The sequence below is a fragment of the Carya illinoinensis genome, chromosome 3 (assembly GCF_018687715.1).
Source record: "Carya illinoinensis cultivar Pawnee chromosome 3, C.illinoinensisPawnee_v1, whole genome shotgun sequence".
NCBI lineage: Eukaryota > Viridiplantae > Streptophyta > Magnoliopsida > Fagales > Juglandaceae > Carya > Carya illinoinensis.
This window is the reverse complement of record NC_056754.1, coordinates 5,664,522-5,888,354: the sequence shown is the minus strand read 5'-3', so window position 1 is coordinate 5,888,354 and position 223,833 is coordinate 5,664,522. Positions and strand designations below refer to the sequence as shown.

At 35.0% G+C, this 223,833-nt stretch overlaps 26 protein-coding genes and 2 long non-coding RNA genes across 45 annotated transcripts; 16 read left to right on the top strand and 12 right to left on the bottom strand.

Annotated features, from left to right (window-relative positions):
* The first annotated feature begins 9,401 nt into the window (after positions 1 to 9,401).
* On the top strand, positions 9,402 to 13,247 carry LOC122302829 (LEAF RUST 10 DISEASE-RESISTANCE LOCUS RECEPTOR-LIKE PROTEIN KINASE-like 2.5). Its single transcript, XM_043114265.1, has 3 exons — positions 9,402 to 10,295; positions 11,808 to 11,846; positions 11,997 to 13,247. Exons 1-3 carry the CDS (start codon positions 9,527 to 9,529, stop codon positions 13,130 to 13,132), a joined length of 1,944 nt encoding a protein of 647 aa, XP_042970199.1. The 5' UTR covers positions 9,402 to 9,526; the 3' UTR covers positions 13,133 to 13,247.
* Positions 13,248 to 13,562: 315 nt separating this feature from the next.
* On the bottom strand, positions 13,563 to 19,443 carry LOC122302832 (EVI5-like protein). Of its 4 annotated transcripts, none has more exons than XM_043114268.1 (9): positions 19,241 to 19,441; positions 18,350 to 18,722; positions 18,019 to 18,214; positions 16,922 to 17,092; positions 16,730 to 16,846; positions 15,364 to 15,561; positions 15,226 to 15,285; positions 15,041 to 15,139; positions 13,563 to 13,912 (listed from the first exon to the last, which is right to left on the bottom strand). In XM_043114268.1, exons 2-9 carry the CDS (start codon positions 18,490 to 18,492, stop codon positions 13,811 to 13,813), a joined length of 1,086 nt encoding a protein of 361 aa, XP_042970202.1. In that variant the 5' UTR covers positions 18,493 to 18,722; positions 19,241 to 19,441; the 3' UTR covers positions 13,563 to 13,810. The 4 variants fall into 4 exon arrangements, 3 of the variants coding, with proteins under 3 accessions (XP_042970202.1, XP_042970203.1, XP_042970204.1); XM_043114269.1 differs by having other exon boundaries at positions 18,350 to 18,651; XR_006240529.1 differs by having other exon boundaries at positions 13,897 to 13,912; positions 15,213 to 15,285; positions 19,241 to 19,443.
* Positions 19,444 to 25,164: 5,721 nt separating this feature from the next.
* LOC122302443 (LEAF RUST 10 DISEASE-RESISTANCE LOCUS RECEPTOR-LIKE PROTEIN KINASE-like 1.3) lies at positions 25,165 to 25,935 on the top strand. The gene has a single exon (XM_043113703.1). The coding sequence runs from the start codon at positions 25,165 to 25,167 to the stop codon at positions 25,933 to 25,935; it is 771 nt and encodes a 256-aa protein (XP_042969637.1).
* Positions 25,936 to 29,754: 3,819 nt separating this feature from the next.
* On the top strand, positions 29,755 to 37,862 carry LOC122302828 (LEAF RUST 10 DISEASE-RESISTANCE LOCUS RECEPTOR-LIKE PROTEIN KINASE-like 1.3). Of its 3 annotated transcripts, none has more exons than XR_006240528.1 (5): positions 29,755 to 31,811; positions 35,599 to 35,640; positions 35,737 to 36,057; positions 36,141 to 37,072; positions 37,532 to 37,862. XR_006240528.1 is itself a non-coding variant. In XM_043114264.1 (5 exons), the coding sequence occupies exons 1-4, from the start codon at positions 31,010 to 31,012 to the stop codon at positions 37,010 to 37,012; spliced, it is 2,037 nt and encodes a 678-aa protein (XP_042970198.1). In that variant the 5' UTR covers positions 29,756 to 31,009; the 3' UTR covers positions 37,013 to 37,045; positions 37,532 to 37,862. The 3 variants fall into 3 exon arrangements, 2 of the variants coding, with proteins under 2 accessions (XP_042970198.1, XP_042970197.1); XM_043114264.1 differs by having other exon boundaries at positions 29,756 to 31,811; positions 36,141 to 37,045; XM_043114263.1 differs by having other exon boundaries at positions 29,759 to 31,811; positions 36,141 to 37,037.
* A 590-nt stretch (positions 37,863 to 38,452) lies between these two features.
* Positions 38,453 to 40,904, top strand: LOC122302836. The gene is made up of 2 exons (XM_043114273.1): positions 38,453 to 39,826; positions 40,600 to 40,904. The coding sequence occupies exon 1, from the start codon at positions 38,866 to 38,868 to the stop codon at positions 39,436 to 39,438; it is 573 nt and encodes a 190-aa protein (XP_042970207.1). The 5' UTR covers positions 38,453 to 38,865; the 3' UTR covers positions 39,439 to 39,826; positions 40,600 to 40,904.
* A 717-nt stretch (positions 40,905 to 41,621) lies between these two features.
* LOC122302838 lies at positions 41,622 to 47,648 on the bottom strand. 2 transcript variants are annotated; one of them, XR_006240532.1, is made up of 3 exons: positions 42,896 to 47,648; positions 42,539 to 42,741; positions 41,622 to 42,433 (listed from the first exon to the last, which is right to left on the bottom strand). It is a non-coding gene; the product is annotated as an uncharacterized LOC122302838 (long non-coding RNA). The 2 variants fall into 2 exon arrangements; XR_006240531.1 differs by lacking the exon at positions 42,539 to 42,741.
* Positions 47,649 to 50,135: 2,487 nt separating this feature from the next.
* LOC122302835 (alpha/beta hydrolase domain-containing protein 17B-like) lies at positions 50,136 to 56,388 on the top strand. Its single transcript, XM_043114272.1, has 5 exons — positions 50,136 to 50,758; positions 51,784 to 51,820; positions 54,631 to 54,867; positions 54,953 to 55,000; positions 55,733 to 56,388. Exons 1-5 carry the CDS (start codon positions 50,448 to 50,450, stop codon positions 56,132 to 56,134), a joined length of 1,035 nt encoding a protein of 344 aa, XP_042970206.1. The 5' UTR covers positions 50,136 to 50,447; the 3' UTR covers positions 56,135 to 56,388.
* A 959-nt stretch (positions 56,389 to 57,347) lies between these two features.
* On the top strand, positions 57,348 to 67,232 carry LOC122302830 (PR5-like receptor kinase). Its single transcript, XM_043114266.1, has 3 exons — positions 57,348 to 57,740; positions 58,510 to 58,557; positions 65,892 to 67,232. Exons 1-3 carry the CDS (start codon positions 57,554 to 57,556, stop codon positions 66,983 to 66,985), a joined length of 1,329 nt encoding a protein of 442 aa, XP_042970200.1. The 5' UTR covers positions 57,348 to 57,553; the 3' UTR covers positions 66,986 to 67,232.
* A 927-nt stretch (positions 67,233 to 68,159) lies between these two features.
* LOC122302834 (delta(7)-sterol-C5(6)-desaturase-like) lies at positions 68,160 to 72,462 on the bottom strand. Its single transcript, XM_043114271.1, has 3 exons — positions 72,013 to 72,462; positions 70,201 to 70,506; positions 68,160 to 68,643 (listed from the first exon to the last, which is right to left on the bottom strand). Exons 1-3 carry the CDS (start codon positions 72,449 to 72,451, stop codon positions 68,351 to 68,353), a joined length of 1,038 nt encoding a protein of 345 aa, XP_042970205.1. The 5' UTR covers positions 72,452 to 72,462; the 3' UTR covers positions 68,160 to 68,350.
* A 759-nt stretch (positions 72,463 to 73,221) lies between these two features.
* Positions 73,222 to 76,563, top strand: LOC122302827. Its single transcript, XM_043114261.1, has 4 exons — positions 73,222 to 73,516; positions 75,697 to 75,757; positions 75,835 to 76,030; positions 76,194 to 76,563. The coding sequence occupies exons 1-4, from the start codon at positions 73,361 to 73,363 to the stop codon at positions 76,234 to 76,236; spliced, it is 456 nt and encodes a 151-aa protein (XP_042970195.1). The 5' UTR covers positions 73,222 to 73,360; the 3' UTR covers positions 76,237 to 76,563.
* A 447-nt stretch (positions 76,564 to 77,010) lies between these two features.
* LOC122302825 (plastidic glucose transporter 4-like) lies at positions 77,011 to 84,654 on the bottom strand. Of its 3 annotated transcripts, none has more exons than XM_043114259.1 (14): positions 84,508 to 84,654; positions 83,762 to 84,021; positions 82,714 to 82,825; positions 82,389 to 82,456; positions 82,087 to 82,219; positions 81,906 to 82,005; positions 81,697 to 81,809; positions 79,991 to 80,084; positions 79,504 to 79,657; positions 79,070 to 79,216; positions 78,898 to 78,971; positions 78,642 to 78,730; positions 78,021 to 78,135; positions 77,011 to 77,577 (listed from the first exon to the last, which is right to left on the bottom strand). In XM_043114259.1, exons 2-14 carry the CDS (start codon positions 84,009 to 84,011, stop codon positions 77,395 to 77,397), a joined length of 1,632 nt encoding a protein of 543 aa, XP_042970193.1. In that variant the 5' UTR covers positions 84,012 to 84,021; positions 84,508 to 84,654; the 3' UTR covers positions 77,011 to 77,394. The 3 variants fall into 3 exon arrangements, with proteins under 3 accessions (XP_042970193.1, XP_042970192.1, XP_042970194.1); XM_043114258.1 differs by having other exon boundaries at positions 84,361 to 84,639; XM_043114260.1 differs by having other exon boundaries at positions 83,762 to 84,005; positions 84,361 to 84,639.
* Positions 84,655 to 93,054: 8,400 nt separating this feature from the next.
* Positions 93,055 to 94,580, top strand: LOC122303230 (zinc finger protein 6-like). Of its 2 annotated transcripts, none has more exons than XM_043114896.1 (2): positions 93,055 to 93,359; positions 93,653 to 94,580. In XM_043114896.1, exon 2 carries the CDS (start codon positions 93,765 to 93,767, stop codon positions 94,428 to 94,430), a length of 666 nt encoding a protein of 221 aa, XP_042970830.1. In that variant the 5' UTR covers positions 93,055 to 93,359; positions 93,653 to 93,764; the 3' UTR covers positions 94,431 to 94,580. The 2 variants fall into 2 exon arrangements, with proteins under 2 accessions (XP_042970830.1, XP_042970829.1); XM_043114895.1 differs by having other exon boundaries at positions 93,602 to 94,580.
* A 2,601-nt stretch (positions 94,581 to 97,181) lies between these two features.
* LOC122302824 lies at positions 97,182 to 98,235 on the top strand. The gene has a single exon (XM_043114257.1). It carries the CDS (start codon positions 97,242 to 97,244, stop codon positions 97,947 to 97,949), a length of 708 nt encoding a protein of 235 aa, XP_042970191.1. The 5' UTR covers positions 97,182 to 97,241; the 3' UTR covers positions 97,950 to 98,235.
* A 100-nt stretch (positions 98,236 to 98,335) lies between these two features.
* On the bottom strand, positions 98,336 to 104,395 carry LOC122302823. Its single transcript, XM_043114256.1, has 6 exons — positions 104,003 to 104,395; positions 103,492 to 103,672; positions 103,276 to 103,343; positions 101,332 to 103,125; positions 99,653 to 99,764; positions 98,336 to 99,451 (listed from the first exon to the last, which is right to left on the bottom strand). The coding sequence occupies exons 2-6, from the start codon at positions 103,649 to 103,651 to the stop codon at positions 98,715 to 98,717; spliced, it is 2,871 nt and encodes a 956-aa protein (XP_042970190.1). The 5' UTR covers positions 103,652 to 103,672; positions 104,003 to 104,395; the 3' UTR covers positions 98,336 to 98,714.
* Positions 104,396 to 111,752: 7,357 nt separating this feature from the next.
* LOC122303390 lies at positions 111,753 to 113,556 on the bottom strand. The gene has a single exon (XM_043115161.1). It carries the CDS (start codon positions 113,033 to 113,035, stop codon positions 112,268 to 112,270), a length of 768 nt encoding a protein of 255 aa, XP_042971095.1. The 5' UTR covers positions 113,036 to 113,556; the 3' UTR covers positions 111,753 to 112,267.
* Positions 113,557 to 116,528: 2,972 nt separating this feature from the next.
* LOC122302822 (LEAF RUST 10 DISEASE-RESISTANCE LOCUS RECEPTOR-LIKE PROTEIN KINASE-like 2.1) lies at positions 116,529 to 129,565 on the bottom strand. Of its 4 annotated transcripts, XM_043114252.1 has the most exons (4): positions 127,273 to 127,406; positions 123,700 to 125,222; positions 117,866 to 117,907; positions 116,529 to 117,712 (listed from the first exon to the last, which is right to left on the bottom strand). In XM_043114252.1, the coding sequence occupies exons 2-4, from the start codon at positions 124,481 to 124,483 to the stop codon at positions 116,574 to 116,576; spliced, it is 1,965 nt and encodes a 654-aa protein (XP_042970186.1). In that variant the 5' UTR covers positions 124,484 to 125,222; positions 127,273 to 127,406; the 3' UTR covers positions 116,529 to 116,573. The 4 variants fall into 4 exon arrangements, with proteins under 4 accessions (XP_042970186.1, XP_042970188.1, XP_042970187.1 ...); XM_043114254.1 differs by lacking the exons at positions 123,700 to 125,222; positions 127,273 to 127,406 and adding an exon at positions 128,657 to 129,565; XM_043114253.1 differs by lacking the exon at positions 123,700 to 125,222 and having other exon boundaries at positions 127,273 to 128,350.
* Positions 129,566 to 131,484: 1,919 nt separating this feature from the next.
* LOC122305673 lies at positions 131,485 to 134,692 on the top strand. The gene is made up of 3 exons (XR_006241199.1): positions 131,485 to 132,022; positions 132,963 to 133,602; positions 133,686 to 134,692. It is a non-coding gene; the product is annotated as an uncharacterized LOC122305673 (long non-coding RNA).
* A 456-nt stretch (positions 134,693 to 135,148) lies between these two features.
* On the top strand, positions 135,149 to 140,618 carry LOC122302821. 2 transcript variants are annotated; one of them, XR_006240526.1, is made up of 10 exons: positions 135,149 to 135,544; positions 136,156 to 136,251; positions 137,585 to 137,669; positions 138,094 to 138,215; positions 138,373 to 138,397; positions 138,495 to 138,578; positions 138,703 to 138,732; positions 138,823 to 138,984; positions 139,085 to 139,149; positions 140,372 to 140,618. XR_006240526.1 is itself a non-coding variant. In XM_043114251.1 (10 exons), exons 1-9 carry the CDS (start codon positions 135,455 to 135,457, stop codon positions 139,146 to 139,148), a joined length of 702 nt encoding a protein of 233 aa, XP_042970185.1. In that variant the 5' UTR covers positions 135,150 to 135,454; the 3' UTR covers position 139,149; positions 140,372 to 140,618. The 2 variants fall into 2 exon arrangements, 1 of the variants encoding a protein (XP_042970185.1); XM_043114251.1 differs by having other exon boundaries at positions 135,150 to 135,544; positions 138,823 to 138,928.
* A 2,886-nt stretch (positions 140,619 to 143,504) lies between these two features.
* LOC122302426 (protein FAR1-RELATED SEQUENCE 5-like) lies at positions 143,505 to 144,263 on the top strand. The gene has a single exon (XM_043113678.1). It carries the CDS (start codon positions 143,505 to 143,507, stop codon positions 144,261 to 144,263), a length of 759 nt encoding a protein of 252 aa, XP_042969612.1.
* A 13,180-nt stretch (positions 144,264 to 157,443) lies between these two features.
* LOC122305591 (late embryogenesis abundant protein At1g64065-like) lies at positions 157,444 to 158,532 on the bottom strand. Its single transcript, XM_043118183.1, has one exon. It carries the CDS (start codon positions 158,232 to 158,234, stop codon positions 157,581 to 157,583), a length of 654 nt encoding a protein of 217 aa, XP_042974117.1. The 5' UTR covers positions 158,235 to 158,532; the 3' UTR covers positions 157,444 to 157,580.
* Positions 158,533 to 165,597: 7,065 nt separating this feature from the next.
* On the bottom strand, positions 165,598 to 166,529 carry LOC122302819 (late embryogenesis abundant protein At1g64065-like). The gene has a single exon (XM_043114250.1). The coding sequence runs from the start codon at positions 166,395 to 166,397 to the stop codon at positions 165,744 to 165,746; it is 654 nt and encodes a 217-aa protein (XP_042970184.1). The 5' UTR covers positions 166,398 to 166,529; the 3' UTR covers positions 165,598 to 165,743.
* Positions 166,530 to 167,835: 1,306 nt separating this feature from the next.
* Positions 167,836 to 174,076, bottom strand: LOC122302818 (elongator complex protein 5). 2 transcript variants are annotated; one of them, XM_043114248.1, is made up of 11 exons: positions 173,831 to 174,076; positions 173,612 to 173,704; positions 173,301 to 173,467; positions 172,711 to 172,757; positions 171,327 to 171,396; positions 170,743 to 170,969; positions 170,559 to 170,648; positions 169,744 to 169,815; positions 169,004 to 169,079; positions 168,592 to 168,837; positions 167,836 to 168,169 (listed from the first exon to the last, which is right to left on the bottom strand). In XM_043114248.1, the coding sequence occupies exons 1-10, from the start codon at positions 173,995 to 173,997 to the stop codon at positions 168,644 to 168,646; spliced, it is 1,203 nt and encodes a 400-aa protein (XP_042970182.1). In that variant the 5' UTR covers positions 173,998 to 174,076; the 3' UTR covers positions 167,836 to 168,169; positions 168,592 to 168,643. The 2 variants fall into 2 exon arrangements, with proteins under 2 accessions (XP_042970182.1, XP_042970183.1); XM_043114249.1 differs by lacking the exon at positions 169,744 to 169,815 and having other exon boundaries at positions 173,831 to 174,073.
* Positions 174,077 to 178,171: 4,095 nt separating this feature from the next.
* On the top strand, positions 178,172 to 183,084 carry LOC122302816 (mannose-6-phosphate isomerase 1-like). The gene is made up of 5 exons (XM_043114246.1): positions 178,172 to 178,724; positions 178,940 to 179,107; positions 180,545 to 180,757; positions 181,904 to 182,170; positions 182,566 to 183,084. The coding sequence occupies exons 1-5, from the start codon at positions 178,395 to 178,397 to the stop codon at positions 182,884 to 182,886; spliced, it is 1,299 nt and encodes a 432-aa protein (XP_042970180.1). The 5' UTR covers positions 178,172 to 178,394; the 3' UTR covers positions 182,887 to 183,084.
* A 629-nt stretch (positions 183,085 to 183,713) lies between these two features.
* On the bottom strand, positions 183,714 to 186,034 carry LOC122302817 (40S ribosomal protein S7-like). Its single transcript, XM_043114247.1, has 6 exons — positions 185,880 to 186,034; positions 185,024 to 185,108; positions 184,862 to 184,935; positions 184,657 to 184,780; positions 184,185 to 184,367; positions 183,714 to 184,072 (listed from the first exon to the last, which is right to left on the bottom strand). Exons 2-6 carry the CDS (start codon positions 185,096 to 185,098, stop codon positions 183,953 to 183,955), a joined length of 576 nt encoding a protein of 191 aa, XP_042970181.1. The 5' UTR covers positions 185,099 to 185,108; positions 185,880 to 186,034; the 3' UTR covers positions 183,714 to 183,952.
* A 1,756-nt stretch (positions 186,035 to 187,790) lies between these two features.
* LOC122303534 (transcription factor bHLH75-like) lies at positions 187,791 to 189,770 on the top strand. The gene is made up of 6 exons (XM_043115356.1): positions 187,791 to 188,230; positions 188,318 to 188,434; positions 188,570 to 188,635; positions 188,742 to 188,810; positions 188,925 to 188,999; positions 189,310 to 189,770. The coding sequence occupies exons 1-6, from the start codon at positions 187,850 to 187,852 to the stop codon at positions 189,400 to 189,402; spliced, it is 801 nt and encodes a 266-aa protein (XP_042971290.1). The 5' UTR covers positions 187,791 to 187,849; the 3' UTR covers positions 189,403 to 189,770.
* Positions 189,771 to 191,794: 2,024 nt separating this feature from the next.
* LOC122302814 lies at positions 191,795 to 197,726 on the top strand. Of its 3 annotated transcripts, none has more exons than XM_043114245.1 (11): positions 191,795 to 192,062; positions 193,187 to 193,379; positions 193,496 to 193,581; positions 194,574 to 194,658; positions 195,181 to 195,259; positions 195,438 to 195,568; positions 195,708 to 195,794; positions 195,922 to 196,034; positions 196,349 to 196,479; positions 196,842 to 196,955; positions 197,292 to 197,726. In XM_043114245.1, exons 1-10 carry the CDS (start codon positions 192,013 to 192,015, stop codon positions 196,952 to 196,954), a joined length of 1,068 nt encoding a protein of 355 aa, XP_042970179.1. In that variant the 5' UTR covers positions 191,795 to 192,012; the 3' UTR covers position 196,955; positions 197,292 to 197,726. The 3 variants fall into 3 exon arrangements, with proteins under 3 accessions (XP_042970179.1, XP_042970178.1, XP_042970177.1); XM_043114244.1 differs by having other exon boundaries at positions 197,276 to 197,726; XM_043114243.1 differs by having other exon boundaries at positions 197,245 to 197,726.
* Positions 197,727 to 200,442: 2,716 nt separating this feature from the next.
* LOC122303028 (caffeoylshikimate esterase) lies at positions 200,443 to 204,979 on the bottom strand. Its single transcript, XM_043114559.1, has 8 exons — positions 204,585 to 204,979; positions 204,067 to 204,096; positions 203,169 to 203,295; positions 202,774 to 202,920; positions 202,322 to 202,452; positions 202,110 to 202,247; positions 201,800 to 201,898; positions 200,443 to 200,871 (listed from the first exon to the last, which is right to left on the bottom strand). The coding sequence occupies exons 1-8, from the start codon at positions 204,729 to 204,731 to the stop codon at positions 200,644 to 200,646; spliced, it is 1,047 nt and encodes a 348-aa protein (XP_042970493.1). The 5' UTR covers positions 204,732 to 204,979; the 3' UTR covers positions 200,443 to 200,643.
* Positions 204,980 to 214,143: 9,164 nt separating this feature from the next.
* On the top strand, positions 214,144 to 216,411 carry LOC122302813. 2 transcript variants are annotated; one of them, XM_043114242.1, is made up of 4 exons: positions 214,144 to 214,298; positions 215,107 to 215,233; positions 215,337 to 215,400; positions 215,659 to 216,411. In XM_043114242.1, exons 2-4 carry the CDS (start codon positions 215,121 to 215,123, stop codon positions 215,962 to 215,964), a joined length of 483 nt encoding a protein of 160 aa, XP_042970176.1. In that variant the 5' UTR covers positions 214,144 to 214,298; positions 215,107 to 215,120; the 3' UTR covers positions 215,965 to 216,411. The 2 variants fall into 2 exon arrangements, with proteins under 2 accessions (XP_042970176.1, XP_042970175.1); XM_043114241.1 differs by having other exon boundaries at positions 214,145 to 214,298; positions 215,036 to 215,233.
* Positions 216,412 to 223,833: the final 7,422 nt, after the last annotated feature.

The window sequence follows — 223,833 nt, the reverse complement described above, 5'->3', positions numbered from 1 at the left end:
GATCAATAAACTTTTTTTACCTATAAAAAAAAAAAGAAAAATATTTTTGTCATGACTAGTATAGACATAAGCTTATTTGTAGCATACTGTTTCTGAACTCTGTAAAAATAGCGAATATGAGATCCATAAAGTTTTGCTACGATTAAATGAAGATATTTTGATTTTGTTTTGTTGAATATGTGAAATAATCTAAAACTACTCAATATTCTGTTTTGATATGATGTGTTCATTGAAAACATTGGCATAAATTTTTTATTTTGTATCTAAATATGATTTGGCTTCGATGATGTTCCTGTTTTGTTTCCGTTAAGGCCCTGCCACGAGTATAATAGTGGTATATGGCCCTGCCATGGGTATAATAGTGGCATATGGCCCCGCCACGGATATAATGATTGTTTATAACCCTGCAACGGGGGTTAAATATGGTATACGACCTAGCTACGGGTATAATGGTAATTTATAACCCTGTTGTGACGCCCCCAAATTCCGTTTGGGATTAGACGGACATTTGAAGCGTCGAGACATGTAACACAAGGTTACCTGCCCCCGTTCATGACATATAAGATGCAATGTTCCTAACATGCATCTAATATTATGCAATATTCACAGCGGATAAATTATTTCTTTAGCAATACTATGCACCAAATTGAAAATATCTCAAATGCTTAAAACATACTTGATATATAAAAACTCATTAAACAACTAAAATCATAACACTAGTCCAAAATGATTATGATCCAAAAAGTACTGGAGATGCAACTCCATCGTACAAGTAGTAATTTACATTAACTACTATATTAACATTGACGTCGCATCGTCGCTCAGTCAATTGTGTCTAGTTGGTCAGCTCCTGATTCTCCTTCAGGTCCTGTAACAAGATCTACCATTCGGGGGGAATGGTAGTTGGGACTACCACAGTGAGATTTGATTACAAATCTCAGCAAGTTAATAAAAAACTTCCACACAGGCTAATGATGCATGGATGACAGTAAAAGCATAAATGCATAATCAAATTCATAAGTAATTAAAACATAACTTGGCATACAACATACCATAATTGACATAACTTAAATTGAAACACGAACTGAACTTGACTTGACATGAACTTGATTTGAAACTTGACTTATCATGAACTTGTTCTGAAACTTGACTTAACATGAAAAATACATACTCCATAGTTGTTGTGGCCCCATGTATTCTACATGTAAATACATACTCCACAGTTGTTGTGGCCCCATGTATTTTACGTGTAAATACATACTCCACAGTTGTTGTGGCCCCATATATTTTACACAAACTTGACTTAACATGAAAAATACATACTCCACAGTTGTTGTGGCCCCATGTATTTTACGTGTAAATACATACTCCACAGTTGTTGTGGCCTCATGTATTCTACACATCACAATGCAGTTAAATACATACTCCACAGTTGTTGTGGCCCCATGTATTCTACATAAACTTGACTTAACATGAAAAATACATACTCCACAGTTGTTGTGGCCCCATGTATTCTATGTGTAAATACATACTCCACAGTTGTTGTGGCCCCATGTATTCTACACATCACAATGCAGTTAAATACATACTCCACAGTTGTTGTGGCCCCATGTATTCTACATAATCTTGACTTAACAAGAAAAATACATACTCCACAGTTGTTGTGGCCCCATGCATTCTACACATCACAATGCAGTTAAATACATACTCCACAGTTGTTGTGGCCCCATGTATTCTACATAAACTTGACTTAACATGAAAAATACATACTCCACAGTTGTTGTGGCCCCATCCATTCTACACATCACAATGCAGTTAAATACATACTCCACAGTTGTTGTGGCCCCATGTATTCTACATAAACTTGACTTAACATGAAAAATACATACTCCACAGTTGTTGTGGCCCCATGTATTCTACATGTAAATACATACTCCACAGTTGTTGTGGCCCCATGTATTCTACACAAACTTGACTTAACATAACTTGAAATACATGACCAACTTGAGATAAAAACATTTCGTAACATGGCATAACATATAATAGACCACATATTTAACATGACATACTTGTAATGTACAGTAATACATGACAGAATTTATTATGTAACAGATAAAAATTGATGACAGAATAAATTCTGTATAATAGACAATTACATGCTAACTTGGTATGGCATGACATATATGATAACACACATACATACACTGTAGTTCCTTTACTTAGCACACATACACAGTAGACTGCTAGTAAGTTAAAAGCTAACTTACCTCGATTTCCGCGTTTCTTATAAAACCTTAAGCGCGATCACGAGAAACTGTAATTAGTGATTCTAAAAGTTAGCATTAAATCACTAATAAATTAAAATATGAAAAGTACTAACTTAAAGAGTAAAATTTCTATTTTACTCTCTGCATGTAGATAAATGACCGTTTTACCCATAACTTAAGGATTTTGCATACTAACTCCAAATGTCACCAAAATTTACATACCTCATGTAAATTTTATCCTCAATTCAAATATCAATTTAGAAAAATTTAAAACTAATCACAACTATTAAAACTCCATAGGGTCGAAATTCTCATATGCTATTTCTATTGATTTTTGTTTCCAACTTGTTTTGATCAACCTTTTGATCTATGACTTATAAATATGTGATCTTCAAACCAAACCATCACATGGTTTAAAAAGATGTCCTAAAATATATATAAGCTTCTAATTCAAGATCACATGGTTAAAAATTAACCAAAATATAAATTTAGCCAAGAACATCCACACTTTGGCTTATCTGAATATCTCTTTACATAAAATTTTATATCTTTGAAACTAACATCAAATATCTTCAAAATAATAATATAACATGTATATAAGATGCTTAGGATCCTCCAATAAAATTATCAAAGTTATTAGAATAGGTTTAGACTACCAAAGAGTTAAACTTTCTCAGAACAGAAACTGTTTTTCCTCTTCCAGTTTCTAATTTTCTAAATCTAAGAAAATCTTTCATCAAAACCTTTAATCATGCAAAAATCCTCAACCAATAGTCATATATACATGTTAACAATACTCCATAAAAATTTCGGACCAATATCTATCCATTAACTTGGTCATAAACTCCAAACTATAACATATTCTCCAGTTTATCTCCCAGAATGACCTTTCTATAGTTTACACAATATTTGACTGACCAAATGATCTTCAAATGGGGCAAATAAGATATCCATATAAACTAGACTAAAAAAGGAACAACTTATATGAAGGAGACTTTATGATAAAACACTTACAACAGCTTCAAAATGGGCGTGCAAAAGAACTCATAAAAGCTGTCCGAGAGAGAGTGTTTGATAATCTTTTATTGGAAGGTGTAAATGAAGATAAGTTCGTGGGTGCTGGTTGGAGATCCTTATGGACGAGATAAGGGAGATGATAAGGCTAGAGTTGAGAGTTGAGTGTGGTTTTCTCCTACCCAAAATATCTATAAAAGATTATCTCAAAATATTCTATCCAATAATATCTATAAAAATCAGCTCAATATATTTTCCAAATGTGGAGTAGACTTAGAAGAGTAAGGTTGCTAAAATCTTTCCATGTGTCCAAATAAAATTTCGCTAACCTAATTTGGATATTACACACTGTGATTTTGAAAACACTGTGCTTAGTACGTTTACCGAATTACTATTCACTCCGAAAATAAACGTAATAAACTTAGTACTGAAAAATTCTAAATATTTAATTAAGCCTATTGGTGTAGACTATAATGTATTCTGACACTTCTAACTATCTCAAATAATTAAAATCGCACTTCGGATACCATAGTAAATAATAACACTAACTATGTAGTTAGACTAAAACCTATATAATTAATGGATTCTTGAAAACTTATGGGGTCTTCACGAGATTCCTAAAGTCAATAGAAATTTCACCGTTAAATTTCTAGCGGGCTGTTACACCTGTCACGGGGGTTAAACATGGTATAGGGCCCAGCTATGGGTATAATGTTGATGCCCTACCACGAGGGGTCAAATATGGTCTGTCTCGATATGATGCTTCAATGTAATATGATGATGATGTTTTAGTTTATGACATGCCAAACGATTTTCGGAAAAAGAATGTTTTCTAAAAGTTTCGATATGTTGTAACGTGTTTTTTATTCTGCATTCTGAAAGTAAATGTTCTGATTTTGCATTTTGAAAGTTAATATTTTGTTTTGCATTCTGAACTTTGTAAATGTTCATATTTACATATTAGTATATTTTTTTACGAATTGGATTGTTAATAACTCATCCATTATCTTTACAATATTTTCATATGACTTTGATGGTTCAGTAGAGGGTCACTCGGGGTACTAGTGCTGTTGGTGGACTTATTCATTTAGTAGTTTAATTTCAGTATGTTTGGATAATTATGAAGACTTATGAAAACTCTATTTCGTTTTATTATGTTAATTGAGACGTGGAGGAGTTGATCTAATTTATTTGGATACTGTATTGAGGATTTGATAGATTAATATGCGTAGTGAATAATACTAGAGGAACTTATGATTGATTTGGAGTCTCTGGAAATATACATGTATATATATATATATTTATTGAGTATGGGGAATATATTAGAATTGTTAAAAATGATTATCAGGTATAGGCCTGTTCATCCGGGTTCCGACCCGGAAATCCGGGTAGACCCAAACCGGAATCCGGATTTTAAATCCGGGCCGGAATCTGGACCGGATTAACCCGGTTCAGAAACGGGCCGGAACCCGGATGAATCCGGGTTTTTCAAAACCCGGATGAATCCGGGTTCCGGATTGAACCCGGGTCTTTCTTTTTCACCCCCGTTAGGAAGTTCAGTTCTCGTCTTCCTGAATCCTCACCATGATGATGTCTGCACACGGACCATCTACAACATCGATGATTCGATATTAACAAACTAACACAAACTAACACAAACCCATACAACCAAGACCATCAACAACAGCGATGATTCGATATTAACAAATCCCTCATCATCACCGTATAAAGAAAAATGTGCAGATTGCAATCGGAGAAAACAACCAAAAGATTAGAATCAATTTCAGAACAACTAAAAGGGCCTGTTTTTTCAGAACAGAGTCTAAAAATCACCAGTAAAACACCATTGGCTACCACTTAGTAGTTTTTTCTGATATTTTCTGGGAAAAGAGCGTGAAAGCAAAAAAGAAAGAGAGACAGAAAGAAATCTGAAACTAGGGTTTCCTAAGAAAAAAGAAAAAAAAAATCTGAAACTAGAAAGTAAGACATACCCGTGGATGAAAACGAAGGCACGATGATAAAAATGACTCTTTGATCGGCAGAGGGGCCTAGGGTTTCGGCGTGAGACAGAAAGAGAGAGAAGAGAGAGCAGGACGAGGAGGAAGACAGAGACAACTCGTATAAAACCTAATGAAAACTAGCGAGAGGGGGCGAGAGAGTGAGAGAGTGAGCTAGGTTTCGGCGAGAGCGTGAGAGAGATGAAGCGAAAGGGGGCGGAAGGCTGAAGACGATGAAAACCTAATGAAACGTTGAGCGAGTTTGGTTTTTACATAAACCGGGTACCGGATTTTAAAAGCGGTACCCGGGTTAGACGACCCGTATCCGGACCGGACAGATCCGGATTTTGCAATATGGATTTCGGACCGGATTGAATCTGGGCCGAAACCCGGAACCGGAATCCGGATAACCGGATTCCGGACCGGACCGGATTTAAATCCGGCCCGGTTGAACAGCCCTAATCAGGTAACAGGGTTTAACTCCCTGAACCTTAGGATCGGGACGTTACATTATCTCTATTCAAACGTGCTCTAATCTTTTATTAAAGTTTTGCTGGACTATTTTAATGATTTGAATATACCACGGAATATTTTTTGATCGGATTTTTATTTATTTCTTTATTTTTAGATGGGTTGGAAATAAGGGTGGTCTGGAATTTTTGAGAGCCCACTGTCTCGGTTTCTCTTTCTAAGGATCGATTGTCAATTTCATGGTAGCTTTCAACAGTACCCTACGTGATTTATTTTCCTTATCTTCTCCAGCCCACCAATTGATGGGCAATTTAATGCAATATTCTTCAAGATTTAGTTAGAGTTTGTAAATAAAAAAAGATAAAGATGATTTTAGATAAAAATTTAAAATTGTATAAAATATTATTTTTAAATATTTTTATTGTTTTGATATTTTAAAAATTAAATTATTTATTACATTTTATTTAAAAATTTATAAAAATTATAATGATAAGATGAGATGAAATGGATTGAAAATGTTTCTTAATTCATAACAAGTAATTTATGAGTTCTGTTCATTCTCCTATCATTACTGAACCGTAAGGGGAGTTAGGCAGTTGTTTAAAGCCCTACAGTGAAAAAAGCCCTAATAATACTAAAATGTTAATTATTAAAAAAATTCAAAAAAAAATTATCTAAACTAAACGAGGTTAATCTTAAAAATTGAAAAAAAAAAAAAAATCAATTCTCAACTCCAAGGTTTAAAAAAAAAAAAAAAAAAAGATGTTAACAACAAGTTTTAGATAAACTCTCCAACTTCACTTAATAAAGCCAAAAGTCACAATAAATTTTAAATAAAACGTTGCAATATATCTGTCAAAAAATTTTCAAAACAGCTAAGAATTCTTTTTTATACTTGAAATTTATAAATTTGATTTCATCCCTCTTTTATACTCTAGATTTCAATCTCTAATTTTGAATCATCTTACATCCATCTTGTTCGTATTTGGCATTGGCAGTCTCTCCCATCGCTGCATCGCACTTGCAGACGTTGAGCGACATCTCTGTTGTGTTATGGTCCACGAAGGTAAATTTAAGCTGAAATTTTTGTTTGATATATATGCTATACAGCAAAATTTTGTGGTAATAAAACATCCACGTTTGTCTTCTATTCTCTAGTCTAGAACATCCTTTGATTTTTTTTTTTTTTCTTTTGTCTGCTTCTTCAACACTCCAACCGAAAGTTTCACAATTGAATTCACGTGGCCATGGGCCAACTATTCCTTGACTTTTTTTTTCAATTTTTCTAATATTAATTTATTTCTTTGATTTTGAATATTAATATTAATATATTTTACTTTATTAAGTAAATTAACAGTTTTTTATAAAAGTGAAGGTCATTTGTTATATTAAAATGAAGTCTTATTTGTTAAAGCAGGTTCAATTGTTTTATGTTAATATTTATTTTATTTTTAAATATTCATAAGCATAATAGAATTTATATATAGTAGATATTATTCTTTTTTATTATAAAATATATCTAATAAACAATATGTATCTGGAAACAAAAAACTTGAAAAAAGAAGAAAGAGAAGAATAGAATAATTTTTAAATAACAATATAATTAAATATAACCTAATTTAATTTGATAGAAGAAAAAAAAATCAATTTTAACTTCTTCCCTTATACCTCAACATCTAATGAACCGTCCCTGCCTGTCGATCCCATTTCATAGACAATGATCTTTTTTGTTTTTTGTTTTAGAAATTAAAACACAGAGATTTTGTTATTGTAGCAGTAGAAGTAATGCTGTTGGGAAGTTAATTTACCTGCGTTTTTCTCTTAATTAGCAAAGTGACATATAAAGAAAGTACACGAAATTAGGACTTGAATTAATCAAGCAAATTTTTGTCCTAATTTTCTTTTTCAAACATACAAAACTTCTCACCTCAACACATTTTCATTTCTAATTTAAAATGTATTAAAAACAAAAATACATAAATTTAAAACATGAATAGTGGCCACCCCACCCTGGCCACCTAGATTGTTTTGTTTTGTTTTCATTTTTAATTTATATAATAATAAGTTTTAAAATTAATATTCACAAACTTATTACTCAAACGTGTTTTTAAAGCGCGAGGCTCCTATCTTTCACAAAAATTTATAAAACTCTTATCTCAATTCGATTCTTTACAAAAAAAAAAAATAAAAAATTGAACTTTTTATATTCAAACATGATTCCTAGGGTTGAGTGGAGGCATGGAATATAAAATGGGAGAATCATCTTATGCCTGATTTGGATAATGAGATAAGATATTTGTGAATGGTATTAAAATGATTTGAGTTAAAATATTTTATGAGATTTTAAAAAATTAGAGAAGAAAAGTTAAATAAATTATTATAAAGTTAAAATTTTGTTATAATATAATTTTTATTTTGAGATTTGAAAAAGTATAATTATTTTTTGGGCTTTATTTAAAAATTTAAAAAAGTTGTAATGATTAGATAAAAATTTTAAAAATTTGAAATTAAAAAATGTTTAGAGAATGAGGAATAAGGGTACATTTGGATAGTGGGGTAATTTTAGATGATATGTTAATAGTAGTGAAAAAGTATTGAAAAAGTAATGGTAAAATATTGAATAGTAGTTGATAGTAGTAAAAAATAGTAAAAAATCGTTGAAAAATATTGAATATGAGATTAGTCTACTTTTCAAATACAGTCTAAGGCCCCAATTTGGATGTTGAGATGAGTTGAGTTCTTTATGAATATAATAATTTTATTTATTATCTTCACACATTACACATCACACCTATTTTAATTTTTTTGTCATTTTTCCTATAACAAATATGTAGTGTATGGATAATAAATAGAACAATTCAATTAGTTTAATAAGAATAAAATAAAATAAAAAATACAAAAAATAAAAAAACAATATTAAAATATCTAAAGTGTGTGGTGTGGGATAATCAGTAACATCCCTCGAATGAATAGTAGTGAATTCAGATGGTGAAATGATTTTTATGGGGCCTACCTAAAATGAGTTTAGATGTATTGGATGTTAAGATAAGTTTAAGTGTATTATAGGAAATTGAAAAATATTATGGGTCTCACGTGTAAAGATGTATTGAGTTGAAAAAATTGTGAGTCCAATCCCATGTTTTAAAAGGTTTTAAGTTGAGATACGTTTGGTTGCTAGAGTCTATTGAAATCAATTCGGTTCAATCTAATTTTAAACTGAGTCTAACATTTAAATACACAACTCTCAAATCACTAAACTCATTTCAATTCAAAACCTTCTTATACGTGAGATCCACAACCTTTTTTTAAATTCTTATAAATAAATCTAAACTCATTTTAACATCCAAACATATCTAAACTTATCTTAAGTAGGTTCTACAAAAATCACTTCATTAGTTTAATTTATTATTATTTATAAAAAATTTAACTCATTTTAATTCAGTTCAATATTTAAATGTAATTTAATAATTTAAAAATTAAGTATTTAAATATTATATTCGGCCTATGATGAAATGACCAGGAATATGCAAACCACTGACCAGGACTTAAAAAATTGGGAACAAGCTTGCCATTAGTCAAGTTCGATACTAATCAATGCCGCGTGCATGAAACGCTTAGAAATGTCAAGAGTTCCCATTCTATACGGCACATGCCACTTTAATTATCAATTGACCAAGTCAAAGCCCACTACTTTTATTATCATGCTCCACAGGACTTGAGAACTCATACCATTTCCATCTTCTTTCTCTATGTTTACTTCCAAATCTGTCTCTCAAAATGGCAATGCATACCCATCTCGTCCAAATCATCACTTTGTTCGCCATGATAATATCCATAGGCTTAATCCACTTTCCATCATCTTCATACGCAAACAATGATGAAAAATACCGCATTTGCGGCACGCTATTTGTCTGTGCGGGCATTCCGAACCTCGGTTACCCTTTCTGGTGGGGATTAAATCGGTCGAGAGATTGCGGTCATCCGAGCTTTGAGTTGAACTGTAGCGGCGATGCCCCACAGCTCAAGATCGCGAACATGAGTTACAGAGTCCTTGGAGTCAACAACCCGTTGCGGACTCTGACGGTTGCCAGAACGGATTACTGGAAGACCATTTCTCCTCCTCAGATCGTTAACACCACGATAGATCACTCCCTCTTTTCTTATGGCCCGAATGCGACGACGAACCTGACGCTCTACTACGATTGCACCGTTCCCGATTCTTCGGCAAATCAGACTGATGTTCAGTTAGATTGCACAGCAAACAATACCGATGTTGCCAGGTACAACGTTAGTAGCCTGTTGGGCATGTGCAAAAACAACGTTAAAGTGCCAGTTGCGCAATCTGCAGCTCATGTTGGCTATTCAACTGAAGCTGCTCTGATTGAAGCTATTGATGGTGGATTCATGTTGAAGTGGGATGCAAAGAATAGCATGTGCGATGATTGTCGAAATTCCGGCGGGCAGTGTGGGACTTCTAACTCGAGGGGAAATGATTTTGCTTGCCATTGTGCAACTGGGACATTTACGCCGACGTGTACAGGAAAAGGTACGCATCCATTTTCTCTGGCTCTTCATATCTCATTATTTTCATGCCTATGTCGTATGGATTCCGGCCAGGTACTAGTATATAGATTTGTCTCTAGTACCTTTGGCTTCTTTCTTTTCCCTTTAGAGTCCTTTTCCTCGTTAAATCCCCGCTGAATAGGATCATCATTCCGATGCGGTTTTCGAGTTCAATATTATGTATATAGCATAGTAGTTGATTTGCACGGTGATCCAGATTAACACGGTGGGATGCTGCATAAGATGCAGTAGGGAATCCATCGAGAAACTCCATGTTCTTCATTGTTGAAAAAAGTTTGCAATTAGCTAAAGTTGAAATAGGAAATCCAAATCATCACCAGATATTACAAATGAATACAGCTACCTTGCCGGCCAATCTTACAGCTGCGTTTGACCGTTAATTAATTTAAAATTTCTTTTTAATTTTTTATAATAATTAAGAAAATTATTTTTAATATATTGACATATTTTTTTTATTTGTTTAAAAATTAAAACTATTTAAATATGTGAAAAAAAAAACGACACGCCCAGCGGTCTGGGTGGCAGCGTAGCACTACTCGTTACAAATAGCCTATCAAGTCATGATATAATATGAGAGGCCAACACGTCAAGAATAGTTACTTTGAACGATGAACCTAAGGTCTATTTTAATACTCTTTTTGGTCCCACCAACTCCTCTAGCTAATTGGTCTTGGATTATGTCCAAGTCCTATTCACCCACAACCACTTTCCAGCTAAAAATAATCCGACGTGATTTTGGCATTAAGCAAACATTATTTTCTTAATTATTAAGTAAAAATAAAAAAAATTGACCAATGAGACACTGTAGCGGTCAACTTGGGGCGGCAGACCAGCTCTACTATTTTTCTTCACCTTATATTTTGCCTCGTATGAAAAGTGGTTATTTTTCAACACGACTTTCGATCGCATCAATATATACAAGACTTTCTTTTCGTCAACTCTTAATTTAACAATGCATACTCCCATTTCTTTCTACCATTAAGACATTGTGTTTATTGTAAACCTTTTCAACGCATACTTATGAGAAGACAAGTGGCAGGGACATAAAAATAATATATATATAATTTGACGTAACTTCATTTTATCTGTTTAATTTATTTATATTAAAAGTAAATTTTTAATGTAATGTATCACATCAATCAATGTTAATTTATATGTTTATATTTATATAATCACTTTACAACTAAAGTAATTCTCTTATAAAAAATACTCTATTGTATAAAGTTTTATAAAAGTAAGTTTACGATATGTGATATTGTGATTATTTAAATTTTTTTTTTTTTAAATTTAAAAGTGTTAAAAAAAAAAAGATGAAAAAAAAAAAAAAAAACTTTACCTAGGCGGGATCCCAGTCGGGTCCCCCATATGTAAGTGTAGAAGCACTCTGTTGGGGCTTATGGATAATATATAATAATAATTATGACTGCTGCTGCTATAAACAAGTCTTTAACTTTCTGTGTTCTTGTTGTTGCAGATTGGTGGAAGCACAAATTGGTGCTTATAATTCCAATTGGTATGAAGATCATCTTCATAACCTAGAGTATTATTTATCTCTTTCTTTCTTGCTCCAACGTTGAATGAAAAGCCACATCTTTATATTTTTTTGGTGCCTTTATGAAATGTTTGACATGAACCCTTTTTTACTTGTTGGATTGACTTACAGGTGTGGTTGGGATTGCAGTAATCTCTTTGGGGGTTATGTTTAGCGTTAAGAGACGACGCTCGTCAAGTAATGCAACGGCCGGAGTGAACAGAGATGCAAAGAACGATCACATGGATGCTGAAGCAATGATAAAGAGCTATGGATCAGTTGCACCAAAGAGATACACTTATTCAGCTGTGAAGAAACTGACCAACTCATTCAAAGATAAAGTAGGACGAGGAGGATATGGTGTTGTATACAAAGGAAAGCTACCTGATGGGCGTGTCGTGGCGGTGAAAGTCCTAAGCGAGTCCAAAGGCAATGGAGAAGAGTTTATTAATGAAGTTGCTAGCATCAGTGGAACATCACATGTCAACATAGTCACACTTCTAGGTTTCTGCTATGAGAAGACTAAACGAGCTCTGATCTATGAATTTGTGCCTAATGGATCTCTTGATAAGTTCATATATGACGACGGATCTTCGATTACAAAGTGCCACTTAGACAAAATCATCATGTTTCAAATTGCAGTTGGCATTGCTCGAGGACTAGAGTACTTGCACCGTGGTTGTAGGACAAGAATTCTGCATCTCGACATAAAACCTCATAACATACTTTTGGGTGAAGATTTATGCCCAAAAATCTCAGATTTTGGCCTTGCTAAACTTTGCAAAACAAAAGAGAGTATTGTGTCGATGACGGGCATGAGAGGAACAGTAGGATATATAGCACCGGAGGTATTTAGTCGAAGCTTTGGTGGAGTCTCTCACAAGTCTGACGTCTACAGCTATGGCATGTTGGTTCTTGAAATGGTTGGTGGAAGAAAAAATTATGATGGTGGAGTGTCTCATACCAGCGAGATATACTTTCCACAATGGATATATAACAAACTCGAAAGGGATGAGATTTTTTATACTAGTGAGGATACGAGGGAGGACGAAGAAGACATTGTGAAAAGAGAGGTTGAAGAAGACATAGTAAAAAGGATGATAATGGTGAGTCTATGGTGCATTCAGACAAATCCTGTAGATCGGCCATCAATGGGTAAGGTGATTGAGATGTTAGAATGCAACTTTCAGTCCTTGGAAATTCCACCGAAGCCATTCCTGAATTCGCCAGCTGCAAGATCACCAGAAAATTCTTCCACCCCTTCGTAGTCTTGAAATCCAACTGGATATATACAATTGTATGATGGGATCCAGTTTTGTCTTTTTCTTTTCCAAAAATTAAACCGGTTGCGTTGATATCACATTAAGAAATCCACTTCTTCTTCGTCTTCTTCTTTTTTTTTTTCGGTGAATGGAACCAAATGGAGGTAATGTGTTAAAGAATATAACAAAAATAATTAAATCTAATTCTTCTTATCAATTTAACTGTTTAAAACAAATGATAAATTTGAAACCTGATTCTACATTCCACTTCCTTTAATTAAATCTTCCGTTGGGCCTACTCATTGAGTGAGGATGTTAAGACAAATAGAAATAATTAAATCTTTTATCTTTTTATATTTTAAATTTGACCGTTTAGATATTTAAGACAAGTAGTGATCTCGCGTAAGGTTTCAAGGGCATGGTGTACAACTCGGTATATGCCACCAAAAGGTAGATTTTTGGTGTCTTAATTAATTTATTACTCCAAAATATAAAATTTCCAGAATCAATTTCTGTTTAGGGAATGCATTTTAATAAATGACTGGAGCGAGCAACTATGAACAATTACATGATTAAAGAGTCGATACGGTTGACACGGGTTTCTGCTAACAACATACGATCAAGACAAAGAATCAAAGAATTTGGAATTTATGTAGAGGCTAATATCTCTTAGCTCCTCCGCATTCATTGAGACTGTTTCTGCTTTTCATTAGATTCTGCTGATTGAACTGTCTTTCCGTTCTTCTTCTCATACTCCTGCTTCAGTTCCTCCAAATGCTTGGACACCTAATCATTATATATTCAGACATACATGAATAACCAAAAATAAAGAAATGTGAAAGAAAATCCAGCAGACTACAACTAAAACCAAGCATTTCAAGCTCCTGATAAAAGCCTGCATGGCAATCTTATAGATTCTGTTTCAAATATTTTAAATATGTGGAGTCCCTACATAGCTTAAGGGGGTCAGATCACATGGCACTTCGGTCCTCACTAATCCCACTAGAAACATAGTGCAAGAGCAAGTTAGATAAGCAACCTACGTTTTTGTTCTTTGCAGCGCCGGGGGGAGGGCAGGGGGCCAATTGAATAATTGAATAGACATTTAACTAGACATATAACATATATAACAGAAATTTCCATATACTCAACTTCAGCTTCGCCCCACATGATGTCATGAACATCCCAACCCCAACATGAGAAAACTAAAAGGAACCGTTCTGTTCTACAAAAAATCACTGTATATAAATTCAAGAAATATGGATCGACTTCTTTTTTATTTTCTCAGCTCACTGAAGGCACTTAAATTCCTTGTAATAAAAACCATCGCCAATGCATCTCCACGGAAATTGCTAACATAGACAGACACTTAAAAACCCATATTATAAATCTCAAGTAGGATGCCAAAGTGCCATTTACATGTAAGCCAACTTAGTAGTTCAGAGTATGTCTACACAATGAAATAATTAATTGAATAATGCTAGCGTGCCTCCTCATTTCGACCGCTTATACATTTAGTTTTTTTTTAAAAAAATTTTACTTACTGATTAAGAGAGTGACTATTAGTGTATTTGTATTTTTTTTTTTACTTTTTAAAAATGTTCAAAAATGTTCAAAAATATGAAAAAAAAAAAAAAAAAGGATTTTACTTAGGGGGCATGCCCAACGGTCACTGCTGGGCAGCACCCTAGCAGTACTCTAATTAATTATATATGCATTGAATCATCCTGGAGTGGTATTTAAATACCCTTAGTATAAAACGCTGAACCTTATGTGAGATGTTGAAGATTTATTTTGGCGTTAATGTCATGGTGCATATGAGAAGAAAATATAAAATGGCTTGAATAAACTAAAAATATCAGATCCAAACATAAACCCGCATCATTTAAAGGTGAAAGGGACAAAAGAGGGAACCTTGATTGAGTAGGCCAAAGGTAATAACGTGTCTGGATCCATTGCATCCTCAGGGAAGTTACGCAAAGCATGTATGAGTTTCTCAAAAGGTAATTTAGTCTAATAAACAGAAACAAAAAACCATTAAAAGCAGGAATTAAAGTTATTAATTCAAATCTAGAGCAGAAATTACCTCTGATACTCACCAAATCATCAGCACAATACTTTAGTAGGGCCAAACCAACCTTAAAAACTATCCTAACACCCTGGCAAATAAAAATGCCAGATAAATAGCAAGTTCCTAAAGCTTGTAAGGAAAAAATATGGTATTACCAATCACTAACCTCATACAAAAAGACATCCCAAATTCGAAGAGCCAAATGGAATGGAAAAGAGTATGAGAAGACTGTTATGAACCACTGACTTGCATACATGCTGGGATTTATCATCTCTTGGACAAAATGCTCCCCCAGCTTCGGCAAATGCTCTTTCACCAAGTGATCAAACTGAAAAAGATACTGTTGTACCAGAGGAAGCCCCACCTATAACAAGCATATCATAAGAGATTCAGAAATCAAATATATATTACTCACTGCAGTAAAATTAGTAGGAGGCGTGACCTTTCTCCCCGTCACATTTTACCTTTTTTGTCTCTACCAACTTCTAAAATATGCACCTAAAGTCGGCATTTATTACATCTCAGACAACTGGGGTAGAAGAAACAAATTAAAAATGCTTATAAAGAGGAAATTACATTTTGCAACCACCCCTAAAGTACCACTTCTTTTGTTCTGTGCGCCCTAACCTACTGACAGGTCTCAATCTAGACCCTCAGTTAAATCTCATGATTTAGATGGACAAAAATGAGCCATGTGTCACAATCTTAATGGCAAGATTTTAGCAGAGGGTGTGCATCAAAACCCATTAGTCGTTTAGGGCAAACATCACAACTTTCCATACTTTATCGTGAAAATTACAAATAGAGTGGTGGTTTGAGAGTGCAAAATATAACTATTCCTGCTTAAAACAATAATAATTTACTACTGGACAAAAAGAATCTAACCTCTCATATTTATACCGTAGAATATCCTTTCCGGCACCGAGCATATGGTAATATATAAGATACCATATATAGACATATAATCTGGCATAGTTTGAAAATTATTTTGAAGCAGCTCCAAATTGATTCGTACTAAGCCACTTTAGCACACTATTTATCATAGTAAAATGTGAAGCCCCGTTTCCTTAGCCAGGACATGAACATTAAGTAAAACAAACTTTAAAGCTCCACACTAATGCAGTGAAGTGGGTGTAATGATGCGGACCAATATTAAGCAAAAAAGTCAACACACAACCCAGCACGCCTATTGTTCATGATTTATTAAAGGAACATGATGGCTGGCAATCCTTCATTTTGATATTATTTGATAAACAACTAACTCACATGATAAAGTTGCTTAACCGTATTATTTTATTGATCTACCCATATCCAATTCATCATATTTTTTTTTCTAAACTAAAGCCCCCTCTTTTTGAACTATCAAAGGAAAGAAAAACAACTTCACCTCTTATATTGATTGAAATCCCCTCAGACTGACCTAGCAATTGACCGAAAGTCATTGTTATAACCTAGCCTTTTTCAGGTGCCAAGCAAAGCTTAGCACTCCCCTAAGAGTGAGAATAAGATGTTCTTGGTAGAGAAGAGTTTACCTGATATAAGCCTTCCATTGGGGCATGGACAGCTCCTTTCAATAATGCGACCAATAACCAGAAAGCGTCCTCTTCACTCATATAAAGAAGTAACAGACCAGCTAAAAAACCCATTCCCTGCATTTCACTCCATGCCATTCAGTATCATAGACACAGTAAATAGTACAGTAATCAAACATTTAACAATCAAACCTGAACATATCCAACATCTCTGTCAAAGACAGAGTATGCCTTCAAAACATTGTAAAGGGACCTTTGACCAGGTCCATGTCTCCGCTGGAAGAAAACATGTGACGGAAACGTACGAGAAATGTCTCGTATTATGTCTAGTTCTGAAGCTGATGTTTCATATATCACCAGTTGCTGCATGAACATAAAGTCTCATCAGCATAGCATTAATATATGTGTATGTGCTGTGCAAGGAAGAAGAGCATTAAATGAAAATAAATCAGAGTGTTTAAAGAATCACCCAAAGCCAAGAACATTGATTCCAGTTGGGAAGGAAAAAAGCAGATTTTGTTAGGATGCTGAACAGCAAATGAGCAGTGCTGCTGGTCCTCTTTCTTAAGAAGTCATCGAAAGACTTATTGAACTTCACATTATCTAGGTGTATAGCACTATCTAGATGTCAAGTTGACATCTCAAATCTATATAAAGTCTATCCAGGTTCTACGAAAAGTGTTTGCACTCTTATTATGTTAAGTTTCCTCGTGCTTGAGCATGCATTGAAACGTGTCTGGAACTATAAAATAAACTAATTTTAATATTTCCTTCTGATAACATTAACAATAGCTATTTGCTTTGCTACTAAAATTCTGTATGCTCATTATATGTATATGGGAGTTACCACAAAAGAAACATGCTTGGAAATTTTTCCATTTGTAATTTTTTTAAAGATTTTTCCATTTTCCTCGCAATATATATTTATCCCAAACTATATCATGGCATACATTTTCATTTTAGTGCTCAGTTATTCATATTCAATGAAATTTACCTCAATTATCTTTACCCAATAAAATTTGATAATTAACCCAGGCAGGCCAACATTAGGTCAGTCAAGCAAAGACTACTGGACTTTGAGTCAAAATCTTTTGGTGCATGAAGTTATCAAAACCAGGTCAAACTGCCATATTAAAAACCAACTCATGCAGTTCATGGAGATATATGAGGAAATGGTCATTGTAAAAATGCTATATCTTCCACTTATCATGTACAATAATTGTCAAGGCTATTACTTATCAAAAAAAAAATTGTAAAGGCTATTTATCAGGGCAGGGAAAGAGGCATACCTCATAAACCCCTGGGTTCATCAGCAAAAGGTCCCGACTTCCAGAGATCAGCTGCCAGACAAGACCTCTTAAACAATCAGGGATTCCTTTCCTTATACGCCTTTTAACAACATGAGGTTTTCTCCTAACGTAATGCTTCCAATCACTCCCTCCAACCCCAATCATTTTCCTCCATTTTCTAACCCTTCTTTCCTCCCTTAAGAGAATCAATACCCGTGTTAATGAACAAGATGGATGAGTAGTAGAATTGGGACAAAATGAAGTGGTTGATCCATCACACATAATCCTTCACCATAAAAGTTTATGTGATTTTAGGAAAAGAAAAGCATACCTCTCATATTCATGAGCCGACCTGCCTCTTGTTAAACCATCAGGAGATGTATTAAGTTCCTGCTTTACAAATCCAAATCTGTCCAATGCTTTTGGTGAAGGAACTGGACCTGGTTCATAGTCATCTATTCTTTTCTTTTCCATTCCACTATCTCAGACAAGCTCTCACACAGCTAGAGGATAAAGTTAATAACTTTGTTTTCCTTAACATGACAACATATTGACCAATTTCAGATCACATCCTCTAGTAAAATGTATACGAGCGCGTGTCCATGAATATGACAGCAAGCTATAAGCTTTTAACTGTTAAAAATGATAACAAGCCGGTAAATTACAAAATTTATGACAGAGAAATCCCTATGTAGAACAGCTACCTGCGAGAATACAATCATATCCAACTATCAATGAATCGCCATGGTCAACAAGGGAAGTAATTTCCAAGAAACAGATTATACAAGAATTAAATACCAATGCCCATAATGAAAGATGTTCGGGTCATGCCACTAGAAGACAACATGACGCGTATTTGACATTAAAGAATCGGTATAGAACATTGTTCTCGGCTTATTCCTAATATGCAAACTAACCAATTAGTTCAATAATATGCAAGTTAGCTATAATAACTCATCCAAAACCGCAACAAAAGAAACGAAATGGAAACTTGAAATAATCCAAATTTACATGACTAAACTATGTAAATCTCAACTTAAATTAAGTGCAGGGGAGACAGAATGAAACGGTAAGGATATGTGATATGTGAAAATACTAACGGTAAAATGGAAAAACACAAGTCTTTTGCATTATTATAAATTGGGTCTCGCTAAATTACCAATATCTCAACAGATTGAGAGAAAAAAGATCAAAGCCTAACGCAGAAGATGAGAACACCAACCTGGGTTATTGAGAATTGTAAGAGTGGGAGCGAAGATGGGCTTCTCCTTCTTCTTCTAGTGTATATTGTTGATTGTTTTATACCTGTGCATAAATAACTATTCAGGGAAGAAAATATCTGAGAAACCCAATGTAATTGAAGGAATGGTGGGTTTATTCCTTTGTGTCCCTCTCAAGAGTCGAAATCCAATGGACCTATAACTCTAGAGCATTCACATTGGTCTATGTATATGCATATGTAAAGTCATATTTGCATAATATGAGCCTAAATTTATCTACATTAGATTATGCATCTTCAAATATTTGCATAGCTATGAACAGTACCTTTACATGTTTAAAGATCTACTATTCACTCTCCAAAACATATTCTATTCATTCTTTTTCTCTCCTCCCACTCTCTTTCTACATATTTTACCTTTAAATATTTTACTACATATTTTACTCATTCACTTTCCAAAAAATATTTTACTTAAATATTTTACATATTTGAATATCAAACCCTATTAAAAAAAAAAGTAAAAAAATAAAATAAAATGATAATATTTTATTATTATTTTGTCTCAAATTTGCATAAGCCAATGTAGAAATTTTGCTTGTATGGCAAATTGAATCTCTAAAAAATGTGATTTTGCATATGCATATGCCTAAACCAATGTGAATGCTCTAAGCATTTCTCGGCGTAACAATTGCGCCTGATTGTTTAACAGCAGTGACGCCAATGATTTGGTTTTTTTTTTTTTTTTTTTTTTTTGGGCCGGAGGAACCGTTGAAAAATGGTATCGTAAGAGGTATTTGCCGAGGCAGTGCGGGTCTAAACGAAACTGTATCAACAATGTCGATTGAGTCGCTTGTCGAGGCAACCACCCTGGATCGAATGCAGGACCCGAATTGAAGGTCCGGTTATACCCGATCCTATCACCTTCGATAATTTCTCCTTAATTTTCTTCTTTTAGTTAAGTTGTCCAACATCTTTACATAAGAATTGTAGAAAAATGCTTTTACGTTTGGGCCTTCTGTTTAAATCATTGTCAATGTAAGGTTTAATATGTTTGTATATTTTTTTGAAGAAACTTAATTGTAATATGTTGGGCAAGGGCAGAGTCTAAAAAGTCAGTTTGGATACAAAAGTCCATCAAATCATCTTAAGTTATCTATTTAATCATTATAATTTTTTTAAATTTTCATATAAAATTTAATAAAAAATACAACTTTTTCAAATCTCAAAACAATAATAATATTAAAAAATAATATTCTAACAATATTTTATTTAATTTTAAACTTTAATTTCAACTTATTTCATTTCATCTCACTATCCAAACGTCCTCTAATTAAAACTAGAGAAACAAAATTTATAAATAGCAAGTTTGTTAGCTAGGTGAGATAGAACTAATCCAAATAAAATAGTCATAACTTTCAACTCTAAGATCATCAAATTAAGTATTGATACGTAATATTCAAACAACTTAATTTTTTTATTAAAGAGTTTTTAAATTTATTTAAATACTTTTTAAAACTTCTACTGTAATTCCAAATAGATGGATAATAATTCTAGAAAAATGCTTCTTCGTTTGGTCCATCCATTTGAATCATTGATACACCTAATAATTTAAAATATATAATATTAAGTGAAATTAAAAATAATAAAATTTAAGATAAGAAGAATCAAACAAACTTATTTAGTCATGACTGTAAAATGGCTGCTAATGTCCATATTTTGATATTTCGTACGGATCAATAGCTGGAATAATAAATACAATGGGGCACATTTTTAAAGATCGTAAAGCAATCCTCTATGCCTTAAATATATATTTTATATATATATATATATATATAATATCTATTCTATTATAATAATTGATTATTTAACTTTGAATGGTAATTTTTATTATTTTTTTATTAACTTTTCTTTCTTTTTTTTCGTTAAATTTGTTAAATCCTGTTTTACTAAAAAACCTTTAAGATCCTTGACCATTTGACATCTAATAGTCCCGTGGTGTACATAAATTGACATCTATTTTTTATGTCTTTTTTAGTCTAACAGTGTATTCATTTTTCTTTCAATTTTTTAAAATAAAAGAATTAAAATGATTTTACTCTTTAGAACAAAAACATTTTAAAATATTCTCATTGTAAAATTCAGTTTTAAGTAAATTTAACTAATAAAATACTTAAAACACTTAATATATAATATTAATTATTAATTTAATTAGAATATAAATATTATTAATATTTTAATTAGTAGAACTATAAAATGTGATAAAAATAAAAATTAAAAAATTATTAATATTTTATTATTATATAGAGAGTAAATAGATAATCCAATATGGATACAAACCAATACTCATACTTTGCTGAAGTTTAGATTTTTTTATTTATTTATATTTTTTACCTTTCTTTAATCTTATATTTTATTTTTCCAGATAAATAAGCTACTGACTTTTTCATTTTTTTAATTTAAATCATTATGTTAGGTGTATCCCAGAACTAACGCACTCGGGGCTGTTCCCTAATATATATATATATACATATTAGGTCAGGAGTACATGCAAAACACGTTTGCTAAGTTAGGTTAAATAGATTTTTTATAAAAAATAATATGGGAACTTGATTAATGAATAATTTAATGTATAGAGACAAAAAAGTAAATTTTAGAAAATATTTTTAGATAATGATAAGTCGATAAGTATAGTAATTACATATTTAAATACATTATAAAACAAAAATATTAGTTCAAAATTAAAGTCAATATACATTAGAATAATATAGACAAATAAAAATAACATCATTGTTATCATAATAAATACTACTACTACACTTAAAGAATACATAAGATTTGAGATTTTTTTGAGAGGTTGGATGATAAATCCAAATCATGTATTTTGATATATATATATTTTTTTATCTCTACATATCTAAACAGATCTTATTCAAATTTAAGTGTTTTTTTTTTTTGTGGCGGGTTTTTTTTTTTCGTTTTGTACTTTTTGTTATTTATTGTTCTTTTTTCCTACAGATCTAAACATTTATAGTCAGATTAAGATCTAAGTGTTTTAGGAAAATGTGTGAGAGGGTTTAAGGGAGGTAGGTAGAGAGGCAGATATCGGAGAGTGGAAGAGAGGTTCAAGATAAGAGGAGATAGGGAATCGAGAATGAGAGAGAGAAAGAGAGAGAAAAAAATAATTGTATTCCTAAAATAAGAAAATAACAGACTTAACAGAAAAAGAAAAGAAAAATTACTATAGCAGTTAAATAGCCATTTATTATAATAGAATAGATATAGTTTTATTACATAAAGTCACTTTTACGTATTTTTGTGCATTTTATTAATGTGATTGACCAAAACAGTTATTTTATATTAAAAAAAGTGATGCAGCTAATCATATCATTAGAATACGTAAAAAACATATGAAAATGACTATACATACAATTTTTAATATATATAATGTCTCCTCATGTGACTCATATTTGATATCAAACTTTTGGGTAAGTTTTGGCAAGTGTAGGAGTGTAAAGAAAAATTGATAAACCGGTAAACTGGACTGGTGGCATCAGTCCGGTCCCGAGGTTGGTTCAGTCCGGTACTGATTTATATATATTTTAATTTTTTATACTTTATATAATATTTATATATAATATATAACTATCTATAAAATAGTTTTGAATTATATGATAAATTACTAATTAATATAATTTTAAAATTTAAAATTTTATATCATTTTGCTTATTGTATTAATAGTTATACTAATATTATATAGTGCATATTAATAGTTATGCTAATACTATATCACTATATATTATAATATATTATAATATATCATTAAAATATATCATTATAGTATATAATATAATTATAATATATTATAATATATTATCACTATAGTATTATATACTATATTATATATATTATATAATATATAATATAGTACATTAAAACCGGTAAAACTGGATCGAACCGAACTGGAAATCGGTAAAACTGGAGTACCGGTTTAGGAGGATAACCAATGCGTAATCGGTTTTGAAAAATGCAAAATCGGTACATACCAGTTCGGTCCTAAATTTTGTTCAAAATCAAACCGAACTGGACCAATTACATCCCTAGGCAAGTGGAAAAATGTCCAATAAAAAAACAGTAGTCTGGAAAATCAGTACTTCACCCCGCTTCTTACGTTAACGAAACCTACGCGTTCACATTAAGGTCTTTAGTCTTGATGAGAAGGTTCAACACCTAATTTGGGCCGTATTTAAGTAGTGAACACGACATGATCTATCAGTGCCAAACTTTTTCTTTTCAAAAGCAAATTACTTTATTTGATAGTTATCTTTATAAAAATAGGGGTGGTAGATGGACATAGGGGTGTCAAATCGTGTTAACAGGTTGTGTTCGTGTCGTGTCAAATCGTGTTAACGGGTCATATAGGTCAACCCTAACCCGACCCGTTAAGCTTATCGTGTCAAAATCTCAAACCCTAACACGACCCATTAACATAACGGGTCGTGTCGTGTCAACCCGTTTTGATCCATTAATAAATATTACGAAATATTTTTTTTTTATAAGTAAACAAATAAATTAAGAAAATATTACGAAATAGGTTAATACGACACAATACAACTCATTTTAAACTATTTATATAAATAGGTTGAATAGGCCTGAAATTAACCTTTTTAACCTGATTAAATTTAACATAATTTTATATAAATGTTAAAATTACAATATCTATAAAAATTATAAAACTAATTATAAGTCCAAAACTATAATCCAAATAATAAAAATATCGAAATTGAAATTCTAACAATTTTATTTTTAGATATAAGGGTATAATTGTAATTTTAACTTTCTTAACGTGTCATAACGGGTCAAAACGGATTAACCCGTTATCAACCCGTTAAGCAATCGTGTCTTAACGGGTCAACCCGTTTTGACCCGAACCCATTAAGGCTAAACCCAAACCCGCTATTATCGTGTCGTGTTCGTGTTGGGTTAACGGGTCGTTTGACATATTGCCACCCCTAGATGGACAAACTCTTTATTAAAAATAAAAACAATTAAGATATAAGGGAAGGATGGTGCTCGCCAGGTTGCTCTATAAAGGTGCCATTTTTATTTATTTTTTAAAGAGTGAATTATTCACCGCACATGTGAGGAGGGAAAACTCCGGACATATTTGAGGGGCAGCCAAGCATTTTCCATAAGAAAATTATTAAGAGGAGAAAATGAGAACCAACAAGATGGTTTCTTAGTCATGAGTAGAATATCATTCTGGGGTAATAAATGGACATACTGAAGAGATGATTTGTTTGGTAATCTGTAAAGAGGATTGTCTGAGTGATATTCATTGCAGTCGCAAGGACTAGTCCCTCTTCTGTCCTAGGCAACTAACCAATGTAAGTTGGCTGCGATCTCTATTAGTATTGCCTCATCCTTGAATGAATGAATGCTCGTTAAAAATTACTACATAAATTGACAGATCAGAAGCCAAAACTTTGATTAGAAGAGAGCAACACCCATGCATGATAGCAGCAACAACAAGTATGTATAGATCGCTAAACATCGGGAGATCAATGTTAGTGGGGGCAACTGGATATAGGATAGTGTTTCTCCTTCATCTACATAAATATAGCTAGAAAATTAAATTTTTAAAAAAAATACTAGCACACACAATCGATCGATAAGAGCTAGCTATTCCAATGGAAGTAGTCTTTTTGTTATGTCCCTATCCCATACTAATCACTCGTACCACAAAAAATTGGTTTGGCGCTGAGTATATCTAATCAAGTCAACTAAACGTCTCAAGTCTTCCAATCACTTTCCCAAAGTTATCTTCCCCACTTGTTATCGATCGTGTACACTCATTTCTGCTAATTCCTGTATTTTCCTTTGCACACAAGATTAACCATCAATCCTCCCAAGCATTTTCTCTTAGAAAAATGGATTCCTGGCTTCTCTCATCGTCATCTTTCCATAGAATTTCTTTATCTTTGATCTTACTCGTCATGATTTTCGTTGAGATTCCTCTATCTCTATGCCATGACGACTTCTACTCCACCTGTAGAAATATGTTCAGCTGTGGAAACATCAAGAATATTGATTTTCCTTTCTGGGGAGATATCCGACCTAGTGATTGTGGCTATCCTGGATTGAAGCTCAACTGCGAGAGAAGCGGCGTTGCTACCATAGAGATTATGAAGGTGAATTACAGCGTGCTATATGTCGATCTCAATTCCCAAATCCTCAAAATTTCGAGAGAAGACTACAGGGATGGAATATGTTCTCCAGTTTATGTGAATTCCACCCTCGATCCTACACTTTTCGATTTCGGCCCTGGTTACCAGAATCTCACACTACACTATGGCTGTGCTCCTTATCCTATTCATATCCCCAGCGAATTCACTTGCGACTTCGTGAATGGGGACGTTGTGCACTTGGAGTTGGGAGATACTGGGCCTCTTGAGGATTGTAATGCAAGTGTGTTTGTCCCCATACCTAGCTTAGTGGCGCCGGAGATATGGATGAGACTGATCAGTTTGTCGAAATTGGAGGAAACCATTAGAGACGGATTTGAAGTGAGATGGAAGGGGGATACTGCTGGGTACTGTAATCACTGCAAGGAATCCATGGGAGTTTGTGGCTATGACCTGAACTCCAATACACCAACGTGCTATCATGATAATGATCACTATACAGGTACGCACACCTAAGTTTTCTTTGCGAATTCATGACCTGAACATACATTGGATATAGCTAGCTTCTTAGGGAATTAGAATAATCAGCATGCCTTGCCATTAATGCTAATTAGTATAAGTTTTGGACGTACAAATCTAAAATAATTGGATTATGCTATTTGAAAAAATATGAACCATTAAAAAAAAGCAATGACTATAGTTAAAAAAAGATTACACAAAAAATAAATCTATAAATTGATGATGTGGCTTGATATTGTTTGTTAGATAATAAAGTTACTTTTATTATAAAATAGATCTAACAAATCTCATAAAACTATTTCAATTTGTTAATGTATTTTCGTGTAACAATTCTCTTAAAAAAATGTTGGGCTCACTTACAAGATATCACAGTACACGCCATATGATTAGTCTCGTGAGATTGATACAAATCATTATCTGTATTATGTTTGATAAGTGGGAGTACAGTGTGTTTGGAATTCTTTTCCATGGACAGGTAGTGACATATAAATGTGGCAATTTTACAAGATATCCCTCAATACACGCCACATCCTTCCACATGCTACTCGAAATTGCGTAGATTATATATACCTCGACATGATTGCCTTCATATCCACGCAATTTTTTTTAATCCTACACTATTTTATTTTATGTACTCTGTATTCTGAGTCCACAATTATTGCTCGTATCATTTCGCATATATAGCTCTTACAAAATCTCAATTGTTTACATATATATAATGTTTTTAAATTTTCGAATTAAATTTTCACTAGACGACGAGGAGACACAATTTTCTTAAGAATGAAAATGCTTTGGATCTAAAACTTTATAAAAGTAATATATATATATATATATAATTTTTTATTTTTTTTCCTCTTTCCAAACCTATAAAATGTGACTTCCTCAACCCTTCTTCAGTCCCTTCAATCTTTTAGCTACTTATACTAATTTATTTTCCTTATTTATCATAATCAAAACCTCCTATTAAACCTAGAACATATATACTGATTTAATTTATGATTGACAGGAAAAAACACTTTGTTCAATAAATATTTTTATTATGAAAAATAATATTTTTAATTTTAGAATGTGCAAGTCTTACCCACTTCTTTTAAAAAAATAAGTAAATTTAAAGCTCACATGACAAAATTATTTTTTAATGATAGATTTCACTTTTTTTTTTTAAATACATGGAACTTGCATGTTCTAATACTGTATCTAGAATTACTATTTTATTATTATAATCAAGTATTATATATATTTAAGTTGAAGAACAAGGTGATAAAATTTGTGCACATTGAATTTTGAATAATAATAAAATATATCATTATTATAATATCAACTGGCCCCTCAAAATAACGTTTTGGCTCCATTGATGGTTATAAATGTACAATGAGATGTTTGTATATTGAGTTGAGATAATATGGGTTAAACTTAAAGTTAAATAAAATATTATTATAATATTATTTTTTTAATATTATTATTATTTTAAAAAAATTGAAAAAATTGAATTATTTATTATATTTTGTGTGAGAATTTAAAAAAATTATAATAATTAGATAAGATGAGTTAAAATTGATTTTGTATTCAAACCGAGCCAAAGCTTTATAATCATTTTAAACACAATTTTCGTCTCTATAAACCAATAACTAACAAAATAAATCTATTTGTTATCTATTATTAATTATTAATTATTAATTTGTCTTGATAGGTCATATTATTAATTATATTATCTGCTGAATTTGCCGCATGATTTTAGACTTTTTTATCTTTTTAAGAGGGCGAGGAGTTTGGAATTCAAATTCGCACACGATTTTAGACTTTAGAGTTTGAACTTTGGAGTTTATAGAGTTTTGGAGCCTTCCAAAGTGCGGAGTAGATGATGGAATATTTTGAATAACTAGAAGCGGAATATAATAATAAATCTCTTTTATAATTAGGATAATATTATCTGAGACTGCCAATTTTTTCTCGGAATCTGTCGAAATCCTTTGCTGCCCCTTCCAGACATATGACCATTTCATTGATCAAGATATTCATTGTTTTAGCCTTTAGGCCGAGTCGCACGTCCTATCGAATACGACGAATAGGTTTAAAAGCTTTCACTTTTCAGAAAGAAAAAAATCAACAACCTGACAAGGGATCGAGAAACTTCACCCAGAGACCGAAAGGCCTCGCACCGTAATAGGACTTTCACCACAGGCTTCCATGTATGTGGTCACATGTATTTCCACTTTTTCTACGTCACTCGAGAATTTTTCCAGTGGAGAGGCCGTGATTGGTTAGTCATGGAATTGGATTAATGGAGACGACCGAGTTGATGAAAATCAAAATGCTTCTGTCCTTATGACTAGCTAGGTGGAATTTTGGTTCATGGACTCTGATAGATCAGATGGAAAACATATTCTGCAGCGAGTGGATGTCAATCTATATATAGGGGGGTTTATCATATTTTTACCGACATACATTTCTAGTCTTACATTATTTTCTCGTCAACTACCGATGTCACTCATCTCTATTTTCTAAGTTTTCCTTCAAACAATCAATCTGAATAGCTAGCTCACCTATATTTCCTTTCTTCCCATTCCTTCTCTTAGCCAGAAATGGAGTCCTGGCTTTCCAAACAGTCTGCTTCCCTTCTTCTTTTCTTCATTAAATTCTTGGTTTTCGTCGAGCTTCCTGTGTCTTTATGCGCCTACGATTGGTATTCGAGGTGTAGTAATGATCGTTTCAACTGTGGGAAGATCACGAACGTGGGCTATCCATTCTGGGGAGATGCCAGACCGGATGCGTGTGGCCATCCAGATCTAAAGCTCAACTGTGCAAAAGATATCACCACCATAGAAATTAAGCGCCTGACATACCGGGTTTTGGCTGTCAATGAAAGTACCAAAATCCTCAAAATTGTGAGGGACGACTACTGGGGTGGAATTTGTTCGCCACGCCTCGAGAATACTTCCCTTGATCACGACCTTTTTGATTATGGCCCTGGCTACCTTAATATTACCTTGGAATATGGCTGTCTCATCCCAGGACTGTCCACTTGCACCATTAATGGGTTTACGAATACGGGTGTAATCGTACAAATTGGAGCTCAAGGCCCTGGGTTATGTACTGCAAGCGTGGTTTTTCCTGTTGCTATTCTAAATCTAGATAATGGTGCTCGTGAGAATCTGGAACTAATTGAAGCAGCCATCAAAGGAGGCTTTGATGTGAAATGGAAGGAAGAAACTGCAGCTTGTAGTGCCTGCACTGAGTCTAAGGGAGTTTGTGGTTATGACGTGATCAGTAAAAATAGAACTATTTGCTATTGCCCAGATCAACGTTATGGCTCAACATGTCCTTCCTCGCCTGCCGGATCTCCCCAGGTACCTCCAACTGAAACAGGTATGCACTAATTTCTTGGCCAGCAGGCTGAGGTTTTAATTATATCAAGTTTTTACAGGCCGATCATGTTGCCAGTATCACAATTATACATGCAGTGGCAGTATTAAAGTAGATGGAAACAATCTAGGAGATAGCATGAAGTGTATCTCTTTCTTAGTCAATCGGGTTTAGTTGAATCGTTGACCATACTAATTACTAGGAGAACCACCACTAGCATTTTAATTAGTCCATGACATGCTTTATGATTAGGATTGTTGGAGCAAAACTTTGCTGAAAATACATAAATTAACTCTACACTATGTTATTTTATTTTTGTCCATTGCTAGCACTTCTACAGTTCTACTAGGTTAGATCACGTGTCCTTTTCAAAATTGAATACAAACAACCCTCTCGGGTCCAAGAGATACAACAATTTGTTGCTTAGAAAAAAAAAAAAAAAAAAAAAAAGGTACCAAACGGTACTCTCTCTCTCTCTCTCTCTCTCCAGATTAACTTTAATTTTTCTTTTGCATGCTTCCACAGTATATATATCATGTTTAGATCTGACTTTACAGATTAGGGGTGATTCAAACTCTGTTTCTGGTCGTGGATATCGTATATTCGGTCTCTGATTGTCTTGTTTGGATTTCAAAGGTTTTTTGTTTGCCTAGTTGTATTGTTGTTGACACCTTAAGTACTTGTGTGAGCTTTTCTTCCAATGTGAAACTTTATTTCCATATATATGTATATATATAGAACAAAAAAAAAAATAGACTCTATGTTAAACTACATCAGTAACACTGTTACTTTAAGGTCGTTTCACCTTACTAAGTTGAGTGCCACAATATATTCTTCTATGGCAAAATGCAAAAAGAAGTGATATTGGACTTCATAGGTATAGAAAATGCTGGTATTAAAAAAATCTCCCACGAGTTTCAGTTGCTATAGGCTTGAGTAGAAAATCAACAGGGCCATTGAGCAGGAAGTCGAGAGAAGCTTCCTTCCACCTCATAGCAGTCGATAGATTCTTATCCTAGTTGATTCATCCCTCTAGCTTTCATATCTTGGTGATTTGCAGCCATTCCTAGTTCCTCGAATGATTTCCCTATGCTCAATAGTACTCTTTATCATTTAATTTTTTCTCCTATCCCTTCAGGGTTCCTTGGAATTAACTCTTGCCATTTCTTTCCCTCCCAGAACTAGCTAGAAACAAAACTCATTGCAGTTCTCCACTTGAATTTAACTCATTGTTCAATTTGTATTTTTCTAAATGCAAGATGCCGTGGTTGTTTTATGTTAAAAAAAAAAAAAAGATTTTAGGTGAGTTATTTTGTTTATAGGGTACTAGCTGCTATGTTTGACTCGGTAATGGGTTTAAGCTTTAACTGGTTACAGACCTTCCTCGTTTTTGAGCTAAAAAACGGAGCTAGAAAATTAAGATTTCGTGAAGGGAACGCTTTAGAAATATTAAGAGCTTTCACTATATATTAGAATAGAAGCATGGCTTTAGATAGATCACCTAATTCTGAATTGACAGGAAGTGTATGTTAACGTCCCAATAGAAGCATCTCCTTGAAAAATGTATGCTCTCAATTTCGTCAACGCCCGCTAGTTTTATTATTATGCTTCATCAGAATTGAGCCCATATCATCTCCATCTTCTCCTTTTTCTACTTCTGATTACTTCCAATCTCTCTCTCTCTCTCTCTCTCACACACACGCACAAAATGCTGCCATACTTCTTTCCAACCATCACCTTGACCTTCATGATTATAGCCATACCCTTAATCCACTTCCCATCATGTTTGCACGCAAATGATGATGAGCAGTACCTCAATTGCAACGAACGATTTGACTGTGCGAGTGCTAAGGACATCGGCTATCCTTTCTGGGGATCAAATCGGCCGGACTATTGTGGTTACCCAGGTTTTGAGTTGGACTGCAGCGGTGATGCTCCGCATATCAACATAACGTTCATCAAATACCGAGTCCTTCAAATTGATAAGGAGTCGATGACTCTCAAGGTTGCTAGAGCGGATTACTGGAACACGACTTGTCCTCCTACGATTGTTAACACCACCATAAATTTCTCCATCTTTTCTTATCCTTCAAGTCTTGGGACTCTTGTGAACTTGACGCTCTACTATGAGTGTTCGTCATCTTCTTCCTTTACTCTTCCCCCTCAGCTTGATCAGATGGCTATACGGCTTAACTGCCCCATAAACGGTAGTACAGGGGCTATCAACTACTATTCGAGCATGATTCCTGACTTAGCGGGGGCATGCAAGTACAACGTTGAAGTTCCAGTTGTGGTATCAGCAGCAGCAGCTATAAATTTAACTGAAGAGGCACTGATTGAAGCTATTGATGGGGGATTCATGTTGGAGTGGAATGCAAGTAATAGCAACTGCGATGTATGCCAAAAGTCCGGTGGGCTGTGTGGATTCAACACAAGCACCAACGTTTTTGCTTGCCACTGTGCAAATGGGACTTTTCCGTTCGCGTGCGGATTAACAGCAACTGCACCAGGTAAGTTACCACTATTCATTTCTTGGTTGTTACCTTCTTGAATGAAGGAAAAGCACCTCAGCAGCCGAAGTGCATAAAACATAGTTTTCTCAAGATCTGAGGGTTAAAATCAAGCATTTAGGAAAAACTCCGAACTATTTATTTTCTGGCACATATAGCATCCATCCCATACTCGATCACGACCTATACGAAACATACAAATGTCTGGTGGTTCTTCTTCGACTAGTTACTGCTTTGAGAGTGTCCGCGAGGGAGGCAATAATTTTCATGTGGCTTTAGTATGATTCTTTTTTTTTTCCCAAGTAAATAACAGTTTTGTTTACAATAATACAAATACCTAACGTAAATAATCACAAAGGATCCCAAGAAAATACAATCACTACTAACACGAGTTAATTCACTGGCATGGACAGAGCCGGCTGGGCCTTTCTACATAACAACTACTGAATAGTTAAGGCATGCTCTAGGAAAAGTTTGGGAGAAGATTTCAGAAAGACAGCAGAGATTAAAGATGTTCCACAATAGACTCCCTTTCATGACAGAAAAATCTCAAATCCCTCTTGATTACTATGACTTTCGGTGCTCTGTTTTACCCCAAAACAGAGAAACTGCTTCCTTAAATTATAGGATAAACATTTGTTCTGGTCAACGATGGATTAGGTCAAGCTAGGATTTTGATCTAACAATTAGGTAAGGCCAAGCATCTTCTTGAGAAAAAAATTATTGGGGGTAAGTAACCTTAGTTTTTCACCTTAGGGATAGCTGCAATTTAAGTCTATGGCACTGTAGCCCATTTTTTGTTCTGTTCAAACTGGGATTAATGGAAAACTGACTTCATCTGGTCCAGTTTTTTATCGGCTTTTGAAAATGAACTCAGCTCTCCTTGACCACAAACCAATTCTGTCCATTTGGATTAGGATGCTCTTGTTAAGTTTTCAACTCAAGGTGCTAAAACTTCTCCTTTTCCCATTGAAAATCTTAATCATGATTTTTTCTAACTCCTAATATCGGTCTTCGATCCCATCCAAGTCCTTCTCTTTCTGCCACGACAAGTACTGGGTTCCAACCAAATCTTCATTTTCAACTTGATTTGTGCAAGCTTTTCCACGTCTGTTTTCTTAATGGCAGGCTCCTTTGGGATGACTTTTTGACATTTTTAGTTGCTAGTATTTTTTTTCTCTTCTCCAGCATTGTTAATTGGTAATAGTTAGAAGAAAGCACACACAGTGGCAACGAATTAGGACTGTAGAGGTGGTTGCCAGAATGGAACGTAACCAGCCAAATGGTTTATTTAACATGGTTATCCTACTAACTAATGCAAGTTTTTATGTTTTTAGTATGCAAAAAAATATATTATTAAAGATTTTTTTTTTTCAACAAATACTAATTTTCTTATAAAAGTATTTAATGCAAGACACATTTGATCAACATAGAATAATCTATTTCGAAACAAACGGGTATGAAATTGAGAGCAACGCAGCCAAAAAAGAAAAAATTGCCAACCAAATATCAAGTGGAAAAAGGAAAATGTAGCACAAACTTTGAAGGAAGGGAAATAGAGGCGAAGGGAATTTCTAAACAGCAAAAAATATGACCAAACTTAGGAACCGACTGTTGATCGTGGAATTGAAGCGGTTCTAGAAAGACGTCGTTTTAGCGTTTTCAAATCTCCAACGACAAACGAATAAACGACAAAAAAGTGCTGGTCAACAAGAACTTATGGCATTGGTGGATGTGCTTGGAAATCTTGCCTCTAATACCTCACTAATTGATGTTTTTATTATTATTATTTTTAGGCTGACTTGTCCAATTGCTATTTCTCAACTACTTTATATTTTTGGTCACCAAGCTGGGCTTGGACCGATTTAGCTACAAAGTAGCGACCTTTTCAATCTCTCTCTCTCTCTCTCAATCTCACTCTCTCTCTCTCCAATAATAGCGACCATTTTTATTAAATTTAATACACCTCTCTCTCTCTCTCTCTCTCTCTCTCTACTCAAACGGTCGATAACTCTCCGGGCAGGTGCGGTCCGTTACCTCCATTTTTCATTTAAATACTCAATTCTCCGAGAGTTCAAGTCAACTACTGCAGCATTCACGGCAGTCAAATTCTTCCCGCCCACTCCAGCGACTATTTCCCCTATTACGTACCTTCATCATGCTCTCTCCCTTCTCCACTCTCCTCCGCCATGCACCCTTTCTCCTTCCCTCCGCTTATCCTCTTCTCCCTCCTCCTCTTCTCTCTCTTCGCCCTCGTTGCTTCCTTTCCCTCCGATGTCTCTGCCGCCCCCTTCTCCTCCGACTGCCTCCAGACCTTTGACTGCGGGCCCCTCAAGAACCTCGCCTACCCCTTCACCCTCCGGGACGACTGTGGCCTTCCCGAGTTCCGTCTCACTTGCGAGAACGACTCGCCCGAGTTGGCTGTCGGGTCGATTAGTTACCTCATCCTCCGACTCAATCAGACCGAGAAAACTATGACCCTCGCCCGCTCTGACCTCTGGAACAACACGTGCCCTCACGAATTCTTTAATTCCACTCTGAATCGCGATGTATTTGACTACGGTAAGGTCAATGAGGACCTCACCATCTACTATGGTTGCTCCTCCAATCTGACACAGAGGCCTTCTAATCTATTCAATTGCAGCATCGATGGGAATCCGAGCAGCAACGCTTATTTTCTCGTCGGTCCAATTCCGACCGACCCGATCCTGAGCGTTATTAGTTGCACCGTTGGTGTTAGAGTGAAAATCCTCAAAACGGCGGCGGCGGAGCTCACAAACAATCGGTCCATGCTTAGGGAGGTTTTGATGGAGGGTTTCAATGTGAACTATAGTACGTGTGCCAATTGTCTGGTTTCCGGTGGGCGATGTGGGTTTGATTCGGATTTGGCCCAACCCATTTGCCTTTGTGACAATCAGCCGTGTCCCGCGCAAGGTATTCGAGCTTTTTTCTTGACAAAATTGAGGTTTTGCTTCGAAATAATCATTGACATAGACATGAATTTCCAAAATCACTAATTTAAATAGGCTAGTACGACATTGTTTTTACCTTGGAAATAGAATCCGTTTAATAGCCCATAGGAATATAATTATGGCGTTTTTGTTCGGAAATGATTGTTTAGACTTGCAGCCTCACCTAAAAACCTACCATTTGGTGCCCCTCTTGTCCATGATTGCTGCTTACAACAGCGTTGGATCACTTGAAGTGCCCAGTCCCTCGTGAATTTAGTGGTCCTAGTCATTGATGCGTTCCATGTAGCCTGTGCTTTAAAATGGATGCTGTCTTGGTGGTTTTTCTTTGCTTTGAAACACAGTGCCTTTGATACTTGTAATGATACGAGCTCCATTAGAACAGACCAATACTGGAGGAAACTTTGGTTAAAGGATTTTGCCACATCCAGATGTAGTTCTGCCGAAAGTGTTCATACAAATTAAGGTTTTGGAGGCCACTTTGCTCCCTCTTCTAGAGAGAGAGAGAGACCACTTTGCTCTAGTGATGAAATAAAACGGTTTCTCTTTCCTTGTTTGGGATATTGCTCTTATATCGGTCTGAATTCCTGTTCATCTTTCTTGATTTGTCGCCAACTTGTTTTCTCCCCCGTGACAGATTAGATTGGTTTACAATCTGAGCAAAATCAGTTTCAACGAACAGTAGCTGGATTAACTAACTTTAGATCCAATCTTGCATGTTCATGTTTGTGCGCGATCACATTGGTTAATGATGTTCCTCTAAAATACGCGGTTGTGCCCATTTTGACTAATATCTTGGCACTTTTTGACTATTTCAGACGACAAAGGCAAAAGTAGAACTGGCTCATCACTGGTAGTAGGTAATATTTTATGGTTCTAGAAATATACCACGTTTCCATTGAGGTCAGTCTTATAAAGCAGACAATTTAATTCATGAACCCTTGTTTCATCCATAGGCCTTGGCGTAGGAGGTGCTGGGATTGTTGGCCTTTTACTATGTTTCTGGATCTTTTTCATCATGAAACGGAGGAAGAGACTTGCCAATGAATCTAAAAGCAAAGACCTGTCTACACCTCCTTCAACCATAGGCGTTCCTGCTGCTTCAATTAATTTTTCTCAAAGCACCCCATCTTATCCCTTCTTAAAATCGGATCTTGAAAAGGGAAGCACGTACTTTGGAGCTCATATCTTCAGCTATGAGGAACTGGAAGAAGCCACTGACAATTTTGATTCTTCTAGAGAACTTGGAGATGGAGGCTTTGGCAAAGTTTACTATGGTAGGATTATAACGTGTTCTATATCATTGGTATTTTTTAATGGTTGTCAATTTTTCCTGAAGTGTTCTTTTAATCATTTCCAGGCAAGCTCCGTGATGGGCGTGTAGTTGCAGTGAAGCGCCTATATGAAAACAATTTCAAACGTGTTGAGCAGTTCAAGACTGAAGTTGCAATCCTAACTCGTTTACGGCACCAAAACCTTGTCACCCTGTACGGGTGCACCTCAAAGCGTAGCCAAGAACTTCTCCTTGTTTATGAATACATTCCTAATGGAACTGTCGCCGATCACCTCCATGGAAACAGGTCAAACTCTAGTTTGCTGACTTGGCCCATTCGGTTGAGCATAGCCATAGAGTCAGCTGGTGCACTGGCCTACCTTCATGCTTCAGATGTTATACACCGTGATGTCAAAACCAACAACATTCTCCTAGATGAGAATTTCCGTGTGAAAGTGGCTGATTTTGGTTTGTCGCGGCTATTCCCAACAGATGTCACCCACATCTCGACGGCTCCACAAGGGACGCCTGGCTATGTTGATCCCGAGTATTACCAGTGCTACCAACTCACTGACAAAAGTGATGTTTTTAGCTTTGGAGTGGTCTTGATTGAGCTTATATCATCATTACCAGCTGTGGACACCAATAGACAACGACACAACATAAACTTGGCTAACATGGCTATCAGCAAGATTCAGGATCATGCATTAGATGAGTTGGTCGATCCATTTCTTGGGTTTGAAAAGGATTACACCGTAAGGAGGATGACAACCTCAGTTGCAGGACTGGCTTTTCGGTGCTTGCAGCAGGATAGGGATATGAGGCCCAGCATGGATGAAGTACTGGAGGATTTGAGGAGGATCCAGAATGAAGAGATAGGAGTCCAAAAAGCAGAAGTGGTGGATATTAGTGCGGATGATGTTGGACTTTTGAAGAATTTTCCTCCCCCGCTCACCTGATTTGGTGGTCGTGACTGATAAATTGGTTAGCAGGTCTACTACACCAAACTCATTCTAGCAGTTGAGATTTCGTAATCTTTATTTGCTTAAACTCTAAAAGTTGACGGTAAAAGTAATTGTATATCCGTAGTAGGGTGTCAATGAGTGGGTCAGTGTTTCGTTATCTGCACTATTGGTTGGTTTTGTTTTGTCTTAATATGAGATAGGTGAAGAAATTGCAGATGCTTGTTGGGCAATGTACATGGTAAATGGAGCTGTGAACAATGAACTTTTTAACTCATTTTGGTGTGTATTAATTTAATGACATGCTTTGATAATATGCTTCAATACGAGACTCGGGAAGTTTACATAGTTTGTCTTTATGGCTAGGAAAGAGATTAAAACTTGTTTTCGTGAATCTTTCAACCCCATTTAAAATTTCTCTTTAGTCCTTTTGTGTCTGCTTAGCAGTCAAATGATCAATTGGAAAGATTTGGATTATTCTCTTAATCTTTCTTTCCATTTTGTTTTTGGTAACAGACACAGGTGTTAAGGAAGACAACATGATCCAAGTCGTGCAGGCAAGGAAGGACATATATACTCAGTACTCTGGGAAGTGGTTCAGGTTTAGGTTGTCTCGTGTGCATTTGCTGGAATAATGTGGTTGAACTTTGGGCCATTTGAATAAAGTCCACTCATTGCTTCCAAAAATGGGGATTGACTACAAAGTTGCAAGGCACTTAGAATTCAGATGTTGTGCTGTTATGCCATGCCTTGGGAATATAGGAGCAGCCAGCCATAAAGAGTACTTCCAATTAATTATGTACATTTCTATCTAAATATAATTAACAATATCTACTTTATCTATTCAGCTAATAGCTTTTCAAATGTATATGTATATATATCGCTTAAATATTCTTTTTCTTTTTTCTTTTTTTGATAAAGTACATTTATTTTCCAGTGTTTCGATAAGTTTAAAGAGTAAATACAATACAAGCATTGTTTTTGTCACGCTAAAAGTTAGATGAGATCGGAGGTTGGGCTTGCAATTCCTGACACTTTTGTTTTTAATTTTAATAATGGTAGGGTGATAGAAATCTTTTGGACCCCTGCACTTTTAATTGAACACATTCTTTTTTAATTGTTTCATCAAATTCGTATCATAAAATACTACAAAATATGGCCTCTTTTAAAGAAAAATAAAAAATGATTTCATTCAATTCATGTAACTGTGATTGTCATTAATTATGTGTAGAATATTAGGGTATATAAACTCGTTTGGGACAGTGCAATTGATAGTTCTGACTTTACAAATTCTTCCATTAATGGACTTTATTTTATTTTTTGCTTGGTCTCATAAAAACTATGTGCTCCCCCACAAGAAAAGAAAAAAAAAAAAGAAATTAATAATCTTATTCGGTGATTTTCATTTTAGAAAGAAAACAAAAGACAAATAACCTCAAAAGGAACTAATAAACGGGTCGAGCGGACGCAAGCATCCGCCACGTGGAAGCATTTGGCTTTGAGTGAATGGAACGGTAGCGTAATTGACCCGAAGAGGAAGAGACGCATCAGCGTTCCATATTCCCCCAAAGAAAAAACACAACTCAAAACAAAAATACACCTCCGTCTTCTTGCTTTTTTTTTTCGGCCCCTTTAAACCCCAAGCTATTTCCACTCTTCTCTCTCTCTGTGGAAAATGCAATTCACAGCTCAATTCCCTCAGTCCAAAGAGTAAAAGCACAAAGAACCCGAATCCAAATCAAAAATCCAATCATATGCCCTCAGATCTCGCTTTCTCTCCTTAACAACCAACACCCAATCCACACACACTACCAAACTTAGATATTCACTGAGAGAGGGAGAGTGTGTGTATGTGTGTTTTCTTGTACATGATAGAAATGGCTACCTTGCAGAAATTCAAGCTCCTAGCCACTCAGTGCGCCGTAGTGGCTGGAAGCCCAACTCAGAGCCCATCGGCGAGCCCTGTAATCCACCTCCGCCGCCGAAAGACCCTCCGAATGCTCCTCAATCGCACCGATCGACGTGGACGTTTCTCTCGTCAAGAAGACTCGCCGGAGCTCCGCAACAGGGGTTCGGATCCCAATCGCGCTCCGGATAATAAGAAGAAGCAGAAGAAGGAGAAGAACGAGGAGGTTAGGATCAGGCACAAGCTGAAGGACCTGTTTGTTTCCTCGCCTCCGCTTGAAGATAGAGTTTCGGACAAGAGATTCCAAAACGAAGAAGAAGAAGAAGAAGAAGAGCAGCAACAGCATCAACAATTGGTCGGGTCTCTACCGGAAAACGGGAGTGTCGGTGGTGGCAGCCTTGCTCATCGGCGTGTCAGAAGCGGAGGAGCCGGTTCTTTCAGGCCAATAACGGCGACGTTTCGGTATAGATTGCTGAGAAGAGCATGGCGACCCGTACTCGTTACCATCCCAGAGTAGCAGAAAAAAACGTAATGTACGGATACTATTTAATTTTTTAATTTTATTAATACAATCGATTTTTGTTGTATTTAAAAAAAAAAAAAATAGATGAAAAAGTGATGAATATTGTGGGTTGCTAACGTGCACGGGGTCTTTGCTATTCCGAGCGACTGATGGAAGACGTAAAGGCAGCTGCGAGAAACTTTACCAGAGAAAGTGGGGGAAGGGCGCAGATTAGCACGGGCGCATCTTAGCAGTGGAATTTTAGAGAGTTAAAAAAAGAAAAAGAAAAAAAGAAAGGGTGATGAGAAATTGGAGAACAAGTTGGGGAATAAAAAAGCAGTTTTGTTTCGATGGTGGTGGTGGGGTTGGGGTGTATGAGGGTGCCATGGATCATAAAGACAAGGTCAGGACTAAGACACCAACAAGTTATTAGTTTTTAATAAAAGCTCTGTACTGTCTTCCATTGCAGCTTCCATGTGTTGTTGTTCCGAGATTTTTCCATAACATATATTAGATTCTTCTTTCTTTCTTTTTTTTCCACTGTTGTTTCTTTTTTGGCCATTATTGAACCTTTGGATCATCATTACCATAAGGACATGAATACAAATGGCTCTAAATAAATACCTTAGGATCCGAGTGTATTATTTGGAAAAATATAGTTACAAGGATAATTATGCATTAATCTGTGTATCAATGTAATGTGATTAGTCAAAAAGTAAATTTTATTAAAAAAAGTGTTAATTTAAATTTTAAATATGAATAAATCAATATTAATATACAGATTAATACGCGATTATATTTACATATAGTGTATGTAGAGATTGCTTTTGGGGTCAGATGGTCCAGAAGATGTACAGCAAAAGTAAATGATGGCTAAATAAGTAAGGGTAGTGGATGGACCAAGTAGATTTCTGATATCCCAATGGCCTCTTTAATGCTTTTCTCTTTGGGTAGCTAGAAGCCCTCAATCTTTTATGAAGTCACATGGTGGGTAAATGTTGAATTAAAATCTTCTCTAATTTCAATATTTAATTTAATTCTTTTTTATGATTCAAACATAAAGACAGTTTATGGACTTAAATGTTGTCTGTGAAAGAGTATTCTAGAATCTCCAATTCCTGTTTCTTTCGTGACTTGGAGAGGTCAATGGAACTTGAACATGCACTTTCCTAGCAGGGCACCACCAATTTTCTTGTATACACGCAATGGGCCGAACAACTAGAAAGCAGGAAGTGAGATGGAACGTTTGTATCTTTGTTTGGATTGGAGCATAGGGATGAAGCTGGCGACAAATTCTCTCCAACAAGGAAAGGAGGAATCTATTTTGCCTTCTCCTTCAATGAACTGTAAAAGCAAAAGGATATATATTGAATGCTTTTGAGCTGTAATGCACAACATATTTGATTTTGACCGGACCAACGAGTTCCAATATTTATGATTGTCGTTGTTATGATATATGAAGATTCTTTTGAGTGCTTGTATCCTGCTGATCATGCAATTGATCAAGCTTAGGTTTCATGGGTTTGGCTTGCCATTGAACATGTTCTCTAGCTTTTTGGGCTTCATCACAACAGGCAAAACATGTTTTGGAAGTCTGAGGCCGAGAGAACAACAGGAATTTTATTTTTGGGGAAAAATATAAATAAATAAAAGACAATGATCACGAAATTAAAGTGATGCAAACCGAATGTTTCCTATAATACTGTGTAATTTGTATTCTTGCTGGAGCTAATCTGATCACTCCAGTTGTAACAAAATATATTAAAGTGAAAAATCAAATAAAAACTAATACATTTGGAATTGAGTCTTGATTGACCAACTGCTAAAAGTATTATATACAATGCAGTGTTTTATTATTATTATTATTATTATTATTATTATTATTATTGAGAACTGCTATATATATAAGAAAATTACATTAAAAAAAAAATACACAAACTGATATCGCTTCACCTGATGTATTAAATTTACTTTACATTAAAAGTAATTTTATAATCTGATGTATTGTATCAAATCAAGTTAATTTATAAATTTATTTTTAAATAATTTATTTATAAGTAAAGTATTTCTCTTACTGTTATTATAAATTTAGCAGACATCAGCAGGCGGCAATGATCTTTCCCTTTAAAGGGACGTCAAGGCTGATATGGTTAAATATGGATTTTAAAAAGGCCCAAAAACAACTAAAGTAAGAATAATAGACTAATAATGGTTCAATTTCTTATTGGGTTTTCTTATGGCAAAAGCAACATGGACCCTAATTGACTGGCCTGGTAGCTGATCAGTATACTTATCAGACTGTTGTAATAGGGAACTACTTAAATGAAAAAACAATTAAAAACAAATCGTCTGGTACAAAACCCAATCTTTAATTTTGGATCATGTGGTCCAAATGCTTCTTGGTAACAAAAGCTAGCATTATGCTTTGCAATGAACATGCTCCATGTTCTCTGGTGCATGTCGTGGTGCCGCACGCGGAAGTTCTTTTTACCACTGGAATTAATAAAAATCTACGAGTCCAACCAAATCTGTGAGTTTTGTCTTTGGAAATTGGAACCCAAAAATATGCTTTCCAATACATGATGGCTTTCAGAGATTTTGAGCATCTCCTAAATTTTCCAATACATGATGATCCATCTTCCAACTACTTTGTCCACTGACAACAATACTCGTGGCAGCAAATTCATTAATACAAAAAGTTCTTACCCATTGAGTTTGCCGGCAATGTTTGACTCCACAAATTGGACTGTGCTTCGCAGACCCAAACTTTCTTTCACACAGCCTGTACGTACAACTTTTGATCTGCTGGTAATACTTCTGATGTTGGTTTTCTGCCATGAAGAAAACCTGTATCAGCCGAGGATATTATACTTTTGGTGGCAATCCTGATCTTGTTTAGATTCATCTGCTTCCTGATCTTTGACTCCTCGACTATGCTTTCTTTCTCTCAGCTTCCAGCTCGTTGTTGTAAACAGATTGCAGATCTTTGGTGCGTACTTAGTCCAAAGTTCTGCCACATTATCCTCTCAGATTAGAGCAACTTATGAGATACATGATACCGTACAATAATATAAATGGCAATAACAATGAATTCTAAGGAAAACGTATTCCTTACTAAGTAGTCTTTATCGGTAGGAGCATGGCTTTCCCAGAAAATGTCACATGCACAGAAATTTGAAGGAGATTTTCCTTTTCCTTTTATCATATATGTGACTTAATTTCATAGTTTCATAGTTTCATAATACTTCAAGTACGATCCTTTTATAAGCCCAAACGCAGCTTCAAGATTCCAGATCGAAGCTACTTCGTCGTACCTAGCTACAATGCATATATGCATGCCTAATGTATCATTAATTAATCGTTATACGTACAACAAGAAACTCACGCATCATTACATGAGAGAGAGAGAGAGAGAGAGAGAGAGAGAGAGAGAGAGAGAGAGAGAGAGAGAGAGAGAGAGAGAGATCAGTACCTCCCGCAAACACTGCGTCATTGAGAAACTCTTAACGGAATAGTTGCTTTTGATGTGTTATCGAGTCTGAGAAAATCAGATGTTTCACTGCTAATTTGAGGAAGAAAATTGTACACGTTTTTGAAACTCAAAATTAAGTCACAACTTATGAATGTTGATGGGAAAAATGAAGAGTTGAGGTGTTTGACCTTTAATAACACCAGACAAAGAAAGGCTTGAAGAATTCTATTCATTTCACAATATGCTTTACAGTGTAATAGGTCTACGTATTTATAGACTTGAGTACAGAGGAATAGAAGGGAATATTAGAGAATCAATGCAGTTACACTAGCTGCCAAAGAAAATAACAAAATGTAAATCACGGTGATATTCCTGAAGCTTCTGCTGAGGTGTGATCTTCAAAGTCAGTGTCCAGCACATTTGCTGAGTCATATTGCTTAAGTGATTTTCTTGGGTTGACATGCCCCCTCGAGTCCACTGGGGGTTCACGCACAGAGAGACTCGCTATTAGTGTTGCAAATCTATCTGTCACTAGTAGTTTTGTAAAGATATCAACCAGTTGATCCTTGCTACTGCAGAAGGAGACCTGAAGTGTTTTTGCGGCAACTCTATCCCTTACAAAGTAGAAGTCTATGTCCATGTGTTTAGTACGGGAATGATATATGGGGTTGGCAGTGAGATACATCGTCCTTAAGTTGTCACACCATAACACTGGAGCTTTAGATAATGGGAGACCAAGTTTCTTGATTAGAGTTTGTAACGAAATTATCTCAACAATAGTGTTTGCTAGGGACTTATATTCGGCCTTAGTATTGGATCTAGCCACTGTATGTTGTTTGCGAGAGCTCCATGAAATGAGGTGATGTCCTAAATAGATGCAAAAACCCCCTATTGAACGTCGATAGTCTGGGCAACCAGACCAGTCGGCATCTGAGTAGGCATGAAGGGACAGATTGGAGCAATATGAGAAGAAGAAACAGTGGTTGATGGTGTGTTTGAGGTATCTCAAGATACGCTTGACTGCTGTCCAATGACTGAGTTTGGGATCATGCATAAATTGGCAGACTTTATTTACTGAAAAAGAGATGCCTGGTCTGGTCAGGGAGAGGTACTGCAAACTTCCAACCACACTCCAAAACAAGGTGACATTGTCAAAGGTCGGGGAATCGAACTTGGACAGTTTGGTGGAGACAGACATTGGAGAGGAGATCGGATTAGCAGCTAACATGTTGGCTCGAGCTAAAATGTCTGTGATGTATTTTTTTTTGTGACATTAAAATTCCATCGGGCATGTATGTCAATTCTAACCCCAAAAAGTATGAAATTTTGCCGAGATCAGTGACAAGGAAAGCGTGACTGAGTGCAGAAATTAGAGTATCAACCGCAACAGGTGATGAGGACGTAATAACCATATCGTCAACGTAGACTAAAACGAAAATGCAGAGGCTATTCTTATGAAGAAAAAAGAGGGATGGGTCACCTTGAGATGCTGAAAAGCCATAGCTGAGAAGCCAGGAACGTAATTTCTCAAACCATGCACGAGGGGACTGCTTGAGTCCGTAAAGGGTTTTGTTGAGCTTACAGACGAAGTCAGGTTTGTTGGAGTCGATGAATCCAGGTGGTTGTTGCATAAAGACTGCTTCCGAGAGTTCGCCGTGTAGAAAAAAGTTCTGAATGTCGATCTACCGCAGTGGCCAACGGTGAGAGATAGCGACGGAAAGAACAAGTCTGATGGTGGATGGCTTGACCATAGGACTGAACGTTTCCGTGTAGTCAATTCCGGGTTGTTGGTGGAACCCCTTTGCAACGAGTTTAACTTTTCGCCTTTCGATGAAGCCGTCTGCCCGTAGCTTGGTCTTGAAGACCCATCTGCATCCCACTACATTAGAAGCACAAGAATGTGGAACTAGAGTCCACGTGTTAGTGTGAACCAATGCATCAAACTCATGGGACATGGCTTGACGCCATTCAAGAAATTTTGAAGCTGTGGTGAAAGAGGAGGGTTCATCCGGAATTGTTGCAGTGGAGAGAAGACAGCGACGAGGGGGGAAAGGTACTGTGCCATCAGTAAATTGCCGAGGTCTAGAAGAATTGGTTTGGGAACGTGTGATGATCTGAGACCGAGGAGGAAGTAACGGAGATTGAGTTTGTTCTGGTGGAATGGAGGTCTGGTCGTGAGGTAAGGATGAGGAAGATGAAGTTTCTGGATTAGTGACATCAGATGGAAGGATGATGGGCTGAGATGAAGAAGGGTCACGTGGAGTAGATTGTGAGGTAGGAAGATTAGTTGGGCTAGGTGAGGGACGTGGGCCGAGTATGGAATTTGGCTGAGTGGGTGTATCGGGTGGCTGAGTAGGGTTTGATACTGGACGAGGGCCGAGTATGGATGGGAAAAGTATGTAAGGGTATGGTAGGTGAGCTGGGTTGAGGGGCCGGGTTTGTTTGTTTGGAGTAAGGAAAAATATCTTCAGCAAAGGTTACATCTCAAGAAATATATAATCTGTGATTCTTTGAATCAAGGCATTTGTATCCTTTATGTGAAGGGCTGTAACCAAGGAAGGTACAAGGAGTGGATCGATAGTTTAGTTTGTGACGATTGTAGGGCCTGAGATTGGGCCAGCAGAGGCAACCAAAAATTTTTAAAAATGAGTAATCGGGAGATGTGTGATGAATAATGTAATGTGGAGATTTATTATTATGGACTGGTGTGGGAAGTAGATTTATTAAGTATGTGGCAGTTTGAAAAGCGTCATCCCAAAAAGAAAGGGGGAGTGATGCTTGGGAGAGAAGAGTGAGTCCAGTTTCTACTATGTGGCGGTGTTTACGTTCAACAAGTTTGTTCTATTGGTGAGTATGGGGACAAGAAAAACGGTGAGAAATTCCAAGTGTTTTGCACAAGGAAGTTAAGGGACGAAATTTCCCACCAGCATCTGTTTGAATGGTTATCATTTTAGTATTAAAAAACCTTTTGGCAAAGTTGATGAATGATTCAAATTGTTGTAATACATCTGATTTGAGCTGAATGGGAAATAACCAAGTGTAGCGTGAAAGTGGTCCACAATTGACAAATAATACTGAAACCCATTTCTTGATAATAAAGGGGTTGGACCCCATACACTAGCCCAAATAAGTTGCAATGGTTTAGTGGTCCGAGTGGTACTAGGATAAAATGGTAACTGATGTGATTTTGCTAATGGGCAATCAAAACAATGAAAAGCAGAGTCATTCGGGAAATAAGGTAAATGGTTGGCGTGAACAATGCAAGAGACCAGATCAATGGAAGGATGGCCCAATCACCTATGCCAGTGGCTGAGAGAGACGCGTTCGCCGATGTAAGTGGAGGGACTGGAGGAGGGTAGTGGTGATGGGAACTGGTAGAGTCCATCACGAAGAGGGCCGCTGATGAGGAGCGTTCCTGTCGCTTTGTCCTTAACCAGAAAATAGGTGGAATGAAATTCAAAAAAACATGAGTTGTTATTGCAAAACTGAGAAACAGAGACAAGATTCTTTGTTATTGATGGTACATGAAGTAGTTTAGAAAGAGTGAAAGAGGACGAATGAGTTTTGAAAGAGGGTTCACCAATGTTACTAATAGGCAAACCAGTACCGTTCCCGACGCGAATCTGTTCTGCTCCTCCATATGGTTCCAATGATATGTTAAGGTGTGAAAGATCATTTGTAATGTGATGCTTGGCTCCGGAATCTGGGTACCAGGAAGAATCTGTCATGAGAGAAGGTGAGGTGTAGTTTGCTGAGAAGGAACGAGGTGGTTCATACTGGTAAGCATGATCAAAACAGAAGTAGCACTGAAGAGCAACGTGGCCTGGTTTGCTACAGACTTGGCAGGTGGGTCTGTTTGACTAGTAAGGCTGTGGGTTGAATTGATTTGAAGGTGACGAACGCCCTCGGGTTTGAGAGAATCTATTTCGTCCTCTATGAAAACGTTGGCCACGGTTGGGTGGTCTGCCTCTATTATCACGAGAAATTCCAGAGGTGAAGTTGACGGAAGGTTCAGTGAGATGATTACGGGAAGTATAGGACAGACGATTTTCATGGATGAGGAGGAGATGATAGAATTCAATTACGGTGATTGGGTCAATACGGGTGGTGATGGATGTGATGAAGCCTTCATAGGTGGGTCCAAGACCATTCAACAGGTAAGTCACAAGTTCTTTTTCTGAGAGGGGAGTACCAGTGGTAGAAATGGTGTCGAAAAGCATTCGAACTTTATTGAAATACTCTGATATTGGTTGGTCACCACGAGAAAGGTTGGTAAGTTAAAATCTAATCTGAAATTCCTTGGCTTGAGAGTAGGAACTGAACATGGATTCAAGAGTTTTCCAGAGATCTCTGGAGGTGGTTGATTTGATAACATGACCAATGATAGGCTCCGAAAGAGAAGAAAAGAGTATACTAAGGATGAGTTGGTCGGTTTTCCGCCAAGATTGATAGGTTGGATTTGGATTAGTAGAGGAGGAAACAAGGGCAGGAGGTATAGGTTGAGTACCATCGATGTATGAATAGAGACCTCTGAGGTAAGTTGAAATCTGGACACGCCATAGGAGATGGTTATTTGAGTTAAGTTTGATGGTCACTATGTGCAAAAAGGAAGGGAAAATAAAGGCTGAGGAACTAAGGAAAGAGTGGAGGGGAGGTGAGGTTTCTCTAGTCATGGTGAAGGTGGCGGATCAAGAGACTGCTAGTTAGCAGTTCTGATATCATAATAACACCAAACAAAGAAAGGTTTGAAGAATTCTATTCATTTCACAATATGCTTTACAGTGTAATAGGTCCACGTATTTATAGACTTGAGTACAGAGGAATAGAAGGAAATATTAGAGAATCAATGCAGTTACACTAGCTGCCAAAGAAAATAATAGAATGTAAATCACGGTAGTATTCCTGAAGCTTCTGCTGAGGTGTGATCTTTCAAGTCAGTGTCTAGCACATTTGCTGAGTCATATTGCTTGAATGATTTGCTTGGGTTGACAACCTTGGCCTCTCTTCTGGTATAAAGCTAGTGGTTTTACAAAATAACCTGAAACCGAATATGATGCCTAAGTGAAGGCACTTTTAATATTTTCTTTCTATTCGTATCCTTTGGGAATAAGTCAAAGAAAGGGCGGCACGAGGCTCGAGCTGAGTGCCTCTATTTTCATAGCAGTGTGAAATAGACAGAAGCGGAGCTTCAGGGTGCAATGTACGTATAATAGCAGTACTGCTACCCCAGATGAGCACTTTTTAACATCTTTTTAAGTTGTCTCGATCTTCTTTGTTTACCAATAATTACTAGCATCCTGATCTCCTTATAACTTCCACTTTATATATACTAATTATGAGATATATATATATATATATATGTCATTATTAAGTTGATATAATAAGAATAATATATATTTTATTCTTTTAATTTCTTTCTTCATATTATTAATAAAAATGTTTGCTACATCAACTTACATAAAAAAAATATTTTTCTTTTCTAAGTTTTTTAATTAATATCTAAAATTTCACAATAAATAATATATGTTTACACTAAATAGCATAATTTATTTTATAAACAATATCTAGATCAGTCTATGTAAGTACGTACTGATTCATAGGCAACAGTCCCAATGGGACCGCGAGGGAGCTTTAAGATATATAAAAAGATTTCGCCATTAATGCTTTTTATCCACTTGATTCTCGTAGTCTCTCCATTATCTTCTCTCTCGGATTCTCTACCTCAACATTCACTCCTCCACTTGTACCACCTATTTTATTTTTGTCCCCACTTTTATATATAAATAATAATAATAAATTATTAGTGCATCAACTTCAAAGGTCGTTAAAGGAGAATAACTTGTCGTGTTGGACTTGTTTGGTCGAAACCGATCGAGAAGTTGATTCTGGAAGTGAAAAAGTCCAAAAGTGGAAACTTTTTTATTTTTTCTCTCTTTCTTTCTGGTGGTACCAAAAGGCGAGAAAACAGAAAAGCTTCTTTACTGAAGAACATGAATGAATTGTTAAGAGTTTTATATATATTTAAAAAAATAGCAATAAATGGGCAAAATAGAAGCCTGAATTTAAGCAAAAGAGCTTTTGGCAATGGTCCTGGACATGACGTTTAGCTTTGAGACGAGCAACATTTTTCTCTCTTTCTTCGGTGGTAGGGCCATTGGGTCACAGTTTGAACTGATAATTGAAGGGAACTTAAAGATAGATTTATTGGGCCAAATCATAGAGTAATTCTTTAACACATGTTAAAATCTCATTTGATGGGCGCTAGCACTATGGCTCACAGGCCTCCTGTCCTGTCCTGTCCTTGTTCTTTTTTACCTCCTCCATTTCATGGCCCAACAACAACAACAAAGTAGTAATGGATAGGATATCCGCAAAATTGAAAAAAATCTGAAACCCACGTTTAAACGTCTATCATTGATTGAAAAGTTAAAACGGATTCAGCATTTAAAATAAAATTCCTTTTAATTTAAAGAGATAAATATTGTTATTTTAAAATAACAATAAAATGTGATAATGTCACTTCCCAATGAAATAAAATAAGTAGGTAGTACCACTATAATCACCCACGAATGAATAACATGCATTTGCACCCCCACCCCCGACGTAAGCATTGTGTACCACATATAAGACGACACCTGTTTCCACAATCCCCAAAAGTAGATCCCACCCACGACTTAAATTAATATATTAAGTCAAGTCATTTTTATTTTAAAATTTAATATATTTTATAAAATTACATTAATTTATAAATTAATTTTTATAAAATTAATAAAACTTCTGAAAAGAAATCAAATCCGAAATCGCCAAGGTTACGTACGCAGTTATAAAGTTTTGTACAGATCTGTATATTCTTAAATATTCTTTAGCTTTTAAGATGGATAGCATGATCCATCCAACGATCTATATTCTCTACTTGTCTATTGTCTGTTCGAATTACAGGAAAATTCGAATATCGTCTGAGAAACCTATGAATCTCAGTTGGCTTGTTTGGATTTTTTCTGTAATCGAAACCCATTTTGCCAGCCGTACTGCATATTCGCATAAATAACAAAAAATAAATAGTAAAAAGTCACATAAATATATAACTTTTTTTTTTTTTTATAATAAATACAGTTAACATTTTTCGTTTACTAGAGTGGTAGAAGTGTATTCTATATTTTATAATATTAAAAATTAGTTTTCGTAATTTACAACGTATTTTCGACGCTTTTCCTAGAAAAAGAAAAAAAGACGCCCTTTAGGCGACAATATCCACTGAACAGTCCCTCTCTTTCTCTCTCCCTCTCTCGTCCATTTAAGACTTCAACGTTTAAAAATCAAAATATATGAGATTCCTCCGCCAAGTTTGACACTCTCCTTTCTATTAAAGCACACGCGCCACCAGGATCCACACGCGCCACCGTTTGCATTGGCCACAACCTTTTGCCAGCTTTCTCCTTTCCTTTCCTATTTCTATCTTTCTCTCCGTGTCTCTCTGTCTACTTCTGGTGCCTGATCTGACGGGGTTTGGCCGTTGGGTCTTTATGAGTCTTTCGCCGTCGATGATAATAGAATGGGCGGAGTCACGTCGTCAATCGCCGCGAAGTTCGCCTTCTTCCCGCCAACCCCGCCGTCATACACCCTGATAGCGGACGACACGCGCGGCGGCCAATTGTATATTCCGGAGGTCCCGAGGAGGGACAACGTTAACGTCGACGTCCTCAAGCTCCGGAACCGTAAAGGCAACGATATCGTGGCCATCCACGTGAAGAACCACAAGGCATCGGCGACTCTGCTCTACTCCCACGGGAATGCCGCCGATTTGGGACAGATGTTCGAGCTCTTTGTCGAACTCAGCATTCGGCTCCGCGTCAATCTAATGGGGTAATTTATGTCTTTGCTTTTCCCTCTTTTGATAACTATTTTTATTTAGTTTTGACGGGGTAAATTCTATGTGCTTTTTCTTTCTGACCTCAAATTTGGGTTTTAAGCTATGGGTTTTTGGGTTTCAGAGGTATGTGTTTGCCTTTATTTTCCAGTTTAAAATTTCAGGGGTGTTGGTTGGTAATTCTTCATAAAAGTACTCATGGGCTTTGTCTTCTGTGTTAAATAGTTGGAGCGGTGGTGCTTGTGGTCCTGTGGATATGATTAGTGAGGATGTTGAAGAGATTGCTCGTGCATATGCCGTAAATGATTAATATTTGCTTCTATTTATTTTAAAACACCGTAATATGATCTTTGATGCGTGACCTTAACGCTGATTGTTCTGGTTTATAGCGCACTGACTTAGAAGAGAAGTTGTTTAATTTTGTTGTTGACAACTATACTCATAGCTCATTTGAAGGAGAAAGTTTATTAGCTTTAATTTGAGGACAGCCACAGGGTATGATGCAATCTAGCTTGGCAGGTAGGAATTATAGTCGTGGTTGTCTAGGCATTTTGTTTGTTAGTTTTGTCGTTGACAAACAGCTATACTCGTTAGCGTTTGAAGAAACAAGTTGATAAGCTTTAGTTCGAGGAGAGGGTGAGAATGGGGTTTTATAGTAGCTAATTTATCATAGAACGGGTGCTGTTTGGCACCACAACTGGTTAAACCATAGTTTTGGAGAATTTTTACGTTTAATTTTTCCTTTTCTTGAGCTTGCTGCCTGCGTTGCTTCAACCATTGATGTTACATTTGCAATGGGTGTATCTTGAATTTCTTCAAATGATATAGAGAAAAAAACTTCTGTTCGAATTATTAGAGCTACAATAGGTTGATACATACTAGATATCTCTTTTATCAGTCAAAATTTGCTGAAAGTGAAACAGAGGTGCACTACTTTTTATAGTACTGTTTATTTCTCAAGTTCTGATAATCTAATCATCATCGGACTAATTAATGACTATTGCTTCTACGACTTCTGCAGGTATGATTATTCTGGCTATGGACAATCAACTGGAAAGGTTGGATGCCTAGCTCTATTCCTAGTTTTTAGAAATGGGGAAAACGTCTTTTTTTTTGGTGGATCAGTAAACAAGATTTTATTGATCAAAATAATAGGCAAAAGCCCAAGTATACGGGACATATACAAGAGCAACGCCTATGCGTGCTTAGTTTTGGGAAAAAAGTTAGTTGGTTGTTTATATCTATTCCGGCATTTCTATATATATCTAGTATTTATATATCCTGATATTTGTTTAAAATAAAAGTCATAGAAGCAAGTGTTTTTTTTTTTAAAGATTGCTGGACCTTATTTATCATATGCCATTCTTGTTAATTAGCTGAGATGGTAAGTCAGCTTTTGGGGAGGCAGAACTTTTTACAAGTGTTGCTAATGATCTAGAAAAGGTGACAAAAGGCATTATTGAAATACACTGGGGTACACAACAAATATGTATTTACGTAGAGGAAGAGGTAGAATGTCAATGAGTCATGTGACAAGCATCTCTAGCCTAATGTGTCCAACCAATTAGATCCCTAGGCATACAGCAATATGTCATATTTTTGCTAAAAAATATTTGTACCGGTTTCACATGACATTTTTTTTTTTTTTTTGTACTTATAAAAAAATATGTTATGTCAAACCAGTACATGTAATGTGTGTGTAACAGGTATGCATAATGACAGTTCAAGTGAATGTAAGACCTACTCAGCCCCACTCCACTCGTATGCCTCTTCAACCAAGCCCCAGATGTGGCTTGGGCCTTACCTGGATTGTTACTCTCTTCCTTTTTTTTTTTTTTTTGATAAGTGATTGTTACTCTCTTCCTTGCTTGGATTCTTTTAATATTTTCTCCCAAAATCCATGGGTTGAACTGAATATCATCCCTTATTACTCAAGGGGAGGGTACAAATGCATTATGGGACTTCATACAGAACTCTAGAATTTTGTCATGTACATATCAGGTTGCTCAATTTTCTTTTGTTTCTAGGATTCTTTTGTACATATGACTTGTTAAAAAAAAATAAACATTTATATATATGAAGGCTTTAAGTTTTATTGCATGTATGATAAAAGGAATTTTCACAGTTCCTTGAGGATGAATTTAGCTTGTCATCATGGTGCATTGCATTTTTTTTTATGAAAAACTCTATATGCAGTCGATTGGAGGAGTCAGCACGCAATCATCTGACAAAACTGGTCCCACCTTTTACTTTAGTTCAACTTTCTTTCCCTCTCTCTTTCTCTCTCCTTGCTATTTCTCTGGCTTTTTTTCTCTCACCCATAACAACATCTATTACCTTCTCCGAATAGTTGCTTTTCCTCTCTTTTTCAGGTTTTTGATGTAATTTTCTTCGATCTTTCTTTTTCCGTTCAAGAATTTATCTTCTTTTCTGTTCAAGAATCTATTTTTCTTAATTACACATGCTGTGTTTTTTCTCTCATCTATAGTGCCGCCTTACTCCATTGCCGATGGATGAAAAACTTGCATGCTTTTCATTTCAGACAACCCTTGTCCATATTAATCTGGATGATGGGAGGGCTATGATTACTAATTTAAGGGCTGCAGCAAGGCTTTTGTGTCGTGTCCAGTGCCAAGAGATTTTCTCTTGTATTCATGTTTAAAGAGGAATTTGTCAAAAAAAAAAAAAAGCATACACTTTCGTTTTTTCTCTTTGTACACTTTCATTTTCTCTTTTGCCTGTAACTGCATTTCGATGGTGCTCGAGATTTTTTGAATGTTGGAACTTTGATTGGCTGGAAAGTAAAAATGGCTCCTGTTAAAGCCGTTGTCATTAAACTAAAAACCTTTTGAGATTTCTAGGGAGGTCCATGGTTGGTCCTCACAGAAAGTTTCATGGAGTTAGCCACTGCACGGTGGTTCTGCAGAGTTATGGAGGATGGTGTGAATGCAAGGAGAAAGGGGTCTTATGCTAGCCCTGACAGCTGTAGGTCCAGAGCACCCCGAAGCCATGAACCTTCTGTGAGCACGAAGACAAGGTTGTCAGAACAGAGGAGCAAGAAGTGGGAATCGGTTCTAAAGTTTTTGGCTCTGTTTCTTTAAAAAAAAAAAAAAATCAAATGATGACGTGGTGACTCCGTAGCGACTATATGTTGCGACTGTACATAGCAGTTTTGGTTTTTTATTGATATGTTCCATTTCACAGAAGTTTGGGGAATTATGTTTCTCTGTATAATGGTTGCTTTATTATTGTTGGGGGTTGATTATTAAAGAATCAGACTCACTGAGTGTTCATATAAATGCCAAATCAAGTTGGTGGCCAGTCGCTAGGCTATGTAGAAAGCACTTCAACATGTGAAAGATTGTGGTTTTACGCACTTCATTGGTTGTATGTAGAATTACTCTTCAGGATTAATGGCAAAAGACGCATGCCACTACCAGCCAAGAGTCTTATAACCTTATAACTTGAAATCTATTGTAGCTTATTGAATCATATGATACTGAATATCAGATTTTCTGTGCCTTTTGTGATTGGTACTTTGATTTTCGATATCTGATAGGTGGAGTAAGATTCTCTGGTTAGCACTAACCTGCCCAGCACTTAAGCAACACATAAAACTTTTTGTTGCTGAAGTGAAAGGTAGGATGTAGTTTGATGCATCGGATTATTCTGACCATGTTTATTATTCCATGGGGTCTCAAGTTGGGAACCCGAAACTGAATTATCTTTGCACATATGATTCGTAACATCTATCGCATGGTAGAATACTATCAAGTGCTCTGGCTTATTTTCCAGAATGTTTGATAAATGTTGTTGTTTCTGTACCAAATAATCCTCCTAATATAACAGTCTTTTTGTTTTGAAACAGCCATCTGAATGCAATACATATGCTGACATTGCTGCAGCATATACATGCCTCAAAGAGCAGTATGGTGTTAAAGATGAGCAATTAATTTTATATGGTCAGTCTGTAGGTAGTGGCCCCACTGTTGATCTTGCTTCAAGAATATCAAACTTGAGGGGAGTGGTTTTACATAGCCCGATATTGTCGGGGCTCAGAGTATTGTACCCTGTCAAACGAACATACTGGTTCGATATCTTTAAGGTAGTTTCACAACAATGATTCTAATGAACACACCTGTTTTATTTGGTAGATGGTCACCAGTATAATCTCTTATTTTTCCTTGCAGAATATTGACAAAATTGGTATGGTGAACTGTCCTGTTCTTGTCATACATGTAAGTAATATTTACTCCCTCCTCATCCTGCTCTCATCATGACTACCAGCATCTTCTCTCTCTCTCTCTCTCTCTCTCTCTCTCTCTCTCTCTCTCTCTCTCTCTCTCTCTCTCTCTCTCTCTCCATGTTGTGGTGTGTGGGTGGGATTAAATTTATTGACTATGTGCATGCATGCTGGTAATTTTACTGCAATTAATTATTTTTCTTTGGCATTAGAATACTTTCTTTTTCAGATAAGAAATTTGGAGATAGCATGGCAAAACTTGCCTAGTCCTCATGAATTAAATCTTTATTTACTGATTAAAAAAAAAAATGCATGGCAGAACTTCCTTCCTGCAAGACTATTTTAAGATCTTCCTCCCGAGTCATGAAAGAAAAGATATATTTTGATGAGTAATATATTTTTACGAGTAATCACGAACCAAATATATAAGACTAAAAATTGAATCATTTTTTTAAAGCTATTCCAGACCCACGAGCATGGCAATTTGAATCCCCCTGCATCTGCCAGGCTTTTTGCATACGTCTGGAGCTAATAAGTTGATTGTTCATGATACTTTTTTTTAATGACCGTCATTCTTTAATAAATCAAGCATGACGTGGTTCGGTTTCAATATATGCTTCATTCTATTCGTCATGTTCTTGCATTGCAGTTCTTGTGCTTTGCAAAAGAAACAAAATATTCTTATACTTAGATATTAATGAAAAACGCATAAATGTTCCATGTTCAGGGGACTGCGGATGAAGTTGTGGATTGCTCCCACGGGAAGCAGCTTTGGGAGCTTTCCAAGGAGAAGTACGAACCATTGTGGTTAAGTGGAGGTGGACACTCCAACCTAGAGCTTTACCCAGAATTCATTAGACATCTGAAGAAATTTGTACAGGCAATTGGCAAATCGAAATCAACCACAAACAGTTCTAAAAAAACTGCAGCAGAATCTGATACTCAGAGCAAACCATCTGAAACTGGAACTTCAGATAAATTTGAGTTGGGTTCGGATGTCCCGGAAGTTTCAAGGAACAGTTTAGATAGCCGACTCGAGAAGTCTAGGAAGTCGACCAAGCCTGAAAAGTCGCGCATGAGCACTGACCGTGTAGACAGGTTTAGGAGAAGAAAGGGCTTAGTCTGGTGATTAATTTACACTCACAGAAATTGAATAAGTGATGCTCTAGTATTAATTATACTTGAGATGGTAATCTATTTTCACTCATTGTGTGATGTGTAAACTCTAATATGGAATATACCACCTAGGTGAGTATATTAACGTGTAATATGGAATGTACTGAGGTGAGTTTGTTCCTCCACGTAATTTGTTTTTTTTTTTTTGTCTTAAATTTGTATGTATGCTCCGAGATCAAAAGGAATTGTGCATTTTTATTTCTTTTCCATGTTTTAGCAAAATCAACATCCTTGTTTGAACACAACCATCATGCAGTCTTGTTTCTTGGGTCTGTCTCTTTAAGTTGAAAAAGTTTCGTGCACTGTTCTCGGATGTAGACATCTCTATTGTTGTAAAACACTCCGAAAGCGTGCATTTTTTTTTTTATTCTCTCTCTCTCTCAAAACAAGTTGTATTTATTATTTGAATTATTGATTGCCATTTGCCAATCATGGAACTTTATAATAAGTTGAAAACTCATTTCAAAATCTCCCAATATACACGCCTATGACGGACCGAAACGTATGAAAGACTTGGCAAAGTCTTGGTCATCCGTTCGGAAAAGTAAATAATTATGGACGGTGCTACTCTGCCGCCCAGAGTGCACCGCTCCATTTGACCGCACGGTCAAATTTTTTTTTTTTTTTTTTTTCTTTTCAGATTTTTTTAATATATTTAAACATTTTTAAAAAATATAAAAAAAAATACCAATACACTTAAAATCACTTCCTTAATCACTAAGTAAAAAAAAAAATTATAAAAAAAAAATTTTGGTGACCAGCGGTCACTTTGAGGGGGCACGAGGAAGGGGCATCCTAGCATTTTCCAATAATTATATAACTGAATGTTGGAGACTTTATTAAATATTTGTGTCTACAATCTAAGATTCTTAATTAATATATTACATTTTAAAAAATTTTATGTATAGTCACTTCTATGTATTTTTTGTCTACTCTACTGATATAATTGGTTGTATTATTTTTTTAAAATATAGAAAAACTGATTTGGCTAATCACATCAATAGAATGCATAATAAGTATGGAAAAGTAACTATATATAGTAATATTCATTCTATCCTCTATGTCTTAAGGGACATCTTTCTCCTTAAGATTGGCAATTACTGTTCTACCACTCCACACTCCTCTTCCCCTATCACTACTCTTACCAATATCCATCACTTGATCACCATCAGACTTAATTGTGAAAACTTTCTTCATGGCCAACGCGTTTTTGCCCAGTCAATGGTACCACCGTCTCTCCTTATAATGATGGGCAATGACTGATCTCAAAATGAATACTTTCTCAATTTTGAAGTTGAATTAATTCCTAGCTAGCTGCTAGTCCTCTTTAATTTACTCTCCATCCCCCATCTTGATAAAGCTACAATTAATAATGCGCTCAAGCAGACCATCATCATCTGCTTATTTCTTCATGTTAGCATCGTTCATCTTGATTTCCATACCCACTTCTTTCTGTTCTGAAAACCAGAAATATGCAGCAAACTGCAACAAGCCCTTTCACTTCCATTGCGTCGGTACCCGTACCCTTTATCCACGAAAGTTGTTATCAATAGCTCCAGGTGATCTATATTTTCTCCTCTCATATATATATATATATATATATATATTTCTTTTCTTATTTATTTATTATGGTTGCTGATATAACGAAGAAGAAGTTGGGATTTGCAGTTTTGTGAGAATGCATGCTCTTTTGGCCATGATCTTATGAATTGTAGCCTAAGGTGTATTAATTTTCTTATTAATTTGCTGTTTAATTTCTACTAATCATTTAGCTTTTGTTTTATGATTAGCGTGATATGAGAGTCCCACGTAATGTACAAGTTCAACCCATACCTAATTTATAACCAGCAAATCAGGCATCACAAATCACTAAAAGGAATATATGTATATATATATATATATATCTATTCCCACTTCTTTTTCAAGTTTTTTTTTTTTTTTTTTTTTTTCCCACAAATTTCTTTTTCTAATTCCTCGTTCTCAGTCCCAAACATCTACTTCCAAGCACCGCGACCCGCCGTCTCGGTCTCATCCATCAGCCCCGGTCGAGCGCCACCCCCCAAGACAAACAATTAAAGGACCCACTGCGCCATCATCAACGAACAGTCCGCCTATTAAAATCCCACCTTATAAGAGGCCCCTTAACCCCCTTTTCGATTTTATGGTTACTGTTTACAATCAGAATTGAAGGGCTATATATTATGTGGACGAAAATCACAGATGATCAAAAGAATTGAATCATTAAAAATTATCTTTTCCAAGTATTAGAAAAGCTTTTCTAATAAAATTTACTTCCGTAATTTCCTTCTTTTCCTCTCCTTGTTGCAGGGGTTTCCCTTTCCGATTGGGCCAAGCGGGGGATTATACTTGGCATTGGTACGTATGGCAATCGATACACATACATACATATAGGAAGGATGCAATCATGCACATTTATTTAGTTGAGTGAAATGATTATTTTTAAGAAAATAATATATATTTTATAAAAAATATTAATTTTAATTAATAATTTAAGACATAAGAAAAAAAATGTAAATTTTAATAAATATTTGAGCGTAATATAAATTTTATTTTTTTGATATTTTAAATTCTTAATACAATTTTATGTACAATTCATATACTAAGTGAAAAAAATTTAAATTAACCATGTGCTAGTAGCTAGGTCTACAAACACATAACAATGTGTTTTTTTCTCATTTGAAACCTTCCCAAGAATTAAAAAAAAAAAAAACACATTCCAAAGCCTTCTTCTCTTCTCTTTCTCGATTTCTCCATTATTTTTTTATATTAACTATTGTTTATTATTTAAACTACTCTCTAAATTAAATTATTTTATTGTTGGGTTTTATTATTCTATTTTATTAATATTTATTTATTGTGTTTTTATTTATTTTTTATCTATTTTATTAGACGTTTCTTTTTTAGATTGGGTTTATTGAGTGTGCTTTATTTTCTGTTTTGGGCCCAGCCCGTCTGTGTGTGAAGCCCAGCCCACTTGTTCATTTCAGCCCTCCATTTCTCTTCTAAACAGCATCGCTTGGCTGCATAGCCCTTAGGGCTTTGCTCCTTTTTCTTCCTTCTTCTACCCTATGCCGAACAGCTTCTCTTCCTTCTCCATTTCAGTTCTTATCGGTTTCTTCTTAAATCAGTGTGTCGCTGCTTATCATCTTCTTCTTTTTGTTTTCTTCTTCTCCTACCTTTTGGTAAAACAACAAATTGTGAGAGATTTGTTACTAATAATAGAGAGAGAGAGTTTAGAGACAGAGAGAGCATTAGAGACAGAGAGATAGATAGAGAGAGTCTGGGAGTTCAAACTCAATCATACGCCTACACACACACATACTGCATTTCTAGTCGATCTCGAGCAGATCAAGAATGAGACCATCAATCTGGTATTTTTCTTCATGATCTTCTTTTTTTAAAAAAAATAAATTTTCATTCCTACTTGTTCTGAAATGTGTGTTTTTTTTTTTCATCTTAGAAATAAGATCCATGGGTCCTAAGTGGTGTTTAGCCTAAGTTCTTTCACTGGACTCCACTTGCGAAGTTTCTCACCATCTTTTTTCTTTTCCCAGTTGATATTTCTCTTTCTTCTAACTTTGGCTAATGCCCAAATCAGAACAGAAAGGGTTTCTTTCGTGTCATTTTCATTAAATTCCATTTCTTTCTTATTTGCTTTAAAATGCAGTTCTTCTCTTGACCTCTGTTTGACTTTCGATAAAACTGAATCGTCAGAGAGAGAGTTTAGAGAGAGAGAGAGAGAGCGTTAGAGATAGAAAGAGCGGCCTGAGGGAGAAAAAGAGAAAAAACGGTGTCGAAGAGAACTCACTGCTTGCGACGGTTGCTGGGAGTGGCGGCAAGGTACTTCAAACAGAGCTGGTTTTATCCTGCGGAAAGCGGACTATAATAGAATACAAACGGAGACTTAACGGGTACTTAACGGGAAACAAACAAATTAACAGGAAAAAAAAATACTGTTTTAGATAAACACTAATATAATAGAACTGTTATAAAACTATCGAAAAGGAAAGAAAGAGATAGATTTATTATAAAACTTTCTAAAAGGAGAGAGAGAGAGAGAGAGAGAGAGAGATAGAGTTCAAAAAAGTTATGAAACTTATGAATTTCTTAAAGAATTCAACAATATATATAGGCGTACAAAGGGAACTATGCTAGCTTACTATGCAGTACTATGCTGGCACTGTGCATATGTCGGCCATTCACTATGCTAGTTACTATGCAGTACTATGCACTGTGCTATGTTGGCCATTCACTATGCCAGTTACTATGTAGTACTATGCTGGCACTATGCTAGCACTATGCACTTGACGACTAGATAAATGTGGTCATACAATTCAAGATAGTTTATAACACTTCCCCTTTGGATGACCATATTTAAAGAATATGCCTCGTTAAAATCTTGCCAAGGAAAAACCCTGTGGGAAAAAACCAATGGCGAAAGAAAAAGAGTACAGTATTCATGTGTATTGTCAAGTGCTTTAGGATTGCCTCATTAAAACCTTGCAAAGGAAAACCCAGTGGGATAAAACCTTAGCGAAGGAAAAAGAGTACAATCAGCACAAGTCTTCAAGACATTACTTCCCCTGAAAAGTGCATGATAACAGGTCTTCAAACCTCCGCATTCCAATGTTCTGCATAATCTTCTTAAATGTTGAGTTGGTAGTGCATGATAATAGGTCTTCAAACCTCCGCATTCCAATATTCTGCATAATCTTCTTAAATGTTGAAGTTGGTAATGCTTTAGTGAATAAATCTGCCAGATTTTTACTTGACCGTACCTTCTTGATATCAATTTCAACTTTCTTCTCATGAATTGCAATGATCTTCTTGTGTGTATCTGAAAAACAACTCGCATCTGTACATCCAACTAACTGTGGAATCCATGTTGATAAAATAATCTCAACTGGATCTTTCTGCTCATCACTACTCTTCTGGAGTTGTACTCTTCTGGAGTTCTTGTAAATAACACAGTTAGTGGAGAATTCATCAACATTAAATCGCTAACCTCATTTTTTAATAAAAACGGTGGCCAGCCTTTTAAGATCAGACAAGCACCGCGGATTTTCAACTCCTCTGTAGGTGTCAGGCGTGCTGTCAGGTACCGCAGCTGTCAGGCGTGCTGTCAGGCGCCGCAGAGCTATGAAGCTATATTCCATCTCTTTTCTCTTGCTTCACGAGAGATGCTGTATCATAATTTTCTCTATAAAAGAGATATTCAGCTCATCTTCATTCGCATCTCATCTTCTTCACTTTTCTGTAATCATACTGCATTTTTACTCTGCAATTTCTTTCTGCATTGTTATCCTGCAATCTCTCTCTGCAATGGCTCAGCAATCTTCTCAGAGTCAATATATGAGGTATTCGGCACCTCGTTCATTAGCTGTTCCTGCTTCTACCACATGTGCTATCATGCAATATAATGATCTGACTCGTAGGGCAGATAATGAAGCTATCTATGAGCTTGTGAGTCTCGGTACCCGATACTCATCATCCATTGTCGCATTTTCTCAGCGACTGCAATCCAGAACTTGTGGAGTTGACGATCTCCACGAGAATATTGCTATACTTCAGCGACTTCTTCTGGAGTCCAACATGAAGATAGAATCAATAAAGAAAGAGAATAGGAATTTAAAATCCTTGCTTAAATCTTCTTTTCGATTGCCCACCCCTTTAGATAGGGATGCTATGCAGATTCTTGAAGAACAATAGCGTTTGAAGAATGAGGCAAAGTGTCTCAAATTTTTGTAATTCTTGCTTCAAGATAATAAAATAATATTTCACAAATATTCATATTTGTGTTTCTATCTTTTGGTAGATGTTCTGTGTGCTCCCTTTTATTTCTTCTTTAATAATGCACACTTCATATCAAACCCATAATATGAATCTGAAATACTAATTGTATTAAAAGATGGTATTTCATGACTAATAACATCATCCATCTTCCCCTTGAAGCCGCAAGGGTTTCAGATTTATATTTCAAATATGTGCATTTTTTATGAGCTCTTCTGGAGCCTCAATGACATTTAAATCATATATATAAACTGCAATAATAGCTTGTTTTCATTTGCGTTTGGATTGCTTTAGATTATATAAGGATCTTTGAAACTTGATAGAATACATATTTCCAGATGTATTCATATTAGAAGCTTCAGACATTTTCTATCCTTCAGGGATTTTCATATATATATATCATGATCCAATGATCCATATAAATATACAGTTAATCATGTATATCCAAACTCTCGATAACTTTCAAGCTAATAAAAATCTTAATATGATTTCAACCACTTTAAAATCATATCAATATTGTTTCTTTGAGAAACTAACTTGTGATTTCTATATCACATTTTCATATTAAAAGTTTCAGGCTTTTTATATCATGTATATAAATATTTACTGATATTTAACAAAAATCACATCTTTAGGTGTTTGGACTTCAAGTCCATATTTATCACATTTTACTTAGTGATATCAATTCTGCAGGAATTGAGAAACTGACTCATGATTTATATATCACATTTTTATTTCCTTTCCATAAATACCCACTGACATTTAACAAGTATCACCTCTTTAGGTGTTTGGACTATAAGTCTCGATGCATCATATTTTACTAGTGAATCAATTCTGCAGGAATTGTTTCTTTCAAATATTGGCCAATATTTTACGTCGGTATTCTTCGACGGTTCTTGATTCACTTTCTCCATTACTTCTGGTAATGTCAATTGCCATCTCATATGGAAATACGTTGTCGACAACGATTTTATTTCTATCCATAATTTCTTCATTATTCATGAAATGTAATGAGATCTCGTTATTTTCAAGTACCTGTCCCTCTTCAAGGGAAGACATTTTCATGAAAAATCTCTTCAGGAGGCACTCTTCAAGAGTTTATATAGGAGAATTTTATACAAAGAATTTGGATGGACTTTATTGCTTGTTTTGTGGGTATGGCCTCTTCAGGAGCACCAAATTATTTGTGCCTTTCTCTTTTGAGATACTCTATCTTTTGTATCGATAAGTCTCACATGCCTTTATACATGTTTTTAGACTGCTGAATTTCTTAATTGTCCTACAGGAACTTCAATCCTCGCTGGGATTTTAGCAGCTAGAATATGAGACATTTTTATCTTATTGCATCCAAAATTTAATTATCATCTGAACTTCTGGTTCACATATGATAATCAAGATAACGTTGAATAATTTCATCTTATTTGCTTCAAGCAAATTTTTCTTTCCACTTCTGGTGGTAAGACTTTATAATAAAAGAATCTTCTGGTTCTTTTATGGACGTCCATATGAAAATCATTCGACTTATCGTAATTGATTTTGGATGATCAAGATAACCATGAAAAGATATAAATATTTTGAATCATATCACCTTTTGATGCATCATAATATTTGATTCAATAATTTGTATAATATCATCTCAAAGAGAAAGCTTACAGCTTTTCCAATACGAGCTTCTGGCCGAAAAAATATTCATTATCACGTCCAATCTCTTAGTTTCTTTGAATGAAACGTATTATTCTTTTCACTTCAGGGAATAGAATGATATAAATTCATTATTATTCACTTCAGGGAATGATGTAGATCTAGTAAGACGTGAATAATGATTCTTATTAAAAGCTCATTATTTTGTTCAGTCACTGAAAGACCTGATACAAATTTATAATATATTGTGAACGTTTACATTTTATATTGTTACTTCAGGAGCATACTCGATATTGCTACTTCAGGAGCACATTCGAGACGTTCATTCAAATATATATTCTTTTCACAATTTCAATTATGCAACTTCAGGATCATAAATCATAATGAGCTTTTGCTACAAGTATCACTCATATGAGATACTCAATAAAATTATTGATTTAGGGCGATCCTTTAGTGATGCTCCATTTCCATTCTCAGATAAATCATATCATCAATAATTTATAACAAGTATAAATAAATAAAACTTTCATTACTACAAAATATTGTAGAATATAAAAATATTTTATAATAAGATAAAGGAAATACATTAATTAAAAAGGAACACTTTCATGATCAACTCTACCACTAGAATCCTCAAAGAAATCAGAAACATCAAGACTTGTAATATCTTCTCCATTTATAGAATCTAAAGCATATGATGGTTCAGTAAAATTTGTTTCAAATTTCTTTGTTTTTTCTTTTATAGAAGATTGATATAAGTCAACCAAGTGCTTATCTGTACGACAGATACGAGCCCAATGTCCAGTCATACCACATCTATGGCATCCATCTTCATCTTTCTTTAAAAATTTGTTTTGGGGACCTTTGCCCTTCTCTGAGTTGAACCACTTTTGGTGGTACAGTGTATATCTATTATTGTCCCTTTTAGTGTGGTCACTTCTAGGACCTCCACTTCCATAGTTTTTCCTACCACGTCCACGCCCTCGTTTTTTTTGAAAAGATGCACCATTCGCTTCTGGGAATGATGTAAATCTAGTACCATTCACTTCAGGAAATGATATAGAACCAGTAGGACGTGACTGGTGATTTCTTAACAAAAACTCATTATTTTGCTCAGCTAATAGAAGACAAGATATAAGTTCAGAATATTTTTTGAACTTTCGCTCTCGATACTGCTGCTGCAGGAGCACATTCGAGGCATGAAAAGTAGTATATGTCTTCTCTAACAAGTCATCATCAGTGACTTTTTCACCACATAATTTCAATAGCGAGCTAATTTTAAAGAGTGCAGAGTTATACTCACTAACACTCTTGAAGTCTTGCAACCTCAGGTGCATCTAATCATGACGAGCTTTTGGGAGGATTACAGTTTTCTGGTGTTCATATCTCTCCCTTAAATCATTCCACAAAATAAGTGGATCTTTCACCGTTAGATACTCAGTTTTTAATTCTTCATGAAGATGGTGCCGAAGGAAAATCATTGCCTTAGCACGGTCCTGCAAGGACCCTTGATTTCCTTCTTTAATTGTATCTCCCAGGTTCATCGCATCCAGATGGATCTCAGCATCAAGAATCCAAGATAAATAATTTTTTCCAGAAATGTCAAGAGCAACGAATTTCAATTTTGTAAGATTTGACATTTTTTACATATATAAATCAAGAATATAAAAATATATTGAAAAACTTACTTGAAGTAGAGGACTATTAGCTTCAAGATCGTCAGAACTTTCGTGCTGATAACGTGTTATAAAACTATCGAAAAGGAAAGAGAGAGATAGATTTATTATAAAACTTTCTAAAAGGAGAGAGAGAGAGAGATAGAGTTCAGAGAAGTTATGAAACTTATGAATTTCTTAAAGAATTCAACGATATATATAGGCGTACAAAGGGAACTATGCTAGCTTACTATGCAGTACTATGCTAGCACTGTGCATATGTCGGCCATTCACTATGCTAGTTACTATGCAGTACTATGCTGATACTATGCACTGTGCTATGTCGGTTATTCATTATGCTAGTTACTATGCAGTACTATGCTGGCACTATGCACTGTGCTATGTCGACCATTTACTATGCCGGTTACTATGTAGTACTATGCTGGTACTATGCTAGCACTATGCACTTGACGACTAGATAAATGTGGTCATACAATTCAAGATAGTTTATAACAAGAACAGATATATTCTAATTTTGTCCCTTTATTTCTTTAGAGCCATATGAAAAGCCATTATAATACACTATTATTTCTTTGTGTGCAGGCATGGCTGCGATTTTGATTCTCTCTTTGGTAATAATCTGCAGTGTTAAAAGAGGATACTTGTCATGTCATAAAATTCTCTGGTGGAAAAAAGATGCAATGAATGATCCGATTAGTGCCAAGGAATTGATACAGGATTATGAACCAATGGCCCCAAAGCGTTACACCTATTCAGATGTGAAGAAATTGACCAATTCCTTCAAATATAAAGTAGGACAAGGTGGATTTGGAGTTGTATACAAAGGGAAGCTCCCTGATAGTGATGGACGTATCGTTGCGGTGAAGCTCCTTAGCGAGGCCAAAGGTAATGGAGAGGAATTTATTAACGAAGTGGCCAGCATTAGTAGAACTTCGCATGTTAACATAGTCAATCTTTTGGGGTTCTGCTATGAAAGGAATAAAAGAGCTCTAATATATGAATTTGTTTCTAATGGATCTCTTGATAAGTTCATATATGACGAAGGAAATTCAGTCACAAATTGTCATTTGGACTGCCAAACGATGTTCCAAATTGCAATTGGTGTTGCACGAGGACTAGAGTACTTGCATCGAGGTTGCCGGACAAGGATTCTACATTTTGACATAAAACCTCATAATATACTTTTGGATGAAGATTTGTGTCCGAAAATCTCTGATTTTGGCCTTGCTAAACTATGCAAAACAAAAGAGAGTGTTGTGTCCATAACAGGCATGAGAGGAACTGCAGGATTTATTGCACCGGAAGTTTTCAGTCGGAACTTTGGTGGAGTCTCTCACAAATCAGACGTTTATAGCTATGGAATGTTGGTTCTCGAGATGGTTGGGGGAAGAAAAAATTTTCAATCTGGAGTATCTCATACCAGCCAAATATACTTTCCTCACTGGATATATAACAAACTGCAACAAGAAGAAAGTTTTGATGATACTTTTGGGGATATAACAGAAGTGGGAGAAGACGCAATAAAAAAGTTGATAATAGTAAGTTTATGGTGCATCCAAACTAATCCTTCAGATCGACCATCGATGGCTAAGGTGATAGAGATGTTAGAAGGTACCCTTTTATCTCTACAATTTCCACCAAAACCTTTCCTGGATTCCCCTACAAGGTCACCTTAAAATGCTTCCATAAATTCACTCATAAAAAGCCAATCACTTGAAATGGTTGTGACGTTAGAATTTTGTTGGTAGGGGGCTAGCTTATTTGAAGAGATATGATCTCTTTATGTATGTGATGTGTGTGTTTATGTAGAATATTAATTGTAAGATGGAGGGGCTCACACATGAGTAAACCTCTCATATGCCGTTACTGCCTTACTAAAGAATTATAAAAGTGGCAAACGACCACTTTATTGCATGGCTTAAAGACTGGCCTAAGGCTGGCCGTATATGCTGCACAAGAAGGGCTATGCAACCCTCCACAGATGGTTCTCAACTAATCCCAATAAGTAGATAATTTCTTTTTTCTGGTTCTCTCTTGAGAAAATATCTAAATTGTAGATGTGTTGAGTATTACTCTAATTTATACTACGTAGTATACTCCACTATCAAGAAAAGACGCTTGAGACCTGTTAAATTATTGGGTAATGATACACCACCAACCCATTTACAACTTATAAACAATTTTAAATATAATAATATTTTTATATTATATTTAAACACATCAAATCATCAATAAAGTCAAAATAATATTTAAAATAATATTATTTTTCTACATAGTTTATACCAATTGTAAATAAAAAGTAAGTTTATCATTTTCCTAAATTATTTGTTCAAATTGGATAGACTTATGAAGCAACTCAATAAGTTGAGCTTGAGTTATTCCAATGTGCACTCTTACATTAACAAACAAGTTGTAAATTTAATTTCACAAGTTGTAACGTAGCCATCGACAAAAATTATGTCTATAATGTTAAAAAATGATGCTTGTCGAGCAATTCAGTGGTTAGATGCAAAGAATGATAATTTTAATGTCTTAGAAATCGTATAGGATTATGCATCTATAACCCCAAAGCAATGTACTTACCTAAATTCATTCAAAGATCTATTAAGACGTTGGCTCACCGAGGGCATTGGCAAGAGGTCTTTCATTGCATTAACTAGAACAATTGAGACAGCCGGACCATTCTTTAGCAAAGGGATAAAATCTATCAAAGCAATCAAGTAAGAGAGCCCAATACCAAAATGATTCTAGAGACTTGATTTTTGAAATTTTGCAACGCCTAGACTGCACACTTTTTCACTCACCGGTGGGAGCAAAATTGAGTACATGGGTCTGTACGACAGGACTAACTGATGGGGTGAAAAAACTTCAATTGATAACCAAAAATCTCCCTTATATCTAACTTTTGACATTCTGAAGTCATGGACAACAAAGAAAGTGATAGCAAACATGATTTACATGCAAAGACGGCATAGAAGAAAACAATCCAACTAACATCTTAGATTTTCAAAAACTGAAGGACAGGTGGGAAGGCAAGAGCATCATATATCCTTCGATTCTTCGTCCAGGGGGTTACGAAGAGTGCCAAAGATCCAATCCATCCATATGGTATAATGGCCATAGTTATGACGGTATGTCGTATGATGAATGGTGTGGTAGCCAGCACCCATAACAGGCCATAAGTTGCCATGTATGCAATCATGAATGTTTGCCGTCCATATACCCTCGATGAAGAGGAGCAATATGTGTGTCATAAAATGAGTTGGCACAAGAAATAGTGCTGTGACATGTGGTACCGCCTGCAATATCCCATCGAGCGGGTGAAAAGCCAAACCTGACATAGCAGATATATCATAGTTTTAATTAGGTCATTTGACCATAATAAGACTTCCAAGCTGTGAAATCCTGATAATAAGGTAGATATCTAGTAGACATGAAAATTTATATATTCTCCAGGAAATTTATGTGAGGCTATTTATTTAAGGAGTGAACCAATAAACAGTTTTTCCAAATTAGAAATACAGCCACGCTCAAAATGCAAACACCACCGCAGTTGCTTTAAACCCCCCTAATAAGACGATCCAGTTTGCATCTCTAAATGACGATGTGGTTGGTGTAAAAAAGTAAAGTTTCACAAACCACTGAGAGAAAACTAGCGAGGAATTGGTTCTTAAACAAAATGATCTTATAACAGAATTTACAGTAGCCTAAAAGAAAATGAATTCCCATCGTAGCCAGAATACAATTTAAATTAAAAATTACTACGCTATTAAATTCTACCTCACTAATTTAATGTTTCACGCAGGGTTTTACCAAATTGGTTTTAATTTTGGAGTATCTGTTTCTTCTATGACTAAAATCAAAGATGGAAAACCAGCCCGACAAGGGGTTCCATGGAAAAGACAAATGAAACTTCGATAGCCAAGCTCAACTCAAGCTTTCAGTTGAGCGTGAAACAGAAAGCGGCTTGTGACTGTCTACATGACACAGCTTTATTCTCAGCTTGACTCAAGTTAGCTTGTTTAGAGCCACTGACACACTGGAACTCTGCCACTCATTGTACTCAGCATCAAAGTAAATGCTGCTCTTGTCTCGAGTAAAATAATTTTTTTTTTTTTTTGTTGGCACCAAGTGTCGGGGAATAGCAACCAGACTAATTCCAAGGGTGCACAGGCTCTAGGCAATGAGTTTTCCGCAAGTGCACATTGAGTAATTCTAAGGGAAAATCACCCAGTCCGATGGCACCTAGGTATTGTTTGCACCCAAGAGGATTCAAAACTTGGACCTAGAAGGAGCATACCACCAAGACCAAGGTCACTGCCACTTGAGCCAACACCTCGGAGTTCAAATAATCAATTTGGTCTACCCAAGATGACATGGAACATAAAAGAAGAGCACAGATAATTACATTAGCACCAACAAGATTTTGGGATTTGGGAGGAAGCTGTTTATTCTGCTTGATCCCATTTAGGTAACACCACGCCCCTTCTAATTTTTCCAAAGTTAACATAACAGGATATCAAGAAAGTCAAAGTCCAGGAGATATGGCCATGGGAAACTCATGGTGTGGTATCAAAACATAGAAGTAAGTAAATCCATTGCTTCCAAACACGTTGGTTGAAGGAATCACATGCCATCACTTTATGGAAAGGAGTAATTACAGCTAAGTTATACCCCCAGTGATTGTTCTATTCAGTCAACAGAATCGGGTGGCACCCCGTTCCGATCTTTTATATCATTCCTAGTGCTGGACGTTTCATAGATAATACTCCTTCAACATCTAACTATAACATCTAAGTCAACTTATATAAAACCAAAAATCCAAAAGATGACATATGCAAGCATTTGAGATAAAAACGAGGAAACTAAATTCAGTAGATTGAGAACTTACCAGCAAATGGCGAAAGCGTATTTTGTTTGTTGTAGATGTGATGGGTAGCATGAAGATGCTTATAAAGAGGTTTTATGTCATGCAGCTCTCTATGCATCCAATAAATGCCAAATTCCACAATTATAACATAAATCACTAAATACAAAATGTAGGGAAGCCAACCTACATCGCTTATTCTTGGAAAGCACTTTGTCCAGCCATTTTCAACCATGTACTCAGAAATAGTTGGAAGAGCAGTGTACCATGGCATAGCCTTCATAGAAACATATATTTGCAAGAGCATGGCTTTGTTGGATGGAATGGCATCTATTCAACATATCCAACAAAGATGTTAACATGAGCCCAGATTGAATCCATTTTCTTATTCGTAGATCAAAATAAAATATAGGACAATGGCAAGCTGAAGTTTCACAAATTAACCCGCCAATCAGCTGGGTTATATTACAAACTCATATTTACAGATTCAAGTCTTGAATTTTTCACTAATTATAAGTCAATGTACAAAAAACTATCTAGCATTCCTCAAATTTGGAAGAGAGATCCTGGAGTTATACCTTGCGCTTACAATTGTTCTATTCATTCTTGAGCCTTCTAACTTGAAAGCGGAATTAGTGACATCGAAAATCTTGTGGACAAGAAAGATGAAAATCTGAAAGAGCTAAAATAATCATTGCATATTCTACCCTTGGAAACGTACTGGTATAATTGCTCCCTGATAAAGGTCCCATGAAAAAGCAAGCAAAATGGTATTCGATACATAATATACCCATTACCAAGAGCTCAAATATCAGAGAATAAGTAGCCCAGCAATGTTCTCAAAGGTAAGTAACAATATAAGTAACACGATGCATCTAGAATGAAGTTTTGCCTTAACATTGACTCTCTCCTGGCTTGTTACCTACCGGTGGTTATGAAAACTGTCACAAGATCCTAAGAATAATTGAAACTTAAAATATCTACGTGCTTCGATAAATCAAGGGGGTCACAAGGGAGACATACATCATCGTCCAAGCAGATCAGTATATACTATATAATCAATCAAGATTCAACTACAAGTTTCAACTGTTGAAGCTATACATTTTGATCAATGTCCTAATAAATTAAGAAAACATATTGCCCTGTTACCATCATTTTTCAGGTAAGTAGTCCCCTTTTCCTTCCCCATAAAAATCAGATGAAGGAGACAGGGATTATGAGCTCAATTAAAGTCACGCGATTAGAAAGTATCAATACCGAAAGAGGGAGCAGTAATCTTGGAATAGACATCCAGCATTCACTAGCATGTGATTTAATAACTTGAAAAAAAAAAAAAAAAAAAACTCATATTTTTAATTTGCTTGCTTTCTAGGTAACGAGAATCTCGCCCTATTTAAGCCAAGTAGACATATTAATCTTGACTTAGTGAAGATATCGCCAGAGAAACTTTTCACTAACATATCCAGATTTGACAAGAAAGTCAAACGGAAAGTAAAAACATCTATTTCTTTCCATTTTGGTTTTACTACAATTAGCAAGAAAACGGAATTCATTTCAAGTGAAGGAATCAAATAAGAGAATTGAAAAGATGAGGAATTACAGCCGAACAAGACCTACTTGATACCAAGAAAAATATATCTATGGACTCATAGAGGCAATCAATTTTGATTCTACTCATCAATTATCTGAAAAATGGATGCCACGACTGATTGGATAAATAAGATAAAATCGAATAAATAATTAACAACCAGGCATAACCCCTCTCAGTTCAAACCAAACAACCAAAACTCAAAAGCTACACAAAGTAAAAAATAAGACGAGCAAAAAAGTATATACCTTTAGGAACATATACGTTGCGCTTCCAGTAATATATGTAGAAGCACCAGAGAAAGCCAGAGATGAAGTAGACTAGGACACCACCAATGTAGTTGCGAAGCCATGTCTGGAAGAAGTGGGGAAGTGGGTCCCAAATCTTGGTCGGCAAGAGACTCCCCAGCACAATGCGGTTGAACAAGCAGGTCTCGTCCACGAACAGTTGGAGATATGTACTACCATGGTCTTCCATGGCAACGGCTCCCAAGAGAACGTGGCCGGCGATTAGAAAAGAGAGAGAGAGAGAAGAGAAGAGACAGTCAAAGCTGACCAAAGTAAAGATTCCTATCAGAATTATATGACACCTCAAGGAGGTCAGAAAAGAAAGGATATTTTGCATGTGCGACACAAACAAGAAGAGCCCACAGACTCTCCCTGACGAGAAATGATATTGCCTTCCCATACCAGACTGGCGAGCTTCGCCTAATTTTAAAGTAATATTTATATATTTCGTGACAATTGTTTTATGTTTTGAACTCAATATTCAGTAAAATAAATGACGCAGACTTCTCTGGGTTAAAGCTATTGTATTAAATAGAGATAATATTCTGTCATTTGAGCTGTGTTTTGAAGATAAAAGAACATTCTATTGTAGCACTTACGAAGTTTTTTCTTTAGTATTCTGTGCAGTTGGTATTAGAGCGGAGTGATTTTTTATGATGTGTTTGGGATTCAAGTAAATTAAGATAGAAAAACTCACTTTCAAAAAATTTAAAAAAATGGCCATCAAAGTGTGGAAGATAGGCATAAAAACAAAAGAAAATAATTAAAACTATTTATATAAATGACATGCCATCTTATTTTAAGATAAGAGTAACAAGAATTCGTATTTTATAATTATTTAATAATTATTCATACAAAACATATTTTTATATGTAACAATGGTGAAGAATTTGGGATAATTTTAGTGTAATGGCGCTGCGTTCCAGGTGAGTTGCTCGTTGGCTTCTTACGTGGACGTGCTTTGCTGGCGGTTACACTTTCTAATCTACTTCAAGAGTAATACAGTCACAATCGTAAAGTGTAAGTGTTGAATAGTCAATTTTTTCAGAATTTGTTATTAAAAATTTAATTTTTTTTATATAAATTTTTTATTTATTTAATTTTTTAAAAATAATTATATATAATATTTACATTTACGATTGCAATTATTAAAAATAATAATGTACGTGATAATCTAAAGCGCACGCTCAAAGAACAAGTCGTGTAAAAAGCGCACAAATGATAAATCGCACCGCGGGTCAACTATTTGAACTAGAATTCGCTCCGATTCCTCGTTAATGGAAAAAGGACCAATTTGTGTACAGAAAGAATGAAAAATTCAAGACGCGCGGCCATGGTGATGGAGAAGAAAGAAGAGCAGGAAGAGGACCATAGAAGGGAAGCAGTCATAGCATCGGCTCCGTCATTGCAACCCAATTTCGAGCCGAAAGGAGGCATCACCCAAGCTCAGCTTTCCAAGTTTCAAGTATCTTTCCGCGACCTCTCCTCCCTTTCTATTATTTCTTTTTTCTGATAAATTTGTATCAAATTTGGAATGCCAAAATTTAATGTTCATGGTGGAGAATATAGGAACCCATTCTTGTGATCTTCCGCGTAGTTTGTCGTTTGGGTGAGTTTTTGTGATCAGAGAACTTTCAGTATTTTTAAAGCGTCATTGTGTGAACGAGCTTTGGAATTATCATTATGTAATTGCTTCCGTAAATTTATACGAGAGATATTCTAACGGTATTGCTTGGGTCCTCGACGTCGACGAATTCGATGGTTAGTGGTAATGGGAGGGTGAAATATAATACGGTATAAATGTCTTATACCTGTGTATATCTAAGTAGTTGCTTGGATATTTGTTGAAATTCTACTCTACGCTCATTTATAATTATGGGTCACTTAGATTTTAGTGTTTTTGCTACACAATATTGCAACAGAAATTTGTCTCTTACTTCATATATTGAGGTAAGTAGATTTTTATATTCTAAGCTTGTTTGTCACTAACTACTGGATTATTTGACATAATGGATATGATTTTCGGTATTTCCAATGAGTATCATCAACCAATAGTTAATAGAAACTGGATATCTTAGTTTTTTATTGGTGGGATTATTGTTCTACAGTATCTTCAAGGTGACCGCTAAAACCTTATTATATGCCAATACGGTTCTTGAGAGCATCATGTAATAAAAATTGATAGGCTTTTTTGGTTGAGTGATGAGTTGCCAGAAGTAAATTCAAATGAGATTGTGAAATTAGTGATCAGTGACAAAAAGAAAGTAAATAGCCATATAGATTGGAAAAGGAAATTCTCTTAACACGTTTTTAGCAACAGAAGTTCTGTTGACTAACAATATATATATATATGCATCATCTCCAGCTGTGGAATTCTAACCATTTAATTGATCACTCTGACATGCCTTATCAAATTTCATGTCATTCAGCCAATTACCAATAAGGAGGAATTACTATTTTTTTTTATAGAGTAACTAGATAAAAAAAATGATAGCACCTTGAAATGGTATTCTTCTTGCTGAGTGTTTCTTGATTTGTGGTTTTATCTGCAGAAACAATCATCACGGGAAAGTGTATATTGCATTAAAGCTTAAATTAGAGAAAATGCCAATAGTTACCTGGAAACATGTATTATCCACTGAGATAGAAAGGTCTCTATATCTCTTTATAAGTAGTCCTAGTTGGTAACTTACTCGGTCAGTTCTTTCTTTTTGATAAAGACAATCCTTGGTTTGATGCTTTGTGTCCAAATTCCTACAAAATCTGAGTTTGGGATCAAGTGGAGGATTCTATGGATTGGTGTCTTACAATAGTGCGAAGTTTGATGTAAATCTTGTTACACGGGTCTTAGTGGGGGGAGGACAGGTACCATAGAGAGAGATGTCACAAAAGGCCGTCTTTTGGGTTGACTATTCTTTTGTCAAATTTCGTGGCAGCTTTGGGTCTTCTTTTTACTTTGTTTTTAATCAAATTCACCATATTTGGAAAACCATACCACCTGTGCCTAAGGTATGGACTATTATAACAACTCAAGGAAAGACCAAGTAACATTTGGGCTTATACACCAAAAGAACCAGTCAAAATTACAGTTGAAAGTTTCTGGGTTCATTATAAAGGCCAAAAATATCTCCCTGTGAAAGCAATGTGGGATCTCCCATTCACTAAACTCTCATGCACCACCCTCCCATTATGTATGGTGTTGCAAGTATTGCACGACTCGAGCCAACATTCTCACTTGTGCTTCATCTATCACTGCCTGCATAGGGGCTATTCCCTAAGGTGCCTCCCAATGTGGTTGGAAAGGGACAATTACACATTTGATTGATTGGAGTGGCTATGCGCAGGGCTTTATACCTCTTGTATAAATGTATTCGCTACTAAAGTTAGTTCTTATAGAAAAGAGAACCATTTATTCTTTTTAAATTTTGTTTCTTATAGAAAAAGAAGAAAAGGTCCAGCAAATAGAAGGTTAGAGTGAGAACAACCTTTGTAGGAATGTGGAAATGAATACTGCAGGACAACCTGTCTGCAGGGTTTTTTTTTTTTCTTATGAGTTGTATGGTTTTGTTTGTCAAGTACATAATATTCTCTTATATCCTATTGTTTTTACTTACCAACTGAACCTTGTATTCTTGTAAACGACAGGAATTGCACAGGAGGCGTTTACAGATAAAATCAAAAACAAAGACTAAGAAGACATCAAGAGGTTACTTTTCTGTTTAATTTTTTATTGTCATATTACTCGATTGTGAGATCTCTGTAAATTGTTCAAAATCTTTGTAGGAAGTGGTGGCTGGAATGGAAAATCTCACAGCAAAGACAATGTCCAAGATTGTGCTGATGAAGATTCAACTATAGCAATTGAAGAGTCCAGTGTTTCCGACTCTGAAAGACACAATGACAAAAACAGTTCCTCCTTGAAGCAGAACAATTTAGCAACTCCTATTGGATCAAAGCAGCGCCAAAAGTTACACTGGGGGTATGATGCACCCTGATTGCATTTTCTTTCTTTGGTACAGATAACAATCTCTGGAACGGGAAAGATTCATAATAATGGTTTCCTGTGTGATACTTGATGTTGCATTATAGGTTATTGTGGGCTTCTTTTTTCTCTCAAGTCTTCTGAATTATTTTATTGGCAGGCTTGACACAAAGGAGAGGTGGGAAAGGAAAGCGAACATGTAAACATTGCCATGGAAGTGAATTGCAGGCAGTTGTTGCAAAAGTGCTCTGATATTGGTTATGTTGCAGATGTTTTTGCGTTTTTCTTTTTTCTTTTCCCTTTTGTAGCGCATGTGCTTGTTGAGAGACCATCAATCTAGCTCATACCATGTATATTATTGAGAGTGTCACCTTCCCCACTGACTGCCGTATCTCGGTGTGTTGCACATGTAGTGGTGGAATATTTTCTGAGCAATATGTGGTGGTGGAATATGAAATGATTAATTGTGGAAGAGAGTAGGTTGATAGATATTAAAAACAAAAAAGAATGATAGTGATGGCACTTTCCAACTCAAGTTGTCTCATGATCATATGGGGTACGTCTGAGTACGAGCCAGTAACTTCTGGTCTCTAGTGTCATTTGAGCATTGCTTCGAGACGACATTCATCATGTAGCTCTCATTCTTTGAGTGAGGAACTCATGGCATTGCCATAGATTAGTATGTAAGGATAACATTTTTTTTGCAGTGAAAATTTGAAGAGAAGCTTAAAAGCCTCGATACACAGTAAACACGTTTCCGGGGCATCATGTCAAATTAAAATTTGTTAATTGTTGCCATATTTATTCTGATGGAAATCGTAGGTGAAAAAGTGCCAGTGTGCCAGTGCCGTTTTTTAGGACCGTACATGTTTGGGAACATTAGACTTCTGAGTCCTAATGTTGAAAACTTGCTTGCATGAGACAAATGCAGTAAAAAATAACAAGGGCAGGGAGTGCTCCTGCATGCAAGAATCCAGTGACAACTTTCTCCTTAATTATATCAGCTCAGTGACCTGAATCAATATATTGCCATGACTAAGGAACTCAATATAGACACCACAATATGACTTCTCTCAAATCACAATCCAGCTTCAACATTTGAACATAAGATAACAAAATTTGGGGCAGTATATAAAACTAATTGAGTTCCAGCAGACAGTCCACAAAACGGAGGGCGGAGCACCAGTCCTAACATAAAAACTCAATGAGCTGCAGTGAGATTGTGAATGACATGGACTTTTTAGAAAAACTATTCTCATCAAATTGCAGGGTTAAGAGCATGATTTCTTTCTGTCCCATGATCAAAAACCAATAAGCTGCACCGAGATTGTGACCGCATGCACTTTCCAAAGATATTCTCATCAAATTGCAGGGTTAAGGGCACGCTCTATTTCCTCCAATGATCGACCCTTTGTTTCCACGACATTACCAGCTATGTAAAGGACACCAAGAAGACAGACTGTTGCGAATCCCAAATACACCGAGCTGATTCCAAACTTGTTAACAAAGCTCAAGAAATAAAGGCCAATGACGAAGTTGGAGATCTGATAGGATAGAAAAACCACAAAATTCATAATTAAAAAAGAGAAAAGGAGTTGCTTAAGAACAAAATCAAAAAAGTAAAAAATAAAAAATTAATAATAAAAAAAAGTAAAAAATTATTATTAAAAAAAAGAAAAAGAAAGGAAAAAAAAAAAAAAGGAAAAAGAAAAAAAAGGAAAACTATAATATAGAAACATATCTAGTTTGATTTCTACCATTTTCATCCTCTTTTGATATACACACATAGAAGGCCATCTAATGGAAAACGCAACTTAGCTCTAGCACACTCATATCATATGTATTTGTCCATATTGTTTCTAACAGATTGGTCATGTAACAAACTACTGCTGTTCTTTCTCCAGATTAGAAATCGAAACATGCTACAGCCTAGCCTATAGGCAGCAATCACATGCAAGATTGAACGTGTTAGCATGCTTTGTCTTACCCAATGCATGCCTAGCGACAAAGCAACTGCTTTTGCTCTGATTCTGGAAGCAAATATCTCCGGTAGAAGAAGAGCAGGCACGGGACCAGCACCAAGTGAAAAGGACAGTACATAGCTGTATAGGTATAATGGAAACCAAGTTTAGATTTCATTGATCATATTGTTAAACTGAAATGGAAATGCAGATCATGATGCTGTTAGTGCCTGTTTGGTTTCGAGTTAGCTTTAAAAAAACTTTTGACAGTTTAAAGGCTCTTTTTAAGAAAAATGGCGTGTTTGGTAAATTTACAAAAAGTGCTTTAAACACCTAATTGAAGCTTTTGTTGAAAAGCTCCTGCAAATAATGCTGAAAACCACCATAACAACTTTAAAAGCACTTTAAGCATATGTTTACCACAGTAAAAAGATTTTCAATAATAGTACTTTTCAACAAAGTTCTAAAATTAAAAGTTCTGTCATCTACAGAAATCCCAAACAGACACTTACCAAGGAAAATAGCTTTTTCAACCTCACTTAACCCCCCATCCAAGTGGGGAAAGGATGGAAATAAAAAAGGTGGGCTGAGGGGTGAGTGAGGGAGGTGACAGAGAGCTTCACAACTAATAAAGAGCTCTGACTTACAGAACAGTTCCAAGAACAGCAAGGATGCCGGAGTATGGTGCCAGGACCTTCCAAGTAAAGGACAGAGAAAGCAGCAACATTGAAGTGGCCTTGACAAGCAAACAAAGAGAGAGACATCAGTTATTGATATTCTGTAATTTGGATGAATCTATTTGCATGTAGATAATATAATATAATGGGTGGGGCCCAGAGTGCTGGAATTGCTTCTGATGTCATTTAATAATCTGTTTGCATGTAAAAAAAAAAATAACAATACCATTCCACTAAAGCTTGTGATTAGAAGACTTTTCCTTCCTTGCCTGTCCATCAAGGATGATGCAACAGCTGTGCCTGCAAGAAGATCAAACATCAGTCATATAAAACATAATAGGAATGATACAACATCAAAATTTTCTCATTGCCAGAAAGGGAGTTAGCAGAAAACTAACCAAAGACATTAGCTGCCCCAACAAGAGCACTTGCTGCAACATCAGAGGCAATTCCAGCACTCCGAAACACAGAAGTCGAATAATAGACCACGGCATTTATTCCAGCCAACTGCTGGAACAAGAAAAGTGCTGCACCAACACTAACAACTGCAGCAAGACAATCATGCCATGAATACAAGTGCTTTAACAATTTGCATTATAGAGCTTAATTAATCAACTACAAATTATAGGAACAAGTGAACAGTAGTATTAAGGCATAGACTTTTATAATAACAGCATTGTTTTAATATCTCCTAGAAAACTTGCGTATCAACAAAACCACTGGCCACAAATCAAACAGAATTAATAGTATCATTTCAACATGCCCAAGCATGAATTATCAAAAAAGAAGTTAACTGCAAAGGAACCAAGGCAACAAAGCTCCTTGAGCATACCTTTCCAATAGCGGCTACTAAACAGATCAAACCACCCTGCCTCAGGTTCCACAGAACCTTGACCTGCTGCTCTTAAATCCTGCATAACCTCAGCAACTCTTTCTTTCCCAAATAGAGTTTTGATAGTCTTTTCAGCCTCAGGAATTTTTCCTTGCTGCAAGACAATAGCTAAGCATCTTTATTAATAAACCAGAAATCTAATAATACATATGCCATCTACACCTAGAAAACTCATCGAAGGCATGTATAAAAGTCTAGGAAACTATATCATACACTCTCAAAACTAATAATGTTGTAAAATTTGCATAATAAACTGCCAAAATTGTCAACCGAGGGTGCAACTGACCAAAATTTGGTAGTTTAGGGTGTAGATTGACAGTTTTGGTAGTTTATGGTGCAAATTGAACAAACAGTGGTAGTTTGTGAATGCAAACAGCAAGTGCCGCTATAAGTTTCAACCAATGACTCCATAGTCCTGTAAGAAAACCTGAAAAAGCCACCGAGGACTTTCTGGAGAAAATGCCATTCCTAATGCCAACAGAATAGAGGGTACAATTGCAATACCAAACATCGTCCTCCACCTAAAAAAAAACATTTAAAAGAATAAATAAGAGAGACGGAATGAAGTCATTCGAACAGAAACATTCATATGTAAAAGATAAAATCTAGGAAAGAACCATAATATTTATATTCCAATATAGGCATACAACAGGAATATATTTGTTAGCCATTGTTTGCACACTCATTTGTTGCCGATGGTGAAAATAACAAAGGGAATTATTTTGACAACTGAACCCATTTATCACTAAAAAGTACCCTTCCAAGCAGAAGACCAACATGAAAATTGTCAAAACAGTATTTTAAATGCTAAGGTTCAGTGTCTATTCCAATAAGTTGGGATTAAGCCTTGGCTAGTGTTAGCAGAACATTCAGGCTAATGCCAGTTTATGGAGAACGTGCTTCACTAGAACATAATAGAGAGCAAACTCAATAAGAGCTCAATCAGATGTAGTACTCAATGAGACCATTCTTACATAGGAATGCTGAAGGGGAAAATTCTAATCAGATGTGTCTGCACCTGTGTCCGTGAATCTTGGGCCTAGGAATTATAAAGTTTGGTGAGATGAACTGAATTTAGCTCAGTTCAAGCGTGGAATGTTATATGCCAGAAGCTAAATAAGGACTTCTAATTAGTTATTTATCATTTTATCAGTAAATTGCTTCTTAAAAATATAATGTTAACTTGAGACCTTAAAAGTAGATTGTTGGGCTAGGATACTTTCAAAATGCTTTTAGTTTTGATGGATATCAAGCATGGTATGAAAATCCACGATCTTTCAATCGAGTCTTAGGGACCCCCTTTCTAATTTTATTATTTTTTGAGTGTCGATTATGAATATCTTTTCCTTCTACAGATCATAAAACTTACGTCCTGATGAATATATATATTGCACAAGATTTTATTTTTAACTTTCCTTCTCACCATTTTTTTAACAATAGATGACTAATACGAATTCATTTTAACCCCTTCTAAAAATGATGAACACAAAAAAGATCCACTTGATCAATAACAAGAAAGATATTTCTTACCAAACTTAACCATTGTTACAAACAGCCTTGTTGAGTCTTTGGTTACCATACCTTTCTTTCGCAAAGTAATTAGGAGGAGAGGAGTCAATCAACCTTATTATGCGTAAGCCCAACCACAGCCCCAAAAGAGTACTCCCAAAGTGACTTACCAAAACATAATTATCACATCAGGTTGAAGTTTGATTTGAAACACAAATAAAATCTGTTATGCAGAAATTGTATGATTCAAGACACTAATCAACATTTGGTTGATGTTTTTTTTTCACAGAATTCAACAATTAGCTGATGTTTTTTTTTCACAGAATTCAACAATTAGGTTTTCCATCTCTCTCTCTCTCTCTCTCTCTCTCTCTCTCTCTCTCTCTCTCTCTCTCTCTCTCTCTCTCTCTCTCTCTCTCTCTCTCTCTCTCTCTCTCTCTCTCTCTCTCTCTCTCACAATGGGTACCATAATGGGCGACATCATTTTACAGATGTTTACTAATAATATATAGAGTAGTATTTAGCAATATTAGACAACTTTTCATATCCTTTCTTTTGGTTATTTATATATAGCAGGAAGTAAACTTGCAAACTAAATGAAGGAAATAACCGATAAAAACATACCATAAAGGGTTTCCAGCTAAAGGTAATCCAGCCACCAATGCTGCAAGAATCCCAATACATATAAATAGCTGGTTCACAGATCCAAGTGCACCACGAATTTCAGTTGGTGAGATCTGCAATTTAAAAGTGTTGGAAGAAATCACATACATAATATGTATAAAATATGGTTACAAAGATATCTATGCCTGTGATAAATAAAAACATAATACCTCAGATATGTACAGAGGCACAATAGCGGATGTAACACCAATTCCAATGCCAGCAAGTAAGCGACCAATTATCATGGTTTGCACACTCTGGGCTGTAGCACTGCAAATATTTAAGCAAAGCTTTAGTGCTCAGTAGACATATCAAATATAACAACCCTGTCTTCAATGACAGATGACAGACCAAAGAAATGCTCCAATTGCCAGCGGTATGGCATCTAATTGAAACGTTCTTGTTCTACCAAACTTGTCAGCCAATGCTCCCCCAGTAAATGAGCCAACGGTAGCTCCAGCAAGAAGCGTGCTTACAACCCATCCTACTCAAGATGTTGCATTGGGGAGAAGTATCAGCAGGAATAACATGAGAAGATAAAAGTACAGTTCAAAAATTGAAACCTTTAGATAGGGGAGAGAGAGAGAGAGAGAGAGCAAATAACAAAGAAGATCTCATTATTTGAATAATTTTCGGCAAGCTACTGCACTTGCCTTGTAACACAGTGTTTTCAACAATCCCAAGATCCTTGGAGAGGTACTCAAGAGCACCATTTACAACCCTGCACAACATAAGCAGAGAGAGAAACCATTATAACCTCACAACACGAATATCTCAAATAACAAGACATTTCAGCAGAGAAAGAGGAGCTGAAATCAACTTGGGATTTAGATATATATTTTGCAATCAATTGCTTAGAACAAAATAGCAACTTATTCACATATCCACGAACTCAGATGAGGAAATTGACATGGACTTGTTGCAAATCCAAACAAAATCCAATACGGAATGCAGTTTGCAATATAAACTTGGCCATACCCAAGATGGTAACCAAACAAAATAGCTCCCAAACAAGCAACACCAACATATGGCAAAACTGTTCCAGAAGATTTGCTCTGAGGCACCAAGGAATCAACATTCTCAAGATCATCTGAAACTCAATTTCATATAGTGCTGGTAAGAACATAGAAGTTAATCGAAGTCATAGAGAATCAAAGTCAATGGTTACATGTTTAAACTTCTAGATATGTCGGATAGAATTTCATATAAAAGAAATATATAGACAGTTTTCAAAGAACCAAGACCCATAAATGCAACTAACACCAAAATGAAAGGAAATGGTCACAACTGATCAGAAAACTACAGGCCAGCATATTATGCTTTCAGAGTATATATCATCAGTATAGCATCAGGACGGGATATCCAAATTTATAAAGCACAAACAGGATGATAGATCCACGGAGGATAAGAATGCCATAGAGATAGCAAGCCTCAAGGGAGAAGGGCATTTGTCCTTTGATATTGCAAAATCAAAAGATGAATTATAAGTTCATCACAGCCTTGGTAAAGTAGGACTCTGGAGCATTATCTGCATTTCAACAATATTTACTTGGTAATGTAAATGACATGCTGTCAGGTCAAAATAGTTCAATGAGCAAGGAGACGTACTTAATAACGAGAGTATTATTAAGTTGGACTTAGCAGTAAGATCTTCAATTCCCAGAAGAAAAAAAATGGATCAGATCCATTGGTAATGCAGGAATGGACTCAGAAGTGGGCTCTAACATGCCATTTTAAAGCCTCCAATTTCATGTAAATAAATTCACAGTATCCCCGCTGCCATCATGCAGCCCCGAGAGAGGTAACTTTTGTATGAGGTTTTAAACACGCGCGCACAAACGGCTGGAAAATGTGATAACAAGATAACGGAAGCAAGCAACAGCAACAGAAAACCAAAGAACGCAACGGTGCAAACATGAAATTGTACCCATTTGCTAAATTTCAAAGAAGAAATCTTTGACCTAACAAAACTATACTATTCTTGAATTGAAAAGAAAGCTAAACAGTCAGAGAGTGAAGAACAAACCAGAAGCCTGAGCCTTGATTGATCTGGGCTTGACCGAGGACCTGAAAACGCCATTAACACCCAGTCTTGCACTAGTGAGTGTGTCCCTCATAGGGATCGAACTGAGGCGAAGAACACTGCAGGCAGTCTTCTCTGTCATTCCGAATCCTAGACTTGGTTTCCCAAATTCACCAAAACCCTTTAAAACCTTTGTGCGGTTTTGGACCCCACAGCCGATGCCTCCTTTAGCTGCACACGTTGACGCCTGCATTTTTCTTTACCTGAGTGAAAACCCCATTAGCCATAAAAGTCGAACAGAATAAATACCCATCAAAAGTCGAGTGTACCAAGCAAAAGAATGCACTAATTGATAAACAAATTTATTTCAGAAGAAGATATTAACAAGCATTGAAGGGTATGCAAAACAAAGCACAAGAATCGAAATTAAGATCACATTTACAATCAGAACGAATCATCTTACTGTTTACTCCGAAAAAAACTTGTGAACAATGCTCTTATTTGAACGATTTAATTCGTTGTTCTAACTTAAAAAAGAAATATTTTTTTGGAACCAAAACAAATTGAAAGATTTCAGTGATACATATAGGCGTAGAACCAACCAAAAAGCGATCGGCCACTCTCTTTCTCTATTGCTTGGCTTTCCAACTTTCTGAGTTGCTCTCTCTGTTTTCTGCTGGTATGGATTGTTTTATGGGCTTCTCAGTGAGGGAGTGAAAGAGAGAGAATTGGAAAAGCGTGAGACTTACAACGAATAAGATGAAGGATTCAATTCCTTCTTTCTACCCTTTCGGTTTTCCTCTTAACTTTCTTTTCCTGTCGACAACAAGAACCAGAACTAGTGAAGATGATTGATAAAGAATTGAAATTTTCTAATAATCATTTCTGCAAATTTTTGCTTTTATTTTTTATCTTTTTATTTCTTATTTTTTACAAACGTAAAATTACTGCAGGCTGTTACTTTGGATGAGGGAGAAGTTGGATTGGGATTAGATTTGGATTGCGTTTTCCTATGCTGTGAGTGTACGTGGGAGTTATCCCACGTAGGCTTTTGCAAGTGTACGGCTACACTTTTTTTTTTTGTTTTTTATTTCCGTTGATGATTTGCAAATAATACTTTTCTTTATCTTAATTTTTATTATTTTATAATGTGATAATAGGTAATTAGGGATTATTTTTTTATTTTTATTTATAAATTTATTATTCAATATCATATTATAAAATAAAAAATTCTATGTGCAATCATTTTTACGGACTCCTTTGTACACTCTAGTGATATGATTAGTTGTGTATTAAAAAAAATTAATCCAGCCAATCATATCAGTGGAGTGCGCAGGGAGTACGTAAAAATGACTGTATGTAGCATTACTCTTATAAAATAATAAAAAATTAGATAATAAATTGATTTTTTCTTTAAAAAACTAAACTATTGTGTTATTTAGTCTATTGTTAGCTACTTATAAAGTAAAATTAGATTTCCTAAAAGTATGATTACATGAAAGTTTCAAATTCACTAGTTTCTATGGGATTATAATGCACATTGATGAATACTTTATATGTATATATATATTATTAGAATATATGTCTGATCTAATATTCAATTATGAGATAATTCCAATAAGACTTGGACTCAAAGTTTAACTTCGGTAAATTGTATATCTAAGGATCCACACTTCTGTGCTGTATAATGTGTATATGATGATTTTATAATATGGGGTGGTGCATGCTAGAGCCACTGATAGTCCGTACCGACAGTGTAATTTTTTTCTTTTTTATTTTTTAAAGTATTTTTATGTATCTTTTTAATATTCTTTTTTGAAAAAATTTAAAATTACAGTAATATTATTTCTAAAATGATATTTTTTTTCCTCTTTTACTCTCATTTATCAATAAAACTACACACGTAATTTCTTACTTAGAATTGCAAATAAAATTTTTCAAAATAAAAAATGAGTACATTTTATTGATAGAACTTATCGAATATCATTTCTCTTATAATATATATCTTAAATTATCAACGACAATATCTAAATGTATAAACTCCCAGTATTTGATAATGTGTAATGCCATTTATCTTCTATATTGATAATTTAGACCATTATCACACAAGTGTTTTCTTCTATCTTTCCGTATTTTCTTAATTTCTTATTAGATTACTTCTTTACAAATAGAATTATGATTAATAAAATAATATAAAAATTATATTTGTAGTCGTGAAATATATTGTGTAGTTTTGCATACTCTTTTTAGATAAAAATGAGGACTACTATTAAAAAATATAAAGTTTATATCATATTTTTGGATTATTCTATGATCATGATTTGAAGATGAGAAATTCATATCCTAAAGGATAATATCAAAATGACTATACCTGAAAAGCCCTCTCTCTCTCTCTCTCTGTCTGTCTGCCTAATGAATGAGAATGAGAAGTTAGTAAGTAAATCTTATCCAGATTCATGAAAGACACATCAAATCTTAGGTGTCACGTATGCATTATTATGACTGAAATTGGGCACGCCAATAAAAGAAAGACAAAACTTATAAAAACCTTTACTTATATTCACATTTTAAATTTTTATCATTTCCCATTACCACTTGCATTTAATTAGTCCTAAAATCTTTCTTTTACCCAAAATCATGTGAATATTGACGAATTGCTACGAGGTTTTGTGAGTCGTGACTTTGGGAGCCAGTTCTTTTCTCCCTTTCTTGTTTATAAGGGTATTTAAAAAATAAAAAATAAAAATTCAGTTGAACTAGGCTGAACTGATGATTTCAATCTGATTTTTAAGTGATATAATACGGTACCCGTTCTTACAAATGAAAACCGATCATAAACTGATACAATATCGATTAAAATCAGTTCAAACCAAATCAGATTGGTATATATATTTAAAAATTTTTATATTATATAATGTATATTCAATGCTAAATTACTAATTAAAATAATTGAAATTTTATTCTTATTATTCAATTTTATTAATCATATAATATAAAATTAATATAATATAACATAAAAATAATCTTATAGCTTTTAATATAACATTTGATTTAACATATAAATTTTAATCTTATAATACAAAATTTTAATATTAATCATAAATATTAATATTAAGTTATATATATATATCAAGGATACATTTTTGACATAATAAATTACAATATATATTCTTTTTATAAATACATTTTTATACATTTGTTCATATATACTTGTATAAAAAGTCTAAAACTTATATAGATTATAGTTAAATTTAATATTATACTAGTATGTTAATTATTAGAAAATAATATATTTATACTATAATATAAATAGACTAATAATTTAGTATATGTAAGTATCATGCATATTATTACTAATATAGATAATTTGTAAAACCGAAAAAATAGAATCAAACCAAATCAAAACTGAAAAATTAAAAGTTTTGATTTTAACAATAAATCAGTTCAATATCAATTTGTAAAATTTCAAAATTGATATATATATATATATATATATATATATACCGATTTAATTCTAAAAAATATATATAAAACTAAACCCGTTACACTTGTAATGTTTCGGTGGTCTAAGGGTCCACAAAAAACATTAAAGGGAAGGGAACTGGCCGGCTCCAGTCCATAATGACCACATGGTTTTGATCGAACAAGGTATAATATTGGACCCTCGTCTTTGTCATCTTGTCATCACACACACACGAGGATCAAGGTCAACACAACCACATCAAACGGTTTCCCTCGATAATCCTCATTACTACCTCCCTCTGGATATATTTGAACTGAATTGTAAATAGTGGTATTTTATATATATCATTAATATGTATTTAATTTTTTTAGATTGATGTCTTTAAAATTTAAGTTTAAAAATATAAGTTTTATCACGTATAAATAAAGTCGTGTACTAATTTACGTACCAATATTGATTCTTTCATATTCAAAATTTAAATTAGTATTACTTTTTGACTAATTACATTAGATTAATATACATATTAATGCGTAATTATACTTGTAACTAAATTTTTTCTTAAAATATATAAAATAAGTTGAGACAGATTTTATTTTTTATTAAAAATTAAAAAAATAATAAATTATATCAATAATTAATTTAAAATAATTTAAATCTAATTCAACAATCAAACACAGCCTCATTGAATCAATGATGAAGTCCACGGCCTACCATTAATGTTTTTTCATTGTTTAATATCAGACCGAGACCGTAGAGAAGGGTCCATCCAGCCGAACATTTTGGGCCAGCTCTGCACGGCCTCAATGAATAAGAGAATCATTTAAGAGAATCGTTTGAAACAGTATCAATATATATGGTATTGTACTTCAAAAGGTCCAAATTTAAAGGGTATTCTTGATGTAAATATTGGAGAAATCAATGAGACTGATTCCACGATCTCCTCCATTGATTTATAAAGTGCCTGCTTTCATATATTAGATTGTCTCGATCTTATGCTATACTTGGCACTTGGTAAATATGAAGGTCTCATGTCTTAAAACCCAAATCAAATGAGAAAATGTTTGAATAAATATAGAGAAGATCACGTAGCCCTTAGAGCATAATCTGTTCCCCAAATTTGTGTACATGTTTCTCTCCAATTTGTCTATCTTATTATTATTATTATTATTTTTTCTTTGATTTATGATCTACTTCTTAATTCGTCGTGTTATATATTTTGGAAGCATGCAGTACTTGGTGATATTCCACTTGTTGTTGACCTATATATATATATATATATATATCTCCTGTTTTAGTTAAGTTTCACCATCGACACACGACCAAATCCTTGCTAGAAACTACTTCATATTGATCTGGGTACATATATAAAAGACTAAAAAGAAAAGAAAACCCCAGTCCTTTTGTACAAACAGCTCGTTAATTTAATCATTTCATGCATGTCAAGACGAATGCATCTACTCATGAATTCTTCAAAGACAAGTACGTACGTAACCTTCAAATTTCCAAGACAGTTCATCTAAGATTGGAGTACGTGCGGGACAAACGGCATGCTGAAAGATCAGCAACATGTGCATTGATTGCAAATGATCCGACTTCGCATTACTCGTCTTATTGAATATTCGAAGCCGCCCCGAGTCATGTCCCACTTTATATATATATATATATATATATTAGCAATTAATTACCTATTAATTAAATTTGTTGTTCCGTCATTTGTTCGCTGACTGTTTGATCTAATGATCTAGACCTAGCTAGCTAGCTGCTTCAAGGGCATTTTTATAAATCTATATATGCTTGATCTAAAGCGATTACCAATGACGCATGCATGCATATTAATATTCTAGAATGTAATCCAGGCTAGGGCTGTTTTGTGCCATTGTATAATATAATAGATCATCGATCATGCAAATTTTCTTGTATCAAGAGTTTTTATCATGTTTAGGTAGCCCATTAATTGACTCTTTTAGTAGTTTTCTCGTGATATTATATTGCTGGCCTAGTTTCTGTATTATAACTAGCTGTTGACCAATCATTAGGTCATATATTCTCAGGACAAAAGTGGTTATGAGAACATTACATTGCATGAGTATATATGAGCTGCAAGATATATAAAACCTAGACTATAATAACCATTTTGAAGGAGAATTGGTCATTTCTTATTAATTCCTATGAAAAAGTTATGAATACAGATCGATATTCATGCATGGGGTAGCTATATATTATTCGTGTGAATTAGGAAGAAGCTTTTGATCTTTCTAATTATGCAAGATATATTGCCAAATTAACCAATGCAAATTTTTCTTGATTAAAGTTCATATACCAGCAGGTATATATATGTGTGTGTATATATATATATATATATATAAGGGTGACTGCTGGTTGGAAAAAGAAAAATATGAGATCAATGGCGTTCCAAGGTTATGTTCCGACCAAATTAATTTTGTGGGTCGGGAACAATAATATCAAGGCCGAGTTGCCGGCCACGGACTTGGCACTTAAAAAAAAAACAACTTGACTATAATATTAATATGCATGCCTAAATATTAGGTGAACTAGAGAGAGTATACTGAGAGTGTGAGAGATTGAGGGTTTCAATTATCTAGAAGTCCGGCCAACCTCAACTATTAATTGAAGTAGGTTAAAACCATTTGGACTACTAGCTATGAGTTTTCGATCTTCTCTGTCGATCCTAATATTATTACACCCAGATAGCTCGTATTTTTTATAGAATATATAATACAATAAGAGCCGATCATCCGTTTAAGTGCCATGCATATTATATATATATATATCGACTCTAAACCTTCGTAGAGTTTCGTTTTCTTTTATCACTATAAGAAAAAAAAATATTTATGACGAATTATTTACGACGAGAATAATTATTTACAATGAAAATAGATTTATTTTAATAAAAAATAATTATTTTCACAAAAAATAATTGATCACAAATAAATAATTTTTTTTGTAGTGTATTTAAAATCATTGTGAAAACAATTAATTAGAGAAAAAAATTAGTCGTATCATGTGTTAAAGCTGTATTATAGTAGTCGCAGTTGGATCATCATGTGTACGTTCATGAAAGCAATGCTGCCTTAATATATATATATATATATATTTATTTATATCATGCGCAAAAATTATAATAACTGTGTACATGCATGCATGTATATATATATGTTCATTTTATTCAAATGTTCCTTTATATATATATATATATATATATCTCTTCGTAATAATAAAGCACAACCAAGTGGGCCATGTTCGGAGATTCTGGAAATCTTTTAACCATTATTAACAGCTGCGTTACCTCAATCATCTGCTTGCTTGAGAAAGCATGAAGAATGGCTGTTAGGGGATTTATTATTATTATTATTATTAGGTGGGAAACACACATGAAATGACAAAAGGAGCTCACTTCATTGTTGTCAAGAAACAGTTTCTGATTAACTTATACCGGCCAGGCCGGAAGAGATAGAGAAAGATATATAGATTGTGCTTCATAGCATGCAATAGATGGTGGGGCTCACTCCACTGATCACATGTGTTTTCATGCATGGAGGGATACCCTCCATGTGCCTCATTTTCTTTGTAGAATTGTATTGCCCTCCACCTAATGTTCGACTTGCAGTCGTCCTTGACTATATATATGGGGCCAAGATCAACTGATCGGGACCGGGTCCTACAGCCCTGTTAGCATAATAGTTTGATCAATTAGAGCATCTTCATCCAGTTCTTCAAAACACTGTATTCCCCATAATTTAGAGTTTATTATGGGATTTTGATCAAAATACCCCCTACATCCGGATCCCCATTTTAGAGAAAATGTTTAGGGAATAAACAGTAAGTCTCTATATTTGAGGACTCACTATTCATTCCCTAAATCATTTTTATCAATATTTTATTCTAATATATAAAATAAATAATTTTCTAATCATCTACACTTTCTCTCATACTCATATTTATTATAGTTTTAAATAATAATTTTAAAAATAATTTAATTAATTAAGAAAATATATAAAAATTAATTTTAAAAATATTATCATATTCACAAAAAAATAATTTAAATTTTTGTTTAAAATATTCACTAGAGTAATAGTTCAAAAAATAAGAAAAAATATTAAGTAGTTAAATTTGTAAATAGAAGTGAAAGAAAAAAATAATAAAAAAAGAATAGAAAAATATTATTTAATAGAATAGAGATAGGGATGGGGAATGAGATGTAGGAGGTTTTTGAAAGATGAATTAAATTTAGGAAAAAATTTAAGAAAATGTGATTTTGAGTTAAATTATAGAGATGAAAATGAGGAATGGGATGAAGATGCTCTTAGTTCTTAATTTGAAGATAAGACAAGTACTTAGACACGGGGGCCTAAAACTTCGAGGCATGTTTTACCTCATGTTCATCGGTCACTACTTAATTACGAATAATATTAGAGACAATCTTAAAACGCATATGCAGGTTTTTTTGTGAAAAAGTAGATCTAAAAATAAGTCTTTCAAACTTTTATATAGTGAACACATTTTTTATAAAAAGATTAGACGAGATTTGTGCATTTAGAACTTATATATATAATTATTCATTAATTAAACTCTCGATCCTTGCCTGTTTACTCAAAGTTGCATATATGCTCTATTAGAGTATCTATATTGGTCTATGCATATGCAAAGTTATATTTGTATAATATGAGCCTAAATCTATCTACACTAGATTATGCATCTTCAAATATTTGTATAATTATAAACAGTATATTTACATGTTTGAATATCTACTATTCACTCTCTAAAACATATTTTACTCATTCTTTCTCTCTCCTCCCACTCTCTTTTTACATATTTTACCTTTACATATTTTACTTATTCACTCTCAAAAAATATTTTACTCAAATATTTTATATATTTGAATATCAAACCCGTGCACCTCTCTCTCACAGGTTTTGAGTACATGTATTGGGTGCTAATAGAATTTCTTTAGGTGCTAATTACATGTATTAATCCAATACATGGAAATTGCAAACTCTTAAAAAAAGTAAAATAAATAATAAAATGATAATATTTTATTATTATTTTGTCTCAAATTTGGATAAGTCAATGTGAAAGTTTTACTTGTATAGCAAATTGGATTTTTAAAATATGTGATTTTACATATGCATAAATCAATATGAATGCTTTAAGAGTGAGAGCTGTTCAAATCAAGTGCTTGTCGGGTAAGGTTGGAGTAGGATTCACAATATCGGACCTGGCCAGAGTTCCCGCTTGAGCATCAGCATCAATCGCTTTAACTATGCCTATATGTATCAGCTTGGTGATCTAGGTCGGACTAGTTGTTTGGTTAGCAAGAAGTAGGAGAAATGTATACCAAATATCTATAATAAAAGGTAGGCGGAAAATTAGAAACCATATATGAATCGTCAATGTTTGAATCAAGGCTTAGACAAGATTCGACAAGTTTAGAAGTATGGTGATGACCTTAAGTTCAGATCATGAAATGAAAATGACCATACATGTTTCGTGTCTGTTTCCATATTGTGAATTGCTGAATCTTCCACGCGCACGAGGAAGAAATATACATGCATATAAAGCGTGTGAATAAGCATGTGAAGCTTTGTTATAAAAGTAAAGACTTTTGAACCCAAATCATGGTAGTCAGTAAGATTCGAAGAGATTTTCCTCTAATAAACAAAGAGGAACTCAACGTCAATCACGCAAACATGCTTAAGATAATCAAGGTAGCATGATACGTCATGGTGGACCCACGTACCACCTGATCACTTCAAAGCCATCGCACCTTCTTCCTCTGACGCAGTTTGACGTGCAGCAACCTCTTATAAAACAAGTTTTCCACGAAATTAATAATGTTAGGGTTCAGTTTTTTTCTGAACCACCACTTGGAGGTGATGCGATCTAATGTTGGATAGGCAACACACATGTTGGTTATGACATGTGGGTCATGCAAAAAAACTTTGTGGGAGACAGATGTTGTTGGATTTGAAACAAACTTACTATGTAAATCATACGTACGTACGTGCCAAATCATTTTGAGGTATAGCATGCTAGTACAACCTTAGCTTTGGAAAATGATATACTGTCAACAGTTTGAGTTGGAGAAAGACCCCTAGGCGTTCTATAAAGTAAATAGAGGTATGTTTCTGAAACTTATACCAACACTCATGCATTTTAATCATGTACTTCAGAGTTCAGAGCATCACTCATAATTATTTAAAGGGTGCTACTATAAGTATAATCCATGATCCATCCTAGTTTTCTTGTTCTGGGTAGTTCCTGATGTTAGGTGCTAATTTCTTTTCCTCGGGTTTTTCGCAACTAATTAACACTTTCTCTTTTCTTGTTCCTCTTCTTCTGTCCATCCCTCTAATGATTAGACTCTCTAATTAATACAGCATCCAAACTTTTTTTTTATCCTATATATCTAGCTAGATCCCACATGCAGGCTGTACCAAGACCACCAATTTTCAGCCCACTGATCTGATCGTCTGATCTCTGGGAGTTGCAGTGATCTCTCTGATCTGTCTCTCTTTCATTCTCATGGCTGAGATTGATTATCTTACAAAACCAAATACCACCACGACCACCACACCTCTGAAGCTCTTTGGCTTCAACATTCAGAACGTTTCTGAAGAAAACGACTCGGATTCTAGCAAATCCCCATCTGGGTCACACGAATCTGAAATTTTCCAATCCACCGAAGGCAGAAAATACGAGTGTCAATACTGTTGCCGCGAGTTCGCCAATTCACAGGCATTGGGGGGCCATCAAAACGCCCACAAGAAAGAAAGACAGCTACTAAAGCGGGCACAAATGCAAGCAAGTCGAAACCAGATGGCCGCCGCCTCACACCTTCGGAAAAACCCAATGATATCAGCGTTCACGCCACCAGCACACCTCCTTGGTCCAGCGGCGGGGACGCCGCCACAGGCCCCTTCGTGGTTTCTCATGTCTCATGCAGGTACAGCAACTCCTTATGCCCTGCCAAGCGGTGGCGTGTATCATTCTGGGGCGACCTCGATGCCTGGAAGGCGTTTCTATGCCGGGGAAGTTGAGGAGTCCATGATGGCAGTTTTCTCTCATGGCGTCGGCAACCATGCCGGACTTGTCCCTGGGAGTGGGTTCGCCAGAGACGGTGGAGGTTCTCACTTTGATAAGAGTTTGGGCCTGAATTTGCAACTCGGTCTTGGGCCTACTGGACCATGATTTGGGTTTGAGCCAAGCCCACCTTAGAGGTTAGGAGACCTGGGCATGTGAATTTTCAATTTTCCAACTTACAAGAGTGAAGCAATTTCATGTACATCCTACGCAGAAAAGAACAAAAAAAGAAAATTTATTTACCACTTTCTTTTGTTTACCTCCCCCCGACTTTTTTTTTTTTTTTTTTTTTGGGGCCATAAGAGAGGATTTCATTTTGTTCTCTGAAATCGATGCTTGTCTATTTTTCTTAGAAACTACGTACACACGATACATGCTAATTTATGTTGTCACAAAATTCACGAGTTTGGGCAGAAATTACCATCTGCATTGTCGTCTGGATTTCAAGTGTGACTTTAACTCCTTTTCCTTCTACTTTTTCCAATTTTGTAGTGGTCTGTCTCGTCTTCATCAGAAGTAGAAGACATATACATATGACCTATTTGTTTAATGAAGATGGTACAGAATAGTATCCTTACTTGGGTGTTGGTTGGATCATTTCGAAGAAATTTTAATGTTTTTCTTGTTTCTCGTCTTTTTCTACTCGACGTTGCTTCGAAAGTTGATCGGACCTAACTTCCAAGATAAGTTAGTATCTCCCAATTAATTCGTACATACAAGGTGGTTCAATTTTGGGTTGGATGTGATGGGTAAATGACACTTCCTTTTGTGCAAAGCAATTGCAAATACATATCATGATTTGGGCATTCCGGCCAACGATTGTGGTTAATAATCACCAAGAAAAATGAGAGGATGCTTAATTTCCTCTAATGCTATCTCAATTTAACAAACAGAAACAAAGGCTTGGCCCATTCATTCTAGTGGTTCGGCATGGAAGAAATGAAAGCATAAAGGAGTTATTTATTTATTTTTATTTATTTTTGTATCTTTAATTATAAAACATTGACCTAAATTTAGTGATAGGGTAATTGCTATCCCGCAATAACTTGAAACAAGCATACACCAAGCATGAGAACAGTGAAAATATCATATTGACTTGGAAATAATTTGGGAACAACATATCTTTAAGAAAGCGCGTGCACGCACGCACATATATAGGTTGGTCCCTTATGTACAATCACTTGCAAATCTAAAAAATATTTTCTTAATTCGAAGAGATTTATATATCTTGATTCAAAATTCAAGATTTTTCAAGTTTACGGGTATTAAAAATTAGAGATAACAAATCGTGTTTTCAAGTCATGTTCGTGTAGTATTAAGTCATGAATATTCAACTAAATAAGTCAACTTAAATCCAATCCGTTAAGCTTAACGTATCAAACTTTCAAATCGTAACTCAACCCATTTAGATAACTGGTCATGTCGTGACATCCATTTTGATTCATTTAATAATTAATTAGAAATATGTAAACAAAATATGACTCATTTAAACCCGTTTTAGTTGAACTACCACACCTAATCCATTTGACATTATTAACATAATTTTATATTAAAATTAAAATTTATATTTATTAGTAGACACAATATCTTAAAAAAATAAGACTACTTACTAACGAAAAATATCAATATTTTTCAAATTCTAACATATAATAAAATCAGTATTACAAAACCTATAATAACAAATATGAGTATGAGCCTAAAATTATAATCTCAATAATAAAAACATAAGCTTAATGAGAAATACCAATGCTATAACTCAACAATAATAAAATTCTAAGTTTGAAATAAAATCCAAACAAGTTGATTTAGGGTTAAGTAGGTTGACTAATTATTGATCTATTTATAAATCGTGTCTTAACGGGTCAACCTGTTTTGATCCAAACACGTTAGCATCAAATCTAAATCTGATAATTTAATATTATGTTCGTGTTGGGTTTACGAATCGTATCACATATTATCATTCTGGTTGAAAATCCCCCGAGAACCATGAACTTGTAAAGATTGTATTGGTACAGAGCTGGCACATGCAGACTACGGTCGTGTCATGGCGTATATGCCTGTGAATTTTTTCTTGAGTTAGCATTAGCAAATAAATTTAATTGGTGGTAGCTGTTTGTGGACAGATTGATGCAGTACCGGAATGAGGAGTCGAGGCTGTCAAGACCGAGTACTCAGTACTTTATGGATTTAGCCCAAGCATCAATAGGTTTAATTTGGAGATAGAAATATAAGTATTACAAAGTATGATCTGACAGGTGAAGGTGATTGAAGAGAGGTATCTACCCGTCCATACCATCACATGCTTGTTCAGTTGGGTGCTTCTCTTGTTTGAGCCAATAGATGAAGCTTCTTGTTATCTTCCTCACACTACGAACCATAGAGATCTGTAACAATTTTGTTGCAACATTTCACATTTAATTCAACTCCCCTTTTCCACCTAACCTACATTGTTTGTTGCAGTCCATTGTGCGCACGTCGGTTTTGCTCGCCGACTTTGTTTAGCAACAAAAATGTCCTTAAGACGAGACCTCAATGTTTTCCGGGTGGGAGGCAATGCACTACGCAACATATGCCCCCTCCCATGGAGGTTCTGTAGATATTTCCTCCCTTGCAAATGCCCAAACTGGAAGAATTCTATTCCTAGTGGATCCTATAAAGTTGGATGGATCTTAGACATCCATCATGAATATCCGATATATCAGACGGTTGCCATGGAATCCAATGTGATTCGGACCTTTTTTATTTCGAAAATAGCCTCAATTATAACGTTGTGGTCAGCTTGAAGACCCACTGACCCACTGACTTCTCTCTCTCTCTCTCCTTACTATTTACTGGGTCTATTAGACCGTTGCAAAATCAAATTTTTAATTGGAAAAAGTACCGAAGCTCGAAGAAACTACAAAAGCTATTAATCAGTCGATGCTCCGCCCCAAACAGAGCCAAACCTCAAATTCATCAACAATGGCAGAGACCAACGGCTCCCTGCCTCAAACCTATCAAGAAAATCCAATGCTCCAATCTCTCTTCCACGCCCTCGACCCCATATCACTTATCCGCTCTCAGAATTCAATCTCCAATCAACCCGTCCCTCTTAGGCTCATTACGGAGGGCTTTATCATGGAGAGAGGCCCAAGATATCGAGCATACGCTGAGCTGCGAGAGGCAAAGCTAAGAATGAATCAAAGAAAGCAACAAGAACCGGAACAGTATGAGCCAAAGCTAACCCCTCCGAAGAAACAGGTCAAATTTCAAGCGAATTTGGTCTCTAGGCCTAAAGGGTCCTCCTCCATTCTTGCGCAGTCGGTACCGGATTTCTCAGCGGCATTACGGAAAGAGAACCGGAAGCCAGTGACGACACTTCCGTCAGTGCTCGAGATGACGCCACCATCAAAGAACTGGTCCAAAGTAAACGGCGTTTTGTCGAACTCGAGAGGGAGTAAGTCGGCAAGTGCAGGGGAAAAGAGGGGTGGTGGTGCTGGTGGATTAATGGCAAGGAAGAGCTATGCTAGTGTTGAGGAATTCAAGGGGCTGTCCTCGACCGCCGCGAATGCCATTAATGGAGAAAACAGGAGAGGGAGGAGCAGTAGAGGGGTGGCTAAGACCGTTTTGGGGTACAGACAGTTTTGAATCTGGTGCAGTTGGAGGTTTTAATTTTTATATAGGATACGTCATTCATTCTTTCCTTCCTTATTTTGTTAAATTGGGTTTGTTTCGCCGGGAGTTTTTTAGAGTAATCTTCCACTACTTTCTCGACAGGCTGAAGATGAATTTATTTCTATTTTTTCGCTCTATTGCTTCATAAGAGTGCAAAGCTCCAGACGTGACTGAGATCATGATTGTAATATACTAAAAGGAGGTCCCACGGACTTCTGTTCTTACGTAATGGGATTTATCGCCTGTGTTTTCTTTCTCAGTACCTAGTCAGGAAGAAGATCCTAAACCTTGTGAATTTTTTAATATACGCAAAACAAACAGAACCAGCGAAACCTGGTTAATCATTGCAAAAGGAACCATAACTGAACAACAAAGGAGATCCTTTTGACTGAACAACGAACAATGGTCAGACAAACAATAAGTACAAACAGCCAACAATCCAGACAAGCATGCTTCTTGACAGAGGGGATTTTCACCTCATAATAAATACTTGATTACCACAGACCAAAAAAAAAAAAAGAAACATTACAGACTGACTATTTCGAGACAAGTTAGATTCAAGAAGGCAGGTATAGGTACAGTGCTAATCTTCAATCCAGTAGGCAGCTTCAATAAATGTCATTGATTAATTTGTACAACAATTAACAAGCTCTTGCTTCACTTAACATATAGAGAAGTTTTGGTGAGTCACATTACCCAATGGAAAGAACTCAAAAAATTGTAGGGCCTATATGAAATTCAGAAGGGACCTGACCTGCCATCCAACAGGTCCATCACAATTTCCTCAACCAAAAACTGAAGTATGTCCCCATCGATTTGGGCACCAGTCTCAAATACTTCGATATGAAAATCCGTCCATTTCCCCAAGGAATGACCCATCTCCCATTCTATTATCTCGTCTGGGATCATCCCAACCAAATCAGTCCACCTCCTAACCTCCTCTGCAACATCTAAAATCAACTTATCCCTACTCATGCATAATGGCAATCTAGACCATGTCTTGAATCCAGAATTGCAGTATCGACCATATTTTGAGTCTAAACATTCTATGACCATGTCAAAAAGAAGTCTCCGAAGGTAATTTCCCTCTTTGGTGTCCTCCAAACCAATAAAGCCAATGTAATTTGTCCACGCAGCACGAGCAAAAGATTCCAGTTCATCAAGGAGACAGGGACTAACAAGAAAGCCTTTCATTCCATCTAAGGTATGTGGGCTTGCACCTCCAAATAAGAGTTCAGAATTTAAGATTACCTCCTTCGCTTGAGAGACCGTAATTCCCATCAGCCCGTCCCCAGTAAGATTCATGGTATCTAATATTTTGGTGACATTTCTGACAAAATCAGCGACCATCCCACAATCTGTCCTCTCTTTATCAGATGAGGTTGCCGAATCCAAAAGATCAGTGTCGAATTCCCGTGGTTGTAACTGATTATAGGAATAATCCATGGAGTTGGGGCACAACCTATGCCCTGGAACTGCAACGATTGGAGACAGAAAATAAGAACACTGAAACAGGAAGAAATTGAAACCATATTTATAGGAAAGAAAAGGATGCATTTTAACTATTTATTCCAGAAATCAGTCAACCTGAAGCAGATTTAAAAAGACATTTGTTCAACATTCTCTAGAATGTAATTTGACTTTCTTTTGTCTTCTCTCTCTCTCTTTTTTTTTACCTGGGCTTTCATCCAAACTACTAGAAGAGAATGAAGCTTCAAGAACAGATCCAGGGCTAAGATGATGAATCTGACATGAACTTCCAACTAATCCTTCCATCTCTGCTTTAGTCTGAAGAAAGTAACAAGAGAACTGCACTTGTTAGGAATAAATGATTGCTAAAACACTATTCGCTCAACAATAGCAGAAGATCCAAGAGCATAAATAAAACAATCAATAATAGTTGGACTTGAAAGCAAGCTGTTAAACAATCATACAAACATATCAAAATCTTCCTAATCAGCAAGGAAAACCTAGCTGAAGAAAGGAACAAATAAAAACTAATTGTTAGCATTTTCCAGTCTGGTCCAAATTCGATATTTAATTTCAGATATGTCCCTGACACTTGTGCTATGCTTCTTTCATGCTCCATGCTAACCTATTTTTGACATGTGACTCCTTTCATCTTACTGTAAAAGATATATTGCTCAGAGAAAATTATCATAATGATGATCTTTGTTAAAATCATAAATTAGGCTATGGGATGTTAAGGAAAACGTGTGATCTTCCTTTTTGGAATTTTGTAGGGAATCAACATGGGAATCGTATCCACATACATGTTCCCAAATGATTGAGGAAGCACTGGCATCCAGCTACACATACTAATAGGTGTCCAGTTTTAACGTTGCATCCTGGTGGAATCAGTTAATAGTTCTCACAAACCTCCCAAAAGTTCTAACAATCCAAGAATTTTATTTACTCAAACCATTGTAATCAATATTACTTACCGATTTTATTTTCAGATGTCCCCACCTGCAAATCCTTTTTATAGATTAAAAGGTTTTCAATTTAAAACCCATTCAATTGCATAAAAATGCAACCACCAGGAATTTGAAATACTGGATAACGCACACTAATCTTTGCCCATGATTTTAATGAAATTGGCATGATGTAAAGAATTCAATGCAATACAAACAAATACGACTAATCTTTATCCTCAATTCTAATAAGAAAGTCGGAGCACCAACTAATGCCGTCTCCTACTGCAAATAACAACCTTTCATACAGAGTATGATTAGGTACAGTCACAGATACATGACAATTAGAATAAATATTACATATAAATAAAGATTTAATAGACAAGTTGAAAGTGAACTCTGCTACTATAATTACAAAATACTCGCATTTTTTGCCATAATAATAAATACACTGTTTTTAGTAAAAAATAATTTTACCGCTGATACATTATTACTGTAATGATTCAAACAGAAGAGTTTCAAACAAAGGAGATTTTTTTAGGCATTCAGGTTGAAACAAGTGTTCTAATGGTATCTCTTCATGCATACATTAACATAAAAGCCAAATATGGTAGTAACAATTCCAGCTAAAATAATAATGCATTTTTTCATTATGGGTGTGTGGGTAGAATAGCTATAGAGCTTTGTTACTCATCATCCCACACACGACACTTAATTTTATTTATTTTTTAATATTTTTTTGTTTTATTCCTCCTAAACCAATTGAGTTCTTCTACTCATCAATACACCACACATTTGGTAAGGGGAAAAAAAAATTAAAAAATCACGTGGCGTGTAGTGTGGGGATGATGAGTAGAATTTTTCATAGCTATAACAGTTAAGAGTGTCTGTGGTATAAGTGCAGAAACCAAAGTTGGAAAAGATGGTAGCAATGCAAGTACCTCGAAAGCTATATCATTATTGAAAATATGACCATCTTGAAAGCAAGGCTGCCCTGCTGTCATGGCAGATATTAACTCCTGGAGAATCATAGCAGAAGATGTCTTCGCTGGAGCACCCTTTGTCAATTCATTATCTTCTTGACAAGTTAATTCCTTCAATTTTTGTTCTAGAAGGATCCCTAAAGCATCTCTTCTCAATGGCAATGCCTTTTGAAAAGATAGACTTTCATCTTCATGTCTTATTCTTATTCTCTCTTCCATTTTGGTTGGAACTACAGTCTTGTGCCTTACAGGGGAATTGAAAGTAAAAGAAATAATATCAGTTTCCTTGTTTCCATTGGTTCTCTCTTCATCTCCCTGACCTGTTAATCTACTACTGACACCGTTTTGGTTCATGGAGTGAGCATTAAGCCTCATGCTTTTTCCAGTCGAAGCATCAGTGCAAATATTTCTCCCTTTCGCAATCGTCGAACTGACAAAACCTGGGCTTTCAGTTTGCCCACTGAAATTTATAGTTCTCCTTTTCCGCACTGGAGTTCTTAATTGTGGCAAGGAACCATCCCTTCCATTACAAGCCTTCTTTCCTGCGTCAAGCCTGGAATTGTCTACCTTGGTAGGCAGCTTCAGCCTAGTTCGACCAGTTAGACTTCGGTTCAAAGCAACAAAATCTTTGGTCGCAGCAACAGTATTTCCAGCTGATGAGACTCTTTGGCCCTGTAGATTACTTACTTTAGCCCTAGGCGGAATCCTGTCCCTCCCTAGCAACATACGATCCTCTGTTTGCATCATGTGCTTGAAAACTACAGAAGATGATTCATCTTTTTTAGGCTTGCATGTTTGGCTCGATAAATGCAATTGTCGTTGACCCTCTTGAGATAGAGGCAGTCTTTCTGCAATTGGTTCATAATGGATTCGTAAACTTTCCTTTGATTTAGCAGCAAGAGGAACATCCTGGTCCTTGCTTCTATGAAAAGCCACCTCTCTTTCTTGCTCATGGGAGGATTCTGGTGCCCTTGGTTTACTCCATCCTGAGTCCCGAGTAGAGGCATTGACAAAATTTGAAGCAAAAAAAGCAGATGGATTTTCCCCAACGTTTGGTTCATAGGCCACCAAATTACCACAATTTTTACAAGATGCCTGCCCCATCAAATGCTGGGCTGAGCCCGCATTATAATTAGATTGCTTCGATGAATCCAGTGACATAAAGCTCATTCTCTCTGTCTCAATCTCATCTGTGGGAGAATGATGCACAGAACTTGAATAAGAAAGAGTGCATTTCGCTCTGCTGGTAGCTTGCAGGCCTGGTTCCAAAATCCTAGTAGCAGCTCCAATTAACCTAGAGCTTCGAGACACATTCCTCCCAGAGGAAATCCTAGGACCCTTCAACGGAGAAGCAAGCTTTGGGTGATGATTATGGTGCTTTCTTGACCTTGACAAAACACTCTTAATTTGTAATGCCTCAGCTCCAAACCTAGTCACTGCCCGTCCCTCAAACGGCCCAGTCTTTTGAAGCTTCTGAGGTCTTGATTCCTGCTTGGTACCTCCCTTCCCCAAATTCAACTCCCCCTTATCAAACCTACTGGGACTAGCCATAACTTTCTCCTCTCCATTAACATAACTATCGGTGAATGAGGGTTTCTTAGGCCTATCTCGATGCACAGCTGGCATGGATTCAAGACCCATTAGCCTAGCAACCAAACCCGGAGCCCGCATTTCATGCTTTTTATCGAAATCTACCCTACGATTCCCATTTTTCTTCACATTTGGGAAACCCCCACTGTTTTCATCAGCAATCTAGCATTCAAACATAACCAGAATACCCAATTACAAAAGAAAAAGTAAAGCTTTACTTTACAAGTAGAAACGAGGCAGAACAAAAATAAAATACGCAAAAGACGACAACACGAATAGCTACAACACATTTCTACAAAGAAAAATGCATACCAAATGGAGCTTGGAAATGGGCATCTTCTCATCCCCTTTAAACTTCTTAGAAGCTTGTTTTGCACGAACTAATGCATCCAAAAAAAAAAAAAAAGCTTTCTTTTTATAATCAAATGGAAAATTTGTATGAATGTTTGCTAGCAGAGAGTGAAGGAGAAGGATGAAGCGAGAAATAATGAAGCAATATGAGGTTTGTTCGGTGGATAAAAGAGTGACCTGGTGGAAGCAGCTTCCTGGAGAAGAGCTTTTTCTTGGCGAACCTCCGGTTCCAATCAAAAAGCTGAAAGAAAATCCCAACACAACCACCAGGCCTATGCGTCCGCTTCTCTGTAGTAATGGCCAAACACGACGACGCTTTCCCCGGATTCTCATTCATTTCTTCGACAATTAATAAACCCTGATGGACAAGACACAAACCCTCCTCAAACACTCATAAACACCCAAAAAACCCACAAACGCCCCCAAATTTCTCAAGCTGGATCCTGCATTGTCGTAAAAAAAGAAAATCACTGAAACCCAACAACGTTTCTCACTGTCTCTGAAGAAACAGCATTAAAGTTCCAAATGAGTCTAGGAATCCAGAGCTGAGGCAGCGAGAGCAGAAATCCTAAAACAGGAATCAGCCGTACAGAAATAATGAAAATAACGATGCTAAACGCAAGCAACAAAGCAAATAAAGCTGAATCAGGAAAGCAACGCTTAAGGAGCCAGCAAAGAGACGACGCACTCTCCCCGAAGCAGAGACGCGCGCGCAGAGAACGGTAGAGAGAGCGAGAGAGGCAGAGAGAGCGGTCACTGGTAGTAGCTCTGTCTACATCGCTGCACGCAACAACGACCAGAGTCGAAAAAGCTATCCGCAGAACAAAACTCAGAGGGAGAGAGAAACAAAGATTGTCGACGATCTAGAAAGTGAAAGGATGACGAATTACAGAAGAATGGAATCCGATACATGATTTAGACGTATCTTCGCAAAGCCCTGTAGATTGAAGAAGCTCGAGGCTTTGAGCCAAAGAGCCAAGAGTCTAGTAGTCCGAAGTCAGTGTGTGAGAGAGAGAGAGAGAGGTGTGCGTAGGATAAGGAGAGCCTAGCAACGACAGAGAGGGCACCGCACGCGCACCGGAGGATTGGTCAACACCCACGGTGAAGTAAATAAATAAGAAAAAATATAATTGTAAATATAATTATGTATTAATATGATGTGATAGGTCAAAAAAATAAATTTTATTAAAAATAATGTTAATTTAAATTTTAAGTAGGAATAAATCAGTATTAATATACAGATTAGTATATGACTGTGTTTGTATTTAACAAAACTCAACAAAACTCAATAAATAATTTGATGCTATTATTTTATATGTATTTAAATCTTAATTAGGGACAAAATCCGAGTTTGGTGTCTAAACTGAAGAGAAATGCCGTTGTGTCTACGTCTGTCTGCTATATTTTTCTCGCGCTTTAGGGAGCGTCTACTTTCAAAAAGTAAAATCCTTTTAGGCTTACGAGGTCACGTACATGTATTCATGCAATCGCACTCATAATAATCGATACATGTCTTTATCTATTAATCTTAGATTCATTATTTTAATAAAACTAAAGATAATGGTGTGATTGATATGTATTAGATTACACAAAACGATTCACAAATTTCAAGAAGTTGTTGAAATGCATCTGTTTTGGACAGTAGAGGTTGCAATGTCAGCTGTTCCAAGCAGATGTCCCCCATAAGCTCACTTCGAATCTTCTTCTAAGATGGCTTTATCTGTACAGATGCTGTGCTCCATAGCACATTGTTTTGACTCAAAACTGTTACTCTGAAGACAATTTTGGTTCAAGAATCAGACCCCTTTCCTTTAATCAGTCTCATTGAAAAGTACAAAAAACTTGTGTTGCAGTGTTTTTCTCTCTGTGGAAACCTGGGTTTTGTACTATTAACTAAGGTGGAATTCAGATCACGGGAATGGCGTTTCGAACTCCTCTCTCCCTCAAAATAATTGACTATACATCCTACTCCTCCTTTCCTGTCTTTCTTCCTGTAAAGCTTCTAGTTGTAGCAGCGGTATTAAAAAATGGAGGAAAGTAAGAGGTTAACTAACCAAAGGTAGTGTTATGCTTAAAAGTCACACGTGATAATGTATAAGCCAGCAAGGCAAGGCGCTGACAAGTGACAAATCGAGGTAAATGTTGTCCTTATTAAGGTTAAAGGAGGACCTTTCTTTTCTACATTGACAGCAGGGAGAGTTGGACCAAGCAGTGCCTTTAAAGGACGGTGAAGACCAAACAATTTTGACCCAACTATACCCTTTTTGTCTTTGTATAAAATAAAATACAATAAACCACAAACTAAAGAAAAAGATCGATGTTTTAGAAACTATACTTATTACACATCCAGATTGGTTGTTTTTTTCGCACATGGGGTATGCTTAGGAGGACAAGATTCACTATAAACAAGAAATAAAATATGAAAACCTAAAGGAATTAAAATAATATAAAATTAATAAAAGATTATTTTTTTCATCAAGTTTAATATATCAAGAAAACAAGCCAACCTAAAACCTAATTATTAAGCCCATTTAATTATACAGATAAGATAAGATAAGATAAGTTGAGATATTTTAAATAGTAATAAATAAAATATTATTATAATCTAATTTTTTAATATTAATTTTATATTGAAATTTGAAAAATTTAAATTATTTATTATATTTTGTATGGAAATTTAAAAAAAATATTTTATATGAAAATTTTTAAAAAATATAATAATGAATTGAGATGAGATTTTTAGTTTTGTGTAACCAATCTGAGCCTCAAACTCAGTTGCATTTTTCGGAATAATTCCAAAAACAAATGCTACAATAATAAATAAATTTACTTTACAATCTAATTTATTATATTAAACAAGTAATTTATAAATTTTATTTTATATAATATCTTTACTAATAAAGCATTTTGTTTCTAAAATAGTAATGATAATAAGAGTGGTTGGTTGTGTGGAGTAAAAATAAAGAAATAATGAATAAAATAATTAAATTAATTTTAAAAAAATAAATTCAAAAAAATATTAAAAAATTGAAAAAAATTGGGATGTTGGAGTGTTGGGAGGTTGTGTAGATTTTTTCTAAAAATAAAAAGTACCAAGAAAAACAAACCCGAAAAAACATGTTCCCTATCAAATTTAGGACGGGTTACTGAAAGTCAAATTGACAGCAGAAACCGATGTATATCTTTGTCAAATCTACTTGCCAATTACCAAATGCACGATGCCTGATATGTTTGCTTTGCACATGACTTGTTGTTTTCATGATGGTATTAGGCAAGTGATCGTAACTCTAGATATATATATATAGTTTCCAAGATTTATTCAATAAAACTGCATGTCGCGTCCTTAGCATTTGGGATAAGGTATATATGTGGATAAATTAATCTGCAAATTTTACCATTTTCTGGGCTTGCAAGAGATCAAAACACAAGTTATTGCATTTTTCCTCTGAACAAAATGAACGCTTCCAAAATACCCGAGTGTATGCACACAAATAGTATGAAATGAAGGGTACGATAACAACTAATGCACGGTTTGGATACTGAGTGTACCTTACTATACTTTTTCCTATCTAAATATATTATATTTTATTATTAAATTTTAAAAATACCAACTTAAATAAATAACAAATAAACAGTAAAATATGACAATAAATAACGTGTAAACAGTAATAAATACTAAAATCTGATAATGAACAATGTGTAAAAAAAATGTATGAATAGTATTGAAGAGTGCACAATTTAGCTAAAAATTAAAATATTAGGATCCACATTTTTCAAATCTTAAAAATTAAAAACTATCTGATCATCTTATTTTACTATTCAAACACGTATACATTTTTTTATAAACTATTTCATTTTATTTTAACTCAAAAATTTTATTATTATTTAAATTTTTTATAAAATTACATTAATAAATGGTCTTAATTTAGAATTTTCAAATTTCAAATATGAGTGTGCCGAAATTAGTAGAGAATTCCCAAGAAAACGAGAATGGAACAGACGTCGACGTATATGAACAGGGTATTCATTAATAACCTTTCCATAAAAAAAGGAGTAAAGAAATCCGATCATCATGCGGATTTTATATATGTAAACATGCAAGAGCATCTCTCTGATCGACCCTGCAGTACTCAAAGCCCTCAGGAGCCTCTTATTGGGCATGCATGGATCGATATTAATTTCGAGGTATTAAATGGAGGTGTAGCAGAACCAACAACTCACTACAAGAAAAACAGATAATTATAACTAATTTATAGCAACGAAAAGAATACTCTTTTCGTTGTTAATATTCTTTTCGTTACTATAAATTGGTCGTAATTGTCTGTTTTTCTTTTAGTGACTATAGGGTAATTAAGATGGGAAACATCATGTGTGGATGCCATTTCGACAAATAAAAGAAGAAACAGTTTGTAAGAATGTGACAAAACAAATTGAAGTAGTAGTTGATGAGTACGTAGGACAGTCGGTGAATCGTACCAGACGAGTATTAATTTTGTGTGAGCGAGCGAGGGCCCATGTAAATAACTTCCCTGGCTAGCAGACTAGAATTTTCGACAGACTGGCTATGGAAATTAGAATGGCCTCTACTCTTAACTTGTTTACATAAGTGATCACTCGGACGTATATATGAGTCATCATGTACGTATGTGGTGCATGTCCAAAAGCGAAGGCCGGCCTTTTTATCTTCTTGTCTGTGTCTTTCAGCTCAGAAAAAGATGATGTGAGTTCTCCACCGGCAAAAGTAGCTTTTGAAGTTTCTCCATATATAACATCGATCGATCTTTTCTGATATCCTTTTTCACTGTTTAATTTTTAGAAGGGAATTAAAGATACCCGAAATAATGCCGATAAAATAAAATGGTAGGAGTCCTACTTATAGTACTTAGTATTATTAATATAGTTACAAGAATTTCATTCGCCTGAAGGTAAATAAATTCTTGGATTTGCCAGTACTGCAAAATTTCGAAGTGGATATATAGGAAGAGGATGAAAAAGAGAGAGAATAACAGTGGGTGGGGGAGATCAGTCGAGACTCATGACCAACAACATTGCTTAGCTAAACTGGTATAATGATTGGCGATGGGCATGTCCTCCCTTCAACCGAAAGAGCAAGCATATCGTAATTATATGTCCTACTTTATGTTATATCCCCACATAAAAGCTGATGATCTATAAAGTCTTCAAAAAGTGTCGATTCCATTATCTTTAATTGATCTAGACGCCTTTCATGAAAACGCATCATCCTTTAGGCCGTTGATACGATCGATCGGGAAGTCTTCCAAAGCCCTACCCCTCCCAATTAACTCCCAATTAAATATGTAATTCTCACCATAGAAACAAGCCAATTAACATTAATTTACGATTGCTCTATCAAACATTAATCAAAAGTACTTAATGGGTAAATTTCTCCTTCTTCATCTTCTTCTTCTCTCTCTCTCTCTCCAGGAAATTAGCACACCAATAAAAATTGCTTAATTGAAATTTAAAATAATGGATTAGAAAAAGATATTAATGTATGCATCCTCTTTCATTTAGTTATGCAGTTCAGATGAGATGAGATGAGATGTTTTGTTAAAAGTTGAATAAAATATTGTTATAATATAATTTTTTAATATTAGTTTTGGTTTAGAATTCGAAAAAGTTGAATTGTTTATTATATTTTACGTAAGACTTTAAGAAATTTGTAATAATTATATAAGATGAGATGAGATAAGATAGTTTGATTTTGTGTAACCAAATAACCCGACTTAGCTTCCTTACAATCCATGATTTTCAGATCAATTAAGTAGTAAGTAGTATGCAAAATTGTAGCAACATTTCAGATCATCACATGCATACAGAAAAGGGAACCAAAATGATCAAGGTCTGTGTGTGTGTGTGTACTCGCGATCGCCATGTGCAAACAAACACCACAAAGGAGACAACCATGGCGGCATGAAAGCAATGGTTGCCTGTCATGTACGTTAATGTGATCCAGGTCATGTGACTTGTAATATTAATATATCTGCTTCCTTTTAAATATTTCAGAATGCAATCTCGATACCGGGCCAATTATTTCCTCGCCCTTGATTTTGTATGTATATATATATATATACTTACTGTAATTATATATATATTTGGCGTAATTGAGTGCTTCCAATTTTAGAAACCAATTACAGCATAAAACAGAAAACACGAGTACTACTACTACTCTTCTCAGCTACCCAATACCCATGAGGGAGGCCGGCTTGTAAAAGTACATGAAGTAGCACCGCCAACTCGATCGCTGAATGGTCCCTTTCACTGTTTCCAAATACTCGATGGGAGCTAGAGCTGGTTGCATAAATGACAAATCAATCCATGATATTGATTGTAATAATATCCTTCGAATCATAGTTGGAGTAGTACGTAACACGGTCCATCTCTTGAACAATGCCCGCACATACAAAAAAAGAAGCTCATGATGGTCCCTAGCTAAAAGATGTTCGATCTTTTTCAATATAATACACGTGCGTACGTATGAATATTGGTTCAAATACTAACTTTTCTTTGTATTGTTCAGAGCATTTCCGAAACTATATGATGAAAGATCATTATATTATATGCCAATTATACTAATATATTCCTCTTGCATATAATAACTTTAATTCGCTTCTGCATGCTAATGTTTTCATTTGAATAAGGATTATACTGAGAATTTCGTTGTTTTCGATCCCATTTTTCATCATGAGTACTTTTCCCATAGATCAGCGGCTCTTTATTAAGATGTTCTTCAACGGTTTATCCTTTCCGGATTGTGGGTCGTTCTAATTATATATACTGAGGGTGTCATTGATATACATGCAGCATGACGTCCTTAATTGCACCATCCGTTTCCAGCATTAACCCTGAGAGTTCCCGAGCCATGCCAGAACCATCCTTCTAATTCGAAGGTGCCAACTTTGGTTCATTCATGATCTGGAAATTAGTATTTGATCTTGGCAATATTGCATGACACACGTGATATGAAAAGTTTAATTTGAAAGTAAATATATGGATTTTATTATAATTATAATTTTTTTCGTTTTTTTTTTCCCTGAAAGCAATAATATTTTTCTTCAATATTATTGGATCCAAGAAATTGTGCCTTTTATTATAAGTACACATGATATTAGTTACATTCAGCTAACCTACCCTGAGTAATTAGGAGCTGGATGCAAAACTTTTAATGCCTGCTTGACTGGAAGATAGTCCTATATATATATATATATATATATATATATATATATATTATATTCCAGCGAAGTAGTCACCATTTATGTTCCCTGATTTTCCAATTGATTTGAAGCGTAGGACCATGTACTGTGTAGGGGACCAGTACAACTAACATGTCTTATATTCTCCCAACACCACTACGTGGTATATATACTAGCTAGAACAATGACTACTTTTTCCTCAATAACGAAGGTAAAAAATAATAATAATAATAATAATAATTTTAAAACAAAATGTGCCCTATTCGTCGTATGTATGTGTAGTCGAAATAACTAAATACCTTGACTTGATTTTGCAGAAATAGAAAAGCCTAAAAAAAGCATGAAAAAATGAGTATATAGGAAGGGAACTGGAATCGGGTATGCAGAGCAAGTGGGAGTTTTAAAGAATAAACAGGAGAATATAAACCAAGAAAAAAAAAGAATTTTACTACATACAAATAAAATTTCTTATTAATCTGCATATCAATATTAATTCATTCGTACATATTTAAAATTTAAATTAATACTATTTTTAATAAAATTTACTTTTTGACTAATCACATTAAATTAGTGTATAAATTATTACATAATTATACTTGCAAGTATATTTAAAAAAAAAAAAAAAGGAGAACATTATATATAGGATAGAACGACCATGATGATGCAAGGGACCCTGTTGTCCTAAAGCAGGTCACATGATCAAGTCTTTCCCAACCACCCATCCTTCCATGTGGTCTCTTTATATATATATATATATATATATAGTACGTACTCTCTGCAAACTTCCTCCTCTCATGAATTAATCTAGGACTAATACCAAGGTACAGAAAAATTACAGAAGATACCAAAGAGACTCGGTGAAATTAAGAACATTCGGTGACTTGGAGAAATCAAAACTACTATTTAGTTTCTGTCCTTCCCTTTCATCAAACGGGTACCTTCTGTTTTCACAAATGATGTTAATTTCTTTCAGACAGGTTCTAGGCCGTTTCATATAAAAGTATGAATTAATTTGGGGGAATTCACTTTATAATATTTGTGGGTCTCAAATGATCCAAAGACAAACATATAGGAGTTGTTTATGAGCTACATAATTAATTTGGATAACATAAAAGAGACAGAGGTTCGCATCATTTGATCAGAGAGGCCATGCCGCCATTGTAGAAATGGCAGATTATCTGGTGCATGGAGAAATAGTAATCACGTACTTAAACAGAAAATCAGTTAAGAGGAAAGAAGTCATTATTATTAGAAAACCAATCAAAACAAGAACAAAAGAAAACAAATATATGCATCATCTGTCATGCATCAAACACTCCTGATCGCTTACAACCGACTACGTACGTACCTAATCCTACTCTTCACTCTTCAAGTAAAGAGCAAGAGATAAGGGAGCCAAATCAAAGCTTGTACACCATGTGTGAGCAAATACCAAAAGCATATAAAGAAGAACAGCATGGGACAGCCATGAAAGCAACCGTTACCTGTCATCTAGTGTTCAAAAGCATGTGCGCTTGAATTATGCCGTTCCTTGTCTCTTCCATCACAGACCTCTTTCTCTATTTGTTTTCTCGATAAACTGATTACTCTTTCACATTCTAGATGTATTTTTAATTTCCTAATCACATGGACTATCAAGAAACATATAGGAAATTAAAGATCATGACTCAATCCACACTATCTGCCAAAGTTATGGAAGCAGGAATTATCATATCATTAGAGCAAATTAAGGTGATCAATCACTTCTTGTTCTTGTCTTTGCCATTGGAGAAGATTGAACCTAAGCCGAATAAATTAGTCGAAGGAACATTTAAAATGGGATTAATCCCAACACCATTACCATATGCTCCATGACCCTTCTTCAATGGAGGCTTTGGATAACTCGTTGAAACAGAAGATCTTGACGCTTTTGTTGATAAATGTTTCTGAGAACTCTGCTTAGAATTTTGACCATCATTCGAAAATGGAGCTCGCTTAAGATTTGCTGCAGATCCTGTTGAGTTGCTCCGCGAGAGAAGTGCCGGTAATGGGCACAAGCTCCTACCATATCCACTGCCACAGCTACTACTACGCTTAAACCGCCAAAATGACTTGGAATTTTGCTTCTCATCCGCTTCATTAATCGTAGTCTTGCTTTCCTTGGTGCTTTCTTGCTTTGAACTTTCACCACTAACAGCACTACTTCCACGCATAGCACGTGGTGGGAGCATTGGAGGATGAGAACCGCAGTACTGATCCATTTGCTTTGAGGGAGCGTTCCCCTTTTTCTTGATTTCAGTAGGAATCATTTTCCCATCAGAAAAAAGCTCGTCTGCAGAAGAAGACTCTTGATCGAAACTCTCGTGGACACAGAAGTCGAAATCGATGCTCGAGCCCAAACCCGAGGAGTTTGATCGAAGAGGGCGGCGTTCAACGGGTACAACATCGAGTTGGCAAAAATCATGAGAAAATGAAATCCTAGGACTCGTAGCCGTATTAGAGCTTTCGGAGTATAGGTTAATTGCCATTTCTTGAACCTTGCGAGAAAGCCAAAAATGACAAACTCAACAATAGCCTGAACGGAAGAATACCAAACTACACTAGTTTGGAGGAAAAAAGTTCTGACAAGGTTGACGTTTTCTCTGCAACGTAAAAATTAAAAAGCAATAAAGGAGTGAAACCTATCAAAGTCTACAATTTCAAAGTCTCAGCAGCCATAAAAGAATACCATAAAAGGAACTTTGAATTCTAGGGAAATGACCGATATCTCGGGAATTCAAATCCATGCCAAGGCCTGAAAAACATGTAAACCTGACATGAGAAATATATGGTCCTACGATGGAAAACAAAACGGGATAGAAATAAGCTCCGAAAGGTGGGAGAGAAAAAACTACATATTGGGTAATTCTTGGGAGTTGGAGATTGAAACTGAGAAACAGATAGAGGGTAACTGAACTGGCGGAGGAGATCGATTCAAATATATAGGGAGTCCCGTATGTTAAGAGACGTGCAAGCGAGTTTTAAGCACCAAAAACAGGCCTCAGGTAAGGTATGTATGTGGTCTAGGAAACTTTTAATTATTCGATCGATGGTTGCTGCCGTGAAAGGGCAGGGCCAAAGGGGTGGGGCCTGCGTTGTTTCCAGTGACGTGGAAGGAGAACATTGACAATGACAAATAATATGGGATGATAATGAATTTCTTGTTTATTATTCAGGATAATGGTTGAAAAAATTAAAAGCTGAGAAGGTAGCAAGATTTGCAAGAGGCTAGCTAGCGCTGTTTTGGATCGATACTGCCTGATCTAATGGTACTGTATGTGTCCCACGTACGTACGTACCCGGTCTTGATAGCCACTCCTTGCAAACGTTTTTTTATTTATTTGCGAGACCCGTGGCTAAATGATTGCCGTTCTCCCACTCTTTGCATCCTGACGATGAGATGTTTAGTAAGTCAACTTATATAAAATATGGTTGGCATCAATGCATGTCGATTAAGATAAAAATAAATATAAGTGTTTTTTTTAATAATTATTCTCAATCTCAGTAAGCGGAGTATTTACACTCTCGATTTATATATAAATAGTAGATTTATTAAAAATTTTAATTAAATTTTATTATTTTAGTGATCGTGTGGATGATGTACGTATTCTACTGACCCACTTAATGATACAATTATTATAAAGTTTAAGAGGGTTTTATGATCTTCAGTTGGGAATTCGTGTTATAGAGGAGATAATTTGTATTGAAAAATGATAAATATATTTCAAAAAAATTACTTTTTTACGTGACAGTTATTGATATATTAAAAATTATAAAATTTAAAATTAATAATAAATTAATAAAATAAATCTTATAAATAAAAGTGTAAATAAAATTATAAATAGATGTTGTAATACTCATTTGTATTTCTCCATGGATACCGTTGCAAAAGTGGCATACGTAACTCGGCAGATTTTCACCGAATATTTGGTAGAAAAAATTTAGTTATAAGTGATTTTACGTATCAATATGTATACTTATTTAATATGATTAATAAAAAAGAAAATTTTATTAAAAATAATATTAATTTAAATTTTAAATATAAATAGATAAATATTAACACATAAATTAATATGTAAATTTGTTTGTAAGTAATAAAATTAAGTGACATTGAAAATTGAGGTAACATTAATTACCGGTTGGAATAAGAGCGAGTGGTAACTTTGGTGAATCATTAATGCTGAGGCTTGATAGTACCTTTGGATAGGGCCTAATAAAAACGCATAAATTATAGCGACCTAGCTAGCTAGCTAGCGCCATTATATATATTAATGCTTCGCCTTCCCTCTAATAATAATGGCCTCATAACAACTCTCGTTAGTACTACTCAAATTATCAAGTGCCGAATGCTGGTTGCTAGTCGATCGGGTAGGTGAAAGCGCTGGCATTTCCAATCCCCAGCCCCCAATTTTATTAATACTACTCTTTTATGATAGAGGAATATCATTTACAATCGGTCTAAAAACTTTAAGAATTACATAAATTTTAAAACCAAAACTTTTGTAAAAAAATTTTTATTCTAAAAAAAAAAAAATACTACTATTTACATTATAAATTGTTCCAAAGTATCTATAACAAAAATAAAGCAAAATTCCAAATGAACTATATCCTCTATAACAAAAATTTCATACAAATTTCTAAATAATTGTAAAATAAAAGAAAAAGATAAAGTAATACTTTAGCTCCAAGATCAACTAATTTCGTCTGTCACACCATTACCTCCTCTTTATATATATTGCACATCAAAATTTATAAACTTGTTAAGTCAAATGTATCCTCCCAAATATCGAATGTGCAAGTATGTTAGAACGCTGAGAAAATATAAGAGGAGGTTGTAACTTTCTAACGTTGTGGACTTTAGATTCAATACCGTAAATAATAATAAGACTTTTAAGCTGCATGTTTGACGTGTATGATGGATCACTCCACGTCAAATACTCCAACCTCCTTGGGCGTACCTCCAGTTAGACGGTTTAATGAATGGGCCAGGGAGAGAGGTTCGTATACCTTCCTTTCATGGGCTTTTAACCCAAATAGACTCTACTGGTAGCCACGATTCGATAATTACCTATTTAGTCTATTTTTATATGAAAAAAAATTATTTATAGTTCATTTGCTCAACGTCATTTTATTATCTCATTAATATTAGATGATAGTTTTAAAGTAAAATAAAATAAATAATTTCTATTCATTATTAGAATGATAAGAGCATAATAAAAATTAATATGATGAATAATATTACTCTTTTAACATTCTTGTAAAATATTTTTTTATTAAAAAAAGAGAGAATTTTTTTCTATTTTATTTTTAGCCACTAAATTGATTGAAAACCAAAAATATTCCTCCCACGGCCCTTTTCCTCTTTCCACTGAAATGAAAAATGATCGCCCAGGCACACAAAAATAGGTTGGGAGTTTTCTTGCCAGTGGAGGCTGTGAAACATGAAACTGTGGGAATTTTGAATTAGAAAAAATCTATTTATCATTCTATTTCTTATCATTCTCTCATCATCTTATGATGTGGCATTAGATGATACGTTCATAAGTAAAATATTATAATTAATCTTCAATTATCTAAGTTTACATTATGGGATAATGAGAGAATGATGAAAATTAAAGAATGATAAGTAGCATTACTCGTCTTTCTAAAACCACTACCTTTGTATGGGAGGTTTGGATCGTGAGTTAGATTGAGATGAGAGTTGAAAGTTAAATAAAATATTGCTATAATATAATTTTTATTTTAGAATTTGAAATAATTTAGTTAATGTTTATTTTATTTTGTTTGAAAGTTTAGAAAAACTATAATGATTATATGAGTTAAGATCAACTGATCATTATCCAAACAATGCCTAATTTGATGAACTTGGAGTCTAAAGTTATGACTATTTTACATGGATTAGGTCTATCTCACCTAGCTAACAAACTTGCTATTTTTATAAATTTTATTCTCTAGTTTCAATTTATTAGACTCTGCCCAACATATTACAATTAAGTTTTTCCATAAAAATATACCAACATATTATCCTTACATTGACAATGAAGTTGTTGAAGAATCTATAGGTGGCCTTGGAGGCGAATTCAGGAAGGGCTTTGGAGGAAATTGCAAGGACTGAGGGGTGGAACCTTCCAACATCTCTATAACTTTTCCAATAGATGGTCGATCTAAAGGATTGGTCTGAATGCACCATAAACTTACTATTATCATCTTTTTTACTATGTCTTCTTCATCCCTTGTAACTTCAGAATTGCCAAGAATCTCATCCTGTTCAAGTTTTTTATAAATCCCATGCGGAAAATATTTTTCGCTGGTACCAGAGATTCCACCTTCAATATCTTTTCTTCCTCCAACCATTTCAAGAACTAACATTCCATAGCTGTAGACATCAGACTTATGGGAGACTCCACCAAAGGTCCGACTAAATACTTCTGGTGCAATATATCCTATGGTTCCTCTGGTGCCCATCATTGACACAACACTCTGATCTCTTGTTTTGCACATTTTTGCAAGGCCAAAATCAGAGATTTTCGGGCAAAAATTCTTGTCCAAAAGTATATTATGAGGTTTGATGTCAAGATGTAGAATCCTGGTCCTGCAACCACTGTGCAAGTACTCTAGTCCTCGAGCAATGCCAATTGCAATTTGGAACATGGTCTTATTTTCCAAATGGCAATTTGCAATGTCTAAAGTTCCTTTATCGTATATGAACCCGTCAAGAGATCCATTAGTCACAAATTCATATATTAGAGCTCTTCTACTCCTTTCGCAGCAAAATCCCAAAAGAGAGACTATATTAACATGTGATGTTCTGCTAATGCTTGCCACCTCGTTAATAAATTCTTCTCCATTATCTTTGGATTTGCTCAAAACTTTCACCGCCACGATACGCCCATCAGGTAACTTCCCTTTGTATACAACACCAAATCCTCCTTCTCCTACTTTATCTTTGAATGACTTGGTTAGTTTCTTCAGATCTGAATAAGTATATCGCTTTGGGGCCATTGATCCAAAATTTGCTATGATTTTCTCATGAGCATTGAAATGATAATTATTTGCATATCTTTTCCACCAGGCCGTTGACTTACTTGACAAGTGTCCTCTCTTAACGTTACAGATAATCACAAGAGAGAGAACTACAATCCCAACAACAGTACCTGTCGGAATACCTGAACGCAAGGAATGGTTTTTTCATCGAAGTATTTCAGTTGAGAATAAAAAATGAATGATGATGGCTTCTCGCTAAACGTTGGAGCAAGAAAGAAAGAAATTAATATAACTTTATATATATATATATATATATATGATGGTGATCCTCATACCAATAACAACAACGAGCCGCCGATTGAGCTTCCTAGATGGTTCTGCAACAAGAGCATCATGTATAAAATAAGAAAGTTAAACTAATTTATATGAGACAATAAACGTCGTTACGACTCAAAATAATTAACAATAACTACTTCATGATGGCATTCTTATAGACTATCATGTACAGTTCGATAGACTGTTTGGTATTAAATAGTGGAGAAGGGATAGCTGAGCTAGGGAACTCAATGCCATAACTCGTTGAATGAGATTTCTAAGCACATCCACCAATGCCACGTGTTGACCACGTGTTGACGTCTTTCTAGAAGAGCTTGAATTCTACGATGAGTTATTGCATAATTATCTTCATGCATGACATGTAATCTTCGATCAACAGTCGGTTCCTTTAAGTTTGGTCATATAATTTTTTGCTGAATTCATTCTCCTCAGAAACTCCCTTCGCCTTTATTTCCCTTCCTTTAGTTTGCGCTAAATTTTTCTTTCTTTGTTAAAAGTAAATTAATATTTGTTAAAAGGAGAGAAAAAAAAAAACTATCATCTGCACACACCATATATATAAATATAATGTATGTTTTGTGTGCATGCTAAAAACCTAAAAATTTTCATTAGTTGGTAGGATAACCATGTTAAATAAACCATTTAGCTGGTTAGGGTCCATTCTGGCAACTACCTCTATAGTCCTCATTCGTTGCCAGTGTGAGTGCTTTCTAACTATCACTAATTAACAATGCTGGAGAAAAGAAAACACCAGCAACTAAAAATGTCAAAAGTCATCTCAAACTCAAACTCAAAGGAGCCCTGCTATGTCGGAAGCATTATTCTTATCATATACTTATACGAGGCATTAAGAAAACAGACATGGAAAAGCCTGCACAAATCAAGTTGAAAATGAAGATTTAGATGGAACCCAGTGCTGCTTGTGGCAGAAAGAGAAGGACTTGGATGGGATCGAAGACCAAGGAGTTCGAAAAAATCATGATGAGGATTTTCAATGGTTAAAGGAGAAGTTTTAGCACCTTGAGTTGAAAACTTAGCAAGAGCATCCTAATCCAAATGGACGGAATTGATTTGTGGTCAAGGAGGGCTGAGTTCGTTTCCAAAAGCCGTTCGAAAACTGAACCAGATGAACTCAGTTTTCCATTAATCCCAGTTTGAGCAGAACATAAAATGGGCTACAGTGCCATACACTTAAATTGCTGCTATCCCTAAGGTGAAAAACTAAAGGTTACTTACCCCCAATAAATTTTTTCTCAAGAAGATGCTTGGCCTTAACTATTGTTAGATCAAAATCCTAGCTTGACTTAATCCATCGTTGACCAGAACAAATATTTATCCTATAGTTTAAGAAAGCAGTTTCTCTGTCTTGTGGTAAAACAGAGCACCGAAAGTCATAGTAATCACGAGGGATTTGAGGTTTTTCTGTCATGAAAGATAGTCTATTGTGGAACATCTCTAATCTCTGTTGTCTTTCTGAAATCTTCTTCAAAACTTTTGCTAGAGCATGCCATAACTAATCCGTAGCTGTTATGTAGAAAGGCCCAGCCGGCTCTGTACATGTTAGTGAATTGACTCTGTGTTAGTAGTGATTGTATTTTCTTGGAATCCTTTGTAATTATTTACGTTGGGTATTCGTATTATTGTAAACAGAACTGTTATTTACTTGGGAAAAAAAAAGAGAATCATACTAAGCCACATGAAAATTAATGCCTCCCTCGCGGACCCTCTCAAAGCAGTAACTAGTCGACGAAGTACCACCAGACATCTGGATGTTCCGTATGGGTCGTGATCGAATATGGGATGGATGCTATATATGCCAGAAAACAAATAGTTCGGAGTTTTTCCTGAATGCTTGATTTTAACCCTCTGATCTTGAGAAAACTATGTTTTATGCACTTTGGCTGCTGAGGTGCTTTTCCTTCATTCAACAAATTTGAAGAAGGTAACAACCAAGAAATGAATAATGGAAACTTACCTGGTGCAGTTGATGTTGATCCGCACGTGAACGGAAGAGTCCCACTTGCACAGTGGCAAGCAAAAGCATTAGTGCTTGTGTTGAATCCACACAGCCCACCGGACCTTTGGCATCCATCGCAGATGCCATTACTTGCATTCCACTCCAACATAAATCCCCCGTCAATAGCTTCAATCAGTGCCTCTTCAGTTAAATTTATAGCTGCTGCTGCTGCTGATGCCACAACTGGAACTTTAACGTTGTACTTGCACGCCCCCACTAAATCAGGAATCGAGCTCAAATAGTAGATGATAGCCCCTGTACTACCATTTATGGGGCAGCTAAACCGTATAGCCATCTGATCAAACTGAAGTAATAGAGTGTACGAAGAAGATGACGAACACCCGTAGTAGAGCGTCAAGTCCACAAGATTCAGAGGATAAGAAAAGATGGAGAAATTTATGGTGGTATTAACAATCGTAGGAGGACAAATCCTGTTCCGGTAATCCGCTCTAGCAACCTTGAGAGTCTATCATCGACTCCTTATCGATTTGAAGGACTCGGTACTTGATGAACGTTCTGTTGATATGCGGATCGTCACCGCTGCAGTCCAACTCAAAACCTGGGTAACCACAATAGTCCGGCCGATTTGATCCCCAGAAAGGATAGCCGATGCCCTTAGCACATGCACAGTCAAATCGTTCGGTGCATTTGCGTACTGCTCATTATCATTTGCGTGCAAACATGATGGGAAGTGGATTACGGGTATGGCTATAATCATGAAGGTCAAGGTGATGGTTGGAAAGAAGTATGCATTTTGTGTGTTGAGAGAGAGAGAGAGATCAAAAGTAATCAGAAGTAGAAAATGGAAAAGATGGAGATGATATGGGTTTCAATTCTGCTGAAGCCTAATAATAAAACTAGTTGGCGTAGACGAAGTTGAGAGCATACATTTTTCAAAGAGATGCTTCTATTGGGACGTTAACATACACTTCCTGTCAATTCAGAATTGGGTGATCTGCACTTAATATATCTAGAGCAACGCTTCTATTCTAATATATAGTGAAAGCTCTTTATATTTCTAAAGCGTTCCCTGCACGAACTCTTGATTTGCTAGCTCTGTTTTTTAGCTCAAAGACGAGGAAGGACTGTAACCAGTTAAAGCTTAAACCCATTATCGAGTCAAACATAGCAGCCAGTACCCCTATAAACAAAATAACTCACCTAAAATCCTTTTTTTTTTTTTTGTTTTAACATAATACAACCACGGCATCTTGCCTTTAGAAAAATACAACTTCAACAATGTTGGACACTTTTGACTCCCATTTTCCTATTATTCCTTACTTATCCCCTTAATTATGAGTTAAATTCAAGTGCAGAAGTAAAACTGCAATGAGTTTTGTTTCTAGCTAGTTCTGGGAGGGAAAAAAAATTAAAAAATGGCAAGAGTTGATTCCAAGGAACTTTGAGGGGATAGGAGAAAAAAAAAATGATAAGAGTACTATTGAGAATAGGGAAATCATTCGAGGAACTAGGAATGGCTTCAAATCACCAAGATATGAAAGCTAGAGGGATGAATGGAACAACTAGGAAAAGAATCTATCGACTGCTATGAGGTGGAAGGAAGCTTCTCTCGACTGCCAGCACAATAGCCCTGTTGATTTTCTACCTAAGTTTTGAATATCGTACCGGAGACTATACCGGTCAAGGTACTGAAACGAAATATTTCGGTACCAGTATCGTTTCGTATACCATTTCGGAATAGTCTATATATATATAAATTATATATATATGCACATAAACTATATTCTAAAATAATAATAAAATAAATCATAAACTCAATAATACTACTTCTCAATACAAGTGTTAAGTTTTAACATAAGTCTTAATCTAATTAATAAAATAAAAGCACTCATCTTGATATCACATAAAAAATAAAAAATAATAATACCAACTAAAATAAATAATAATAAAATTGATTAAAAATACATAAAATAATAATACAATTCTGAACTTTCCAGTAAGAAGAAATTATTAAAAGACATAATATATTTTTTATTATTTTATTTAAATTATAAAATATTCATATCTATTTTAAATTAATTAAAAAAATTAAAATGCTATTTTCGAGGTCAGACATGCAGCAGTAACGTTAGGGGTATACAAGAAACCATGGAACTGGCCATGACCAACTCAGACCGGTCGCTGGAGGTCGGAACCGCCAAGGAACCGGTTGGTGAGTGGCAATGTTTAAGCAAAACCGACTATCATCGGTTCGGTCGCGGTTTGAGGCTGGCTCAAACCGCTGAACCGGCCGATATAATAATACTTTTTTTTTTAATTTTATCAATATTAAACGACGTCGTTCCACTTAAGTTTAAGTGGAACGGCGTCGTTTCACTCCCACATTTGTATTTTACACACAAATAAAACGACGTCCTTTGTTATTAAACCAAACGGCGTCGTTTTGTCTATAAGGTGAAAAAAAAAATAGAACGGTGTCGTCTGGTATTAAACCAAACGGCGCCATTTAGATATTATACAGTCGTCGTCTTCGTTCTTCTTCCCCGTTCTGCGTTTCTAACCCTCTCTCTCTTTCCTCTACAACTCTTTCTCTCTCTACTCTCTCAGACAAACGACACCATAGGGGGGGAACCGAGAACCAACCGTGAACCGCCGGAATTGATACGGCCAGTTGTTCTCCTCCCCGTCGACCGGTTACGGTCGGTTATTCCACCGTTCATACTCTCATTGGTCAGCGGCGATTTTGCCCAAAAACCGCGCCGAAGGGGTTGGTTTTCACCCATAAGTAACGTCTTGTCCTTTTTACATTTCTTCTCCTAAAATGAGGTCTTGTCCTTTTTACTTTCTTTTCTTGAAATGAGGTGCAGTCCAATAAGGTATTAGTTCGAAAATGCCCCTGTCATTTTAACAAAATTGCAAAAATGTCTAGTTGACTCAATCCACTTTCAATTATATGTACCGGCCGAAACACACCGGTACGGCTGGTATTTTAACCGATACGAAATAGATCTATTTTTCATACCGGTTAGGATTCCGGTACGAAATATTTCAGTCGTACCGATCGATACGGTATGAAATTTAAAACACTGTAATTTCTACTCAAGCCTATAGCAACTGAAAATCGTGGGAGATTTTTTTAATACCAGCATGTTCTATACCTATGAAGTCCAATATCAATTCTTTTTTGCATTTTGCCATAGAAGACTATATTGTGGCACTCAACTCAGGAAGGTGAAAACGACCTTAAAGTAACAGTGTTACTGATGTAGTTTAACATAGAGTCTAATTTTTTTTTTTGTTCTATACACACACACATATATGTATATATATATATATACATATGGAAATAAAGTTTCACATTGGAAGAAAAGCTCACACAAGTACTTAATGTGTCAACAACAATACAACTAGGCAAACAAAACACCTTTGAAATCCAAGCAAGAGAGGGTTGTTTGTATTCAATTTTGAAAAGGACACGTGATCTAACCTAGTAGAACTGTAGAAGTGCTAGCAATAAGTGCTAGCAATGGTTCGGGTCATGACAAAAATAAAATAACATAGTGTAGAGTAAATTTATGTATTTTCAGCGAAGTTTTGCTCCAACAATCCTAATCAAAAAGCATGTCATGGACTAATTAAAATGCTAGTGGTGGTTCTCCTAGTTAATTAGTATGGTCAACGATTCAACTAAACCCGATTGACTAAGAAAGAGATACATTTCATGATATCTCCTAGATTGTTTCCATCTACTTTAATACTGCCACTGCATGTATAATTGTGATACTGGCAACATCGGCCTGTAAAAACTTGATATAATTAAAACCTCAGCCTGCTGGCCAAGAAATTAGTGCATACCTGTTTCAGTTGGAGGTACCTGGGCAGATCCGGCAGGCGAGGAAGGACATGTTGAGCCATAACGTTGATCTGGGCAATAGCAAATAGTTCTATTTTTACTGATCACGTCATAACCACAAACTCCCTTAGACTCAGTGCAGGCGCTACAAGCTGCAGTTTCTTCCTTCCATTTCACATCAAAGCCTCCTTTGATGGCTGCTTCAATTAGTTCCAGATTCTCACGAGCACCATTATCTAGATTTAGAATAGCAACAGGAAAAACCACGCTTGCAGTACATAACCCAGGGCCTTGAGCTCCAATTTGTACGATTACACCCGTATTCGTAAACCCATTAATGGCGCAAGTGGACAGTCCTGGGATGAGACAGCCATATTCCAAGGTAATATTAAGGTAGCCAGGGCCATAATCAAAAAGGTCGTGATCAAGGGAAGTATTCTCGAGGCGTGGCGAACAAATTCCACCCCAGTAGTCGTCCCTCACAATTTTGAGGATTTTGGTACTTTCATTGACAGCCAAAACCCGGTATGTCAGGCGCTTAATTTCTATGGTGGTGATATCTTTTGCACAGTTGAGCTTTAGATCTGGATGGCCACACGCATCCGGTCTGGCATCTCCCCAGAATGGATAGCCCACGTTAGTGATCTTCCCACAGTTGAACCGATTATTACTACAACTCGAATACCAATCATAGGCGCATAAAGACACAGGAAGGTCGACGAAAACCAAGAATTTAATTAAGAAAAGAAGAAGAAAAGCAGACTGTTTCGAAAGCCAGGACTCCATTTCTGGCTAAGAGAAGGAATGGGAAGAAAGGAAATATAGGTGAGCTAGCTATTCAGATTGATTGTTTGAAGGAAAACTTATTAGAAAATAGAGATGAGTGACATCAGTAGTTGACGAGAAAATAATGTTGGACTAGAAATGTATGTCTCGAAAGTTAAACAGAAGATCGCGATCGTAGACACGGCATACATATATATGATTTCAATGTGATAAGTTAGCTGTACTTGTGTGAGTCTTGTTACTAAACAAAGGAATCCTTCCTTTCACCTCAAGCATACACGGATTGTATATTTTTATTCTGCAAATTGTAGCATAGATCGGTAAAAATATGTTATATAATTCAAAAAAACCCCCGTATATATAGATTGACATGCAATCGCTGCAGAATATGCTGTTTTCCATATGATCTATCAGAGTCCATGAACCCAAATTCCACCTAGCTACTCATAAGGACAGAAGCATTTTGATTTTCATCAACTCGGTCGTCTCCATTAATCCAATTCCATGGCTACCCAATCACAGCCTCTCCACTAGAAAAATTCTCGAGTGACGTAGAAGAAGTGTAAATACATATGACCACATACATGGAAGCCTGTGGTGAAAGTCCTATTCCGGTGTGAGGCCTTTCGGTCTCTGGGTGAAGTTTCTCGATCCCTTGTCAGGTTGTTGATTTTTTTCTCTCTGAAAAGTGAGAGCTTTTAAACCTCTTCGTCGTATTCGATCGGACGTGCGACTCGGCCTAAAGGTTAAAACAATGAATATCTTGATCAATGAAATGGTCATATGTCTGGAAGGGGCAGCGAAGGATTTCGACAGATTCCGAGAAAAAAATGGCAGTCTCAAATAATATTATCCTAATTATAAAAGAGATTTATTATTATATTCCGCTTCTAGTTATTCAAAATATTCCAACATCTACTCCGCACTTTGGAAGGCTCCAAAACTCTAAACTCCAAAGTTTAAACTCTAAAGTCTAAAATCGTGTGCGAATTTGAATTCGAAACTCCTCGACCTCTTATAAAAAAGATAAAAAAGTCTACAATCATGCTGCAAATTCAGCAGATAATATAATTAATAATATGACCCATCAAGACAAACCTAAAGTTGGACCATGAGACCACAAATATCATTTGTTAATAGATAACAAATAGATTTATTTTGTTAGTTATTGGTTTATAGAGACGAAAATTGTGTTTAAAATGATTATAAAGCTTAGGCTCGATTTGGATACAAAATCAATTTTAACTCATCTTATCTAATTATTACAATTTTTTTAAATTCTTACACAAAATATAATAAATAATTCAATTTTTTCAATTTTTTAAAATAATAATAATATTAAAAAATAATATTCTAATAATATTTTATTTAACTTTTAATTTAAGCCGTCTTATCTCAATTCACTATACAAACATCTCACTGTACATTTATAACCATCAATGGAGCCAAGACGTTATTTTGGGGGGCCAGTTGATATTATAATAATGATATATTTTATTATTATTCAAAATTCATTGTGCACAAATTTTATCACCTTGTTCTTCAACTTAAAGATAGATATATAATACTTGTTTATAACAATAAAATAGTAATTCTAGATACTGTATTAGAACATGCAAGTTCTGTGTATTTTTTAAAAAAAAAAAAGTGAAATCTACTATTTAAAAATAATTTTTTCATGTGAGTCTCAAATTTACTTAATTTTTTTAAAAGAAATGTGTAAGACTTACACATTCTAAAATTATAAATATTATTTTTCATAATAAAATATTTATTGAATAAAGTGTTTTTTTTCTGTCAATCAGAAATTAAATCAGTATGTTCTAGGTTCTCTAGGAAGTTTTGATTATGATAAATAAGGAAAACAAATTAGTATAAGTAGCTAAAAGGTTGAAGGGACTGAAGAAGGGTTGAGGAAGTCACATTTTATAAATTTGGATAGAGAAAAAAATTAAAATAATTTTACTTTTAAAAAGTTTTAGATCCAAAGCTTTTTCATTCTTAAGAAAATTTTGTCTCCTCGTCGTCTAGTGAAAATTTCATTCGAAAATTTAAAAACATGATACTTATACATATGTAAACAATTGAGATTTACATATGCGAAATGGGGTCAAATACGAGCAATAATTGTGGACTCAGAATACAGACATAAAATAAAATAGTGTAGGATTAAAAAAATTGCGTGGATATGATCGAAGGCAATGTCGAGTTATATAAAATATCTACGCAATTTCGAGTAGCATGTGGAAGGGTGTGGCGTGTATTGGGATATCTTGTAAAATTGCCTCATTTATATGTCACTACCTGTCCATGGAAAAGAATTCCAAACACACTGTACTCCCACTTACCAAACATAATACAGATCATGATTTGTATCAATCTCACGAGACTAATCGTGTGGCGTGTACTCTGATATCTTGTAAGTGAGCCCAACATTTTTTCAAGAGAATTGTTACATGAAAATAAATTAAAAAATTGAAATATTTTGATGAGATTTATTAGATTTATTTTACAATAAAAGTAATTTCATTATCTAATAAATAATATCAAGTCACGTCAATTTATAAATTTACTTTTTGTATAATCTCTTTGTAGAATCTTTTATTTTTTTGAATGGTTCATATTTTTTCAAATAGCATAGTCCAATTATTTTAGATTTGTACGTCCAAAACTTATACTAATTAGCATTAATGGCAAGGCATGCTGATTATTCTAATTCCCCAAGAAGCTAGCTATATCCTATGTATGTTCAAGTCATGAATTCGCAAAGAAAACTTAGGTGTGCGTACCTGTATAGTGATCATTATCATGATAGCACGTTGGTGTATTGGAGTTCAGGTCATAGCCACAAACTCCCATGGATTCCTTGCAGTGATTACAGTACCCAGCAGTATCCCCCTTCCATCTCACTTCAAATCCGTCTCTAATGGTTTCCTCCAATTTCGACAAACTGATCCATATCTCCGGCTGCACTAAGCTAGCTTTAGGCATGGGGACAAACACACTTGCGTTACAATCCTTAGGAGGCCCATGAGCTCCCAACTCCAAGTGCACAACGTCCCCATTCACCAAGTCGCAAGTGAATTCTTCGGGGATATGAGGATTAGGATAAGGAGCACAGCCATAGAATAGTGTGAGATTCTGGTAACCAGGGCCGAAATCGAAAAGTGTAGGATCAAGCGTGGAACTCACATAATTAACTGGAGAACATATTCCATCCCTGTAGTCTTCTCTCGAAATTTTGAGGATTTGGGAATTGGGATCGACATATAGCACGCTGTAATTCACCTTCATAATCTCTATGGTAGCAACGCTTCTCTCGCAGTTGAGCTTCAATCCAGGATAGCCACAACCACTGGGTCGGATATCTCCCCAGAAAGGAAAATCAATATTCGTGACGTTTCCGCAGCTGAACATTTTTCTACAGGTGGAGTAGAAATCGTCATGGCATTGAGATAGAGGAATCTCAACGAAAACCATGACGAGTAAGATCAAAGATAAAGAAATTCTATGGAAAAATGACGATGAGAGAAGCCAGGAATCCATTTTTCTAAAAGAAAATACTTGGGAGGATAAATGGTTAATCTTGTGTGCAAAGGAAAATACAGGAATTAGCAGAAATGAGTGTACACGATCGATAACAAGTGGGGAAGATAACTTTGGGAAAGTGAGTGGAAGACTTGAGACGTTTAGTTGACTTGATTAGATATACTCAGCGCCAAACCAATTTTTTGTGGTACGAGTGATTAGTATGGGATAGGGACATAACAAAAAGACTACTTCCATTGTAATAGCTAGCTCTTATCGGTGGTGTGTGCATGTATTTTTTTTTTTACATGAAAATAAATTAAAAAATTGAAATATTTTGATGAGATTTATTAGATTTATTTTACAATAAAAATAATTTCATTATCTAACAAATAATATCAAGTCACGTCAATTTATAAATTTACTTTTTGTATAATCTCTTTATGAGTAGAATCTTTTATTTTTTTGAATGGTTCATATTTTTTCAAATAGCATAATCCAATTATTTTAGATTTGTATGTCCAAAACTTATACTAATTAGCATTAATGGCAAGGCATGCTGATTATTCTAATTCCCTAAGAAGCTAGCTATATCCTATGTATGTTCAAGTCATGAATTCGCAAAGAAAACTTAGGTGTGCGTACCTGTATAGTGATCATTATCATGATAGCACGTTGGTGTATTGGAGTTCAGGTCATAGCCACAAACTCCCATGGATTCCTTGCAGTGATTACAGTACCCAGCAGTATCCCCCTTCCATCTCACTTCAAATCCGTCTCTAATGGTTTCCTCCAATTTCGACAAACTGATCCATATCTCCGGCTGCACTAAGCTAGCTTTAGGCATGGGGACAAACACACTTGCGTTACAATCCTTAGGAGGCCCATGAGCTCCCAACTCCAAGTGCACAACGTCCCCATTCACCAAGTCGCAAGTGAATTCGCCGGGGATATGAGGAATAGGATAAGGAGCACAGCCATAGAATAGTGTGAGATTCTGGTAACCAGGGCCGAAATCGAAAAGTGTAGGATCAAGCGTGGAACTCACATAATTAACTGGAGAACATATTCCATCCCTGTAGTCTTCTCTCGAAATTTTGAGGATTTGGGAATTGGAATCGACATATAGCACGCTGTAATTCACCTTCATAATCTCTATGGTAGTAACGCTTCTCTCGCAGTGGAGCTTCAATCTAGGATAGCCACAACCACTGGGTCGGATATCTCCCCAGAAAGGAAAATCAATATTCGTGAAATTTCCGCAGCTGAACATTTTTCTGCAGGTGGAGTAGAAATCGTCATGGCATTGAGATAGAGGAATCTCAACGAAAACCATGACGAGTAAGATCAAAGATAAAGAAATTCTATGGAAAGATGACGATGAGAGAAGCCAGGAATCCATTTTTCTAAGAGAAAATGCTTGGGAGGATAAATGGTTAATCTTTGTGTGCAAAGGAAAATACAGGAATTAGCAGAAATCATGAGTGTACATGATCGATAACAAGTTGGGAAGATGACTTTGGAAAAGTGATTGGAAGACTCGAGACGTTTAGTTGACTTGATTAGATACTGCGCGCCCAATCAATTTTTTGAGGTACTAGTGATTCCCCTATCTCTAGAAAGAGTCTCTCTAAAAGCAAACACCATCTGCTAAAAAAGCAAAAAGACTAGCTACTCCCATTGGAATAGCTAGCTCTAATCGATCGTACGTGTGTGCATGTATTTTTTTAAAATTTAATTTTCTAGCTATATTTACGTAGACAAAGTAGAAACGCTATCATATTTCCAGTTGCCCCCACTAACAATGATCTCCCGATCGATGTTTAGCTCTATACATACTTCTTCTTGCTGCTATCATGGGTGTGCGTGCGGCTTACACGTTGCTCTCTTCTAATCGAAGTTTTGGCTTCTGATCTGTCAATGTATGTAGTAATTTTTAACGAGCATTCATTCATTCATTCAAGGATGAGGCAATAGAGATGTCAGCCAACTCAGATTGGTTAGTTTCCTAGGAAAGAAGAGGACTGACGAGTCCTTGCGACTATCCTAGCAATGAATATCACTTAGGCATTCCTCTTTTCAGATTACCAAACAAATCACCTTCAACATGACCATTTCGATCTTAGCCCAAAATGATATTCTACTCATGACTAAGGAACCATCTTGTTGGTTCTCATTTTTCCTCTTAATAATTTTCTTATGGAAAATGCTTGGTTGCCCTTCAATTATGTCCCCTGAGTTTTGCCCTCCTCACATGTGCCTCTTTTCTTCTTCTTCTTCCATTTTTTTTTAAATAATAAAAAAAAAAAGAAGTTGATGTGGCAAGGCCATATGAGGGGGGAACTTGGGATCAGACACCTTTAGAGAGCAATCTAACACTATCGTTCCCTTATATCTTAATTTTTTTTTATTTTTAATAAAGAGTTTGTCCATCTACCACCCCTATTTTTATAAAGATAACCATCAAATAAAGTTATTTGCTTTTGAAAAGAAAAAGTTTTGGCACTGATAGATCATGTCTGTTGTGAAGTACTAATTTTCCAGACTACTGTGTTTCTTTTCTTGGACATTTTCCCATTTGCCAAAACTAACCCAAAAGTTTGATATCATGTATATATGTGTTAAAAAGAACAAAATATTTATGTATAATCATGCTCCTTATATATATATATATATATATATATATATATATTATACAGCAGATGTATTTTTAAGGCGTAGAGGATGGTTTTACGATGTGTAAAAATGTGCCCCATTATATTTATTATTCCAGCTATTGATCCGTACGAAATATCAAAATATGGATATTAGCAGCCATTTTACAGTCATGACTAAATAATTTTGTTTCATTCTTTTTATCTTATATTTTATTATTTTTAATTTCACTTAATATTATATATTTTAAATTATTACGTGTATCAATGATTTAAATAGATGGACCAAACGAAAAAGTATTTTTCTATAATTCTTATAGGCTTGTTTGAGATTCCAGTCTTAAAAAGTGTTTAAAAAAGATTAAAAGCTTTTGAATAAAAAAAATTAAATTATTTAAATGTTACGTATCAATGCCTGATTTGATGATCTTAGAGTCGAAAGTTATAACTATTTTACTTGGATTATGTCTATCTCATAGACTATACTTAATATTTTATTTACATAACAATATGTAGTAAAAATTTTAAAATTTGAAATTTAAATTTTAAAAAAATATTGATAAAAGGAAACGGTAAAATTATTAACACTACTCTATAATCTATTTAATTACTTCTACGTGATTAGGTCCGAGAGGGAGTCCAAAGCCGGCCTAAAGTTTTATTTAAAGCTTCTACCACTTGACTCGGTCTAAAATTAAATAATAAAAAATTAGTTGTAAATAGAAGACTTGAAGCATCTCGGAAAGGCTTTCATTATTTCAGTTTCATATCTTGCAATAGATTCCATGGTATTGGGATGCAACATTGGGTGCAGTGTATGGAAGTTGGACCCCACACTAGCAACTCCAGAACCGAATAGACAGGTCTTCCAGAGCCAATTTACCCTTATCATGAACGAGTCTCAGTTCTATCACCCTTAAGAGCATTGGCATCAGTTTATTCAAATTACTTTTTATCTTTATATTTGATCAACTTCTTCAATAAAAGCCCTACGTCGGATTGGTTAAAGCCTTTTCATATCAATTTTAAGCTACAATATTTTCATCTATTTTTTCATCTTTGAAAAGTCCTGTAGCACGTTCAAAGACATTGTTTATTATTTCGGCTTCTCTCTCCCGCGGTTCTCTTCCTTCCTCTTTCCTCCCGCGTATCATATCTCTTCTTCTTCCATTGTCTTTTTTCTTCTCTCTTTTCTTCTTCCCTCTCCCGTGTCTCTCCCTTCTTTCTCCCTTCTATTTTTTTTTTCCTGTTCTTCTTCCCTCTTTCTCTCACGCAGCTCCTCTTTCATTTTTCACTTCCTTCTCTCAAGCACGGCACCGCCACGGCTTCACTCCAACGCCGATCGCCCAACAACACGGTAAAATCGGAAACCCTAACCTTGATTCTTTCATCTTGATTTTGTTGTTTGTGTTTGATTTTCAAGATGTTGTTGGGATTTCTTTGGTGGCATTTTACTCTGGTTTTATCAGTTAAGGCATACCCATTCCGTATACCCATCTTTTGGATTTGTTTGGTCTCGCTCAGTCTTCATTTGTTTGGTGATATTTTGCATATTGTCATCTGCGATCCTGTGTATTGGAGGTTCAAATGATGTTCCTTTTTCTGATGTGAATATATATATTTTCTGAATATGCTAAGAGAGCACCGGATTACAATGGGTACTCTATTTTTGAGTTTTTTACAGTGGGTACTCTGAATTTGTTGGTTTAACGTGGTCTAGCCGTGCGTGGTTTTGATCAATTTTGGTTTGATGGTAGTACCAATTTGCAAGTGAACTACTTACCCGAAGCTGGATGGTAATCTAGACTATAATTAAAGGTTCTCGCATTTCCTAAACGGTAGGATCTGCCGGCTTCTGTGATATGTCATAATTGCTGACACATAAGACGCTATCATAGATTGAACTTCCAAGCAATGTTGCCATGCTGGTGATGATTTATTTCTTATACTATCATAGAGTGAACTGGCTCTTGGGTGAATTTGTCAGTGTATCAAATAGATATATATCTGAAACTTTAAATATTCTTGTGTAGCGCATTTCAAACTGTGTTGCCTCTTGCAAATAAAAATGCCAAAGGAAAAATAAATATTTTAAAACTTGTACAGGAACTTATTATTAAAGCTGCTTGGCTCATGGCTTTGGCTTGGATATATTATTTGCATGGAAGACTTAATTCCAACATTTTACAAAGCTTGATCTATGAAGTCATTTTTCGTAGTATTGTTTTTAGAATTTCAGAAGGTTATGTGTTCAACATTTATTTGGACTTCTCAATAAGTGCACTCTCTTTTGATAGGTAATCACCATAGACGTATTGGGACCATCTTTCATATTGTTCCAATCTAAGAGTTGTCCTGAAGGCCTCTTTCTCCAAGAAGCTAGGCCTCTTTGATAGGTATGTTATTTTGTATTAAACTTTGGACAACACTTTATGTACTGAGCTGTTATTGGAGTTATGAGTCTAGTCCTGATTTTGTACATGAATATTTGAATCAAGGATGGACACCACATTTGATGAAGATCCCTTTTTTACCACTCTGTTGCAAAGTGGTGAACAAGGAATCTCTAGTACCCTGATGACTAGCAGCCATGATAATGTTGGACTCCAAGCAACACAATTGGCAGGTGAAAAAAGGCCACCTAGTAAGAAAACACAACGAGGTGTGTCTTTCACCGTAGAGGAGGACAATCTCCTCGTGTCAGCTTGGCTCAATATTAGTGTGGATGCTATCCGGGGGACAGATCAAAAATATTCACAAATGTGGGAGAGAATTAGTAATTATTACAATGAGTATAAAAAGCCTAGCATGGCAAATCGTTCTGGAGGGTCATTGACCAATCGATGGTCGGTGATCCAAAAATGCACAAATAAGTTTTGTGCTGCTGTGGCCCAAGTAGAATCATTGCATCCAAGTGGTGCAACAGAGTAGGACAAGGTATGAGTTTCTAACTAAATTTGATTCAATAATTTTTTTACTGAAGTTTTATTATCACATTCTCACTACATTCGCATATTTAGATTGAAAGAGCTAAAATCTTGTATAGAGAGACTGAGAAGGCCACATACAACATGGAACATTGTTGGTGTCTATTAAGACACCAACCAAAATGGCATCAACATGTTTCCATATTGTCAATGAGGAGGAAACCACATGGGAAACGTGCTGCCATTGCGGACTCGACTCCACTAGGAGACGACACTTTAGATGACAACATAGAGGTCATTTCTGAGAGACCTCCAAGCAAGAAGGTTGCGAAAGAAAGTGAGAGAAAGAGGAAGGCTGGAGAAGCTTGTGATGCTGAATTTGCTGAGGCCTTAAATGGCATGAGAAATGACAGAGCCATATACATTTCTGAGAGAAGACAAGAGATTAGCAAGAGTAATTCTGTGGCAATGGCTTTACTAGTGGAGAAAAATAGGAAGAATGATATGTTAAAAAGGAAGATCGATATGAAGTTAATGAAATTAGATCTTGCTGGGATGAATAGAATGTAGCAAGAGTACTTCTTGAATATTCAAAAAGAGATCTTCGAGGAATCACAGAAGCGATTTTCATCTACATCTCCACCTCCATCTCCATCTTTTGATTTTGAAGATGTGTAGCCATCTTTGTTTCAACATGTTATTATCTACTTAATATTATTTTGTTAATATAAACACAATTGGTTTTAGTAGCTGGGCAGCCACATGTAACACCACATGTGGCTGGGCAGCAACTATTGCTAACTATTTTGTGGCTTTTTGTTGGACTGTTATGTAGGGCTGTTGGACAGACTTTATGTTAGAGATACTTGTATTTTGTAGGGCTGTTGAGCTGTAATTATGCATGTAGATGCACACAAGTGTTGTTGGAGTTAGAATATTGTCAAAAATCTGATGTTGCCGATGCACACAAGTTGGGTTGTTATTTTGGACAGTATTAAGTTGTCACATATAAATGTTGGGTTGTTATTTTATTATATGCTGGTGGGGGGTTATTTTCTCATTTTATTTTATTATATTTTGAGTTTATTATATTATAGAAATGGAATTATTATGGATTGTGTACATATGGAATTTTTTTTTACATATGAGATTTTGTCATCTATATACATATAAGATTATTATATTATAGATTGTTTGATTATGAATATGAAAAGGAATATGATTATTGGAGGTTATATCACATTAGAAAAATAAAATAAAAAAGTAATAAAATAATAAAAATTTTAAAATAATAATATTTTATTATTATAGAGAATGTGATAACTAATTCAATGTAAGTTTTAAAAGTTAAGTGATTAACTAAAAAATAAAAAGTGTCATATTCTTCAAATTTTGAAGATTAAGATAGTCAATCCAATGCCAATGCTCTAACAACCCTAAAGCAAACCTTTTCTATAAGAAGTCAAAATACTGTGTTCCCCTCTCAGTTCAAAATTATCGGTATTTTTGTGTTTTTTTTAATCTTTAAAAAATATATAAATACACAAGAAAGAGAGAAGGAGAGAACACTTCAAAAGTTCAAAACTTTACTTATCGAACAAAAAACAAGAAGGAAAAGTTCAAAATTTTTCTCCGACACCCAATCGGACTTTTCACATTTTCTAACGCTCTCCCCGTGCAGCGAAGACCAATTAGAAAAGAACCACTTTCTCCGCACACGTCTTTGGCCTCTGGATTCTCTCACTTTCTTGCCGCCCAAACACCCTCGGTCCCAAACCAAAGTTTTCTGTGAAGCGTCTTTTGGGTGAATTAGGACGGAGACCCTTCGTTAGCTTAGTTGAAGCAGACAAGAGGGATAAATAATGCCGAACTGGGAGCTCAAGAATTGTTGCAAGCATGATCAGGTCGTTTTCTTGGCCTGCAGCGGTGTGTTTACCCTTGTAATCCTCGCGGTACGTTCGTTTCATTCCTGAGTTTTCACTTTGTTCATGCTTTGTTAGGTTCCTGACAAAGGAAAACGAAAGGTGAAATTTGGTTGTGGTTTTCATTTTTTTAATGAATAAAAATCTCTTGTCGACTGAACCAAATGGTCTTGATTTAAGGGGATTTTTAGCCTCGAGATATCGGTTTTCCTATTTATTTTCTAGTAACCAAATTGAACATGTGGGTAAAGTATTTGCTCCGTGGATCTGAAAACAGAATTCCCATTGGTGCGAATGGTTTTGCCTGATATCAAAGTGCAAGACTTTCTTTTTTTGGGGGGGCCGGGGGGAGGGGGGGGATTGTTTTTCTTGTTTGTTGGGGGAACTTTGCTATTAGTTTAGTAACTTATCAAAAAACTTTGCGATCAGTTGGGTAATATTGAGACAATGTTTAGACAGTTCGAAGTTTTTTTTTGTAAATAATGTAAACACGTTCAAACGGAATAGGTATTTTTCGCGAGCAATTTTATCCCGCAGGAGAAAATGTACATATTCTTACCATTTTCGTTAATTTTGAATGAGCCGACCTTTATTTGTTCAACTAGTCTTTTGATGTGGAAATTTGGTTTCTATTCTTATAGCTTTGGAGGACAGTACTATTGACACCTTTTAAGCTCATCACCGTGTTCCTGCATGAAGCAAGTCATGCAATTGTTTGCATACTAACGTGTGGCAAGGTAAAAACAACTATGAGACCTTTTGTGCTTTAATGCTATGTTGAGAGTCTTCAGATTGCTTGAATGAAACCCGAAACCTTGTCTATTTAAATAAAAAATTGTCTATTCTCTCAAATTTTAATTAAGATTCTGGAATAATTAAAAGGATTGTATCTCAGATCTTATCTAACGTGATACTTTTGAGCTTAAATTTTTTTTATCAGTAAATAAGAATTTTATTAAAATAGGCGAAGTCAAGTACACAGGACATATAGAAGAGCAACACCTATGCATGAGTGTCTAAAGATACAAGGAGATCATGTACATACATGCCATTAAAATCTATTACAATCGACCAATGGCATAGAGTATGAAAAAATAAAGTTATAATTTCGTCCATTGTCTGTTCACGATTCTCAAAACTTCGACTGTTCCTCTCCATCTATATGCACCACCATAGACAGATTGGTATCATCTTCCACATTGCTGCAATTTGAGTGGTACCTCAGATGCTTTGCCAGTTGGCCAAAAAATCCACAACCCTTCGTGGCATCACCCAATGGAGCCCCGCTCTAGCAAATATATAATTCCACAAATTCATGGCTACGTTACAATGCAGTAATAAATGATCCACAGAATCCCCACTGTTCTTGCACATATAACACCAATCCAACACAATGAGTCTGTGTTTCCATAGGTTATCTAAGGTAAGAATCTTCCCTAATGGAGCTGTCCATACAAAAAAATAAGCTTTTGGGGCCTTAGTCCTCCATAAGAATCTTCCCTACCGGAGTTCCCACCATCCCATATGGCATCATGATGCCACATGTTATGTGTTACCTTGTATTCTGTCAGTTCTCTAATAATCATTGTAGATGGCTGGCCTATAATAAAGTAATTAGCTGGTATAAATTATAGATAATGAAAATACTTTTTGTCCCAAGTAATTTATTGTTATTGTTATTGTTATTCTCACACACCTTGTCTCTTCACAACTTCCAAGTTTTCTGACACCTGATTTCACCATTTGGGCGGCTTATCTTCAATTGGATCCAAGAAGGGACATACGTATATTTTTTTTTGGAAAAAGAAAAATTGGATCCTGAATGACTATCTATTTGTTCAAATTTTAGAATTATTTGTAGCTTGTCTTGATGCGTGCGTGTTCAGGGTGACATTTAAATTATTCCAATTTTAAAGCCAAGATTTGTAGAAAGTATTGATTCTATTGCATGGGAATGGTGTATTTGCTTGTTTTCTGCACTTTTTTTTCTGCTTAATTAATTACAGTGTGATCTGCCACTGCCAATTAAAAAATATATATATTTACGGTATGATCTAATTTTATATGCAGGTAGAGGGAATGGAGGTTCATGCAAATGAGGGTGGGGTAACACAAACTCGTGGTGGGATTTACTGGCTGATCTTGCCTGCTGGATGTAATTTGCTGTCCTTGAAAACTTCATTTTTAATTGCAATCATCGTTAGGTTGATCTTGTTCCACGTCATTTAGCAAGAAGAGTTGCAGGGTGTAACAGTAAAGTACCATAGCAGAAACTTCAAACTTAACAGCCCTCCTCTGACGTAAACATCTAAAATGGAAGATGGCCAATTTGCATCAAGCCTTTATGGAAATGCTTTTATTGTTGAGTTTTCATGCATTCGAAGTTGTTAAAGAAACACCACAAAGACTTGTCATCCAGTGGATATCAACTGCAGCAGCCCTGCCTGCAAAATTTGCCCCTTCTTATTCCTTCTCTGAATTGATGTTATTTCTCTTGTCAACGGTGATCTGCAATCTGGTACGGGGTTCTTCGTAGCGACAGCTGTTATTTAAATAAATTTCACTTTCTTGTCTTCCAGATCTTGGTTCGTCATTTTGGGGATTGGTCTTGATACTTGCATCTACACATATCATGACCGCAAGAATTGCTGCTGGTTGTCTTGCGCTTGCTCTGTTGGTTGTGCTCTTTGTTGCTAAAAATGTAAGATGGTTATAGATGCAGACAGTCCCTAGTTGCATTCGCCATGCCGTACACAAAATTTACTGTTGTTTCATTCTTTTCCTGTTCTTTTATTTAAGTTGACCACTAAAGATTTTAATTTCTGTCCTCTGACTTGTGATTGCCATGGCTCAACCAGTGGACACTTCGAGGACTTTGTATTGGTGAGTACTTTGGCGATCTTGTATATAATTTTTAATTTAATGATATTTGCAGGCTACAATACTCACATTGTCAATGTTTATCGCCTCTATTTCTCAGGATTCATTATTTTCCTTGCTGTAATATGGATTCTGCAAGAAAAAACAACTGTCCGTATTCTTCGCTACGTCATTCTCTTCATTGGTATGCTCTTATCCACTCATATCTTTCTGTTCTAAGGGATGAATTTGCTTCTAGATACCGCACTGATATGCAATCTGTTGATTGAAGGAGAAGAGTGACTTGCGCTTATTTTGGCATACTGCAGGAGTGATGAACAGTTTGTTTTCAGTTTACGGTATATTCATTGTCTCTTCTTTAGAGAATTAAATACTGTTATTTGAATTGAAACTTCAAATGTAATCTGAGATAAATCTTGTTGGCCCAGATATTTATGATGATCTAATATCTCGAAGAGTTCACTCCAGCGATGCTGAGAAGTTTGCAGAAGTTTGCCCCTGCCCTTGTAATGGGTTTGGATGGGGAGTAATTTGGTGAGCTTCATAGCATGCCAAGAGCATGAATATCCTAGCATAAACAGGAAAAAAAGGCATGAATTGTAATATTTTAGGGATAATTGTCTAGGATCTAAAACTACTAACTATTGTTAATTTTTTTCTCACTTATCTTACTTTTATGAGTTCTTGCAGGGGAATGATATCATTTATATTTCTTTGTGGATCCATGTATCTTGGACTCGTAATCTTGTCTTGAGGTACAACCTGCTTTCTGTGCAATTTGATTTCTGAATATTTATATGTACTGAGTGTCACGTGTGCAAACAAATTACATGTACTTACATAGTTCACAGTTGGAGGCACAAATCCACCAGCTGGATTGTAATCAATAGAAACAAAATAAGATGGCATAACCTCTTACAGCCGTGACCTGCATTAAAAAGACAAATGATTTCCTTCTGCTGAAATGGAGAGTAATAGATAGATAATTAAAAATGTTCTTAAATTTTAAAAAAAATGAATGTATTTATTAGTTCTCAAGTACTACCAGAAAGCTACTCATTATGCCTCTTCTTTGTCGAATAAATTTGCTTTGACTAATTAGAATCGTGATTTATTCATGAACTATCACATTTTATGCAAGTGTGCAAATGCTTTTGAAGCATGATTGTTTCATTTCTAGAAACAATCAATTCTCAAAATAAAGCATCTTGGAATTTCAGGGGGGCAATGAGCAAATTATTAGTATTGGTGAGCCAATGAGCTCTAGCTCAAGTGGCTCTAACTTTTCCGATTAAAGTAAGATGGAGGATGATATCATGGGTTCAAGACCCACTTGAGAGTGTAAATTAACAATGAAAAAAGCTGGTTCTGTCTAATGTTGAGCTGCATAAAGCATATCAGTAGAATTGGAAAGTTACGGTTTTTCCCGATGTGGATATATCTATAGCAATAATCTAAGCAGGCAATTATTTTTATGGGTAAGGGGTGACGTCATGTATTTAAGATCATCCAGGTACTTGCTTACAAATAAAGAAGAAAATATAGGGTAAGATACAAGGTATTGAAAATATCATACTGCACATTCAATAGTTGGATGTTCAGCTTGCTTAGAAATTTGCTTTATTAGATGATGTGTGGCTTATTGGCTGATACTGAGAGCCCATAGCTCCTGATATGGCTACAGTAATCTTTTCTTTCCCCCTTAAGAATGTGTGTTTTCAAAATTAGTGTATGTCCTCAAATCATGGGAAAAGTGTAGAGCCACTTCACCTGGCAATGGCTTTTAGCAAGAATTTCAGATATGAAGTGAAGCAAACCTTAAAACTTATCTTTGTGCAGCGAATGGAATGTGTTTAAGTGAAATATTAATTAATTTTATGGTTATTCCTCGTCAAATTTTTGATAGTGTGGTTATTCCTAAGGGAAAGTTGCTTGAATATTGCCATGTTTATTTGCTCACTCTACATTTTTCTCCAGGTTCAGAGACGACGGTTCAAACTATGCTTGATGTAGAGAACGCAGTGCTCACCTATTCTTTGTAATTCTTCAATGATTATGTATACTCAATACTGTTCATGGACTGCTTCTCTATTCATCTGATAGCAAGAGCGTGGCCTTGCTAATCCTTATTCCATGGCTTTATTCTTTTAGCCCTTTCTTCTTGAGGGTTGTAAACTTGTATACATACATGAAAGTTCTATGTAGGATAATTTCTTTTGATGCATTGTGCACACAATGGAGGTTGAAACGTGATGGGACAATTTGACTGTCATTCAGCTGATCTAAAATTCAAACTGCCAGCATCCAGTACTACTGTGCTAGAGTGGCCAGAGTGCTCCATAATATCCAGAGCCTTGGGCACTTTTTTTTTTTTTTAATTTTGAAATGCATTATTAAATTATTGTGAATGCCCAGCATGGTTTTGAACAACTACAAACCTGCAAAGCTCTAATGTGGCCTATATTATTATCTCACGACCCAGGTGTAGACGCGCGCGCGCGCCTTTCAAGCGAGCTGCCTGGAGTTACGTTTACATTAATCCAATACGCTTTTAAACATCAACTATAATGTGACCAATTTATCGTACTTAACAAGTTTCCCGCTTTTGTTAAAATATATTGCTTAACTTAGCATTATCTCCTCCGATTAGATCGTGCAAACCCTAGCTTCAATGGATGATGTATTTCAGCATTGGCTTCCAAAATTTAACAATCGGATGCTCTGGCCTTGTAACAGAGGTCCAAGTATTCTCCAAGAACAGAACCGCAACAGGTACCCACCCACCGCTGGGTACCTGTTGCGGAATTGCTGACGTCAGCCGATATATTATTAAAAAGAAAAAAGAAAAAAGAAAAAAGAAATCGATTACGCCGTGGGAAACCCATTTCAAACCCAGAATCGGTAGAAACCCATTTCAGTTCCCAGAATCGGTAGAAAACGAAGGCGACCGCACAAACCAGTTCTCCTGCCCAGCAACCACACTCCTGTCGTCGTCAAATCCGAAGCCACTACATTGTGCAGGTAGTGTTTATTTTTCCTCTTCTTTTGAATTTCTTCAAATCCCAGTAGATTTTCGTATAAACGCTTTTGAATGTTGGGTCTTCTATCAGATTTGTTCCTCCTCCCCTCAAGATCGGCATTTCCTTTCCCCATCCACCTCTACCACATGCTTCTCTAACCCAACATTCCAAATATTTAACTTTTAATTTTTTTTTATAATGTTGAAAAGAATTCATCTGCTGCGTGAAAACATTTGGTCTATTATCTTCTTATTTTAGATTTCCTTTTTTTTTCCTGTTGGTCTCTCGGTTTATTGATGATAGTTTTCATACCAATGTATATCTTACATCGAAATGCATCTCACTTTCTTGTGAGTTTCTTGACATTGGAAATCTATTCCGTGTATTTGTTAAAACTGACGAATAATGGATGTTTTAATTTTTTTTTGACAGCCAAACATAGTATAAAGTTGAAATTTCTATTGTGAACAATTCGCTACTTAGGATGTAATTTATTTGAAAAAAGGGGTTGTTCAGTGTGTGGGATTAGACAAATGTAGTTAACCTCTTAGAGGTGCTTTCTTGTTATTTTTTCTGGTGTATGTTTTGGCTAATCTTGGTATTGTTGGGTTGCCCTGTTTTCCTCCATTTATCCTTCTTTGTTTGTGCTTTCCCAAATCAATGATTGGCTTTTGGTTCCTTTTAGGTTGATTGCTCTTATTTTTATGCTCTTCATCTATGATATTCTACTCTTTGCCTTCTTATGGAGACTTTAGCCTTAAATCTTCTCCATTATTGCTACTCTGTGTGTTGCCCTTCAGCATGCCCTTATTCTTCTTTCTTTGTCTCCACCGAGCCTGTCGACCAGCTTTATCTTTTTTGGAGTTCAAGAAGTTTTGCTTCAAGAGACTCCTTTGTAATTTTAGATTTGGCCTTTAATGATGTTGGGGTTTTCTTTCTTGATGAGTCCGGTCCAGTATATGCAAAATTGTTATACCAGAGTGAACTTTTTTGTTTTGTTTTTAGTTTTTCTCTATACAAATTCTAGTAGTTTTTTTTTTTCTTCGCATACAAATTCTAGTAGTTACTTTTATACTACAAATTATACATATTTTTTTTATTTTTTAAAAATGAATATAGTATATAAATGATGAATAAAAAAATTTTTGATGGTTTTAAAAATAATGAAATAAGAACAAGTATAATGTATAAAAATAATAAGTAATAAAATTATTTCTCTATTTCTTTCCAAGATTTACGTGGCCAACGTGACACCATTTATTTGCAAAATTTAATTATTTTTGTGGGAGTAGATCAATTAATTGGTATTATTTGTGTGCTTTTGAGTATGACTAATTTGCCCTTCTATAGTTCAGTTGTGTTTATTTTAGAGTTTTCCTTCAAGATGTAGTACTTGTAAGGCAAGTTTTATATACTTTTGTTGAATTATACAGTTCATATCTTCTCATCATGGAAAAATGAGAAGAACACTCATCTTAGCTAATACCATCTAGCCCAAATCGCCCAACCACGGTGTGTTTTATTTTATAAAAGTTTGTTGGACTATGTTGGCTTGATATCCATGGATTCCACATGAATAACGCATTGTAATAACATGTGCAGGGCATACCATCAACTTCTCTAAGCTTCAGAAATTAGATGCACATGCACGGTTTCTATGGAGAATTTCCTACGTGGTCACCAGCTCTAATGCAACAGCCAGATGGCTACCAATATCCATGCAATATTCAAGAGGTGATACAATTGTATTCTTGAATTTTTGTAAATTTTTGTTTATCCTTTTAAGATTAATGTCATATGTGTTTTAAATATTTTTCTTCTTCTTCTAGCACAATGATGGTTACCCAACTCCTGTTATGACTACTAAATCTGCCGCAAGAGAAAAAGGTGATGTAGCATAAACACCCAATTGTAGGGAAACTGAGTTCCCATCTACCTCCGCTAGAGTTGAAGAATGCAACAAAGATAGACCAGATTCTATGGAAACTGAGGATGGAATTGGCGAGACATCTCAGTTAGATGATGAAATTGGTGGTGACACGATTTTAGAGCCCAAGTCGAAGATGGAGTTTAATTCATTTGAATAAGTAATGACTTATTATAAGCAGTATGCTAAGAGTATTGAATTTGAGGTGATGACAAGAAGGACTGAGAAGGGAGATGATGGGACTGTCAGATATGCCACCCTCGGTTGTGCCCAAGGTGGGAAGGCCCGTAATAGGACGTTGAATGTCGCCAGGCCATGTCCAACAGGAAAGACGGAGTGTAAGGCAAAGATTAATATCTTAAAAGTTGACGGAAAGTTTCAGTTGACAACGGTTAATAACATTCATAACTACGGCCTTAGTCCAAAAAAATTCCGCTTCTTTCGATGTAGTCGAGAAGTTAGTGATTCCGTAAAAAGAGTCTTAGATACAAATGATCTGATTGGTATCCGAATGAATAAGAGTTTTGGATCTCTTGTCGTTGGCGCGGGAAGTTTTGAAAACCTCCCGTTTTTTGAAAAAGATTGTCGGAATTACATCGATAAGGCAAGATATTTAAGGCTTGGCGCTGGTGGTGCTGGAGCACTTCAGGAATATTTTTTACGGATGCAATACAAGAATCATGGGTTCTTTGCGTCGATGGATCTAGATGATAACGGGAGGTTGAAGAATGTCTTCTGGGCAGACCCTCGTAGTAGGGCAGCCTATGAAGATTTTGGTGACATGGTTACATTCGACACCACATATTTGATGAACAGATATGGGATGCCATTTGCACCATTTGTTGGTATAAACCACCATGGCCAGTCAATTCTTGTGGGAGCAGGATTGATATCCAGTGAGGATACGGCAACGTTTGTGTGATTATTCAAGACTTGGTTACAGTGTATGGATGGTATAGCTTCTAGAGCTATTATCACAGATCAGGACAGAGCAATGAAAAATGCTATTGCTATTGTCTTCCCAAAAAGTCGACATCGATTTTGTTTGTGGTATATACTAAAAAAAGTCCCTGAGAAGCTTTCCTCCTATTCTGCCTATAAAAGTGAGATGAAGAGTGCCTTGATGAAATGTGTGTATGATTCCCAAAATATTGAAGAATTTGAAAGCTCTTGGGAGCAGTTAATCACCACTTAAAACTTGGAGGAGAATGCTTGGCTGCAAACTTTATATACTGAGCGTGAGTATTGGATACCCGCATTCTTGAAAGATTCATTTTGGGCGGGGATGAGTACAACGCAGCGGAGCAAGAGCGTGAATGCTTTTTTTTATGGTTATGTTCACACTAAGACAAACTTGAAAGAGTTTATCAATCAGTTTGACAACGCATTGAAGAAAAAGATTGAGAATGAAAATAGCTCTGACTTTCACTCCTTCAGTGTCACTATTCCCTGCATATCTAGATCTCCGATTGAAAAGAAGTTTCAAGAATATTACACGAATGCAAAATTCAGGGAAGTTCAGCGAGAACTACAATGTCTTATAGATTTGGCTCCAGAGTTATTTAAAAGAGATGGTGGTGTAAAGACGTACCTTGTAGAGGATGAAGTTCATGTGGAAGAATTCACTAAGCTAGTTACATATTCAGTAGACTTTAGTGATGTGGATACAGCTGCAAAGTGTTCGTGTGGGTTATTTCAGATGAGAGGTATATTGTGCAGGCATATATTGGCTGTATTTAAATGTAATGGTATAAAAATTTTGCCAAATCAATATATTTTGGATAGATGGAGGAAGGACATTAAGAGGAGGTACACGTTAATCGACAGCAGCTATGACGTAGGGGGTCAGCGCGCAAGCAGATGCTAACAGATATTCTACTCTATTGAATATCTGTTATAAGATGATTACTCACGCAGCTGGTTCAAAAAAACATACTGAGGATGCATTACAGAAGTTGCATGCAATGATTGAGTTATATAGTGAGAACCAAGAACCTCCATCTAGAACATGCACGGGTTCCAATGTTATTCCTTCGATACCAAAGACAACTACATGTGCGGGTTCACAGAAAGTACTCAGTTCGCTAGTAGTAAGAGGGAAATGCAGACCACCATCTCTGAGGAGAGCATCGAGAATGGAAAAAGAGATACGGAAAGTTAAAACGAAGGCGAAGAATGCAATAGTCAAGAAAAAACGTAAACAGGTAATTCTATAAGCTAGTTAACAAAAAAGGCCTGTATATTATGCGGTTTTATATGTTATTAATGCATACTTGATTCAATGTGTTATGTTACATTTGTATGTTAGAGAGATGGAGGAGATACACCTATGCCGAACACGTGTAAGAATTTATTTGGCCCGTCAGAGGAAGATATATCCAATGTTGGATTGATGTAGGTAACAAAATTTCGTAAGCCTCACTATTGTTATGTGTGGTTATTGTTGGATTGTATGTAATCGAGAAGAATTATTATGTTTGTGATGTTATCACCAGCCTATTGAAGACAGTCCAGTTGTTGACATTAGTGGAACCCAACGCCAAGAATCATTGAGCGGGAGTCAAGAAAGCGTACTATTTTAGAATTTTATTCTTAGTCTAATATTGACATTACAATAAGATTTTCATACTACTCCTTGTAGATGCACTTTGGGTTGGATGGATCACAACCGGTTGCGGTAGATGAATCACAACCGGTGCAACCTCAGTGACATGTTGGATTGGGGTGAGAAAGTAATTAAATAATACTTTATTTCTCTTAAGAATAATTACCAAAACCATGGATTTTTTTTTATAGGTACGGTTCCAATGTTCTATTTCATCTATTGACGTTGGTCAGCTTGCCCATGTAGGGCCGAAGCAATGATTTAGTTTGTGGCATGAGGTGTATGTAATGACATTAAAAATGGCCGAAGAATGAAGAATAATTTGTATGTGAAACATTTCTCCAGAAGTAGTGATGGAAATGCAATTTGTTTAATGTTATTTGATACTAAGTAAATGATGTTGAATATATGGTGCAGCCATATATTTGTATGTTTTGTTAGGGATAAAATTATATTGATCGAACAAATTAGTCTTATACTAAGTAACTGATGGAGTTATATAGTGATGACTGTATTTTTGTATGTTTTTGATATTATGTAAATGATGAAAATTTACACATAGTGATTATAAGCAGGATCGGGTTCACAAAATGGACCTTGGTGGAAATTATTCCCAAATTGAGAAATACAGTCACGTTCCAAGAAATCAGGAAAAATGCCTATGTATATTGATGTTTTCGCTGGTCTTAGAAGGTCAAGTCAAAATAGTAGGAATTTATTGGTGTATATTGATTGACAGAGTGTATTTCTAGACATTTGTCTTGTAGCGCTTGCTATTTTTTTTTTCTTTTTGTGTCTTTATGCAGGCATGTGCACACTGCAATTTCTTGAGTTTGTGAAGTTTTTTTTACCTCTAGGCTATCAGCTGCATGTCCATAATTTTGCCAAGCTGTCCTAAACACAAAATTTTAAATCAAACCAAAATTTTGTGAGGTGAAAATAAAGGTTCTATCTTCTTCTTTTCTAGGTTTTGTATCCCTGCATGATGCAAAAATCTCTTTGTTCAATTCACAATTATATTGTTGCTCCCAAGTATTTTTATTACTTAATGAAAGAAGTGAAGAAATCCTATAATTTTGATGATGACGTAAAATGAGGTGCATGATGAGTTGCACATTAGTGAGTAAGCTCCATTGAGCCATGTAAGGAAATTTTTAGAAAGAGGAAGTACATGAAAAGATCGATAAATCCAAAACGTCATTACTAGTTTCTCTTTTATTGAATAATCTATCCTCTGTATCTTGTATTCTATTCATCCACAAAATAAGCTCATTGCTATATACTACTCTTTGTGTGAGTTTTTCTTCCCCTGATTTAAGCGCCTGGAACATGACTAAATTTATTAGAAGAGAAAAGATGCATGACCATAATTCAATAAACATTATTTAGTAGTCATTGGCTACCAGGATATACTTTTTTTTTTTTAGAAGTGGCTGCCAGGATATGCATCTGCTATGTAAATAAATTCCATGGGACCAAACCATGGATGTTTTATTAAAAACTTTTTCACCTACTCATCAAGGAAAAAAGGAAGGCAATGATAGAGAAAACCTTTGCTTAAACAAGAAATGACCGGAATGAGGCACCTAAAAGCAAGATGAAACGGAAAATACAATACAAAATTAGGATGGTTCCAGTCCTATTAGGTAGCTGCAATCTACATGGTTGACAATTAAAACTAACTAGTAAATGACATTACATAACCACAGCAGCCACGGGTCTCTAACACTAATATGAAATTACCTATGTACTATCAAGTAATATGCTACAACAAAAGCAAAAGTCCAAAACACACGGAGTAATGTGCGTGAATGTCTTATTTCAGCTTCACGTACAACAGCCACCAACTCCTTCAGTAACTCCTCATTTCTATTGGACATTACTAAATTTATCTCATTTGCTCTTCTACGCAACTCAATAATGATGTTTTCAAAGTCGTTGATTAGTTTCTTCAGCTCTTTCTCCTTTCTTAATACTTCATTGTGAGTTTCTGAACGATCCAATGCCACGTATTCATCACCCTCTACTCACTTGAAATACTTACAATATGGAATTCCCTGTGAATGAATACAGATTTTTTGCAAAAAAGTTAGATGCATGTAATATTAATAATTTAACTAAAAATGAATATAGTTACCTCTTTGTTGTACTTTGGACAACTTAAGAAGGCTCGGCCTGGATTTTTTTTTGTATTTGAGTATCTCATTTGGGCTTCAATCTTACAAAAGCATAATGGATGGCCAGAGTTCGTTTGGAAAAAGAGGTAGAGGACGTCGTTATAGATGATGACATATTCTTATATTAATCCAATGCCACGAAAAATTTGGGCAGAAAAATAGAACACTGATTAATTGAGAAAGTAATGAAATTCTGAAGATATTTCTAAGTAATTGTTTAACTTTCGAAAAGGAAGGAAAGAAGAAGTTAGATGATCAAGCAATAACTTGTATTATAGTACTCATACATCCAAAAATAAAAAGAGTCTTCAAAGCATGACAAAATACAGTGCATGAGGTGTGACGCCCCCAAATTTCGTTTGGGATCGGACGGACATTTGAAGCGTCGAGACATGCAACACAAGGTTACCTGCCCCCGTTCATGACATATAAGATGCAATAATGCTAACATGCATCTAACATTATGCAATATTCGCAGCGGATAATTTTTTTTTTCTCTTTAGCAATACTATGCACCAAACTGAAAATATCTCAATACTTAAAACATACTTCATACATAAAGATCCATTGAATAACTAAGATCACAGCACTATTCCAAAATAGTTATGATCCAAAAGTACTGGAGATGCAACTCCATCGTACAAGTAGTAATTTAACTACTATATTAACATTAACGACGCACCGTCGTTCAGTCAACTGTGTCTAGTTGGTCAGCTCCTGATCCTCCTTCAGGTCCTGTAACAAGATCTACCATTCGGGGGGAATGGTAGTTGGGACTACCACAGTGAGATTTGATTACAAATCTCAGCAAGTTAACAAAAAACTTCCATACAGACTAATGATGCATGTATGACAGTAAAAGCATAAATGCATAATCAAATTTATAAGTAATTAAAGCATAACTTAGCGTACAACATAGCATAATTGACATAGCTTAAATTGAATCATGAACTGAACTTGACTTGACATGAACTTGATCTGAAACTTGACTTAGCATGAACTTGCTCTGAAACTTGAATTAACATGAAAAATACATACTCCACAGTTGTTGTGGCCCTATGTATTCTACGTGTAAATACATACTCCACAGTTGTTGTGGCCCCATGTATTCTACACAAACTTGACTTAACATTAAAAATACATACTCCACAGTTGTTGTGGCCCCATGTATTCTATGTGTAAATACATACTCCACAGTTGTTGTGGCCCCATGTATTCTATACATCACTATGCAGTTAAATACATACTCCACAGTTGTTGTGGCCCCATGTATTCTACATAAACTGAATATACTCAAGATGAAACGTGACTGGAATATGAAAGGACTGAAACCCTGACGTAACATAACGTGACTTGAACATAATTTGAAATACATAACCAACTTGAGATAGTAACATTTCGTAACATGGCATAACATATAACAAACAACATATTTAGCATGACATATTTGTAATGTATAGTAATACATGACAGAATATATTGTGTAACAGATAAAAATTGATGACAGAATAAATTCTGTATAATAGACAATTACATGATAACTTGGCATGGCATGACATATATGATAACATACATACATACACTGTAATTCTTTTACTTAGCACACATACACAGTAGACTGCTAGTAAGTTAAAAGCTAACTTACCTCGATCTCCGCGTTTCTTATAAAACTTCAAGTGCGATCACGAGGAACTGTAATTAGTGATTCTAAAAGTTAGAACTAAATCACTAATAATTTGAAATATGGAAAATACTAACTTAAAGAGTAAAATTTTTATTTTACTCTCTACATGTGGGAAAATGACCGTTTTACCCATAACTTAAGGATTTTGCATACTAACTCCAAAAGTTTTCAAAATTTACATTCCTCATGTAAATCTTGTCCTAAACTTAAATATCAACTCAGAAAAATTTAAAACAAAACACAACTATGAAGAACACACTATGGTCGAAACATTCATAGGTCATTTCCCTTTATTTTTGTTGCAATTCCTTCCAACTTCAAAACTCATGCTTAAACCGGAATTTTGCAACAAACATCTTCCAATCCTAAGTTCAAAACCATACTTAAAACATCCATTTAGAAAAAGCTAATAATCAACACCAAACTCTTTTGTAAAAAGATCCAAGCACTTGAATCACAAGTTTTGACCTTAAATCAAAACATCTTCAAGAATTTCAAAAAATCAAATCTTACTTCTAACATATTCATAATATCATCCTAACATCAACCATGCTTTAAATCATCAAACTAAAGTCACCAAAATCACAAAATAACATTTGGAGTTTTTGGTTTTACACTTAGTCCAAAAACATAAACTTTTCCCTCAACTAGTTTTGATAAATCTCTTGATCTATGACTTATAAATATATATCTTCAAACCAAACCATCACATGGTTTAAAAAGATGTCCTAAAACATATATAAGCTTCTAATTCAAGATCATATGGTTAGAAATTAACCAAAACATAAATTTAGCCAAGAATATCCACACTTTGACTTATTTGAATATCTCTTTGCATAAAATTTCATATCTTTGAAACTAATATCAAATATCTTCAAAATAATAATATAACATGTATATAAGATGTTTAGGATCCTCCAATAAAATTATCAAAGTCATTAGAATAGGTTTAGACCACCAAAGAGTTAAACTTTCTCAAAACAGAAACTGTTTTTCCTCTTCCAGTTTCTAAGTTTCTAAATCTAAGAACATCTTTCATCAAAACCTTTAATCATGCAAAAATCCTCAACCAATAGTCACATATACATGTTAACAATACTCCATAAAAATTTCGGACCAATATCTATCCATTAGCTTGGTCAAAAACTCCAAACTATAACATATTCTCCAGTTTATCGCCCAGAATGACCTTTCTATAGTTTACACAATATTTGACTGACCAAATGATTTTCAAATGGGGCAAATAAGATATCCATGTAAACTAGACTCAAAAAGGAACAACTTATATGAAGGAGACTTTATGATAAAACACTTACAACAGCTTCGAAATGGGCATGCAAAAGAACTCTTAAAAGCTGTCCGAGAGAGAATGTTTGATATTCTTTTAAAGAAACGTGTAAATGAAGATAAGTTCGTGGGTGATGGCTGGAGATGCTTATGGAAGAGATAAGGGAGATGATAAGGCTGGAGTTGAGAGTTGAGTGTGGTTTTCTCCTACCCAAAATATCTATAAAATATTATTTCAAAATATTCTATCCAATAATATCTATAAAAATCAGTTCAATATATTTTCCAAATGTGGAGTAGACTTGGAAGAGTAAGGTGGCTAAAATCTTTCTATGTGTATTTTAAATCTCTATTCTTAAGATATTTTCCAAATGTGTATTTTGCTTAGGTGTCATGATCTCACACCTCGATTTCCTTCACAATTCCATCTAATGGTTTCTCTTTGTGCCAAGTATCTAATACTATTCATTATGTGTGGTTAAGATCTTGCCAAGTGTCCAAATAAAATATCGCTATCCTAATTTGGACATTTCACACTATGATTTTGAAAACACTGCGCTCAGTACATTTACTGAGGTTACTATTCACTCCAAAAATAAACGTAATAAACTTAGTACTGAAAAATTCTAAATATTTAATTAAGCCTAGTGGTGTAGACTATAATGTATTCTGACACTTTTAACTATCTCAAATAATTAAAATCGCATTTCTAGCACCATAGTGAGTGATAACACTAACTATGTTGACAGGCTAAAATTTATGCGATTAGTCGATTCGTGTAAACTTACAGAGTTTTCACGAGGTTCCTAAAGTCAATAGAAATTCCTTAATTGAATTTCTAGCGGGCTGTTACATGAGGTCAGGGATTTTAAACTGTACAAGCAAGGCCTATAAACTTTTTGTTAAGGTGACAAAGCAAGGAGTTCTGATTAGAAAAGGCTCTTGCTTTAAACTACTCAGTAACCTTTGTTTCGAAGGTGATAATGATGAAGCTATTGCATTGCTTGAGACAATGTTGTCGTTGAATGTAGAACCTAGCAAAATAATGTACAATAAAGTCATAGCTGCACTTTGTGGGGCTGGAGATATGTAAAGGGCCCGGTGGTTTTTCAATATTCTTGTCGAAAGGGGGTTAACTCCTGATGTCATTTCCTACACAAGGGAATACTGCCTGATACCCAACCCAAACCATCTCGAAAAAGCACTCTGGTATTGTAAAAGCCAAGCAAATCCAATTTTGCAAATAAGCATTCTGTTGGCAATAAGTGCTTGGATGAACCCAAAATCAATGAGGTAGTTCAGTCAACCATTTAAAATAATGTATATAAAGTAAATGATGTCATATGTTTATTGATTTTCAATTATTTACACAGTGAACACATTTTGTTCTATTGAAGGTGGCTCTTGATTTTTCAGGTAGAGAAGAAAGGAAGCTGTTTAGTTGATGACTCAGAAGTCAAGTCATTGCAGGTATCAAACAGATGTGTACACGAGCATAAATGGAATTGCCAGAATGGTGATTTACTTGGGAGATAAATTATTGGTAAATGCACATCTCGGTTTTGAAACTTCATGTAGTCTATAAAATCTAAATTAAAACTTCATGTGTGGTCTATAAAATCTAAATTAAAACTTACTTAATTGCAGAATTCAAATAGATATGGGGGATGAAGATTGAGATCATAAAATGGATGATGGGGTTAAAAATAGACAGTGAAAGCTGAGAAAGGGTTCTACGGCATAAGTGCTGCCTGTGTCCCCTTTTGTTCTACAAACACTACAAATATAAGACATTTGGTTAGGGTTTCCAATTTCCAAATCGCTTCCAATTTGTATGCTTGTATATTATCAACAATTTGGGCATTTCCAAATCTATTGTTTAAGAAACATCTCTATTATAAGAGATTTCGGGTTAGGGTTTCCAATTTCCAAAATTGGTTACAATTTTTATGCATGTATATTTTGGGCATTCGGCATTTCCAAATCTATTGTAACTGATTCACTACAAAAATAAGAGAACTATTTTCCGAGAGTTCAAATATGAGAAAAACTCAAGGGAAGAGTAACTTGTCTTCATGGTCGTCTGTGGGGAAGCTTGATGCCAAACCCTAAACTGTTCCGTGGCTGCCGAAAGTGAGTGCTTTTAGGTTTGACCCAGAAATATTAGAAGAACATGAAGCTGGTTTTAGAAGAGAGAATAAGGAGATGAAATGGATTACCTGTTGTGTTCAATCCGCAACTGTGCCCTAATCTCATCTAAAGGGGGAAAGAATGAAGAACCAATTCTGAAGGGGGGAAAGGCAACGAAGGTCTATTGATCAATTTCAGAGAACTGGTGCTGCGCACCGTTTCGAAGAACTGGTGTTGCGCACTATTTCATTAATGCCACCTGGACCCGTGTACGCGGCGTGTCCCCTTCGGGGTGTGCAAATAGCATTTTTCTTTAACATAATACTCAAATGGAATCTCCCACCTCGAGTAGAATAAGGATTCCCGTTGTCTGATTGCAAACAAAAGCCCATTGGAAATGAATGTATTTTCAAGAGAGTCAGTGAAAGCGGTATATATATTAATTGGAGCCGCATTGGTTGGGCTTTGGTAGCTTCTCATCTGTGAAGTTACGAAAAGAAGAAATTTGCCAATCATTTCTGATATATATATATATATATATATTTGTTCATAAACTATTTATTTTTAATTACACTTTTAACAAACCCTAATTTAGTTTGGAGTTATTCATTCCTAGATCAGTCAATCAACACTCGTGTGCATGCTGCTTAATTATCAACCGGTTATACGAATAAATGAAGATTCTTGAATCTTCATAAAGATCAATGAATTAAAAAGTAGTTGGTCGAACTTTTGGAGTGAATACTTCTAGATATTATTTATCTATAAATAATCATAAAATGTTCATTGTTGTGTAAATGATTAAAGAGAAATGATATTTGTAATCATACAGTACGTAAACGTTAAACTATCATATTAAAGAAAATGAGTAAAAATGAGATCTACGTACATGAAAAAATTAATTTAATTTTTAATAGTAAACTCAATTCTTTTTTAAAAGGAATATGTGACCTTTGAACAACCAATGACTGTATTTGGCACTACTTTTGGACAAAACTCTTTTTCTTGTTCCTACCAAAAAACAATTTGTTATATGATTTGATGCCAAATGTCCACAGATAAAAATTATTATCTGGAATCAAGGGGGAAAGGGTTGTGCCTATATTATGATATCTATACCCGACATTGTGCGGAGAATAAATATTTGAATGGCAACCTTTGATGGATTAGAAGGTCTCACGAATATGCTGAATGCACGTTTATATATAATTTCATAGAAAGTCCAGGATTTTGTTTTGTGAGACTTCTATGCATTTCAAAGAATTATGTAATTATGTAAGTAAGTTTCTAGTTTTCTAAATAAAGGTACGGAAAACTTATTTTAGCTCGGCACTAATTTCAGAAGCTAGAAGTTCATGTCTGTAAACAAACGAAACTTAAGATACGTACAATGTTCCAAAGTTAACAAATACAACTCTTTTCTGAAAATTTGGCATATTAATTACCACAACCTTAATACTACAAATAATAACCTATATATTCTTTTTCTTTTTTTTCCGAAGATGATAAAAACTCCTAGCTCAGCTATCTTAAAATTAACAATTGATCACTAATATAAATTAAATTTGTGTCACTAAGTTCAACCTTTGGACCTTAATTAAGGGACGTGTTTTTTTTTTTTTTTTTTTTAGTGAGTAAACAATTTAGGGGGCGGATCATGGGGGGTCAAAAACCCCCACACATGTTCTCATGAATTGCCAAACCCCGAACAAATATAAGGGTTGTTTGTCGGGTCGTTCCGGACTTATCACTGTATTTTGACTGGTTTCTTGTGATCTCCCTTGTTCAGAGGCGCTATGGGTGAAGCCGGAGTTTCCAATATCGTCGGGTCGACCGGTGTTAGCTGTAAGGGAATAATGATACATCAGTACCTAATATATACATGATTACATGACGTAGTTTCATAAATGTATACATATATAATTAAGTTCTATATATGTATATTGTATGATCAGATCGATCCAGAGCAGTACTTTTGGTTTGTCTGAGTTTTCACTCGTGCCTGAATCAATATATAAGATTTTGAGTACTCTGTTTACATAAAACAGTACATGCAATTTATCACAGCCTAATATTATTTCTTCCCACCTGCGAAATCCTATGACTCATCGGTACCCATGCATGCCTGAGGCCTCTAGTTATGGCAAATAAAGCAAGCAATGTCAACTCTTGTTAGTATGTTACGTACAAGAGAATCGGATCAGATTTAAGAACCTTCTCAAAGATCACATGTTCATCTTTACACTTCCACTTTAAATGTTAGTGATCAGGAAGGAATTTGTTGGCCATGGTATATGCTTCTCTTGCCCTAAGTCAAACAGCAACGTACGAAAAAGGGACATGCTAATTAATTTCCAACATGGACAATTCTGGTCATGTGTGCAAGGTGAGATCGGTGCCTCTAGAACAAAATGCTTGTTTTGTGGCTGATCTCCATGTAGCATTGTTCTTTCCTGGATTCATTAATATCTCGATCTTTCACTAAGGAATATTTTTTTGTAAAGGCTACAAAGATACAGACAGATCATGAGAAGATGGTAGGCTAGTAGCCTTTTTTTCCTCCTTAATATATCTTTACAAAACTCATGAGAAGGAGAGTTTTAGAAACAAATAAAGATTGTTTTCACATGGAAAATTAAACCATTAGACATTTCCTCTAACCCTAAAAGCGAATTGTAGCAGATTCCATTAATACTTGACCCTTGGAATGGAGAATGAGTCCACCAAGATAACCCACTCTTTAAATATTATATTCCCCCTAAAAAGTTTCCCTAAACCATAGATATGCGGATAAAAGAAAACAGCTAGGCTTCGATTATTCGTGATTGAGACATACATAATCTATAAAACTGTATTATTGTATGCCAAAACATGAATATTCGATAGGTGGTGATATTGATTGTGGTATTCGATTTAATTCGCAGCTGGTGGCCTGCCTAAGTAAATCGAGGGGGTACCCAATTAGCAGCTAGCCGTCCCTATATAAACCCATTGAACCAAGCTAGCTTTGCATGGCGCCAGAGTATGGCAATGAGATGAAATCGGTGAAGTTTTGGAAGACTAAAATGGATAAGTTTTCAACATCCCTCAAAGGCTTCCAGCATTCAACATGCCATGATCAACTTCAAGCACGAGAGAGTGCTGGAACGCCTTAAGGGAACTTGAAGAGTTACTCCATGCATGCAACCTAGCTAGAATTACGACTTTCTCCTATATATGGCACCCTGAAAGAATCATTTTCATAGCTTCCAATAGCTAGCATTTGATAATACCATTAACCCGAGAAGCATTCCATTTTATAGATAGATATCTAGGGTTGTTCTTCCAAAGGATTGCATTGTTTCTGTTGCGTGGCTGTCTGTTCCTTTCTTTAATGTTCAATTATCCTTTTAAAGTCACTAACTTTTGATCAAGATCAGATATTAATTTGCGTAGCTATGTATCTCATATATGAACTAATTATATATATATAACAATCTTTTAATCTATTTCTTTCTTTATATATATATAAATATATCCTTTCATATTGGACTAATTCCAAACAACGCTGCTGTAATTAGTGTTTTCGCCATGATGATTTCAGAGTTCCTTCTTAAATCTTACGTATCTATCATCTTGATAAGTGGGGATCCACGGCAGTAGTACTGGGGGATCGGGGAGCTGGCCCTCCCAAATACAAGTTTTTATAAATACAAGTTCTTCTATACTTTTAATATGTATTACCAATGGCCCCAAATAAATTCTTAATGTAGTTCCCCATAAATCTTAATTTTAATGTACAGCTTATAGCTTCCTTTCTGACCTTGAGCATTAATTTGCTATATCGTCCATGGTTAACAAAATTAAGTTTGCCTTAAGTTTGAATACGTTTGTTAAAAGGGGTTTGATTAATTGTTTGAGATCAGAAATGTGACAACCAGCTCCAAATTAATCCTACCCACTATCTAAACCCACATCTTCAAATTACTCATACAAGTAATGATATTCTTACAACTCTTTTTATAATTTTTATCCAATCATGGGTTAAATTGAGCGTATTTATGTAAAGTGATGTTAATTTTATAAGTTGTTTTATAAAAATATTCCTCATTTAATACATGGTTGTCTAAAAGTTGTAAAAAAGAGTTGTAATGGCATCATTTTCCTTACCATATATGTATATAGTAAGAGACCAAGAGCATGTGCTGATCAAGGAATTAAGTAGTGACAAACACGTACGAGACCTAATAAATTTAAAATATATATATATATTCTATTCTGACCCCCGCAGGGGGGTGAGAACCTCAAACTACAAATCCAACAAAAACTAGAAATAAAAAAATAAAACGAAGAAAACTGCTAAACAGCTATATATGTTCAGTCGCAATTCAATTGGACAGTCTTTGTTGACAAATCGATAGGCATGGTGCAGTTCATTTCGGTGGCCTTCTTCTTCTTCATCACAAACATCAATTCCACTTTCCCACTGAGTTTTGCATGGCTGTTCAGAGTCAACACCTCCGCACCCAATTCACTTCCAAGAGTAGTCGAAGTGGTGCTAATTGGCAGGGCATTTGAATTCACACTCACAGCAACATTAACTTTTTTAGTCGAACAGAGCCCAGCTTTACCTTTGGGAATACTGACTTGCCCTACCGTCACGCCCTGGTAAGTGAACGTGACATTGGTGCTCTCGTATTTGTAGGGGCCAAAGTTCGTGTTCTTGATCCTTACTTGGGTCGTGAAACTTATGTCAAAAGAAGGGGATGTTTGGTTTCCAGTCTTCACGTCTTGCAGCATGACCGTGCCCAACCTGACCTTGGGGGTCTTCACACGCATCACAGTAAGTGAAAACGCCACAATAACTATGACCTGAAACACAACAAACACAGCAATATATATGCCCAACTTGATCCTTTTCTTCTGTCGGAGCTCCTGATCGAATAGTGAATTGGCTGATTCTTCGTCTTTGCTTGGCTGCTTATTTGTTGGTGCCGAGGGGTACACCTGCTGGTTCACTTTCTCTGCCATTTTCTTTCTCTTGGAAAATGAAATAGAAACTTGCTACCGTGTTTCTATATCTTGTAGTTGCTTTTTTTGCTGTGAGGAGTCGAGATTGCTTTTGTAAATTAAGGAGCTGTTTGTGAGGAGAAATGGTGGGAGAGTGTTTTGATATTTATAGCCTCTGGACAATTTGGCTGTGATGATCAAGAGGAGGTGAAGGGATATCATCAGCAACAAGCTTCTTGGAAATGGTGATTGCAGTTGGGGACGGTGACTTCTATCCGGCCAACGCGGCTCTGGTACTCCATTTTCTTGACTTCTAGATGGTGTCTCGCTCAGATAATAATGCTAAATGCTACTACTCGTTTTGCTAAATGACGCGTTGTGAAGGTTCTTAGTCGTCAGTTTATCCCACATTTTTTTTTAAGCAAGTCAGTTTATTCCACATTAAATATTATAAAATTAATGATAATAATAATTTATCTCTATCTCTCGGGTTTTGCTGTTTACAAGTAATATTGTCAATTTGTACAAGAATATTTATACCACTTAGAAAAAAGATAATTTATATACCTATAACATTAAAATTAAAATATTAATATTCTTTCATTCTAATTAACGCGAAAGGGTTTGGATCAATGTCCAAATATCTAACATTGAATGATATCTTAAAAAATTATTTATCTCTTGAATTTTGCTGATTATAACCAATTAAGCATGTAAAACTTGTTGTAATATTCCTCATAGTTATAAAAATAACGAAAAATTAATATTTTTTTTTTTGTTTTAATTAATGTGAAAAGTTATTTAAGTGTGTGAATAGTAAATAAACGGACATTCAAACAATTTTCTTTTTTATCTTTAATTTCAAAGATATACTTAATTACTTCATATATCTATTTTCACTTAAGTTCCTGATCGGATTCACTTAATAATTCAAAATAAAATCTTTCAATGATTTTTTATAGAGTAAAATGATCATGAGGCATGTTTTGCTTAGATTAAAAAAAAAAAAAATTAATGATTTTTATTTTTATGAATTGAAGGTCCAATGGCGCCCCATGAATCATATAATGAGAATAGTCTTCTCATTTCTTCAAACCCTCTCTTTTTCCATCTCCTCGCCTCTTCTTGCCTTTAATTATATATATATATATATATATATATATATATATATATATATATATATTTATCAGCTCCTTTATAGGATCAGGATCATACGAGATTTCATTTTTTTTATAAGGATCATATGAGATTTCATTAATCGAGCAAAAGAGTCTCAAGAAATTTAAAATATAATAAGAAAACAAAGTGGGAAAAAGAAGAATATCATAAAACTTGATCTACAGATTAAACTACTATATCCGAATATGATATATTTCCAGAAAGAGTTTCAATACAAACATATGTAATCCCTTAATGACGGTTTCAATCCATGATCAGGAATAGTAGAAGAACAAGCCGAAGAATATCAAACCGAAGCCCGGCCTCCACCAAATCATGGGCTCTCTTCTATACATATGCTAGAGAAACATCATTACCATGCACAGCCCCTCCGGTCAAGGTGAACGAGGACATTCTCCACTGTGCGTATCAGGGCTTGACTCAGCACAATACAGGACATAAACTTTGACTTGTCCAACCAATCCGGTATCCAGCCACAAGCATCAACTGACAAAATAAAACAGCAATTCAAACGATTAGAGAGGAAAAAAGGGGAAGAGTGTTGAGAATATATATATATATATATATATACAACATGAAACAAGCGGAAAGATGGAATATATGTTAGCAACAACTTATTTCATAATCACTATTATTTAGTAAGCTAGGAAGCTAAGCTTCACATTCATATAAAACTATTGGTTAACTCATGTACTGAGTGTCACATGCAAACAAATTACATGTACATACATAGTTACATGCAAAAAGGGTGGGCAATGGGGCACCGTACCTTGTATGCTAGCTCTCCACCACTCCACCCCACCTAGGCCTCGCCCTCATCCCACACAAGCTGAGGGGTAGGGGCGGGTTGGCTATTTCCCCATCTACAGTCTGTGATACTCCATATGATAAGGATAAGGATAGATGATAAATGAGATCTTACATTGTTTGAGAATAAGAAGTTCTTACACTTTATAAGGTTCTAATGCCAATTGTATCATTGACTAGTCATTCTGGAATATAGGCTATGTAGTTTGGGCCTTCTATTAAAGCGTTACAAATGGTATCATAACCTATCCCAACTAGAAATGTGGGACTAGAGCCATGCACCTACGATGGAATGACGAGAACATCGGGAATTTAAGGGTGGTAGATTGTGATACCGCATATGATAAACATAAGAATAGGTGGTGTATGGGATCCCATATTGTTTAGAAAATAGAAATTCTTGTTTTTTAGGCTCCAATGGGTTCCAATTGTATCATTGACTGGTATTTTTGGAATATAGGTCATGTGGTTTGGATCTTCTATTGGAGCGTTGTATAGTCTCTTTTTCCCCTCTTTCTCTTTCCTCTCTGATTCTTGTCTCAGACTCTCTCTCCCTCGATCTCATCATGTCCTCTTCTCATCCTTCTCCTCAACTCCTCCTCCACATTTTCTTCTCCTCCTTCTTGAAGCACTCATGGTCATGCGACTCATACCGTCATGGAAACCCACGGCCATTCGTAGCCATGGGTTGCAAAGTGGACCACGGCCATGAGTGACTGCCGCCATAATTCTTTGTAGACTCGTATCTGTTTTACTAGTGTAGGATTTTGTTTGTTGTTTTCTGATTTGTTTTGTATTTTGATTTGGATTTGTATTTTGTTGTAGATTTTTTGTTTTATTTATTTATTTATTTATTTATTTATTTTTTCCGGTTGTCTACGCCGCCATGAGTGGGCGTGTAGGGGAGGAGGGGTCTAATCCACCCCTTGACATCTAGACGAGGGGCCCTACCCATCATGTACAAGACTGGACTCCAAGGGACGGTGTGCTGGAAGGATTATAGATGGATTAAAAAGACGCAAATTATTTATTAGCAATCAATTTGATGGTTATTCCTAGGCAAATTTATGTCCACCTTTAGAGACTACCGGCCATTCAAACTATGCTTGATATCACAAAGAACGCAATTCTCACCTATTCTTTGTAATTCTTCAATGATTGTGTATATTGTTCATAGACTACTTTTCTATTCATCTAATAGCAAGACCTTAGCCTTGCCAATCCTTATTCCATGAATTTATTCTTTAGCCTTTCTCTTGAGGGTTGTATACAAACATGAAATTTCTATGTAGGATAATTTTTTATTGAAGCATTGTGCACACAATGGAGGTCGAAAGGTGAAGGGACAATTTGACAATTATTCAACTGATCTAAAATTGAAACTATTAGCTTCTAGTACTACAATGCTAGAGTGGTAAGAGTTCTCCATAATATCCAGAGCTGTGAAAAACATCATACCCACAAACAACGATGACAAGACAAAAAGTGAAATAACTACGAAAACACAGGAATCAAGTGTGCACACATGACACCAAATTTAACGTGGTTTAACGTGCCTACGTCCCAAAGTTTGGGATGATTTTATTCAGAAGAGATAACAAATGAACAGTGAGTTACAAGAGCTTCTCTCTACTCACAAAATCTCAACTTTCTCTCCAATCTCTAGGGCATTTTTTCTCTCTCTGATCTCTAGGCAGCTGGCCTTCTTCTCTCTCACACACAATAATGCTTTATAGCCTCTTGTCTCTCTCTGTTCAATCTCATAACTATTGAACATAAATATTGCTCATTTATAGGAAACATCGGCAAAAACCCTAAGTGGCAACTTTTTGGGTTATTTGTTCAAGTAGAGTTGGGCACATCTTGAGCAAACAACTTGTTCAACATTCACTCGAGCCAACCATCGAACGCACATTGAGCAAACACTAGAATTGTGCTTCACTCAAGCCCACTATAGCCCGCCTTAAATGAACAGTCTGCTTGAACTTGGCTCAAGTGTCGAGATGAGTGACAGTCGAGCGAACAATCTACTAGGAGCTTCTCAACTCACAAAACTAGCTAGTTCTTATATATATATATATATATATTGGTATTTGGATAACCATGGCATGAAGAGCGAAGAGCAGCACTCGATCTAACTTGTCTGAAAATGGAAATATTCGTGGAGTGTGGAACCTCTACTATCTATATGCAAGGTGACCGCTATATATCAACATGGCATCCCAACTTTCTTCACCAAATTCCTCTTGCGTACATGCAAATATAATATATGACTGATATTTAGAACTCATGTGTGTGTGTATATATATGTGTAGGATTTATTTATGTTCATAAACTATTTCTTTTTAATTACACTTTTAACAAAACCCTAATTTAGTTTGGAGTTATTCATTCCTAGATCAGTCAATGAACGCTCATGTGAATGCTGCTTAATTATCAACCGGCTGTACGAACAAATGAAGATTCTTAATGAAGATGAATTAAAATAGTTATAAGTGGAACTTTTGGATTGAATTGATCTTCTAGATAACTCTCTTTCTGTTCCTAGCTAGCTACCAAAAAATAAAATTGTTCTATAATGGATTTGATGCCAAATGTCCACAGATAAAAACTATTATCTGGAATCAAGGGGGAAAGCGTTCATGTGCCTATATGCTGCCATGGAGTACTTCTGATATCTATACCCGACATCGTGCGAAGAATAAATATTTGATCGGCAACCTTTAATGGATTAGAATGTTTCCCGAATATGCTGAATGCACGTTTATAATTTCAATATAGAAAATCTAGGATTTTGTTTTGTGAAACGTTGATGCATTTTAAAGACTCATGTAATTATGTACCGCGTAAGTCTCTAATTTTTTAAATGAAGGTAGGCCAGGAAAACTTATTTGAGCTCGGCATTGATTTCAGAAGCAGTTCTATATATATATAATGTAGCAGATCGATTGATCGATCCTCATGGGCAGTACTTTTTGTTTGTCTGAGTTATCATTATGCATTCCACTATTCATGACGAGTGTGCTTGAATCAATATATAAGATCACATGCATTGAGTGTGTTTACATAAAACAGTACAATTTTATCACAGCCTATATATCATTTCTTCCCACCTGTGAAATCCCATGACTCCACTCATGCATGCCTATAGGCCTCTCATTATTGCAAATAAAGCAAGCAATGTCAACTCTTGTTACTTAGTATGTTGCGTACAAGGGAATCGGATCAGATTTAAGAACCTTCTCAAAGATTACATGTTGTTCATCGATCTAGACACTTCCGCCTTAAAAGTTAGTGATCAGGAAGGAATTATTTGTTGGCCATGGTATATGCGCTTCACTTGCTCTAAGTCAAACAGCAACGTCCGAAAAAGGGACATGCTAATTAATTAGCTTAGCCTCCTAATAGTTAGATTGCAGGCAACTGGACAGTGTGATCTCTTTTTCTGTTTTCACGTTCTTTGTCGATTTCCAACATGGACAATTCTGGTGTGTGCAAGGGTGAGATCGGGTGCCGCCTCTAGAACAAAATGCGCGCTTGTTTTGTGGCGGCTGATCTCCATGTGGCATTGTTCTTAATTCCCGGATTCATTATCTCGATCTTTCACTACTACGGAATAAAGTTTTGTAAAGGCTGCAAAGATACAGATAGATCATGAGAAGATGGTAGGCTAGTGGCCTTTTTTCTAGTTAATTATTTCTTTACAAAACTCATGAGAACGAGAGTTTTAGAAACAAATAAAATTGACTTCAAGCGAAAAAACTAATTAGACATTCCCTCTTAACCCTAAAAAAGAGAAGTGTACCAGATTCCATTAATATTTCATGACCCTTGGGATGGAGAATGAGTCTACCAAGATAACCCACTCTTTAATTAATCGAAGATAATATTATTCCCTCTAAAAAGTTGCCCTTAAACCATAGATATGCGGATAAAAGAAAACAGCTAGCTAGGCTTCGATTATTCGTGATCGAGACATACATAATCTATAAAACTGTAATATTGTATCCCAAAACCATGAATATTCGATTGATGGTGATATTGATTGTGGTATTCGATTTAGTTCGTAGTTGGCCGCCTGCCTAAGCAAATCGTGGGGGTACCTAATTAGCAGCTAGCCGTCCCTATATAAACCCATTGAACCAAGCTAGCTTTGTATGGAGCCAGATCTAGTATGGAAATGAGATGATCGAAATCGGTCAAATTTTGGAAGACCATGGAGAAGTTTTCAACATCCCTCAAAGGCTTCCAGCATTCAGCATGCTAAGATCAACTTCAAGCACGAGAGAGTGCTGGAAGGCCTTGAGGGAACTTGAAGACTTACTCCATGCGCGCATGCGACCTAGAATTACGACTTTCTTCTATATATGCATGGCACCATATTGAAAGAATCATTTAAATTTATAGCGTTCAAACTTCAATACATAGCTAGCTAGCATTTGATGATACCCTTACCTCGAGAAGCATTCCATAAATATATTTTTTGTTAAATTCTCTAGCTAGCCATCTAGGGTTGTTCAAAAAAATCGATATTGGATCAAATAAGCTGCGCGCTAGCCCTTGTTCGATCCTCAGTTCTTTTTAAATAAGTGGTTTTGTACATAGGGGCCGTCTTGTTTTCCCCTTTTAACGTCGAACCTAGACGTTAATTGTGATCATATTTAAAGTTTAATTATCTTTTATCTTTTATGTTTTCAGAATTTCTAACTTTGAGCAAAAGATATTAATATATGTAGCTATAACTATATATATATCATTATGAACTTCTATATATAACAATCTTTTATATCCCTTGCTATATTTCTCTTCATTTTAATCTATTTCTTTTTATTTTTCCTTTATATTGGACAAACTCCAAATAATGCTGCAATTAGTGTTGTCGCCGTACGTGATATTGACTTCAGAGTTCCTTAATTCTTAAATATTATGTATCTTATATCATCTTGAGTACGTGACGGCAGTACATGAGGCCGTCCCAAAATATTTTGGGAAAAAATTATTTGGAGGGTAATATTTTGTCACAAATATTTTTGAAAATATATAGAAATTCTTCTATTCTTTTAATATTTAAATATTAATCATCACCAACGGTTCCTTAAAAAAATTCTTAATGTGATTGGATCTCCTTAAATCTTAATTTTAACTTCTTTTCTGATCTTTAGCATTATTATATATATCGTCCATGGTTTACAAAATTATGGTTCTCTTAATTTTGAATAATTTTAACTTCTTTTCTGATCTTTAGCAGGCTTACTTTTACTTCTTTAATTTTGAATAAGTTTATTAAAGGGGTTTGATTAATTGTTTCATGAGATCAGATCTGAGATAACCAGCTCGATCCAAATCTTACCCACATGAGGACGTTCATGCTCAAGGAATTAGTAGTAGTGACAAATAAATATGTACGAGACCTAATAAATTTAATTTAAAATATATATATTCTATTCTCACATAAGATCAGGGGAAAAATCAAACTACAAATCCTGCAAAAGCTAAAAAAATTAAAAAAAACAAAGATAAAAACTACTAGATAGCTATATATGTTCAGTCGCAATTCAATTGGACAGCCTTTGTTAACAAAGCGATAGGCATGGTGCAGTTCATTTCGGCGGCCTTCTTCTTCTTCATCACAAACATCAATTCCACTTTCCCACTGAGTTTTGCATGGCTTTTCAGAGTCAACACCTCCACACCCAATTCACTTTTAAGAGAAGTCGAAGTGGTGCTAATTGGCAAGGCATTTGAATTCACACTCACAGTAACAGTAACTTTTTTAGTGGAACGGAACCCAGCTTTACCTTTGGGAATACTGACTTGCCCTACTGTCACGCCCTGGTAAGTGAACGTGACATTGGTGCTCTCATATTTGTAGGGGCCAAAGTTCGTGTTCTTGATCCTTACTTGGGTCGTGAAACTTATGTCAAAAGAAGGGGATGTTTGGTTGCCAGTCTTCACGTCTTGCAGCTTGACCGTGCCCAACCTGACCTTGGGGGTCTTCACACGCATCACAGTAAGTGAAAACGCTGTGATAACTATGACCTGAAACACAACAAACACAGCAATATATATGCCCAACTTGATCCTTTTCTTCTTTCGGAGCTCCTGATCGGATAGTGAAGTGGCTGATTCTTCGTCTCTACTTGGCTGCTTATTTGTTGGTGCCGAGGGGTACACCTGCTGGTTCACTTTCTCTGCCATTTTCTTCCTCTTGAAAAATGAAATAGAAGCTTGCTGCTGTGTTTGTAAATCTTGTAGTTTCTTTTTTTTGCTGTGAGGAGTGGAGATTACTTTTGTAATTAAGAAGCTGTTTGTGAGGAGAAATGGTGGGAGAGTGTTTTGATATTTATAGACTGGACAATTTGGCTGTGATGATCAAGAGGAGGTGAAGGGATATCGGCTACAAGCTTCCTGGAAATGGTGATTGCGGTTGGGGACGGTGACTTCTATCCGACCAACGCGGCTCTGGTACTCCATTTTCTTCCCTTCTAGATGGTCTCTCGCTCAGACTAATAATGCTAAATGCTGCTAGTCGTTTTGCTAAATGACGCGTTGTGAAGGTTCTCAATCGTCAGTTTATTCCACATTTAATATTATAACAATGAATGATTAATTTGTGGTATGATTAAGCTGAGGTTTAGATAGTTACTTGGGATAAAATGAGTAAAATGAAAGTTAAATAAAATATTATTATTATATTATTTTTTAATATTATTATTATTTTAAAGTTTTAAAAAAAATTAAATTATTTATTATATTTTATATAATAATTTAAAAAATTTATAATGATTAGATGAGATGAATTGTGATTAACTCTAAAGGCAAACTCTGAAGGCAAACGAAGCCTAATTATACCACTTAGAAAATAAAAGAATAATTATACCTATAAAATGAAAATATCAATATTATTTTATTCTAATTAATGCGAAAGGTTTTAATGTGTTGCTAATTTGGATCAATGTCCAAATAATATCCAACATTGAATGATATCTAAAAGAAATTATTTATCAATTGAGTTTTGCTGCTCATAATCAAGCACGTAAAACTTGTTGTAAGATTAGTTTTAGTTACAAAAATAACGAAAAATCAATATTTTTTATTTTAATTAATGTGTAAAGTTTTCGTAGTGTGTGAATAGTCAATAAACGGACATTCAAACAAATTTTTTTTTTTTTTTTTATCTCAAAATTAATAAATAACTTAAAAAGAAATTCTTTCAATGAATCCTTATATAACGAAATCATGTTTTGCCTAGACAAAAAATTAATGACGATGATTTCTAATTTTATCCATTGAAGGTTGAATGCCCCATGACTCATATAATGAGACTTACATGAAAACCTTACAGTGCACTTCCATCTGATCAATACGTGATTCATCATTTTTGTCCTCCTATCTTAATTTGTGTTTAAATGGAAAGGCTAAAAAAGAACTACTACAACACAAAAATAAACTTACTAACCCTCTCTTTTTTCATCTCCTTGCCTTTAATCTTGGTCTATAGGAGGATCATACGAGATTTCTTTTTCTTTTTTTTTTCTTTTTTTTTCTTTTTTTTTTAATAAGGATTATACGAGATTTCATTAATTGAGCAATAGGAAGAGTGTCAAGAAATATAAAATATAGTAAGAAAACAAAGTGGGAAAAAGAAGATAAAGCTCTAAATGCTGAATCCGAATAAGATATATTTCCAGAAAGTTTCAATACAAATATATGTAATCCCTTAATGACGATTTCACTCCATGATGATCAGGAATAGAAGAACAAGCCTTGAGAATTTCTATCCGAAGCCCCTCCACCAAATCATGGGTTCTCTTCGATGCATATGCTAGAGAAACATCATTACCACAGCCTCCGGTCAAGGTGACCGAGGACATTCTCCACCCTGTGTATCAGGGCTTGACTGAGTAAAATACAGGAGTCAGGACACAGATTTTGCCTTGTCCAACCAATCCGGTAGCCACATGCATCAACTGACAAAATAAAAAGGCAATTCAAACGATTAGAGAGACGAAAAAGGGGGAAGGGTGTTGAGAATATATACAGCAAACAAGCAGAACGATGGAATATGTTTTTTTTTTCTTTTTTTGATAAGTAGGTAAGAAGATATTTTATTGATATAAGGATATGCATAGCCAAGTATACAGAAGGTATACATGTGATTACACATATTTAAGAACTGGAAACTGTTACAAGGAGGATGGAATATGTTTGGAACAACTTATTTCATAATCATTATTATTTTAATTAGGAAGCTGAGCTTCACATTCATATAAAACTACCCGTTAATTCAAATAGAAAAAAGTCGGAATGGAATCCTACAGTAGCAGAGTAACTTTCTAATTATGCTTGAATATTGCACAAGAAAAGAGATGCGTGGAAAAAGTAGGCATACCAACACGTGGCACTCTCGCCCTCCAAGATCACAAACAAAAGGTGCAACACAATTATATATCTAAATCATCGTCAGGGTCCTCATCAGAATCTGGCCTCTCATCGTCTGAATCACGCAGATATATTATCTCACCCTTGCTTGAATTATCAACTGTTTCCAATGCTCCGGTTGAAACAGATGTTGCCTCATCCTGGCTATCTTCAAGAGACCTCCGGCCATCATATATTTTTATGGGCTTACCATTTCCTAAAGCCAGCAGAAGCAATTAAAAACATGCACACCTTGGAGAATATCTAAGAAAAGATATTACATAAGGAAAATCCTACCTTCTGATCTTTGATTACAAGATACAAATTCACTTAAAAAAGAAAACAAGCACAAATATGCCATATACGCATTCCTGGTACAGTACCTTGGTGCTCGAAAGGAAGTACAACTTTAGCCCTATCGTTTTGCTCCTTCTCTGACAGCTGTAGACTGAATTGTACCTGTTGAAAGAAGCATCAAACACTCCTATAAGGCTAAATAACCCATCAAAGTTCAATTTTGTGTGTGTGTGGGAGAGAGGGGGAGAGACACAGAGAGAGAGAGAGAGAGAGAGAGAACAAATTCATCTGTGTTTATAGATAAAAAACAAAACCAATCAGATCGGATGTGCTATATGGAACCCTTAAGTTTGTGGAAGATACATGAAATTTGAATGCTTTTCTGAACTCTTTGAGATCATTATGATCGGTAAACATTGGATTTAAATAAAATAATAATAAGAAAGATTCCAATGGGAATGATGGATAATGAAATCTTTGATAATGCTGAACGATTGGAGTCCACCATATTCAAATCTCAACCCACCATCAAAACCCCTCTCTGAAACATCATAGTCTGCAACAAGTAGGAGGAGCTCGGGTAGTAACAAATCCAAGAGATAAAATGATCTGGATATTTTTTCCACTGGGGAAGGGAATACAATGTCTCCATGAGTTTTATTGTAATGAAATTTAATAATAATGAAATAAATAAATAAAATTTTGGGGCCTCGATCGGGTGGGAGGAGGTAAATAAAACCGAGAGAGAGAGAGAGAGAGAGAGAGAGAGAGACATTTCCTGTTAACAAATAAGTGAGGATAGGGTGTTTGGTTTTGGACTACCCACCTGGGTACCTACTTGGATAATTTGGGCAGTGGAGTGACCATGATGTGTGTTGGAGCTCAGGTAGTTGGACTTCTGCGTGGTCAGAGATCCTTAAACCAGTCGAGACTTTACAGGACAAAAAATCTAGTGTATTCTGATGCCTCAAATTTTAGTATGCATGGGGACTTAACCTCTAACAATTACTCTACTTCTGCCAATTTTTCAGAGAAGAGAGAAGATTGTCAACGCCTTGAGAGATGAGGTTGTGATGTGCTGGAGACAGAGTTCAAAGAAGCGAGAGGGAGAAGATAGAAAGAGAAAAGGAAATAATTACTTACAAAAAAAAGATTGTCACAATGGTCACATGCTTTCTAAAACAAGAAGGGAGAAGGATGTAATTTCCCAGCTACAAATGAGGTATCACTTCCATAACATATTAGTAAATAAAATTGTACATAAATTGCATATATTTTTTTTTTTCAACCTGCTTGTGTGCGCCCTCGTGGTGTTCTATTGGTATGAGCATGTGCTAGTAAAAGTATGTTATGTGAAAGTCACTCTTTGGAGATATGTGGCTGGACATGTGGAAGTTTGTGCATTATAGTCTCATGACAACTAGTTGTTCATGAATGAGCTCGTTCAAGGACATAAACATCACAATGAAATCACAATTTATAACATTTTGTTGTCCTTGAATGGACCTCAGTAAGGGAAATAGGGATTAATAACAAGATATCGTCTAAATGCACTAAGGAATTACCTCGTGTGGGGTGTGTGTTAGAGAGAGAGAGAGAGATCGATTAAAACTCTAATCAAGATGAAGCTACACAACTGACCTTTGGCATAAGGCTTCGATTGATTAATTCATCTCCAGGTGAAAGGGTTGTAAAGCTGATGACTGACTGCTCAACATGAAATTCTTCTTGCTGGATATGAAACGACCATGTCAGTTTGCCACTTTGTAAATAAGAATAGAAGCATCGAGAGAGAGAGAGAGAGAGAGAGAGAGAGAGAGATCACCATCACTCGAACGCGCCCATTTCTGCGCTTGAACCGGACATGAAGCTTCCCGTTCCAATAGTTACGTTCAAGGAGAGAGAGGTTCTCCGAATTGCATATCTGTCCATTAGCAGACTGATTTAATCGTTCTATGCTGGCTACAATAGAGGACATATACCCAAGAACAGCAGCAACCCTGTCTTCATGAAGGTCTGAATGTAACAACCAAAAGATACTTGAAACCTGATCTGAAACCGCAATATAATAGTCAAACTACAACCATCCAAAAGCTGGCCTTATACAAAATTTAACTGTAGGGTAACTGTAACCCAATTTGAGTTAAGAGTAATCCCCCATGGCATTCAAAAACTGTAGTTATTCCACATTTTACATTTATTCTAAGTACCAAAAATAAATATCAAGGAGTCCAAGAAGCCAGAAAGTGGTATTCAAATATACAATGAGAATTGAAGAAGCAAAGAAGATAACAAAACAGCACAAAGATATTCCGGTAGGTCCCATAAAGTTACAGCTGCAACAAAGCACTAGGTTCTATGAGAGTTGAAAACTGTACTTGATCAGGAAGGAATAAAACATGTATATACCATTGCTTCGAAGATTGCTTATAAGGCGTGATACTGATGATATAGATGCATGTCGTAAGATTTCATCAACCTGGTAGAATTTAAAAGGAATTCATCAGAAACAGGCAAAAGTTTAATACAGGAACATGAAGACTACTGGCATAGAAAAGCAAATACACCGCAATCATTCCCAAAATTTAAGGTGAACATTATGGCATAACTAACTAGTCCTCCAGCAGTATTTTCAAATAAATGCAAAAGGTTTGGTTTAACCATATAACTAGTCCTTGGTTTAAATTCCTACAAAATTTGAAACAAGGGGGAAAAAAACCAAAATTTCCCTCTTTTTCCAAGAATTAGTATGAGAAAAGTCTGGGGACTTGCACAAGCAGAATGAAGACTTCTAGACTCTTTGATTATTTTACTTTTTTCCATTTGGGTCAAACTACTGCTAAATTTTGTAAAAAAACAGCTGACTTAAGGGACTTACAGAAGTAGAATTGTTACTAACACACTTTTCAATAAAATAACTAAAAAATCTAAAGAAAAGATTATGTTAAATAGTCATGGAAGAAAATTCTACTATACTCTAACCCAATGTTGAATCATATCAGTAAATTATTATTACTGTAAATTTCTCATTAAAAGCACAAACTGAATTCAAAAATGATGTTTCAATGTGTATATTGTTGGACAAACTACCTAAGTGTGAATGCAGTAACTAAACATATATTCTCCTAAACCTAAAGTGAGCTCACCCCTGTTACATTATGTATGTACCTCGGTCTAGTGTTTTTACTGCACTCTGCCATGCCCATTAAGTTCATGAATTATTATAATCATGATGAGAAAACCCTGTAGAATTTCTCTTAAATAGCTTATAAAATGCCATCCTGTGTCAAATTCCTATCAGCTGAACTAGACAACACGCTGGAAGCACACATAATGGCCATTTCAGCATATCTACTAGAGGAAGGGCAAAACTAATCAAGGTTTTACATAAACCAAGACAAACTAGCCCCCATTGCATTTGTTTTCTTTTTAAAAGCTTATCCTCATGGTGTTTGATGGTACATCACTAGCTCTAGAGAGGAAGTTTCCATGCAACTACACAGAAAAGGACATGAATAATCCAAAATTCAAGATTTCTTTTTTTTTGGTTGTATGTTTGGTACTCAATATGAAGTTTCCGCACATCACCCAAATTGATAGACTTCTCACATGAAGAATTCACATTATAATTCAAGATGATATTGACGTGCAGAAGAACATAGACAGTAGCAAAGTACAATTTTCCCGCTACAATGAGCAGGCTGGCTAGAAGTTCATCCAAACATCGCAGTAATTGCATCAGCCATTCAATTTGCATGTACTATATATTTACAATTATAAGATCCAAACTTACCGTGTCTATGGCAACACAAAAACGAACTTTGCCTTGTCCAACTAATCCTGTAACAACAGAAAACCACCCAAAAATCATTTTTTTAAAAGAGTATGGCCCACAAATAAATACTAGAAAACAATAAACAATTGGTCAGGCCTTGGGTTTGCTCCCCAATGGTCACTAGTTTGAGTCCCCTCGGGACCACTGGAGGTTTACCTGGCCATTAACTTCAGGACCCCATGAGATTAGTCGAGGTGCGCGTAAGCTAGCCCGAACACCCAAGGATATCAAAAAATAAATAAACAATAACAAGCAAAAGGTCGCGAGTTTGATCCACACCGGGAGCTTCTGGTACTTTTACCATTTGGGAAAGTTACCGATCAAAAAAATACAGAGACAATAACAAGAAAATACCCTTTTCTTGTTAATTGAGACCATTCATAGCTAAGACTCATTCTAAAACAATACCGCACCTTTACCATTCTCCCCATGGGGCCAATAAAATACATCCTACTTTCAGGCTCGACAAAGAGAGAGTGGTATAAAATAAAAACAAAATTCACTGAAACTATTATGAATGCACATGGACACTCTGATAGAAAGCACACCTTTCCCCAGCTCAATAATTGACGTGAACAACTTGGCCATATCCTTAATGTTCTTACACGAACTCTCTCCGGTGGAAGCTTCCTTAGAAAGAGAAGTAATATTTCCGGAGTCCACAAGCCTGTCCTTCCAACCAAGAGGATCCGTATAACAATCCAAAATCTGGATCCTGTCACAACCAAGGTCCCCCCACACGTTAACCATGACAACAAAATTTTACTGTATCAGTGTATACTTAAATAAAATACTTAATAATAAAAATAATAATCATAATTGTAATAAGTGTGACAATCAATTGTTTAAGGTGCCTCACCACTTCCGGGATGAAGCAACATCGATTCCTCTCATCTTCAACAAACGCATATAAAACGATGGGCTCCGAGTGAAAGCGACGAGCACGAGACCACTGCCAAATAGATTGACACCAAAAAGATTTAGTGATATATAAATTTTGAGAATCTAGGATCCGCGGGGGGGGGGGGGGGGGGGGGGGGGGGGGTAGGAATATGTTGCCGTTTACGCCCTTACTAACCCGGACTGGGATTTTCCTGCTAAAATGTTGGAGGAGAGCTGGGTGAGGACGTGAGTGAAGACATCGAACCCGAAAGGTGAGGCTAAGGAGTCCCTAATGGTGAGAGCCGGCGCGTGCTCTCCCTCTAGCGCACCATCTCGGAGTGCTCTGCAAATGGATTCCGCCATTGGGGCAGAGGATTTTGGGAGCTCGAAACGGTGATTAAAGCCCTAGTTTGGTCAAGATTGATGTTTTTGCAAAGAAGCCCCAAACTTTTCTCTTTTTCTAAACATTACGCGCTGTAATTTTTCCCCTCTAAATTGTAGTTTCGTACATTATAAAAATATATATATAAAGATATGATTGAATATAAATGCATATAAAAATTCTATATACTATATTATCATTTTATTTACATCATATTAAAAAAGATATAATATATTTATTATTATTAAATAATCATTTATTATATACTTATTTATTATTAAATAATAATAAATATGCTGTATCATATATAATAAAATAAGAATAAAATAGTAGTATAGTATATATGATTACTCAAACGCATACTTCTCTTATCCTCTTATTTGAATAAATATTGTTAAAATTTAGTAATTATGTCCTTCAAAATATCACTACTTCATTATATGACATTTTAATATTTTATCAAAATACCACTGATTTATACTTTAAACGACACAAAGAGAATTTGAGATTTTTAAGAATTTAATAGATAAACATATTAAAACATTTCTATCTATTTAAGAAAAAAGTTCACGTTTAAAGTATATGCATATACAAATGCAAAGACATATTTCTATAATTTGACTGCATTAAATTATGCATTTTTATAATTTTACATATTTATAAATAGTATTTTTACAAGTTTTAAAATTTACTATTCACTCCTTAAATATTATTTTACTAATTATTTCTCTCTCCTCCCATTCTCTCTCACAGTTCTTTCCTCTTCTCTCCCCTTCAACGACATAACTAACATTCACATGCACTTCCATTTTATTATTATAATATGTTATATTTTTTTAACATTTTATTATATTTTTAATATAATATATAAAAATTTATATTTTTTATTGTTATATTTGTATTATTAATGTCAAATATATGGATGCTAATTGTAAAATATATTAAAAAATTAATTTTGGAAAAAACATTAATAATAAAAAAATAATATCTTATTATTATTTTGACTCAAAGATGTATAATTTAATATAGAAATTTTTCTTAAATGACAAAGTCAATCTCTAAAATATGTGTTTTGGTATATACATATACATAAACCAATACCAATGCTATGAACTATGGTGTTTACACAATCCACACTAATGCTTCCCATGCAAAAGCATCTCAGGGATAATCAAAACCAATACATTATAACTTTAAGCTATCAAAACTAAAATAACTAACAACTAATAATTATGTGTAATTATCATATGAAAAGAATGTGTAAAAAGAGGTAAGTAACAAATCTAGAAAGAGAGTAATGTGTTAATTATAATAATTTGAAGGTCTTTACATTATATATCATCTACATAACATGATTTGATTTATAAAATTAAAATTTTAAAATTTATTTATTTTAACTAAATTATATCATGTGAATAGTATACAATATAAAAACTTTTAAATAAAATAATTCGATTGAAAATGCTAAGAACGAAAGATAAAATAATGGAGAATGAGTTGTATGTTGTCATCATCTAAAAATATACATACACGACAAGCCCCGTGGTCTTGGATTATAAACAACATTTAATCCTTTCTTTTCATGTCTTGCTATGAAAAATATAGCATAAAAATGTATTAAGGTATCATAGATTCATAAATAAATATACATGAAAAAATATTCGCCTATTATTAGGGCCTTGGTGGCAGTGGTCCCTAAAGGTATCAACTATACCACATGGTGTTTTGATACTTGCATCAGTATCTTTGCAAGCGTAACCATAAAATTCACGTGAAATTGTTTCATTCTAATATTAATTTTGATGAATGAACTGTTCATGGGTCAAACCTTAGGTTATCAATCAAGATCAACACATGTTAGAATTTATATATCAAAAGTTATATATGTATATATCTATATTTATTTATTTATCTTTATACCCACTAAATTATATATTTATTTTTTTATAATAAATATGTTGTATATAGATAATAAATAAAATAATTTAATTAATTTTAAAAAATAAAATAAAAAATAATAATAAAATATATAATATGAAAGCATTATCATAATCCAATCTTATGAATCACGTTCCTTTTTCTCTCAATTATTTCAAGTTGATAAGATGCTTAAAAATAAAAAAAATAAAGGGAGGAAAGAAAAAACAAACGAGATTGTGATCTGATTGGGAATGCGGACAAAGGCTGACCACAATGATGATCTGTAAAGGGTCCCACTCATCCTAAAAAAGTAATTGACCTCTGACTCACCAGACGGTCACACCACTCCCATATTCCCATGTATAAACCCAGCACAAAATTCAGCCGCGTCAAGATAATTACAAGGAAAAAATAATAGCATATAGTTTTGTAAATTGAATTTAACTTTTGCATTTCATATTTCGGTTAAAATATGATTCTAAACGGTAAGAAAAATTTGCTCAATCTTCAAATATCTTAGATAATCAAATTATTTTTTTATTATTATTATGATTATTATGATAATATTTTTTATAACTATGTTTTAAAATAAGGGTAATGTAAAATGATGTTATTTTCTTAACTTCTTTTACAATAATATTTATAATTTAAAGATACATCTTTTAAAATTTTCATTTAGCTTAACAACGTGTCACGAAGTTCCTTCACATGGGATTGAGAGTGTCTTGTTGTAGCATGACACAATTTATTTATTCGCACATAATTTAATTGATTTATAAAACAAAAAAGGTTCTGTTTAATTCAATAGGAAACATGTTGATATATTTAAATAAAAAAACTAATAATTTTAGAAAATCTGAGTTTTGATACAATATCTGAAAAAAACCAGTCGGAGGAACGTGTAATATTTATAGAAAAATATAATTATAAGTATAATTATGTATTAATCTGTACATCAATATGATGTGATTGATTAAAAAATAAATTTGATTAAAAATATATTATTTTAAATTTTAAATATAAATAAATTAATATTAATATATAGATTACTGTATAACTATATTTCTTCTATATATAAAAAGTGTGTATGAAACGGAAAATCTTGTTTTAACGGTTTTTCTTGTTTTTCCGTTAAAGTTAACACCGTTTGTTTTAACGGTTTGACACATAAAATGAAGACATAAATGTTGAGAGAGATAGCATTCAATTTTGTTATATGATTTATTAATCTCAATAATTATAATACTTAATAGTTTATATAATAATAAGTAATTAAAGATTAGTTATTATATTTTTCTCTTTCTCTTTAACATATACAAGTGTATTAGGTGCATAAGACGTGAATCCTTAAGTATAATATATGTGTATTATACGTTTCATTAACTCAGATTATTGAGTATTCCAAATTTAAAAATCTCATATAATATATAATACAAGTATGTTTAATCAAAGTGTTTTTTTTTCCCCATGGTAGTAGGACGTAACTTCCACTAAGTCATATTCCATACATGGACTTGCTATGATAGGCACGTGACAAAGGCTGTGATCCTTAAGCTAATTAAGAAAGAGTAAATTCGGCCAACAATTTCAAAATATATTTTATGATTTATATATATGCTATATATAGAAAATATTATACCACAAATTTTATAAAAAGATTATATTTTAACTTTATGTTGTCCCTGATCGACTCAACCAACAACAAAATAAGAATTTTAATGTTGTCTCTATAGATTGTCTACAGGATGACATAAATTGATTAATTATAATACAAACATCAAACGACACATATTTTAAACTACCGTTTGTGTTAAACTTTTATTAAATTTTTTGTATACATCTTTGTTAAAATTATAGATGTTATAAACATATTTTGGATTATATGATACTTTGAACTAATTTTTTTATTTTCTCCAATATGCCTTAAATTATTAAGTGACATCAATAATTTTTATAAAATATATATTATTTTTTACAAATAATCATTTCATAAAATTAGACAAACGTGCTTTGCACGTTACTCCCACCTAGTATATATAATAAAACTCTATATTTATACGGTGAGATTTATTTGCTCATTTTCTTTTCTTTTTTCTTCTCTTTTCGGAAATTCGACAGTTGATTCGAGTCATCGACGAAAACTAATTTCCTACAAAAACTCCCAGGCGAAATTCTAGTAATAGAGATAAGTTAAAGTGATAACTATACGGTACGGCTGACAGACTACACCCATGCTGTCTGTCTGTCTCTCTCTTTCTCTCTCTAAAACTTCGTCTTTACTCTGCGTCTCTTCCTTTCTCTCTGCAAAGTTATTTCCCTCTCTCGTGGTGCTTCAAAAAGCATCAACTATCCCCCCTGGCCCCCCAATATATATTTCTTAATGGCGAGCATATTCCCACAGCTCCTTTTCTTCTTCTGCTTATAAATTCAAGGCGCTTTCACTCACTATTATCATCCAATGGATTCCCAGTCTTCGTCCTTCCTCCAGGAGAGGAAGCTCCATAGGCTGCGATGCTCCGTCAAGTCCTATGACTGGGGCCGCCGGGGTAATAACTCCGGGGTCGCCCGCCTCTTCGCCCTCAATTCAGGGTCGGTGATCCAACCCGACGAGCCCTACGCCGAGTTTTGGATGGGCACCCACGAGTCCGGGCCCTCCTTCGTGGTCCCGACCGCCGGCGAAACTGGCTTGCCGGGTGTGAGCTTGAAGTCCTGGATTTCGGACAACCGCGACGTGCTTGGTGATAAGGTTTTGGACGAGTGGGGTTCTGATCTTCCTTTCTTGTTCAAGGTAGACCTTGTTGTTCAAACATAAAATATACACTCCTATGTGTTTGTTTCTATAAATTTTCTTGTAATACAATTCTTATTTCTTTGAGTCTTGCGGTCTAATTTGACTGGTTATTGAGATTTCTATCTTTTTATTCATCGGTTTCAAGTGAGTTTTATGTTCTTCTGCAAAAAGTTGTGTAAGGTTTCAAATGGTGACTCTTTGGTTTGAATTAGGTACTTTCAGTGGCCAAAGCGTTGTCCATACAGGCTCATCCCCATAAAGAGTTAGCGAGGGCATTGCATAAGGCGCGGCCGGATATGTATAAGGACGATAATCACAAGCCTGAGATGGCTTTGGCAGTAACGGAGTTTGAGGCCCTCTGTGGGTTTATCAGCCTTGAGGTATTCTGAACTCTGAGGTTGCTCTGTACCTGGTGAATTTTTTTTCGCTATTTCTTTGTTGTCTGGTTTTGTGGATCCAATCACAAGTCTGGGTCTTGATAACGATATGAAAATGGTTTGCTTAGAATTGTCTGTTTGTGGAGCATTCTAGGACGATAAAATCAAGTTTTGAAATTGAAAAAAAGAATTGGAATAGGTGGTGTGCGCCATTTGACCGTTACAGAGACGCGTGACCGTAATGGGTTGCGTTCAAAATGGACAAGTCTTGGGCCTTTTTTTTTATCGAATTAAAATTCTAAAAAGATATATTAGGCACCCTTTTGTATTATCTAAACTCATTTTTACTTTGATGTTTGTGAGAATCTCACTAATTTTATTCTCTCTCAATTAGATGACGAATTCATAACCATGAGAGTTTCCATTTAATTCTTGAACAAGTCAATAGGCGATGGTACCATGACAAGTTTTGTCAATTTCAGTGTTGATATTCTTGGGGAATTATCGAAATTTTAGTAGTTCCCTTCTAGATCTAGTGTGGCACTTCAGCTTGCATGATTAATCCCTAATCATCAGCCAGCTTTGCTCCAATCTAACCACAATTTACCAGAAGATGGAATCGCAGATCGTTTCTGATAGGGGGAAATTAGGAAAAGAATAATATCTTCCCATCATTGCTGGAATCTGGTTTCTGCTGCCTGAGGATTGTTAGTGAAGTGTATGTGTTTTGGTAAGTAAGATTGTCAGTGATGTTGTTATGGGCCTCCTAACCCATGCCCTGATTTGGACACTGGCTTTGTTTCAGTTATTTTTTTCTGATTGATCTGTGTCAGTGCCCTCTTGCTGTAGCTGGTTTGACATGTCTGAGACTAGTGTTAGTTTCTTATGTTTCATAGCGTTCAACATCAAAGAAACCTGGGTAGGAGCTCATGAATATGTAAATTGAGGTTGTGTGGAGTTCTATTCACTGAAAATTCTGACAAACTGGATTTTTTAAATGCATTCCTTTCTTTTCAAGCGGTCATGTGATATGCAGTCAAAATTGTTGCGCACATTCAATTGTGCAATGTGCCATGACCATTCTTATTATTATTGGTTGTATACCCTTAGATAAACTCTTCTTAGATGTATTCTCTTAATAGACAGTGGAAAGGATCCACCTCCTAACCATGTACTATGAACTTTTTATTCTATTAACATTAAGCCTGCTTGATTAGAAAAAGTGATTATGCGCAGGGTAAAGGGTTTGCAATATTACAACCCCCCCCCTTCCCCCTTCTCTTTTTTCTGCTGCTAAGTTTGCAATTTTTTTTCTTAGTTTTGGGTTAAGTGAATCTTCGTTTATGGACGTATGAAGTGTATCATATGATTGGGGTAGTATAAGATTTGGTAATTCTTGTCTGAGCCAAAACATGGAGCAACCTGCTATTTTCTTTCCAGGAGCTTAAGGGCGTGCTTCTTCACGTTCCTGAGATTGTAGAACTGGTTAGCAGTGCAGATGTGAACCAAATCTTGCATCTCAATGAGCAAGATGGAGAAGAAAAAGTAAAATCTGTTCTGCGGTCAACTTTCACCCAACTCATGTTGGCTAGTAAAGAGATGATAACAGAAGTGATATCCAAGATAAAAAGTCGCTTGCACAAGGAAAGTCAGGTCAGTTGAAAATTTCACTCATTACTTATTCTCCATTGTTTGTATTTTTACTAGTAGGATTTGTTGCTCTTAGCCTGTAGGATAATTTTTTAGAATTATGCTTAGCCTCTTGATGTTTGTGATCAAAACTTTCATCTTGTTCAATTTGTTACAAACCCAAAATGACTGTAGAGGGTTGCCACAGTTAGCCTCCTGATCCAAATAGTGAGTGTACGGGTAGAGATGAGGCAGTACCAATGGAAAATTAAGCTATATTTATGTACCCTCCATGCCTATTTCTTTCCGTAGGCTATGCATTTTTCTGAACCCTCAGTTAGGTCAATGTCAACTACACTTTATGTACTCCGCCCCTTTCTTCTCCCACACGGGCAAGACTCCCAATTATTAAACCATCTGTTATTTCTAAAATTCTTAAACTTTAGTTTATTGTGCTTGTTTGTGCGGAGACTAGTTTCTTTTTGTGGCTGCCCAATTTGATGACCCAACCCGCCAAGGATTTGTTGTGGTTTTTTGGTGGATTTTCAATGACGCTTGAGCTGATAGCCACAATTTTCAATGAAGCTTGACCCAGTTTAGCTCTTGAACCAGTCTGACTTGACCCCTAATTAGGGTTTACATGCTAATTACCCTAATTAGGGTTTCACCACATATATATTGTACTTTTGTATGGCCGTTGTTGCATTGCCACACAATGTATTCGACTTTCATCATAATATAATTCTCAGCAGCTCTGTGGACATTGGCACATTGCCGAACCACGTAAATCTTGTGTCACGTGTGATTAATTTCGTTTTTGCTTTACTTTTCCTTCTTTCTTCTTGTCGTTCCCAGCATAAACTTCAAATTTCAATTCTCTTCATGTGATGACATATGGTCTTTTATGGACTTTATATTTGTGAGCATCACATTGATAGAGAAAACATGAAATTTAGCAGTGTATATATCAAAAAGATGGTTTCTGCCCAAAAAAAAAAAAAAAAAAAAAAACAGAGATGAAGTGCATGAATCAGCTATATCGATGGTGTTGATAGGATGATAGGGTCGTTTGCATTTTTTTATGCATGAGCAACTTCTTTGAGATCTTGCTTTTGGCTCACCTCTCATGCTCTGATGACTAATATGACCTCTCTTTATACTTTGCATCAGGTAAGGCAATTAACAGATAAGGAACTACTGGTGTTACAGCTAGAAAAGCAATATCCAGCCGATGTTGGTGTCATATCAGCGTTCTTTTTCAATCATGTGAAGCTTAATCCCGGTGAAGCATTGTATCTTGGGGCAAATGAACCTCATGCATATTTAAGTGGTGAGTGTGTCGAATGCATGGCAACTTCAGACAATGTTGTGCGAGCTGGACTCACTCCCAAATACCGAGACGTGGAAACTCTTTGTTCCATGCTCACATACAAGCAGGTAATGAAACTGTTTGAGGACGATCAAGTTTGGTTGGGTGTTCTATTTGCTTTTTAGGAAATCCATATTTCCTTTGGCAATGTGATCAACCTCCAAGTGGAATCTTTTATGGGTTTACTTCAACCCTCATCTCAAATCTATCCATCAAATTCTCTGTTATTGAATAGTGTGGAATCAATTCATGGCCATATATGGTCTGATAGAACTGCCTGTGGATAAACATATTAATTTGTATGTAACTTCAGGTGCTGCATTATCATATACTAGAGCTGGTATTTCCTTGATGTTACTTCATTATTCTTCCACCAGAGAGATTTTCAATGCCTCCTGGGTGAAATGACTACATGGTATGCGAAGTTAATATGATTAAATATTGATATTTGTCTCTGCTGCAGGGTATGCCTGAAATTCTGAAAGGAGTTCCTTTGAACTCATATGTGATGAGGTACCTGCCACCTTTTGACGAATTTGAGGTTGACCGTTGCATTCTTCCCATTGGGGCATCAACAGTTTTTCCTGCAGTTCCAGGCCCTTCCATTTTCATGGTCATGGTTGGGGAGGGAATGATGCATGCGAGATCATCCAAAGGAGATGTAATTACTGAAGGAGATGTTCTTTTTGCACCTGCTAACACACAGATTAGCATTACTACAAGCGCGTCAGAATTACAGTTGTATAGAGCAGGAGTGAACAGCAAGTTCTTTCAAACCTCGTGAATTATGATACAACAGCACCTAATATCCGGTTTAGGTCTTGAGTAAATAACCGATGCGCCGCATGTGCCTAAATGCTGCGCACTACCGTTGCTTGTAGATGCCTTTTTGTAATAATCACTTGTATTTTGATGTATGCCCAATGCCATGTAGTAAAATTTTAAAAAAATAGAAAAAAGAATCGTATTATTTTGGTGGTAATACGCAACTTGATTTCCTGTTCATTCGTTCGAACCTGGTTCCATACTAGGGGCATATCTTGTGTTTGGCAGTGCCCCAGTAGAAAGGCTCACCTCCTTACTACGTATCCAATCCAGCCAAACTTCCACCGTCAACCCATTTCCATACTCCCGAGACCGAGCCGGACGGATGCTAGTCCGATGTCTCACTTTTTCATGAGATCCAATCCAATGGCGTTCTCACTGTGGCTCATGATTCTCATATGGTACTACAGTATCCAATGTCCCACAGAGGAAAATCGCTGGCATCTTTTTCTTAGGTCGCGTTTCAGAAATTATCAGGATGAACTCCCCCTAGCCCTTTCAATTTCGAAACAGACAGCACAACTAAAATTAATTTCAAATCAAATTCGAGCTATTGAATACATGATGATATAGATAGAATGAGGATCCAACCGCTGAGCCAACTGACAATTTTGCTTTGCATGCCCAACTTTACTACCATGATGACACAGATTCGTGGTATAATATAATTTCTTCAATGCTACAATATATTTGCTTGCATGCAACACAGACACAGCCACATTACTAATAACCGTGCAACTGTGCAGAACTACTGACAATGACAAAACTGGATAACGGCAGATAAACTGTAATCCAAAAAAATTGAACTTGTATATCTATCAAGTTCTACAAACTCGGCCCAAGAAAATAGAATTCACGCACAACTTAAGAAAGAAGAATTTGACATCAGTCTTCATTGGTCCCAAAAAAGACAAAAAACCTCTTCCAAGTGTCAAAATTTTTCAACGTAATTTCATTCAATGCAGTTATAAACCTAAAATAACATAACAGTCTCCGAACACAAAAGCCAATTTATATTAGCCAGTTCAGGCCTCAGCTATCGGGTATTCAAATGATACATCTTTCCCAGTCAGCTTCTTGTAAACACCAGAAAACGTCTCCAGTTTATACTCGGTGTTGTTCCTCTCCTTGGGGTCCAAAAAAACCTGACACATACAACAGACATCAATAACTACAAAATGGTATGAAGTTAACGGCATATCTATCAGATTTTAGTTGTCATCATCCAATCCCATGTTCATCAAATTTTGCATTTACCTTGATTACTTTGGAACCATCAATTCGGTATCTGATGCGTTTCCCAACAATCTCAGCAGGATGCACAATGTCCTCTAACATAGCATCATGGACAGATGTTAGTGTGCGGGAGCGTGGCCGCTGAGCAGCAGAGCCTTTCTTTGGTGGTCGTACAATCCTGCGGGTCGCAATCACAACAACATCCTGGCAAATATAGCAGCAAAAGATTAACATGTCACTCTGAAGCCTTAGATTCACATATTAAATAACAGCAACATGCATCGCACCACATTTGGGATGACTTGGAGTTCAAGGCTCAGAAACCAAAGAAAAACAATCCTTAGCAAATTGCGAAACACCCATTGCATACCACACTATATTTTATGAAGTTTAAAGACTGATAGTATCACAGAGCCTAACTTACAAAGAAGGTACCAAAATTGCTGAAAATCATTTTATCATTTTGAAAATAAAGTTAAACATAAGATATTACCTTGCCACTGAATTTCTTCTCCAGCTCCCTAACAAGGCGAAGATGAATCTTGCCGAATGCCTTCCGTAATCTGTAAGGCACGTGGATAACCACAGCCTTGCGATTTCCAGAAATGTCCATTTGACTGTAAAATTAAATATGCTATCATAATTAGAAACAAAAATTTACAAATTCCTAAAAAATTCAAACCAGTCAGAGTGCATACGCTGCTGAATTAATGTAGAGATCTTTCAAGTCACTTTTTAGCTCCTGATTGGTATTCTCCAAATCAAATAGGTACTGCATACGAATAAAGCATATGAATTTAGTACATTGCAGATGGCAGAAATTAAATAACACATGATTAGAAAGCAGGACACGAACTGACCTGTGCAACTGTATCCTCAAATTCAGTGGGCTCAACATCTCTGTCTTTGTGGATTTTCTTCCTTGAGGAAAACATATTGACAGATCTGATCAATGGATAAGATTTATAAAATTTATGTCAATCAAGGGATATAGCCCTTAATATACCAAGGAAAAACGAAACACTACAATAGAGATATCGCTATCGAGTTTGAGTATTTTTTTCTCAGCTGACCATGGCCCCACTAACACTCTAGTGTCCTTCCAAAAAGGGTGTATCCATTGTAGCCTTGTTGGAGATGTAGATTATAAAACCACAACTGTAAGAATATCTACAGTTTGTTCCCATGAAATAGACATCCAAAAGATGCTCCTTGACACATGATAATTTCATAAGGATCCCTAACTCCAAAGTGCAAGCACTGAATAACAAACTAAGTTAATATGTGTTTATCTACTCTTATCACTACGCCTTTGGCATCCTAATGCGAAACAGATTACGAAAACATTTAGCCCTAAACTGTGCGCTTATGGTGTCAAACATTAGCCTGTACCATTTATAAGCAAATACTAGCTTATACCTCATTGAATTCTACAGGAGAATTGAAGTATTTTCTTTATCAAGAGTCAAAACAAATCGAAGTATATTCTGGCCTTGAAAAAGACAACTTAAAAAATATCATCACTAAGAGTATACGGCTATTCATCCATAGCAACTGCTTTATAGTTCTATTTCCATCAGTTTTCGGCGTAAACAAACACAGAAAGAAGTAAGGGCCTGAATCTCATATTTAGGGCCAAACTACGAGAATTTAAAATAAGACACAGTTGAGGAAAACGGAAGAGAAGGAGACCCATTCGACATTTCGGATACGTACCACCGAGGGGGATTAAGATCTGCTGCACTCAGGGGGAAAAACCCTACGCTTCAGCCTTGAGGGAGATTGGGGGCTGTGTAAGGCGTGAGAAGGGATTACTGGGTTTTATATGGAGAAGCTAAAATAAAATGCCCTAGTATTGGACGGTTGAGATTCATTATTGGATTGACATGTATCTGTTTGGTTACACGAATAGGTAAGGTAAAATTAGGATAGGAGAAACCATGGGCCACAGTCGCCACTGTCTAGCTTTTAGGAGGTAGTGCATGTGCTAGCTTTTTGGAGTCAGGCCCGTTTACAGTATGGGTCCCAAACTCCTGGATCTTGTATTCTTTCGTTTTTCATTTTGGGCTTTAAATATAGACATCTTTTTTTTTACTTCTGTTAAGTCAAACCGCCAGCAATGCCCAACATCGTCTACGTATTATGTTGTTCAATGGCCCACTCTTATGTTGAAGGCAATTCCATTGGGCCATGGATTCCTTAGACACATGTGCCAGCATTAATCTACGCACGTTATTACGTAAAAGGAAGATTATATTTATGGACGATGCTACTCCCACAGAGGGAGCCACCCGAAACACTCACCTGATAGGTAAATTTTTAAATTTTTTTTTTAAACTCATTAAATATTTTTTAAAATAATTAAAAATTAAAAATTCATTAAAAAGTATTTTACTTAACTATTAATTAAAAAAAATAAAAACCCACAATTGATTGCCACCATCGATGATCACTTTATGTAGAAGAAGCAATTCCCTATATTTATAAGATAAAATTATCTTTGATGTTGTTTATAGAAAAATTTGCCTGTTTTATCTTTCATGTTAATGATACGATAGAGATTTGCTAAAGAATTAAAATTAGAAATTCTTATTTATTTATTTTTTATATATTAGAGAACGGGGTTGAACCTAAAATCTTTATTTTGGAGATACGAGTTTTGTGCCATCAAACCACAAATTGTTGGGTATCTAAAATTTCTTATTTAACAAGAAAACTTGAAAAAGAATGCAATACATCTTAGTCCTGCAATTGTGTCGGGCTAGACTTGAGCTACTCATAGAAGTAAGCCAAAACTCATACTTGTAGCAGAATTGGTGTTGAGCTTGGGATATTTCCTCCCCATACGTGTTCCCACTTGCAAACAGCTCTGATTTTAGCTTTCCATTAAAATGGAGATAGATATGAATCCAACGACAACACTTGAAATTACCAGTAATTCAAAGTTTTAAAATAGCAAAACCTATTGAATTCAATTAAACTATTTATTTATTTTGGTAAATTTTCCATAAACCAGCATGAAGTGAAAATGTAAAGATACTTATCCTGAAGAGTTTAGCACCAGGAAATTTCTTACAGACCCGGATTTTCAAGCTGATGACTGATTATCAAGAACATCAACATGCCGCCAAAGGGTTAAGCAAAAGAACCTGACTGCTGATTACTGATTATTTGGTTCTCTAAATTCGTTCTTGATTGTATATTTTTCACATGCCTAGTTAGATCGGAATTAGTCCCTAGAAAAAGAAAGACGAGAAAAAACAAATAAAATTAGAAAGGGGTGAATGTTTTCTTGTCTTCGTACTTTTCCATACTTTATCGTATGCCTTTGGCACAAAAAGAAGATCAAGATCAAGAAGAAGAAGAAGAAGAAGAAGAAGAACACTTTTTATCATTTTTTAAAATATACCATCGCAACTCCAAAAGATTATTGGGTACATGTATATCCCTAGCCGGGACCCTACCAGGCAACCAGAGGAACTCCCATGTGCTTTTTCTCTCTTACTTAAGCGTAAAGGAAAACATAATTACACTGATACCCACATGGTAATATCCAAGACCCAAATTAGACATTTCAACACCATATGTAATGAACCTTTATCTATAAAATGTACACTGGAAGCCTCTACAATCTAAATAGCATTGAAACCCCTGGGAGTTTCTATGGTTTGAGACTTTGAGTAGTCATGACTGGGTTTGAACAATGTTTTAAACCCTCTATACCTTACTCAGATATAAATACAGCTATAGAAATGCTAAGCCAGTTTGCGGATCCAAATGCAAGCATTATGGAGGATTTCGAGATTACAAACTTCACTCTGGATAATTTCTTAGCATACCAGCAACCTGAATATCAGGCCGGCATGGCTCATAGTCTTTCTGGTACTTCACACCTCAACTGCCAAAATGAATTGCCAAGCCTTCATACCTCAAGTTCAACAAATGACGTTTTCCATGAAAGCAAGAAGAGAAAAGTACTGGAGCTATCAACAAGCAGCTCAGAAAGCCTTCCTTCTGCAGCTTCTAGAAATCAGTTGAAAGATAATTATAGTTCTGCAAAACAGAACGTGAGTTTCATTCTTTATTTGATTGTCTTTGTTCGAACTTTGTCTGTGGCAGAGTGGAGTTTATAACTCATAAATCGATGTTTGCAGAGCATAGGGAAAGGGAAGAAAAAGAGCAGTGAGAATGAACAGGAAAAACAAGAGGAAGTCATCCATGTTAGAGCAAAAAGAGGTCAAGCTACTGATAGTCACAGTTTAGCAGAAAGGGTAAATTTGTATGTTATTGATCGAATGTATTTGCAAAATTCATGGACATTGAGTATTATCTGTAGGCATAAATAGAAGTTTTGTGATTGGAGAAAACATGAGAAGTTGAAATGCAATACCATTTATTTGGATCAGGTGAGAAGGCAAAAAATCAATTACAAGTTGAGATGCTTGCAAGACCTAGTTCCTGGATGCCGCAAGGTAGATTCTTTTTGTTATTTTTATGTGTATATATGCGTTCATGCTTGCATTAATTGTTTGTATGCTTAAGTGTATACGTTCTGTAATATGATCCTCAAATTCACAGACAATGGGAATGGCAGCGATGTTGGATGAAATTATCAATTATGTCCATTCACTGAAGAATCAGGTTGAGGTAAGTTGGAAATAAACAAACCAGGGTGGTGTAAACACGATGATGCTGTCATCTTGAAATCTAAAGCACTAGCACTTAAAAGATTCTTGTTTCTCTCTTCTTCCTGAAATTCAGTTTCTCTCCACGGAGCTTACAGTTGCATGTACTCATGACTTGATCTGGTACACAGAAGCCGAGGAAAAAGCAAAGGTAAGTACTTAATCAAACAATTATTGGAGTTTAGTTTTCTAGTTTTTATTCAACAGATTCATTAAAAGTTGAGACAAGATAAGGGTGGTATTTTGTTTGGAAAATAACATATAAAGAGTGTTGGATAAAAACATCTAATCCAACTCAAAAGTGGAGTCTGAGAACAATCAAAACTGTTCTGATATCATATTAGAACAGCCAAAGGGCTTTCTGGGCATATTTGGAGGCATGTAAATTAATCTTAAAGTACGTTTTTTATCTACAATTGTGTGCCTCTAATATTGGTGCTGATTAATGCTTAATTGTGCAGGGGACAAACTCACACAAGGTACACGAGATGGAGAACTGGGAGAGGGAACAATATGGAGAGCAAACCCTCTTCCACTCGACATGGCCAATTTGACTGAATTTTTGGCCCCTACCCCCCACAGTTTCTGCAAGCACATGTATATGCTCCCCTATCCCCATCTCCCACAGATCGAATCTCTTTCCAAGTACTAGGCAAACATGCCATTGCTATTTGCATTACTTCACGTATGACTAAGAACAAAACTACAAAATTCTGTAATCTCTCTCTCTTTTGTGAACTTTAAGTGCTGAATATCTTTGACCAATGTCCAAGAGTAAATTGTGGTTTGTAGCATCCTATGTATCACTGTTGCCACGTCAGCAAGAGCAGTTAGCTACGAATTGAGTTGGAATTATTGCTTGTAAATCGTATCATGAGATTGTCAACAAAATTATTGCCGTAAGTGCCAGTTATTTATTACATAGTATTGGATATTTTCCCTTTATGATCATTAAGGACGTAAATATAAAGACGTATGTACTTCAGGCATATGCAGAGCCAGGTGCATAAATGCCGGTAAATTCATCCCTTGCATAAATAAAATTGGCCTATTCATTACAAGCGTTGATCTGAATCTATGGCCAATGAGTAAACATCTATGACAAGCAACGCGCATGGTTTTAAAACTATGACCCATCGATAATATGGCAAGTGGCCAGTAGAAAGAGTCATTTTGTATATGTTTTTTTTTTTTTTTCCCCTATCCTTTCTGCTTTTGGATGTGATTGAGTTCTGCAAATAATATCTTTCGATCGATGGAAGAAGCACCACCTTTCAATCAATTGCTTCGTCATAAAGGTGTCAGGATGTCCCTTGACGAAAAAAGAGGGGGGGAAAAGGTGTGATAATGTCAAAATCACAGGAGCATCCAGAAATGCAGTTCATTTTCCATCTGTACAAACTTAGAAGTATCTATTTGTCAAATAATTAAATTGGCCTGTAGTACTATTTTGCATAACAATGACTTAATATCCATCAGATGGGAATGCAGACTACATCCGGCAGACAACCGGACATTCGACAATGATGATAAATGGATACAAACACTAATAGGATCAACAAGGTGTCCCACAAACAAATGGATAAACAAAAACTTATGGTTCTAAATACAAGGAAAACAAGTCATGGAAACCTATATGAATTTGCAAATTCAACAGTATGTACAGTAATTGCAAATAACAAATATTCTCGTGTAATATTGGAACCAGATTAAAGCAGATGCATTGCATCCGAAGACATGGGTTTGAGAGAGGACAGCTTGAATGGGCCATACGATGCTCACAAGAGGATGGGACAGTGAGAGTGTGGGTTCGGAGATTTCTTGAATAAAAAGGCTAATGAACCTTTAAAAGCTTTCTGATGTCTAAAGTTGTATGCTTTTCTTTGACTCTTTTTTAACCATTTTCTCACTTGGGATTTTGTTAGTGCATGTACACTGACAAAGAGAACAGGTACTAAAGTCCTGTGCTAAGAAGCAAGAACATTTGCATTCAAGTGATTGGAGGCTAAATCATTATTGAAAAAGTTCGATAATGATCTATGCAATGGTGTTGATGATCAGGAAGTGGATAACTTCCATGTCACCTCTGGCATCGATAATGAAAAAGGAAGCCTGCAGATACATGCCAGATAATCTAGGAAAATGAAAAGGTGAAGAAAATAAGAGCCCCATGTCAGTATAAGACCAGAATTGACTTCTTTTGTCTCTGTATCAATTTGAAGACCTTCGTTCAGTCGAGCATCTACTAAAACAAAAGGACACAACACTCAGAAGTGATTCATAGGGGAAAATGTGTCTCTACTTGTACACATTATGTCTTTAAGGTTGGTTCGTGTGTCTGTCCTATATATATAGCAATTTCTTTAGGTTCGAGGCACAGGCTTTGGGACACCTTAGTTTTCTTTGTTTCTTTTTTATTTTTTTAAATAATGACCTTGATGAATATAAATTTTGCAGAAGAGTTGTACTTGTACTCAATATATATATATATTTACAGGATGTTTGATGTTAAATGTAAAAGGATGAGATCTACTTATCTATTTATCACAATCAATCTTATTTGTTCGTATTTGCAAAAAGATGTAATCGGGATGGGATCCGAAGTCTTCTTTTTTTTCAGAAGTTCCAATTAGTCGAGTATAAAGTATGAAAGTTTTGCCTGTGAAACTTGCCATTGATCCCTCTTATATATTTTTTTGGGGGGGTTAAAAAAACTACCATTAGCACATGGACTGAAGGACTTAAAGCAAGACAAAAGAAAGGGATTAAAATCAGAAAATACAAAGCTAGAAGAAACCTAATTAAACTCCACAAATTGAGGAAAAAAAAATTGGGCTAGACCAGGCCCGGACGTACAAGGAAACAGTTCTAAAACTGACTATTCTAGGCTCGGGGCCCAGATGTAACGACGAGGCCCGTCTCTAATTGGACTATCCAAGAAATCACTGTTAGATCGTAAAAGTTCAGAAGACAAGAATGGAGAGAAAACTTCTTTGATTCTTCTACTCGTTGTTTGTGAGAGATTCAACTTGGTTTTGGAGAACGCCAAAGCAGAAGTTTAAGCACTTAAAGCACTCAATTTATCGGTGATTAAGCTTTTATTTGGTTGTTCTTGAATTATATTGGATCCACTCTATTGCATAACATTTCGTTCAAAGAAGAAAATGATGTCTCCAAGGCAAGTCTCTGAAGATCGGGGTTCTCCCCATTTCAGGTAAGGAACCCTAACTCCTCTCACTTTGGTTCCAGAGAAACCTCAGGAACGGAAAATGAAAAACAAAGCAATTACTGTTTTCTCATTATCGGGAAGTATTATATGGGTTGATACAGCCTGGTACAGTGCACTATTACATTTCGTTAATGTGTTCGCAGAAGGGGGGATTTTTTTCATTTTAGTTGATTCTTGGAGTATTTTTTTCATTTTAGTTTATTCTTGGAGTTTTGTTGGGATTTCCGGAAATTTTAGAATTGAAAAGTATTACTATATATGACATTGAATTTCTGTACTTTTTCTTCTCACCTCAGTGTTTTTTTTTTCGGTCTGCAAATATAAATTAATAAAATAATTGAAATTAGCAACCGAATATGTAAATTAAGTACATGTGTAAGTGATGCTTAGTGAAAGGCTATGTTCGCTTATTGGTAATTTGACGTGTGCACTCCAGTTTGGTGTGAGGTTTTGGTATGCTAATGTTTGTTTGAGTTTTGGTTAAGGCGCTGATTAGTTTCAGTTACTGGTCTTCTGGATTGGCCTAACATTTCTTTTCAGCTGTGATGCTATTATGCTAACGGATTTGATTTGATGCAATGCAAGTGTTTTATAAATAGTTATTTTTTGTTTTACGTCACATTTATTGTTGAATACCTTCTTCATGAATATCCTCTACAATTATCATAGGATGCAACAATGTGATTGAATCGTAGAAAGCTCCTAATATTGCATTTTTTGTTATGGAAGTTCTGTAATGTTTTCTGTGGATTTCTAACAAAGGAAAGCCCCACTATGCCATTTGATTCATTTAAGTTCCATGCATCAATTTAATAGTTACCTCCTTTTTTTCTCCATATTGAATGTAGTCTATCACTGGGAGGTCACGAGAACCTTGTGAATTGATATATTAGGCATGCATCTCTGAGGAGAGTGGCATGGCCAAACATCATCCCAGAAGTGAATCCGCTTACCATAACCCAACAAAAAAATTTCAGAAAAGTGATATGTAAAAGGAAGACAATAAGCTTACTTTTCTTTTTTAACAAAATAATATTGTTAGCATGTTTCCTCCTGGCTTCTTCGTGATTATTGAAACTGGTTGTACCAATGATCTTGTGTTCTGGTAGGCACACCCCTTTGCAGATAATCCACCTTATTGGTAACTTCATGAGAATATGGTCAGTGTACTCCATGTACCACTATTTGACTCAAACAGGAGCTCCAGTCATTCTTTTTTTCTTCTGTTGTCTGGTGCCAGCATCCATCCTTTTTTTAATAATTCAAAAGCCTTGGAAGGGCAGGCCACTCTCAAATCAACAGGTTAGATAAAAAAAAAAAAAAAATCCCTATCATTGTAAACTCCATGATAAAGTCATCAGGAAATTTACTCATATCATTGCTGTTACTTTTCTTACACAGTTCCATTCACTTTTCAGGTTGTACCTTCTATAATAAATGGTGGAATAACAGCTTTATACTTCATCATGTGGGGAAAAGGCCTCAAATCATGTGGACCAGCGAGGTAGGTTTTCTAATGCTTAAAAAAGATTTCAATTGAGTACTCTTGCACCATTCTAATTAGAGTCTATATATAAGAAATAATTGCATAAAATTGCTTGAGCTTATGCCTAAATTGCAATTTCATATTTTTCCATCAGTAAAAAATGTTATATTTTTTATTATTTTGCTATCCTTTACTCAGAGTGTTTTTGTCAAGAACTCGACAAACTTGGGTGGCTTTTGCAAACCATTCTAGATGGTAAAGACCCAAGGAGCTTTAACTTTAAAATTATGAGCATATGCTCTCTACCTTACTTTTTCCCGTGGATTATGTCTAGATCCCCTTTCCAAATTTCTATTTGTTGTGGAGAATTTGATATCTGCTTCTTCTTACATCACTTGATCTAAAATACTGTATAGCTCATCTCTTCTTTTTTTTGATAAGTAAAATAAATTATATTATCAAAAGAAGGCAAAAGCCTGATACAAAGATTAGAGACCATATCTAGGTATGAACAATGGATATAAGGAACTCATGTAGCCCCAAACCATTGAAATCAACCGCTAAGGTCCATGTACAAAGAGTTCTAAAGAAAAAAACTTTCAATTCCTCCAACGATATCTCTTTGTCCTCGAACGTCCTGTCATTGCGCTCTCTCCATAGACACCACATGATGCATATAGGGATCGTCTTCCATACTGCTTTTATCTCTTGATTTCCTCTCATATTTTTCCAACTGGCCAATACCCCGACCACCGTCTCCGGCATAGCCCAAGCCAAGTCCATTCTGCCAAGTACCTCATTTCATAGCCTTCTCGCTACCTCACAATGTATTAAGAGATGGTTCACCGATTCACCTCCATTTCTACACATGCAACACCAATCTGTGATGATCACCCTGCGCTTCCTCTAATTGGCAGGGTGATCATTGTAATTTTTATAATGTCTGTCCTTTTCTCTTCATTGTATCTATTTGTCAGTAGTTAACATTCGTTAGCTTTTATATGTGCTAGAGCTATATTGGCAGAGTACTCTGGCGCTGTTCTTGGAGTATTGTCTGCAGTGTTATATGGACGGAGGGGCCGTGTTTGGAAGAAGGTAGCTCTCTCTAATATGCTTGGTTGTCATTGATTTTAGGGTATATGATGTATGAATAATGCTCATCATATCAGTTAAAGATCATAATCTTAAAGCATGTAAGCTTTGGTTTTATTTCTGACATGTTACTCTCGTGAGAGGCCAATTCACTCTCTTTAAGAGTCACTAGTCATTTTTTCTGTTTTCTTCTGTTTTCATCCAATGCTTAACATGAATGCAAGAGTTTTGCTTTTATAGACATATCTAATGTTGTTGAGGTATTATAGTAGATTTGTAGATGTGTTGGTCAATGAGAATGATTTAATAGGAAGAAAATATTTTTATAAGAAATCAACTAATGGAATAACTTTTCTGTTAGTTTTTATCAATGAGAATGATAATTGGAAGAAAATAGATATCATTTCTATAAATACTATTATTTTCTACTTGTCAAAAAAATAAACGCTATTCTTTTCTACTTATCAGAAAAATAAATTCTATTCGTTTCTCTAAATACTCAGATGTTTCCTCATCTTTTACCAGGTAGGTGGTCTTATTGCAATGTTGGCATCCTTCTACTTACTATCTCAGGGGTGGGCCATGGCAACATACTCTCCATTCTATATCCTCTTAATCTTAAATTGTTTCTAGCTAATTTTTTTCTTCATAATTTAGCATTTTTTGTTTATTTTCTTTATAGATTCCCCATTTATTTCAATGCTGTCCTTTGTCATTGTGAAACTAAGCATTTGCAACTTTATTTGCCACTTTGTTTTATTGTGAGCTTAACCTGGAATTACCGTCAAAAGATGGCCCTGAAACTGAGGTTCAGACAGAGCAAGTGTTGGGTATGAAAGAAATGATAGTTCCCCTTTTTGCTGGAATCTTATCAGCACTGAGAAGGGTGATTGCACGGCGTGTGTCTCTCAAGGTGCTGATCTTCAGCTAAATGCATATTGTGCATTCTCTATTCACCCTTTTATTTCAAGTACATTTTTCCCCTTTCATAATTGATGTAAGCTCCCTGATATCCACGACAATATCAGATTCTACTTATTTTCTGATTTCAGAATCAACTTAAAAGACGGCTCCATGCCATAACTATTGCTTCTGCAACATGCTTTCTGTTTCCTGTGGCCATGTGGGACATGATCATAGTAAGTATCAGAACCTTTTTAGACTTAGGTTTAATGATACATGTTCCAGAAAGAAAATAATCCCTTGCTAATGGTACATTTTCTGACCCACCCTCTCCCTCTTTGGGATTTTTGTTGAAACACTTAGGGATCACCTTCTGATACCGGTGTGGAGTTGCCATTCTCTGCCTGGGCATTTCTGAGCACCATTCTCTTTGGAGTTATGATGATATTCTATGTTGACAGTATTGCAGAAGAAAGGTACCTTACATGATAATCTCCTTATTCTCTCTCTCTCTCTCTCTCTCTCTCTCTCTCTCTCTCTCTCTCTCTCTCTCTCTCTCTCTCTCTCTCTCTCTCTCTCTCTCTCTCTCTCTCTCTCTCTCTCTCCACACACACAGACCACATGCATAACAATTGCATGCATATGTATATAAAGAGTAGTCTGATGCCCTTTGTGCGCATTTTGCTACAAGTTCTTCTATTGTAAATATTTTCAATTTCAAAAGATCTCATGATTATAGTTTATACCTAGGGGGCTGACAAAATTTATTGGATAATTCATATGTTTCTAGATTACACATGGTTTTTTCTTCTCCGAGGCATTTAATGGTAGCCGGAGGATGCATCATCGTCATGGAGATTGTGTACAACATGGACTTCTCTCTACCAGGCTTCCTAGTTTGCTGCTTAATATTGGGATTTGGTATGTATAGAAAGTTATTTTTATGTTTTATAGTGTGTATTCTAGTAGCTTATAGCAATACGAGGAAGTAATTCATTTATTGGTGTTAGACTTGTTTATTCATTTAATAGAAAATCAGTCAAACGTATACAGTTTTCTGCTAGAAAGGAATTGGTGATAAATCTTCTTTAGTGAGATCTCCTATTTTCACATTTAAGTGTATAAAAAAGCTGCTTGTTTCGCCCTTAAATCTAATGAGGAGGGCAGGCTACAAGAAGAGTCCTTGATAACGAGGGTATTAGGCCTGGTACCAAGTGTGCTTCTCTTTTATTTTTGATAACTACTTTCACATCCCTTATGTGTAGATGTGAATGAATTTGCAGGGATATATGAGGCAACTTCTTTAGATCGTACAAGGAAAGATTCTTTTCAAGATTCTGATTTATCGAATGAGGTGTTAGGTGATCAAATCCAAATGTCTTCACTTCCAACTTGAAGTATGTTTCTTATTCATTTTCAGACTTTTAATGTCTATGCAGTAGTTTATATCAGTTGCTTATTGCTAGAAAACTAACAATGTGGGAAGCAGCTGCTTTTAGCGTTAAATTTGATTTATGATATAAACCATTTCAAGAAAGGGTTCAGAAATAGGTAATCGGAGAGATTTCAAATGGAACAAGGAATTACATGTCACACCATCTCAAATTCAGTGCAAGTGGTGTAAACTGTATAGAAACAACATGCATTGATTTCTCATCTTTGACAACCCTCAACTCTTTCGTGCAGTTGTCAATTATAGCATTTATATCCAGAGCAGTTCCGTTGTCTTGCAGATACGTTGGTTCTTTATATCCAGACATTGATTAGCAGGAAGGAGAAAATATATCTTGCATCAGTCTTATGGGACTCCAAGGTAAATACTTGGTTTTGAACTGCTGGATACACATGCTTATTGTTCATGGTTTGGATGTGTATCTGGCATTTTGGGGGATTGGGCGGTTGTATCATTGCTTTCTGTCATTGCTACTTACAGTCTCGATAGTTAAAATTACACTTGTCTGCTGAAAGAATATACCTGCACTAATCTGTGATGGGCGAGATAATCCTTTCTCCTAGAATTCATTGAAGGAAGGTGCATTCAAATTGTTGGATATTAATGCTATCTCACATGTTCATGATAACCCCTTATGGCTTTCATGTGTGAATCAATGCACTCTTCTTGAATGTAGTGCTACCTCATTAATTCATATGGATTTCTTGTTAGCCAATGTACATTTCTTGTTTATCTTGTTATTCCTTCCGGTATACCCAGCAGTAAAGTGCTATTGATGTATAGTGCGGGTTATGTTTTCACTCTTGCCAAACATTATTATTTTATGAGTAGTGCTAATTATTATTTTTCACTGTTCATGATTTTGCCCTTGCCTCATTTAGTTATAACTCCAGATTTTGGAAGTTTGACTATGTTGGAACACTAACGTCTCGTTTGGTTACACAAATAATATGAGATGAGATGAGAAATATGTGAATAGTAGTAAGATTGTTTGTGAATAGTAATGAAATTGTTTAAATTATGACGCTTTATGAAGTTTTGGAAAATGAGAGAAAAAGTTGAATAAAAATATTATAAAATTAAAATATTGTTAAAATATAAGTTTTTAATATAATTATTATTTTGGGATTTAAAAAAGTTGAGGCTTTTTTTTTTTTTTTTTAATTTGAAAAAATTGTAATGATTAGAAGAAAATTTTGAAAATTTAAAACAAAAAGGTGTTTTAGTTTAAATGGTGTTTGAATATTGAAATAAGATGAGTTAAGATTATCTGTGAAACCGAACGGGCCTTAAAACTTGATGATGTATCTAGAATAGAGGAGTAAATATAACTCTGTATCATGAAATTTGCATGTGACATGGTCCCTCTCTAAAAGGTGTCCCGGGCCCTATCTTGAGAAACGTCACTTTTGAACTATTTGTTTTAGAGGAAAATCACGAGAAGCATAAATTAGAACTGATATAAGAGCTAATAGGCATTTTATATTATAAGTAAATAGGTTTGAATAGGCTTGAGAAACATGGGAATGACCTGAGTGCTCAAACCGAATGTTTCATTATTCTGGGCAAGTAATTCAACCAAACGGTAATTGGTCTTAACCCATCATACTTGCCCCATTACCAGGTCTACGATTTGTGCATGCAGTAGCCTTCGTAAATTATGTTAAAAGAGTATTTGGATCAAATTTTCTTTTAAAAAAGAAAAACCCGATGCTCAGTAGGTATAGGTAGAACGTACTGGACTTTCTTCGAATTGGCTGGTGGTCCTGACGGGCGAATTCATGGATCCAAAAGTGGAACTGAAAGATCCAATCTTGATTCAAGATTCCTAGGATTCTAGATGAGGTTTTCTGTTTTTGGATCAAATTTCTAGGAGAACATACGCTGGCTTGGTGATTTTCGGAGGTGGAACTACTGCAAGTCAGATTGGGGCGTAATGGGTCTATGGCTATGGGTTGCGTTTATTGGTGGGCCGCGTCTAACTCATCTCTGGCAATTCTGTCAAACATCTATACGTGTTTTCAATTTTTTTCTTACAAATCTTGTTATCAACAACACAAAGGATGTGCTTTATACACTTGACTTGCATGTAGAATAACCTTTTTCCTTTTTGCTAAGGTTATAAAGCATCCCATCCAATGTTCCTATTTCTTTGTACGAGTATTTCATTTTTCCGATCATTCGAAGGAAAATCATTTTTCCCACGGGCCAAATGGCCCCTAATTCATATTTTGTATAATAAAATGTAAAATAAATCTAAAATCAACATCCAAATCTTTTATCCCCAAATTAAGAAAGCGATATAAATTAAGAAAAACTCTACTTGCAACCGACATTTTGCAACCGGCGCGGAATCCTGATGTAAGCCGTCCACTTGTTTTAATAAAATCATCCTATTTCGCCCCTCTTTGTTTCACTGCAGATGAGTGTGTTAATAAACCCGCACCAACCCTTTAGAGCACAGAACCTGGTCTTCGTCTTCTCCATCCCCTCCCCCTCCCTCCCTCTCCAAAGGTATGAGTCCAACTTTTTGTCTTCTCCATGAAATCACAGTAATGTTTTCATAAGATTTTCTTGCAGTCTATTACATTTGAGTATGATTTTCAGGTTTTGATCTTCAACAAATTTTACAGAGGAGACTGCCACTATTTCAGAATTAAAAATGAAGAATTAAAAAAAAAATCTATGAGAATCAAACGGGTTTGTGAAGAAAAAAATAACCTCCAAACTGCGTGTGGTTTGCGAACTCTGAGGGAGCAAGAGAGGAAATGTCACTGCTAATTAGTTTGCAAACCGAGAAAACTAAGGGAGGGAGAAAGAGGAAACTGAGGAGGGAGAGGAAATTTGCTCTTGAGTTGGGATTTCAATCTTTTGCAGTGAAAAAAAAAAGTAGTAAAATACTATTGTTTCTTCGTCTTTCTAATTGATATAGACACCATATCAGATGCGATTCCAATTGCCGATTGTACGTAGCAATTCTGATAAATTAATCATCTCTATACACTATATTTATATTTATTTTTTATTATTTTATTTTATTTTTTCTAAACTAATTAAATTCTTTTACTCATTATCAATTTATCTATATACCACACATTTGGTAAAAGAAAAAAAAATAAAAAATAAAAATTATGTGTGATATGTAAGATAATGAGTAGAAAATTCTTCTTTTTACAATCGATGGGCTAACTTATATTTGTTACATTTCCAAGAGTAATATTATTTGTGCTTTATATATTACTCAAATTTATGATATCAACATGTGTAATTAAAAATGAAAGATACCACTCAGCAAGGTTCTTCAACTCTCTCTTGATAAGTTGGCGGGGTACGACTACAACACTACATTTTCAGTTGAAATTTTCTCAAAGTAAAACTCTACTTACCAATAATACGAGAAATTGAAGATCAAAAGCCACAACATATTAATATGGGAAACAATAGAAGATTCTGTAGCACTTATTTGCTATAAATTTATCAGAGTAGCCTGCAATAATACACTTAAAACAGTCGAGACGCAATGGCTAGACAGTTTTGTACGTGCAACAGCAGCATTTTTATTCAAAGACAATCGAAGTTTCTTTAGATAATAAATAAATAAATATAACTGAGAAAAAGAGGGAGACTAATTGTCAGTGGGAAGTACTTTTAACAGTGTGTTCATCAAGCCAAGAAATTATATCATTGAAAACTTGAATTATGATTTCATCTGGCTCACCCTCGAGAAGAGAATGGTGGGCATCCTTGTAAAGATTAAGCTTTTTGTCTGAACTGCTTGCTATCTCATGCAAGGCCTTGCTCACGGATGGGTCCGTTACAATATCAGCCTCCCCATGCAAGATCAATAACGGTAGAGAGACCTGTAATTGCATCAATTGTGACTCGACTGATATAATTACTTCTAAATACTCCTATAAAAGAACTGTTCTTATGTTAACAGAAACTTCCAGGTAAATTAAACCCAAACCATTGTCCCAGCACGTAATATGGTAAATAGCTTGCTTCCTACAAATCATTTCGGTAGGACATGGTCATGAAGCATATTTAAGAATTACATCTTGGAAAAAGCATATTGTATATTGCACATGATCTCATTAGCATTAGATGAATACGCAATGTTATATAGGTGTGGGTAGAATGGTTTTCAGACGTCCAAATAAATCCCAACTTTCAGACTTCCAGTTTCAGATCTAACCTAAAGACTCACGGCTCTGGATACTGATGTGTTAGCAGGGACATTATCAAGTGATAAAATCATTCACAGATTTTACCAACTTCTCCATGCCGTTCCCTTTTATCCATGGTATAGATTCCTTAAAGGCAGCCACCTTTCATCCTGAACTAAATAATAATAATAGGTATTATGCATCAATTCATTTGCCATGGTGTACTTTGCTAATTTGTCGTGATACACTACTGGTATGTTTGAAAAGGTTCAGAGAATTTTAAAAATGCTTGAAAATAAAAATAAAAATCAGTCTCCTTCCTTTGGACATTTATTTGGCTTAAATTAAAGGCAATTGCTGAGAGGCCACGAATGATTTAACAGCTTTAATTGACAAAAGATTCCAGCCACTTAGACTGGTCCCTAAACCCAACTGATCAAATATTTACGACATTCAGGAGAAAGTATAGACAATAAAAAATATTAGAACATGAAAATGATGACAATGCAGGGCAAGTAAAACAGATTGTTCAGGATCCAGTTTGGGCAGAAGTTAAGAACAGAGGTGTAGTTAATAAATAACCCATAAATGCAATAAACAGAGAGTCAAAGAATTAGCATACTTCTTGCAATCGCCGTTCTATCTCTTGAGTGGTTCTAAGCATCTCCAAAGCAGTCCGCAAGCGTGGTTTATCCTTGTAAGCAATGACGTTATAAGCTGTCTGTGGTTGCAGAAACATTAAAACACCTTAGCTAGAAAGATCTAATGCAAGAACGGATGGACTGATACAATAAGGCAGCTAAATGCAGAGAGAAATAAAATGGAAAAATTACATAAAACCGAAGCATCCCACAACCTTAATCTTTTCTACCAGCCCAAAACATAATATCTTTTTGCTCATTGGAATTATCTATTCATGTAAAGAGACAAACCTGTTCTCTTTTTTTCAGGTCTCTAAATGCTGCCTCAGCCAAGTCTTTTTGTGGAACTAGCTTCCGTTTTGGAAGAAATTTAGCTACCCCAATCAGGATTTGCGTGAGTAACCATGGTGGTACCATGTTATCCGCAATCTATCAAAAAAAAAAAATTGCAGTTAATTGCAGGTCAACTAATCAGGCTTTCTAACATAGGTTTAGAAAAGTACTTTGCACATAGGCGCAACAAGAATGGCGCCATCCCATGCATTAGGTTGTTTCAGGTGCACCTTCAGAGCTACAGCTCCACCCAGAGATTCACCAAAAAGGAAGCTTGGGAGAGTACGAAACTCAGGGTTCTCTACAATTTAAATTAACCCAAAAAATCATTGTGAGCTAACAATATAACCAATGTTAGGTATAACATGATAGCTTGTATACAGATCATTTAGTTAAACTGTCACATTATGCATTCAACCACATTCTGAGAAAATGGAGAACTCCAAAAGGAGTAGGTGACTCATTGAGCAGATAAAGAAATTAACTGGTTTTCTGTGTAGTGGAAACAAGCCATTTTCTTTCTTTCCAAGATAAATGAAACGAAAATAGATAAAGACTGTCACAATTCAATAATTCTTTGCAGAAAGGTTCAACAAAAATGAGATGAAGCAACTTAGCTTACCTTTGACTTTTGAGTAATGCTCAATAACATCATCAACAAGCCCGTCGAAGCTTGGAATATAGCCGTGGAGACCTTCTGAAAGGCCAAATCCCGGATAATCCATTGCAAGAACGCCAAATCCAGATGACGCCAACTTCCTTGCAATTCCTGTCAACAATGTCATGACCAAGTTCAGTTATCACAAATTTCCACTACCTAACAATCAGTTATCTCGAATTTGTCATGGCCGCTACTTGACAGTTCCTATTGGTGATCACAACTTGACCTTTTTTTTTTCTTTTTTTCTTTTTTATCAATGAAGAAAGAAAGAAAGAAGAGATCTATAACAGATGTTTTTATGGCAGTCACTACTTAACCAAAGAAAAGGAGGAAAAAAAACAGAAAGAGCTGCCTGCCTTCACAGAAAAATGTACAAGTATCTCCATAGCCATGACAAAAGCACACCAATGCTTTGAGGCGAGAGGAGGCTGGAAGCCAACTTTTCGAAAAAATTTCAAGTCCTCTAGAGTTCACTTCATATGACTGCAAAAAAATATCGAATGACCATCATTTATGGAAAAGAAAAGCAATAGCAACTTTGCAAAACTATATGGGATTGACACAGCAATTATAAACAACTAGGCTATCATCATCAATGACAGAATTTGTGGGAAACCTATTTCAGCTCCACCTAAATAAGAATTAAATGGCTAAAAGAACGCAAAGGAGAGAGGAGGGGGGGGGGGGGGGGGGGGGATGATCAGTTTCTAGTTGCCTTCTTTTAATGTAAAAGTAAAGAAAACTTTGCCATTTAGGGATGAGATGAGAATCAAACTGTTTCTCTTAGTCTCAAATTTAGTCAAAATTGATGTTGGAGATATTTTACTTTATGATGATGGCCAGTAAATCCAAAGAAAAAGAAGCGGTTTTCTGCACATAATACACTTTCAGTAAGCTGCTTTAGCAAGTTTTGCATAACTAGCAATTGGAGTCTTAAGCAGAGCCTATCTATTTCCTGGTTACATCACCCTTTCTCCCCTGCAACAAAACCTCAGCCCACTGACATCACCATCGTGCAGCTTTACATGCTTAAGCAATTTCTACCAACAAAGAATTGACACTGAGGATTAAGGAGAGGTGCACTTGGGAGATACAATGACTTCAATTATTCCATTCAGATGCCAAAAGTAAACATAACATCCAATTATGGAAGCCTTAATAAACTCCATTTTTTTGGCACACAAAACCGCCTTACGAATCAGATTTTCTGAAAAAAAGGGTGAGAATATATAGATAAAAGTATAGAGTTCTGACCTCCTTTACTTCTAGTCCATCACATGTTGTCTGCAACACAGTGAAATACAAAGCGATCAATATTGTTCAGCAAACTTCGATTGAAGGTCAACATTACACTTAGTTTATCTGTCCATACCCATCATATGTATAATCTTAAAGGTAAAATGGTCTCTTAGAAGTAGTTTTTTGAGTAAACTGATACATTTTTAAGTTGATCGTTTTTTTTTTTTTTTTTCCTAATTCTGTACCTTGAAAATATAGAACCAAAATCAGAATTGCAAACTCGTTATAATTTGAATCCATTAAAATTTTAAGTATTACATGCAGCAGATAATAATGTCCAACCTTTTAAATTTTGAGCCAAAACAAGTGAGAGTAAACTGTAATTTCCTCTACATACGACTAAGTTGGCACGAAACTATTCAACGAAGACGCACACACAGAGACATACATTATTCATAAAGTTTGATTCACCAAGGCAATAAACCAATGCAACAGAAAACGGAAAAACAAACAAGTAAACTGTAAGGCAATACCTTGAACAATATGTGGTCAATCCCAAGTTGAATATCCTTAAAAGAGTCGCGAGCAAGCCTTCTGGCTGGCGCTTCGTCCATTTTAGCCTCCAAAATCTTCTGCAACTCCTCGTCGACCCCGGGGAACCTTATAGACACCGGTGCCATCACCACTCTCCTCCTCTTCTTCCACCACTGAACCCAAACCCTAGCCCAAAATTCTACACCGTTCCAAACGCAACCTCTCAAGAAAACCCGAGAAAAAAAGAAACGAAACAGTGGCTACATCAAAGGTTCTGCACTTCTAACAGTTTGGTCGTTTTTTATATTATTTTTTTGTAAATGTTAAAGTACGCTTGAAAATGAAGTACCACCTGTTGGCCGGGTGGCACCTGTAGAGCTTTGCGGGTTTCAACGCCATGTGTACTCTTTAGAATAATCTTTGCCTTTTGAATATCATTGCCCCGTTGGAAGGAAAAGGAGAACGAGATCCGACTGTCTCTCTCCTTGGGCCGATTGATTTCAACTTTGGCGATTTTGAAAAACAGTGAAGAAAATAGCGTTTAATTTTATTTTTTATTTTATTTATTTTTAATTTAATATATAAAACATATCACTTACATTAATTAAATCAAAAAATTTAATTTATAAAACTTAAATTTTAAAATATCTATTTCAAGTTAAAATTTAATTTATAAAAGGATTGAGAATGTCCAAAGCGAGGTACATATATTTGAGGGAATTATTGAAATAAAATTAAGGCCTTGTTTGGATTGAGAAAATATTTCAATTTATATAATTTTATCTCATTTAATTATTATAATTTTTAAATTTCTACTCAAAATATAATAAATAATTTAATTTTTTTTAAATTTTAAAATAAAAATAATATTCTAATAATATTTTATTCAATTTTTATCTCATCTCGTCTCGACTCACTATCCAAATCTCCAATAATTCTAGTCGGTTATGGGAGACAGTCTAAGTGGTGAGTAGAGCATACTTGATAAATACTTACATGATATAATTTAATTTAAATTTTAAATTTTAAAATTTAAATATTATAAATAAAATTTTACCATTTAAATCATGATATGTATAATATACTTTACATACTATCTTAATAATAAAATAACTCTAATAAAATGTGACGTGGTCGTATTTTATGATCGTGACGACATTTTGAAAGAATTTTTAGTTTGATATAGTCAATCCATTAATACAAGTTTTAATATATAATTAAAAAAAAAAAAAAGGAGTTGCCTTGAGGTGGCTAGGCGTACGCAGAGCTGATAACTCGATCACAAAATTAATATTGAGATTTGATCTCTTAATGCATTCAACATATCATAAATGCATGCGTATATATAGAAAGATTATTCGTATAAAAAAAAATATTATATTTCTCATTATTAATTAACTCTCCAAGATAGTGAGGATAACATGAGTTTTTAACTATTTCAATTATTTCAGTTAATTCTCTATTTTCATACAAGCTATTAATTTTTTTGGTGTAAAATTAGCACAAGATCAGTAATAATTCAAACGCAACGTCCAATTAAAGAATATTGCACCGATATAGTATATGCCTAATTACTTACTTTAATCAGTAAAATCGTTTCATGAAATTGCTCATCATGTCATGATTTTCATCAACTTTAAGGTCAAATTAATACGTTGTCATGAGAGCTGGCTTATGTTTTTATTTTAATCATTTGATCTAATATTCGATTAGGAAAAAACATTACATTTATAAAAATATTGATCTGGATGTTGAAAATTAAAGTGTCGAATTTCATATATATATATATATATATAAATATGCATGAGTCTCCTCTCCTCGTACACATATCTCTTTTTCATTTTATAATGATGTTTTTTTTTTTTTTTGTGGACGTTAGTTGCGTAAGTTGAAAGGAGATTGTTTTCATGTTTAGCAATAATGGGTTTAGGTAAATTATCATCAACAATTCAACTATTTTCTCCATTGTTTTTAACGGCACCTTTCGGCCAATGCCATATTTTCCTTCGTAATATTTTTAAATACATATAGAACTACTAGTCTACGAGATCGAATTGCTTGGGCGGCCCGAGTTTTAATATTAAACTCGATCCGATTATTCAAGTATTTCTCCATTTTTGGTCAAACTTTCTATATATAGTATAAATATATATAATATATATTTATATTATATAATATAATCGGTTGATGAAGTAAGTTATATATATAATATATAAATATAAACGTTACCGTCACATAAAAGAATTTTTATAAAAATAAATTTATAAATTAGTATGATTATATATAATATTTTAGATCTAGTTAATAATGTAATATACGGTATCAATTTATATTAATTTATAAATTTATTTTTATAAAATTTTGTTATGATTAAAATAGTTATCGTATATACACCTACGTACACGTATCTTTATTAAAATGTAGTAGAGATAGTATCTGGTAGGTCGAGGGTGCTACCCGGGCCGGGGGCCTAGTCCACGTGGAAGATGCATTGGATGCTAATTTGGTCGCTCTCAAGCTTGTTTTGTAATGAAAAGCCACTTTCAAAAAGCTACATATAATTCCAACTTCATTTTCAAGAACCAATCGGGCAGCAAATATTCTTGCGAATTAATGACGTCATGTTTAGTGATTTGAAACCAGACATAACTGGTCGGTTGCGCGTCGGCTTAAGCTTAAAAGTTAACAATTTGTACACGTATTCATGCCAATCAGTTTATTAAGTCTACCCCTCTTGCTCCGTATGTTCCTTCCAACACATTTATCTTAACTCGACCAGTATAAAGTAGGATAAAGCCATCCGCCCGGGCGGTACCGCTCAATTGTACCGTTCGAAAAAAATATATATATATTTTTTATTTAGTAATTAAAAAATAAATTTTAAATATATTGATATATTTTTTTTATTTAATAATTAAAAAAATGATTAAAAAATTATGAAAAAAAATTAAAAAAAAAAATTTTTTGCACTAGGCAATACGCCCAGCAGTACATTTGGGGCAGCACAGTAGCCAGACCTATAAAGTATAGTAACGATATAGTTTTTCAAATAATAAATTCTATCAATTTCTTATATATCCTTCGAATCTCATCAAAATTTATCCATTATAATCGTAATGAAATCTTATTCATTATCTTTTCAATATATTTTGCTGGGATATCAAATTATTGGTAGACATGTAAAAATACATTTAGGCTCGTTTAGATTCAAAAATAAGGTGAAATAGTTTTAGATAAAAATTAAATAAAATATTGTTAAAATATTAATTTTTAATATTATTATTATTTTATAATTTGAAAAAATTGAATAAAGATTTAAAAATATTAAATTATTTATTATATATTATGTAATATTCTGAAAAAATTATACTGTTAAATGAAATGAGATTAAATGCTCTCTAGATTTAAACAAGCTCTAAATAATTTTATGTTCGTTCATTCGTGTGAGTCTCATCAAAGATTTAAAAGCACGTCAGAGTGAGTATAATTGCAATCAAATTTATTTTCATTATCGTTTTGATTATTATATTTTTAGTGTTATTTTGATGTGATATTAAATGATTAATAAATTAATTAAAGATAATAATTTAATATTAGAGACACAACGATACCCAAAAAGATGATAAATAAATGATATTACTCTATTCCATTAATAATCAATAGGGAAACAAATAAGTTTGGTCCTAGTTCAGGTAATTATGATCCCAGTAACTCTTAATTTGGCGTTGCCCACTGCCGGTGCAGGCTCTCTCTCGAGCATTGAAGACATCTTGGGGACTTAATTTTTCTCTTCTATACACACACTCACACACACTTTACTAGCTAGTGGTCCAATTGACCTATAAAATGTGAAAGAAAAGGGTCATTTGCTTCATAATTAATTAATTAGGTGTTCACTTACCTTCACATTCGGGTTTCTAATAGTTAAGCGAAGCACTTATACCTCTCTAATCTGCTCTGCCTCGATTACGTACCCATTTCTTAGGTTGTATTTGGTCGTTAAACCAAACTAAATCTATTTTAATTCGTATAAAATCAAATACATACAACCTTATTTTTTAACTTCTTATAAAAAAATTAGACTCATTTCAAAGTATTTTATATATTTGAACAAAAAAAAGTTAAACTCATCTCAACCTAAAACAATTAAATTCATCTGAATGTGATCTATAAAATAATACTATTTACAATTCAACTTAACTCATTTTAATTAACATTCAAACGTAGCCTTAAAGTTGAGTGCACTATTTCAATCTGACCCATATATATATTTGCTGTAGACAGTATTAATTAATTCTCATAACATTACATGATTTTATGATCTGCTTAATTTATATATGAATAGGAGCTTATATATAGTATTACATTACACACACGTACAACATTGATAATTGCTTGAATGTAGGTTCAAGCATGCAATAAAACTTTACGATATACTATTATGTCGTTGTACGACGTTGCATGCATGAAGATTTATTTTGAAGAAAATATTGCATGCGTTGATATTATGACGACCAATTCGACATGTACGCACCGAATTCGTACCCTTGATGCCCTTGATATAGTTTACGAGGCTGGTAATTAGTACGATCATCTGTATCATGAAATGTATATTATTTATATATGTATTCATTTAGAGTACTATGATTAATTAGTTTATTGATACGAGATTAATTAGGTATAGAATGTACGAAGTTGGTTGCCAAACTTAAATTAATCTATTTGGTTGATCGATCAGTATTACGCTTCAGACGCATTAGCTAGCTAGCTGGCGTTTCACTGCATGCATGCATACATTCTACGGAACTTTATATATATAATCCTAGCTAGCTGTAGTACTGGAAAGGGTACGTACGTACATATATATAGGTATAAGAATTGGGATCCATGAATTTAATCATTCATGTGTGCAATTTGAAGGGTTAGAGGGATTACCCCGTCCCTATCCGGGAATCCCTCCATCCCCACTCCTATATTCTCTATTTTTCATCGATGCCTGCGTAAGTCTTACGCATCACGGCACATTAGGCAGCCATTACCGTACGCACAAAATTCAAATCCTCTCAACCACCTATTTACATTAGAAAATTTTTATTTATAAGTGGAATATAATAAATAATTTTTAATTATTTAATATTATATATAAAAATTAAAATAATTAGTAAATATTATTCTTTAAACTAATTTTGATTGGTATCCTAACTACTTTCTATTTTTCTAGTTTAGAGGCTATCTAAAGTGGAAGTAGTAAAGTTTTCCAGCATTAGCCTCACAATTGTTCACAGCGACGGACGAGACCCTATGTGACGCCCCCAAATTTCGTTTGGGATCGGACGGACATTTGAAGCGTCGAGACATGCAACACAAGGTTACCTGCCCCCGTTCATGACATATAAGATGCAATAATCCTAACATGCATCTAACATTATGCAATATTCGCAGCGGATAATTTTTTTCTTTAGCAATACTATGCACCAAACTGAAAATATCCCAATACTTGAAACATACTTCATACATAAAGATCCATTGAATAACTAAGATCACAGCACTATTCCAAAATAGTTATGATCCAATAGTACTGGAGATGCAACTCCATCGTACAAGTAGTAATTTAACTACTATATTAACATTAACGACGCACCGTCGTTCAGTCGACTGTGTCTAGTTGGTCAGCTCCTGATCCTCCTTCAGGTCCTGTAACAAGATCTCGATCTCCGCTTTTCTTATAAAACTTCAAGTGCGATCACGAGTAAAAAAACTTCGAAATGGGTGTGCAAAAGACCTCATAAAAGCTGTCCGAGAGAGAGTGTTTGATATTCTTTCAATGGAAAGTGTAAATGAAGATAATTTCGTGGGGAGAGGTGGCTGGAGATACTTATGGATGAGATATGGAAGAGATGAGGCTGGAGTTGAGAGTTGAGTGTAGTTTTCTCCTACCCAAAAAAAAATCTATAAATGATTATCTTATAATATTCTATCCAAAAATATCTAAAAAAAATCAACTTAAGATATTTTTATCTAATAATATCTATCAACTCAAAATATTTTTACCCAATAATATTCACTAAAATTACCTCAAGATATTTCTTTTTATCCAATAATATCTACAGTTTTGAACAGACGTTTTGTCCGAAAATATGAAAAAATGTTATTGCGCCATAAGACTTTAAATAATCCTCCGAGTCTAATGGCACAAACCATAATACATTTTGACACTTCTAACTATCTCCAATAATCAAAAAATACACTTATGATACCATAGTAAATAATAACACTAACTATATAGTTAGACAAAAACCTATACGATTAATGGATTCGTGAAAACCTCATACAGGTTCCTAAAGTTAATAGAAATTTCACAATTAAATTTCTAGCAGGCTGTTACACCCTACCTGCTCTGCTTTCTTATTACATTACAAAAATTAAAGCCTTCCCTGAATTACTTAAACTAGTCTTAGACTCCTGACAGTTTACCCAACACCTATCCCCATATTGATAGGCTTCATTTTTCAATTTTCCAACCTTTGGACTCAATAAAATCTGGTCAAAATTTGATTAGAATATTTATTTTTATAAATTTAGTTAATCATTATTTAACAATATCAAGTAACAAATTTTTTAAATTTATTATTAATCTATTAAAATATTAATTTTAATATTTTTATTTATTTTAATTTTAATTATAATTTAAATATTTATTTATCATTACAATTTTATAAATGTTCATATTCTTCCAACAGATAAAATATTTTAAAGGTCTTTTTTACACAGTCGTATTTTTTAGCAGCTATATTTCTCGATCCGTAAAGCTTTGTGTTTGGATGCTTGCTAGTAGATTTTCACATCTTTTTAGATCTTCACCTTATGCTAGGTAAGCTTAAGCTAAAACAAGTTACACGCTGCTATTATAAGTCTAGTGGCATGAGGGGAAAACATATGAATGCTAAACCTCAGTTCAATACGTGTGCACACCCGATATGAATTTTTTATGCCAAAATACTATTTGGCCAAAAATTTGAACTGGCTAAATTTGACTAGTGAAAATGATCAAAATTAAGGATATAAATTTTAACTAAAAAATCAAACTAGACCGAACAGGTGGAATCGTTTTCTTAAATACCAAAACCGACCAGAACTGGACTGGTTCACTCAAATATATATTTAAATATTACATTTTTATATATAATACTATAAATTATAATTATATATAAGATAATGTTATTATAATATGTAACATAAAACTTTAATCTTAAACATTAAAATTTATTTGATTATATGCTTTAAACATAAAATATATATTACTAAAAATTTATGGGTTAATAAATTCTCAACATATTCATTTTGAATCTTTAATAAATACATAATACATTAGTAATACTAATATACATTAGTATATTAATTATATTTTGTTTTAATTAATTAGTATACTAATGTATACTAGCAGATTTTTTATAGCATAATTTTTTTACATGGTAGATTTTTTTTAATGCAGTTTTTTTTTATATATACTTTTTATAAACATATCTTCCTTTTTTTTAAAATGAAAAATTTACATTTTATTAAAACCGAAAAATTGAATCGAACCGAATCGAAAATTGGTAAAATTCGAGTACTGATTTAGTAGGATAACCGGTATGTAATCAATTTTAAAAAATAAAAAATGAGTAAATATCGGTTCAGTCTTAAATTTTGTTTAAAACTAGACTGAACCGATTATACCTATAATCAAAGTTAAAATCACTATAGCTTTGCAGTCAAAACGGGATATAGGGGGGTGTAGGTTGCTCCGATAGTTTTGATGTCTTGATATCCTAAATAAAACTGCAGATCTACGAGAGTTAGTGAGTGAGTGAAACAAGAGGAGAGAGTCATATAAAAGTGACAGGTTGAGTTAGGACCTAGGGTTTTATAGAGAATCAAAGTGAGATGAAAATGAGGGTGAGATGGTGCAGGGGTGATAGAAACATAATCAATATAGTCCAAACGATGTCGTTTTTATAGAAAAATGACGTTGTTTTGCCTAGGAGGAGAAAACATAAAAACCATTGTCAAAACCATATCATTTTTTTAGGAAAAATAGCGCCATTTTGAATAAATTTGGACTGGTAGCACATTTTGGGCTTAGTATTACTACATATTAGACCTATAAGTGTTACATGATATTATACTATTGCTATTATATATTATTATTACATGTTAGTAATACTATAATATTCATCGCTACTGATAGTACTAACTAGTATATCACTTAATTTAACTAATCATATAAGTTATATTTATATAAAATATATAATTAATATAGGAAAAAATACATAAATTTTTCGTATGTACATGTATCATATCGGAATCGATCCGAAGCCATCCCACTCCGACCTTTAAATTAAAAAACCTCCCGCTTCGCTTATCCAAATCAAAACGGAGCAAGAATCGAAATTAAATTTTGGAATTTTTTGCTTCGTGCTAGTTTGAGTCCGGGGACAGTAGAAACAAATTTCGCTGGAGGGAGAAAATCTGAAAATGAGACCAAACTGTACAAAAGCTCACCGGAGAGTAGTAAACTCCGACAACTTTCAAAGAACGGTCCTGAGCGTGATGCACGTGATCGCTTTATTGCTGGGAAGCAAGTGGGATTCCCGGATCTTATACGGGGGCACGTGTCATGATCTGGCTCCGAAATCTGTGCGCGAAAAGACATGGGATCTGAAGCTGCGTACGTGGTGGGACCTACTCTTCGCCGTTGGTCTCTCTCTTTTATTTTTATTTTTTTGTTATTTTAATTAAATGGCGCGCGTGGAAACTTGGTGCCGGAAAAATAAATGATATTCTAGTTGATAGCATCGTAATTTACATGGAAAAGTCAAAGTGACAGGGAGAGATTATGGAAGCCAGCTTGATCCAGCGGACTGAGTCTGGTGTCCGGCCTGTCTTGTGTTATTATTTTCTTCACGTTTTTTTTTTTTTTAGTCAAAAGTCAATTTTTATCTCTCTCCACTTTTTTTCCTCGGACGTCTTATCCAATTTATTCATAAATTATTTCTAAAAATGTCTGGATTTTAATATTGAAAAATTTTATTCATGTAATATACATCAAACTTTTTGTTATTTTTTTAAATTTTTTTATTAAATATATGGTATATAGATAATTAGTATAATAATTTAATTATTTTAAAAAGAATAAAACTAAATAAATTTTTTTAATATTTAAAAAAATAAAAAATTATATAGTGTGTTGTAAGGCTCATGAATAACAAAATTCATATTAATATTTACATATGTTTTTTTCCTCTCTAAGAAATTTCACATTTTATTTTAATAAAAATTATTATAAACTGCATCAATTAATATGATAAAAATAAAATAAAATTCAAGATAAAACCTGTCAATTATGACAGTTATTTTTTAAGAACCAATAATCCAATATGTTTTTCTTCATGGGGTAGGTGGTTGATCCATAAATTTTATACGGAGACGTGGTTGAAAAACAAGCATTCTTACCTAAACCGTAGAATCAGTCATTTTAGTCTTTAACAAGACCAAGACATACAAAATTTTTTTCCTTTTTTTTTTTGTAGTATTTTGGCAAACGGTAAACTTCTGTTCTCCCTACTGTCATTTCTCAGCCTCTATAAATTATCTTTAGCTCCAATCCGCTCTTCTTCTCCCTCGTGGCGCCGAACTTCACTTCTTTCTTCTCTCCGAGGGATTCCCCTAAGGTACCCTCTCTCTCTCTCTCTCTCTCTCTCTCGATCTCTCTCGATCGATATATAGGTATATGTATATATATAGTTAGTCTTCTCGACGCGTCGTCTTAGCAGATCTGGAGCGTTTCATTTTCTGTACTATTTTTAGACAATTATACACAAACCTTAGCCTCTGTTTTCGCAACGGATCTGGTGGAAGATAAACCGTCTTTCGTTTTGTTTTTGAATTCTCATACTGGGTTTGTTTTATTTTCCTTTTTTATTTTCTATTTACCTTTGATCAAATTTGGTTAATTCATGTGAGCTGTTCTTCTTGGCGAGGTTTTCCGTTCAAAACTAATATTTAAGCAATTTATTCTACTCAAGTCCGTAGCAAAAAGTTCTAAATTTTGGGGAGTTTTGTCTCTTTTCTCCCCATGAATCGGACGAAATCTCGGTTCTTTTCGAGGTCTGAATCTCAGATCTGCTATTAGAGTACGTAAATCTTGTAGCTCTCTGTTTCTTTGCTGATAAAACGGGGCTAACTTTTTGGTTTTGAACTGTTAGTTTGTTTTGGTTATCAACAATTTTAGATTTGGAGCTCAACCATCCCCCAATATTGATACTGTTGTTCTGTATAATATATATTTCACGTTTTCTCAGTAACTATATGGGTTTAGATTGAAATTAATCAAAGTTTGCCCTTTGACCGAGATTCAAAACTTTTTGTAAATAATTGTCTTATTTTATTTGTGATATTTGTTAAATAGGCGTTTATCTGTGATCTTCGGATCCGTTTCAAAGATGAATCACTTTAACCTTCAGCAGAACGCCTTTGCAGTTGGCAGTGAAGAGATGAGGGGCTCTGTTTCGATCTCCGATCTGAAGGGTCCAATTGTTTGCCCAAAGCCTAGGCGTGTTGGGGTTTTGGCTAACAATCCTGTGAGGCCCTTGAGATGGCACAAGAGGTATTTCTTTATTATCATTATCATTTCTTGGAGATTTGAGGGTGTTGTGCGAGTAATAAGTGTTTGACGATTGTAACCTTGCGGTTTTGTTTCTGGGTGACAGTCATCAAGCAGAAGTTTGTGATTCGAAGGCCGGAGCAGAGCTTCTTGATATCATTCTCATGAAGGTTAATTTGTGATTTTCTTTAATTGTTTCATTTATGTGTTTTGTTTTAGTTGACCTGCATAAGAATGAAATACATGAAGAAGCGATTTATTTCTGTGCATGGAAAACCAAATAAAGTAGGATCTATATATATTTTTTAATACAATAAACATTGATTGTATAGTCTTCTTCTAGGTGAACTGTTTAGGTTAATTTTTTCATGCTAGGGATTTGCTCTTAACTGCTCTCTGGATTGTGGCTGATATCTTGGTTTCTGCAGGAGGGTCGTGGGCCAGAGCAATCTCCAACCCATTTTGCCTCATCACCGCCATATTTTGTTGGGTCTCCTCCAAGCAGATCTGCCAACCCATTAATCCAAGATGCTCGATTTGGAGATGAAAAGATCACTCCTATTTCACCATTGTCAATACCATCTCCCTCCGGGGTTTCATCTCCATCATCATCTTCGCGCAAAGGAGGGTGTGCTAGAATGAAGTTTGGGCTGAAACCAGCCACAGTTAGAGTAGAAGGTTTTGATTGCCTTAACAGGGATCGCCAAAATTCTAGCATCCCTGCTGTCGCATAGAACCGCATCACAGGAAGTGTACATAGAAGAAGCTAAATGCCACCAGAATTCATAAACACAGTCGACGTAACAAGAGAAGGGAATTGAAGGGAATTTTTCATATTTTTGGAGAGCATTAAGGATCGATCTTCTGTTAGTAGGTGTATATATACCATATGTTTTTGTTGGTGATCATCTCATTGCGAATATCTCTGTAATTAGCTTGGTTGAACAAGAAGGAGACAGCAAACCTTGTATTGTATAGCAAGGGTTTGAATTGTGTTGTAGTGCACGGTTGTTTTCTGTAATAGAAGATGGGCTAGTTTGGGTAGGTTGTTGTTTGAGTGTCCTATTTTTTAGGTGATCACCACGAAAAGTTATGTATAGAGGCGGATGGTGATTTATTTTAGGTCTTTTACCCTGTAAATTTCTTTGGTAATTGCTAATGATATCGTCTAGTTCTTATTTTGTTTTTGCCTTAAAAATCTATCTATGGTCTATGCTTCGACGTGTTCATTTTGTAACGCCATTTATTTTACATTAATTTCTCCATTTGTTTGGTTCAGATGAGAAAGAAATCGTTTCTGCCTTTTGTTCTCAACATTTGAAGCCTTGTATTTGTCTTCACATGATTGTGCCGAATGTGAGGTCTACTATTCTTTCTTCTGCATTTCAAGTAGAATGTCTCTTTCATATGTTGCTTCCATATTTGTCTAGGTATCGACTACCCCCAATGGGCATTTCCTCGTGGTTTCTCGTGTACCTGTCCATGTTGGCTCAGCAACCTGGGAAATTTTAGTTTAGGCATTATTTTCAGGAACCTTGGTTGCTTTCAGCATTTTGTCGTGTTTTTTGGGCTCGTGGTTTGTGTCGGTTGAGGTAGCCTTGAAAATGATAATCTGAGAAGGAACCATTTTCCCACAACTTGGCATACCGGACGTGGGAGATTATATTGAAAGGTGGTGCTTTTTCCTGTTCTGTTCAACACAAAAATAAAATAAAAGGTCGAGTTGGTGAAGTAAGATTTGATCTGAGATAGGCATGCCATCAATCAATAGACTTATTGCGGACGGGCTGCCTGTGCCTTCATTGTTGGCAAGTGTTCTTTCTAATAATGAAGTGACAATTAGGGCGTACTTCAAATGTATTCGAAGTATGGCAATTAAAAAGCTGAAAATAGAAGGCAGATGTTTTAAAATAAATAAATAATTATCCATTTCCAAGGTCCGCTTATGGTCATGACCACTGTGTCGGTAGTGTAGGTTTCGATATTATCACATCGTTTGGTAGAAATTACGTAGAAAATACGGAATACCCACCTTGTGAAGAACAAGAAACCAATGAATTAATGGAACCTTATCGCTATGTTAATCTTACGAGAAATACTACACATCATCCTACAACACATATTTTAGATATTAAAATATTATTTTTTATTTTTTATTTTTTATTTTATTTTTATTAAACTAATTAAATTATTTTATTTATCATCTACACACAACATATTTATCATAAAAAAATAAAAAAAAATTAAAATAAGTGTAATATATAAAATGTAAAGATTACAAGAAAAATTTTCCTAATATCGTCAACACGAGAAAATTAAAGAAAATTTTACAAGTTTTTCCCCCTAAACAAACGTGGTGATCCTGAAATATTTGTGTTAATTTTCACATAACAGAGACTCAAATTGTGAGGTCCGTTGATATACATGCATCACAATCAAGCTGCATGCAGCAGCTTTTCTTGAAAATTGGCATGAGAATTCTGAATACTTTAATAATTTATTAAAAAAAAAATCTCAAACAATGTGGTCGTTGATAAACATGACAATTAGCTGCGGGCTAAATGGTTGTAATTAAACGGACGTGACTGCCTGTCATCGTCACCCCGGCTTAAAAGGCAACGTGTAAAAAGAAAATTAAATAACTGGTGTTGGAATAAAACCAACTCTGAATAAAAATGTCATTGTCCAGAGACTCGTCAACTCCGATGCTCGTGTGAAATGTCCCATATACAGGCCTAAAGATAAGAATGATCCTCTTGGAGGTGGCAATGTTGTGGAATATTTAAATAATAACTGGGTAGACTAGTCTATTCTTCGTGAGGCTGCTTCATCAAGTCTACGGGAAACTTTCACACAAACGCATGCATTTTCCTCTTCAATGTTAAAGAAAATTAATCAAATTGGTGGATTGTATACCTACCCAAGAGTCATGTCTTTTGGTCTTTTTCAAGGATAAATTCTATGGGTTGGATGGATCATAGGTTCATATATATGAGCTTCCCTGTCTTTTCGTAAAATGTTTATATAAATGGTAGCATGCAGAAAGTAAACGAAGACTTGTAAAGGGCCTCCTGAGGGAAAAAAACAATTATAATGATAATTTTATAGATTATAGTCTAGAAATCATCTTAATTCCTAGCCTACCCTCCTTGGATAAGAATGTATCTGCGTATTTTTCTTGTTCAAAGCGTGTACGTAGGTTTCTGAGGGAGGACTAACTTTTTCCATCATGAGGACCATTTAATTTTGACTGAGACGTCTCCCGAGGATCGTAATTTCCAGTTTCTATGGGCTTCTTTTTATTAGCCATGGGCCCTTTTAGAGTGTGCCCCGACGGATGGATCAATTTTACGATATTTCATCAGGCCCTGACATAGATTTTGCCAGGTTAGGGGTAATATGAAGATAGGGTACCATATCATGTGTTCCTTGGAAGTATGCGCTATATGATGTATGATATATATGTTTCATATATAAATAAATATGCTAGCAATAGTTTTTTCTTTGAAAATACATGATTATTTGTTATTTTTTGTTTCTATTGATGGTTTAGGGGTGCAACGTCTCTGATTCTAGTTTGCCTAGAATCCCATTGGGTCGATTGGGTTATTAACTTATTATATAATTTCCTAAGGCCAAACCTAAACAAGTCTATTTCCCCCTCTTAAGCGGGACAAAATCAGCGTAGATTTTGCAGTATTTAATTTTTTTTTTTTAAAATACAGTTCCTCAATTTTATTGAATGCCCTATTTATAATAGAAGAAAATTGTGATTACAACAAGATATCTGGAGTTACAGATAATACTAAACTCTAAAACCAGGTATCAAAATAGAATGCAACGCAGCAACGGAATTTTACATGATCACCGATCCATATACATATGTAAAAAATGTTTAAAACCAGTTGTAATTAGAGGTTTAATTTGTGGTTTGAGCCGTTGCAATAATATTGGTATAACACGAGTATCCAAACCCTAACATGCAGAAGCATAAAAAAGGGCTGTTTAGGTTGATCACATGGGCGTCAGTAAACGTGGTGGATACATGCAAAATCAGTTCAAGTATTCTCCTAACATACTTCCAAAGACATTTCACCAGTCGGTGTGTGGGTCCCCTTTTTCAACGCCCCCCTGTTTACGTGGCTGAATTTCATGGCCACGTATACAAAAGCACCAGAAACGCTCACGCCCGCTTTTTCTCGCGATCTGTACTTTCTGTACTACTTACCACATAAACTCCCCTGCTGCTAACAAGGCCAGAAGAGCTTCTATATATAAGAACACTCACTCTTACACCCACTTCACTAGATCTTCTAATCTCTAAGTCTTGGCTTTCTCTTCCTTTTAATTAGCTCATAAGTCTCTCTCTAACCATGGAGGCAGCTAAAGTGAATTCTGTGCACTATGAAGGCAGGGGAAGAAGGAGAGATGTAGAAGAAGGAGAGAGCTCAATAATGGAGAAAATGGACGCGAAAAAAGCTTGTAAGATCAACAACAGCAGAGCAAATGCTGGGCCTGTTCCCTCGGTCAAGGTGACTCCGAGAAAGATGTTGAGAGAGGCTTTGGATGCTGAAGAAAGGAGGGTGACAGCAATGCTGATTGAGAGAGAAAGGAGGTATAGAGAGATGTTGACGGCGAGGGAAAGTTTGATGGAGACAGAAAAGAGAGAACCAATGGTACTGGTTAAGGAGGAGGAGGAGGTACCGGAGGGTGAAAAGAAGGTTGAGAAGGAGGCCGTGAAGGAGGAGATCATCAAGAAAAGAGAGTCTGAAGCCATTGGAGAGGCTGTTGTTGAAGTAGTGGATGTGAAGGATGAAGAAGAGAAAAAGGCGGATGAAAAGGCTGTTGTTGAAGTAGTGGATGTGAAGGATGAAGAAGAGAAAAAGGCGGATGAAAAGGCTGTTGGTGGAGTGTCGGAGAAGCAGGAAGCTGAGAGCTGGGTGACGATGGCTCGGGATGACTGGGGGTGGACTTGGACCTGCGGAGAGCGGGAAAACTATTGGTGGGAAGGCGTGTGCTATCCTTACTGGGAGAAAATGTGCGGTGAACACTGGGTTGCTTCAAAGATTGGTGATGAAGATCAGGCTATTTGGAAAGATGAAATTTGGGACTTGAAGCATACCAAGAAAGTTCCAAAGCCATGAAGAAAATGTGTAGCATAGAGTAATTAAGAGTGCAGTAGTACTGCGTGTTTATGTCTGTTAATTATGTATGAGTCTGTGTCTGTGTGAAACTGAGATGGATCAGGAGTTGCCTTTTCTTTTGGTAGGAACGTTTGGGATCGATGTGTATGCAGGATTATATATACATGTGCGTGAGAGCAGTAATATTGCATGTACGCAAGTCCTCATGTAACAGCGAAGAAGTTCGATCGACCGAGTTATTGGCAGGTTTGGGCATGCGATCAGATATAAAATTTTCATTTTATTTTATAATTATAATTTTATCAAATTTTTATATAAAATATTATAAATAATTCTATTTTTTCAAATTTCAATTCAACATTTTTAAATTTTAAAATAATAATAATAATATTAAAAAATAATAATTTAAACTTTCATCTAAAACTAAAAATTTTCTTCTCAGTCGATCTCCAAACTTTCATCTAAGACTTTCCTGGATTGAGTCATGATAATGTTAATTTGTTTTCCATTAGGCGAATTAACTTGCAAACCACAACTCGAATTTAACTATGTATCGATCATATCTTACTAATTCGGCGCCTTGGATCATTTGTATCGACTGGATTGAGTCAAGATTTCGTTGAGTTCTTGTTCGAATTTAAGAGATATATATTATATATATATATATATATACTAGGACATGATCAACCTGCAAAACAAGTTTGTCTAATTTGATAAAATAATCATTTTTAATAAAATAATATATATTCATTTTCAATTAACAACATAGTTAATAAAATAATAATTATATCAAATTCCATTAAATTCTACAGTAAAGATCTCATTTAACAAAATAGACTAATTCATTGGAACAATTTTTAATTTCTTATTATCATTATTTTATTTTTTGTGTTATCGTTATTACTAAATTTAGTTGTAGTAGAATAATAGACTAATAGTTAATAATATAACTTAAATAAAACTATTATTTATGCAAATACAAATATTGAGGCTTAGGAAAAGGCTTACAACGGAATAAAACTAACTTAAAACAAGTACTCCAATAAAAATAAAGCTCACGTGAGTCCGATTCTAATACATAAAATAACATATTAATTTTTATAAAACCTAAGCTCATCAAAGAAATTAAGCCCACGTAAAGTGTAAACCATTAGTCCAGAAACCATTCAACCATGTCTTAAACACTAAGGAGTATATATATGTAATAATAGTAAAATAATAATTTATTAAATTCTATAAAGGAGCTATACGTCAAATGATTAAGAGTTTTAAGGGTTTTTTGATAAAATAGGACTTAACGAAAAAAAAGAAGAATAATAAGTTATTATTCACAGTTAGATAGTTACTTATTATAATGAAATCAATATATATTTATATAGACACTACATAAACATAAAGTAAATCGTTTAATTATATTTATTGACTATTTTATAATCTTAATTCTACATAAATAAATATTAATTAGTTGGAGTTTCCAATTTCCATTCATGCGTCTTATCTTTATAATTTTCTGAATATTGAATCAAACGATTTTTGGTGACTTTATCCAAAGATTGTTGAAAAATCATTAATTAAAAGGAACACTAATAATTAATGGTGCACGTTTATCACGGTTGAACAATAATGTCTTATAAATTTGACTGATAGAGCATGTACGTGATTGCCTATGAACAATTGTTGCGCCATGCATTCACTTAATTTATAATTAGCAGCTTAATTAATTAACTATATATCCAGCTTCCATTTAATTGGCGCTATGTGTTTCTAATAAGTTAAATATATTAATTAATCTATAACAAAACTATATATTTGTCACTTACTCTTAATTTATATATATGCATGCCAATTATAAGTGTGAAATTCGTTTAAGGTGGTTATTAATTAATTAGGATATTATACACACGAGGGTAGGATATATAAGATCGAACATGACAATTATATATTATATGTACAACGAACTAATTGCACCTTAATTTGTACGTACACTAAGAGAATTTACTTATGGATTATAATAAATAAATCATACGTACATAAGTGAAATCAAGTTTTTGGAATTAAAAGTGATCTCTTTAATTACAAGTTCTGATCGATCTCTGCTATTTATTATTTATTGAATTTTAATACGTGTTGAAAATGAATTAGCAATATTATTTGATATATATATATACATATCTAAGATATATATAGAGAGGGGGGGGGGGGGGGGAATTCTAGAGCCACTTAACTTATAATTAACTGATATTTTTTGCAAATCCTTAATTAATTTCATTATATATATAATCCATAGCACTCAAAACATTAATTTTCTAATTTCCTTCTTTTTAAAATTATCTTGTGTTTTCTTCGTTAAAAGAATCCACTTTTCTTTCTTGCTTTTCTTTTGTTAAATAATCGGAGCATATTTTCATCACTCTCAAAAGATGAAGAGCTAATATATAATTCCCCCGGCCAACAAAAGTTTAAAAATTTTCAATATACTCTTTCATGTTATCATGATCTTATTTTGATGCATGATGATGGAGTCTACATAGTACTCTCTCTCTCTCTCTCTCTCTCTCTCTCTCTCTCTCTCTCTCTCTCTCTCTCTCTCTCTCTCTCTCTCTCTCTCTCTCTCTCTCTCTCTCTCTCTCTCTCTCTCTCTGGAGAGCACTCGTGCTTGCTATAATTCATTTTTTGAAGATAGAAATGATATTTATAGTTTTAAAATATGCAAACTCCACATATGACTCCTTTTGAAAAAAGTGAGAGAATTTGGGATCCACATTAAGAAATTATTTTTTTAATGATATCTAATATTTTTTTTTTTTAAATGAGCATACAAGCTTGCACAGTACTTGCTGCAGGAAATTAGCAAGTAGATATATAAGACGAAAATATTAGCATGCCAAATTAGCTTCATGCATATACGTACGATGTGAGATAGTGAAATTCTCGAACGATATATATGATCTCAAGTTTATCGGTGATAATAATTAACTTTGTCGATAATAACAACTTTTCTTATAGTTACTATACGATATAGACACGATAAACTGATTTTTTATTTTTTATTTTTTTTTTTGTCAAAATCAGGAAAAAAAAAATCCAAGAATAATTGCTTTATTAAATGGGACTACTAATCTCAAGAGATTGGTATTTGGTTGAAGAGAAAATCTGTACAATCAATCGAGCACTTGGCTAAATGGTTCAAATTTGAAGCATGTGAGTTTGGTTCGATCTGGTCGAGTTAACAAATTTTCTCCTTCCAGCTTGGTATATATAGATAATTGACTGATCAACTTGAATTTGCTCGAGATCCTATATTTATAAATTATATATGCTCAATCCTTAAAAGGAAATAGCCTTATAATAAGTTACGTACCATTCCTATTATTTTTTGGCATGTATTATGGTTTCCGGAGGTGAGAACGTACGGAGCAAACTTTCAATCCTTCCTCCAGTACCTTATACTCTACCAAA

Coding starts and splice junctions, on each gene's coding strand:
- LOC122302824 (XM_043114257.1), top strand. CDS start 97,242: ATGCTCCGCCCCAAACAGAGCCAAACCTCAAATTCATCAACAATGGCA.
- LOC122302832 (XM_043114268.1), bottom strand. CDS start 18,492: ATGGAAAAGAAAAGAATAGATGACTATGAACCAGGTCCAGTTCCTTCA. Junction 17,093..18,018: donor TGAACCCAGGGGTTTATGAG/GTATGCCTCTTT, acceptor ATGTTCATGCAG/CAACTGGTGATATATGAAAC. Junction 16,847..16,921: donor GAGATGTTGGATATGTTCAG/GTTTGATTGTTA, acceptor AGTGAAATGCAG/GGAATGGGTTTTTTAGCTGG.
- LOC122302819 (XM_043114250.1), bottom strand. CDS start 166,397: ATGGCAGAGAAAGTGAACCAGCAGGTGTACCCCTCGGCACCAACAAAT.
- LOC122302814 (XM_043114245.1), top strand. CDS start 192,013: ATGATGTCTCCAAGGCAAGTCTCTGAAGATCGGGGTTCTCCCCATTTC. Junction 195,795..195,921: donor CCATGTGGGACATGATCATA/GTAAGTATCAGA, acceptor TGAAACACTTAG/GGATCACCTTCTGATACCGG. Junction 196,480..196,841: donor CTGCTTAATATTGGGATTTG/GTATGTATAGAA, acceptor ATGAATTTGCAG/GGATATATGAGGCAACTTCT.
- LOC122302829 (XM_043114265.1), top strand. CDS start 9,527: ATGGCAATGCATACCCATCTCGTCCAAATCATCACTTTGTTCGCCATG. Junction 10,296..11,807: donor GCCGACGTGTACAGGAAAAG/GTACGCATCCAT, acceptor TTGTTGTTGCAG/ATTGGTGGAAGCACAAATTG. Junction 11,847..11,996: donor GGTGCTTATAATTCCAATTG/GTATGAAGATCA, acceptor ATTGACTTACAG/GTGTGGTTGGGATTGCAGTA.
- LOC122302821 (XM_043114251.1), top strand. CDS start 135,455: ATGCCGAACTGGGAGCTCAAGAATTGTTGCAAGCATGATCAGGTCGTT. Junction 138,216..138,372: donor TGCTCTTTGTTGCTAAAAAT/GTAAGATGGTTA, acceptor TGGCTCAACCAG/TGGACACTTCGAGGACTTTG. Junction 138,398..138,494: donor ACTTCGAGGACTTTGTATTG/GTGAGTACTTTG, acceptor TCTATTTCTCAG/GATTCATTATTTTCCTTGCT.
- LOC122302828 (XM_043114264.1), top strand. CDS start 31,010: ATGCTGCCATACTTCTTTCCAACCATCACCTTGACCTTCATGATTATA. Junction 31,812..35,598: donor ATTAACAGCAACTGCACCAG/GTAAGTTACCAC, acceptor TGACTATTTCAG/ACGACAAAGGCAAAAGTAGA. Junction 35,641..35,736: donor TGGCTCATCACTGGTAGTAG/GTAATATTTTAT, acceptor TTTCATCCATAG/GCCTTGGCGTAGGAGGTGCT.
- LOC122302818 (XM_043114248.1), bottom strand. CDS start 173,997: ATGGCGGAATCCATTTGCAGAGCACTCCGAGATGGTGCGCTAGAGGGA. Junction 171,397..172,710: donor TTTGTGTTGCCATAGACACG/GTAAGTTTGGAT, acceptor AAATTCTACCAG/GTTGATGAAATCTTACGACA. Junction 170,649..170,742: donor ATGGGCGCGTTCGAGTGATG/GTGATCTCTCTC, acceptor TTTCATATCCAG/CAAGAAGAATTTCATGTTGA.
- LOC122302816 (XM_043114246.1), top strand. CDS start 178,395: ATGGATTCCCAGTCTTCGTCCTTCCTCCAGGAGAGGAAGCTCCATAGG. Junction 180,758..181,903: donor GCTTGCACAAGGAAAGTCAG/GTCAGTTGAAAA, acceptor ACTTTGCATCAG/GTAAGGCAATTAACAGATAA. Junction 182,171..182,565: donor CCATGCTCACATACAAGCAG/GTAATGAAACTG, acceptor TCTCTGCTGCAG/GGTATGCCTGAAATTCTGAA.
- LOC122302823 (XM_043114256.1), bottom strand. CDS start 103,651: ATGAATGAGAATCCGGGGAAAGCGTCGTCGTGTTTGGCCATTACTACA. Junction 103,344..103,491: donor CAGGAAGCTGCTTCCACCAG/GTCACTCTTTTA, acceptor TGGATGCATTAG/TTCGTGCAAAACAAGCTTCT. Junction 103,126..103,275: donor CCATTTCCAAGCTCCATTTG/GTATGCATTTTT, acceptor TTTGAATGCTAG/ATTGCTGATGAAAACAGTGG.
- LOC122305591 (XM_043118183.1), bottom strand. CDS start 158,234: ATGGCAGAGAAAGTGAACCAGCAGGTGTACCCCTCGGCACCAACAAAT.
- LOC122302834 (XM_043114271.1), bottom strand. CDS start 72,451: ATGGGAAGGCAATATCATTTCTCGTCAGGGAGAGTCTGTGGGCTCTTC. Junction 70,507..72,012: donor CAACGTATATGTTCCTAAAG/GTATATACTTTT, acceptor TATGTTGAATAG/ATGCCATTCCATCCAACAAA. Junction 68,644..70,200: donor TACGCTTTCGCCATTTGCTG/GTAAGTTCTCAA, acceptor CTGCTATGTCAG/GTTTGGCTTTTCACCCGCTC.
- LOC122303534 (XM_043115356.1), top strand. CDS start 187,850: ATGACTGGGTTTGAACAATGTTTTAAACCCTCTATACCTTACTCAGAT. Junction 188,231..188,317: donor ATAGTTCTGCAAAACAGAAC/GTGAGTTTCATT, acceptor CGATGTTTGCAG/AGCATAGGGAAAGGGAAGAA. Junction 188,636..188,741: donor TAGTTCCTGGATGCCGCAAG/GTAGATTCTTTT, acceptor TCAAATTCACAG/ACAATGGGAATGGCAGCGAT.
- LOC122302825 (XM_043114259.1), bottom strand. CDS start 84,011: ATGCAGGCGTCAACGTGTGCAGCTAAAGGAGGCATCGGCTGTGGGGTC. Junction 81,810..81,905: donor TGCCTCTGTACATATCTGAG/GTATTATGTTTT, acceptor TTTAAATTGCAG/ATCTCACCAACTGAAATTCG. Junction 79,658..79,990: donor GTCCTCGGTGGCTTTTTCAG/GTTTTCTTACAG, acceptor ATTGTCTTGCAG/CAAGGAAAAATTCCTGAGGC.
- LOC122302836 (XM_043114273.1), top strand. CDS start 38,866: ATGTGTGTTTTCTTGTACATGATAGAAATGGCTACCTTGCAGAAATTC.
- LOC122302426 (XM_043113678.1), top strand. CDS start 143,505: ATGACTTATTATAAGCAGTATGCTAAGAGTATTGAATTTGAGGTGATG.
- LOC122303390 (XM_043115161.1), bottom strand. CDS start 113,035: ATGGCAATTAACCTATACTCCGAAAGCTCTAATACGGCTACGAGTCCT.
- LOC122302817 (XM_043114247.1), bottom strand. CDS start 185,098: ATGTTTTCCTCAAGGAAGAAAATCCACAAAGACAGAGATGTTGAGCCC. Junction 184,936..185,023: donor TTGAGGATACAGTTGCACAG/GTCAGTTCGTGT, acceptor ATTCGTATGCAG/TACCTATTTGATTTGGAGAA. Junction 184,368..184,656: donor AGAAGAAATTCAGTGGCAAG/GTAATATCTTAT, acceptor TATATTTGCCAG/GATGTTGTTGTGATTGCGAC.
- LOC122302827 (XM_043114261.1), top strand. CDS start 73,361: ATGAAAAATTCAAGACGCGCGGCCATGGTGATGGAGAAGAAAGAAGAG. Junction 73,517..75,696: donor CTCAGCTTTCCAAGTTTCAA/GTATCTTTCCGC, acceptor TGTAAACGACAG/GAATTGCACAGGAGGCGTTT. Junction 75,758..75,834: donor GACTAAGAAGACATCAAGAG/GTTACTTTTCTG, acceptor AAATCTTTGTAG/GAAGTGGTGGCTGGAATGGA.
- LOC122303028 (XM_043114559.1), bottom strand. CDS start 204,731: ATGGCACCGGTGTCTATAAGGTTCCCCGGGGTCGACGAGGAGTTGCAG. Junction 202,453..202,773: donor GCATTACTCAAAAGTCAAAG/GTAAGCTAAGTT, acceptor TTTAAATTGTAG/AGAACCCTGAGTTTCGTACT. Junction 201,899..202,109: donor ACCTGAAAAAAAGAGAACAG/GTTTGTCTCTTT, acceptor CTGCAACCACAG/ACAGCTTATAACGTCATTGC.
- LOC122302830 (XM_043114266.1), top strand. CDS start 57,554: ATGCGCTCAAGCAGACCATCATCATCTGCTTATTTCTTCATGTTAGCA. Junction 57,741..58,509: donor GTTGTTATCAATAGCTCCAG/GTGATCTATATT, acceptor TCCTTGTTGCAG/GGGTTTCCCTTTCCGATTGG. Junction 58,558..65,891: donor GGGGATTATACTTGGCATTG/GTACGTATGGCA, acceptor CTTTGTGTGCAG/GCATGGCTGCGATTTTGATT.
- LOC122302813 (XM_043114241.1), top strand. CDS start 215,070: ATGAATCACTTTAACCTTCAGCAGAACGCCTTTGCAGTTGGCAGTGAA. Junction 215,234..215,336: donor CCCTTGAGATGGCACAAGAG/GTATTTCTTTAT, acceptor TCTGGGTGACAG/TCATCAAGCAGAAGTTTGTG. Junction 215,401..215,658: donor TTGATATCATTCTCATGAAG/GTTAATTTGTGA, acceptor TGGTTTCTGCAG/GAGGGTCGTGGGCCAGAGCA.
- LOC122303230 (XM_043114896.1), top strand. CDS start 93,765: ATGGCTGAGATTGATTATCTTACAAAACCAAATACCACCACGACCACC.
- LOC122302443 (XM_043113703.1), top strand. CDS start 25,165: ATGGATTCCTGGCTTCTCTCATCGTCATCTTTCCATAGAATTTCTTTA.
- LOC122302835 (XM_043114272.1), top strand. CDS start 50,448: ATGGGCGGAGTCACGTCGTCAATCGCCGCGAAGTTCGCCTTCTTCCCG. Junction 51,821..54,630: donor ATGGACAATCAACTGGAAAG/GTTGGATGCCTA, acceptor GTTTTGAAACAG/CCATCTGAATGCAATACATA. Junction 55,001..55,732: donor GTCCTGTTCTTGTCATACAT/GTAAGTAATATT, acceptor TTCCATGTTCAG/GGGACTGCGGATGAAGTTGT.
- LOC122302822 (XM_043114252.1), bottom strand. CDS start 124,483: ATGGAGTCCTGGCTTTCGAAACAGTCTGCTTTTCTTCTTCTTTTCTTA. Junction 117,908..123,699: donor GGTACCTCCAACTGAAACAG/GTATGCACTAAT, acceptor CTCTTGTTGCAG/AACCATCTAGGAAGCTCAAT. Junction 117,713..117,865: donor GCGGCTCGTTGTTGTTATTG/GTATGAGGATCA, acceptor CCTTGCGTTCAG/GTATTCCGACAGGTACTGTT.